The following is a 288,358-nucleotide window of genomic DNA, read 5'->3' as shown; positions in this document are numbered from 1 at the left end:
TCAAGACCAGGGAGTCTTCCACACCCGCCCGCCTCCTGTCCCCCAAAAACAGTACTTCTGTCTTGTCAGGATTCAACCTCAATCCATTAGCCGCCATCCATCCTCTAATGTTGGAAGCCATACAGAGTGGCTGGAGCAACCCAGCCGGATGGGCAGGGTACAATTGTTGTTTGTGGCGTGAGCTCCGACACATCTAACTCTAGAGAAATAGGACTACTGCTGCTGCTGCTGCTACTGCTGCTAATAATAATAATAATAATAATAATAATAATAATAATAATAATATAGTCTGTAAGTCTATGATCCCAGGTAATGCAACTCCCTCATAGGTCAACATCACAGAGTCCAGAGCACAGCTGCTCACTGGTGTTTCCTGGCCCTTGTTGCTGAATCATGCAATTATTGTTTGGGTTCCTTAAGAGATGTGAATCCTTGTTCCATGTATAGGACTCAACATGAAGTAACATGTCTAACATTTCCATCCCTCTTTCTCTAGATATTAATGTCAGAACCTGGGAAGCTGCTGCAAAAAGTGAAAGTGTGGCTCCAAGAGTACTGGAACGTTACTGACCTCATTGCTATTCTCCTATTTTCTGTGGGAATGGTGCTTCGCCTCCAAGATCAGCCGTTTAGGAGCGATGGCCGTGTCATATACTGTGTCAACATCATTTACTGGTATATCCGACTGCTGGACATCTTCGGGGTGAACAAGTATTTGGGGCCATATGTAATGATGATTGGGAAAATGGTAAGAAAGGCTTTCCCATTCTTTCTTTTTGTAATGAATTAACTGAATTAAGGATTAACTGAAAATAAGAGAAGATGATGCTACTTTTAGGCAACCTCCAGGTTTAACACTCAGTCCGCCTCCAGACAATTCAAAACCCTTGCCATTATCCTCCAGGCGCATTGTACCTGGGGCCATGTCTCTTCTGTTCAGTGTAGGAGGGTTTGAGGCTGGGTTTCCAGCATAGTACTCCAAGTCAAAGGCAAGGCATTTTTATTGGTCTATAAAAAAAACTATAGGCTAAAATTATTGTTTTCTATATTGTGTCTCACCTTTCCTTAGAGGGAAAAAAAATCCAGATTTCTGCATATGTATGTTTGAATTACATTCAAAACTCTCTTTTTTTTAATGGGATTTGGACTTCCACTGTCTACTATTTGTTTGTTTAAAGATTTATATGTTGCCCTTCATCACATGTGAATCCAGCCTACTTCTCCCAGCCCCAACAGCTGAATTAAGGAATTCCTTGAGTTGAACTAGCCAGGGCAACGGCAGCTGGCGGACTGTCAGAGCTTTGTCTCTGCAGGGCTCTCTGTCAGCCCCAGCTGACAGTTAGACCTTCAAAGCACCTTGGAAAAGGTTTTGAAGGTGTCACTGATCAGCATTTCCTGTGAACCCCTCTTTTGACCCAGACGTGAATTTATGTGACCTACACCATATACGGTGTCAGGTGTGGCAGAGGTAGGAGTGGCTGGGCTAAAATGGTCTGGTAGACAAATGGGGAGGCCAAGCAGGCCTAATGACCTGCCAGACTGAGGGTTGGTCCACACCTGCATGCCCATCACTTAAGTCCACCCCTTTGAATACCCAAGAGGTGATGACTCACAGCTGAATGGGTGATCAAACTCCACTGAAAACCTTTGTGAGTGAGGTGGTCTGGCCCTGATCTTGATAGAAACACAGAAATAAAAAATAATTGCTGCCTCTCTTTTTTTTTTCTTAAACCTGAAATATGCCAAGCTTTTATATATATATATATATATATATATATATATATATATATATATCCCATATATAACATCGGCAAAAAGAGGTAAACATGAGTACAGACATCAAGTATCCCTAAGAAAAACCTTTGTTACAGCCTTTAAGCTTGACATTGAAGCATTTGAACTTCTGTAGATTCTTGAAAAGTCCAGTTTGTGTCTTTCCACTGCTAGGAGGTTTTTTGATCCAGAAGAAGCTTCCATAAGTGGAAGAAGGAGAAAATGATGTTTGCTGATTCCCTCTCCTCTCTGCAGTCCCCTCTGCCATTCCCAAATCTACTCCAGAAAGTTAGGAGACACTTTAGAAAAGCGGCCAGCAACCTTTTTAAACCCAAGGGCACATTTACATTTTTGATCACATGCCGTGGACCCTTCTATTTGCTCATTTCTCTCCCCTCTGCCCCTAGATCACACACAAACACACACACAAGGCAGAAAGAGAGGAAAAACCCACAGTAGCATTCATCTGAATCTTGAAAGACACATAGAGCTGAAAGAAGTGGGGAAGAAGGTCAAGTCTTCCAGCATTATGTCCTTGTCAAGGGAGAAAAAATGGCAATGACTGTCACCACCTTTTGCTCAAAGGAGTAGTGAAATGAGGGAGAGATTCAGACAACTCGTTTTATAATAGTTGAGCCCCATCAAGTATCTCTGAAATGTGCATTATATGCGGTTTCTCACTTTTCTTACAGCCTTTTGGTTTTCTGTGGAAACATTTCACTTTCTGTGGCATCTTATATTAGGTTGTATCCAAGTGCAGCTTGTTAGAATTCGGGTGTTTGAATAATGTTACAAAAGTCAGGTGCCTCCCCCTCTGCCAAGCGGTGGCAGGAGCCCATGGCACTCACTCAGGGTCTGGGGTCCTTTGGAGAATTGAGATATGTTGGAGACTGTTGTAGCTTTAAGAAATATAGTTTATTCACCAATTTACACCTTCACTCTGCATGCAAGGAGTCCAAATATTACAGCATGGTCATCTCAAGAGGGGCTTGTAATTCAACAGTGCAGCCCTGGAGTTCAAGACATCTCTCCCAGTCAGCCTGCCCAAGATGGATCCCAGTCTTCCTGCTTCCTGCTTCTTCTTCCCAGCAATCCTTGCTCATGACTCACTTTTCCTGTCACCCTGTCACTTTTTCAGTTACCCTGGCAACCTTCCAAACACCTGTCTCTGTTCAGGGGGCCCGCTAGGGGCGCCTTGGAAGATGGCGGATATTAACATCTATCCAGCCCGCACAAGGTAATTAGAGGCTGGTTATGAGGAGTAAATCAGTCTCCCTTCATCTCTCCTGGGGGGAGAGATGCAGTTTTCACCCACTGTTGCCATAAATCACCCCCGAGTACGGAAGAAGGAGGGGGTGAGGCACTGGGTGCACAACCCTCTGCGGGTCTCGGAACTCCTCCGAAGCTACTTCCAGGTGCGAAACTAGTTGCGTTACTTAAAAGGAAAAAAATTGGTGAAAGATAACGCACATGCTTCAAGAGAGGCAGGAGGTTTTTATCTGCTAACAATTTTACCACCGAAATGAAGAAGACTGAGACGGAAGATTACATCAAAGTACTACAGACATGGTATGTGGAATGGAATGCAACGGAACTGAAAGGGGGGGGATGACTTTTTGTTTTTTTGCTCTATGTGATTAACTAATAACCCTCCCTCTTAGAAGATCCGTCACAGCAACTAATTGCAAATGGGACTAAAAATGAACTGTGTGGGAATAATATGAACTTAAAGGTTTTACTCTGTGAAGGATTTGGAAAGAAGAAGGGCTCTCTTTGTGACACAGTTAGAATGGAGATGTGATACGAGACCTGTGTTGCAGGAAGTTTGGTCTTGGGGAGGGCCGAAGATTTATTATTTTCGAGGAGATTGCAATCTGGAAGGGGCAGCCCTCCTAGAAAAAGACTAATTTACGATGCAACAGGTCAGGAAAGTTAAAGAGCGAGCTTTTAGACTGTATTTCATCGGAATGACAAAATGGCGATTGCTTGCTCAAGCGGAAATGCCTGGACTATTGGATGAGAGTGATTTACGAGAGAGCAGTACAAAGCCCACAGAAACACAAATAAGACTGTTTTTTTCAACCCACTTGCGGAGCAACTCGGAGGTGAATGAAAAGGAAAATGAGTAACGACAAGGATTGAGAAGAGGGGACTGGAAATATCATTCTTAAGATGAAAGCAGCACAAATATTCGAGGATTGGACTCCTGCCGATCAAGAAGCATGGGTACCCCCCACAAAAATTTATAATTTGGAAAACAATTGGATTACATGATATGTATTGTTATAATTTGGATTAATTGGTTTGATGTGTTTAATTTGGTAATATGAAACTTAATAAAAATTATTTTAAAAAACAAACAAACACCTGTCTCTGTTCACACCTCAGGGCAGGGGGAAAGGAATTTTCTTGCCTTGCCAATGGCTCTCAATGGCCCCATATTGTTTCTTAATGGCCCTACCTTGGCCAGGTGATTTTGCATAGGCTCGCCCAGGAATCCCTCTGGAGCGTGTGTTCCTCCCTTCATGTCCCAAATAATCGAAATCCTACCATTCATTCATTTCTAGGGTTTGGGGGGGGGGGTCCCCCTCCCAAATCTGTAACACCAATTTGATCTTTGTGCTTTATAAACATTTTCACTCACCTTACAGCATGTCAAACTAGATATATTTCTCTCTCTCTGTCTCTCTCTTTTTTCTTTTTTTTTCAGATGATAGACATGATGTATTTTGTCATTATTATGTTGGTGGTTCTGATGAGCTTTGGTGTTGCAAGACAGGCAATACTTTTTCCCAATGAGGAGCCTTCCTGGAAACTGGCAAAGAATATTTTTTACATGCCGTATTGGATGATCTATGGGGAAGTGTTTGCAGACCAGATAGACCGTAAGCACGTTTATGATTCTCATACTCCAAAGTCAGGTATCAAACTCCAATCAGGTGATATCTTACCAGATCATTTTTAACACTCTCAATAAATGGCTCAAGATAGAGGACTCAAAACAATACAGGAAAGTATAATGAAAAAAATATGTTCATGCCTGCCACTTAAATTGTTAATTTCACAAGGTCATATTAACAACATTTCCTAATAACCATAACTTTGCTAAGCTATGCATTTCCTTTTCAACACATGTAATTCACATTAAAACTAACAAATTTTATTATTCATGATACATTGAATGGTACATCTAAGACATAATGTATATTGATCTAAGACATCATGTATATCTACATGATGACCGTGCAATGGTTTTCTACCAGTTTAATAGTCATGGCATCTCCCAAAAGAATCCTGGGAATTGTAGTTTGTGTGAAAATGCTGCGAATTCTTTTAGATCCAAGTTTCCTGGGAAGAGGGAGTGACTATTAAGCCACTTTAAGGCTGTAGTGTAGATCATGCCAACCTGCTTCATTTCCCCCCATCCCCCAGTTTGCTTCTGGAGCATAAACATGAAACCCAGTTAGCTACTAAACATTCAGTTCTGAAAGTTATTTCTGGATCTTGGGCTGGTTTATGCCAGCTGTAATCTTTTGACCTGCCTGATTGCTGCTATTAACACTCTGAGATACTGGCAAAATATTTATTAGAAGATTATAGGTGTCATCCAACTATTAAGCAACAAAAGTTGGTTTCCTTGTATATGGTTTAGAGCTGGTGTAGCACATTGGCTAAGAGGAGGTACCTGGTCATATCTTCCTATCTCCACTACAAATTCAGTGGCTGGCCTGAAGGAAGCCACTGTCTTAGCCTCAGTCCTCCCAACTACAGGGTGGGTGGTAAGAATCGGGCAGAATTCAATGTCACGCTAAGGCAATGATTCCATCAGTGTAAGCATTTCTGCTTGCCAAATTGAATGCCCCCCCCCGCACTGTTCTGGGAGTTCTCTGGAAGCCCTAGAGCTGATTTGGTGAAGACAGGTGGGAAAGTCTGGTTGTGGTGATGTGACTCATTGTGCTGTCTCTCACTAATACAACTATTGAGTTGAATCCAGCTGTGTTACTTACATTCTATGGTGGCTGTAAGGATTACAACTAGATAATGAATGGGAAGAACTTTGAACTCTGGAAAGCACTGTGCGCAGGTTAAATGTTATTAATGTGTTTCCAATCTAAATGTTTCCATACATTTCTGTTGTCCTAAGAATTCATTTGTCTGGCCATCTGAAAACGCAGAGTTCTGTTTTAATTAATCCTCCTGGTGCCACCCGGGGCAACATGCAAGGGCAGACCAGCCTAGCCTGAGATTGTGCAGCCATTGGAATGCAAGAACAAGACTACGCTTAGCACAGGCATGCTGGAGAAAATTTGCACACCTTTTCTACTTGAATGTTAAAAAAAAAAAAGGTTAAGGACCCCTGGACAGTTAGATCCAGTCAAAGGTGACTATGGGGTTGTGGCGCTCATCTTGCTTTCAGGCCAAGGGAGCTGGCGTTTGTCCACAGACAGCTTTCTGGGTCATGTGGCTAGCATGACTAAACCGCTTCTGGCACAACAGAACATCGTGACAGAAACCAGAGCGCACGGAAACACCATTTACCTTCCCGCCACTTGAATGTACATGTGGGTGGCATTTCATAACGAGGCCTTGTTCCAGTGGTGGGTCCAAATGATTCCATCTGTGCTAATAGATCCCCTGTGACATCAAGGGCATCCCTGAGGTGAGCCTAGGCTTCTGCAGGGCAGCTCATGGGTTCCTGTAGAATTCAAGAACATGGATTGTAGCAAGAGGCAGGTTGGCTTCTCCAGTTGTTCACGTCTGGATAAAGTGTAGTCATCAGCTCTGGCATTCATCCTAACCTCCTGCTTCACAATATATCTGCATAATGGGAATTTTTGCTAGAAAACCATTATGCTCTTTTCATCCTAATGGTTTTAAATATCTAAACTATCTTTAGAAAAGGGATTTCCTCTTTCAAATTATCCTTCCTCTTTTGTTCTCAAAGATAGCATCGCATGCAAGCAAACAAAAATAGGGATGGCATCCATGCAATTATCTTCTTGAGTTTGACTTTCCATCTTTTTCATATATTGCAAGAATCTTCCTTTTGTGAGTATAAGGGAAGAGTGGGGATAGGGAGAGTCACAAAGTTTGGGGTTTCCTTCAACAAATATCTGCTCCTCTATAAGTGGCCATTTATTGATGTTGTACTAAGGATGTGACATAGTGCAACACATTCTGCAGAAATTTGCCTGGGGTGTGTGCTTTTTTCTAAAGTGGTGTGCTGATTGTAGTTTAGAACCATGTAAATGGAGAAGGGGCAAGACAAAAGCTGACTGTGGCTGTAAATGTCTTTTAACAGGATGGGAAGTGCTAAAGCCTTACATAGAGATTCAGATAAATCTGTTTTACTGTTGATACTGATTATTTGAACTCTTAAGTAACTGCTGTTACTCATTATTTGAGCTCCTAAGGTGATAACCACATCAGATGCCTCTTACTAACTCTAGTCAGGTTGTGATACAGCTTGCAACATACTTACCTTGGAGAACTTTATAATAGTTTTGAAATAAATAAAATATAAATACTGGGGATTATTGAGCCCCTGTGCTGTCTTAAACTTATGCATTCAGAAAGGGAAAACAGAGTTTGTCAGCTCTTGTGTTAATCAAACATTTGAAAGGATCTGCTAAATCTCCATGAGCATCCAGTGCAGGGATGCCATCTCACTCTCGCTATTGCAGGTGCCCGTCATTGTCATGTGGGCACCTCCAAAAACGCAATGGGCGTTGCGCGTCATGCATATGACATCACATGCACTATGTGCAGGCATGTGCACGAGACGTTGATGGCGGCCAGTGGTGGCTCCTCTTCCTCTCCACAGCCAGCAAGGCACCCTTTTCCGTAGGGAGGGGCTCAGACTCGGAGGCAGAGAGACCACCCCCCACCCAGAAAAGGGTGCCTCCCTCTCTGACTGCAGAGGGTGGAGCTGGACTGCTTCTCTCTCGGAGGCAGCACGGCAGAGGCTGGCTGGCTGGCTGGCTGGCCGGCTGGCCGCCTCTCTCCAGCTTTGCTCATTGACTTTGTGGGTGCCTGGCCCCCACAAATATATATATATATATATATATATATATATATATATATATACACGGCCTATGATCCAGTGTTTATGTTGCTGAGATTGATTTCTGCACAAAACAGACTTTAAAAGTGAAAGACAAAGAGGAAATGTCTACCACATTCAGAGAGTAATTTTAGGCAGGTCTGGATCTGCCTGAGAGAAGAAATCTGGGCTGGAGAATATGATCCCTTACGAGAGCCTCCTCCGGAGCTCCTTCAGCTGTTCTTATGCAGAGACGTAAGTCTAGCACTGCAGCCTGCTGTCAACATTCTGTGATTTCTCGTCTATGACAATGCAATATTGTCTCTAAAACATGTAGCACATGCAGAAGAACAACCCATGGCTGGTTAAACCACACAATGTTACATGTTATTTCTCTGAAATGTTTGTTTTTGCACTATTTGGAAATGTATATTCTCCACTCTGGCCTAAGCTAAATCAGCCACAGTTGACTCTTTACACTGGAGTGTTTGTACTTTCTCAAATGTCAGCCAAGCATCAGCCTACAAGCTCAACACGCTCTTTAGAGCCATCAGACATCACAATATTTTGGTTTCTCTTTCTTTCTTGCATTTTCTATCACTTCTTTGCTAGCCATAAATTCTGGGTTCATTGAGAAATCCACGTTTCTTAGGCCTGTATCACATAAAAATTTCACTGAATTTGAGAAATATACAAATACTACATTTGTTTTGTTTGTATAGTTTTGTTTGGGTTTTTTTATTTTGTTACTTTGCATTGTTCTGTGAAGCATGACTGCAGGCTGGCCAGGTTAGCGCATGGGGGCATCAACTGGCAGCCTCCCCATGCCACAGATGTGCCCCATGTTCGTCTTAACCTCTGTGAAGCAATGCAGAGTGATTTACAAACTGGCTGCATGTTCTCTGTGGTTTTTGTGGTGGTGAAGTGTCCATAAATAAATGCCTGAATTCTTTTTGAATGGGGAAGAAATGGAATGTGCATGGATATTGTAGACTGTGCAGTTAGGATTGGGAATGAAATGTATTTGTTGAGAAGGTGCATTCATAATTATTTGACACAGGAGTCATTTTTATTATTATTTGAGGCCCACTGAATTTCTCTGGCCCTCTTGCTAAACCTCTAATCATTTCCCCTAGAATGTGTTTATGCTGCTAAACAGTCCTTCTCTCACACATGGACTGAGTCAAATGAGAAATGGATTTTAGAGCAATGATTTACAAATGAGCAAATTTCAAAACCCACATGCAGAACACATCTTTTTAAAAAAACAAGTTCTGTGTCATGGCTGTTGTAATCATATTGGAGAAATAATAATAATAATAATAATAATAATAATAATAATAATAATAATAATAATAATTTTTATTTATGCCCCGCCCTCCCTGGCCAGAGCCGGGCTCAGGGCAGCTAACACCAGTAAAATTACAGTAAAATCATAATGGGGGGGAGACCCAATTTTTTACAGGTTTTTTACAGGTTACAATGCAATTTAAAATGCAGACTCCTTTTAATAATAGCCCATAGATCAAAACCATAAGGGGAGGGAAACATAAGGGTCAGACTGAGTCCAAACCAAAGGCCAGGCTGAACAGCTCTGTCTTGCAGGCCCTGCGGAAAGATGTCAAGTCCCACAGGGCCCTAGTCTCTTGTGACAGAGCATTCCACCAAGTCGGGGCCACTACTGAAAAGGCCTTGGCCCTAGTTGAGACCAATCTAACCACCTTGTGACTTGGGACCTCCAAAATGTTGTCATTTGTGGACCTTAAGGTCCTCCGTGGGGCAAACCAGGAGAGGCGGTCCCATAGGTACATGGGTCCTAGGCCGCATAGGGCTTTAAAGGTCAAAACCAGAACCTTAAACCTGACCCTGTACTCCACCAGGAGCCAGTGCAGCTGGTAAAGCACTCGATGAATGTGATCCCACGGCAAGGACCCCGTAAGGAGCCTCGCCACAGCATTCTGCACCCGCTGGAGTTTGGGTGCTGTGGCCTGAAGCAGCCACACTCTCTTGGCTCTCCAGTGACCAGAGACAGAGGATCTGATAGGAAGCTACACAGAACATGGAGGAGGCCAAGAAAAGTTAGCATCACAAAAAGATGATAAACACGGGAGATAGAGGATGTAGACAAGGACTGAAAATACGCCGCTGTGAGCAGAACCAAGCAGAAACAGTTTTCCAGTGTTCCACTGTTCCCTCAATTTCATAATTTTTTATCCAACTAGCATTTTATCTGTGGGCTGCAAATTTACATGAGTACCTAGTCCAGAGCATGGGATAAAATTCAGAAATGCAAAAATGCATAGGATGTCTTCCCAAACAGAAACTTCACTGATTTATACCACGCAGGTGATCATGGCAAACAAGTTTTGATGAACTCTGGGGCCTTTCATCCCTCTCATTCCTCCCTCTCTCTCTCAATTCTGTTCTGAAGTAGTTGTGATGGAAATGGGAGCAGCATGGCTGTTATTCCAGACTAGTTAAACCAAAACACTTTTGTCTTTGCTTTGCCCAGCACAGTCTCTGGGTCCACACACTGCCAGCACTATTCTTACAAGGAATCTGGTAAAATGTGGGTTGAATGAGGTAACTGTTAGGTGGATTTGTAGCTGGTTGACTGATTAAACTCAAAGAGTGCTCTATAATGGTTCCTCATCATCCTGGAAAAAATTGACAAGTGGGGTGCCACAGGGTTCTGTCCTGGGCCCGTTGTTGTTCAACATCTATATAAATGATTTGGATGAAGGAATTGAGGGGATGCTCATCAAATGTGCAGATGACACCAAACTTGGGCACAGAGGCGAAGCTACCTCTCTGGCACCCAGAGTGGCGCAGAAGTGGGGCTGGCCAGCTCACGAGGGCAGGGCTAGCTGCATGCCCAGCGAGCGTCCATAACCGCCCACTGCCTGCACGGTGAGCATCAGGGGGACACCGCTAGCCTCCCGCTGCCCACGCGGTGAGCATCGGGGGAGGGGCGCTGCTAGCCTCTCGCCGCCCGCGGCAAGTGTGGGTGGGTGCGTGGCAATGTCCCCCCCCCCAGGATGGCACTTGGAGTGGCCACATACCCCACACCCCCTTCCTCTGACAGGGCTTGGGAGTGGGAGCTAATGCTGCAGAAGACAGAATCAGAATTTAAAATGACCTTAACAGGTTGGAGAACTGGGCGCAAGCTAACATAATGAATTACAATAGGGACAAATGGAAGGTTTTGTACTTAGGCAAGTAGAACCAGATGCACAAATATAAGATGGGGAACACCTGGCTCACTAGCAGTACATGTGAAAAGGATCTAGGGGTCTTGGTGGACCTCAAGCTTAACATGAGTCAACAGGGTAATGCAGCAGCAAAAAAAAGCTAATGCTATTCTAGGCTGCATCAACAGAAGTCTAGTGTCCAGATCAAGGAAGCTCATAGTCCCACTCTATTCTGCCTTGGTCAGAGCACACCTAGAATACTGTGTCTAATTCTGGGCGCTGCAATTAGGATATTGACAAGCTGTAACGTGTGCAGAGGGCAACCGAGATGATCAAGGGTCTGGAAACGAAGGCTTATGAGGAGCGCTTGATGGAGCGGAGTATGTTTAGCCTGGAAAAGGAGAGGAGATAGGATAGCCATCTTCAAGTATATAAAGGACTGACCCATGGAAGAGGGAGCAAGCTTGTTTTCTCTGAAGAGTAGGATTCAAGCCAATGGCTTCAAGTTATAAGAAAGCAGATTGTGACTAAACATCAGGAAGAGCTGTTTGACAGGGAAACGGTGTCCCTCGGTGTTAAATTGTGGGTGAACATATCAGACACAGCGATTCTTCAAACAGCTCTTGTTTATTCACAGGCCAGAACAGAACTGGGCTGAAGGGTTCAGCCAGCCTGCTTACTATATAGAGCTCAACTACAAAGCAACAGTAACCACTTTCTGTACATATCCAATCACTGAACGTCACTTCCAATTCCTTATTTGCATATGCGGACCTGAGTGAAAACTATCTACAGTATCCCCCTGGTGGCCCAGGGTGAGAAGTTCAGTACATAACACCTGGGACATTGTGGTCTCTCCTTCCTTGGGGGTTTTTAAGCAGAGGTTGGATGGGCATCTGTCCTGGATGCTTCAGCTGAGATTCCTGCATTGCTGGGGGTGGACTAGATGACCCTTGGGGTCCCTTCTCAAACACAAAGTTAAGGCCTGCTGCAGGAATGAAAAGAAAAGAGCCAGGACACCTATTAAAATCTGAAGAGGACGGAGGAAAAGGAGAGGCCTATCTGGCTGTCTATACGCTATACATTAAAAGGACATAAAGCACATTTCTCCCCCCCCCCAAAAAAATGATCATGGGAACTGTAATTCACCCTTCAGAGAGCTATAATTCCCATCACCCTTAACAAACTACAGTTCCCAGAATTCTCGGGGGAAGGAGAATGTTCTTTAAATGTATGATGTGCACACAGCCTTACTTATTAATTGCTCTGGACTGAAAAATTACTTCCATGCTGGTGAACTTTGTTCAACAGAATTAATTCAATTTTTAATTTTCTGTAAGAGGCTACCTATTCAAAAGGATCCCAGAGAAATCTTCCTTGACTAACAGTCAATTCAAGTGAAGGTTAAACGGAGGGCGGGGAGAAAGACTGAACATATCCAAAGTTTGCACTTCTCTCGGTCATCCATTTTCATGACAGGCTTTTGATATAGAATTCTTCTTAGACTTTTAATATGCATCAATGAAGCTTTGGATTCATTCACAGTACTTTGTTGACTTCTTTGTGTTCGGGGCACCATCTGGGGGGGGCTGAAGGGCCGGGGGGCGCATGGGACCGCTCCCTCAATCACGGATTATAAGAATTATGACTCCAAAGTTCTAGAAACTCAGAGCCTCCCATGAGTGGCTGTGCAGTGGGGCAGGGCTAAGGCACCGTCCTCTCCACAGCCTCCCCACCCCTTCCAGATTTTGGCATTGCATGGGGCGCCATTGAAATTTGAGGTGCCAAGCAGTGGCGTAGCGTGGGGGGTGCCAGGGGTGCCGACCGCACCGGGCGCAACATCTGGGGGGGCGCGAGTCCAGAGGGAAGGGACAAGTTCCTTCCTCCGCCGGGCTCCCCGCCGCCACCGCCAGCCTTGCGCCCTAGCGCGCGCGCCCCCCGCCGTCGCTGTGGCTGCGCTCCGCTCACTGCTCGCAGGAGGAGCAGCCGCTGCAGCAGCGCCGACGCCGCCACCGACGCCTGGCCGGGCACGGGCAGCCTCTGCACCCTGCCGCCGCCACCATCCCCTCGGCCCAGCCACAGGCGGCGGCTGCTTCTGCCTCCATCCTCCTCCGGGCAAGCAGCGTTGTTTGCGCGGCAGCGCCAGCGGCAACTCGCAGGTTAGGGGTTGGGGGGGCGCAAATTACTTGCCTTGCCCCAGGTTAGGGGGCGCAAATTACTTGCGTTGCCCCGGGTGCTGACAACTCACGCTACGCCGCTGGTGCCAAGGTCTGCCAGTGCACCTGACCAAGCTGTAATTGTAACTCTATTTATTGATGTCAGGTCACATGTGGAATACTTATTTTCAAGTCTAATTTTGAAATCCTGATAAGCCGTTGTCCAAGTTTGCTTGAAACAAGCTTCAGAAAAACTAAGAATGGTGGGCGTGAACAACCTGCTTCCGAGAGCCCCCGTGTAAAATCACAGAAGGGTCGCATTGGAAGGGACCCCCAGGGTCATCTAGCCCAACTTTCTGCAATGTAGGAATCCTGCCCACAGCACTTCTTGGTTGGGCTTGGACCACCAACTTTCTGGTTAGCAGCCACAGAGACGCATACTTCAGACTAAATTGTCTTCATGCGGCAAAAGCAGCAAACAACTTTTCCTTAAACTTTTCTAAAGCAGGTTTTAAAAGCTATCATCCTGATATATAACAGCCATTTGAAGCTCTAAAGGAGCAACTGGGGCAGTGGAATGGTATGACAGAGCCACCCTCCTGACAGGGCAGGGGCAGAGCGGGCAGGGTGTGTGGGCACCATTCAGCACTCCTGATCTATCTCTACAGCCCCAGGAGCTCACTGTCCCCTGGCTCTGCCCTCACGCTGCCCATGTGTGCTGCAGCACCCCTTGCCGCTCCACAGCATTGCCAAACCACTCCTGGGGTTCTAGGGCTCTCAGCCCATGGGCCTTGCCCTGGTCTCCCCTTTGACACCTGTTCCTTCCTTGCTCTTTGGCTTATTAAGATGCGGTGAAGCTGTCTTCCCCGCTCCCACCGCTTTGAGATATTTTGACAATCAAGAGATATACAGTGGTACCTCAGGTTAAGTACTTAATTCGTTCTGGAGGTCTGTTCTTAACCTGAAGCACCACTTAAGCTAATGGGGCCTCCCGCTGCCACCACGCCACTGCTGCGCAATTTCTGTTCTTATCCTGAAGCAAACTTCTTAACCCGAGGTACTATTTCTGGGTTAGTGGAGTCTGTAACCTGAAGCGTATGTAACCCGAGGTACCACTGTATAATGTGAAATAAATAATGTGCCCTTGTAATCCCATATGTGCACCAAGCAGCTTCCTCCAGCTGGGCTTGGAGGTGATGAAAAACAATAGAAGAGTGAGTTGACAGCAGGAGACTGTGATTGAATGCTGGATGGTGTCGTAGTGAGTGACAGGTGGAAGGTGTCTGTTGGGAATGACAGTTGAAGAGGAGTTGAGAGACAGAGAGTTGAGGGAGAAGGTGAGGGAGAGAATGAAAGCACAGTTTAAACATTTAGGATAGCTCCGGAAAGGAGAGTCGGTGAAGCAGGGTATCAGAGCTCTTATTTACTCATCTGTATTTGTTCTGAATGCTATGCTCCCTTAATCAATATATATCTAGTATTTTAACTTTCCACTTGCAGTGGGTTATAAGCTCGGTAGATCTCTCCCCATGTGCCTTGTGCCGGCTGGTGCCGGCTGAGCAGTGTGGCGCATCTGGCTTCCCGGTGCCACTTACCGGGGGAGGGGGGAGGGGCAGGAAGCTGAGTGGCAGGAGCGGCTGGGGAGCCAGTCTGACCCTCCAGCTGCCGCACCATCACTGCCCTGAGCTTTCCGTGTCTTTCCCCTCTCAGCAAGCGGCAGCGACCAACACTGTTTTGCTGAAGTGCGTGGGCAAAATCAGGCCAGGCAAATACAGCCCTCCAGGCATCCCTGTCCAGCCCTTGGGACTATCTGCGGGGCCTGCTTCCTCCCCAGGACACCTTCCCCAGGTGTTTTTGCTGTGTGGAATGTGTCCTTGGCCTCTGAGAGTCTTCCTAGTCTCTGAGATGCCGTAACAGAAGGTTTTGTGAGGACCATTACACCTGGACTTGGGAGTTTAGGTGAGGGGTTGGGCCTAGTGACCTCTGGGAACAAAGTGTCTTATAGAGAAATCCAGGAACACCAGAAGTAGCTTTAAAAATGTTGAGTAAAACCATATGGCAAACTGCAACTGCCAGAATTCCTTTTACGTATTCAGGTCCAACAGAAGGTACAGATTAAACAGGGGAACTGGAGTCGATTCTGCTAGATGTATTTCTCATCTCACAAGCTTCTTAGGCCTTGGTCTCTTCACTTGGTTGTGCTATATTGAGGCTTTTTGGCCAAACTAATCTGGAGGAGGGCTGGTTATACAGAGGAACCTGCCTGAAGAAGTAGACTGGTCTAAACAACTTAGACATACCATATTATGATCCTGTCATTTTTCGTCTGTGATGGACTGTTGTAACTGCTGTTCTACTGACAGCCTATAAGGAGTTGTCATCGCCACCCAAAGTAATGATCCCAGCTAACACACATAGCTCATATTCATCTTCCCTCCACCATCATTTCTAGGGATACTATCTGCAGACCAGAATGAAAATAACATGTCAATAAAATTTCTATGATGCTTCTGTGTTTCTTACTTTTCCTTTTTATATATCTTATTTTTATTGGTTTTCCAAATTATTAGAGATTAAACCAAATTACTTTAATTTAATACAATTTCTTTTTTTAAAAAACCAGGTTTCCCACTCCTGTTGCAAACATATGTCCACCACTTCCCCTTGTAGGCACTTCATCTCGATTGATGGGGGAGTGCATAATAAAACCTTGTTAAATTCCTTCTCGAGCATAAATCAAAAGCTTCCCCCTCTTTTCCTTGGTGCCAGACAGAATAACATAGCCACAGCTACACACATCCCTTTCATTTTGCAGGGGAGGACAAGGGGGAAAAAATATTTGGAAACCATATGAAAGCGCAAAGCACCTTATGCACCCCCTTCCTTCCCGGTTTTAAGGGTTTTTAAGATTTAGAAAAATCAAATACCTTCAAAGATCCAAACCCAGTCCTTTTTGCAGATGATTGATTGCAGCCCGTTATCATATGTCATTTCAGGAGCACCTCATGATTAATGCCAATATTCCAAATTAATGAGGAACCAATCACAAATCATGCCGGAGACAGAGGTTCGTATCCATTCTGCCTTTAAATTGGCAGACACGGCCTTAAGTGGCACAGTGGGATGCAGTGAACTCCCCAGAACCCATTGGGGAACATGGTCAGGATTTTTGCCTCCTAAATCCTGGCTTTCCCTGCCTGAATTTCCCGTCTGCCCCAGAGGGCAGTGGAGAGCTACTGCCATGAATCGTGAGGTCAGGCAGAAACCTTCTTTCTTACTTTTCCATCCTGCGCTGGTCAAATGATCTCTTTGCTTACTTCTTTTCAGGAGCTTTGCTACACTATCTATATATTACCAAAATCAAAAAAATTATAGCAGAATAAAGAAGTTTAGCATACATATTTTAATCAGTTTATGTCCATAATTTACTGAATGCTGTTTTAGAACATGCAGTAAAAATCTTGAAACAAAAGGAAATGCCAGGGAAAGCTGCTCCTTCTGAAGACTTCATTGTATTTCTCAGCAAACTGCTTTAAAGAACCCACCTTGAACTGAAAACAGTGGCAGCATTAAGATAAATTCAACAGTGAGATTAATAACTGAATGACGTAAACTGGAGAATTGACTAAAATGGTTATAGTAAAATATGCAGGAATGACAGATAAGTAAAAAGAACCATGGAAGGAGAAGAAGGGAAGTCAACAGACATATGGTATTGTGTAAAATGTTTACTTTGAGATGTATAAATGGGAAATCTAATAATATATAGAACCTACCTTAAAGAAACAAATTTCAATAGCCATAGGAGTGGATATTCTCTGGAAGATTTGCAGATTTGATCTCAGTGAATGATCGGAGAGTGAATGCTCCTGTGGTTTTTAAGCTTTTGATGGTGCCTTTAAAAATTTGATAACTTCTGTTAAGGTTTTGAAAACTGGGGTTATTTTTCATCCCCCTCCTCCCTTGTTTCTTCCCAGCTCCTTGTGGTCAGAATGAAACCAGAGAGGATGGGAAAATCATCCAGCTGCCTCCCTGCAAAACAGGAGCATGGATCGTTCCTGCCATCATGGCTTGCTACCTCTTGGTTGCAAACATCCTTCTGGTGAACCTCCTCATTGCCGTTTTTAAGTGAGTGTCTATTGTTTTAAAATTCAGTGACTGTAGTAAATGTTTCAGGAACTTCTGATGCTCAACTGTGCAAATTTCTAAGATGGGGTTATAGTGATAGGGCTGGTAGTGCATTTACATAGTTAACAGCTCAGATTACTTTTGCAGTCAATCAGGAGAATGTAAACTCACAAACTAGTAAAAATATAATGAATTATCTTTTGTTTTTTAATAGTTCAGAGAGTTCTCTTCTGGTCAGAAAAAGGGATCTGACCTAGCAACCTTCCACGCGGATAACTAGATAAGATGCAGGAGACATAGGAAATACGTATCTTCCCATTTTATTGTATTTTACAACTTCCTTAGAGCCCCAAATTGCTTTGAATTTCATCAAATCAGCTGAATACACAGGAAACTGCCTGGTATTAAGTCAGACTCCTAGTCTATCTACATCAGATTTTACAGTGACGGGCATCCGTTCTCCAGAGTTCCAGGCAGAGGTCTCCCCCTCTGTACTCCAAGCCTGAGCTGCTGCTCTTCTCCCGCTAGCCATTTTCTGGTCAAAATTGCCTCCCCAGCTGCTTTTCCTTTCCGTGGGGGATACAAAAAGCAACTGGGGGATATTCTGGTGGACAGGAGATGGCTTCCTAGGAAAAGACTGAGCCTGCCCCCTTCCTGCACCACTCTGGTCAGTTTGGAGCTGCCTTGGGGCAACGTTAAAGAAAAATATCAGGAGCCACTTCATGGGGGGAGATGAGGACTGGTTTCTAGGAGGAAGCTAAAATCCTCACTGCTCAAGTACAGTGCATGTTATGAGCCAAAGTGCCCCCCACCCGTATAGCCTGGGGGAACCCAGCCAGACGGGTGGGGTATAAATATTACTATTACTATTACTATTACTATTACTATTACTATTACTATTACTATTACTATTACTATTACTAGGCTGCTTGCATCCAGGACCAGCAACAGCATCCTTGGGCTTCTTTCAGAGCCCCACAGTTGACCCCAGTTCATGACCATGAGCTGCCATTTCCCCCAATGCACCAGAGTGATACACTCTAGGGGATTGTGGGATATTTAAATTGCCCCTTGTTGCCACCTGTTGCTGCTGCCTGGACCCATGGAGGGCATTTTGCTGAGGGCCCCTCAAACCTGGAAGCAGCTCAGCTTACTCTGTAAACTTTGTGGAACAGGCAATAAATGGACCTCTTCAGAACTGTTGCGTTGCTGTTTTGTGAGTTTTTTACTTGTCCCAGAATTACACTGAAGCCTAAGATTAAACTGGGTTCTTTGATTGTCTTGGTGGTCTGGGAGCATTAGTGCTCTGCTCTTCCCAACACTGCTGAGCATGATGGTGGCACATGTGGGAGGAGCCCATGCTGTGGCCCCTTTCTTCCATGCCAGGTTTATCTCATTTTTCTGAGAGCTCTTGAGTGAGCTTCTCCTATAAGCTCCAAGGTTCCTGTGTTATTTTGGGAACATGACAGCTAGGAGTAATGTTGCTGTTGTCCTCACCAGATAATGTAAAAAAGCAGCTTAATGTGGCAAAAAGAATGTATTTGAAGTGGGTGGCCTAACAGTTGTATTTGAGAAGCTTTATGTATACAACAAGTTTTTGTTTCTATTGCCTTATCATGAAATTACTTTTGTAGATGTAGCCCTAAGATTCTTTTAAAGTATGAAACTAACATTATAACATGTGAATAAAGCGAACACGTGTTTTAAAAGGCCACTATTCTATGGTACACCTACCAGAGAGCCATGAGTAGCTGCAGATCCCTACTGAGTATACACTCATGTCTGGGGCTGTGTAATGTATGGAATGGCCCCTATATTGCATGTGAAATTTTAGATGGTAGTTCTGTTTATCAGAAGGCATTTTCTTCCTCTCCTTCTGCTTCAGCAACACCTTTTTTGAAGTTAAATCGATATCTAACCAAGTATGGAAGTTTCAGCGGTATCAGCTTATTATGACATTCCATGAAAGACCAGTCTTGCCCCCTCCACTCATCATCTTCAGTCACATGACTATGATATTTCAGCACATATGCTGTCGATGGCGGAAGCATGATAGCGACCCTGATGAAACGGACTATGGACTGAGTAAGTTTAATTCATCTTCTCCATCATAGATACAATAAATATATGGAAAATATACTCAGCTCTGCTTAGTTGTCTTGATTTAGAGAGCAGTCAAGAATCATAGCAATTATCTCTTTCGGTTTGACAAGGACACGAGCACAAAGAGTGTACAGTGGTACCTCTGGTTATGTACTTAATTCGTTCCGGAGGTCCGTTCTTAACCTGAAACTGTTCTTAACCTGAAGCACCACTTTAGCCAATGGGGCCTCCCAGTGCCGCCGCCCCGCCAGAGCACAATTTCTGTTCTCATCCTGAAGCAAAGTTCTTAACCTGAAGTACTATTTCTGGGTTACCGGAGTCTATAACCTGAAGCATCTGTAACCTGAAGCGTATGTAACCTGAAGCGTATGTAACCCGAGGTACCACTGTATTAGGAATGCCAAAAAACTTAAGAAAGCCACTTTTCAGAGTCTGGCCTACCCTGAAACTGAAAGCCACCATGTCCTGCATGAAGTGTGGCACTTGAAATATGTATGGAATATGTATGGAAATATGTACCGTATGTATGTTACAAACCTGAAAATGATTGAAATGTGGGGGCAGGGGGCGGGGGGGGGATATGCAATTTTAAAGCCACAAAATAGGCATTGCCTTTCAAAACCTTGTGATGATAGCTAATTAACTTCTTTTAACTGCTGCTTTGTCATTGCCTCATATGTCTTCTACAGAGCTTTTTATAACTGATGATGAACTGAAAAAAGTTCATGATTTTGAAGAACAATGTATAGAAGAGTATTTCAGAGAGAAAGATGATAGATTCAATTCGTCAAATGATGAAAGAATCCGAGTTACCTCTGAAAGGTGAAAGATTTTTCATTTTGGTTTCTTACATAGTCTATATTTTGAAATTTGTTACTTTTGAAAGGAAAAAAAATTTTAAACAAGGCTTTACTGTCAAGAAACTAGGGTAGATTAAAAAAAAATAAAAAACAGGGTTACAAAATTGTAAATCATATTTTTTATTCATTTCTTTTAAGTTTCTCCTAAATAAGTAGATTAATAAGTATTGTAGCACATCCTGAGGCTTCCAAACATAAGTATATTCATAATTTAAAGGTGTAGCTCAGCCATTAAAATTAAAAATGAAATTTTAAAAAAGGAAATTTTTAACCAGTATGCAGAAATGGTAAAATTATTTTTGCTTGACCGCATAAGCATCAGTCTTCTGGATTTTTTTCTTATCAGTTCACTTTTCTGAACATTATCTCCTTACATTATAAAGATATAAAAGTTATACAGATCAGTTTGTTGTAAAATAATGCAACATTTTGAGTCGGACGTGTCAACTCATGCTAAACATTGCAGGTGCCCAACGACAAGTGTTCAATGTGCAACGTATACACGACCTCACATCCTGTTTTGGGAGTAACCAGGGGCGGAGCCAAATGCAGTGGTCTTTGGCTCCTCCTCTCTCACCATCGGCCCTTGCTCTCCTCTTCCCACTGGTGGGATTGTTCTCCCCAGTCATTAGGAAGAGAGTTCCTGGTTCCCAAAGAACCAGCCACGTCCTCCTAAGCTTTGTCTTGCCCTGGACGCAGCTGGCTGCTTCAGTTCTCAGGGCACAGAATGCAGGTCCAGCATACTTAGTTTCCCCCCTTAAGGCTTTTAAAGGCCACCCAAGAGCTGGCTCTCCTTCTGCAGAGCTTGGGGTTTGATTCTGGCTCCCAGCAATGTGTCTGGGAGGGGCAGGAGGTCTGTCCTGAAAGTGCAGGATCCTCGCAGGTGGGAGAGCGACCACTTTCCCAATTCCAGTTTGGGACAACAAGACACAAATCCAGAAGGCACACACCCCGGGGGATATCTGGATAAGAGGGTTGTTTGTTTGGTGGTTTTTTGCAAAGCACCAAATTCCTCTTTCTCTCTCCCCCTGCCCATATCAAATCTTTTACTTTGAAATCATTTTCATTTGATTTTACAAATGCAAATTAATTACAATGTCAAATAAATATCCATAAAAAGAGATTACTTTGAATCTTGGGACTTCCCCCCCATGGGTCCTATTGTCAACATTTCCAGCTGCGTATTATTTCATAGTCTATGTTTTGCATTTATCCATATTGTCCATAATATTTGTTACATTAAAAGTGGGATTAAAATCCTGCTAATGTTGTCATCTGCTTACAGTGGTCTCCTAAATAAATTTACATCTTCCCATTCTTTCTTAAATTTCTTGTCTTCTTGGTCCCTGAGCTTTCTGGTCAGTTTTGCCACTTCAGCCTAGTCTAGCAGCTTAGCTTGCCATTCCTCTCTGGTAGGGACTCTTTCTTCTTTCCATCTCTGGGCCAGTAGTATCCCTGCTGCTATTCTCACATACATAAAAAGTCTTTTCTGGTCCTTTGGGATGTTGGTACCTATAACTCCTAATAGAAAAGCTGGTAGGTTTTTTTTTACAAAGGTTATTTTAAACATTTTTTTCAGTTCATTATAGATCATCTCCCAGAAAGCCTTTATTACCTTACATGACCACCACATATGATAAAAGGTACCTTCTTTTTCTTTACATTTCCTGCAGGTATTTGTACTTGTTTTATACATTTTTGCTAGTTTACCACTGGTACATCATTTCCATATAGTTTTCTTTCTTTTTTTTATTAAATTTTTACAAATTTCTCTTTTACAAATTATTCAAACATTTTCATATTTGCCAAATTACAATTTTTTTTACTTCCACCAGCTCCTCCCACAATCCTCATATTTTATATTTATTACACATTTCCTTTATAATATATTGCAAGTTAATAATATCCTTTCTTCTCATTTTCTTTTACAATACCCTTTCTCATCACAAAGCCTCTTTAAAACCGACTAGCGTTGTCTGTTCATCACAGATATTTTCCAGATAGATCATAAACTTTCTCCAGTCCTCAGTGAACTTATAATCTTTCTGGTATCTAATTTTTCCAGTCATTTTATCTAGTTCTACAAAGTCCATAAGTTTCATTCTCCACTCTTCCATTGTCGGTAATTCCTCTTGTTTCCACTTTTGGGCCATTAAAATTCTTGCCGCAGTCACTGCATATTGGAAAAGTTTATAATCACTTCTATTAATTTCTCTTCCTGTAATTCCTAACAGAAAAGCTTCTGGTTTCTTTACAAATGTATATTTAAACATCTTTTTCAACTCGTTATATATCATTTCCCAGAAGCCCTTCACCTTCTTACATTCCCACCACATATGGAAAAAAGACCCTTCCTTTTCTTTACATTTCCAACACTTATTACATATTTTAAACATTTTTGCGAGCTTAACCGGGGTGATATACCATCTATATACCATTTTCATTATGTTTTTCTTTATCGACATACATGCAGTGAATTTCATATTTTCATTCCATACTCTTTCCCAGTCTGCTAATTGTATATTGTAGCCAAAATCCCTGGCCCAATGTATCATAACCGATTTAATCTCTTCATCCTTTGTATACCATTCCAATAACATTTTATACATTTTTGACATTATTTTACAATCATTATTTATTATCTCTGTTTGAAATGTGGACTCTCTTTCAATATATCCCCTCTCTTTGAGATCTTTTTTAAACATTTTGTTTACTTGAAGATAATGCAACCAATCATATACATAATCTTTAACTTGGTCCATATAGTTTTCTTTCAGCATACAACATGCCGTGAATTTCAAATCCGTTTTCCATAACCTTTCCCAATCTGAAATCTGAATATTATACCCCAAATCCCTTGCCCAGTGTATCATTACCAACTTGACCTGTTCATCTTTTGTATGCCATTCCAAGAGGAGCGTATACATTTTCAACAGTGATTTAATATTGTTTTCTAACAGATCTTTTTGAAATCTTGAAATCTCATAACTAAAACCTTTCTTTTTATCTGTTTTGAAAATATCATTTAGTTGGTTGAACTGTAACCAATCCGTTAATAAATCCCTTATCTCTTCAAAATCTTTCAATGTTAGCACCATCATTCCCACTCTGTTAAATTGGATGCAAGAAACCAGAAGTTTAGTAAATCATACTAACCTATTTGTTCAGTCTGAAATTAACTATGCTTTCCTCTCTCTTCCTTTTTTACTTTTCTTTTGTAGGGTAGAGAATATGGCCATGCGATTAGAAGAAGTGAATGAACGAGAGCATTGCATGAAGGCTTCACTTCAGACTGTAGACATCCGGCTTGCTCAACTGGAAGACATGATAGGGCGAATGGCTACAGCCTTAGATAAGCTTACTGGCCTAGACAGAGGGGAGGCCACTAAGATACGGTCTCGAACATCCTCTGACTGTACTGACACAGCCTACATTGTCCGACAGAGCAGCTTCAACAGCCAGGAGGGAAACACATACAAACTTCAAGAAAGCATTGATCCCACGGGGGAGGAGTCCATGTCACCAACCTCTCCAACAGTCATTCCCCGCTTGCGAAGTCACTCCTTCTATGCAGTGAACATGAAGGACAAGTGCGGGTTGGAGAAATTTGAAAGCATTTTCAAAGAAAGGTCCCTCAGCCTCCACCGTGCCAGTAGTTCTCATTCTGTCTCAAAAGAGCAAAAAATCCCTTCTTTACTGCCTACAAGCACTCTCTCAATTGCCCCGGACTCCAGACGGCCTTCCTCTTGCATAGACATTTATGTCTCAGCCATGGATGAGCTGCAGTCTGTCATAGAACCCCTTGACAGTTCAATGAACATCCTTGGGACTGGAGATCCAGCTCTCCAAGCTCAGATAGCTTCCAGTGCTGTCTCCAGTAGTGCTTATGTCAGCAGTACTCCGGGTGACAGAATTTCTGGCAGGAGTATTGATTATGAAGACCAATCGATGGAAACAAGAGTGTTTTCTTCAGACTATTCACAAATTGCAGATTGCTCAAACCCCTGGGAATCAGACCCTCCCATGTACCATACTTTGGAGAGGTCTAAAAGCAGCCGATACCTGGCTACAACCCCATTTATTTTAGAGGAAGCACCAATAGTAAAATCTCACAGTTTCATGTTCTCTCCTTCTCGGAGCTATTTCAGTAGCCTTGGAGTGCCAGTCAAAACAGCAGAGTACACAAGCATTACAGACTGCATTGATACAAGGTGTGTCAGTGCTCCTCAAACCATTGCAGAAAGGTCGAGCTTTCCTGGAGTTCATGGAGACAAAATTGATGACTTAGGATGCTGCCACCCAGAGAGGGAAGCGGAACTAAGTCACCCAAGCTCTGACAATGAGGATACCGAAACCAAAGACAAAAAAGCAGTTCCCTTGTCATCTCAAGATAGCAATACATCTAGAACATTGTCCAACAATATCCCTCTTCCAAAAATAGAGAGGGCCAACAGTTACTCTGCAGATGAGTCCAACTTGTTGTATGCACACACAAAGAAAAGCTACTCCATCAGTGATAAACTTGACAGGCAGCGCAATGCAACGAGCCTCCGAAGTACATTCCAGAGGAGCAAGTCATCCAGACCAGAGAACAGGTCGGACACCTTATCAATGAGAAGACTCTCTAGAACAGGTGCCTTCCATAGCTTTGAGAGCAAGCATAGTTAGAGATAATATGTGCATCATAACAAGAAGAACTGACTGAGACTTGTCTGCTCTCCAGTTTTTTCATTAGCAGAATGAAGTATATGTCAGCAACAGCTGGCATCTGCCAACAGTGAAGTTAGCACTTTCATAACGTCAATGTCAAGCACTGAGGTTCTGTATCTTGACCTAGTTGGCATTTGCACTTAATGGGAGGGGGAGGGGGGAAGGAAAAATTATAGAGACATTTTTAAAAATAAATAAATGGGTGAACAGTTTAAGAAATCTGCCTTTCAAAATAGGGATATATTGGTTTGAAAGAGAAACAAAATAACATGCATACAAAGAGGGTGTTTTGACTATGCTGGTTTCCACCTCAGTACCATCGCTGTGACAGCTAGTGAGGGCATCTTTGTATTACTCTATAGAAACTGAAAACAAAGTAGCCGTCAACTTTCCCCAGATTTCTCACATCCCTATACTTCTGCCTGATCATTGTAAAAAGAAGTTAGCTAACACACTCACCGTTCACCTGTATCCTTTTTGTATTAACTTGCAGTGGCACAAATGTCTATATTTTCAAGAAGGGAAGAAAAGATATGCCTTTTGTATAGCAGCATGAGGGAAAGGGAAGAATTTATGTATAGTCACATGAATTCCTGTTTTAAATGGGATTTTTAGCACTGTTGAGCAAGCTCAGGAGGAATGTAATTAAGTGGAATAGTAAATATTTATTTTTTTAAGCACGGGTACCAGTTTAGAAAGTATTTCACAGGACTTTGTTAAAATGTCATAGTGAGAAGGTAGTAAAAAAGAAGAACTGGCATCCTGTTCTCATTGTTCTGTGCACCATGCCCATCTCATTCACTATTTTTAAACTATTTTCATTCATTGTCACTGCCATATTCTTCTACCAGTTCCTCCATTTAGCTGCCATTATTTCATTTTAAGGCATGGTTATAACTGAACATTTTGGTGTTTATAGTATTGTATGTTTATCGTGTGGTCTGAACTTGGGTGAGCACAGAACAGCTGGAGATGTTGAATGATGTTCTGTGACAAAGCAAATCCTTTTTAGAAGTTAGTCGAAGCACCGAAGTGAAATTAACATTTCTGGTAACTGCAAAAGCCATTCCTTTAAGTATGTTTCCGTTGTCTAGAAAGGTAAGATAACGAAACAATAATGCCCTGCCCTGGTATGCAAGAGCCATCTCCCCCTCTGTCTCCCTCAGGCCCACCCTCCAACCATGTTTGCAATAGCCCTCTGGGGCTGCAAGGATTAAATGTGGTTTGTGCTAGGCAAGGGGCTAATACAGCAAAAAAGCACAGTACCATTCAGAAGAAGAAAACCTTAATTGTGAAATGATTTTGGAGAAATAGTTTAATCCTTACTTAGCAATATGCCAGGGCTGCTAGCCGCTCTGTAAATGTGCCATTCTCTTTTGTTTCTGACAACATATATGTGAGGTTTTGAAGGAGATTTTGAAAATTATTCTGAGCTCCAATGGCCAGTGACCACATTAATTGGACAATTTTAGCCACCTCAGCCTAACTGTTTATAAGGACTTATCTGGAGAACAAAGCACCATATAGAACCACACCTCTGAAGATCTGCATTGCTCTAGTCTAGTTCCTCTGACACTACTAGCATGTGGTCGTGAAGAGGGAAGCATTATGAGCAGCAGCATTCACTCAACAGAGTTGCATGCTGGTTTAAATGACAAGATGCAAAGGGTGCTCATCAATGGTTCCTCTTCATCCTGGAGAAGAGTGACTAGTGGGGTGCCACAGGGTTCTGTCTTGGGCCCGGTCTTATTTAACATCTTTATCAACGACTTGGATGATGGACTCAAGGGCATCCTGATCAAATTTGCAGATGACACCAAACTGGGAGGGGTGGCTAACACCCCAGAGGACAGGATCACACTTCAAAACGACCTTGACAGATTAGAGAACTGGGCCAAAACAAACAAGATGAATTTTAACAGGGAGAAATGTAAAGTATTGCACTTGGGCAAAAAAAATGAGAGGCACAAATACAAGATGGGTGACACCTGGCTTGAGAGCAGTACATGTGAAAAGGATCTAGGAGTCTTGGTTGACCACAAACTTGACATGAGCCAACAGTGTGACGCGGCAGCTAAAAAAGCCAATGCAATTCTGGGCTGCATCAATAGGAGTATAGCATCTAGATCAAGGGAAGTAATAGTGCCACTGTATTCTGCTCTGGTCAGACCACACCTGGAGTACTGTGTCCAGTTCTGGGCACCACAATTCAAGAAGGACACTGACAAACTGGAACGTGTCCAGAGGAGGGCAACCAAAATGGTCAAAGGCCTGGAAACGATGCCTTATGAGGAACGGCTAAGGGAGCTGGGCATGTTTAGCCTGGAGAAGAGGAGGTTAAGGGGTGATATGATAGCCATGTTCAAATATATAAAAGGATGTCACATAGAGGAGGGAGAAAGGTTGTTTTCTGCTGCTCCAGAGAAGCGGACACGGAGCAATGGATCCAAACTACAAGAAAGAAGATTCCACCTAAACATTAGGAAGAACTTCCTGACAGTAAGAGCTGTTCGACAGTGGAATTTGCTGCCAAGGAGTGTGGTGGAGTCTCCTTCTTTGGAGGTCTTTAAGCAGAGGCTTGACAACCATATGTCAGGAGTGCTCTGATGGTGTTTCCTGCTTGGCAGGGGGTTGGACTCGATGGCCCTTGTGGTCTCTTCCAACTCTATGATTCTATGATTCTATGATTCTATGATTCCTCACTTCCTTGGGTTCCAGCCAAAGGTCTCTAGCCCTTATTAATCCATTGTTTACCCCTTCTTTTTAAAGTGTGTGTTGTTCTGTAACAAGAACTCATCACACAATTTCTGACTTGAATGCATAGCAAATGTCACTTCAGATGTGCTGATTGGATGAAGCAATTTTCTTTGGCAGTCTATTTCAAATGTCCAACTTTACCTCTGTCTTTGTGACTAACTTCACATTATACGGACTCTGATGCCTCTTGGTATGTGTGTGTTTTAGAAAAGTAGCTTTGGGAAAGGACAGATAAAAGTGCCCATCCACTCTTTTCCCAATGCAGATTTCCCCCAATGCAGCTTCTCGTCCCTGCCTGAGGGGATTTCAGATAGGTGTTTGCTGATGCCAGTGTGTGTGTGTGTGTGTGTGTGTGTGTGTGTGTGTGTAAATCATGCATTTGTCTGTACATCTAGGATTTGTGGCAAGGAATTGTTGCCTTTTCAACTTGCAATGCTACTTTCTAAGGCTACTTTCATATTTACCACAGTTCTTCCAGGCTAAGCAGCCAGAGACTAGTCACTAGAACCTAATCTGTGATGTGCTGCTGAACAGTTTTGGATCCCGTTCCCACTGAGAGTATTTGGATGCTTCTTCAGTTGTCAAATTGGGTCTATTTTGAGTTGGTCAGAATAGAGTAGCACTCTGTCTTGATTCTGCTTAAGGCCTAGACTGTCCTGGATCGCGGAATTATGATATAAACGCATTACATTCCTCCCACCTGTCCACTCTGCAGAACAGTTCAGTTTAACCTGAGCTGACGCTACCTCTATAAAACGACTCTTCAAATGCTTTCTTGAAAGCCACTTGCCCATTTTTCTGTTTTTCTTCAGTGACACTTTTCTATCCCATATTAAGCATATCTAGGTGGCATGATAAATGCCACCAATCTTACCACTGTCATCATGGTGTAAATTTCTTTGACTAAAATAACGAGTGTGACCCTTTCCAGTCCATATAGGTCAGACCTCAGCTGATCACTGGAATTTCTATGACAAAAACTGGCAATCAGCAGTGGTACTTTAAAAGCTACACCAGGATTCTCACTGAATTCTGAAATACAAAAATATGGACCACATTTTTTCTTAATGGCCAGCATGCGCAAAAATTGTAGGTTTTGTTAAAAAAATACATGTGAACCATCTTTATGTGCTCTTTTCAAAAGCTAGTGTGAGTTTTTACATGAATGTGACAACAAAAATGAATTCTGTTTTAAGTGGCCTTAAAAGTATTTCTGTTCACAAGGACAAGAAAGCAGGCACCCACCAAATAATTTGAATTCCTTTCTAGGAATCAGTCAAATTTAAAAGTGTCTCCCTTTTTGCATACAGTATCACTACATTTATCAGTTTTACAAGTCTTAGGGACAAAATTGCAATCTTTGTGTCACTTGTGAAAACACATTTTAACTCTACATGCCCACTATGATCAGCAAGACTGCCAGTGAACACTCTGCCATTTCACCCATAGCTTCTTTGTTAGACTCCTGAATTAAGAGATTCCTGGACCAGAGTCTGTGTGAAAATTAGCCTATAGCACTTTATTAAACAAGAACTTGAACTCCAGGGATCTGGAAGTAGGAATCTTTGGCTATGTTCATATCTATGCTAACAAACTGCAGCACTTCACTCAAGCAGTAATTCAGCAGTAAAATTCTCACTTACAGTATATATTGCCTATGTTGCCAATTCCACAGGGGTAGCGTATTTGCAGAGAGCAAAGGTGGAGCTTTTCTTTTTTCAAAAAGATGTCTTTCTGTAGATGGGCACACAAAATATGCGTTGAAACAGGCAGTGTGATTACAAAATATAGTTTTCCTGGAATTGTTTCCATTATCTCTAAACTGATACCCCTTCTGAGGTCCACTGTGAATGGCTCCTGTTTTTCCAAGTTTTGTGAGCTATCAATATCCTCTTTTGAGTATTCAGTACTATCGATCATGTTAATTTCTAAAATGGAAATAAACTTTTTGCTTTTATCTTATAACCACAGCTTGTTGTATGTACATTATAAAGTTCAGCCTCATTTATCCAAATGCTTGCAGGCTGGGTTAGATCATAAATGTCTGAATAATCAAGTATCAGGTGAGCAGGCAGGAGGACCACAATGATATGAGATTAGATGGGAGCACACAAATCGGTTTAGATAATCCTCAGATGTTCAGGTAAGGGGTGTGTGTCACTACTTTATCTACAAAATAAGTGGTGGTATGGGATTGAATTAATGAACGTTACAGAAGAGCATTGGACTTTGCACTTATATAGTCATATGCTTATTTGTCAGTGACGTTCAATAATACAGCACATGTTACACTGAACAACGGGCTCTGCTAGCCAGATTGCTATGATACATATAAAGGAAAATGCATTTGTTGGGCAAGGAGTTACCATCTGTAGCTACTGTATGTTTCCGTTTCTTCCGTAGAGCTCTACTGTCTTTGAGCTGATGTATAATTATCTAATGAGCCACTGTGAGCTGTGATAGTGTGAAAGAACAAACTGGCATGTTATGCAAAAGATAAGATAATTAATGTTAAAGTAATATTTTAAAACTCAATTGAGTTAGCTGTTTGTTTACATATGCTGGACAATTAAGGAAACTGTGTACAGTATTTTTAAAATATTTTCATATAGTGGTCCATTCTGTTGTTTCCAGTTTACGTAAACGATACTATTCTATAGTTGGATATACACTTATCTTAGATATTGAATTATATAACGTTCTTCTTTCACAATAATAGTATGCTGACTGAAATAGTTCTTCTACCTTAAATTTCAGTCTTATTTTGTGCCGATGAAAATGCATGCATAGTTCCATTAATTTCTTTGGACTATTATGGAGTTTAACATTTCAATATTGCCTGCCTGTAACAATGAATCCAGTTAGAATGAATTAACAATTTTGGTCTTTTATATTATTTTCCAATATGTTCATTTAATAGCACTTTAATATTATATTATATTATATGAAATGAAGTATTGAACGATGAAGGTCTTGAACCTATAGCATTTCTGGTTGAAATAATTATATATTTTCAAATAAGGTATTTCATTACTAGTTTTATCATATGTCTGTCACCAAGTAGCAGCAAGCTGCAAATTCCTAAAATTGTAACAATTGTCAGTAAGAAAATAAAACCCATTAATACAACATAGTAAAATTGCTGAAGACTCTGGAAAGTAACCTTTCATATAATTTCTAAAGTTTGGGAGAAGGTGTTTGTGTGTTTTGGTATAGTCTTGTAGAGTCTATGTTTCTTAGGTTAGATGGCTTTCATTGCAATCCTGTAACAGTCTACACAAAAGTAATTCTCATTGAGTTCAATGTGGCTTACTTCCAAGTAGGTGGGTATAGGATTGCAGCCTTAGAATACAACATTTGTTGTTGGCAGGTGAATATCTTAGACTCTGCAGCTGCCCAGCTCTTGATAAATGTAGCTATGAAAAATGTTCAGCTTTGCAATTCAATACCCACAAAGTAACGCGAGTACTTGCATAGCACAAAGCCTTACAACCCAGTTGTAACATCTGCTGCGTCAACAAAGCCTGACTTTGCACTGAGGGTACCGTACTTTGAATTGAGGGTACCAGAACTGGGCACTCCCTGTGCAGGGAGATGTACCAGTGCAAAAGTTTAGGGCTGGGACAAGGATGAGGTCTTCAAGCTAATTGATGTCAGGGAAACTTTTCTGGAAGAGGGTTTGAAAATAAAGAACTTGGGAAAAGATGCCCAGTCACACCCATGCCTCATTTGTTGATCCAAATCAAATATTAGCAGCTTGACAAATAGACTGAGCCCAGGGAGGGGAAATAATGTTGTTACTGGAAGCTTTTAAGTTAAGCTTTTAAACAAACTAGTTTTGCTCCATAGTCTCAGGGTGATATTTTTAGCAGATTCAAATATTTCAAAAGACTGTAAAATCCCAAAGCATTGAAGAACATGGAACACTCCAAAGAAATGATCCAAAACTTCAAAGTGGCCCTTAGTTTTCTTTTAATACACTTTTTTTTCCTGCCAGGCCTGATTCTATGGTCAGAAAGGGTAGTGTGGAAGACAGGGAATAGCAATGTGTGTGTAAGTTTAATCTACCCATTCTCTCTTCTGCGTCAGAAATCATGATGTCTTCTCTAAACATAAATGATTTATATACCTTGAAAGCATGATCATATTGAGGACTGCTATGTGACATTGTTTTTACTTATTCATTAAAGTATTTAATAATTCAGCCTATGCCCATACTTTCCCTTCTCTGGACATAATGGTTACTTTTAAGTGTAAGTCTTCAATGGACATGTGCCCTGATCCAGAATTCTAGGTGTATTTCTGGATCAGCCGACACCTGTGAAATTAAAAGTACCGGTAAGTATTCAGAACTGGGGAGCTCTGTGTCAAGCATGGGAAACCGAAGTCCCCGGAGGCATTTGCAGCCCACCATGTCTCTCTGCCCTACTCTCAGAAATCTACCCACACTATTCTTCGTCTCCAGGAAACACTCCTTCCCAGCCCTGCTCCAAATCCCACCCCCACCCCCACACACAAAAAAGTGCTTTTGCCTGGCTGGAACCTGTCGCTTGCTTGCCTGCAGAGAGATGGGGGGTGTAGAAACCTCAGGCGTCTGCATGGCTTGAATGTTGCTCTGTCCACTTAGACCTCTCCCCCCCCCCCCGGCATGTGCGGCCATTGGGTTGAAAAAGGTTCCCCTGCCCTCCGTAGTCACGCCCACCCTGTGGGACACCCTCCCGTCAGATCATAGAATCATAGAGTTGGAATAGACCACAAGGGCCATCGAGTCCAACCCCCTGCCAAGCAGGAAACACCATCAGAGCACTCCTGACATATGGTTGTCAAGCCTCTGCTTAAAGACCTCCAAAGTAGGAGACTCCACCACACTCCTTGGCAGCAAATTCCACTGTCGAACAGCTCTTACTGTCAGGAAGTTCTTCCTAATGTTTAGGTGGAATCTTCTTTCTTGTAGTTTGGCTCCATTGCTCCGTGTCCGCTTCTCTGGAGCAGCAGAAAACAACCTTTCTCCCTCCTCTATGTGACATCCTTTTATATATTTGAACATGGCTATCATATCACCCCTTAGCCTCCTCTTCTCCAGGCTAAACATGCCCAGCTCCCTTAGCCGTTCCTCATAAGGCATCGTTTCCAGGCCTTTGACCATTTTGGTTGCCCTCCTCTGGACACGTTCCAGTTTGTCAGTGTCCTTCTTGAATTGTGGTGCCCAGAACTGGACACAGTACTCCAGGTGTGGTCTGACCAGAGCAGAATACAGTGGCACTATTACTTCCCTTGATCTAGATGCTATACTCCTATTGATGAGGCCCAGAATTGCATTGGCTTTTTTAGCTGCCGCGTCACACTGTTGGCTCATGTCAAGTTTGTGGTCAACCAAGACTCCTAGATCCTTTTCACATGTACTGCTCTCAAGCCAGGTGTCACCCATCTTGTATTTGTGCCTCTCATTTTTTTTTGCCCAAGTGCAATACTTTACATTTCTCCCTGTTAAATTTCATCTTGTTTGTTTTTGCCCAGTTCTCTAATCTGTCAAGGTCGTTTTGAAGTGTGATCCTGTCCTCTGGGGTGTTAGCCACCCCTCCCAGTTTGGTGTCACCTGCAAATTTGATCAGGATGCCCTTGAGTCCATCATCCAAGTCATTGATAAAGATGTTGAATAAGACCGGGCCCAAGACAGAACCCTGTGGCACCCCACTAGTCACTCTTCTCCAGGATGAAGAGGAACCATTGATGAGCACCCTTTGGGTTCGGTCAGTCAGCCAGTTACAAATCCACTGAGTGGTAGCATAGTCAAGACCGCATTTTACCAGCTTCTTTACAAGAATATCATGGGGCACCTTGTCAAATGCCTTGCTGAAATCTAGGTAGGCTACATCCACTGCGTTCCCTTCATCTACCAGGCTTGTAATTCTGTCAAAAAACGAGATCAGGTTAGTCTGACATGACTTGTTTTTCAGAAATCCATGCTGATTATTGGTGATCACAGCATTCCTTTCTAGGTGCTCACAGACTGTTTGCTTAATGATCTGCTCCAGAATCTTCCCTGCTATTGATGTCAGACTGACTGGGCGGTAATTATTTGGGTCCTCTCTTTTCCCCTTTTTGAAAATAGGGACAACATTTGCCCTCCTCCAGTCTGCCGGGACTTCGCCTGTTCTCCAGGAATTCTCAAAGATGACTGCCAGTGGTTCTGAGATCACATCTGCCAGTTCTTTTAATACTCTTGGATGCAGTTCATCTGGCCCTGGAGACTTGAATACATCTAGACTAGCCAAATATTCTTGTACTATCTCCTTAGTTATTCTGGGCTGTGTTTGCTTTGCTGAATCATTTGCTCCAAATTCTTCAGGTCGGGCATTGTTTTCTTTATCGGAGAAGACTGAGGCAAAGAAGGCATTGAGGAGTTCAGCCCTTTCTGTGTCCCCTGTTTGCATTTCACCATCTTCTCCTCTGAGTGACCCCACTGTTTCTTTGTTCTTCCTTTTGCTACGAACATACCCATAAAAGCCTTTTTTGTTGCTTTTAACCTCTCTAGCAAGCCTGAGTTCATTCTGTGCTTTAGCTTTTCTGACTTTGTGTCTACACGTGCTGGCTATTTGTTTGAATTCCTCTTTGGTGGTAACCCCCCTTTTCCATTTTTTGTACACATCCTTTTTTAATCTTAATTCAGTTAAAAGTTCTTTAGATAGCCACCCTGGCTTCTTTAGGCACCTTCCATGTTTCCGTCTCATTGGTATTGCCTGATGTTGTGCTTTTACTATCTCCCTCTTAACAAACTCCCAGCCATCATGAACTCCCTTTCCTTTTAGTATTGCTGTCCATGGGATCTCACCCAGCACTTCCCTAAGTTTTATGAAGTCGGCTTTCTTAAAGTCAAGAAATTGAGTCCTAGTATGCTTGGCTGCTCCTTTCCGCTGTATAGTAAACTTCAGAAGAGCATGATCACTCGCGCCTAATGATCCTTCCACATCTACCCCACTAACCAGGTCATCAACATTGGTTAGGACCAGATCTAAAATGGCTGTTCCTCTTGTTGCTTCTCCCACTTTCTGGACAATGAAGTTGTCTGCAAGGCCAGTGAGGAATCTGTTTGACCTTATGCTCTTGGCTGAGTTTGACGTCCAACAAATATCCGGGTAATTGAAGTCCCCCATTACTACTATCTCCCTTCCTTTTGCATGCTTGGCCATCTGTTCCAGGAAGGCATCATCTATGTCCTCCGTTTGGCTTGGGGATCTATAGTAAACTCCCACAATGAGGTCTCTGTTATTCTTCTCTCCCTTAATTTTGACCCAAATGCTCTCACTTTGGCTTTGAGGTTCTAAATCTTGGATCTCTTCACAGGTATACACATTGTTGTTGTTGTTGTTTGTGTGTAAAAGAGAGAAAGTGTGAATGGTTCCTCTCCCCGCTCCAACTGTCTCGCCCTCTGTGTATGGGCATGTATACACACACACACACACACACACACACACACACACACACACACATTCCTTTTAAAGTTCTACTGGATTCACAATGCACTTTTAGGTTGTCTATTTAGATATGTAATAAAAAGCAGAAGTTGGCAATTGATGCAGCAGGACTTTTGAAATTTCTGTAACAAATATTTTGCAATAAAAAGGGATGTAGTCCAAAACACATCTACAGCTCCTTGGTACTTTATTTGTGGTCAGTTTCAACACCCAGCTCAAACCACAGAAGTTTCTATTCCCCACATCCCAACACTAGCACTCTTAAGTTATTTCTGGCTGGTCCCAGCATGTCTGATTTCACACATATATATATATATGTACATGACATGTATTTGCAGAATTGTTGCCCTGAGTTTATCTCTTTTGATTAACAGAGTAAACTAGTTGCTTCTAACATTCACAAAGCAGTGTTGAGCCTGTAGCAACTCTTCCTTTTACTTGTTCAAAGAAAACATTTAATGAAAATACTGGGTTTTTTCCTACATGAAACCGTTCTATTAGCTTCACATAGTTGTGTCTTATCATGCATCAAACAACTGCCTAATTGAGAAGGAGGATGCGTTGCTCAGTCCCCGGCATCTCCAGAAAAGTCTCCTGTCTGAATCCATGCAGAGATACTAACTAGATGGACCAGTGGTCTGACTCTGTCTAAGGCAGTTCCCTGTTTTTTCAGTGAGAGTGGATATTATAGATTGATTATTGACAATTTAATTTCTATACCACTTAATTATTAATATCTCTAAGCCGTGTACAGAAAACTGATGCAACGTCAGACAACGATTTTTTTTTAACAAAACTACAGTTACATATAAAAATGTTTCATTAATACAAAGTTACTAATATATATAAATCCATATTGGTTCATTTCCCTTCTGACACACCATCCCTCTCAACCCAGGGTCCAAACAAGCTCTCAGCTCACCCACAAAAATCTCACAACAATAAGAGCTCCTGGAAACCGCGGACATCAGGCTAGTCTCTCACTCTAGACTTGCTTTTTATGGGCAATATATCGTACTTCACAGTGTGATTTTTCTGGAAAAAGAGAAATCCATGAGCACCTCCCTCGTTCTGTTAGAATGGTAATGGTGCTCACCTGAGTTCCAGTGAGTTCTGGCTGAAAAAATGCCCACAGCTGCGTCCCATTCAGCTGCACTCTTCACACCCAGTTCCAGGAACAGCAAATTTGTTGAGTTACGGGGGGGGGGGGCGCTTCCAAAGGATAGCAATAGTATACAGCCCCATTCACGCAGGTATCAGGGCGGATCACAACATAAAAGCACAATCTAAAAACATGTAATAAATAATAAAAATAAAAGCAAAGACATCCCAATGACCCCCCCTTCCCAACACATTTTAAAAGTTCATTAGCTGTCAATCAGCCAAAGGCCTGGTTAAAGAGGAACATTTTTTTCCTGGTGCCTAAAGGTGTCTAATGAAGGCATCAGGCAAACCTCCCTAGGGAAAACATTCTACAAACAGGGAGCCACTGCAGAAAAGGCTCATTCTCATGCTGCCATCCTCTGGACCTCTCTTGGAGGAGGCACGTGAAGAAGGGTCTAGGTAGGCTTATATGGAGAGAGACGGCCCTTGAGGTATTGCAGTCCTGAACCATTTAAGGCTTTAAAGGTCGAAGGAAGCACTTTGAATTGGGCCTGGAAACTAAATGTTAGCCAATGCAGTCAGAGCAGGATGGGTGTAATATGTTCAAACCGTCTTGCCCCAGTGAGCAACCTGGCCACTGAACTCTGCACTAGCTAAAGTTTCTGAACCATCTTCAGAGGCAGCCCTACATATAATGTGTTGCAGTAATCTAACCTTGAGGTTTCCAGAGCATAGACAGCAATAGGCTATCCCTGTCCAGATAAGGGTGCAGCTGGACCACCAGCTGAAGCTGATAGAAAGCACTCCACAGCACTGAGGTCACCTAGCCTCAAGTGACAGCAAAGGATCCAGGACCCCAAGCTACGACCCTCCTCCTTCAGAAGAAATGTAACCCCATCAAGAGCAGGCAACCTCCCAGCCATCCGGTCTAGGGAAGCATTAACAGAGCCTCAGCCTTATCTGGATTGAGTTTCAGTTTGTTAGATCTCATCCAGTCCATGCTGGGTTGTCTATCCCCAAAACCTGGACCTCCTCCAACATAGTCTCCATCCCAAAACCACTGAAGTAGAACCTCAAAGTAGAATCATACCGCCTAATCTCATTAATAAACCAAGACTACAAGATATTCATATCAATCTTGGCCAACCGCCTAAAATTTTTCCTGCACAAGTTAATAGCCCCAGACCAGACTGGCTCCGTCTCAGGTCACAATATAACATACCCCATCAAGAAATTACTGAATCTAATTGAACACAGCAAGGCAACTAAACTCCCACTGACAATTATGTCCCTAGACATCCTCAAAGCTTTTGATTGCTTAGAGTGGAAATACCTATTAGCAGTACAGTACTAACTAACATGAAATTTGGTCCCAACATCTTACAAATCCTCAAACAAATATACAGTGGTACCTCGGGTTACAAACACTTCGGGTTACAAACTCTGCTAACCCAGAAGTAGTACCTCGGGTTGAGAACGTTGCCCCAGGATGAGAACGGAAATCACGTGCTGGCTGCGCAGCGGCAGCAGGAGGCCCCATTAGCGAAAGTGCACTTCAGGTTAAGAACGGTTTTGGGTTAAGAACGGACCTCCGGAATGAATTAAGTTTGAAACCCACGGTACCACTGTACTCCCAAGGCTCAGAAAAATGTAGGACCAACAGTATGGACTCTAATATCTAAAGAGGAACAAAACAAGGCTGCCCACTGTCTCCCTTCCTATTCATCCTTTCTCTGGAACCTCTAGCAATCCAGATCCGAGCAGCCACAGACATCAAGGGAGTGGAAATAAAAGGCAGAACCTATAAATTAGGGCTCTTTGCAGATGACCTAATGTTATGTACTGAGTTGAATAGGATCCAAACTGCAGCAGTCTGATTGGTCCTAGTACAATAGGATCCAAATTGCAGCAGTCTGATTGGTCCTAGAACAATAGGATTCAGAATGCAGCAGTCTGATTGGTCCAAGAACAATGCAGCAGTATGATTGGTTGGCAGGAACCACCCAATCATACTCCAGATACAAGTGAATCCACAACCTGATTGGCTTACAGTAGAATTCCAGAATTAACCAATCATGTGCAGCCCATTGTGTAAATAATGTATATAAAGCAGATACTTTGAGGGGACTTTCATTCATTCCTCCTCACCACTATGAGCTGAATAAAGAGCATGAAATCACTTTGCGACTCTGAATATATTTCACTGGCGACGAGGGTGGGATCCCGCTGAGCTGACTGCCACACACAGCACCGCAGCACCGCCACCTGCCGCACCGCTGCCTCGCACCGTGTATCCAGGCTTCAGCTCCGGGACACAAGGAACTCAGAATGGCAACCGACAGCAGCTTCTCGCCGTTCAACCCAGCATCTGGAGACTGGGAAGCGTACGCCTCCCGTTTCACCTTCCTTCTAGAAGCCAAAGGGGTCACCGATGAAGAAGACGCCAAGAAGAGGGCGATATTCTTCAGTGTCTGCGGAGAGGAGGCATTTGAAATCGCCCGGGCTCTCCTTGTGCCTGAAGACGTCGCTTCTGTTCCATACAAAACAATAATGGAACAGTTGAAGGGGCACTTTTCGCCGCAGCCCTCAGTGGTGGCTCGTCGAAATGCCTTCTACGCAAAGCGGCAAGCCCCTGGGGAAACCATAACTGGGTTTGTGACCTCTCTCCGCCAAGCTGCCCGGTTCTGCAACTTCTCAGAGCTGGAGAACATGCTTCGTGACCGCCTCATCGGTGGCCTGAAGGATGAGAAGCTGCAACGACGCCTCTACGCCAAGAAGGACCTAACGTTCCAGGTCGCTCTGGAGGAGGCCCTGGCAACGGAAGCTGCCAAGAGGTCGACAGAAGAGGCACGGCCGAGCCTGCCACCCCAACCGAGGGTCCACCATGAAGACCTCACCGACGACTCAGGATCTGACAGGGAGGAGGTGCACCGAGTACAGCAGCGCACTCAAGCAGCCCACATACCACAGCTGCCTCGACGAGAAGGAGGGAACTGCGCAAGCTGCGGGGAAAGTCACGAGAGGAGGACCTGCCGTTTCCGCAACGCAGAGTGCAGGCAGTGCAGAAAATTGGGACACATCGCCCGGGTGTGTCGAGCTCGGCCCACCCGACGCCAGGCATCAGATGACCAATCCAAGAGCCCCAGGTCCCGGGGCCCAACGCACCAAGGCAACTCTACGGAGCTCACGGACTTCCAGGTATACCAGTTGCCCCACCCCAACGTAGAGAAAATTTATGTAGAGGTACAGATAGAGGGGGCCCCATGCCGCATGGAGCTTGACACGGGTTCAACTCTATCCATAATCTCGGCAAGGACCTTAAGGAAACTGTGTCCTACTGGGGGTCCCAAACTCAGGCCGGCCCCATTCACCCTCCGGGACTTCCAGAAACATAAGGTCCCCACAATGGGGGTGGGGACCTTCAGGGTGCAATACCGAGGGCGGACGCGGCAACTGGACTTGCTCGTGGTCAAGGGCCCCTACATTAGCTTACTGGGATTGGCATGGTTTGGACCACTGGGGCTAGCCATCACCGGGGTGAACCACACTACCTTACAAGTGGACGTGGACGCCATCTGCAAGGAATTTCCAGGGGTTTTCGATGGGAAATTGGGACAGTATACGGGCCCCCCCATTGCTCTACAGCTTGACCCCGCAGTACGACCGGTCAGGCTCAAGGCCCGCCGGGTCCCGTTCGCCCTGAAACCCCGTATAGACGAGGAATTGGACCGGCTCGTGGAGCAAGGAGTGCTGGAGCCGGTGCCTAATGCCCCCTGGGAAACCCCAATCGTCACACCCGTCAAGCCTAATGGTTCGGTCCGCATCTGCGCAGACTACAAATGTACCATAAACAAGGCCCTCACGGCCCATGCATACCCAGTGCCAGTGGTCAGCCATGTCCTTGCCACCCTGGCTGGGTCGAAAATTTTTGGCAAGCTGGACTTGGCCCAAGCATATCAACAGCTGCCAGTAGATGAGGCCACAGCAGAGGCACAGACGATTGTGACGCACAGAGGAGCGTTCAGGGTAAAGCGGCTGCAATTCGGCGTCAGTGTGGCACCAGGCATATTCCAGAATCTAATGGACTCGCTCCTTAAAGGGATTCCTGGCGTCACCCCCTTCTTCGATGATGTGTTGATTGCCGGGCCCACACCAGAGGAGTTTGAGGACCGCCTCCGCACCGTTCTGCACCGTTTCCAGACGGCGGGTCTCAAGGTGAAGCGGGAAAAATGTCTACTAGGAGTGCCTCAGGTGGACTTTCTGGGATTTATGGTGGACGCAGAAGGGGTCCACCAGACTGGGGACAAGGTACGGGCCATCTGTGATGCCCCAGCACCCAAGAGCAAGACTGAACTTCAGGCCTTCTTGGAACTATTGAACTTTTACCATTCCTTCCTTCCCCACAAGGCGGCGGTAGCAGAGCCCCTACACAGACTCCTGGACAAGCGGGCCCCTTGGGTGTGGGGCCAGCGCCAGGAGGCTGCATTCCAGGCAGTCAAGGACTTGCTTGTCTCAAACTCGGTCTTGGCACACTTCGACGAGAGGCTGCCGGTGGTGCTAGCATGCGACGCCTCGCCCTATGGCATTGGCGCTGTCCTGGGACACCAACTCCCGGATGGAAGAGAGGTACCGGTGGCATACTTTTCCCAGACACTCAACGCAACCGAGCGGAACTACTCGCAAATAGACAAGGAAGGTCTGGCAATCGTTAAGGGAGTAAAAAAATTCCATGATTTCTTGTACGGGCGGCCCTTCACCGTGGTGACTGACCACAAGCCGTTGCTTGGCTTGTTTGCCCCCGAAAAGCAGACCCCCCAAGTGCTGTCTCCTCGCGTCCTCAGGTGGTCAATTTTCCTTGCCAGCTACCAGTATGCACTGATTCACCGCCCGGGGAAGGCAATGGGCCATGCGGACGCCCTCAGCAGGCTACCACTACCGGAAACAGGCCCCGACCCAGCACCTGCACAAGAGGTTATGAGCCTGGAGCTGCTTCCCAACCGCCCCATTCAGGCACAAGAAGTTGCACACCATTCCAAGAAAGATAGGGTCATCTCCCGGGTCCTGGACTGGGTGTGGAGGGGATGGCCCAGCAGCAGCCCTGGGCCGGAATTCGCTGGCTACACAACCCGCAAACATGAACTGTCGGCCCACAAGGGGTGCCTGTTATGGGGAAGCAGGGTCATTGTTCCCCAGCCCCTCCACAAAAGGGTCCTCACAGCCCTACACGAGACACACCCAGGGGTAGTAAGAATGAAGGCCCTTGCCAGGAGTTATGTGTGGTGGCCAGGGATCGACGGAGAGATAGAGGCCTGGGTCAAACACTGCCAGGCCTGCCAAGAATCCCGCCCAGATCCCCCAAGGGCCCCAGTCCAGTCCTGGGAGTCCGCCCGAGCACCATGGTCACGCCTGCATGTGGACTTCGCTGGCCCCTTTCAGGGGAAAACATTCTTCATAGTGGTGGACTCCTACACAAAATGGCTGGAAGTCGCACTGGTACCGTCCACTTCCACGTCCGCAGCCATCCGGGTACTACGCAGGCTGTTTGCAACCCATGGGCTCCCTGACACTCTCGTCTCAGACAACGGGACTGCATTTACGTCAGGAGAATTCCAAACCTTCACAGCGCAGAACGCCATCCGCCACATCCGTTCGGCGCCATTCCACCCTGCCACCAATGGCCAAGCAGAACGCATGGTGCGGACCACCAAGGACACCCTTTGCCGCATGACGCAAGGGGATTGGGAGTACCGCCTTGCCACATTCCTCCTAGCACAGCACAGCACCCCCAGCTCAACGACTGGCCGGAGCCCTGCTGAACTACTAATGGGTCGGCGCCTTGCAATCAGATTGGACCGCCTTCACCCCGATAGAGCTCAGGATGAGGTAGTGGTGGGGGAAGGCAGGAACCCCCGGACCTTCAAGGCTCAGGACCCAGTGTACGCAAAGAATTTTGGGGCAGGCCCAGCATGGGTACCCGGCACAGTCACCAGGGTCACTGGCCCCGTGTCGTACGAGGTGCTAACAAATGGGCGGCAATGCTGGCGCCGCCACTGCGACCAGATACGGCGACGATTCCCAGGAGAAAACCAGGAGGAGGAAAGGTCAGAGGAGTCCCAAGGGAACAGAGGGGCAGTGAGGCCCATAGACCAGGAGGGGCCAGCAGGAGAGGCAGAATCAGTAAATATAGAGAGGACCCGCGAGGCCGAAAGGACACCGGAACCAGAACCACGACTGAGCGAGCCGGTTGCACCAGACCAAACAGGCCCATCACAGCCAGCATCCTTGGAACACGAGCCAGAACCTGAACCCCAGACCAGGGAACACCCCAGGCCGCAACGCACACGTAGGCCGCCAGCGTACCTTGAGGACTATGAATGCGACCTCCCGGGCAGGACTGGAACTTAGAGGGGAGGGGTGTTATGTACTGAGTGGAATAGGATCCAAACTGCAGCAGTCTGATTGGTCCTAGAACAATAGGATTCAGAATGCAGCAGTCTGATTGGTCCTAGAACAATAGGATTCAGAATGCAGCAGTCTGATTGGTCCAAGAACAATGCAGCAGTATGATTGGTTGGCAGGAACCACCCAATCATACTCCAGATACAAGTGAATCCACAACCTGATTGGCTTACAGTAGAATTCCAGAATTAACCAATCATGTGCAGCCCATTGTGTAAATAATGTATATAAAGCAGATACTTTGAGGGGACTTTCATTCATTCCTCCTCACCACTATGAGCTGAATAAAGAGCATGAAATCACTTTGCGACTCTGAATATATTTCACCTAATGTCACAACACCAGACCCCATAAGCACAGCAACATGCCTAATCAGAGAACTCAACACATTTGCAATGGTGTTGGGCCTACAGGTAAATTTTACAAAGTCTGAGGTTATGGGCTTCAACACTCCCCCCCCATACCCAAAAAGAATTCGCCAACATCACCAAGATAAAAATTTGTTACACCAAGTTCAGATACAAATAACCAGAAACCTCAACAAATTATACCTCCACAAGCCTTGTGGCAACAAATCAACAAAGACCTGAAGAAATGGAACAACTCCAACTTCACTCTCTCAGACAAAATAGCCATGATCAAAATGATCACCCTCCCAAAATTAACCTACCTATTCCAAACTCTCCCAGTCTGGATTGCCCCAGCCCAACTTTGCAAATGGCAGAAAAAATTCATTCATTTATATTCTCTCACAAAAAAGCAAGAATAAGCCCCAAATACCTGCACCTCCCCTCCTCAAAAGGAGGATGTGGAATCCCCAACATAGAATCATATTACTTTGCCAACCAAGTACACCACAGAATATTTTAGAAAATGAGACGAAACAATGGGTACATCTAGAAAGAGACACAATTGAAAATGCCCCCACCACAACATACCCATTCCTCCCAAACAAAGTAAGGAAAATCCTCACACCACCCACTATTCTACCACGCAGCACAAAACCTCCAGATAAAAACCTGGCAAGCCAAAGGCTTATACCACCTAGCAGACTTCTACAAAAATAACAAACCCATATCAACACAAGAATACAAGACAAACTAGGGGACACTCAAATGCCCTGGCTAACACACTACAGTCATACCTCGGGTTGCGAACGTGATCCATGTGGGAGGCACGTTCACAACCCGCAGCATTCGCAGCCTGAAGCGCCGCATCTGCACACACATGTGACGCAATTTGGCGCTTCTGTGCATGCGTGTGACGTCATTTTGCGCTTCTGCACATGTGCGAGTGCTGAAACCAAGAAATAATCTGTTCCAGTACTTCTGGGTTCGGCACGGTCCGCAACCCGAAAACGCGCAACCTGTAGCGTTCGTAACCTGAGGTATGACTGTACCAATTACATGCCCTCTTAAACGACCCAGTAGTAAAATCAGCAGCAACTAGGCCCTTGACAACCTTTGAAAACCTCCTCCTAACAACAAAAGGACACAGCAAAGGGATGGTATCCACAATATACAAAATACTGCTCCAAAATCCCACAAACCCCCTCAATGTAATAAAAAAAACAATGGGAGGACGACGTAGGCTATGAGATTAACCCCACCTAGTAGACCAGAATGTGGTCCAAACCTCCCTTTAAATCCATATCAGAGAAAAGAACTCACTCTGAAACTCACAGGTGGTACCTAACACCACGGAAAATAATGCTAATATGCCCAAGAACCTCACCAAAATGCTGGAGAGGATGCACCTCCACAGGCACATACCTCCACATGTGATGGGAATGCCTCAAAATCCAACTCTTCTGGACAAGAATCATACAAGAAATATGCAAAATAACTAAGCAAGTATTAGAAGTCACCCCAGAACTGGCCCTACTAAACATTTTCCAAGACAATAATGCCCACTCACACCACAAAGAGCTCATAACCCACCTACTCTCAGCAGCCAGAAACATCATAGCCAGACACTGGAGAGACCTGTCAGGAGGAAGCATGGACCAAAGGTATCAAATAGTATGGGAAACAGCCTTATTAGAAAAACTAACCAATAAACTGAAACTGACAAATAGAAGAAGACGCCTTCACCCTGGTATGGTTCCCCTTTATCACATACACAGTCCAACAAGACAACAACAAGAATCCGCCGACAGCATATGAATCAATCTGGCTAGCCTGATTCAAAAATGCTCACACAAAAAAACAAATCTCACTACAGCCAACCAAAGACAACCAACCACACCCTAGGCCACCCCCAACCTCTCACCGCCAAGGAAATACAACAAGTGGAAACACATAAAGAAGACAGTAAGAAAGGATTTAGTTATACTAGATCTAGGTTTCAAACGGAAGTGATTGAAGGGAAAGTGAAACTACTGAAGGCCACTTACAGCATACTATTAGAATGGGAGACGAAAGATGAAGAGGTAAAATCAGTTATGATTAAATGGGCACAAGATGTAGGTCACAACATTATGGTGGAAGATTGGGTTAAATTATGGAAAGCTGACTTAAAATTTACAGGTTGTTCCCTATTGAAGGAGAATTACATGAAGATGATGTACAGATGGTACACAACACAAGTGCAGTTAGGAGAGATGTACAAAACTAGTTCAAATATATGTTGGAAGTGTAAGGAAAAGGAGGGAACATTTTATCATATGTGGTGGGATTGTAAGGTAATTAAAAAAAATTGGGAAATGAGGCGGAGACCCGTAAAAATCACAGGCGGGGAGAAGCCTGTGAATGTGGGATTCGACAGGCACCTTTTGCGCCTCCCCTACTCGTGGGGAAACCCGGTTTCGGGGATCCGGAGCAATGTGGGGTGAGCGGCGCGGTGCTTCAAATCGTCTGCTTCTTCCACGGAGCGAAGCCGCATAGCTGTTGTCGGAGAGCACTGACTTTTTCCTGTGGACAATTTGACTCTAAAGTAATTACCCGTGAGTAGAGCTGAATTGGGAAGAATTGAATTTTTAAACGTTTAATCTGGCATCGAAACAGGGAGGTTCAATACAGGAAGTCCGCCTCCCTCTTTTGTAGATAAACTGAAGCAAGGAGGCTGCAAGCTAAAGTCTTGGAAAGCCTTTTGTAAAAGACTAACTTTCCATCGGTAAAGAACTAAACCCCCCCCTTTTTGGAGACAGGAGAAGAGGGGGGGAAGTGGTGGACTGAATATGCCCGTAGGAGAGAGTTAAGAGAGTTAAAATACCGCCGCTCTGACCCGAAGACAATTATGAGAAATGCTGGACAGAAGTAAAAAAAGACCTAGAAATATGGTCAAATTTGAAGTTTTCCTTGTTAGGCCGAATTGCTGTTATTAAGATGAATGTATTGCCGAGAATGTTGTTTTTATTCCAAACATTGCAAATTGTGGATAAGATGGATTGCTTCAAGAGGTGGCAGAAAGATATTTCGAAGTTTGTCTGGCAGGGCAAAAAACCCAGAATAAAACTTAAGATTTTAACTGATGCAAAGGAAAGAGGGGGATTTGCCCTGCCGGACTTAAAACTGTACTATGAATCAGCAGCTTTCTGCTGGATGAAAGACTGGCTACTTCTTGAGAATACAGATATTTTGGATTTGGAAGGTTTTAACAATGTATTCGGATGGCATGCATATATATGGTATGACAAGGTTAAAGCTCATAAAGCTTTTAAAAATCATATTGTTAGGAAAGCATTATATAATGTTTGGATTAGATATAAAGACTTGTTGGAAAATAAAACCCCAAGGTGGTTGTTGCCAATGGAGGCAAAAGCCATGAAAAAGCTCAATATGGAGGCCAAATGGCCAAAATATTGGGAAATTTTGGAACAAGAGGGAGATAAACTGAAATTACAGAGTTATGAGAAATTGAAGGTTAAAGTACGGGATTGGCTCCATTATTACCAAATAATGGAGGTTTACAAACAGGACAGGAAAATTGGCTTCCAGGTGGAGAAATCAAAATTAGAAACAGAACTGTTAGAACCCAATACTAAGAATCTGTCAAGAATGTACAACTTGTTGCTGAAATGGAATACACAAGATGAAACAGTGAAATCAGTTATGATAAAGTGGGCACAAGACATTGGTCATAACATTATGTTTGCTGACTGGGAACAGTTGTGGACCACTGGTATAAAATTTACGGCATGTAATGCCTTAAGAGAGAATATTATGAAAATGATTTACAGGTGGCACATGACCCCAGTCAAGCTTGCAAAAATTTACCATTTGCCTGATAATAAGTGTTGGAAATGTAAAGAAACTGAAGGTACTTTTTTTCACCTTTGGTGGACATGCCCGAAGATTAAGGCCTTCTGGGAAATGATATATAATGAAATGAAAAAGGTACTTAAATGTACTTTCCCTAAGAAACCAGAAGCCTTTCTCTTGGGCATTGTCGGCCAATTGGTGTCAAAGAAAGACAGAATTTTTTTAATGTATGCTACAACAGCCGCAAGAATGCTCATCGCAAAGTATTGGAAGACACAAGATCTACCCACTCTGGAAGAATGGCAGATGAAGGTGATAGACTATATGGGACTGGCTGAAATGACTGGCAGAATCCGAGACCAGGGGAAAGAGACGGCGGAAGAAGATTGGAAGAAATTTAAAATTTATCTTAAGAAATATTGTAAAATTAATGAGTGTTAAAATGTTGTGGTAATAGAAAGTAAGGGATTACAGCTGTAAAATATTAAGTAAAAGAAAAGAAAAGGAAAAATTAGATAAAATTAAGGGGGAGGATTTGCTGAAATAAATTTGGGAATTGGAATGCAGAAAGGAGAGGTATGGGGAAGTCGGTGAAGTAAGTTTCAAGAAAAAAAGGATTCGAAATTATACGTGTTTGTTCGTTTTTGTGTGTGTATGTTTGTATTTGTATTGTGTATTGTGTTTTTATAATTTGTGAAAATCCAATAAAGATTTTTTTTAAAAAAAAAATAGAACGTTCATTGACAGGTAGCTAAACAAGAGAATACATTGTTTCTACTGTCTCCGGTTGTTTTCAAAAAAAAGGAGGAAAGTAACTGAAAATTGAAACTAACTTTGGATTACTGAAACTGTGTTTAAAAGAGGACATACTGACCGATACAAATAGAAACTGTTTTCCCCTAGTGGAAGCTTTTGAGGAGCTGGGCTAGGGGAATTTCCAGCTGCAAGATAAAAAATTCTGAGACTTTGGAATTGACCTTGAATCTCTTAAGTATTATGGCAAATGGAAAGGAAAAAACAGACAGGATGTCGACAGAAGAGGCCTTAGTGGCTGCATTATTGAAAATAAATGATTCGCTGGAACAACTTCACAAGAAAACAGATGTGATAAATGTGAAAATGGATGCTGCAAATATTGAAATTGACTTAATCGTAGAAAGTTTAAATAACTTGGGACAAAAGGTGAATACCAATTCAGAAACCACCCAGAAATTGATACAGGAATCTACTCTGATACGGCAAACTGCAGATGAAGTCAGGGGAAAAACCCTTGCTGCTGAATCTAAAGCAATATAACTGGAGAGGAGAGTCCCATCCATACAAAGACAACCTGATGAACATAAGCTGACATTCGTTATGATTGAACTTAAAGAAGAACAGATGAATTTGAGGACCAGAGCCCTATCTGAACTGGAAAAGGAAAGCTTGACAGAGTTTCAGGAGGCGACAGGACTAACATCGGTTGAGAAAGAGAGGTATTTGGGGGTTAGTATGACCGCCAAAAATGTGAATCTGTTTAAGGATAACTGTGAAGGATGTTGGATTGAAGAGAAGGGGGATTTGGAAATATGGACAAATCAGAAGCTGTTACTGTTGGGCCGAGTTACTGTGGTGGGGATGAGGGCTGCTGTGTTGCTGGGGATGTTGCTTTTGTTTCAAACATTGCAAGCTTTGGATGGGATGGATTGTTTCAGGAGGTGGCAGAGGGATGTTTCTAGAGTTGTTTGGCAGGGCAGGAAGCCTTGAGTAAAACTTAAGATATTGATGGATGCCAAAGAAGGAGGTGGACCTGCCCTGCCAGACCTTTAAATTTCATTGTGAACCATCTGCTTTTTGCTGGTTGAGAGAATGGCTGCTTCTTGAAAGCACTGAAGTGTTGGACAATGGCAGACGAAGTTGATGGACTATATGGAATTGGCGGAAATGACTGGCAAGATCCGAGACCAGGGAGAAGAGTCGGTGGAAGAAGATTGGAAAAAGTTTAAAGACTATTTATAGAAATATTGTAAAATTAAGGAATGTTAGAAAAATGTTGGAATGAAGTTATATGGCTTTAGTAGAAATGTTAAAAGGAATTAAGTATAAATAGATTAATAGAAAATTAAAGGAAAAATAAGGCAAGAATGTGTTAAGATAATTATAGGATACAAAACAGAGTAAGATGGAAAGGAATTGCTGAAATAATTAATAGAAGTGGAATACAAAAAGGGAGGTCTGAGGAGGTTGCTGGAAATAAGTGAATGAAATATAAGATATTGAAAATGTTTGAGGTGTTTTTAAATTGTTTTTGTTTGTTTTTGCTTTGTTTTGTTAGTCCATGTAGCGTTTTTGTATTGTATTTGTATTGTATTTTCTCTTTTCTTTTTTTGTTTGTAGTGTTGTGTTGAAAATGTTGAAAAAGTAATAAATATCATTTTAAAAAAAAATTGGGGGGAAATGATATACAATGAATTGAAGAAAGTGTTCCATTTAACACTTGTTAAAAAAACCCGAGGCATTTTTGTTGGGGATTGTAGGGAAAGACCTGCCAAAAAAATTGAAAAACATTTCTTCCCCTTCTCCAATCCAACTTTCCTTCTCCAATCCCGCTTGGATTGGAGAAGGAAAGTTGGATAGATCCCCCTATGCAGGTTTGGGATCTGGATTTGGGTCAAGGGGAGATTGGAGTTGTGGGGGCCTTTAGCTTTGGAGGGACTTTGAAACATGTTCTGAAATATTTTTTGGACTTTAGGAGACTTCCAGGTCAGCGCCATCGGTGAATGGCGGAGTTCCTCCGACCGGAGGAACTAGCTCCGTGAAAACTGGGTCTACCCGCCGCTGCGAAGGTGGGGACCCGCTAGAAATCCCAGGCGGAGGAAGCCTGGGAACATGGGGTTCGGCAGGGCACCAGAAGCGCCCCCCCTACTCACCGGGAACCCTTTTGGGTGCTGCGAACTGATTGCTACTTTCACGGAGTGAAGCCGCACAGCCATTGCCGGAGAGCGCTGACTTTTTCCTGTGGACAATTGGATTTAAAACAAGTACCCGTGAGTAGAAACGGAAAATTGGATCAAGAAATATCTTAATTTGGCATCGAAGCGGGAAGGTTCAAAACAGGAAGTCCGCCTTCCGCTTTTTGTATATAGACTAAAGCAAAAACTTCGTAAGCTAAAGCCTGGAAAGCTGTCAAAAAAGTCTAAATTTCCTTCATTCAGAACTACTGAAACCCCCTTGGAAGCAGGAGAAAAGGGGGGGTTGTTTAACCCCTGCAGGAGAGGGAGCGAGAAGGATGAGTTTCCACCGTCTCTAACCTGGGAACGGGGTGTCAGAGACAGAAATTGTAGGTTCATTGACTGTGAATGGAACATTTTGACAGATAGTTAAAGAAGAGAAACAAGCTGACTCCAATGTTGCCTTTTGCATCTTAAAGAAACAAAATATCCGGAAAATATCTGAAAAACAAAAGTAATTTTCCTTTGTTGGACTTGCCTTAAAAAAAAATAATGGATACAAATAGAAATTGTCTCCTCTAGAGGGAGCTTGTTAAATTGTTGCAGCAGTATACTTGAGGACTCAACAGCTGTGAGATTAAGACCGTGGGAACAGTCTTTTCTGACCTTGCCTAAAAATGAGCTGGGAGGAAGATTGGGTGCTTGCCTTATGCAAGACAAGTGCCCTGTTGGAACAGATGCATGAGAAGATGGACTTGATGAATGAAAAAATGGATTTGACTGTTGTGGTTAATAACTGTGGACAAACAGGGAACATTGATACAGAAATTATTCAGGGACCAACTCATGAATCAGTACTGACTGGGCAAGAACAGAAGATAATGGAGGAGGATGCGGTTGCACCTCAAATAATACAAATGGAGAGACCCGAGGCCCTACAGGAGCATAAGCCACTGTCATTGAAGATTGAAGTTGGAATGGGCCAGGGGGAATCTGGTGTTGAGGAGGTTCCTAACTTTGGAGAGACCTTGAAATATGTTTTTAAATATTTTTTGGATTTTATCGAGGACTGTGGGGAGTGGGACTTTGGGGAATGGGTGGGTTTGATGAAGGGAGATGGAGACAATTCTGGGTTGGAACCCCCCAGAGAACTACTCCTCAATGAGAAAGGAAAGGAATTAAGAAAGAGACCAACAAAAGACAAGGAAAAGGGCAAGTATAAACAAGAAGAAGAAGAAATGCAGAAGGGACATGGAAGAGACTTAAGGGCCTCGGACATAAGGCTTCCAGGTTGATGGACTAGATGGACTGGACAGTAAGGACTGACACGATCCGAGACCAGGAAGATGAGACGTTGGATGAAGATTGGAAGAAAATTTATAAAGGAAACTTTTTATTTAGGGAATTGGCTAAAAATTAATGAATATTAGGGAAAATGTTGGAATGAAACTATATGACTCTAGCAGAAATGATATCAGGAGTTATGTATATTTGAAAACTAAGATTTAAGCTTTAAGGTATTTTAGGGTAAGATAAGGTTAAATAAATTTAGGCAATTTGAATAACAGAATATGGGGAAAGATGGTAAGGATTTGCTGAGCTAATTATTAAGTTAAACTGTCAAGATAATTTTTTTAACAAAAATTGAGAAAGATGGAAAGAATTTGCTGAAATAATTAATTAAACTAGAATACAAAAAGGGAGGTGTGAGGAGGTCAATGAAACAAGCAAATGGAAGTTATAGATATGTAATTTGGGATCTATGTTGTTTTCTTTTTTCTTTTGTTTTCCATTTTTCTTTTTATTTTTTTGTTGTATTGTTGTTTCTTTTTTCTTTCTTTCTATGCATTACAGTGTTGTTTTTAATTTTTCTTTTTTCTTTATAACTTTGAAACTACTAATAAATATTATTTTTTTAAAAATGAAATATTTTTTGGACTTTAGTTCTGACTATGGAGAATGGGCTGACTTGTCGAGAAGGAATAAAGACATTATTTTTTATTTATTGCATTAGTCGTGTGGCCATAGCATAATATACATTGAGATAACAACATAAAATAGGGGTGGGGAGGTAAAGATAGATATTGTCCTGGGCGATTACTTTAACAAACAAACAAACAAAAAAACAACTGTTGAGGCTGGAGGAGGACCGTTAAAGGGTCCTTCAGCTCCTCAGATATGTCCTAGTTCGATTGTCCTTGTACAATAAGGCTACTTGGGACTTCGTTCGGTTGTGCAGCGTATCGACTGCAGCTGTGGTGTTAAAGAAGACGTTGGTGCCGCTTTCCTCTTCATCACACTAAGCAGGAAGTTTGCTGTCATCTCGGTAATCCAACAATCAGAATCCTGCAGAAAGAGGGACACTATCCAAGGCTGGATTGGGAGATGAAGCTTATTCACTAGGGGGGTTAAAAACCGAGATCTTTCATCTGTCCAGTTGGGACAGAAGAGCATTACATGGTCCATAGTCTCCAGGGCCGTGTCATTACAAGAGCATGTTCTATTTGCAATGGGAACTCTGGAATAACGACCCGACAGAACTGCTGTAGGAAAACAGTTGAGACGGGCACAGGTAAAGGCCCTACGCTTAGCCTCCGAAGAAATTGTGAAGCAGTATAGAGGGATCCCTTCAGGGGGTGGAATAGCTAGGGCTAGGCCTGAACACGGTCCTCTTGCATAGGAAGCTGTGTTAGAAAAATCAAGTTGCTGTAGTTTCTTTTTAATTAGAGGTAGGGCCGCCGGGCTGATACACTCTAAGTTAAGGACAGTTTTACAGTTCAAATTGAGAAGAGAGCGGTATTTGAGGTTAATTGTAGTTTTCCAAGGGGAATTATGAATATCTCTTAGGATCAGATTGGAAAAACCACCTCTAATTCGAGCATCCGATGTTAGTAGGTGGAAGCTGTAGGAAATGGCTCGGCTCCATGCTCGTTTAACAATTGAGGACTGGGCGAACTCGAGTCGTAGGGCTGCACCTGAGACACATCTCGGGACGCCGGAAAGAGATCTCAGAAACATATGAAGTGGGCGATCCAAGTTACCTGATATTGCTGTAGTCCATACTTCGCATCCATATAATAATTTTGGGACAACTTTGGCATTAAATATTTGAATTGCTGCTGGAAGGTGTTTGCCGCCCTTCTGGTGGTAAAATCGGACAATGGCGTTAGAGGTCGTGGTTGCAGCAAGAAAAGCAGATTGTAGATGGGTGGTCCAGGAGCGATTATAAGTGAATATTACGCCTAGATATTTAAAGGCTTTTACCTTTTCTAAGTAGCCACCTGTGATCTTAAGCGGCTCCAATTTGAGTTTGCGGGAACGAGTGAAGTGGAGGACTTTCGATTTTTTATAATTAATATTAAGAGCTTCCGCCTTACAATAGGCGATAAATGCGTTAACTGCGTTTGCTAGATCCGCAGCTGTTCTGGATAAGATGACAGCATCATCAGCATAGAAAAGGGAAACAACGGGGTGGCCTGCTAAGTGAGGAGGGTACTTCGATGCTAGCTTCAAAGTGGAAATTGCATCGTGAAGATAGAGATTAAACAATAAAGGGGCCAAGAGACAACCTTGTCGGACGCCCTTGGCCGTTGGAAATGGAGTAGTGAGGGAGCCGTTTGGACCACTTTGGACGCGAGCTGTGGTGTTTGAATAAAGGGAAATAATTAGGGAGAGGAGGTGCAAATCAATTCCCAGATGGGCAAGTTTGGACCATAATCTCTGCCTAGGAATGGAATCAAAGGCGGCCTCCAGGTCCATGAAAGCGGCAAATAGGTGGCCTTGCCTTGGAGCAGTGTATTTACTGGCAAGGTGATAGAGAGTTAGACAGTGGTCCATGGTTGACGCTGACTTTCGGAAACCAATCTGTTCCAGCGGTAAAATGTTCCTCTCCTGGACCCATGAGAGAAGTTCCTCCAGTAAAACAGCGGCAAATATTTTCCCCGGGATGGATAATAAACTGATGGGGCGATAGTTCCTAGGGATGTTTGGCTGGCCGCCTTTGAAGATCGGAACTATTATAGCTTCTCTCCAGGAGTCGGGGATGTCTAGGGCGGAGGAGATAGTGGTGAATAAAGGAGTCAGGTGTTCGCTCCACCAAAGAGGATCAGTCAGGAAAAGGTCTAACGGGACCATGTCTGGGCCGGGGGCCTTATTCCTTCGCATTGACATTATGATGTTGAAAATGCGGGTTGAGGTAAAGTTTATTGAGGAAGTGGGACTAAGAGAGCAGGAACAGAGGTCCGACGGGGACTGAGGGAGATCTGTAAGAAGATTTGGAGAAGCGAAACTGGTTGAATAATAGGCAATCCATTCATCAGCGGAAATCTGGGTAGCTGGATTGAATGGTGCCGAAGGTCTAACTAAGCGCCAGAAGGAGCGGGAGTCATGCCTCTCTACAGCCGAACGAAGAATGGACCAAGCCTCAAGGATGTGCTGCTGTTTCTTGCGATGAATCATGTTTCTGTATGTTCTTTTAATATCTATGAGCTTTGCGCGGGTTTGGGGATCGTTGGAAAATTTGATGATTCTGACCATTTTCCTAATTCGCCTTCTTAGGGCTTTACATTCCTTGTCAAACCAAGGCGATTCAGAGAAAAGGCGTTGGTGAGTAGGCGAAATGGTGGTTATGTAAATTGTTGAGAAAGCATCAAGTAATGTCCGGTATTGATCAGCGGGCAGGATTGGATCAGAGGGAGCTGCAGGCATATCAAATGATTTTTGTATGTCCAGGGCAAGAGAGGAGCTGAGGCTTGTCCATTTCTTTGTTTTGTATACAGGGTGGCTTTGTACCATAGTTCTATAGTTTGATGGGACTGAAGGTGGTTCTGTTAGGTTTAACAATAGAGTCAATGGAAGGTGGTCACCACCAAAATATTCAGCCACTTCCATTTTTGTAGAAATTGAGAATAGCTCCGGCGTCAATAAAATGTAGTCGACAACACTGGTTCCCCGGGAAGTGATACATGTTAATTGCTGCGAGGACAAGGGAGTAATGTTACCATTCGCTATGCAGAGATCGTTTTCTATGGCCAATTGGGCCATCAGTCTCCCCGACGCATTTGTTATAGGATCAAGAGAGCATCTGTTTCCCCAGGGGGGCTGCAGGGGGTTGTCCAGGAGTACTGCGGGAGATACTATATCGTCGTCGTTGGGACCTATTCTTGCATTGAAGTCGCCTAAGAGGATTTGAGGAAGTCCTGGGTTAGTTGTTTGAAGATCATGGAGCCAAGACGAAAGTTCAGACCATCTTTCATTGCGGTCGGAATCGTTAGTTACTGGGGGCAGATATACTGTGGTTATCAACCATGGGTTTTTGGTCTTTGGGAGATGGATCTTTATAGTGAGGAAGTAAGGGGAAGATTTAATTTCCTCGCAAATAGTGAGAGATAAGCTGGTTGAAATAAGACAGGCGAGGCCAACTTGGGGGCGACCTCTGTTGGTTAGTTTGCGAGCACAGGAGCTAAAGGAGCAATAATTTGGGAGAGTGATACTTTGTTGGGACCAGGTCTCTTGGAGGCACACAATGTCGAAGGAAGAGATAAAACTCATTGCTTCAGGATCCATTTGCTTTGTCGCCCAGCCGTTAACATTCCAGGAGACAATTTTAAGGATAAAGACATTGTTAGGTTGGAGTTTCCCCAAGATCTACTCCTCAGTGCCAAAGGAAGGAAATTAAGAACAAGATCAGCAGAAGACAAAGTAAAGCACATGTATAATAAATATGAAGAAGACCTGCAGAAGGGACATGGAAAAGAGTTAAGAGCCTCGGATAGAAGATCACCAGGTTGATGGACCATATGGAATTGATAGATAGGACTGAGAGAATCCGAGTCCAGGGAGAAGAGACGGTGGAAGAAGATTGGAAAAAAGTTTTAAAAATTTATTTAGAGAAATATTGTTAAATTAATGAGTGTTAGAAAAATTGTTGGAATGAAATTATACGGCTTTAGTAGAAATGTTATTAGGGGTTAAATATAAATACGTTTTAGGGTTTTAATGGTAAGATAAGGTTAAAATAAATTAAGACAATTAAATGACAGAAAACAGGGAAAGATGGAAAGGATTTGCTGAAATAATTAATAACTAGAATACAAAAAAGGGAGGTGTGAGGAGGTCGATGAAACAAGTTAATGAAAGAAAAAGATATGGAAATATTGGATGTGTTTTTAATTGTTTTTGCTTTTGTTTTTGTTCTGATGTATTGTCTTTGGTTTTTTTGGTTTTTTTTCCTATACGTACTGTAATGTATTGATTTGTATTGTTTATTTTTCCTTTTTCTTTTTTTTACTTCGTTTTGTAATTTTTAAACTTTTAATAAATATTATTTTTAAAAAAAAAATAATTGAAAAACATTTTCATGTATGCTATGTGACAACGGCCGCGAGAGTTCTGGTAGCACAAGGATGGAAGACTGAAGAAACCCCAACTAAAGAATCATGGCAAGAAAAATTGATGGACTATGCAGAACTGGCAAAACTGACATATAAGCTACTGGACAAGGATAACTGTGACTTTAAGGGTGAATGGGAACCCTTTACAAAGTATCTGAAGACGCAACAAAGCGAACTGGACTCCTTGGCAGGTTTTGAATAAACATTCACAATTTTTTTACTGATAATAATCAGCTAAACTGTTTGAGGATCTATACAACTTTGTAACATGCAGGAAACAGCATTATTAGAGAAACCAAAGACTGGAACTGAGGGAAGTCGGGGGGTGGGGTGGGGGGTGGGGTCTGTGGGGAGGAGGGGGAGGGAGGAAAAATGGGGGGGAATAAGGATATGTTTTTGGATAATATGTCTTGTTATAACTTTGAATAAAAAAAATTTAAAAAAAGGAAATACAACAAGTGAATACAAGTGACGCTGACACAACCCCCCACTAAGTAGAAGAATAGAAGTATTACCACCTGACCCCACCCCACTCACCATTCCCCTCCCCCTCTTCCTCGCCCCTTTTCTTCTTCCTCCTAATTGCTTAAACCAATTCATGAACCAAGAACTTATACACTGACCACTAATAATGAAACAAATTTTGTAGATATTTTTTCACATTTATTATGCTATTTTTGTAATATACAAATGACATGAGATAACTTGGGGGGCCACTAGGGGGCGCATTGGAAGATGGCTGACAATAACATCTCTCCGACCCACACAAGGTAATTTGGAGGCTATGATGGGGGTAATTAGCCTCCTTAACCTCCCCAGGATTGGGGGGGGGGACGGCCCTTGCCTGCTGTGCCCTATACCACCCCCGAATTTGTGGGGGTGGGGGCACTAGGCACAAAGCCCTCCTGTGGGATTTCGGCACTCCTGGACGCCGTCCCTGATTCGCGCCACTAGATGCAGAACTTCAAAGGAAACAATTTGGATGAAAGGAATGCACATATTTCAAGAAAGAAGAGGGAGTAAAGACTGCTAACAGAAGAGATCTCTGACAAAACAAGATAAGAATAAAACATGAGAAGATACGCCAAGACAAGGTACGGCAAATGACTGATGGGGGAGGGGAAAAAAACCTCTTCCTTCTTTCCCTATGTGATTAAACAAGAATCCCCTTCCCTCATGAGTCAGAAATGTCGTTTTAAGGACTTAAGCTGTGGATTTAAGGCTGTGTGGAGATAAACTTTCGAACCAAAGCACGTTTTAAGAAGAGCGTGGAATGTGTAAGAGCTTGGGAATGACGCAGTTAAAAATGCCGTCGCCATATTGGGAAGTTCTGTCGGAGGTCTTGAGTCTGGGAGGAGAAAGAGAGAAATAGAGCTGTTTATATATTGTGGGTTAAACTCCTCAGTGGGATTTAGAGCGACAGTTTTACGAGACTATGATGGAAAGAGTGATGTTATCTATGAAGGAGGCGATATATGGAAACCATCTCGATTTAAGGATTGGAAGAACGGAAAATTCACACAGGACTATTATTACTATTGGAGTTTATCGGCTTAAGGAGACTATCAGAAGAGATCATAAAGAAAAAAGAGAAAATATATGAACAAGATGTGATGTGGAAACAGCAAGATAAGATGGGATAGAACTATGAACTTTGTTTGGACTGATTTGGACTGATTGGGACATTAACGCAGCAGCAAGAAGATGATCAGAATTCCCCTTCGGATCTTGAAATATGGGTCCCCCCAACAAAATTTAAAATTCGGCTTTGTAATTCGGAATTTATGTGATATGATTTAATTTGATGTGATTGGCCAGTTAATAAAAATTATTTTTTTTAAAAAAAGAGATAACTTGGTTTACTTATTTGTATAACATTATTCTTGTTAATAAAACCCAATATAAATAAATAAATAAATAAATAAATAAATAAATAAATAAGAAAAGAGAAAAAGGTAGGGTATGTCCAACATGACTACCTGACATTTATTGCATTGTCTAATCCCCTCAAATGTCATTTAGAAGCTGAGGCACTCAACCTCACAAACAATACATAGTTCATTTTATTGTGGTTAGTGCTTCTAGTGAGCTGCCAGTGGTAAAATGAGTAACGTAATGCAAAACAATTGTTTAACTGAGTTTGTACAATGGAATCTATTGTAATGCATCTGCATGATGAGTTTATTCCTTTTCTTTTCAGATTAGCTCTGAATTTCATTTCTATGTAATACAATTATTGTTTGTAACAGTCAGCACAAATTTTCTTGGGCTTCATGCTTCAAGAGCTGTCTGCTGTGGATTCCAGAAGATGAACTCAGTTATTCTTACTGAAAATTATCCTCTTGTCATAAATTTGAAATTTACTTTTTTCAGGACTGGAAGAATCCTACCAAGTTAAGTGACAAATGGCCAGGCCAGCAAACTCAAAGGTGCTTCTTTATCAGAAGTCCTTGCACAAGGCACATTAAGTCAATCCCATTCTGTTTATTTAATTCCAGCCACAGAATATAATGAGACTTGAGTACTTTACTTGGTGGAAACCATATATCCTGCCACCCTCAACATTCCCACACCGGCAGCTCCTGCAGCCAAGCTGGTGCCCAATGCATTGCTCTGCTTTCCTTTGGACCACATCAGTGAGGCTGAGAGGGGTCTTGGCACCTGGGCAGCCCAGGAGCTCCAGACACGCGGCCCAGGCTTGTGTCCCAGGAAGGCCACTTCGGTGACTTCACCCCCAGAGGGACACTCCATTGTCTCCCAAGGCAAGCAGATGCCAACAATTTGGCAGGCACATGCAATGAGATGGATACCTTTTTATTTCCTCCATTTTAATGCTTTCTAAGTTATTTGCACTTTTTTACTGTTGCAAGTTTTATTCTGATGCTGTTTAAAATGTTTTAAGATTTTATGTCTGTGTTCTATTTTTATACTTCATGATTTTAGTTTTTATTTCAGCTTTGATCTCTGAATCTTCCAGATATGCTTTTGTTAATGGTTAGTGAAGAGATACTGTAAATTTGTTTAGGTTAGATCTGGTTCAAATTCCCTTGAAAAGCTCCTTTCTATATCCAGAGTCAATCTATAAATCTCACCACAGGGTGTCACTCTTTCCTCTGTGAAATTCAGCAGCAGCCATGTTTACCTGCTTTAGGTCCTTGCTCCCGTGTGCCGCCTCCTAGCTGGGCGTGGTGGAGACATCCTTCCCTGACAGTCAGAGACTCTGGTCTGGCAGCAATAGGAATGCAGAGCCTTTTTCTCCAACCCTCCACCCTCTTCACTGCCCAACTTCAGCAAGGCAGTAGCTGGCAGGAAGGCTAGCGCTGGCCAGAGTGCTGGCAGTTCCAAGGGCGGGAGTGTTGGGGGGACAATGCAAGTCCAAAGGCAATGGTGCACAGAACTCTTGATAAAGCGGGAGGAGGTGCAGACAGCCCAGTCCCAATCCACTACAAATGCACATCAGTGGGTAAAAGATCTGCCTGGAGGCAGCCTCTGTCTTCTTCCAGCTGGGATCTTTCCTTCAACATCCCTCAGGCTGAGCCTCCCTCCTGCCTGGAACACCACAAGCGACAAGCTTATCAAGTAGGCCTCAGGTCCAGCTGCTTCAGCTGCGCTCTTGAGATAAACCCCTTTGTCCCAGTCAGGCTGCAATCTCCAGGCCTTGAAGAGAGGACAACATTTCCTCCACAGGATAGTCCCCCCCACACACACCTCTCTCTCCTTATATGGTAATCCACTCGTGCCAATGAGACACCCAGCCCAAGGGGGCAAAGAGCTAATTTACAAATTATATTCCCCCTCCTTCTCCCAGGCTCAAGAGGTGCAGGTGGGATTCCAAAGCAGCCTTCCCTTATGGCCCCAGAGCTGTGACAACAGCAGAAAACCAGTGGGCCTTCCCAGCGAGGGCTGTGGTTCCCTGGCAGAACATCTGCTAACATGCAGAAGGACTCCAGACAGAACTGGGATAGTCCTGCCTAAATCCTGTGGAGTCTATGCAGATTAGTACTGTGCTAAATGGACTCGGCCAGTATGAGGCAGCTCTTTTCCCATGTGAAATTTTATTTTATTTCTCAAATTGCTAACATTTGCATCTTAGGCAAAAGACAAGCAAGGGTCCCACCAAATAGGTCACACCAAAGAAATGGTAAACGCAGGCAAGAAATACAAGAGATAAAGATGTGAACAGTCTTAAATGTCAGGGGAATTCCAGCACATTTATAAACTGCAGAGTCCGAATATTGCTTCTGCCACACCAATTATTGTGGCTGATGTCGGACAGCTGGCAGAAGTGGGGGGGCAGGCAAGAGGGTGCTTGGGGTTTATTTTTGTCATGACCACATACCAAAACGTTCCAGCACGCCTCTATTATGGCACCCAACCCTCCTTACTCCCCAGAGTTTGCCTCTGCTCCAGCAGTGAAAAATCTCTTGCTGCACCCAGAGGCGGATTTAGGGCAGCACAATCAGTTCTGCTGCACTGGGTGCCAAGCCCGGGAGCGTTGCAACTGTGACATAGGGAATTGAGCAGAACAGAAGGCGGGGGGCAAGGCCCCAAATGTTGGCCTCACCCCGGGTACTGCTGAAATGTGAAAGACCCAAGTCCACCCCTGCTACGCTCCTACTTGCCTCCTTAACTCCAGCAAAGGATACTGCACCCTGTGCCTTTAGTCCATGCCCTGGGAACTCATACAGAAATGAAAGCAAGCCCAAGGCTATGTAGATAACACCTCAGTGTCCATCTGTATATAGTAGATATAATCCATATATAATGTAGTGTCCTTTGATTCCCAGCATTTTTAAGGACGAGTTTCACTAGGATGGCAGAACCAGGACAGTATGGATTCCTGGGCTTGCACATGCAACCTTTTGGAGACTGTAAGCATAAAATAGTACCGGGGCTGCATGTTCCTCAGAGCCCCTTCAAAAGAAATCTGGAGTTTGCAGTAGAACGAGCCTGTTCATACCCATATGAAAAAAGGTAGTAAGAGCCTACTTAGCATCATAGAATACAGAAATTGTCCATGGTTTTCGTTTGCAAAGGGAGTGGGGGGAAATGAGCCAGAACCAAACTTATGGTAAAGTATAATTTATTTCCCACATTTCCGCTCCCCCAGAGAACTCACACTTTAATGTGAAATTCAGTGGAGTTCTGCTACAGAATGTGCCTCAGCCACTGGAGGAAGCAGGTCTCTTGACCTGCAGAGCAGAACTTACACTTCACTTTCTAGTAGTTTGCAAGGAAATTAAATTCCCTAATCCAGTCCTACAGCAATGAATAAACACACTCCAAACTAGGTGGGACCAGACTAGAGGGAAGAACTGTGAACAGATTTTCCAATTTAAAAATAAATAAATGATAAATGCAGGCACTACCATCATTCAGAACAGGGTTATGATACCTTTTCCCATCACTCACAGTGTTGTGCTTTTACTTGAATTTCCCACTCCCTCAAAGCTGTTTTCGCTCTGAAGCAAACTATGCAAGATCTATACAAGAAAGAGGGGGATTTTCCCTGCCAGACTTGAAGATATATTTTGAAGCCGAGGCTTTCTGCTGGATTAAGGAATGGATTCAACTAGATAATGCTGATTTGTTAGATTTGGAAGGATTTGACAATTTATTTGGTTGGCACACATATTTATGGTATGACAAGATAACGGCCCATAAAGGTTTTAAAAATCATGTAATTAGAAAATCTTTATATAATGTTTGGATAAGATATAAAGATCTCTTAGAAAGAAAAACACCCAGGTGGCTTTCACCAATGGAAGCAAAGGCCCAGAAAAATTTAAATATGGAGAGTAAATGGTTGAAATATGCTGATTTATTGTTGGAAGATAACGAAGGATTTAAATTAAGATCATTTGACCAAATTAAAGATAAATTAGATGGTTGGTTACAACATTATCAAATTAATGAACTGTATAAGCTTGATAAGAAAAATGGTTTTGCAAGAAGTTGAGCAAACAAGAAAGTTTTATTTTGCAGAACAAAGTTGGAAAAATGTTACGGAAATTACGGGGGGGGGCACATCTTTAAAGTTGTTAAATGTTACAAATATTATGCATAAATGTATCCTTTTGACTTGACAGCTCAGTGAAGTTACCTAGCTTTAACAATCATATAAAATCAACTCCTTTGCCAATTTCCTCCATTCCAAAGCTATTTTCCTCTTGAAAAAGGACTCCAGGAAGTTCCCAGAGGTGACAATTGCTGAGCTGCTTGTTGGCCAAGGAAAGCCTAATCCCATCACCAGATTTGCCAAGGGATCCAAACATACCTGGGTCTTGCCCTGCCATGTCTGCTTATGCTAATCTTGTACCAAGGACTTGTCTGGACATGTCTGCCAGGGTTAAACTAGTTTAACCCCTCTCTCTCCTCCCCTTTTGTGACATGTCAGTGATGTAGCAATGATGTAGCAATGATGCTGTACGAACTGTATTCTGGGATATGGTGGGAAAGTTTTAAAAGTCCTTGTCACCCCATCCTCGCCATGCCCCCGGGACACACATCACATCCCCAGGACATGTGTCACACCCCTGGGACGCGCGCCAGCCACGCCCCCGCCTGCTCTCCACCCCCACTGCTCTTTGCCACTGCTCAGCCGGAAGCCATATGAACCCAGAAGGAGATCAGCAGGCCAGGGAGGCTAGTTTGTGGGTGAGTTTTGGTTATGCCAAGAGCTAAAAGGATACAGAGGCACTGAACCTTCTCTGTGAGCTGAATCCCCAAGCTATGGTCTGCAGTGGGGCCTTCCCTCGAAACCTAATGGGGAATCAAGATCCGTTGGGGTGTTAATGCTTTGAGCTCTTACATCATATGCTCAGAATGTATGTCTGTATAAGTAAAACCATATATGTATCCCAAAGACACCACAGTCTCTGCTGACCTTAACTCCAAGGCAGCTGAACCCTGGGTAAGCGTTGGAAATCCTGAAATCTCTCACTGCTCAGAAATTGGTGTGTGTGCAGCTATAGCTACAGATATAGTTGCAAATTGCAAGTTCTGAAAATGTTTTGCAGAACAGTTTTCTGTTCTTGCTTTGGGTAGAGACAGTTTTGCAATTAGTAGTTAACAGTTGTGTTTCTGAGAACTACTTTCTCAACTTTTTTGAGTTTCACAATTTTGCATCACAGTAGACAAATCTGGGCTAGATGGACTGATGGCATGATTCAGTACACAGTAGCTATTTACAATTTCCTCAAACTAAGCTTTGGGGAAGTTGGCTTGAGCTTTGGGTACCAGTGTGGGTGAATCTCCGCCTCTCCAGATGCTTTGTCTCTCGAGGAAAAAAGCCACTGGGGGTGATTTTGAGGGGACAAAATGACTGGAAAGGAAAGCGTCAAGCCATCTCTTCCCTATCCCCAAACTACCTTCACTCTGTCTGAAGCCATTCACAGCTGCCATGCGTAACATAAAAAGAGCCCACAGGAATGCAAAACATGTTGGGAAATAACTGGGGAATAACAATTAATCCTGAAGTCCCACTACAAAGGAAAAATGGCTGACTGCCTGAATTAAAAAAAAAAGTGTGCAGGGCTTGACTCACTCGTTAGCCAAAACAACCCCCAAGCAGAGTTTAAAACATATTTATGACATGTTTGCAAAGAATGAGAAATATGAATTGTGCCAGTATTAAGCATTTATAGTTCTCCCCTGCCTTTACTCCTCAGACTGAATAGACCACAACTTTAGTAAGTTTAAATGCTTTACTTACAATAATCACAGGTCTCACTCATCATTCAACACCACAGCAGCAGCAACACAGGCAAGGTACAAAAGTTAGCCTCAAACACGCGGTCTGAGTCTGGAGCCCCAGCTCAGTTTAGTAGCTGGATAGCTCAGCTGGTTAGAGGTTGCAGGTTTGATTCCCGTCTGGGACAGCTGCATATTGCTGCCTTGCAGGGGGTTGGACTAGATGATCCTCAGGGTCCCTTCCAACTCTATGATTCTACATGGTTCAAAGGGGAGAGTGAGGAGCAGGAAACAACCCTTATTTCCTCCCTCCCCAAAGGTGAGAGGTCATGGCCAGTCTGAGTCGGCTCTTACTGGCAATCATGCACAGCTATGATTGACTAGTTGTACCTCCCACAGAACATGCAAGAAGCCCAATACATTTTGTGGCCTGAGGAAAAGCAGCAAATACCATAATTTTCGCTCCAAAACACGCACTTTTTTGCTCCTAGAAAGTAAGGGAAAATGTCTGTGCGTGTTACAGAGCGAATGCACTCATGGCTGCCGTCAGTCAAGCAAAGCGGGAGCCGCTTGCAGGGCTTCTGTCCCGCTCTAGCTTTGCTTGCTTTACAGCCAGGAGGAGGGGGAGGAGCTGGGGAGGAGGGAGGGAAGAAGAGCCATGGCAGCAAAGCGGGCATCCGCTTACACAGGAGAAGGGACAGACGGGAGCCATAGCGAGCCGGAAAAAGCGCCGCGTAGCCAGCAACAGCTGCTGCAGCCTCAGCTAGCAAAGGTCCGTGCGCTCTCTAAACGGAGCAATGAGGCTCCAGAGGGACGGCAGGGCACAGGAGGGCTCTGAGCCACGAGCGCAGTGAAAACCAGTAAAAAAGTTTTTAAAAAGGCTGCTGGGGACAGGAGGGCACGGGATGAGGGAGAGGGGGAAATTACAATTCTCCCAGCGTCTCAGCTGATCCGCTGAGCAGGACTTGGGTTGCAGGGGATTCGCCATTAGCTGCATAAAGCAGCAAAGAGGGAGAGAAGGAGATGTCGGAAATCAAGCCTTTATCAGGAGAAACTGGCAACTCTCCCAGGCACCCGGCTTGGTCTCCTGTTGACCTCCCTGTCTGCTTTCCCGGCAAGATCCAGGCAGAGGTCGCGATAGGCGATCCTTCTCAGCGTGAGAAGAACACACCCCTCTTTCCTGCCCCCCCCCCGGGCAGGGGAAAGAGATAGATAGAAACGTATTTACATGCCTTTATTTCTGTCTTTGCAGCGTTACAGAAAACATGACTGCTCTCTTCAAACTCCAGCAGTCGAGAGAGAGCAAACACTTCCTCTCCGGCTCATATTACACTCTGAGCTAATTCCGGTGCCCTCTGCACTGTGAATTGACTGTCCCTCTGTTTCCCATGGAACAGTCCCAACATTCCCATTATGTTTTGTTTTCAAGCTACCAGCAGCTCGCGGCTGCATTGCTTCAATATCGTAACATACTCCCCCATATGAAGCAATGTGTGCTGCGAGCAAAGCGTGATCCAGAGAAGAAAACAAACAGTTGTTATACATATAACACTCCCCTGTTGTTTCAGTTCCACCCTTGGAACTACCCGCCACTGGTTTCCCCAGTGTACCTTTCTGGTTGTCTGACTTCCAAGGAATGAGTGCATCTGCATTACCTTGGCTAGGGAATGTAGTGTTACGCTTAGCAACTCCCTGTTGTGCCTTTGTCTCTGACTTAGACACAGCTTCAACCTGTCTTGAGTTGTCAACAATAGTAACACATGCAACAGCTGAGTTAGCAAACTCTTTTGAATACCTCTTGGGTGGTACACCCTTTGTAACTCTCTCGGACCTGCATATGAGGTGCTGATCCTCTCTGCTCACTGGTTCAGTCTCAGGACTTTTTGGAGAACCAGTTCCAATAGTAAACAGTGGTTCATCCTTCACCTGTGAAGGTCTAGCCATTGTGTGAGATTTCCTCTCAATGACTGTGTCAACTGAGCTCTTTGAGCTATCACTGTCACTCTCAGTACCACTGTAATCAATAAAATCATCATCATCATCTGAATTGTCTTCAGTGGGAAATGTGTGAACAATTACTCTCTCCTGTTCAGGAGCACTCTCTAGAAATTTCGTGAGAATCACCTGACCAGATTCAGACAAAATTACTCTGTAAAGACCCTTTTCATAACCCACAAAAATGTCTCTAGCATTCTTTACTCCACCTGGAGCTTCAGTCTTCACATGAGACCCAAAAACCTTAAAATGGGCAACAGAAGGTTTTCTATGGAGCAGCTTCTCAAAAGGAGAACTTCCCAAATCTTTTGAAACCTTTCTCATCCAACTGTAACAAAAACACATTAACGACTCCGCCCAATACTCATGTGGCAAATGTGAACTCAGCAATTGTGCCTTCATGCCATTTTGCAATTCTTTGTTCACTTGCACACAGATACTTCTGTTCCATGCTTCTGCAGAAACAGCAGTCTTGTGCCTTATCCCTTTCTTATCCAGGAAATCCTGAAAATCCTGTGAAAGAAAAACTGGCTTTTCATCTGTGAAAAGACAGTCAATGTTAGCATCATGAACATTATTAACCTTGTCACAAAACTCTTTAAACCTTTCTAAGGCTTCTTGTGGTTTCTGCAATATATATACCCACACATAATGAGAGAAATAATCCACACACACAAGATAATATCTTGCATTGCCTCTAGATGGTGCTAGAGGACCAATCACATCAGCATACACTCGCTGAAAAGCTTTGGTTACTTGCGTCGTCTTCTGGACATTTTTCTGGACATTTTCTTCATGCCTGCAAGAGAAATCAGATGCATTACAAGTTATGCAATCACTTTGATCAAAAGTCAACAAATACAGTCCATCTTTCTCTCCGGCAGAAAGATACAGCTCTCCATCTTTGAAGATTTTGCAGCTTTCTCTATCATAGGACAAAGTCAGTCCTTTCTTTGTGATCTGCAAAACACTCAGCAGATTGAACTTTAAATCAGGAACCAAATACACATTGTTAATAGTCAAGTTCAGACTCTCAAGATACACAGTTCCAAACCCGGTCGCTTTCAGCTTCTGTCCATTGGCCTGTTTCACAGTGAAGCTTTGCTTCTTAAACGTTGAAAACAGATCTCTGTGCGACGTCATGTGTTACGTGCATCCCGTGTCAAGAACAAAAGCGTTCTCCGTTGAAAATTCGGCTTTTGTTGACAGCAATGCTTTTGCAGGTTTCACCTGGGACTTGGTACGACTTTTGCCTGACACCTCAGGCTTTGCAGAGCTCCCCTTAGCTCCTTTCTGTTGACATGGCTTCTTACAATTCCGCTGAAGATGCCCAGTCTGTCCACAATTGAAACAACCGACAACATTCAAAGCAACAGCCTGTTCTTCACTAGCAATAGCAGTGGGGGTGTCAGAACTCCGAGTTTCTCTCCCCCTGTCTTTGACATCTATTGCAGCAAGGCGATCTTTCTCATTGAGAATCACGGCACAAATTCTCTCCGTCATAAGATCTGTGGCAGGTAGAGAACCAAGCTGACTTGCAACCGTTTTATAAGTCCGATTAAGGCTGTTAATAATCATGAAGCAGAATATCTCTTCCTATAGAGGGAAATTGCGTTCCGCCATCTGCTGGCGTAAGAATTTCATCTCTGTCAGATGCGCTTGTACATCTCCATCAGGCGCTAGCCTTAGATTGGTCAGCTTTTCAAAATGCAGCAACGCTGAAGAACCAGCATCTCTTTGATGTATTCTACGCAGCGTTTGCCAAATCTCACGCGTGTATTCCAAATCCTGAATATGCACGAGTTGATCATCTGAGATACACAGAATTATGGCCGTCCTGGCTCTCACATTCTGTGAATTCCAACCTGGCGTTGGTGCTGCAGGGATGGGGTTTTCAATCACCCCAAAAATCCTCTGATTCTGAAGCAGGGCTTTCATCTTTACAGACCGTGAGGAATAATTGTCATTAGTCAGTGGAGGTGGGTAAGGTAAGCCTCCCCCCTTCTTGGCATCCATTTTGAATCCAAGCCTCAGCTCTCACTCTCGAGCCTGTAAAATTCCAAGAGTCTATTGTCTGTTTACTGCCTCACTTGGCAGCTAAACACAGGCTGTTTTGAAAGTCCCTCCAAGAGCAGTGAGATAGCAGACAAAACAAATGCTGGAATTTCTACCAGTGCTTTTCCAGCCTCTTACAGTCCCAGCCCCTTTCTTTGTTGGCTAGTAACTTTCCACTTTACTGACGTTTCGTTGCTTAGCAACTGGCTTATCAAGACTCAGGAATGCGAAATATGTGGCTCTCTTTCAGTGCTGGTTTTTTATCCAAAAAGCAGCTTTTGTGAACCAGAGAAGAATCAATCTGCGTTCACTCTTTTAGCCCATAAAATCACCATACCTTGAGGGAATCCGTTGCTCAGCAAAAACACCTCCTCCGGTGCTCAGCCGTTGTGCTGGTCCCAGGAGGAAGGTTACAGTTATCGTAGTCCAAGTTCAGTCCTGAGTCACTAGCCTGGAAACAGTTCACGAGGAGTGAGGCGAGGTCCGAAGCAGGAGGTCAGGCGGGAACAGGAAGGCTGGAAGGTCAGAAGCAGGAAGCCGGGTGGGGAACAGGAACACTGGAAGGTCAGGTCTGGGTCCGGGTAGGAGCAGGTACTCAACAACAACGTTGCTTCCGCAACCTGGGGCCGGGCTGACTGGCCTTTATCTTCTCTGAGGCCAGGGGCGGTCTCGGCCCCCAGGAGACCCGTCTCTCCTGGCCTTAAGGCGAGCACTCCTCCTGGGAGAAACCAGTTCCCTTCGCCTCTCTGCCCTGAGCCTTTGCAGTTCAGGAAAGGCTGAAGGGTTACTGGGCCCAGGGGGAGACTCACCTGTAGGCACTGAGTCCTCAACCACCTCTGGAGCCAGAATGGATTCACCTGGTGCCTGCTGCTGAGGATCCGGCACAGGTGTAGGTGTCTCAGAATCAAGGCCCTGCCCCAGTTCAGCCGGCCCTGTAGGCGGGGACTCTTGTGCAGGCTGGGATTCCTCTAGTTCATCCTCTGAATTGGAATCCCAGGCCATCACAGCCGTCCTTGTAGCTTCCATCCGCCCGCTACCACATTCTTTCTTTATCTCCTTGCAGAGGATGAAGTACGATCCATCAACCTCTCTTGTTGCTTTCATGGATCAAAACCATCCTCTGCTACCAGATGTCGGAAATCAAGCCTTTATCAGGAGAAACTGGCAACTCTCCCAGGCACCCGGCTTGGTCTCCTGCTGACCTCCCTGTCTGCTTTCCCGGCAAGATCCAGGCAGAGGTCGCGATGGGCGATCCTTCTCAGCATGAGAAGAACACACCCCTCTTTCCTGCCCCCCCCCCGGGCAGGGGAAAGAGATAGACAGAAACGTATTTACATGCCTTTATTTCTGTCTTTGCAGCGTTACAGAAAACATGACTGCTCTCTTCAAACTCCAGCAGTCGAGAGAGAGCAAACACTTCCTCTCCGGCTCATATTACACTCTGAGCTAATTCCGGTGCCCTCTGCACTGTGAATTGACTGTCCCTCTGTTTCCCACGGAACAGTCCCAACATTCCCATTATGTTTTGTTTTCAAGCTACCAGCAGCTCGCGGCTGCATTGCTTCAATATCGTAACAGGAGCAAAGCGGGAGAGGAAAGGAGCTGTTTACACTGCTCTAAGTGGCTGCTGTCCGGTTGGCTCCTTTAAAGCAACAGTGGTCTTTCCCTCCCCCCTCCCCGCTCAGCTCGCCAAAAAGCTCCTTTTCCACACACCCCACGCGTGTTCCTTCTCCCCTTAAACCCCTCTTCTGCATTATTAGCAGCATCCTTCTCCACACACCCCACACGTGCTCCTTGTCCCTTGAATGCTTTTCCTTCCCTCCCCACTTAAAACGTGGTTACAAAGCACGGATCCACATGGATCCTCAGGATTTTTGCACTGGGTCACCCCAAGTTCACCATCAGATCATATAGCATGTCCATGGCTACAGCGTGCACCAAAAAACACACATGCACCCACTGTTTCATTTAGAATAGTTTTTTCTTGTTTTCCTCCTCTAAAAACTACGTGCGTGTTATGGTCAGGTGCGTGTTATAGAGCGAAAAATACGGTACTCTGCTGTCTGCCATAAAGCTTGTGAAGTGGATCTGCCCTACCCAGTCAGCAGGCTGGGGCAGGGGACAGCTGGGTACACTCAGACAACGAAGTTGTCCCACCAGAGGCCCACCAGGGACCGGTTGCTTTTTTGTTTGAGTTTATAACTTTATTCTAAGAAGACTCCCATTGCAGACCTCAAGCAAGCTCTGCATGGGCTTGCCAGGGAGGTACTTCTGAGCAAAGTAATTTGACCAGCCTTGGGCACTAGCACGTACCTGAGGGTGTCATTTGCCCCTCCACACCAGACCGCAAGACATCTGGGCCCAGCCCTGACAGGACCAGGGGCAGGGAGACCCCTCACCAACAGCTGCAATCCCTGTCCCTTCCCTGCAGAGCTGTGTTTAAAAACAGGAGAGGGCAGAGAGATCAAATGCAAGCCCACATTTTAAAAGAAAGCAAAAAGCAGAGGGTCAACATTAGGAGCATGAATTTCCATCATTCGCTAATCAGATACAACTTCTTTGCAATGATTCATTTTGGCAAGAGACAACACACATAATCAATTGTTAAAAGTTGTTCTGCGACATCAGCTTATTATCACCATAGCAACAATCAAACTACATGTGTATTTTTGATATGACTTAACTTGTAATTAAGGAAGGGCTCTTGCAAAGCACACAGCAACCCACTTCCTTCTTAACAACTTTATTGTAAAGTAAAAATTCTGTAAGGTAAAAATTTTGTTAACTCAGTCTGTGCTTAAGAAGTTTGTCCTGGGCAGGACTCTGTAGTTGCACGGAGAGGTGGGAGGAGTAAAAGGAAAAAAGAAAAAATATATATGCTGAGGGGAATGTGACTGGGTGTTATAAGCACAGGTCACCTTAAGTGTCCGTTGGGTCCATTTCCTATGGATATAAAAGGCTGCATTTGAGAGGAGGCAGCAGAACACCACGGGGGGTCAGCAGGGGTACGACAGCCAGCACCATTTCAAAGCCAGTCATGTATGACATTCTGTGGCTGGGGGGCATCAGAATTATACTGCATTATTGGTAAAAGTTCAAGAAATTTGGTTGCACTGTCAAACATTGGTCAAATTAGCTGAAATCAGGGGGCAGAGTCCTTTCCTCAGTATTAGACAGCATGAAGTGTTTCATATATTAGCACCAACTTGAAAACGGTCAATTATCTGGTGGATTGTGAAGATGTTTTTAAAACACAAATGTCAAAAATCTACTTTGATGGACTTGAGATATATTTCCCAATGAAAGAACCACAGAAATATATGCAACCCGTCTCCCTAAATAAATAAATAAATAAAAACAGCTTGTAAAAGTTGCCTGTTGGAAGCATCTGTGAACTCAACCAACTTTGAAAATTAAGCCATAAGAATCTCAACCAGCTACACATGGATACTCAGCAATTATATTATGAGGGAGCTGACAAGTTAAAACAAGTCACTGCTGCAAATGAAGCTGGTATTGTTAAAGGGGTTAATCCTTTGCAGGAGTTTTATAGAAATTTGTACAGTTTAACTTTTCTACTGTGGGAACCAAAAACAAACCCCTGTGTTTCAATAAGAACCAATCACAACAATACAAACACAACACGTAGGCTAAAAGTTAGTGGAGAATATATAATAGAATAATGATATCATTCAAATTATAGGAATAAGCCAATCAAAGCTCATATGTGCAATATAACAGAGTAGTAGAGTGGACCGTCAAGCCGTGTGTTCAAAACAGATGTCTAAGGACAGTCTCACAATAGTCTCTCAAAAGTTTCAACAGAAGACGTCTCAAAAGTTTCAAAAGCAAAGTCATACCTCATGTTGCGTCCGCTTCAGGTTACGTGTTTTCGTGTTTTGTCCCACGGCAACCCGGAAGTACCGAAATGGGTTACTTCCAGGTTTCACCGCTCACGCATGCGCAGACATGGCACTTTGGCTTGCGTCGGTTCCGTGTTATGGACGGGCCTCCAGAACAGATCCTGTCCATAACATGAGGTTCCACTGTAAAGTCTCTCAATAGCCTTTCAAAAGTTTCAACGGAAGACGTCTCAAAAGCCTCAAAAGTACAGTGTCTCCGGAATGATACTACTGTTTTGTAATAGACTTCACCAGCTGGAAATAAGATATAAGGCATACAACTATTTTGTTATCATTCATTGGTTGTATGCCTTGTATCTTATTTCCAGCTGATGAAGACTGTTCTCCACTAACTATTAGCCTACGTGTTGTGTTTCCTACTGTGGGAAACATGAAATGGACCAACTAAGGGCATTTTACTGATGGGATTTATATACAGTACCGCCTTTCTGCCAAGGTGGTTTACAATTTAAGCACTTAAACAAATATATTATATTAAACGAAGACTGGCAGAGTCCTCTCATGCCAGCTGGCCTGGAAACCCTTGCTCCTGCCTTCATCCATTAAAATATAGTTTATGTATCTGAGTAAATAGTGTTCATTGTTGTCATATTTACTGATTGTGAGTAGATAGTATAAACAGCACCACTTTGAGTGTAATTCCTCAGATCCATTATCAGCATAGATCTACATTTCTCTGTGTGTAGCTTCTAAGAAGTATAGACTGGGCTGGAAAGAATGTACCGTATTTTTCGTTCTATAAGACGCACTTTTTCCCCTTCAAAAATGAAGGGGAAATGTGTGTGCGTCCTATGGAGCGAAGACGCCATAGCCCCGCGACCCTCTCCCGGCTGGAGAGGTGACGCACAGCTATGGCAGGAACCTCTACAGCCCCGTGTCACCTCTCCAGCCGGGAGAGTGCGCGCGGGGGGCTAAAGCAGCCCCCGCGACCCTCTCCCGGCTGGAGAGGTGACACGCGGCTATTGACGCTCCTGCCATAGCCGCGCATCACCTCTCCAGCCGGGAGAGCGCGCGCGGGGCTAAAGCAGCCCCCCGCGACTCTCTCCCAGCTGGAGAGGTGACGCGCGGCTATGGCAGGAGCCTCTCCGCTGCGCCTTTCCGCTGCTCCCTGACCTGCTCTTTGGGGCTGGTGGTGGGCTTCCCCCCGCCAGCCCCAAAGAGCAGGTCGAAAGGAGCCTGAAGCCTGGAGAACGAGAGGGGGCAGTGCACACCGACCCCTCTCGCTCTCTAGGCTTCCAAGGTAGCCGCCTGAACGCACCTTAAACAGCACCTTGTTTTAGAGCGGGAAAACAAGAGGGGGAAAGTTCTCCCCCTCTCTGTGCAGCGCCTCCTGCCGCTTCACTGAAGGGGCGCTGGGCAGAGAGGGGGAGATTTTTTTTTCTTGTTCTCCCCCCTCTAAAACAAAGTGCGTCCTATTGTCCGGTGCGTCCTATGGTGCGAAAAATACGGTAGATTGCTTAGTTTGTTCAAGGGTGTGTGGCTTCTAATCTCAGGTAGATTTTGAGTTCAGATTGTCTGAATGTATTGTTCCTGTCATTTAGGCTGCTGTCCCTAAACAATCCCTGGAGAGTAAACTCCATTGAACACAATGAGATTTACTTCTGAGTAAACATTCAGCTAGATTGTGAAGATTTATTTGTGTGCTATCCAGATGTTCGGTGTGCTCTGAGAAATATGTTGAGTCTATTCAGACTCAAAGCCGCACACTGTACCCATCAAGCAGATGGAGAAGGGGCCAATGCAGGTTTGAGAGATTCAAGCCGGAAGGTCCTGAGGGGTAGCTGGGGTGGCCTGTTGCAACAAAAATGACAATTGTGTGGCACCTTCAACACTAACAAGTGGATTATTACAGCATAAGCTTTCGTAAATTAAAATGCACTTTGACGCTTCATGAAGTGTTATCTGAAGTTGTCAGGCATATATCTACATGGGGCTGTAAGGGGGAGAATGATGAGGAGTGACCACAGAAAAACATCCTGCCAAAGACTTATCTAATCCAGCCTTGTGGTCTCACAGTAGCCAACCAGATGCCTATGAGAAGTCACCAGGAGGACCTGAGTACAGCAGCACACTCCCAGAGAGTAACGCCAGATGGAAATGAAAAGCAAAAAATACAGAATTCGACAATTACATAAATGCCCCGAAGCATTAAATGCCCATTAACAAAGCAGAGTGGGTGAAAATGCAAACATCTGGCATTGGTAAGTCAAAGAACATCCCAAGCAACACCATGTGTTTCTGAGACAACTTCCTGGGCCTGATCCAGTAAATCTTACTTAGGAATTAGTCAAGAGAAGCATCCTGTAGACAGATCATGGACATGTGCTAAATCCCTGATAACCTGCCAGTGCATAAACACCCTCACTGAGTGCATGTGTCAATAGATGCCAAGAAAGGAGAGAACAGAAAGGCCGAGATGTGGCATAAACAAAAATAGACATATGGCAAGAGGTGGTTATGACAAGCATGTAGGTGTCATATAAAAAGCACCCATTCTGCAAGTCAAAAGACTTTGCCATAAGACTTAGTCATCTATTATTTTCCAGCTCTTTAAAACACACACTTTATTTAAACACATTTTAAAAAGCCCACGTAGGTTGGTATCCAACTAATTCATGAAATCAGCGCAATGATTTTTTGCTTGTGCAAAGAACTTCCCAGCACACTCCCTATGTGTGCCCCACACCTTCGCCTAATATGCTCTGGAGGGTAGGGGTGAACCAGAGCAAGTTTTGGAGTGGCAAAGGTGTAAGAAAGGAGAGAAGGTCCATAGCACAAACAGAAATCCTTGTGCTAATGGAACAAGTTAGCTGGACACAGTCTATAATTTATTGAAGGCAGAATTTTTCCATGAAAGCAACATAACATTCGTATAAGGATAAGGGAACTTAAAACCCAAAACAAAACAGCAATGTTTTTATGGCAGGAAATCACAACTAAATATAAAACTAAATCAGAGTTAGTGATCTATCGCTGAAAGGCAAAGTTCTTGACATTGTTGATCCAGTTAAAACGGTGTTTTCCTCTTCATGCATTAATTTCCTAAGAATTCTACCACACAACAAGTTTGTAACCATGAAAATACATGGTCCAAAAGCTAAGGTCCAGGTGCATGCAGAGTTGTGAACATTATAACCATAACCTGTATATTTAAAAGGAAATGACAAATGACCGTTAAAATGAACAATTGAAAATTACAGAAATATGTATGTGTTCACCCACAAATAAGAATTCATGCCAGGGGAAAGTATTGATGCTGGAGCTTAAAGATGACACCACTTGCTAGTTTGCAATAGCTGAAGAGGAAACTCTTTGAGGACATGGTTTGCACAAGCATGACACAGCAGCTAAAAATAGAGGACAAGGGCCAAACTAGACATGACATGGCAGACCATGCACAGGATCTCCTACAGGTTTGTTTTTCTAAATGTTAGCAGCAGTCTTGGGGGAGGAGTGATTCAAGTCAGACTCATGTCCTAAAGATATTTTATCCTTTTCTTGAAATACATTATAAAACAGGGAAGCAAAAAAGAACAAAGAACTCCAGATCCTAAAAATATAGATTATTGTAGGCCCAACAATACATATGTTTAGCAATAATTCTCATAATAACAGTATAATTATGTGAATAACAGTATAATTATGTGAATAATTCTTATGTACAAGGAGATACATAGTTATAGTTACAGGTAGGTAGCCGTGTTGGTCTGTTGTCTTTGTCCATGGAGTTTTCTTGGCAGGGATACTGGAGTGGCTTGCCAGTGAGAAAGCTAGAAAGTTCCAGAAAGACATCTACTTCTGCTTCATTGACCATGCCTTTGACTGTGTCGACCACAGCAAACTATGGCAAGTTCTTAAAGAAATGGGAGTGCCTGATCACCTCATCTGTCTCCTGAGAAATCTCTATGTGGTACAAGAAGCTACAGTTATAACTGGGTATGGAATAACTGATCGGTTCAAAATTGGGAAAGAAGTATGACAAGGCTGTATATTGTCTCCCTGCTTATTTAACTTATATGCAGAATTCATCATGCGAAAGGCTGGGCTGGATGAATCCCAAGCCGGAATTAAGATTGCCGGAAGAAATATCAACCACCTCAGATATGCAGATGACACAACCTTGATGGCAGAAAGTGAGGAGGAATTAAAGAACCTTTTAATGAGGGTGAAAGAGGAGAGGGCAAAATATGGTCTGAAGCTCAACATCAAAAAAACGAAGATCATGGCCACTGGGCCCATCACCTCCTGGCAAATAGAAGGGGAAGAAGTGGAGGCAGTGAGAGATTTTACTTTCTTGGGCTCCATGATCACTGCAGATGGTGACAGCAGTCACGAAATTAAAAGACACCTGCTCCTTGGGAGAAAGGCGATGGCAAACCTAGACAGCATCTTAAAAAGCAGAGACATCACCTTGCCAACAAAGGTCCATATAGTTAAAGCTATGGTTTTCCCAGTAGTGATGTATGGAAGTGAGAGCTGGACCATAAAGAAGGCTGATCGCCGAAGAATTGATGCTTTGAATTATGGTGCTGGAGGAGACTCTTGAGAGTCCCATGGACTGCAAGAAGATCAAACCTATCCATTCTTAAGGAAATCAGCCCTGAGTGCTCACTAGAAGGACAGATCCTGAAGCCGAGGCTCCAATACTTTGGCCACCTCATGAGAAGAGAAAACTCCCTGGAAAAGACCCTGATGTTAGGAAAGATTGAGGGCACAAGGAGAAGGGGACGACAGAGGACGCGATGGTTGGACAGTGTTCTTGAACCTACGAACATGAGTTTGACCAAACTGTGGGAGGCAGTGGAAGACAAGATTGCCTGGTGTGCTCTGGTTCACGAGGTCATGAAGAGTCGGATATGACTAAACAACTAAACAACAACAACAAAGCCGTGTTGGTCTGCCATAGTCGAAACAAAATAAAAAAATTCCTTCCAGTAGGACCTTAGAGACCAACTAAGTTAGTTATTGGTATGAGCTTTCGTCTGCATGCACACTTCTTCAGATACACTGAAACAGAAGTCACCAGACCCTTATATACAGTGAGAGGGTGGGGAGAGGTATTACTCAGAAGGGTGGTGATTGGCTGTGTCAGTATTCTCAGCCGCAGTCAGAGGTAACTGGCCTCACTCCAGGCAATCGGCTGAGATCCTTGTTGACCTTCCCGTCTGCGTCTGCCAGCAGGATACAGGCAAGGTCACAAATCAGCGATCCTCCTCAAACGTGAGAAGAACACACCCTCCTCCCTCCTCCCTGCTTTCCCCCAGGGAGGGGAAAAGAGACAGACAGGAGTCTATTTACATGTCTTTATTCCTGTCATTCCAGGAGTACAGAGAAATGTGTCTGCACTCTCCAGACTCCAGCAGTAGAGTCACACCTCCACCCACGGACGCGGACTTATAAAAAATATTGGGGGGGCCCAGGAAAGCTCATGAATAATAAATAAGCTCATGAATATGCAAATAAAGTGGCGCCGCCTCCTCGTGAGCGAATAGGGGAGAGCATGCTGCGCCTATTAATCAGCTCCGGAGCGGAAATTGGGTGGAGCTTTTGCTCGGGAGGGAGGGCAGGAGGCATGCAGCCCGATCCTGTGCATTTTGGGCTGGGGGAGGGGCGGCGATGGCGCTCTGCTGGAGGGGCGCCGGAGATTATTGGGGGGCGGAGCCCCCCAAACGAATTTTTGAGGGGGCTCGGGCCCCCTCAAGCCCCATGGAGTCGGCGCCTATGCCTCCACCCCTGTACTTCCAGTACAGGTCAGATGACACTCTGAGCTAACATCCGGTGCTCAGTACAGAGAATAGACTGCCCCTTTTTCCCAATAGTACAGTTCCAGACATCAACATCCTGTTTTGCATTCCAGACACCTGCAGCTGGCTTTCGCATTGCTGCTTTTTCCTGACAGGCTGGTAGGTGTGGTTAAACTTGACTACTGTTAACGACTGCAACTGGTCTTACAGGAAAAAGCAAGGGGTGAGATAGCTAAAAATAGCTTTATCATGTATAATGAGATAAGAATCCAATGTCTCTATTCAGACAAGATCTCTCCATGGTTTTAAGTTTGGTAATGTGCTGGTCCCGGGGGGGGGGGGTTACCGTGCGGCGTGTTCTGAGTCCGGTCCTGGGTCAAGCGTCTGGAGGCTGTCAGTTGAGGGCGAAGCGGGGTCCAAGGCAAGGGGCCGGGCGTGGTCAGGAACTCAGGGAGAGCAGGTCAGAGTGCTGGCAGGAACAGGTTTCCAACGATGTTGCTCCCGCAACCTGGGACTGGGCTGACTGGCCTTTATCTCCTCTGAGGCCTAGGGCAGTCCCGGCCCACAGGTGACTCACCTCTCCTTGCCTTAAGGCGAGCACTCCTCCTGAGAGTACTTAGTTCCCTCCACCTCTCAGCCCTGAGCCTCTGCAGCTCAGGAGAGGCTGGAGGGTTACTGGACCCAGAGGCAACCTCACCTTCCTCTGACAGGGCTGAGAGAAGAAGAAGAAGAAGAAGAAGAAGAAGAAGAAGAAGAAGAGGAGGAGGAGTTTGGATTTGATATCCCGCCTTTCACTCCCCTTCAGGAGTCTCAAAGCGGCTAACATTCTCCTTTCCCTTCCTCCCCCACAACAAACACTCTGTGAGGTGAGTGGGGCTGAGAGACTTCAAAGAAGTGTGACTGGCCCAAGGTCACCCAGCAGCTGCATGTGGAGGAGCGGAGACACGAACCCGGTTTCCCAGATTACGTGACTACCGCTCTTAACCACTACACCACACTGGCTCTCGCACCTCAGGCAATGGGTCCTCGAGGCGCACCTCAGGCAATGGGTCCTCGATCACCTCTGGAGCCAGAGCAGATTCAGCTGGTGTCTGCTCCTGAGGATCCGGCACAGGTGAGGGCCCTTCAGGTTCAAGCCCCAGCCCCGGCTCAGCCGGCCCTGGAGGCGGGGACTCCTGTGCAGGCTAGGAATCCTCAGGTTCAGCCTTTGAATCTGATTCCCAGGCCATCACAGGTAATAAGTTGCAATTCAGCAACTTCTCTTTCCACTCTATTTCTGAAATTCTTTTGTAATAAGACAGCTACTTTGAGATCTTGTTTAGAATGTCCTGGGAGAGACTTCCGGGTTAGCGCGATCGACTAATGGCGGATTCCCTCTGAGCTCCGGAGGGAATCGGCTCCGCAGGATCGGGTCTTGCCGCTGCGGCGACGCGGGGACCCTTAAAAATCACAGGCGGTGAAGCCTGTGAACCTGGTGACTCGGCGGGCACCATTTGCGCCCCCCGACCCGTGAAGGAGCCTTTTTAAAGGCTTCTGAACGGGAGACTCGGTGAGCGGTGCAGTGCTGTGAGTCGACTGCTTCTCCTACGGAGTGAAGCCACATGCCATGGTCGGAGAGCGCTGACTTCTTCTTGTGAACAATTGGACTTTAAAGCAGTAACCCGTGAGTAGTACGGAAATTGGATTTTTAAAGGAATTTTTTTTATTATTATTTTTGAATTGGGTACGATCGGGGAAGGCGTAAACAGGAAGTCCGTCTCCCCGTCCAATAAATAATCTAAAGCAAGGACTGACTAACTAACTAAGGTCGAGAGGATTTTTTCTTTCTTATTGGGCAAAATATATTAATTTCACGATTTGGCAGTTTAAGTAATTTTTACTGGAGGATAAGAGTTAATTTTTGGAGCTGAAGTGTCACCCCCCCCGGACCCGGGAGTGATCCGCGAGAAAGCCTGTTGGAGAGATACTAAAGAGCTTGACAGCTGTCAAACTAGCTGTCAAGACGGAAAAAGCGAACTTTGTCTCTGCTGGTTATATTCGTTACAATTTGGTTATACCTTGTTGAAAATAAGGAAGAACCGTTACAAACTAACTTGATTTTTGGATTTGAGCTGGAAGGAATACTAAGTAACCAAAATCCCTCTAGAGGGGGTTTTGGGACATTACAAGAATGGCTGAAGGAGGGAAAACTCAAGCTAAATTGGACAGAATTTTCTTTCTCTTGGGAAAGTTACAAGGCCAAATTGATGTTTTGGCTACTAATGTTGCAACCCTGGACTTAACAGTAAACAAGTGCATTGAATTTGATAAGGATTTGATCTGGGAAGCTCATGCAGCTGGACAAGAGGAGAAAGTTGAGAACTTTGAGAGTGTGGAGAAAGAGACACATGTTTTTGAGGAAAGGGAAGGAGGAGATGTGGTGTTGCAGATGACAAAGGAGAGCCAGAGTCCTGACATGATGGCTACAAAGGAAAACAAGAATTGGATGATGAAAATCTGGTCCAAATTCGAGAATGAAGAATGGAGGGATCTCTATATGTGGAGATCTGAAGATCTAAGGATTACAAATTTGATTAAGGTGAAAGCTGGAGCTTTGGGAACATTTGGACTTGAAAGGAGCAAGAAACAAGATTTGGGCTCCACTTTTAAGTATGGTGGTCTGGCTGGAGGAAGCATTGTCCCCATCGGAATAGAGCATCTCCGAGATCTGGTGTTTAATATTAAGGACTATCAAAAAAAACCAGCAGAGAGGAACTGAGAGACAATTAAGGGCCTTGGATGTGAGATCTCCAGGCTGATAGCAGATTAAGACTGATGGACATTTGTTGGGGATTGAAACCGGGAAAGGGGATGGGGTGGTGTTTGGGGATCCAAAGGGTGTATAATTATAATTTGTTTTTCTTCTTTTTATTTTGTTTTGTTATCAGTATGAAAAGTGGGGAATTTGTGGAAGGGAATTTGGGTCGACTTTAGAAAAAAGGATTTAAGAATGAGTATTGAGGTTTAAATTTGGAGGTTTATAAGGTAAAATTGGTTTTTTTTGTTATTGTTTTTAAATGAATTAAGTATGAAAAGGTTAAAAACTGGGGATAAGAACTTGTTGAATTTACAATTTCAATTGGAATATAAGAAGGGGAGGTGTGGGGAAGTCAGGGAAATATGTTATAGAAAATAAGGACTGCAAACTGTATATGTTTTTAATTTTTCTTTTTGTTTTTTCTTTTTCGCTTTTTAAAATGGAAAATTCTTAATAAATATTTATTTAAAAAAAATAGAATGTCCTGGGAGATTGAAGTGTTCTCCTACTGGTTTCACTGTCTTGTGATTCCTCATATCAGATTTATGTCCATTTATCCTTTGGCATAGGGTTTAGCCTGTTTGTCCAATATAGAGAGCTGAAGGGCACTGTTGGCATTTGATGGCATACACAATGTTAGAAGATGAGCAATTAAATAGGCATGAGATGGTATGTTTGATTTGTTGCGGCCAGTAATGGTGTTGTCGTGGTGTATGTGGCAGCAAAGTTGGCAACTGGCTTCCAATATATATAGAATTCTACTTAGCATAGAATCAGCCTCTTCTTCAGGGCTACAATTAGTGTGGGAGAATGATCTGAATCTACGGATGGGGAAATAAGTACAGGAAGTGATGTGGTCTAAACCCCCACTTGAAACGATTTCTGTAAGAATACAGGAACGCATGCTGAAAACAGTGTTAAGATGACATTGGATTACACTCCGCTTATCGAGGGGGTCGCTAGGGGCGCCTTGGAAGATGGCCGACAATACCATCTCTCCGGCTCACACGAGGTAATTAAGGGGCTGATGATGGGAGTAAATCAGCCTTCCAGGGTCTCCCCAGGGGATGGGGAGACACAGCCTCGTCCACGGTTGCCAATAAATCACCCCCGAGTTCAAAAGAAGGAGAGGGTGGGGGCACTGGACGGAAAGCCCTCAAGTGAGATTCTGGATCTCCGGACGCTGCTTCTGAGTGCGACCTAGTTGCATTGCTTAAGATAAAATAATTGGATGTAAAAAGTTTCGAGCGAAGGAAAGGGTGTTTTATCTGCTAATCAAATCTACCGCTGAGAAGTTAAGAGTGATGGGATGGATTGAACAGAAGACTACAGCAGAGAATCACAGCTATGTCGGTATGTTGAAACGGAACGGAAGGGGGGGGGACTTCTTCTTTTTCAATATGTTTTACCTAACAACCCCTCCCCTAGAAGAACCGTCACAATGATTTATAGCAAGTGAGACTGGAAAATAAACTGTGTGGAAACAAAGATTAATTAAAGGCTTTGCTTTGTGGAAGATTTGGAAAGGAAACAAAAGGCTTTTTTGTTGACGCAGTCATAAATCGGGATCCGCCATTACGAGACAGACTTTGTTGTGAGATTTACAGTCAAAGGGGGAGGTGAGCCACTGTTCTGCTATCTTGTTTGGGTTATATGTCTATTTGGCAATATCCCCCCTGGAAAGACTGATTTATGGAGCAACTGGTCTGGGAAAATTAATGAGCAAACGCTTAGACTTTATTTCATCGGAACTGCCGAAATGGCGCCTGCCGCGCGAATAAGACTTTTGGATCAACGTGTAAGCCCACACAGAAACATATTGTTTGCTTCATCTCACTTGTAGAAACAACTCAGAGGTTATTAAGAAGAAAAATGATAACAAGAAGAGTGGAAGATGGGACTTGTGAAATATTAAAGCAGCAGAAATATGAGATGATTGGACCCTTTCTGAACTCGAAGCATGGGTACCCCCAACAAAAATTTAAAATTCGGCAAAATATTTGGATTTTTATGATATGTATTGGTTTAATTTGGAGTAATTAATGTGATATGATTGGATTGTTAAATGGAAAACTAATAAAAATTTTTTTTTGAAAAAGGGATTACACTGCGCTTATCCAGAAATGGCAACGTTTGCTTTAATTTATGTTGTTGGGGTTGTGGTCACACTGGAACATTGCTTCATATGTGGTGGGATTGCTTCAGTTCAGAGATTCTGGACCCAAATTTTTGATACTATTTCCACCATCACCTCTCAGGTACTGTCTCCAGACCCAGCCCTGGTGCTCCTGTCCTTGCAGCCTGGTACCAACTCACCCATCATGCGCAAATCTCTTGCGTTTATGCTACTTACTGCAGCCAGAATGCCAGTGGCTTCCCATTGGAAATCCAATTCACCGCCTTCCTGAGAGGAGTGGCCTGCGAAAGTATGGGATATTGCACTGCCAGAACACCTGGCGCACAAACGGAGAGTCCTTAATAGTTCATCAAAAATAGACTACTTTTATTTGACTTGGTATAAGTTTTTCTCTTGTGCTAACTAGTTTGCACAGCCCAATACACCCCTTGCTCCATAGATAAATATGTTGAGAGGCTTTACCCAGAACTAATTTGACTCACCTTTTTCTTCTTGTATGTGATAAATGTACGTAGCACTGCATTCTCAGTTTTAACCTGGTTTTCCCCTCTCATTTTATTTTTCTGTTTTTATTTTTTACATTCATTATTCTTACTGCATTTCATATGCAAATTTCAATAACCATTCTTTATGAAAAATGACCATAATAATAAAGTTTCTTATTCAAAATGAAAAACTCTTTAATATGTGATACTGAAGTATCCTTTTGGTCACAATATAATGCAAAATATGCCAGCTTTTGGAGGTGCATCTTTTGGACTCCAGTGCTCCTGTGAAATTCTGATGCTTCCCTAGCAACTTGCTAGAGCAGCAAATGGATGATAACATTGCTCTTCTGCAGTGCACACTGTTTTTTTCACAATATGGATAAGCCAGCCAAAGAAATCGCCTGCACTGCAAACCACTTCTTAAAGTCATACATTGTTTTGATGAACCCAAAATAAGCAGGATGATGTTCTGAATCTCTGTATCCCAGTTTTGCTGTCACTGCACTCAATAGGGCTTAAACAGAGGTTAGGCTCCCTGCTCTACCCGTTTACTCCTGAATGTGAGTTTAGTTTGAAATCCCAGCTTTGGAAGGGAAGCATGCAATCCAATAGGAGAAATGTAGGAAAGGAAAACAAATTTGCAATGCTCAGCTCTGCCTTGATACGAAAAGAAACAATCCAAGAATCCTTATTCCATTTCTGTGAAGCAGCTAGGGTTACATTAACAGTTTGTCCTTTAAAAGCATGTTTGCTCAGATTTTTAAGTGTTTGTGTTTTCATATAAACAGGAAACAAAATCCTAAATAGCTCAAATGAAACCAAATCCTATGACTTTTTAAAATTAAAAACAAAACCAATCTCTCTCCTCTCTTTCCCCTATAAGTGTGTGGTTCCTGAGACAAAGTGGGCTGGATAAGTTCAACCTCAGTTCACAGAAGAGAACATTCTGTTCTCTGCACAACAGGCAGGACTGCTGTAAAACAAGATCAACAACATGAGCTCAGCAGCAGCAGAAGCCCCACAATAGAGACGGAGAATTAGTCAGAGGATTGCTCCATCTACATTGGAAACACACAGAGACAGGAGTGCGCATGGATGTGAGATCAAGGTCAGTGAATTAGCTGACTTTCTGCCCTAGGAGCTGTATTGTTGTTCTCCACTTGAAAGGGCTTCTCCCCTCCTCCCTCAATTTAATTATAGCTAAGGCAAGCCCAAGGAAACAATTCTCTGCCCAGTCACAATACGCTCACATGTGCTTTGTGCAGAAGGCAGTTAAAGTGCGTCAGTATTTTTTGTGTCACACGTCTCTGAATGCTGGATTCCACCAAGATCTTTCACTGCCCTATCTTAAACTCATTGATTTCAGTGGGATTGCACAAAATAATTCAACACAGAATTCACCGGCTTAGTGTTTTGGATTAAAATGGACAAGAATCTGTTTCCTTTACAAATGGAGATAAATATTCTACTGTCCCTTCCAATCCCTCATCTGTCCAATTAAACCTATTAGCTACCACATCTTAACCTTTATTATTCAGAATGGTCAGTGATTAACTGTTCACACACTTCCAAGACCTTGCCAAAGGTCAGAAGCAATATGAACCTTATTTTATGTCTTGCATCTTAAAATCCGTATTTGCAGATGCATTCAGATGCCATGCATGAGCTTATCCCACACTGATGTTGCACATTCAGCACAGCTTTGCAAAGCAGTTGGAAGAATGGTCTCTCAAAGGTGGCGTGCACATAATCCATCCGATGTATTTATTCTTAAAAGGCCTAGGGCTGCTCCAAGACACTTTGCTGCTTGCAGCAAGGGGCAAGATAGAAAAAAAAACCTCCCCAAATTCCACATACAGAAACTGAGTGCACTGACAGATGAATCTTACTTCAATGCTGTTGACATGACAGGGTCCTCCACTAGGGTCCTCCACTGCACCTGAGAGCAGCAGACTAGCATAGGCAGCATAGGATAGCCCGGGTGGCCCCTCTTGCCACTCCCTGCCACTCAGCATCCACCACCTGAAGCTGCCTCGCTCTGCCTGAATGGTAGGGCCGGCCTTGAACGGAGGCAGTTCTAAAAGCTGCTGCTTCTGTTACACAATACTGTAACTGCATCCCAGTCAGTTCCATATAGCAAGCAGAGAGCTAATCAAAGACCAGGGCTTGGGCTGGGAGAGGCGATTGGCTGCATAGGCACATCGTATCCTGTGACTGGCCTGACCACAGTATAAAGTAGGTATTTTAGATGTTCAAAAACCACTAGTGTGTAATAATCATTTTTGAAAATTTACAGAACGCATTGACATTTCCTGCCAGGAATTCGTGAGGCAGCTCTTACAATGTGTTTCCTTTAAAAAATAAAATGGGAGTGTTGGAAGTTAGGTGAAACAAGGGAAGTTGTCATCCTCCCTTGTGACCTTTCCATGCAAATTGTAACAAATCACTACCCCAGCAGGCACCAGATTTAGCATGAAGCTCTGACAGCCTTCTTCCTCACAAACTAACCAATCTTTTCTGTCTTTGCATGCCTTGCAAATCTGGGTGCAAGGGCTGTAGAAGGCAAACATTCCAAGCTATGAAGAGGAGTGAGGGAAGAAATCCTGTGTAACAAGAATTGGAAGCGGCATGCCTTTTTTTCCAAAACTGCAACTTGAGGATGTCACTGCGGCTGTTATCACGAAAGCTCAGAATCCTGTCAATCACAGTCAGGACCAATTTGGACAACAGTGCTCCCCACAAGGAGCCCTCAGAACACCTAACCCAGCAGGAGGCTAAGGAAAGGCTTAGGCATTTTCTCTTCCTCTTATTCCAGGCTGCCTGTGCTTTCTAGCCTCACATTCCTCAACAATAGCAGGCACTGAACAAATAGAGTGCATGACAGCGACTACAGGAAATGGATCACAGAGATAGGTGCCATCAGTATAATAACAGCCCCAAATTCCAGGTTCCACCTGATCTTGTCCAACGACATCATATATACAGAGATGATATGTAAGGGGTGGTGATCTGACCACTCCTGAAAAAACCAACCCTGGACCCAGAGCTTTGTGACTGCTACTGCCGGCTCGCAAATACCCCATTTCCAGGACATGGGATTGGAAGGGTTGTAGTGCAACAGCTGCAATGAAACTAGTTCTCTGGACCCCTTCCAACAGGAATTCAAGCCTGGTCATGGAAATGAATTGGCCTTGGTCACCCAGATAGATGGCCTTCGTAGAGAGGACAGGAAGAATATGACCCTGCTATTCTTACTTGGTCTTTCAGAGGTTTTTGATACCATTGACCAAGGCAAAGGCACAGCATGGGAGGGGCGAAGGGGACCATTGCCCCAGGCACAGTTTTTCCCAGGGCACGTTTTGCTCCTCACACCACCCCTGCCAGCCCCGCGCTGCTTTGCTAGCGTGGGGCTGCCAGGGCATCAGGAGGATGCAATAGGCATGTGCCCTTCCCATCAGTCGGATTGGGCAGATTGGAAGGGTGCTTGCCTACCCTGCTGCACCCTCCTCACATTGCCCTCTGTGCCCCGCCCCGCCCCGCCCCCAGCACAACTGGTCAAGCCCACCTCAGACACTGGGAAGATGCGCTTCGCCAGTCGACTAGGGTAGCCTCCCAAACCAACAGTGTAAGACGGATATTGGGGACACTGTTTTGCAGTGACTAAAGTCCTGTCTCCAGAGTTAGTTTCAAATAATAGTGTTGGGTGGTTATCTCTCGGCCCCCTGGCAGTTGTGCTGTGGGGTGCTCTTGGGTAGCATCCTGTCCCTGATGCTGTTGGAGAGAGAGGTTTGGAAGAGAGATTCTTTACTCTCTTATAGCAGAATTAAGCACAATGACAAGTGCTACCAAGCACATTAAAACTTGGTTAGATTTACATCTGCCCTCATCCACCTTTAAACAAACATTCTCCACAAAAATACTTAGGCTAGAATAAATCACCAACACCTAGTATTGCAAATAAGTGAAGATTTTACTCATAGAGTTTCAGGAGTTACAGCAGACAAGTCTCCATCTGTTGGCAGTAAAACAAAGATAAAATGATTCCAAATGCTTCAAAAGAAAGGACTTGGTTTCCTTGCAAAAAAAGATCATGCAATCTTTGGGTTAGCAAAATCAGGCTATGAAAATCTATTTTTGGAGAGATCCAGTTCATTTGGCTTTTCCTGCAGATGAGAGTCTTGCTGCAGCTTGTTCTAGGAAGCAGAGAGAAAAGGAAAGGGGGTGGGAAGCAAAGGCTGCTGGGATCCTGTTAAGCTCCACCCGCAGGCAACTTGAGCTCTAGGTTGGATTGCTGCAATGTGCTTTGTGTGGGGCTGCCGTTTGAGGTTGACCTGGAAGCTGCAGCTAGGGCAAAGTGGGGAGCTCCATTGCTCACTGGAGCAGAATAGCAGCATCCTCTGACCCCACTGCTCCAAGATTTGTATTGGCTGTCAACTAGCTACTGGGCAAGGTCAAGGGGCTAGTTTTGGTATACAAAGCCCTATACAGCTTGGGACCAGGATACCTAAGGGGCTGCGTCCCCTATAGACAGTCAAACATGGCATTCTGCAGGAGAGGGCATCCTGCAGAGACCATCCTACTGAAAGGTCTGTTCTGCATGATGTCAGAATTGGGCTCTTTCCTTTGGAACGCCTTCCCTTTGCACAACAGACAAGCACCTTCTCTATTATTTTTTTAGCACCTGCTAAGGAAATTACTCTTTCAACAAGCCTTCTAAAATCCTAAGCCCAGTTGGTATCTGTCATGGATTTGCATGATTTTATACATGTGTTATTGTTGTTTTAAACTGTTTTTATATTCATAATTTTAATTGTTTGCATATATACAATTGTGTTAACTTTTTTTTTATGTGTGCAACACTTTTATATATGTGCTTACATTGTAAATTGCTTCAGGATGGGAAGCAATTCATAAATGAAATGAAATTTGTAAATAATAGAGGAGATTAAGAAAAGAACTTGCAAAATATATCAAGATAGTTGACAAGCGCCATCCTTGAGTACATCCCATTGAGGAAATATCAGTGCTTAAAGAGAGGAAGAACCAAGTTCTACCATGTGGCTTTGACCTGGCAAAATGCAGTCAAACTTGTAACATACTCATTCCTGCGCTACTACCAATCCATCCACACACACCAAATTTGTGGGCGATACTTCTTGAAACTAAGCCCAGACTAGAAGGCTGTGTTTTACACATTAAATGTGCAGTTCTGACTCACCCGTTGCACAGAATTCATGTTCCTTTTCTCAGGAAGGTTCTTCCATTTTTTAGAGACTACACTTTTACAACACTTGAATGTGGCTTGAAATATGGATGCACAATAGTTCTGGACATCCCTTAGTTCTGGACATTCCTGATTCCTACCACATTGTAAGCTTTGTTAAAGTAATTTTAAACTAAGCTAAGCTTTTCCCATTCCTCCTGCCATTTTGCGAACATTTTGCTGTTGTAACATTCATTCTTATTTCTGTTAATTTTTTGAAGGCTGCATATTTCCCCTTGACAGCACTAGATCATACATCTTTCCTTGTTTTTTATTTTTTTAAGTGAGTAAGCTCTTCCCTGCAGCAAGTCTACTTCTCCTTTCCTATCCATTAGATGAAAATCGGAGGACAGCATCCTACTGGTGCTGGGTTGGAGTTACTGTTAATTCTCTAATCAAATCGCAGCTCAAGTGTCAAGAAAAATATACAAGCAATTCTGTCTGCAAGATCAGTACACACGGAAAATTGTTAAAGTAGGCAGATGACAACTTAGCTAGAAGGAGAAAGCAGCCAGAATTTGCTGGGTATTCACCACACAGAACAGTTCTGACAGATGACACTTCCCCATTGCAATGGCAACGAAGACATTCTTACATTACTGTCAGTGCTGTGGAAAAGCTTTTTAAGATCTCTCCTGCAATTGGTTGGCGTCAATGCAAATTGAGAGCCACCTGCCTGCTAGATGTCCACCTTTCCACTTCACTCCCCTTTGCTCTTCCACTGCAGAGCCCTGGTGCAGTGAAGAATTGAAGCTCTAGGCTTCTTCACATGGCACAAACATTCTAGGGATGAAAAGGCCCATCCTGGCATCCAATAAAAGGTGGTGGGTATGTTTAAGGGTATGTGTCTGATATCAGACAGAGGGAGTCAGTGCTAGCAGGAGCTGATCAGGAAGAGGAAACAGTCATTCATGTGCTATGGATTTTGGAGGGAGCATTTACTGAGCCCTTTCATGGGTGCTATAGGAGGCACTAGTGGGAACAGCTCAGAATGCAGGCACCACTCCGGTGACTCCGGCATAGGTAAATGAGCCATTAAAATGTCTGTCCTTTGGCTCTACCCGACATTTCACCCTGCCAGGTCAGAGTTTGATCTGAGCATGGTCATTATCACTCTTTTGATTCATGTCATGCCTGTGTACCTTGGGCCTGGCATTAGTGTTTGGCATTTCTAGGTATCTGTCAATGTCCATCGCTGAATAGAGTGAGAGGAGTTAGGCTGTTTCTGCTCCCCCACAGAAACCAGCCAGCTCTGCACAGCCCCCAAATGTCTGGAAAAGGCAGTGGGACTAGGACAGTGGGACATTGCTCTTGTTGAAAAATGGGAAATGGTCCCAGAGGCCCCTAAGATGAAGCAGAAACTACTGGGTTGGTCTCCCATTTCCTTTTTAGAGAAGCACCTAGCAACAGCAGAGGATGACACTTCATACCCTCCAACATTTATCCGATGAAAATAGGGACGTCCCATTCCATGACGACCATTTTACTGTATACCCTGGCCATCTGACTATGTTTCCCTAGCCACTCTGGGCAGCTTCCAACATATATAAAAACATAATAAAACATTAAACATTAAAAAAAAAATCCTTCCCTATACAGGATTGCCTTCAGACAGCTTGGGGGGTTGGATAACTCCATACCCTCCAACATTTCTCCAATTAAAACAGGGACATCCAAAGGAAAAGCAGGATATTCTGGGATCAAATGAGAAACTGGGAGACCTTCTATAAATCAGGGGAAAATAGCAACACTTGGAAAGTCTGACACTTTTGCACTCCTTTGGGCCCTTCCAGCATCCAACTCCATATTTCAAAGTGTTAATATCACAGTAAGTTAAGCGGTAGCAAAACCAAAAGAACTACATGACATTTGTTTCCTCTTCTGACACTGGGTGCTGCTCTCATTGGGAAATAGGGGACTCCACCACCACCCCAGTGTTATTACAGGAACGATGGAGGTGATCAGAGGGAGTGGAGCCTGAAAGAGTGAGCCTTTTACTTTGCTTCCTTCAGCCCCTTTGTCTAGGAAACTAGAGATTGCCTTGGGAAGCGTAGCTGGTGGCTGAGTGACAATGCAGCCTCCTCACATTTTAATGGGGGATGAGCGAACATAGGTAGGACCCGACTGTATACATTAGAGTTCATTCTAGAAACTTTATATTATTGAAGTTATTCACAGGGTTGCATCAAGTTTTTGCAGCTCATGTGATATAAATGCAAACCACTTTTGTCTGCTCATCACACTTTTCATGTGCAGCCACTGTATTTAAAAATGCCACCTCCTCTTTCCATTATTGACTGTCATCTGCTTCCACTGACTTGGCAAACCCACAGGAAGGCTTTGATCATGTTCAGATGGGGGAGGAGGGAAAGAACCATATTCTGCTCACCCTTCTTCATGTGAATGGATTATCTTCTGTATGAATACTGTTGCCACATTAGTACCCAAATATTCATAATTAATTTCTGGAAGTATCCATGTTTTGATTTCTGCTTCAAAGGGATTCTTTCAAGGCAGTTTTCTTTGCTGCTTTTATCATACCCAAATGATCTGCAGCCTAAGTTCTAGAGATGCTCTTTTGAAATGAAGGGCTTTCCCCTAACATCAGTGCACTAGGAGAAACACTGGGCACGATCCAGCCAAGTTAAGCATTAGGCCCAACTAAATTCAGTGAGAGTGCACGGATCAGTGGCAGTTAGAATTGCTTTCCTTTGAATGGACCGTCCCCATAATGAATATGTTCTTTTGTAAACCACCTTGGTTAGTCTCTCTCCCCACCATGCCCCAATATTTACTCAACCTCAGTCTTGGTTTCTGTGTTTCCTTTCATAGAATCATAGAGTTGGAATAGACCACAAGGGCCATCGAGTCCAACCCCCTGCCAAGCAGGAAACACCATCAGAGCACTCCTGACATATGGTTGTCAAGCCTCTGCTTAAAGACCTCCAAAGTAGGAGACTCCACCACACTCCTTGGCAGCAAATTCCACTGTCAAACAGCTCTTACTGTCAGGAAGTTCTTCCTAATGTTTAGGTGGAATCTTCTTTCTTGTAGTTTGGATCCATTGCTCCATGTCCGCTTCTCTGGAGCAGCAGAAAACAACCTTTCTCCCTCCTCTATATGACATCCTTTTATATATTTGAACATGGCTATCATATCACCCCTTAGCCTCCTCTTCTCCAGGCTAAACATGCCCAGCTCCCTTAGCCATTCCTCATAAGGCATCGTTTCCAGGCCTTTGACCATTTTGGTTGCCCTCCTCTGGACACGTTCCAGTTTGTCAGTGTCCTTCTTGAACTGCGGTGCCCAGAACTGGACACAGTACTCAAGGTGAGGTCTGACCAGAGCAGAATACAGTGGCACTATTACTTCCCTTGATCTAGATGCTATACTCCTATTGATGCAGCCCAGAATTGCATTGGCTTTTTTAGCTGCCGCGTCACACTGTTGGCTCATGTCAAGTTTGTGGTCAACCAAGACTCCTAGATCCTTTTCGCATGTACTGCTCTCAAGCCAGGTGTCACCCATCTTGTATTTGTGCCTCTCATTTTTTTTGCCCAAGTGCAATACTTTACATTTCTCCCTGTTAAAGTTCATCTTGTTTGTTTTGGCCCAGTTCTCTAATCTTTCAAGGTCGTTTTGAAGTGTGATCCTGTCCTCTGGGGTGTTAGCCACCCCTCCCAGTTTGGTGTCATCTGCAAATTTGATCAGGATGCCCTTGAGTCCATCATCCAAGTCGTTGATAAAGATGTTGAATAAGACCGGGCCCAAGACAGAACCCTGTGGCACCCCACTAGTCACTCTTCTCCAGGATGAAGAGGAACCAACTCCTTTGTAGGTGTAAAGCTAAAGGAATTTGTCAGGGGGCTGCCAGCTTTCAGAACCAACACACATGGCAAAAACTGCACGTCTACAATAAATGAGAAGTGACTTCACAGAGACAATTTGATTTATACTACCCCCCCACACACAAATTTTCCAGGTTCTTAAATTCTAGCAACACTAAAGCAATTTATTCTGCTTGCAAAGGATGATTTATTCCAAGTACTGTTGTGGCATTGCATAAAGCATTACACATATGCAGGGCTGGCCCAAGACATTTCGTTGCCTGAGGCAGAGCACCAAATGGCATCCAGCAACCACCCACCCACCGATCAAGTCGTGGTGTAAAGGATCCAAGGCCAGCCAAGTTATTTTGGCACCTGGGTCTGAACATCCCACAAGAACCTCTCCCCCTCCCTGGCAGAAAAACACAACAACAATAAATAAAATAACTCACAATTTTCTGTCTTTTCATAGCACCCAAAACCCACAGAAGTTGACTAGACCATGAAGGTTATGCCACAATAAATTTCTTAGTCGTTTTACAGTACTACTTGCTTCTTGTTCTGAAATCCAAATTGTGAACACAGGAACACAGTATTAATTTTAAAGGTTTACCGTATTTTTCGCTCTATAGGACGCACTTTTTCCCCTCAAAAAATGAAGGGGAAATGTGTGTGCGTCCTATGGAGCAAATGCAGGCTTCAGGAAGCTATCCGCAAGCCTTCGGAGCGCGGCGGGAGTGCCTGCCGGGCTCCGAAGGCTTGTGGATAGCAGCCTGCAGCCCGAAGCCCGGGGAGCGCAGCGCCAACTCCTGCTGCGCACCCTGGGCTTCAGACAGCTATCCGCAAGCCTTTTCTTTATCCCCCCCCCTAAAATCTAGGTGCGCCCTATAGAGCGAAAAATATGGTATTCTCATTTCACTTTTTAATATGTGTACTTTTTAATATGTGTTTCACACAGCCTCTTCTGACTCATGGAGCGGAAGAGCTATGTATAATCAGTGTACTGATGACATCTTGATCCAAAACTCTAAAGGAGCACTCCCACTGGCTTCATATGCACATTATAGGAACACGGGTGGTGCTGTGGTCTAAACCACTGAGCCTCTTGGGCTTGCGAATCAGAAGGTTGGCAGTTCAAATCCGTGCGATGGGGTGAGCTACCGCTACTCTGTCCCAGCTCTTGCCAACCTAGCAGTGCGAAAGCACGCCAGTGCAAGTAGATAAACAGATACCGCTGTGGTGGGAAGGTAAATGGTCTTTCCATGCGCTCTGGCTTCCATCATGGTGTTCCATTGTGCCAGAAGCAGTTTAGTTCTACTGGCCACATGTCCTGGAAAGCTGTCTGTGGACAAACGCCGGCTTCCTCGGCCTGAAAAGTGAGCTGAGCGCAGCAACCCCATAGTCGCCTTGGACTGGACTTAAACATCCAGGGGTCCTATACCTTTTTACATATTTAACAGCACTGGGGAGAAAACAGGATGATGTGGAACCCCATAGCAAAAGTGCCAGGGGGCTGAGTAACACTCACCCAGCGCTACTCTCTGGACACGAGTCTGAAGATACAGATGGAACCACCGTAATTCAGTGTCACCACCAACTTTGCAAAGCAAGGGGTGTTGGTGACCAGTCTATAGTTATTACACTGGGGCTAGAGTGGGTTTTTTAGAAGTGGACGCACCACCACCTCTTTAAAGACAGTAGACTCCACTCCATCATGCAAGTATCTGCTTACCACACCTCTGACCCATTCAGTCACCCCACACTAGCTAGCTTTAATAAGCCAGAGTGAGCAGGTATGCTGTCCATATCATCAGGCTGCATTGACTGAAACTGATCCCACAACACGGAGCTCAACATTGCATTGGACATCTCAGTTGGCCCTGTCACACTTGCAGCACCTCAACTGTCATCCAGTTACAGTTGGTCACGTGCTCCAGAGGTCCACCTTGCTGAAACTGATCCCACAACACGGAGCTCAACATTGCATTGGACATCTCAGTTGGCCCTGTCACACTTGCAGCACCTCAACTGTCATCCAGTTACAGTTGGTCACGTGCTCCAGAGGTCCACCTTGCTGAAACTGATCCCACAACACGGAGCTCGACATTGCATTGGACATCTCAGTTGGCCCTGTCACACTTGCAGCACCTCAACTGTCATCCATTTACAGTTGGTCACGTGCTCCAGAGGTCCACCTTGCTGAAACTGATCCCACAACACGGAGCTCGACATTGCATTGGACATCTCAGTTGGCCCTGTCACACTTGCAGCACCTCAACTGTCATCCAGTTACAGTTGGTCACCACGTGCTCCAGAGGTCCACCTTGCTGGACAGGAACAACCAACCTCCAGACTACACGAAACAACTCTGCCAGACAGTTTCCCAAGGATGCCATAGGGGCAATGAAGGAGGATCTCTTTTCTTCCCTCACTGCTACATAGTAGGCCCATTTATGAGCTGGAACATGTACTCAGTCAGCTCCTTAGAGAGATTTACACCACTTACACTCCAACCACTGCCCAATCTGTTTCATCAATCACAGCTCCTCATTATACCAAGGACCAAAATGAATTCCACAGCACCAGATCATGTCAATTGCCCTTGTACACAGCAGTGACATGGAAATCCAATCTACTAGTAACATTGCAGGACAGACTTATCCCACATGCTTTGTACCCATAGCTGCTGCAGGTACATCACCTTTGCAGCCCATGGCTATGAACAGTTATGGACCTAAGTTACTTGAGCTGTCAAAATGATTTTTTTATTGAAAGGGGGTGATTCAATGAGCTAATATTAAAATATTGCTTCTTTTGATAAATCAACAGTTGGCATTTTTCTGGTTCCATACCACAGCTTGTACTAAGTGAAGAAACAAAGTCATTGCCAGGAATATCAACTCACAGATACAAATACAACTGTTGAAATATCCAAGCTCTGAAACTTGCCACTGCCTCTGCTCTGTTTCCAGCTACTGGCATAGGAGCAAGTGATTACTAGGGTGATGGATTATCCGAGAAGGTCTAAAGTTCACAGGACAATGGTTCTTTGCATTTATGCTGAAGGGACTGGATGGACTTTTCCACATATATCCTGAATTTCAACAAGTAGCATTTTGGAATTAAAAGCCAGCAACAATGTGCTGCAGCAGTCATTGGATTAAACATAATTCAACAACAAAGCAGCTGGAACTGCAAGGTGCCTAAGATAGTTGATGCCCTATACTCTTCTCACCCCCAGAGGCAGAATGTGGTGACTACTTCAGTTGACGAATGCTGGCAGTGGGGAGCAGGGGCAGCTACCTGGTTGTTCCTGCTGAGCCCCCTGGCTCTTTCCTTCTGTAGGAGGACCCACAGCTGTGTGACCTAGCCTGTGCCTCCAGAGCTAGCCTCCTGCCCTCAGGCCTGGTGGAGTAAAGTTTAACAGCCACTCTTGGCAGCTTCTGCATGCAGAAAGTGGGTGGGAGTGGTATAATTGGAGCAAACACAAATCTGTGGAAAAGCTAAATTGCCATTTCTTGCGCTTCAGCTTTAAAGAGAGAGTTTTTACAGGGAAAGGTGGGACATGGAACTGCAAAGCATGGACCTGTGCAGAGCAACAGGTGTGTTTCCGAGCACAATTCAAAGGGTTGGTACTGACCTTTAAAGCCCTCAACAGCCTCGGCTCTGTATACCTGGAGGAGCGTCTCCACCCCCATTGTTCTGCCCGGACACCGAGGTCCAGCGCCGAGGGCCTTCTGGTGGTTCCCTCCCTGTGAGAAGCAAAGCTGCAGGAAACCAGGCAGAGGATCTTCTCGGTAGTGGCGCCTGCCCTGTGGAACACACTCCCATCAGAAGTCAAGGAAATAAACAACCACCTGACTTTTAGAAGACATCTGAAGGCAGCCCTGTTTAGGGAAGTTTTTTTTAATTTATTGTTTTATCCTGTTTTTACTATTCTTCTGGGAGCCGCACAAAGTGGCTGGGGAATAAATGTGCCAGATGCACGGGGTATAAATAATAAAATTGTTGTTGTTGTTAGGATAAGTCTTAGATTCCGATCACAGATGGTACTCATCATCTTTACCATGGGATATGCCAAGCAAAGGAAAACACGGAGCTGGAACAAGGAGTTGTGTGCCATATGCAGGCTCCCGAGAGGTCCAGGAGAGCCAAAAAGGTGCCCTCTCCCTCTCCCCAAACCATCCACTAGGGCACCAACCAATCCTGTTTCCATTCCATAACTAGATTAAAATGGATCTAAATGATCACTTTTCTCCAAGACTGTCTGGAAGAGACTGCAAACCTTAAGGTGACCTTCCTCAGATGGTGAGAACAGTAAATTGAGTTTACTTCCTGACAATTATTTATGATATTTGCTACAGTTTATAAACAGGAAAAGTATCCTCATCGCAATACAACGTAGAAATGGAGCTGCATTTGTGAAGTGTTTTGGGGTAAGGTTGGTGGGAGGAGGGGAGTCAAATAAAAGGCATGCAATGCTGACCTAATTAAGACTGCTAGACTGAAATGAGGTTCCAGAATCCAAATAAGCAGACGAGAATAGATTAAGCTCTGCCATTTCACTGTTGACTGAGTAATAGACCACACATTTCATTTACAGGTGATTTGCACAAAAACAGGATTTTGTGCCAGCACTCAGTTAGAAGAGCTAATTAATAAAAATATTTTAAAAGGATAAGACGCAACAGAGTTGATAAGCCAGTAGTACCGTATAAAATCCAGATGTGTCATTTGCAGCTCCTTGTAAAGAGTAGATCTCCCTGGTAACTGTTGGTGTCACAGTTCATCTCTTGATTTCGCAGGCCTTTACATGAACTTTACAGGTAGGCCCTTTACATGAACTAGGAATAAACCAGGAAGTCTCTGATTAAACAGTGTTTCCCCTTTAGTCAAAATTGGGAATCTATGGTTAGCATAAACCAGGATCTTAAACCAACTGACAGCTGTGAAGGGAAGAGTGATCCTTCACATCTCATTGCTCAGTCAAGCTAGGTTCACCTGAAGTGGGCCATATGGTCCTCTGCTCTTAAAACCTATCTAATGTGAAAGTGGGTGAGCTGAATAGGATACCAGCTCAGGGTGCAGTCCTATACATCTGGGGTGGTAAACTTCAGCCCTAGGGCAAAAGGTGATCCTCAAGCCCTCATGACTCTTCCCCACGCCCAGCACCTTTCACTGACTCTGCTTGGCAGCTTCCTGGAGGGCTTTTGCCCCAGTGGAATGTCTCTTACTTGCTTGACTAGAGGCTGGTAAGAAGTGTGTGTGTATACATATTTTTTGCAGATGGAATGTCACCTACTAAAAACAGGTAAGAGTCACCTCAATTGCTCCTCCCACTTTGCCTTTGACCGCCCCCATTGCTGACATGCAGTACTCCAGAAGGGAACGTGCCCCTCAGGCTTTAAAAGGTTCCCCACCAAGCAGGCATGCCTAGAATTGCACTGCAAGTGGTCTTGCACTCGCTTCCACCTTGCACCACAGTAGCAACCATGCAACTGCATTAAAGCATCTAAACTCTGCAAGATCCCAAGTAAGAGCCAGTGTGGTGTAGTGGTTAAGAGCGGTCGTCTCGTAATCTGGGGAACCGGGTTCGCGTCTCTGCTCCTCCACCTGCAGCTGCTGGGTGACCTTGGGCCAGTCACACTTCTCTGAAGTCTCTCAGCCCCACTCACCTCACAGAGTGTTTGTTGTGGGGGAGGAAGGGAAAGGAGGAGGTTAGCCGCTTTGAGACTCCTGAAGGGGAGTGAAAGGCAGGATATCAAATCCAAACTCTTCTAAGGCAAATATGAGGTGTGGCATGGGAGATGCAATGGCATTGTGTTCGTGATCATGTCTGAATAATGGTTTCTAGAGTTAGGATAGGATACTGTTGCTTACTGATTATCTTCCTTTTCACCATTGTATTCCTTCTTCCCTCAGCGGAGTTCAAGGTGCCATGTTGTTGTTTAGTCGTTTAGTCGTGTCCAACTCTTCGTGACCCCGTGGACCAGAGCACGCCAGGCACTTCTGTCCTCCACTGCCTCCCGCAGTTTGGTCAAACTCATGCTGGTAGCTTTGAGAACACTGTCCCACCATCTCATCCTCTGTCGTCCCCTTCTCCTTGTGCCCTCCATCTTTCCCAACATCAGGGTCTTTTCCAGGGAGTCTTCTCTTCTCATGTGGTGGCCAAAGTCTTGGAGCCTCAGCTTCAGGATCTGTCCTTCCAGTGAGCACTCAGGGCTGATTTCCTTCAGAATGGAAAGGTTTGATCTTGCAGTCCATGGGACTCTCAAGAGTCTCCTCCAGCACCATAATTCAAAAGCATCCATTCTTCGGCAATCAGCCTTCTTTATGGTCCAGCTCTCACTTCCATACATCACTACTGGTCAAGGTGCCATACACAGGGTTATTCCATTTCCTCTTCACAACCACCTGAATAAATTACAATAAGAAATAATGACGTACCCAAGATCATCCAATGAGCTTTTAGCACCACCTTGGCCACTGAGTCTTCTTTGTGCAACCACATGCTGCATATGGTTGTCTGCAGAGACATTCCAGTGAGGGAGCACTTGCTCATGCCTGGGAGCTCCACACAATCAGGACACCTGCCCAACCTCAGTCGTGTGGTGCTTCTACATGAGCAGGTGTCCATGTGCTGGAACTTCTCTGCAGACCACTATCCCATCCAGTCATTGCAGGAAGACCTGGTGGTGGGGCAAGGCTAAAAGTGCAGCCCTGCTCTGCTGTCAGTGCAAATATGCCCTGCACACTTGTTAACACATGAGACTCTTGAGATGTAGAAATGTGCAGCTGTAGAGCTTTTTAGCAATGACCTCCCTAGCTATAATCTCCTAAAGGGAGGCCTGTAGAAAACACAGAAATGCACTATTGACACTTAGTCAGAAGTTGGGCATATTGTTTGAGGAACTGCCATGTCAAACTTTGAAGAGGTAGAAGCAAATTTGGAGACCTATGAAACCAGTCAGGCTGTATAAGAAACTGGGCTGCAAACAGTCCTGTGTGAAGCTCATGCCTTCCCATTATCTCCATCCTGTAGTTCAAGCTTCAAATAGGTAAGAGGACCACTTTTCCCCATTACTCCATCTAAGTTACTCTGTGGATGTCCTTGTGGCTATTTTATAGGTTTGTCAAATCCATGTGAGATGTGCATGTGCTAGCCTGTTCTCACAGATGGCACTATCTTCTCCTGGCGAGGGGCTGAAAGGAGCAAATTCTGAAAATGTTGCATTATCTCCTCATTTAGGAGGAGAGCATTTAGGGACTGTAATTAAGGAGGTGTTGGAAGGTTTTTACATCACGTTTTTCAAGAAAGGTTTTGCAATATTGTTCTGTTTGGAGAAGTGCTATCCCTTTGGATCGTTCTCCCCGCCCCCCGCCCCCAAAAACGTCTGGCTGAGAAACAACACTCACTCCACCCCCCGCCCGCCCGTCTGCCTGCATGTGTGCTTAGGCCGCCCGAATGGAGCGTATCAAGGGGGCGCCCCCATCCTTCCCTTCCCCGCCCCCCACGATTCCTCTGCATCGGCCCAGATCTCAACTCCCGCCCGCCCTGGAGGAGGTAAACAACCCCAAGCCGCCGCCTCCTCCTCCTCGGAGGCTCCGCAGCGCCGCCTGGAAGCGCGTCTCGGCTCTTGGGCTGGAGGAGGAGGAGGAGGAGGAGGAATCTCCCTTCCAGGGGGGGCGGGCGGGGGGGGGGCGCCATTCCTCCGCCGTCCCTGCGGAGAGGCAAGGGACCTTCCCCGCCCCCCGCCCAGCAAGCCCCAAGGAGGCGGGAGGCGAGCGGCAGAGCCCGGCCTCGGAGCCCCCCGGCTCCCTCCCTCCCTCCCTCCTGCGGGGGCGCCTGCGCAGAGGGAGGGGCGGGGGCCTCGCGCGCGGCGGAGTCTGCGAGGCGAAGGGCGGGGCTGGCCAAGGAGGGAACAGAGGGTTATTCGAGGTGAAGCGGGGCGGAGACGCGCGGGGGGCGGGCCGGGGGCGGGGCCGGGGAGGGAGGGAAGACGAGGCGCCGAGAGAAGCGGGCGGGGGGGGGGGCGTGTGCCCCATTCCTCGCCGCTTGGCCGCGGGACCCGCACGGCTCTCTCTGGGTGGTTCGGGGGCTGCTTCTTCGGGGGGGGGCTCGGCAAGGGGGTCGTGCCCGTGGAGCACGTGTCAGGTCACCTCCAGCGGGGGACCAAGGTGGGGATCTGGTGACTGAAGCGAGGCAGCGTCTCTGATGCGGGGGGGGGGCGGGGGGGGAGGATGGAACAAAGTGTTCGAAAATCCAGCCCCGGGAAGCGCATCCCTCTGACTCACAGGGAAAAGCTGCAGGCAGGAGCAGCAGCAAAACAGCCCCCATCCCGGCCAATGTGTCATTTGCGTACATGCGTGCTACGGGGGGGGGCGGCCTTTTTCTTAAGAGGAGGGCCCTGTGGTGCCCCCCAGCGTGTACTGCTAGGTCTAATCGTGCTATTTATAAATATGTACCAGCCCGGGTTTATTTATTTCTCTCTCTCTCTCTTAAGCCCGCGTGGGCGGCGTATCCTGAAGCCCCCTCCCCCCCCCGCAAGTAGGTGGCTGCGCGCGTGAGAAAGCGAGGGGGGAGCGGCCTCCTCTTCCTCGCAAGCAAACCATCCGCTCTCCACGCATTCGCCCTCCCTGGGAGCTGTTATATGGGGGGGGGCGGAGAGGGTGTGGGAGGCACCTGATTGCAATACTTCATTTATGCCGAGCAAACGTGCCAGGTTGTCAGATCTTGCATTTGCCATCAAAAATAAAAAGTACAGGGAGCCCCGCGGGGGGTCGCAGAGAAGGTCTGCAGCAGCTTCCCCGGCGCCCCGGGGCGAAAAAAGGGACGCGGTGATCCGACGTTTCCTCCGACTGACATGCAGGCTGATGACGGCCGGGGCCAGAGGTCACGCAGCCCCCCCCCTTTGCTGCCCCCCTCCACCCCACCCCTGCCTGCCTGCCTGCCTGTCTCTGAGGTGGAGGTGCTAATTTCAGTGCGGCTCACGTGGGTCCGGGCTCCCTGCGCTTCCTGCACGAGCTGGGGGCGGGCTTACCAGCCCCCAATCTAGGGCAGTTTGTTCAACTGCAGTAAAGGGAGCTCGATGTTCCAGCAGCGAAGGGATTTCTGAGAACTGGGACTGTGTCCTCAGATGAACTCTCCTCCTCCTCCTCCTCCCCCTCCCTTCTGCTGCCTGCAGAACAGCCTTAAAAGGGCGATGTCTGTACTTTTGCCTGAGCAGCGCGTGGCTTCGGTGCACGTACATCTGCAGCCTGCAGTGCAGTCGCTTGGTGAGGCCCCACCGCCATTCGCTCTGCATTAAAGAGGCGAAGGCTGCCGAACTTCGGCAAACAAAGTTGCGTGGAGGGGCTCGGGGACGCTTCGGGGACCTCAACTTCTCCGTGTTGTAAGAAACGTGGTACACGTAGCCAGTTCCCTATACTGTACGTGCAAGCAGCCGAATACTTGCTCCCATCCCTCGATGTGGAGAATTGTTCTTCCTGTAAGGCAGAGAGCTCCGTTTCAGCCCTCCCACCCCTTCGCCGCCCCTCCCCGCCTCCGCTTGCTGCAGATTGCCTGTGCAGAGTACATTTCCTAAAATGTGTCATTAGCAGAAGCAGTTGTACTAGGGCAGTTCCGAAGAGCCTTGCATCCCTTCATAATGCCTCGCCTCACTCAAGACAGACAACAGGATCAATTCCCTCTTTGTCTCTTCATCTCACATTCTTCAGTTCTTGCCCACCCACCCAACGCCTTGGAATGTTCTTCCCATAATTATGTCCAAGGCCTCACCCACTTTTTATTCATATCCCTTCCTAGGACCTTCAGATAGGGGAAAGCTGCTAGATTCTTCATGTGTTCCCTGCATGTCCTCCTGTGCTAGTAAACACATCAAAGTTGAATATGTCAAAGGGGTTTTTAGAATAAGCACCACTCAGTGGATAATACTGGCGACAAGGCCAAATGTAGGGGAAGGTGACCCCAGGAACCACCTGCTGTGTTGAGCAAGGGGTCTGCAGGGACACCTGCTATCCTCTATCCAACAAAGTCAAGGCGCTGCCCTCCACATGTTGTTGGACCATAACTCGCATGATCCCTGACTCTTGGGCATGCTGGCTGAAGCTGATGGGACCAGGAGTGCATCAACCTCTGGAGAGCACCGTGTCTGCTCTCTGCAGGCTATCTAGTCCACTATCCACTCAAAAGCAGAAACAAAGGGCTCGGGCCAGTCCTGGGGAATCTGTCGCTCCCCATCCCACCTGCAGGGCTCCAACTTCCATCAGCCACAGCTAGCATGGCAGGATGGGAGTTGGAGTCCAACAAAATCCGTAGGGCTAAAGGTTAATCACTTCAGGTATAAATAGTTTACATGGCATGATCCTGGCATGCAAATTTATTCCCTGCTTGGCAGGGGGTTGGACTCGATGGCCCTTGTGGTCTCTTCCAACTCTATGATTCTATGATTCTATGATTCTATGTCTGCAAATCACAGAACTCATTAAATGAGGGGTGTATGAGTAATTAAAATAAGGTATTTGAAATTAGAGGAGGGTGCACAAAGGATGGTTCTTGCCCAGGGTGCCATTGAGTGTTGGGCAAACACAGATAGCCGAATATGGCCAAATGCTCTCTCTCTGTCACTGGCCTTGGCCTTTGGCTTCACATTCCCAACTCTAAAAGGAGAATAATAGGCTCGTTCATGAGGATACTGTAAGATTGAGCTAATACTTCAATGTGAAATAGCATCTGAGACATAAACCTCACTATTTTACCTACCAAACACCACGGCACCTTGTTTCACTTTATTTTGTTTTAGTTCTCTTTCAGCATCCTAGTACTAATACTATTCTATTTATTATATACTTACATTTATTTTAGGTTGTCAATTACATGTTTACTAATATGTGGACAGACAGCTGGGTGCCCTACCATGTGAGAAGAGGATGGCCTTGGACTTGTATGTGGGAGGGTAACACAAGAGTGCTCATATAGTAGATCTTCACTCTCACCCCTGCTCAGGTGGGGAGGGGGGGCCATTTTGTGGATGGCCTCAGGTGCCAAAATGTCTTGAGCCAGCCCTGCACTTTTACCTCAGGTCTTGTGTGTGGAAAGAACACTGCTCTAAACCTAAAATTGTATTGGGGTTTTGTCTGTTACATTGCAATATCTCCTTTCACATATCAGTAGTGTAAGAAATGGAGCTCTGTACTGATAGCTGTGAATGATCACTTCAGAAAATTCAGCTGCCCATATTAAATCCTCCGGCTCTCTCAGGCTGCATCCACATTAACTCATTTGCAACACAAATTGTAGCTACACTCAATATGCCAGCAAATATGGAAAAAATCAGCAGTGGCCAGAGGATTGGAGATGATCAGTCTACATCCCAATCCCCAAAAAGGGCAGTGCCAACTACCGCACAATTGCGTTCATTTCACATGCTAGCAAGGTTATGCTCAGAATTCTACAAGGCAGGCTAAAGCAGTATGTGGACCGAGAACTCCCAGAAGTACAAGCTGGATTTCAAAGGGGCAGAGGAACCAGAGACCAAATTGCAAACATGCGCTGGATTATGGAGAAAGCCAGAGAGTTCCAGAAAAACATTTACAGTCATACCTCTTGTTATGTCCGCTTCATGTTACGTTCTTTCAGGATATGTCCCACGGCGACCCAGAGGTACCGGAAAGGGTTACTTCCGGGTTTCGCCGCTCGTGCATGCGCAGACGAGCAAAATGATTTCACGCGCATGCGCAGAGGTGGCAAATCATGACCTGTGCATGCACAGATGCGGGCTGTGTTCTGCTCATGTTGCGAACGGGGCTCCGGAACGAATCCCATTTGCAACCAGAGGTACCACTGTACTTTTGCTTCATTGACTATGCAAAAGCCTTTGACTGCATGGACCACAGCAAACTATGGCAAGTTCTTAAAGAAATGGGAGTGCCTGATCACCTCATCTGTCTCCTGAGAAATCTCTATGTGGACAAGAAGCAACAGTTAGCTGGGTATGGAACAACTGATTGGTTCAAAATTGGGAAAGGAGTACGGCAAGGCTGTATATTGTCTCCCTGCTTATTTAACTTATATGCAGAATACATCATGGGAAAGGCTGGACTGGATGAATCCCAAGCTGGAATTAAGAGTGCCGGAAGAAATATCAACAACCTCAGATATGCAGATGACACAACCTTGATGGTAGAAAGTGAGGAATTAAAGAACCTCTTAATGAGGGTGAAAGAGGAGAGCGCAAAATATAGTCTGAAGCTCAACATCAAAAAAACGAAGATCATGGCCACTGGGCCCATCACCTCCTAGCAAATAGAAGGGGAAGAAATGGAAGTAGTGACAGATTTTACCTTCTTTGGCTCCGTGATCACGGCAGATGGTGACAGCAGTCACAAAATTAAAAAACGCCTGCTTCTTGGGAGAAAAGCGATGATAAACCTAGATAGCATCTCAAAAAGCCTTGTCGAAAAAGATCTATATACTGAAAGCTATGGTTTCCCCAGTAGTGATGTATGGAAGTGAGAGCTGGACCACAAAGAAGGCTGACCACCGGAGAATTGATGCTTTTGAATTGTGGTGCTGGAGGAGACTCTTGAGAGTCCCATGGACTGCAAGAAGATCAAACCTCTCCATTCTGAAGGAAATCAGCCCTGAGTGCTCACTGGAAGGAAAGATTCTGAAGCTGAGGCTCCAATACTTTGGCCACCTCATGAGATGAGAAGACTCTCTGGAAAGAAAAGCTCTGATGTTGGGTAAGATTGAGGGCACAAGGAGAAGGGAATGACAGAAGACGAGATGGTTGGACAGTGTTATAGAACCGACCAACATGAATTTGATGAAACTCCGGGAGGCATTGGAAGACAGGAGTGCCTGGCGTGCTCTGGTCCACAGGTTCACGAGGAGTTGGACATGACTAATCAACTAAACAACAAAGCACAAAAATATGCAATAGTTCTAGACTCCATGAGGACCACAAACAAAAAAACAAGCACTCAGTATCCATTGATTCTAGAATAAGATGCCATGTGTACATCGCCTGATGGAGACCAGCTCTTTCCAAAGGCCACACAATCAGCCTAGAAACTCCCCATGTTGAGTTGATGAAGTGAAATATGGAAATATCCTTTAGTCAGAGTAGAAACTACCAGAGCAAGGTCCAAGTTTATTATGACAGCTTTTCTTTTAAAATTGTGCTCTTTCCTACAGGGTGTAACTTTGTTAGCTAGAACATGTTCTGTAATATATATTTTTAATGTGATTTTCTTAGCTGAAACTATGAGCTGTCTGTATTACTAAGGCACTTACTACATTGCTATTTAAACACCATTGGATGCATTCTGAACTCAGATTCCTCTGACCTATTTTGAATGCTCTGAAACCTAGACTACCTTCCATCACACTAAAGCCAATGGATCCTAGAAAGCAGTTGAAACAGAAAGCTGTCTTTTTTCTGATTAATAATAAATACAGTGCAAAGTATACATGCAGTTATAGCTAAATGATTTAAAGGTCAAGCAAGAAAAAAAAACCTAGGCCCGAAAGTAGCAAAGCTCTTGATACTTAGAATTTTTTAAACACTTTTCCTTGTCGCTGGCTAAATCTAGTCGTATCTGCCCACCAAGAACTTGATGCCTCTTCACCAATAAGCATCTTGAACTGTCACTGAAGGTTCAGACTGAAAGACCTTGCACACACTCAGAACACCATAGAAGCCCCTTGTGATAATGTGGTTTTTACATATTCTTTAGCATTGCTGAAATATCAGTGTTAAAACTGTGTAAAATTTCAGAACATAAATATATCAGATTATTAAAATTTCACCATCCACTATGAAAGGAAATTTCTGTCCAACATCAATTTTATCCAATATTCAAAAGCCTGTTGTCAGAAAATAAAAACACATTTTAGATATTCTGCATTTATTTTATGATTCAGCCCTTGTTGAATAAGTAATGAAAGCAAAACCAACCAGGAGAACCATATACAATAACAGTTCATTTAATTTTTCAAACTTTTCAGTCTGAATAGATAAGGATCATACCACTTCTGAAAAGTTCTCAGGATTCAGTTTAGTACATCCTACATAGCTATTATAAGGTGTCATAAAGGCTGCAATCCAATGCCATTTACCTAGAAGTTAGTCCCACTGAATTCAATGGGAGTTACTTCTGAGTAGCCATGCATAGACTTGCACTGTAATACTTTGATATACAATATTTAATATTTATACATTAGTTTCAGTTCCAAACTGTTGGATATATTATGTCTTAATCTCCTAAATAAGACAATACTCTCACAGTCACTCTCCTTTGGAACTTATCTTGAAAGTGGGCTTAACAGTCTTGAGCAATAGGGCAAGCAACACTCATCCTAGATAATTTTACATTAACCAATTCTCCATTGGATGATATTCAATTATGGCATTCTGCTTGCACAACAGGACTTCCCCTTTCTCTCCTTCCCTCTTCAGTCCCCCCTCCAGGTCATATGCTCTGGAGAGTTGGGGGGGACACTAAAGAGCTGATGGGGGGCAGAGGGGAAGGAGGAGGAGAGGACCTGCTACGTACGCTGGTGCAACATTGGATCTCACCCACATATTATTTAGTTCATTCTTTAATTTTATGTCATTTGGATTTTTCTAATTCTTGACATGTTTATCCATGTCTCATTTCAGCCCTTCTGTTTTTTAAAATAATTGGCTCAACTTATGCTCTCTGTTTAGAAATATATCTTTACTTCTTTGTTACTCTTTTGCTATTGAATAATGAATCCTTTTCCTATTCAATTTAGGAGTCTGTAACTAACTTTTATTTACGTTTTTCTTTACTTTTACTTCCTCCTCCTCCTCCTGATGCCTAGCATACTTGCCACTGAGAACTGGTTGAATGGATTTCTTTCAGCACTGAAGAAATCCTGTAAACATTTTTATTTTATATATACCCGATTACATTCCCTTATATCTTTTGTCTTTGATTGTCTTCCCTTATATCTTTCTTCTTTCCTTCTTCTTCCTCTTCATTTTGTGTGGCCAATGAGATCTGGACAGAGTTTCTTTGTAACTAGTATTTATTGCTTGCTTGCTTGCTTGCTTGCTTGCTTGCTTGCTTGCTTGCTTGCTTGCTTGGTTTCCTGAAACTACAGATTCTTGAAGCCTATAGAAGAGCGTACAGGGATGGAAAAGTCAGGAGGTTTTGCTCCTAGCACCACAGATGCAAGAATTGAAAAGTCCAGGAGTTTCTTCTATCCTTTGTGCATGGTAAAGGAAGCAGGAAGAAAAGGAATGTTTGCGTTACATCACACTGCCTTCTTATCTCTCTAAACTCCAACATATTTTGCTGAAAGACTAAGAAGTCAAACTGTCAGAGAGGCACTGTGAGATGGGCCTGTGAATTCATGGGGCAAGTCCATTGTATTTCAGGCTCCACTGCCCCATCTGTAAAGGTTGCTGGGAGGATACATAAAACAGGGAATGCATCTGCACTAACCTCAGGTGTAGATTGCTCTGTACATCTAAATGAATGAAGGGGGAAGCTGTTAACTCTCTCTTGGTTCACATTTATCTGGAACTTGCTTATATTCTATAAGAATAAAGAATGTTCTTTTCCCTTCCCTCCCATTTACTCTCACAGTGTCCCTGCCTTTATTCAAGAATGGCGCTCTGACCTGAATGCTGATCTGTTTGTCACTCCTTTACCCTAAGGTCACTATAGTCCTCTTTTTTGTCCCTCCACTAGAGGCAGCTTATGGTTTGTTTTCTTCATTCTGGTCAGGGACGCAAGCAGCCATCTCAAAGTCCTTTCATGACTTGAACTTCATCTCAAGCAAAAGCTGTTGGTTGGGCTCAGTGTCTACACAAGAGACTTTGCCACAACGGGAGCACCTGTCCATTAGTTAACTGATTAGCTAATAAGCACCTGTGACAGCAAAGCCAGACCAGCATCTGGAGATGCAGTCCCTCAGAATTCCACCAGAGGGCTGGAGCCTCTCTCTGATTTGCTCCCAAGACAGCCAGTCAGAGGGAGGCGGAGCCAGCACTTTCGGAGGGAAAATAAAAGAAGCCATTTCTGAGGGACAGACTTAGATAGGGCTTGATTTAGATGAGACATAGGGCTCAGGTTGAGAGAGAGGGATCAGGAGAGGTTTGTCTGAGGGAGAACTGGCTGTGTTTTGAGTGGAACATCCATTCTGAGGAGAACATCTAAAGCCAGAGAAAATAGCCTCTCAGCTTAGATAGGAAGATCCAGTTGAGGGTCTTGGGAAAGTAAAAAAAGGATTTAAACTGGAGGGTTGAGTCTGAGGCAGGAGAGGAAGAAACTGTGGGAAGACACTCTTATTCTTGGGTCTCCTTCCAGTCTGGAGGCCAGAGATCTTCTGGGAAAAGACGACCCTCAAACCAATAACAAGGGCTGTGGGGACCCCCTGGGTCTGTTATACTAACTGGAATACCTCAAGAGTGAGATTGTTAAGAGAGAGGGGAACCGAGGAAAAGTGGCCCTCACTCATGAACCAAATTGCTAATCTGTGAAGGAAGCTGTGCAGCATCAAAAGTATTTAACTAACACCTCTCATAACTAATTACAGATAGGTAGCCGTGTTGGTCTGCCATAGTCAAAATAAAAAAATTCCTTCCAGTAGCACCTTAAAGACCAACTAAGTTAGTTCTTGGTATGAGCTTTCGTGTGCATGAAGTGTGCATGAAGTGTGCATGCACACGAAAGCTCATACCAAGAACTAACTTAGTTGGTTTTTAAGGTGCTACTGGAAGGAACTCTCATAACTAAGTAAAGGAACAAGAAACTGAGTTAAGCATTTTACCACCTATTCTGGAAACCTGAGCATCTACCTGAAGTGTAACAACTGATTTTTAGCAACTGAAGTTTAAGAAAAGATGTGCACATACTACTGTGTTTAAGCCTGTGACGTCCTTGTATTTAGTTTAAGTGATACGTTACCTTTTACTGGAAAGAACGAATTGCCTGGCCCAACTTTGTTTCACAAACTTCTCTCTGTAAATAAAACTCTTCTTGTTTGTTTGTTCAGCTTCTGCCTAAGACTCTGAATGACTAAGGTAAATTGTAGAAATGTATGTAATTGGTGTACCGTGAGGTAGGTTCACTATATTTAATTGGGGGCAGTCAGCGGAGTGAATCCACTCATTGGGCTAGAAAATCTACCTGCTTCACTAGCCAGTTTGGAAATGTTACTAGGACTTGACAATGGTTATTATAATGAACAACTGGATGCATTACATAATCAAATTACTCATTTTAAAATGTTTTGACATGATTGTCTGGAACTCTGGGAACTTTAGTTCCATAATAGAGCTAAGGATCTCTGTCTAGGAATTGTCAATACAACAAGACAAAATTTAACAGCGATAAATGCAAAGGTTTGCATTTAGGTACAAAGAATCAATGGTACAAAAAAAGAAAAGAAAAGAAAAGATGGGGGAGACCTGGCTTGGCAGCAGTACTAGCGGAAAAAATGTAAGTGTCTTAGAAGATCACAGGCTGAACAAGAGCCAGCAGTGTGATGTGATGCTACAGTAACAGAAACATAGTGCCCAAATCACGGAGTTGTACAGTAATAGGATCTGCACAGTTCAGACCATGTCTAAAGTACTCTGTCTAGTTCTGGACACCACATTAAGAAGGAGATTAAGAAACGGAGTGTGAACAAAGAGGATGATCAGGTTGGTGAGGGATTTTGGAAACCAAGTCCTTTAAAGAATGATTGAAAGAGCTGTATATGTTTAGCCTGGAAAATAGAATATTAAGAGGTGACATGGTAGTGGTTTTCAAATATCTGAAGGACCTTTATGGAGTAGATGGATCAGACATGTTCTCTCTTGCTCCAGCAGGCAGGACTAGAACCAATGAGTGAAAGTTAAAAGGAAGCAGATTTTAGTTAAGCATAAGAGAAACCTCTAATGGCCACAGCTGTTTGACAGGAGAACAGACTGCCTCAGGAGGTGGTAGGTTCTTATCTCACTGGAGATGTTTAAGAAGAGGCTAAAAGGCCACATGTCACTGATTCTGCTCCTGCATTGCCAATTCTGCACTGAGTAGAACTTGGACTAGATGACTTTTTAAGCCAATTCTGATTCCATCATATATCCCTTGTTGCTGTTGACAGTTTTATAAATGGATTCCAAGAGGAAATGTGGCCACCTCAATTCATCCCATCTTTAGATGAATGACTTTAGGCCATTTGTTACCAGAAATCCCACAACTTAATTTGATCAACATTTTCATCCACTACGTTTAAGTTACTTTTGCAACTTTGGGCACATGCTATTTATCTGTATCTAGAAGACTTGTCCATTCAAGAAAAAAGGACTTCTTGTTGCTGTGTATGACACACACATTTTATCACCACCATTATTTCACAACCCTTTATGCACATCCAATGACACAAGAATGCACCTAGGTGGGTTCCCTGAATGGTAAACTTGCAGAAGCTAAGCAGGTCTGGATGTGATCATCACCTTAATGGGAGACTGCCTACAAACCACATGCAAGATACCTAGAGTTCCATGATGGAAGAAAGGGAAGAAAATCAATAATAAAGCATGGGGAAGGTCTTAAAATGGTTCTCATGGCACATATATCAGTGGTGCTACATTGTTTCATTCATGAATGCCATCGCTTTGGAGGCAGAGCCTTCACCTTGGGAAGATTTTATGGATGTCCTCACAGAAGATGTTATTGGCTTTGGCAGGGTATTCCTGTGCAATTGTGTGGCCTACTCCCACAGTTCCGTGAGGTATCTTGCCCAGGCAATGACTGTGGGTAGACCTATGTAAAGAAGAAATATTAATTGTCCACTAGGCATGAATTGGTTCTTTCCCTACCTGTTGCATCATTTTCGAAGTGGTTTTGTGCAGTGACGTCATGAAGGCAGGGAGCGCCTATTTCCACAAGGATGCCCTGAGCAAATACCTTGGGAGTAAGGTAGATTTTGTTTTTAACCAGAGACTTGAAGGCCTGCCACGTAATCTAATACAATACTCATTCCACACACCATCTGTGGGAACGCCAGGAACAGGCTTTTGCTCGTGCTTACATAACCCCCCCCCCCACTCCCCGCCAAAGCTACTCTCTGAAGTTTGCCTTTTGCTCCCACCTCTCTAGTTTACAAGTGAGAACTGCTCGGCTTGTATTTTTGATTGGCGGAGCCACGGCGAGTGACATCAACCCCATCACTTTCGATTGGCCCGCTGGTTGCTGGGACTAGAAGGACTTCGGGCGGGCCAGTTAACCCCATCTCTGCCGAAAGTGCAAACTTCGGAGCTCTTGCGCAGGGCGCGGGGCAGGACGGGGGAGAGCTGCCCCGGGAGGGAAACGGGGCGCAGCGCGGCGCCGCGGGGGGGGGCGAGCCGGGGGGAGGGAGAGCCCCGCCCCGCCCCCCACGCCGGCGCGGGCGAGAGCGGCGCGCGTCGCCCTTTTAAGCGGGGTGTGCGCGCCTCCGGAGCAGCACGCGGCTTGGCGAGCGGGAGCCGGGATTGGCCGCGGCGCGGCTGGCGGTCCCGCCTCCCCTGCCCAAAGGCCTTCTGAGTGGCAGCGCGAGAAGGTAAACAGAGTGGGCTCGCTCTGGCGGCCGCCCGGGAGCTGCGGGCGGGGCGGAGGCGCTGCTGCTGCTGCTGCTGCCAGAGCGGGATGGGCTTGGGCGAAGCGGGCGCCGAGCGAGACGCGGCCGGAGCAGCGCGGAGCGGCGGGCAGCGCGGGCAGCGGCTGAGGGTCCCGCCGGGCGCCGCCTGACCGGGAGCTGCCTCCGGGCGGGAGGAGGAGGCGCGAGAGCGAGCGGGGAAACACCCCTCGGTGCTACTTGAATTACTTGAAATCGCCACTTGTGACACTGTTCCGGCGAGGAGGAGCAGCCTCCGCCGCCGCCGCCGCCGCCAGGATCGCAGCCCAGCCCGCGCGCTCTCCCGGAGTTGGCCGGCGTCGGCGGGCGCGAGGGCGGCCGGGTCAAAAGGTGGGGCTGGCGGCGCTTCTCCCTCTTTCTCCGGGGGCGGCGGTCGCGGATGGTCGTGGTTATGTAAACGTCGAGGCGCGGAAGTGGATCCTTCGGCGTGAGCGCCTCCCCCCGCGATCCGCAGCCTGAAGGCAGCGCCCGGAGATCGCAGCCCCCCGGCCCCCCCCGCCTTCGCCCCTCCGCCTCTCCCCGCGGGAAGCGTGGCCCATCGGCGCCCGCAGGATGTCCGCGGTGGCGTACATGGACTTCGTGGCTGCCCAGTGCCTGGTGTCCATCTCCAACCGCTCCGCGGCCCAGCCCGACGTGACCCGGGACGCGGAGCTGCTGAAGATGCCCGAGGAAGAGGAGGACGAGGCCGCCGCCGCCGCCGCCGTGACCAAGGAGATGAGCGACCCCCGGGACGCCTGGAAGGATTATTGCACTTTGGTGACCATTGCCAAAAGCTTGTTGGACCTGAACAAGTACCGGCCCCTGCCCACCCCCTCCGTCTGCAGCGACAGCGTGGAGAGCCCCGACGAGGACGCGGGGTCCGACAGCGACGTGACCACCGAGTCCGGCTCCAGCCCCTCGCACAGCCCCGCCGAGGGGCAGGAGGCGGGCGGCGGGTCCCACCCGCTCTCGCTGCTGCGCGGCGCGGCGCCCGCCAAGGGGAAGCTGGCCGCCGAAAAGAGACACAAGTGCCCCTACAGCGGGTGTGGCAAGGTCTACGGCAAGTCGTCCCACCTGAAAGCCCACTACCGAGTGCACACAGGTGAGCGGGGGGTCCGGGGGGGTCGGGGCTGGAGCTGTTTACAGAAACGCTGCCGTTACATAAAGGCGAGCAGGGCTCTCTTCTCGCTGCTGCTGCTGCTGCTGCTGCTGCTTTGCCTTTAAAAAAAAGATGTCGGTTGTCCTCGTTTGAACCCTCTTAAAGATGCGGCGGTGATTTTCGCTCTCCGGGGCTTCCCGGCCCGTTTCCTCCTTCGCGGCGCTCGAGAGAGCAGCCTGGCTTCGCTTGGGTACAGGGTGTCGATGCAAACGGCACGTCAAGGCGGTGGGGGGGGGGTGGGAGGGAGAGCAAAGGGTGTTTTCACGGGCTCGTCAGGCTCCGGAGCCTCGGGCTTCCCCCTCCCCTCTCGCCTAGGTGTGCTTACACTGAGAAGCTCAGGCCAGCAGAGGAGCTGTTTAGTCCAAAAATGCTTATTTGAGGACGGGAGGAACGCGAGGGCTGGGAGAGGGAGACCGAGAGGCATGCACGGCCAGAGCTTCTGAGGGATGCATCTGATTTCATGATGACTCTCTGCTTCTTGCCAGGGCATCTGGCCAGTGGTCTGCCTGCAGATCTTGTATTGTGTCACCTAGAATTATATTTCAGTGAAGTAAAATAGAGAATGGCAAGCTAACTTCATTCCTCCTCAGCTGTTTCCTCAAATAGCATATTTTCTAGAGCTGCATTTGCTTGGGCCTCCATGGCACATCTTGGTTCCACAGAACTCACTGGGCGTGGCCTGGTTTTGGCAGTTGTTGTGGATTGATGATGTCCTTTCTGAACTCTTGTGAAAAGACACATGGGTGATCCTGATGTTCACTGCATTTTCATGTATGATTGACTGGGCAGAGAAAGGGATAAGAGTGTGAAGTCTCTGTCTTTGGAAACTTTTCTATCTTTTGAAATGACTTTCAGTTTTCATTTAATCCTCAATAATACAGTAGCCATCTTCATTTGAGACATTTGAATGAAGACATGTTGCTTGACTGCCTGATGTCTTAGGTATTAGAATCAGTGGTTGAGTGTGTCTTCAGTAACGTGTTACTTCTAGGGGAATGCTTACTGTTTTATTCCCAGTTTAGAACCCAACCCACTGTAAGGGTCACACCCTCAGCTACTGAACACAGCTGGTTTTTCATTGCAGTATTCAATGTGCATCGCCAAAAGAAAAATGAATTGCTTCACAGGTGCATGTTTAAGTAAAGCTTTTGTGGAAGACCAAGTGATTGGTGAATGTCCCTTTTTCCAGCAAAGGACATGTTATCCATTTGTGTGCGCACATGTGTTGGCAGCTTCTAATAATGGTATGATAGCACACAGGGCTATGTATTTCTGTGGTATGGCAGTGGCAGAACATGGCTCTTTCATAGTTATGTGGTTATACATTTGGACTCAAGTCCTAAGAAAATGGGTGTCTATATTTTTAGTCTTAGACATGGGTGTACCCTACATTCAACTGGTACTTGCCTTGGCAGTGTCTATAGACTGGGAGAGAGGGGTTGTAAATGCTGAATTCACAACCCTAATTATCCATAAAACAGGATATTTTGTGCCCTGAGTTGGATGATATAGCAGTTTTGCAGCATGTTAACCTAGTAATATAAAAAGGTGTCTGTTTTAGCAATTAAATTCTAATTCTAAATTCTAAAAGCTGTGTTTTTAGATTTTAAGGTTTGGCTGAGAGCACTGCATGATGCATACAATCTGCATGGCTTTTTAAAAGTGGAAGCTAGCCTGATAAGGGGAGAGACTGAGTGAGGCAAGAGAGAAACTCATGTTGCTCAATATTAGCATTTTTCTTGTAGATTATTTCCCCACCACAACCTCCCCCCTTAAAAGCCAACTGGAAGAGGAAGAGATCTTTGTTTTAGGAACTGACACAAGACCAGTAGTGCTGCAAACATCTGTGTACTAAAGCATCTTTCTCCTGGAGGGAGTGGCAGAATGTGGATTCTGGCTGAACTCCCCACTGAAGTGTCTTTCTGGCCTAGTTCTGTCTGCTGTGGGAGGGAGTCCCAGAACTGGCATCGTATGCAGTTCAGAGCGGAAGATGAACAGGAAAAGGCGGGTCGTGTGTCACTCAGCAGTGATTCCTGTAGTTAAAACACAGAACATAGGAAAGGAAAGAGTAAGAGCAACACCAGCCAGTTTCCTTAGTAGAGCAGGAGTTCCAGTTAATTTGTGAATGTACAGAAGTCCATCACCCGAGGCTGTTCCACTAGCTTTTGGTGCCCATGCTGAACCAGTAACATCAGAGTTGGACTGGACTGGATTTGTGTGCTTTTGGCAATTAAAATGTTTCAGTTATCATATTATTTTGCAAAGTATGGATTTAATAGATTTGGTTTGAAATGTGTACTGGATTGAAATTCTCCCCAATCCCTACCTGCCACTGGTTTATATTCTACCAATAATGACATCTGCTCAATGGTCTGCAAGTTAGGAATGCAAATTACTTGCGTTATTAATTGACCTGCTAGGTGTGTACATACATGCACTTATGTACATCCATTTATGTACATACACTTATGTACATACATACATTCAAACTTATGTTCTACTTCCCACCAAGGATTTTGTTCTCTGCCTTTTACTAGCTGGAAAAGTGTTCTGGGTGAGAAATAATAAACGCCATGCTCTGTTTTGCTCTTTGAAATTCATTTGTATCACTGAGTTATTTACAGCTAGTAATAGCTTGTAGTGGTTAAATATCCCCACCCCATACAAAGTTATTCCTTTTGCTAGTAAATCCCCCACATTTTCTAGTGTAAAGTTGAATTATTTTTATTTATAGTGGGGGGGGGGGAGAGACAATACCATTGTATTAATGAGAAAATCAAAGGAGCCTTGTTTAAAGGTTTAAGTCTGTGTCCTTAGCAAACAAGACACTTGGACTCTACATTTGAGTGTAAAGCTTGCTTGCCTGATTAAAACCCCGCGAGGCCCATGGCATATACTGTGTGTTCCGTAGCTATATGGTGGCATTTCCTCAATGGTACCTGCCTGCCCCCACTCCATGGGCTGGCTCCCATTGGACATTGGGGATCTCTTTTTTAAAAAAAGCACATTTCTGCTTTTATTACGTACAACTTTTAATGTATACTTAAATAGGCCCTTTTCTTCACTGGAACTTGCTTTCTGGGCCACCGAGTCCAATTTCCCACGCAGCCTTTCACAGCCACTGTGTAAAGAAGGCGCAGGTAAACCCTTGCCTGCTCCATTGTCTTACATTTTTAATGCATGCGCTCACATTTTATTCTGAAGAACGGTGTCAGAATCCTGCTCAATCCCCCTTTCAAGTAAAATGTTTTTTCAGTGAGTTTTTATTCATTATACAGTGTAAAACTACAAGTGTCATAGCAGTCTGTGCCATAGCTTATGAGGGCAGCTGTACTGAGCAACTTACCAGAGCACAGGGCATACTATTCTAGTTGAAGGGGCTTCCTCAAATTTAGGGTGTATCTGCTCCATGTCCAAGTGGGAGGGGGGCCTGGAGGCACTTGCATGGTCCTTGTGGACACTGTGGACATTTTGCACCTGGCTTTCAACCACCTGGGATCAAGGAAAGATTCCAGGGTGCCAGGATGGCAACTGACATCTCCACCACCTGGCAGCAAGTGGCTGGGAATCATTGCATCTGGACTGTTCTCTCACATTAATACTCCATCCTGTAGAATTCTATCAGTTATATTTTATCTGCACATTCAGAATGAATTTCTGGAGCCAAAATGCTTTTTCTGTGCAGTCTGAACAGGAGCAGTTGCCATTAAGAAAAAATATCGGAATAGGCCAATATATACATGTGGAATGTGACTTTTCCTCTTTGAGTTCTCAAAGCTCTTAACTGAGCTCAGTCTGTCATCTGAACTGGCCAGATATTTAACTGAGAATCAATCACAGTCAGCCCATCGTTTGAAGAATAAGACTTGAGAGCCATATTGCCCCCAAATGACAACTAGACATTCTGTTTGGGGACTGTAACCTTGGTTTAAGGCGCCTTTAGGAGTTTCTAACCCTGCTGTGGGGGATCTGCATCAGTGTAACCCTAACCACGCTGAAAATCTCTCTGAAAGTTGTGGAAGGTCATAGTGTGTGAGTTAAGGTGAAAGAGTTTTTAAAAAAGCATATATGGGTCTGTAAACCATGATAATCACAGCTGTCTCCCAAACAGGCTCTTTCTCCCTTCTGGGGTCAGAAGTACATCTTGCTTTGAGGGCTGCATGTGACATAACAAAGGAACAAAGAAAGCCCCAAATCGCAAAGTTAGCAATGGATATGAACTTCAGAGCAAGACTCCATGGTAAAACTGTGGAATAACAAGTAATTGAGAAGTTCAATACGTGTCATTTGGATCTCAATATAGATAATGGTTTCCTATCCTTCTACTGGTATTTAAACTTATACAACTACCTTGGCAATTCCTTAAATCATTTAAATTATAATTGAATTATTACTGGTGGTACTCTTTGATGTCATTGCCACTCAATCCCCATTGCAGCTCTCATCAGCCTCAGGCAGCCTGGCAGTGCTCAGGGATGTTGCAGTCCAGCAGCATCTAGAAAGCCTCACAGCTGCCTCTCTGGATGTTGATTATATGCGTGCCATTTGAGGTCTCCATGTAAGTTTCTCGTTTCTAGCATACACACTAAAAACAAACAAACATTGGTATCGTTTTAATAGAACTTTGGGTCTAAATCCATGATGGTAATTAAATTCAAAGTGCTGCAGTTATCATGGATAAGATGGAAGTTACATGTGGTTTCAACATCTATCCTGTGTTTGAGAGAAAGTTCTCACAATAAGTTGTGTCTTCCACATCAGAAGTCCCAACCTTCCCCTATTATTCACTCACAGGGAGAAATGCAGTGTGTGAATGGATGGATCGAGGATATGCTCTTGTGAACACAATGCCTACTTGAGGTGACTGGCGCGACAGTAAGGATTTCTCTTTGCAAGAATCCTTTTATTTTTAAAACTCTTATGCTAGTGAAAATACTGTGTGAATAGTGAAATGCATTATATTTGACTCTAATACCATATTGATAATGCCTGATTAAATGGCAAGATCAGTTTCTATTACTCACAAACTTTGTTTTCTAATGTTCATTTCTTCTTCATCTCAAGTATAAAACACACATATTGTATCCTAAGGGGGGTAAAATGCATATTGAAGAGGAACGCAGTGAGCAATAAGAGTCAGAGTTACTCATAAGCTTTCATTCTTTCACACCAAAATTGGTAACTATAATTGCCACAAATGGACATTCTGAAAATGCCAGCATTAATGATTTATTGCTCCATGTTGTCCCTTTGCAGAAAAGAGCATGTTCTGTGTTTGTTTGTGCTTTCTAGAAAATGAAGTACATTACTTTTCCATAGCACTGTATAATATTCACATTATTTGTTTATTTATATCTATATAGATAATATACACACACACAAACACCCCTCTCTATATTTTAACTTTCAAAAACACCAAATTTAAAAACACCAAAAGAAACTCAATGCAGCTAACAAATCAAAGCATTACACAACTTTTAAAGCATATCTTGCAGTTCCTGTTCCTTGACACAGTCCTGAAACCAAACTATTAACATCATGAACTAACCACAATAATAATTTCTAAAATAGCCATCAAATTAAAGCAGTGTTAACTGTAACCATCTAAAAGCTTATACACACACACACACACACACACACAGAGAGAGAGAGAGAGAGAGAGAGAGAGAGAGAGAGAGAGAGAGAAACAAAAGGCACACATCCCACCTCCCCTTCCCTCCACCCCCCAGTTGTACAGCTTTCATACCAATCTCGACATACGACTAAATACCTGGTGACTCCCCTTCCACCCTTTTCCTGGTTTCTCCTCTCCCCCCCCCCATTGCGTATTCAAAATTTTTAATCTTCGAATATCTTCTTTTATTAAATTCTATTAACTCCTATTCTGATGGATTTACTCAAGACCTGCTAGGTGGTATTTACTTGTTTATACTGGTTCTTAAAATATTCAATAAACATCTTCCAATCATCCTTATATTCTTTATCATCTTTTTCTCTTACCCTGTTCATTATGCTTGCCAATTCAGCATATTCAAACATTTTAAACTGCCACTCTTCCTTGGTGGGTACTGTATTTGTTCCCACCTTTGTACCAATAAGATTCTAGCAGCAGTGGTGGCATATAATATTTTTTTTGTTGTTTTGTTTTGATTTTTAGGGACTTCTGTTGTTACCATTCCCAAAAGGAATGCCTCAGGCTTTGGGGGGAATTTTTTTTGAATATCTTTTTTAATGTATTGTAAATTACTTCCCAGAATTCCCTGATTACTTTACAGGACCACCACATGTGGGGAAAGGGTCCCTCTACTTCATTGCATTTACCTTTTTCTTTTTTCAACATTTTCACTAGTTTGGCAGGTGTTAAATAGTATGTTCTTGCTGGCTGACTAAAACAATAAGGGACCTGACATATCTCAGTTGGCAAAGTGTTCCACAGGCTGGGCATCGGAAAAAGCCCTGCCACCGGTTAACATCAGTCGTATTTCATGGGGTCAAGGGATCTGGAGATGATGACCAGAACATATGGAAGAAGGCAAGTATTTGCTGAACTGAACTGCCATCCCAAGATTGCAATGGCTTTGGAAATCAAATTAAGATTCTAATATCTGGACCTTCCATTTTCCAATTGCTTGCAAAGAGCCCATTCCCTAATATTTCAAAATATTTGACTCATATAATATGTAGACTGGCTCCTATAATATGTAAACTGTTAATGCCTAGGAATGTTTGGGCTCAGCCAATGTCACCCTGCCCTTTCTGAGCCAGAACAGCAATCTGCAGCATATTTATTGCATCTTGCAAAGTCAGTGGGTTATGGTTCTCTTTCTTAACCATACAAAAAGGAAAGAAAAATGGTTACAGCTTTCTCAATTCTGTAAATTAGTAAAAACAAAGAAAGAAGCAAGTTTGAAGCTTTTGAAAACAGCAAGCATATTAAGTATATCAATTTTCTAAAAAATGGAAACATCTTGCCATCTGAAATTTGTGGTTTTTAATACAGGAGACTCCTGATTCCTTGTATAGATTACAAAATGCAGCTGTGCAGCAACAGAAATGTCTCACAGGGACAGGTAGATACCTAACCCAAATGCTGTATCCACGCTTGAGTAATCCAGAGACCTTGTCCCCCCTTTTTGCTGCTTGGCTGTCCTGCACTGTTCAAATTACCTTTGTTTCTTCCAAGAAAGAAAAACAATTTTGCTAAAGTTGAGATATTGGTGCTAAAGTCTGTGAAGCTACTGTTTTGTACCTCAGTGGCTTCTCTGGTCTAATCACTCTCCTTTGTGGGCCATGTTTTCCTAGCAAGCAGATACCATGCCTCTAGAAATGCACATACTGTGGATCTAAATGCATTTTCTTCTCACCAGCATCAGTATCTTTGTGGCTTCCTAACAAGCTGACTATTTATCACATATATGAAGGGAAATGATGCTTTGCAGATCTGCTGCCAGCTGGCCATGAAGTATCCAGATGCTTGTAAACCTCAGGATTCAGTGAGAGTGGAATTCTTAATCTTGAGTCTTTGGAACTGGGTGTTCAGACTCTGTTGCCCAGCCAGGAATCATTTCCTTGGGATAATCCATGCCAGAAGAAGAATGAAGGAGTAGCATGGCCAGTGCCAAACATTGGGGGATAACAGCAGCATTCTGGAACAAGGAAGAAATCCTGATCTGGACACATTCCTATACTGCTCACCCATCCATTGAGACTTCAGTCATTTCTGGGCAATTTGGATACATCTCTGGCTAAGATTGACAAGAACTGCATAGCCTAGTGCTGATGCAAGCTGGTGGGCGGGTGCTTGGACAGCGCAAGAGCGCAGAAGACCCTAAGCACTCTCGGAAGAAAGCAGGAATGCCGCACATTCCAGAGGCCTTGGGAGACAAAGAGGAATGCAAGGTATTTCAGAGTGTTTTCTTTGTATTGTTTGTGGTAACTGGATTTTTGAGTTTGGGGATTGTGGGTACATTCATTAATTCTTCCTATACCCCTTTTATTTATGGGGTGAATGCAACCTTTCTAAGAGCTCCGTTTTTCCTTTCTTAGTTTTCACTTTATCTGTTTAAAAGCTGCCTCAGGCTGACGCGCAACAGTAAATGGAAGCACAATAAATCATCTGCAGGATCAGGTGTTCTGTTTGCAACTGTGGGCATCCAGAGGCCCCTGAGGAGCCCACCCTAAGGTTGCAAAGGACACCCACCCACTGCTGTTTGCCGAAGCACTGAGGTTCCATTTAGCTATCACAGATAATAGCTGTAGCATGTTATATGCTGAGTTCTATAAGTTGGTTGTGTTGCATGAAATACTTCTTTTCTTTTCTTTCCTGCCCTGAACCTATTGCCAATCAGTGATACATCATGGTAAGCCATAGTAAATAGTTACCTTGAATGCACAGATTGCTCCCACTTCACTACTCCTTGCTAGTGAGTGGGAGCAACAAACAGTGATACAGGATTTAGTTTGATATTCCAACTGGGGGTTGTGATTTTTTTTGCTCCAAACAAGCCACTTTGCAAAGTCAAGGTGTGTCGTTGACTTACCAATTGTGGTTTGTATGAGCAAAACAAACCACAATCCATGGTGCATCTGTAATGTTAAATCAAGGGTTGTGGTTTGTTGCTGCCCATTGGCAGGGAGCAGCAATTTGCACATTCACAGTAAATCATTAATTTTGGGGTGAGCCTGTGTTTCTAGTATTATGAAAGGGAGAGAAAGTTCTCTATCTTCTTCAAACTAGTCACTTTTAAAAAATTGTCTACCATGCATGCTCCAATTCATCTTTTTTATAAAAGAGCTCCAAATGCTTTAACCCCTTTTTGTGGTGCAAATTAGAAATGTAACCTGTATCCCAAATGTGATTGCACCTTAGATATCTGTAAAAGCTTTATGATGCATGTTTTGTTTTGTTTTCATTTCCTTTTCAATCCGTATCCTAATGACTCGTAACATTAAGGCTGCAGCTGGGGACAAGGATATAGAGAAGCGTACACTTGCCTTCCTTCACCCCTCCCAAGTGGCAGGCGCCCTCCTTATCCCTGAAACTGCTCTTTAGATTCCCCCAAGTCCCAAAAGGGGTATATATGTGTGAGGGATGCACATTTCAAAGGGAAATGCACCCCCACCTCTCTTTTTTGAGCTTGAAAGAAGCTCCTGGGTCTTAAGGGGCATGGGTGTAGCCAGGATATTTGTTGGAGGGGCAGGCCTTTTATTAGGGGCGCAGAACCTCAGTTTGTTATGTATTTTTATTGAATTTTATTTATTTAGGGGGCAGCTGCCCCCATGCCCCCCCTGGCTATGCCCATGGCCCTGGGCCACCTCTGAAGAGGGAACTCCACGAAGGAGGGAGGAGAGCATGTTCAGAATGTGGGCATGTACTCTCTATGGATCTGACCAGTGAGCCAGGGTTGGGATTCAGATTAGGGTCTCTGGATTTGGGTGTGGATTTGGGATTTAGGTGGGCAGTGGCTTGTTCCCTATGCTGCCAAACCTATGTGGCTACGCAGTGTCACCGGCTATCATTCCTATCAATTAAGATGGGCTGGGGAGCGGCTTCCCCAATTTCATTTGAGAGAGCTGGTAGTGGGAGCCAGGCCTTTTCAGAAGCTCCTACACTTCCATAGAATTTCTTCTCCAGTGATAGCTGCAGATGCCCAACCCTCTTTTAGTTCAGAAAGTTATTAGCATTCTGGGGGAATATTTTAATTCTTAATTTTACTGCTGGTTAAATATTATATGCTGAAGGAGACTCTTGAGAGTCCCATGGACTGCAAGAAGATCAAACTGATTCATTCTTAAGGAAATCAGCCCTGAGTGCTCACTGGAAGGACAGATCCTGAAGCTGAGGCTCCAATACTTTGGCCACCTCATGAGAAGAGAAGACTCCCTGGAAAAGACCCTGATGCTGGGAAAGATGGAGGGCACAAGGAGAAGGGGACAACAGAGGACGAGATGGTGGGACAGTGTTCTCGAAGCCACAAACATGAGTCTGACCAAACTGTGGGAGGCAGTGGAAGACAGGCGTGCCTGGCGTGCTCTGGTCTATGGGGTCACGAAGAGGCGGACATGACTAAATGACTAAACAACAACAACAACAAATATTATAAACACCCAAACACAATTTTTAAAATGTGGTTGGCACTCTTTCTCAGGTAGTTGAAGACCAGCAGCAAAGACTTGAGCCAAAGCAAGGCCACTGAGAAACAAGTGGGAGATGCCAGCATTCTCTAGTGAACCTCACAGTATTCACAAGGCAATACCTTTTTTAAACCACAAAAGGGACCAGCCTTCCTCCCTACCTCCTCCCCACCCCTTAAAAAAGAGAGCCCAATGAGGACTTAGTCGCCTCCAGGAGCCATAAAATATTGAGTGTCAGTTTGAAAAGAGAAATGGACTAAGAGAGGGAAAGGGACTGAGCCGGCCGGCTGGAGCCCCATCGAGGGCAAGGCTGGTTGCTGGCAGCCTGAGAAGCGCAGCTCCCCCCTTAAAGGGAGAGGAAGCAGGGCAGCATTTTGTTTCAGGTCTCGTGGGGGATATAGCTATCAGTGTTTGATTGTAACTTCTATATTTACCTCTTGGACTTTTTTGTAAGTAAAACGGCCTGTTTGGCAGCATACTAAGTTTAAAGCACTACTTTATGCGCAGTGCACTTTTTAAATGGCCAAGGTATGGAAGCAAGGAGTATCAGCTGTCAGGAGGATTTGGTTTTAACCCCCTTTTCTGGCCTTATCTCTCTGCCCTTAGAGTACACTACTGTAATAAAATGAATGTTGCGTAGTATACTCCTACCACGTGGACGCATCACAGCATTTGCCAGACCAGCCATTCTGTGTCTGGACTTCACTTTAATTTACAGGCCTCCCTCCAGCTGATCTACTGAAACTGTTGCCAAGTAGGCAGATTCAAGGCCAGCCAGCCAAGTGCAGGATAGTAAAGTACATACAAGACAAACAACTGACCTTCTTCGGCAGTAATTTACCTCAGGCCACTGGCATAACCTCTGTAAGTTTTAGGAACAGCAGTGTTCCATCGCTGTACTGTACTCAAGTTTGTGAGTACAGTATGGCTAATTCTTGCTCTGCCCCTAGTGAACATTATACTCCAGGGTCTGGATGTGTTTGGTTTCCATCCATAGAAGTAGAGCTCTGTAGCTCTGTTTTTTATTTTCTTCCAGAGCAGGGCTAAGACAACATGGAGCTTTCCAGGTGTCGCTGAGCTCCAGTACCCAGCATCTCTGACCATCGGCCATGTTGCTTGGGTCTGGCAAGAGCTGGAGTCCAAGACCATCTGGAGAGCCACACGGTTCCCCATCCGTGCTCTATCTTGAGCTCTTGGTCAACAGTGTTTCCTGGCAAAATTCAGGACCATTGTTAACTTGCTCCCTGTCTTCCGCTCCCCATTTCTGTTTCCACATAGGACCCATTTTCCCTCTGCAGAAGCTGAACTCTCAGAGCAACTGACACCTTGCTTACCAAGCTGATATGTGCAAGAAGGTGAATGCAAGTTGTTTTATTTTATTGGATTTTCTGCTACTCTGTGGGCACTATTAATAATCCTGTTAACTGCCTCCATTTCTCATCCTAGAAACCACTGTTATACCAGAAACGGTTTGGAAGGGAAGCCAAATACCTGGGCACTTGTCACAACGAGAAGCAAAGGTTGGCTGTGATGGCCAAATACCTGAGCAAGTTCAGTAGAATGAAATAGAAAACTCTGCTCTTAAATCTTCAGAGAATATGGCAGGAACAGTTTGGCAGACTTCTACATTCATGAAGGCATCTAGATAAGCTTTCTTGTATAAGCTAGAGGAAAGCAATGTGTTGCCAGAATCTATCCAACATTGTATCTAAAAGAGGTGTCAGCAGCAGGAGTTTCACAGGACTCTAATGAAAACAGATGCACTTTTACCTCCTGACACCGGTGTGGATGTAGGATTCACCACCTCCCTAGAAATTCAGGCAGGTACAGATTGGTCACTGGGCTGCTGCATCCTGTCTGTTTGTGCTTTCTCATGGCTTTCCTTTCTTCTCAAGGAGCAAAGAGTGAACTTCCCAGGAAGTAAATATGGTAGCACCTGCTTTTTGCCCCTGACCCATGTAATCGTATTTTTCTAAATAATTTTTTTTTTGGTACTGGTCATCTCTGTGAATCTGTTACAGATACTGCTCTACTACATCATATCTCAAAACTCATATTGCTAATACATTTGTCTTTTGAAATTATCCTTCTCCCACTTCACATGAAAACCACCATTGTTAAATATATACCGTATTTTTCGCTCTATAACACGCACCTGGCCATAACACGCACGTAATTTTTAGTTACAGATGGGTAGCCGTGTTGGTCTGCCATAGTCCAAATAAAAAAATTCCTTCCTGTAGCACCTTAAAGACCAACTAAGTTAGTTCTTGGTATAAGCTTTCGTGTGCATGCACACTTCTTCAGATACACTGAAAGCACCTTAAAGACCAACTAAGTTAGTTCTTGGTATAAGCTTTCGTGTGCATGCACACTAGAAGTGTGCATGCACACGAAAGCTTATACCAAGAACTAACTTAGTTGGTCTTTAAGGTGCTACAGGAAGGAATTTTTTTACGTAATTTTTAGAGGAGGAAAACAAGAAAAAAAATATTCTAAACGAAACAGTGGATGTATGATTTTTGTGGTTCATGCAATGGCCACAGACATGTGATCTGACGGTGAGTTTGGGATAGCCCAATGCAAAAATCCTGAGGATCCATGTGAATCCGTGCTTTGTAACCACATTTTAAGTGGGGAGGGAAGGAAAAGCACTCAAGGGACAAGGAGCATGCGTGGGGTGGGTGGAGAAGGATGCTGCTAATAATGGAGAAGAGGGGTATAAGGGGAGAAGGCTTCTCTCCTCTCCCGCTTTGCTCCTTTAAAACAAGCAGGCTCTGCTTCTCTCCCTCCTCCCCGGCTTAGAGAGCTGAAAAGTTTTGCTGCTATTTAGCGAGCTGAGTGGGGAGGAGAGAGGGACAGAGAGCACGGTTTAAAGCAGCCAACCAGACAGGAGTCGCTTACACTTGTGTAAGCGGCTCCTCTCCCGCTTTGCTGTTTCAAAGCGAGCCACGGAGGAGGGAAGGAAGGGGAACCATGGATCCTCTGCTCACAACTGCAGCAGACCCCCCCCCCATGCCACCCATAGGCATTCGCTCCATAACACGCACAGACATTTCCCCTTACTTTCTAAGAGGGGAAAAGTGAGTGTTATGGTGCAAAAAATACGGTAAATGGTCACTAACACCAGGCAGCCACCCACCTACCCTGGTTTCTGACCTCAGCAATGTTATTCTCTCCACCTACCATTTCCGTAGAATGAAGATGTCCTTATTAATAATGGCTTATTTCATATTTGCAGAAATATTTCTGTATACTGCATTTCCACATGGCACTACTAGAGTATCTAGGCATATTTTTTTGGACCTTCAGAGTCTGTCGTAATAGTTGTTTTCACGGATTTGCAGAGGGCAACAGACATATGAGACTGCCAGTTACTAATACCGTGGTACCTTGGTTTTCGACCGTCTTGGAAGTCTAACGTTTTGGTTTTCGAACACCCAAAACCTGGAAGTAACTGCTTTGGTTTTTGAACGCTTTTCAGAAGTCAAGCGTGCCATGTGGCTTCTGTATTGAGTTTCCTGGAAGTAAATGCTTCGGTTTTCGAACGTTTTGGAAGACAGTCTTCCAGAACAGATTACGTTCGAAAACCAAGGCACCACTGTACTTGGTATTTAACCACTACCAGTCCCTCAATAATAACCCCATGTAGCACAATGAATACAGTTCTTTCCATGGGATTTGTATAAACCCATTCTTTTTGTATATATATCCTTTGTACTGTGAGCTGAGGTCGGGCTTTTCCATTATGGTTTCCCTGCCCTCAGTAATCTGTTGCTCTGATGGGACTCTGAAGTCTTTAGGTGGTGAGGAAAAGGGTTATTTTGTGAAGAAGAGGGAGGAGAAATCCAAAGGGCAGGGAAAGGAAGGCAATGTGTTTCCTTTGGCATTAGGGAATAGTGGTCCTCGGAGGCATGGCATTTTCATGCCGTGTGCACTTAGCCCACCATGAGTCCAGTGAACTTGCAGGGGCCTGGAATGCGCTGCTGTTTTGGGAAAAATCAGTGCCTAGCAGTGTCCATCCACTAACTCAGTCTGTTCTGTAGGGAAGGATGGGGAAAGCTGTGGCCCTCCAGATGTTTGACTCCAAGCATGGCCAGCCTGCCCAATGGTCAGGGATGAAGAGAGTTATTGTCCAATAACATTCCTGTGTGGGAAATACAACCACTTCCCGCTGTACAGTGGTACCTCGGGTTACATATGCTTCAGGTTACATACGCTTCAGGTTACAGACTCCGCTAATCCAGAAATAGTACCTCGGGTTAAGAACTTTGCTTCAGGATGAGAACAGAAATCGTGCTCCAGCGGCGCAGCAGCAGCAGTAGGAGGCCCAATTAACTAAAGTGGTGCTTCAGATTAAGAACAGTTTCAGGTTAAGAACAGACCTCCGGAACGAATTAAGTACTTAACTTGAGGTACCACTGTACTCTGCTTATCTTTTTTAACTACCATCCCACAGTTGCTAGCAGGTCAATGAGGACTTAGGAAGAGAAGGGTAGTTTGTTTGCTTTGTGTTTCAGAGAATCCTGCTAGTCATAAAGAAGAGTACAGAAAATCCCCACAGCTCACATCCGTTTTCTGTTAGCTGCTGTCTACGAAAGCAGCTGTGAAGATCCATTTTATAAGCACAACAGAGGCGGAACTTGGATCATAGTATTTTCCTGGCGGTGGAGTTTGGTTAATACATGTGGGTTATTTAGAGTCTTTCTGTTGCCCATGTACATTCCTACAGAGCGAATGCCACTGCCCTGAGCCCTTGACGATTTCCAGCCCATTGCTCGCCCTGGTTCTCTCCACTGCCCCCCACCCAAGGTATGTGTTATTTCACCTATCTGCATAAGCAGGAGTCAGGGTAAATCTGACACAGACGTCTTTCATTACGAGAAACGTCTGCCATTCTTTCTTTAAAATAATATTGTGCTTCATTCTTGGATTCAGATCATCAGGGACATAATATTACTCTTCCCTCGAACACAGCATAATGCGGGATTACTTATTCTAGCAGAGGGCTTGTCGCATTCTGTCTAGCAAAATTTAGTCTTGGAGTTGTCCATAGAAAGTTGAGTGCCCAGAATTCAAAGGACATCTGCCTAAGGGCATTGTGTGCCCAGTCCTTGTTATTTTCCTTTGAAAGTGACCAGAAACCATGTGCTGCCTTCTGTTCATTCAGTAGAACTCCCTCCCAGATGAGATTAGACAGGGACCTTTCTTCTGGACTTTGGGCATATGACTAAGGTAGTGTTTGGTTTTATGATATTTTCTGTTGTTTTATTGTTCCATTTTCTGTGGAATGTTTTTATGTATACTGTTAAGAAATGTGGTATATAAATGTCTTAAATAAATTGAAATTAAAATAAATGGTATTTGGGAGGCATTTTGATTATTGACTCTCAGGGAAGAAGAGCTTAAAATACACTGATGGCTATTCCCCCCCCCCCCCCATGCAGAAGTTAGTGGAAAGTGGCTGCAATCCTGCACCTACTGAGCTGGAAGTTATCCAGACTTGACTCAGTGGACTTACTTCTGAGTAGGCACATATAGAGAGGATCATTTTGTAGGTGGGTGGAGTGCTTTGTAAGTGCTGTTAAGATCACCTAAATGGTCCTAGTGGTGACAAATGAAATGCTCAGAATCTGGTTTCTGAACATGTTGTGCTGAAACAGGGTATTGGATCTCCATTGCAGCTTGTCTGAGTGGCCTGCCCTGTGAAAGCTCTCTCAGTAATACAAATGGCGTTCCAGATCCGTGCAAGCTGTCACTATTTTTTGCTTCATCTGTTTGACTCCCAGGTTGGGCCCAAGTGTGGATACGGCTCCACAATATGCCTCTCAATACTTTGCCTTGGTTAGGTCAGCAGAAGAGAGGACTTGGATAGCAGAAATGTTCTGAGGTATCCCCAGGCGACCACTTTATGATGCTGTTTGAGAACACTTAAAAAAAAAAAATGCTTCTGCCTATAATAGTTGTCTGGCCACATAATGAGATGCCTTAGTTTTCTCCTTGATTTGTTAGCTGCTTCTGAAGCTACCAGTTCATCTTTTATAATCTTCTTCTTCTTCTTCTTCGGCGATCACTCGTAGCTGAGTAAGATTAAGATTGTCTTCCATAAACACGGTTTTAACAGTGAATCCGTAAGTGACTGTGGAGGCCAATTCTGGACCCACATGTCTTTCCACAGTGGGGACATTGGTTTCCGGGCGGGAGTTGATCACGGTGTGGATTTGCCAAGCGTGCCTTTCTCTTAGCATGTTTCTCCCTTGCATCCTGAGTTCGAGTGTCTTCAAAGTCCATGACACCTTTGGTAAAGGCTGTTCTCCAACTGGAGCACTTGCAGGCCAGTGTTTCCCAGTGTTCTCATCTTTTATAATACTACCATTATGAAATAATGGGAGGAATTCAACATCACATGCAGGTGATCGTTCTGTCTAGGCAAGTGTTTTAACTTTCCAAATGGAGCAACCCCTCCTCTTTCCCTGCACACTGTTCTGGGGGTGCTCTGCCCCCCAATCCAATTGCAGGGAAAGGAGGGGGGAAGCCCCATTGCACAAGTAAGTGGGGGCCCTTGCACAGGGCTCCTGCTGATGGGACTCATGTGTTGAATCCCGCCCAATGATTAGACAATCATTCTCCTATTTCTAAGCCCTCAGAGATGCCTCATGGGGAATGAAGTTTAGATCCTTCCATATCTATTAATGTTGTGTTTTTTTTTTGTCTTTTACCAGGTCTCCTAGCCTGCCAGTACATATTTGCATGGGCACGCCTAACTATATTTCTCTTTAGCATGGATCAATATTAGTGAGTTTGCACCAGTGAGTCAGCACCATTGCTGCAACTGTGATATTTATTTCTAAATTAATAAAAGCTGAAGGGTGATAGCATGCCCATTGAGCAGCAAAAGCTGCTTTGTGGCCACTCCAGAAACACAGGGGGTGGTGGGAAGGGTTAATGGAGCATTCCCAGGCAGGCGCTCCCACATTCTTAACTACTGTTGTGGAGATAGATGGCAGAGACTAAAGAGGAAAAGTGGCCTAAAGTGAACAATGAGGTGAAGTCTGAAAGATCCAGCTTTGCTTTGGGGAAATATTACTTTCAAAGTGTTATTTCCAATGTGTAATGTAATGCAATCTAGAGCCAGATTAGAGAAAAATTGGGAAACTAACAGACAGAGAAAAACAGGAAAAGTGAGATGCAGCGGTTGGGTAAGGAAAACAAAAATAGGGTGATGATTCAAGTTTTAGGCCTTCTAGCTGTAACAGGTGGGGGCTCCATCACAAAGGGGGCAAAAGCGCACAGAATCCTTCTCCAATGTTATTTTGCTCACACTTTGTAGAAATGAATCTGTCTCCAGGCAGTGGTGAGGGGCCAGCAATGCAGCCCTTGCACCCAAGTATGACTTTGTTTTGAATTCTCTGAACCCTACGAAATTGGTTCAGAAATAGAAAGGCACTGGCTGGTACCTCTCTCCACAGAGGGTTCCTCTCTAGTCCCGAAAGAAAACAATAAATGTGGCTTGGAAGCCGGGAAATGAGGGGAGAGAGAAGGTAAGGGGAGTCTAGCTAAAGCCTAGGTCACAGAAGGAAGGAGCCTGCTCCTGAGGCTCATCTTGGAAAGAAGCGTCTGTGTAGCCCTTGCAAAGCAGCAGAAAGACTGAAATGTGGAGAAGCGTGGATCAGCTTGTGCGCAAGGACTGGACCAGAGCGGTGTGTAGCAACTTCAAGAAGGAGGTGGGCTGCCTTGTGCACCCATTTATGTGGAGAAAACCAGACCTGACTGCCTCACCCTGATTGTATGTTTGGGTAGGGGGGCTTTTTTCACAAAGGCTCCAGGCTTGTACCTAAGTGATATTTCACATCAATAGATACCAGTGGCGTGTTCCTGGGACCTCCTGAGTTCATTAACTGCCATGCCACAGGGTGAAAGCCCATCCATAAAGGTGTGTTTTCTTAATCCATTTTTAGCAAGATACCATGGGCTTTACTGAAAAGGCATGAAGGCTTCCTGTAATGTAAAAATGAATACTCCAGACCTAATTAACCCTTGCTGAAAGGGGATGGACATGGACTTCTCAGAACACACTTAATTTAATTTGGATGAGAGTATTTACTCTCAGTGGGAGATACCCACAATTCAGCCAGCTATTTGTTGCATTAGATGTGGCACTGGATTGAATTGGGGGAATGTGCAGCTTCCTGCTTGTGACCATCATGTGCTGGGATCCTTGCTGACTCATCCAAGAGGGGTGTTCTGTGTCCACCACAATGATGCTCATCACTCAGGGCAAAGCCTGATGACGCAGGGAGTCTAGGGTGGGGAATCCACAATTCCCGCTGAACCAAGCTTCTCAGTAACAGTGCCTCTCATTTTGCTTCTTCGGTTTATCACCTCTCTGAGCACGTGGGCTCAAAGCTGCTATTGTCATCCTTCAGCTTTAAAACCATTTTCACTCATAAATACAATATATTTAGGGGGTTTCATGTTGGAGTTCAATGAAACATCCACCAATCCCCACTGCATGTCTCCTGGGACTCGATAGGACTTTCAGAGTTGGATAACAACCTGCCCTTTGCTGTTATTGTTAAGAATCTGTTTGCTACTTCATTTATACCTAGTGATGCTTTTTCTCTCACACGATCTGCTTATATTGGCATGACTGGCAAGTCTGGGATTTCAGTTAGGCTACAGCATGATGTCTGAGGCAGCTCCTGGATTCCTAATAGTCACAGTTTGCGTTTTGTGGTTTGGTTTTGCTTTGCTTTTGGAAAACAAGTTTCCAGCCCATGGGGTTCTAGAGTTGTATTTGAGAATATGCCGTCGTCTGAATTCAGTGATCCTTTGTGGATACAGGGACACTGTGATGCACACATCCAGCTTGACAGGGAAGAAGGTGTGGCTCTGTGCACAAACCCCTTTACATGTGCAGATCTCCTCATGCCGTTGAATTTAATTGGAAAGTCCACATGTGCTGAAGCTCCAAGTGTACATTGTTAAATGTTGAGTTTGGAAGGATTGGAAGCAGCGAGTGGATATGGATGTCTGGCAGATTCATAATGTTAATGTTAGTGTTTCTGAGAACAGTCTGTAGGAGTAAAAGCTATTCCTAATGGTTGTTTGCTTCCCGTAAATGGTTTGGGTAGCATTTGTCATTAGTTATGTGCTTTGACACCCTCAATCACATCTGTCCTTGTTGATGTGTCAAAGGTGATTGGTGGGGAGGGGGAGGGGGCAGTTCAATTTACTTAATCAAATCCTCCAGGGCAATAGATAGAGCAGATTTATTTTTCTCTATTTAGTTGGGATATGGAATCCTTTTTAGTCTCATTCCTCACAGCTACGGTTGACTTTATTAAGATGCCAAGTGAGGAACAGTCAACCAGCTCATAAATACAGAAATAATTAATCACATCTACATCTTACACGCAGCTGGTGCACATGAAAGAGATGCTGGGAAGAAAATCAGCACAGGTTTGTAGAGATGATTCATAGAAAACTAAGCTCTCCTTGTTCGCAATCTTCGGCTGGCACTGCATGGCATCCATCCAAGTGGAATGTTCAGAAGACCTTACAGTAAATGATATTCTGACCAACATTCCATTCCACTTCTGTGTTTAACAACAAAACCCATTCATTTTTGGCAGTGATTGAGGAAAATATCTCACTGTTTGGGTGAGTGCTCCAAACAAAACAAGTCAATAGAGCATAGAAGTATTTAGAAGTTTGACTTTCTTGGTAGCTGCCACATATGTGAGGGTCAACTAACTATCGCAGTGTCCCAAGCACAGTTTTGAGGGCCATCTTTCTGGGATACATCTATAACCCCCCCCCCTTTAGCACATTTAACTTAGAATTCCTGTGCATATTTGCTCCAAAGGAAGTCTCAGTGGGGAGGTGTGTGCAGAGCATTGCAGTCTGAGAACTACAATAGATGTTTCCTTCCATCAGCCACATATCAGTGCCCAGCTATGCACACTTAAGTTCCATAGAAATCGCAGGGGCAGACATTGTCCATAACTCTGCGCTGAATAATTGCTGTATTGTTTTAAAGGGACGGCTTTATTATATATTTTAATGAAGAATTTTTATTATTTTAATATAAGTGTAGCTGGTTTTTATACTTTGTGAACCACTTGGGCACCTATTTTGGCATTAAGTGGTATATACTTTAATTAATTAATAGGCCTGTCTGTTTGGATCAAGTTTCATGTACTACACTGGAGTACAGTGTTGGAGCATTCTATCAGCTATATTATTTGACTAGTTTCACATCTTTGAATCTGAGAAGTGCATCTCACAATATTCTTAATATGTACAGAATTTTGAAATGTTGAAGATGCTCCTGTATGGGATGTGAGAAATTGAGTCATGGTGATAACAATGCTACTGAAATCTATGACTGTTAGTTTATTTCATGGGTGTTCTGACATTATGGTTATTATTTTGTCCACACTAGGTGAGCTGCTGTTTTAGGTCTCCTGTTCTCAAGCTTTTAGCTTAATATTTTTTCCAGGGCTGGATATATAGACCCAAAGGTTCCTGGGACAGGAAAAACTTTGCATCCAATCCTGGATTGTCCTCCTGTATATAATTAATTGTTACTATTTTTTATACAGTATACCACTTACATGCCAGAATGACTTCTAAGTGCTTTACAACTATAAAATCAATCATAAGATCCACACATAATTAAAACACACTATAAGGATTCCAGCAAGGCATTAAAACATCCTTAATTAAAATGTACAACAACCCAGGCAAGTGAAAAAGTACGACAATTGAAACAGTGAAAGCACAGTTGAAACAATGAGATCAGAAGTTTAGTTCTTGGGAATGATTGCTGGAGCAGTTCTGTTTTCAGGACCCACCAGAATGGTCACCCTAATGATTGAGGGCATCCCACAACATGGGGGCCACCAGTGGAAAAGCCCATCTTGGCATTACCACAAGCTGAGAAGCCTCAGTGTGAGCCAGTGTGGTGTAGTGGTTAAGAGCGGTAGTCTTGTAATCTGGGGAACCGGGTTCGCTTCCCCGCTCCTCCACATGCAGCTGCTGGGTGACCTTGGGCCAGTCACACTTCTCTGAAGTCTCTCAGCCCCACTCACCTCACAGAGTGTTTGTTGTGGGGGAGGAAGGGAAAGGAGAATGTCAGCCGCTTTGAGACTCCTTCGGGGAGTGATAAAGCGGGATATCAAATCCAAACTCCTCTTCTTCTTCTTCAGGCGGCGGCAAAACTAACTGGCTTCCATTAACTGAATGCAGTGCTCTTACTGGGCAGTGGAGGGGAAGAGGGAATTTCATGTAACTGGGCCAGAGTTATTTAGGGCTTTGCATGTCAGCAGCAGAACCTTAAAACTGCCACAGTTGCGTGGCATGTGCCTGATCAGAAGTGTCACTCGTCACTTGGGCTGCAATAGAAGCCCCACCTAGTGTCCACTGCAGGAGTCCAGAGGTGAGGTTCCCAACACGTGTCCCAGCGGCCAGAAAAGGGTGCAGCTGATGCACAAGACAAAGGGCTTCACCACAGAGGCTGCCTGGGCCTCCATGGGCAAATATGGTCCCAAGAGCTCCCTGAAGCAGGATACCTGTCCTTTCAGGGGGAGTGCAACATCTCCCAGAAAAGGCAGACTCCGCAATTCTCAGGCTTCTGAACCACTTACGCAAAGTGTCTCTGTCTAAGCAGAATCCAGCTCCAGTCTGCTGACCTTCATCCTCTCCATCGCTGCATCCAGCCCCTGGTTCAGCTTATGCCTATTGGATTTAATAGAAAAACTGTGTGTCATCAGCATACCAATGTCACTGTGCCCCAAACCTCCTGAAGGGATCTCCCATTGGCTAAATAGTGTGGGGGATGGAGTTATGCTTTGCAGCACCCTGCTCCCCAGCTGCCCAAATGTAGACATGTAGTTCTCCAGGGCCATTCTCTGGAAGCAGCCGTGCTGGCAGGAGCAAAACTACAGTAGCACAGTGGCTCCAACTCCGAAGCAATGGAGGTGGCAATGGCACCCAAAGTCCCCGAGAGACCCAACAGCAGCAGTCAGATATTGCCCTCTCCTTGAAGGAGGAGCAGGGCATGAACCCTGAGGGGAAGGAGTCCAGAGAATCTGCTTCCTCCAAAGTGCCTGAAGCGGAGCTGCCGCTGCACCCCTGAGCCCCTTACCTTGTCCCCAAAGGAGATGTCAGAGACCTCAGGGTCCAGCAAGGGCTTTTGCAGGAGCAAGCATAGAGGACAAGCCCACCTCGTGGCAATCCATAATGTGGATGGATTGCTCTTCTTGGAGGAGTTATCATGGACTCAGTTTGTTCATGTTTTCTTTGAAGACCTAACAGTGTCCGCATTTGGAGTGTCTGACCAAAGTTGACTCATACTTGCCTTTATTTTTAATAATATATATTTGCAGGGCGTGGGAGCGAGGGAAGGAAGCAAATGCCTCCAGACTCAACCAAAACACAAACTGAAAAACATTAATAAGGAAGGATAAGTTGTTTGCTTATTATTTTAAAAATTGCAAGGTGTTTCTTTGTTTCTCATACGTGGTTTCCAAACTGAAATTGCTGTGAAGGATGACAAAGAGTTGGAGTACCATTTTTAGGCATGGCTTGCTGGCTTCCTGTCTCTTAAAGGAATTACGTCACAGTAAGATCCTTGGTCATCCAGCCCTACTGACATAGAGCTGCCAAGAATTTGCAAGTTAAGACAGCAATCCTAAGCTCCTGGGGAAGGCCGGCTGCCCTGCAATTTCCTTCCTGTCAGCAGAGGCAGAAGTCTGCTCCACTGCCACCAGTGCTCTGGCAGCATGGGAGGTGAAAAGGGGCATGTTGAGGAAGCTCTGGAGCTAGTCGTAAAGCCCTTCTGTTCTCCCTACCACCACCACCCCATGGTCATAAAACTACAACAACCCTGAGCCTGGCAGAGCTTAGGATGTGATGGGTCCTCCACTGTGGGATCTCCCACCGACCTGTATAGGATAGCATTGCCCAATTGTAGTATGAGATAATCACTTCGGGTATCTCTTAGTACTGTGTTGGAAATGAAATGCTATGGATCTGAGTGTGGATGAGAGAAGCTGTGGCCCTGTGGTAGAGGTCATATTTTTAATATCTGATACAAGTAGCTGCTCCGCAGCTTAAGATAGTGAGAGAGGGGGATACATCTTTTGGCATGACAATTTGGAACTCAGTGCCAGAACAGGGCTGTCTGGCTTCTTGGCCGGGCAAAGCAGCTGTTCCATGTCTCTCAGTAGTATTTCAACTGGAGGTGCCATTGTTGGGGTTTATTGCAGTTCAGGCTTTTGATTCCTGCTACACTTTTTGCTTATTTTGTTCACAGCACCTACTTACCTTAATGGAACATCCTCAAAGTATTACTTGTGCTGAAATACTTAAATATATCGGATGACCTTCTAAGCCGCCAGGTGTGGGGGAACCTTTGACCCTGCAGGTGTTACTGAACTACAGCTCCCAGCATCCTTGGCCGCTGGCCATGCTTGCTGGGGCGAATGGGAGTTGTAGCTGAGCAACACCTTGGGCAAGAGCCAAAGGTTCCCTGCACTTCTTCTAAGGAATCAAATGCTAGGATTTAAACAACCAGCCTTAGTTATCATAATTTGCTTCCTTTAACTGCTTTGTTTCTTCTTTCCCTTCCCACAGGTGAGCGACCGTTCCCTTGCACATGGCCCGATTGCCTTAAAAAGTTCTCCCGCTCTGATGAGTTGACGCGACACTACCGAACCCACACTGGGGAGAAGCAGTTCCGATGCCCGCTCTGTGAGAAGCGGTTCATGAGGAGCGACCACCTGACAAAGCATGCGCGTCGCCACACTGAGTTCCACCCCAGCATGATCAAGCGATCTAAAAAGGCCAGCGCTGCCTCCTTTTGAATAACAGACTACAGTGGGGGGGGGGGAGACAACCATTGTCGAGAAAGGCATAACTGATCAGCACAAATACGTCCGCCAGTGTACAGAAATATTCCCCTACTTGCATTTTAAAGCACATGTAGCCGGAAGATTAACATTTTCATCCTCTCCACCCTGCTATGCTACCAACAACAGTCTTAAATCAGTCACTGCTGGGTGGGCGTTGGGGAGGGGGGGATCAGCAGAAATAATGCAACTTTTCTTTTTGTAGTTTAAATAATTGACACTGGTGTATATATGTCTGACTGGTGGTTTGACCTGTGACACCACAGTAGTGATTCCAAGCTCTTTGTGATTGCTGTGTCATGGGCATGTTTTGTTGACTAATGTAATGCTGCTTGTATTTAAATGAAAACAAAAATGACAAAAAAGTTTAGTACAACCACTTTCCAGCTCACTTAAGTATTTCTCAAGTAAAGGAAACAGAACAGAAACCCAACTCCATAGCACGTTTTAGAAGAAGATTCACTTCTCTCTGTGTGTGTCTCTCTCAATGGTCCACTCTGTTCAAGACTGTTAAGAAAAAAACCATTACATCTGTTGCTCTTATTAGCTGATTGATGTACAAACAAGGAGGTGAAATTTATACTGAAGAAGAACTGTTCTGTATATCCAGTTTTTTTAAAAAAATGAGCTACACTTTTGATTATATGTTGCTCTTTTTTTGAGTGAAATCATGCATACAAACCAATGACTAAGCAAAAAGGAAAACAAGATATAAGCTTGTATCATGTGTTTCTGTGGCTCTGCTCTTCATTTGCCATTTGGGTATATTTGTGAAAAAGTCATTGTAGAGAATGTGGGAGAGGTATGAGACCAACAGCAGTGCCCCCACTTCTAGCTGACTTTCATCTGAAAACGATGTACCGTACTGTACTCTATAAATACCACTAACAGTGCTTTATTCTGCTGCGTTTCATTGGAATGGATGCATAAGCAGCAGCTACCATCCTTATAAGCTACCACTTTTGTAAAGGTTTTTTCCTTATGTCTCTCTCTCTCTGAAAGGTGCATTCTCTTCATCCAGTTGCCAGATTCCTGTCAGCCAGTGGGAACTGTGTGCATTTCTGGAGGGAACAAAACTTTCTCCCTCTCCTTACACAACACTCTCTATGCTAACAGAGACAAGACCATGAAGACTCGCTGGGTTTTTAAAACCACTTTCCAAGAGACTTCTACCTTTTCATAAATTGCAGCTGTTGTACAGAATATGAGAAGAAAACAAACAAACAAACAACAACGAGGTAATTGAACCTACCACACAGGGGGTATGTCAAAATATTTCTTAGGACATGACCTCTGCCACTATGTACCTTGTGATCTTACCCTGTGTGTTAGGCTTGATGCATTGAATGATAATGGCAATACTTCGTCCATTAACGCTAAGGCTTGCTCTTTGAAAACAGGAGTGGAAGCATCCTTGGAAGAACCCCTTGCATCTAGCCAAGCCGCCATCTTCGTCAATGTTAAAGCATGAACTTTCCCTCTCCCATCTCTTGTAATGGTGGAGAATTATGTTTACAGACTTTCCCCGCTACCCAGAAACATTCTACTGGTTCTATGTTCTTTACTCCTCCTTCGCAAGGAGAGAGAGGTGCAACTGTCCTGTCTAGGGCCAGATTCATCCCTGACATAATCACCCTGCAGCCAGTGGAATTATACTGGGATCAATTTGCCCCATCTTTGTAAAGAATCTGTACATACAACTCTTGTAAAGTACACCTGCAATGGCAGAATCTTCTTGTTTCACCTGATAAAAAGCTAGCTTCCTAGAAAAAAATAAAAATAAACATCTCAGAGAGTAGAGTATTCTACAATCGTCCGTGGCTTCCAGCACTTAGAACTCAGTATGCATCTAGCATTTTTAACCTGTGTGGTTCATTATTAAAAAAAAAAAAAAAAAAACCTCTTGTCTATGCGAAGAGAATGGCTTCTAAGTAAAGGTGTTAGGGGCACTTGAACAATCTATGGGATTTCAAAAGCAAAAAGGGATGAGTTTTCTTCAATGAAGACATGTCAGGAAACCAAGCACACTTTCTACCTCCGTTTCAGCTTTTTGAAACGTTTTATTTTACGATAAACCAAAATTAATTTCTGGTGTCCAAAATAAATCATAGGGATGTTTGTTCTTCCTTATAAAAACAGGTAGCCTGGCTATTTCTATCGCTCTAGTGTAAAAAGTATTCTGCTTTTCCAGTACTGTTAATGCTGCCTTGTTAGATGGGGGTGAGGACCGTGCGCTAGGCCAGCCACTCACAACATGGGATTATTCCAGCCAACCTCCCCTTCTATCCAAGACCAGTTCTCAAGAGCCTCTGCTCTCAGTTAGTCCTACTCCTTCAACAGTCACTAGAACTGTAGACTGTTGCTCTGAGGTAGGACAAATGCAGTATTAGCGAAATAGAGCCTGGATGCTGAATGCTGTTATTTCACCTTGACTGTAAAGCCACAGGTACAGGAACATCCCCTCCTTGACAAATGATCAGGTCGCTTAGACACATGAGAAACTGTCGTGTGGCTGCAGTGATCAGGGCACTTGCCTCTTTTTCTGACGGGTGTGGGCTCATTTCCTTGATCTCACACCACATAGCCCACCAGGAAGATTATAGTCTGGACCCTTGAGTCTATGGTGGCTGAGCATTGGCCTGCATTCAGCTAAGTAGTCCTGCCAGCAGAAGTCCACCCAAGGACTCCCCTCTGCTCCCCCTGTGGGCCCCTGCATTGGTTCAGGGGAGCCCCCCGAGAAGCTGGCAGGCAGGTGCAAGAGGCAGATAGGCTTGTGCAGATGGAGCTTAGCTCTGTGCTGAATTCCTCCCAGTGTGCTCACCACATTGCTCCTATGTGTAGGTTACAGAAATGGCATTGCCTTAACCACATCAGCCAAGCAGGTTCTAATGATGCGTCTGCTGTGCCCTAAAATGTAGTTTCGCACAGCTTTTAGGCATAATGTTTTAAAACAAAACCAACATGTGAATTATGTTCTTTCTTAAAAAAAACATTCTTGGGTGCTAAGCCTACCATGGAATGTATAATCTTAAATTTAGGTTTGTTCTCTTAATAGATCTTCCATCTATATTTTTAAAAATTGTGAAGCCCTTCATTGTCACTGCAGTGATGTATGCATGACCACGCTGCTTATGGGTGGCAGCTGTCAGTGTGGCCACCAGTTTGTGGTGGGTTGGTTGTCTGACTTGCAGGTGAAGGGTTTTGTCACCACAGCATCTGCCCTTAAGTGTGTTGAGCAGCAACAAGCAACATTTCAGTTTTTGCTAACAGACAACCCAGTCACCACAAAGAGCCATTGTGGCTGCACTGAGGGGGAGCTGTTGCCACCCCCACATCAAGCAGGGCCATAATTTGTACCAGTCTTTGGACCACAGATGGACGTGGGAATGCTTCCTGTGTTACTTTGAGCAGATATGGGTGTGCATGAGGTGGTCTTAAAAGGGTGGGTCCACATGTTTTAGAGTTGAGGATTCTGCTTCTTTGCCATGATTCAAGAGAAAAAGTTAATTTGCAAGGATTTCTCTTTAACCCCCATACCACTTTCCTTCCTCCCCAAGCCACATGGGGGAAACTAGGGTGTGGTGGCTTAGAGAGGAAATCAGTGGGCAGGATTAGGGACATGCTGTCCTGTTTCTTCCTTGCAAATTATTCCTTCTCCCACTTGCTGCAGAGAAGCAGTAATAAGAGTTTCTGGCCCTGTGATTGCTGACAAACGTATGTAGACCCAAGTATGCATGAGAATGGTTTGTGAGAAAGGTAATTGAAGCTGCTCATGCCCCAGAAAAGGCCTATACATGGGATCATGAGTCTACTCTCGGAAGCAGAGGCCTGTTTCTTCAGCTGTGGTTCTCAACACACTTGAAAGCGAGTTTCACTGAAATCCACGGGACTTGATTCCAATTCAATATGCTTTGTATTGGGGTGCAAGTCTTGCTTCTTAGGAGTCTTCCAAAAGTAACCTCAGAAGCTACCCAAAGTTTATTAACCACTAACAAAATTAAATGAAAAATAGGAAAAGTTTCTCTCTCTCAGTGTAAAAGCAAGCAGTAAATTTCATGGTCAAACTTGACAATGCAGTAAAATCAGTTATTATTGGTTCTTAACAAAAGGGAGTTTAGGAAGAGACTTTTGCAGGTGTTGAGAAGAACAAAAGATCAAGTTTTCTGGGAACATCATTTGCCACGTTACTCTGGAAATTCTTAGGAGTGCTGACGTGAAGATGGCTCCTCTCCTCACTTCAGAAAGACCATTCTAGAGAAGCCATGGCTTTAAAACTATAGCTATACAACATCCTTTGTGAACAATTTTGATGACTTATATACAGGTCTCTTTTCTGTTTGCTGATGGACTTAGCCCAGTATGCACCAAACCGGACATACTCTTCAAATGCTGTTTTACTACAGATTAACAATCTGTAACACTGTAAAATACCAACCTTTACAAGTTTAATCCATTTTATTTTTGTACAGTATTCGTATCCTTTCTAAGTTATTTTCCTGTCCTGTTTTTGTAAATCACATGAAATTGTAAAAAAGAAAAAAGTAGTCCTAGGTGTTTTTTGTACATATGTATATATAAATTGTCCAATAATAAAAAATAAAATAAATAAAAACAAACATGTTACTTGGAATGATTTGCATCCATGAATGACTGCACAGAATTTAGTGTCAGCTTTATGCCTGAGTGGGGATTTGAACCCTGATCTCCCTGTAGCGCTTAGTCCAGTACCAACCACTACACCACACTGCCTCTCAACTGAACCGCCTAGGCAAAAATTTAGCCTGTCCCCTGAAGCCCAACAGTAGCAAGGGTGCCATGGAAGTCTTTGTGGGGGGGCCATGCCACAAACTGGGCCCCACCACTGAAAAGGAATGCCTTTTCTCCAGCTGCTGATCCACCTCTCTCTGAAGGCTCCAAGTCATAGAGGACTTTAAAGGTACAGCCAAGATGCCCCCCCTCCCCCCAGCCCCACCCAGCATAACTAGTAGTTAGGAAGGATGAACACTGTGGTCCAAACACCTGAAGGGAACCACCTTGGCTGCCCCTCAGGCTTTGAATTGTGCTTGGAAACCGGCAGAGCACCTGGCCTGGCCATGTAAGCATCACAAAAAATGGACATAGATTTGCATCTGTGGATTGATATGTATAGATGCGAATTCAGATATTATTGCTACAATTTAAATAGAAATACATTGTGTTACCAGGGTGTGTCATTTTAGGGGGTGAAACTTAAATTTTGCAAATTTCTTCAGTGAAGGGTCTTAAAAATATGTTTTTGGGTGTGAGGAATTCAAATCTATTATTTTTGTGATTGGACAACATTTATTTTGGTAAGTCTATGTCTGATGAAGAAGCACATAAACTGCTTTAGGAAAACCAAAGAATTTAATTTTGCCTTAAGAAAATGTCAGTTAATGCTAAATACCACTACACAATATTAATGCTATATAAAATAAAATATGCAATTTTGCACACATTTTACTTAACTAATTTATATTAATTTAACTAAAAAATCTTTTGAGTTCCCAAGTCATGTTGCAACTATTTACCACCCCTTGTTTTTGGAATTTCAAAGTTGAAAAATTCTGCACAATGTCTCATGCTAAGAGGGGAAGTGGTCTGGTGAGCCTGGCACCTGTGCTGTCTGTTTCCCCCTATATTTCGTTGATGGGCACCTTCAAGGCCACGGCTGCCCTTTGGACTGCACCAGACACTCCTTCAAACTGTGACAGCGCTTCAAAGAGAGGGTTGTCCTTGTTAAGTAGGATTAGTGGCTCTGCAAAAACTAGGAAAGTTGTTTCAGGAGAGATGGTTATGAGATATTTTCCTGACTAGTTGCAGTCAGTAACCAAGCAGCCACATTTTGCACCAGCAGAAGATTCTGGTTCTTAACAGTCTTCAAATGAAGGCTGCAGGGAACACCTTGAAATTATGGCCATGTCTATTTTGCTAGGCCATGGACAACTAGCCAGGCTGCCTTTGCGCAGGAGAGGCTGCAGCTGGTCCATCAGTCTCAGCTGCTGGATTGTCCTACAACCCAAGCTGCAAATACCATCCTTTCAGAAAAGACAACCCCATCTAGATGCTATTACCACTTTGAAGCTGAATGGGTTGAAAGAGGCAATCACCATTGATTTGTGCAGGTTGAAATGGTCTTTGTCTGTTTCTTGCCATTTGGTCTAACAAAACGGGTGATTATATACAAAGATGAGCCCTTTACTCTGTCTGGATTAATGGGTTTTTATTTTGGCAGGATGGGGAGCAATCTTGCAAATCAGCAGTCGTTGTTTGTATATAGCAAGGCTGAGTACGCACCAAACAGTTAAAGCACATCCCATCCTTTTAAAGGGTGCTGGGAATTGTAGTGCTGTGAGGGGTAAACTACACTTCCCAGGATTCTTTGGAGGGAAAATTTGCCTTAAACATATAGTGTGTGCATCATTCACAACTACTTCAGTCTCGCAAAAACACCCAACGGCAAAATTTAAGCCCATTCATCAGGCAACCTGGGTGAGAACTATACCTACAAAATTTGTATGTGGTTATATTGAAATGAAATGGAAATTGAAGGTTCACTTCTAATTTGACGTAAAGAGATTAGATGACCAAATACAAATGAATGCAAGCTTTTGAAGAGAAGAGGGGGGGGGGAACACTCCATGCAAACTTGAGCATCAGGTTGTTGGCTAGACAATTCCTTAAACTGACTTCCAATCAACAAAGTTCAGTTTATCTGCTTAATGATGCATATATTTTTTACTAACTGTTACTAGTGTGGTGGAGTCTCCTTCTTTGGAGGTCTTTAAGCAGAGGCTTGACAACCATATGTCAGGAGTGCTCTGATGGTGTTTCCTGCTTGGCAGGGGGTTGGACTCGATGGCCCTTGTGGTCTCTTCCAACTCTATGATTCTATGAAAAAACTTCCCTTAGGAATAATTTTTCATTGACTTAATTTTTCACTCCTGGGTCAAGTTAGGGTTCTTGTTTTCTCTTAATCAAATTATGCTGAGTACTAACACAAGAAGAAGAGACTCAGATATAAACTGCTGTGACAAGAACTTGAGGGGTGGGGAACCCATCGCCCTTCAGGTGTCAGAGGACTACAGCTCCCCTAACCATTGGACCTGCTGGTTGAAGCCGATGGGAGTTGGGAGTTCAACAGGATCAGGAGGAGCAGAGGTTTCCCACCCCCATTTTATAGCAGAGTTTCCGGCTTCCTGTCCATGGAAGTTACTGGTTGATAGAGGCTGTGAAGAACATGTTGCTTCACTACTGAGGTAACTCCACATGGAATTCAACTTTTGTGCTCTACTTCTCAAATTGAGTTATTACATGTAGTAGTCATGATGAAAGGCATGCAGCCTTTCCTGGTGGAGGAATAAATGGCTGAAAGCAGGCAAAAGGAATCCTCCTTCATTCGGCATATTCTGTAGCTGAACTACGCAATTTGCTCCCACAAGACGTACTGATAACCATGGACTTGAATGGCGTCAAAAGAGGATGGTTGTTTTCCATTCTCTGTCATCCAGCCTGCATCTCAATACCAGTGGCTGGGATTCACAAGGACAGAGATTTGCTCTCCCGCAGGCATCTGAGTGGCCACGGTGAGAACAGGAGGCTGGACCAGGGGAGCACTGGCCTCATCCAGCAGGCTCTTGCGTCCCAATGATTCTAACGTGTTTAACACCTTGGACGAATAGATTTACCGCTCAATCTTACACAAGTAGGTTTAGAAATAAGTTCCATTGAATTCAATTGAGCATTTTGACATAATAAAAAGGTATAAAGTACCCATCAACTGTATGACGTTTATGAAATGCAGGCAACCAATAGGTCTACAATGGTTAAAGAAAAGCCGCCTACCTACTGCACCTCTTCTATTTCATGACCTTTAAGCTCTTGGGCACCCTTGTGAATGTATGTGTCCTACGCATCAGTCAACTGCAGATACCGTATTTTTCGTCCTATAAGGCGCACCGGCTCATAGGACGCACCTCATTTTTTGGGGGGGAAATGAATTTAAAAAAATTATTCCCCCCCCCAGCCCTGGCTGCCACCCCAAGCCTTGCGCTCACCTGCCCGAGGCAGGGGAAGCCCTCCGGAGGGCTCCCCGTGCTTCGGGCGACGGGCTGCCGCCCCAAGCCTCGCACACCCGACGGGACCTCCTGCCGGGCGCGCGAGGCTTGCAGACACTCACCCGAAGCAGGGGGAGCCCTCCAGAGGGCTCCCCGTGCTTCGGGGCGACAGGCTGCCGCCCCAAGCCTCGCGCACCCGGTGGGACCTCCTGCCGGGCGCGGGAGGCTTGCAGACACTCGCCCGAAGCAGGGGGAGCCCTCCGGAGGGCTCCCCGTGCTTCGGGCGACAGGCTGCCGCCCCAAGCCTCGCGCACCTGGCGGGACCTCCTGCCGGGCGCGCAAGGTTTGTGGACACTCGCGGGGGCTGCAGGCTGCTGCCCGCAAGCCTTGTGAGCCCGCGGGTACTCCCACCGGGCTTGCAAGGCTTGCGGATAGCTTCCTGAAGCCTGGAGAGCGAGAGGGGTCGGTGCGCACCGATGCCTCTCGCTCTCCAGGCTTCAGCGAAAGCCTGCATTCGCCCCATAGGACGCACCCAGATTTCCCCTTCATTTTTGGAGGGGAAAAAGTGTGTCCTATGGGGCGAAAAATACGGTAACACTATTTGACAAGCTGGTCTCTAAAAGTAGGTCTATGAAAGTAAATTCTACAGTAAGTACGTTTGTCTTTAATATGCCAGAAGACTCTTGGGGCACTTCTGGCTAGAGACAAATATTTCATTCTGAAAAACACGTATTTAATTCATTATTAAACCATTATTCCATGTGTGTTTGCAACCATTTGGCTATGTTTGTTTGTTTGAAAGGTCTGGTTTGCTTGAAGTTTAAAATACAACTTTTGGTCCAAATCGGAGCCAAATTATTTAGGGAATGGTTCATACATCATGTTAATTATCTAATTATTACAGCATTAACTGGTGATTTGCAAGTGTGAATCACAGATCAAGCAAGTGTGAACAAGCATCACAGATCAGGCAGAGTATTCTTCCAGCCCTGCCCCCATCACCACCTTAGATGCCATGGAGTTAACTTGCATGTTCAGCTGCAAGTACTGTAATGAGGGAGGAGGAATCAAGTTATGAACACAGAATGCGTAAACCAACCTTAAAAGTTAGCAGCTAACGGTGAACTTTATATATATATTAAGATTAGATATTTGAAAGCGTTGAGCACGTGTTTAATTTGTAATGAATTGAAAGTTTGAAATAACTAAAACTGAAGAAGCATTTGAAGGTCAGCTTCTCCAAAATGACAAAGGCTTAAACCTAGAAGGTGCTTTTGCTGGCAAGTAAGTGTCTAAGATCCACAGCTGCTCAACTGTGGCAAAGGTATATCTAGTGGCACAGAAGATCATTGCTAATGTTGCCCCTTCAAAAGCACCTTGTTGACCCATCAGAAAGAACAAGATGCTTTCCATAGCTTCTGAAGAAGCGCTCATCATCACAGCCCACCCTGCTCAGCGCCTCCATCTGTCCTGGGCTGTGTTGTGTTTCCAACCGTCTTGCCTGATCTCGGACATCAAGGAGGACCATCAGGGAACATGGAGCTGTAGCTGGACACTTCCCCACGTTTACCTAGATGAAACAGGTTTATGCACTGAATGTTTACATCACTGGAAATAAGGAAGATACCTTAGCAGGTGACCTAGCAGGATATTTTTGGATTTATTTTTGTCTGCCTGTGTCAGGGGAAGTCACAATGCAAATCACCACCCCCCTCGGCAGAGTTGTTAGGCACAGAGGAAATGTTTGCTTTTGCAGGCATGCTGCTGAAGGAAGAGAGACCACAAGATACAACTAATGAATAAAGGTGGGCACTGTGGGAGCGTCTGTTAATTTATTTGCTACTATAATGCCAGCACAGGGACACAGGTGGCGCTGTGGGTTAAACCACAGAGCCTAGGACTTGCTGATCAGAAGGTTGGCGGTTCGAATCCCCATGACGGGGTGAGCTCCCGTTGCTCAGTCCCTGCTCCTGCCAACCTAGCAGTTCAAAAGCACGTCAAAGTGCAAGTAGATAAATAGGTACCGCTCTGGCGGGAAGGTAAACGGCGTTTCTGTGTGCTGCTCTGGTTCACGAGAAGCAGCTTAGTCATGCTGGCCACATGACCCGGAAGCTGTATGCCAGCTCCCTCGGCCAGTAAAGCGAGATGAGCGCTGCAACCCCAGTCGGCCACAACTGGACCTAATGGTCAGGGGTCCCTTTACCTTTACCTATAATGCCAGCATCCTCAAAAACACAGTGCTAAAATAAGCTGTACTTTAGTTAACTGTAAGTTACTGGCAAAACTTGAACATTCCTCATTGCCTTATACCTGCTGCATTGCCTAAATGTCTGTGATAAAGTAACCATTTGCATATTTTGTATAAGGTTTCACCAGAATTGCTTATTTAAAGTAACGAAAAGCTGTTCTGCTCCCTCCCTTTCCTTTCCCAGTGTTTCTTGGCAGACCTCAATGTTTGTTTGTTTAAGAATTTGTTGCTGTGCCTTCTCTCTTTAGAAACCAGGAGGCTTACCCATACAGACAGTCGTGGAACCTAACAAGGAATATAATCCTTGCAATAAATGCAGAAGGAGCAAGCATCTGGACTCGTAGCAGCTAGAAAATCAACAGCAACCACCATTCCCAACAACTTGAGGTCAGCAGTCTATCTACCTCACCATTGTCATCTTCAGACTGATCTGGTGCATGCTTACTCAGAAGTAAGTTCCACAGCAGTCAGCCGGGAGTGCTCTTATGCAACCCTGCATAGGGTTACAACCTAACTCTCTCCTCCCAAAACACCTCCTGCTGTAAAAAAGCAAGAATCTTCTAAGGACGAAGTAGAATTTCACTCGGAAATAAGTTACAGAGCTTTGGTATAGCCCTCAAAATGGCCTTTTATGAGATTTAACTTGGTTCACTGAATAATCCCTAAGTAGGGTCTCTCCCCATGATTTTAAAATATAGAAGGGCAGGGTGATGGGAAGGCTCCAAAGAGGCCAATGTGTCTTATCTTGAATTGGGCTGAGAAGCCAGTACAATTGCCACAGAACCAGTTAAAAATCTTAGCATCACCTAGTCCCCTGAGGTGAGCTGCAGAATCCGGTATTAGCTGAAATTACAGTGGTACCTTGGTTTTCAAACTTAATTCATTCTGAAGTCTGTTCTAAAACCAAAGTGTTTTAAAACCAAGGTGTGCTTTCCCATAGAAAGTAATACAAAATGGATTAATCTGTTCCAGACTTTTAAAAATAACCCCTAAAACAGCAATTTAACATGAATTCTACTATGTAATGAGACCATTGATCCATAAAATGAAAGCAAGAAACCAGGCTGCAATCTACTACCCAGTATCAAAACTAGCAGTGATCTACCCATTGCCATTGGAGGGTCAGGCGGGAGGGGGGAGTTTAAGTGTGTGTGTGTGTAAACACTCAAACTGGAGGGGCGAGGAGCGTGCATGGAGAAGGAGGTGGCTACCTGGATGCAGGAGAGGGGAGTTTAAGTGGGAGGGAAGGAAAGGGAGGCAAAAGTTCTCTTCCCCTGCCCAAGCCAGCCCCCCCCTTTTTCTCCCCTGCATGTTTTCCAGCATCTGCCCACACTCCCCATTCACCTGGGCTTCTGTCTCCTCTTTGGGCAACATTACAAAGCGGCAGCCCCAGGCTGTGCCCCCAGCCGCTCAGCCGGGTGGCTTGGAGCCTGCGTGCAGTGCAAGCTTGTGAATGCAGCGCCTGCGCTGGCTCGCCTGGACCTCGCTTGGGGTCGGGCTTGGGATGGGGGAGGGAAGGCGGGGGGGAAGGTCAACCTGCCCAGCATAGTTCCCCCACCACACCCTCCCCCCCCCCAAACACCGTCTCTCTGTGTGCTGGGGAAAAGTCGCCAACTTCCAAGTCTCCCTACTTTGGAGTCACTTACATTCCAAGGAGCCGCCCAACTCCACTTTGTACTGAGGAAAGAGGAAAGGGAAGGGAAGGAAGTGCGGCAGCCACTACTGGGGCCATGGCGCACGCTCAAAATGGAAGTGTGCACTCAAACTGGAGCATGTTCGGCTTCCAAAAAAAGTTCCAAAACCGGAACACTCATTTCTGGGTTTGAAGTGTTTGGGTTCCAAGTGGTTGAAGAACCAAGCTGTTCAGAAACCGAGGTGCCACTGTAAAACAAGCTCTTTCCAAAGGTGGAACCCTTCATCCATATCACTATTCTGCAGGCTACACAGCTTACCAAGGGACTTCTGGACTGTGGAGTAACAGTGTGGCTCAAAACCATTTTGAGAAGGGACACAAACATCCCACTCAAATATAAAGTGGAAGATGTATTTCCCCCTTCTCAAGCACTTCTCACCACCTGCATGGTGAAACAGCCACACAGTTCATTACTGTGTATTATAGTGGCCTCTGGTGGTGCATGTGATGATCTGGAGCTTGTTTTTTCTGTAAGGCATACCATTTGGTTAGGATTTTGGTCTCAGCAGTAGCTTTTCCCCAAAGACGAGCTCTGTAGTTGCATGATGAAAGAACACTGTTGAAAAGCTCTGTTGCAAAGGTACACACTGTGCTTTGCAACGACTCATACTGCATACATACTACTAACAAGTGTTTTTGAGGCTTCCAAGTTAAGGGAAGTGATGAAAGCGACAGCTAATGTTGCCCATCGTACCAATGTTGACAGAGGAATTCTCAAAATCAGGACAGTGGAGAAAAGCATGGCCTTCCATGGTTTTTGCCAGGCAAATCAAAGTACTTTGAAGAGCTACACCTGCAGCATCAGGAGGGGGGAAAGAACAACCTTCCCCTTTCCTATCAACACAGTAATCTTTTTAGTTTTGTAAGTTTTATAAGTTTGCCGAGCTGCAGAAAAACATAGTTAGCAAAGTAAGGCACATTGGCAGTCTCTATGTAAACGAAACATTGGGCATCCCTGTGGTTCCAGCATCTCTGTTTTTAAGTAGAGGGGGTATAAATAATAATTTAAAAATTTATTATTATTATTATTTACTTACTTGTACGCCACCCATCTGGCCGGGCCTCCTTAGTCACTCTGGGCAGCCTCCAACAGGATATTAAAAATAGGATAAAACAGCAAACATTAAAAACTTCCCTAAACAGGGCTGCCATCAGATGTCTTCTGAAAGTCAGGTACAGTACTTGTTTATTTCCTTGACATCTGATGGGAGGGCGTTCCACAGGGCGGGCACCACCACCAAGAAGGCCCTCTGCCTGGTTCCCTGTAACCTCACTTCTTTCAGCGAGGGAACTGCCAGAAGGCCCTCGGAGCTGGACCTCAGTGTCCGGGCAGAACGATGGGGGTGGAGACGCTCCTTCAGGTATACCGGGCCAAGGCCGTTTAGGGCTTTAAAGGTCAGCACCAATACTTTGAATTGTGCTCAGAAACATACTGGGAGCCAATGTAGGTCTTTCAGGACCAGTGTTATATGGTCTTGGCTGCCACTCCCAGTCACCAGTCCAGCTGTCACATTCTGGATTAATTGCAGTTTCCGGGTCACCTTCAAAAGTAGCCCCACATAGAGTGCATTGCAGTAGTCAAAGCGGGAGATAACCAGAGCATGCACCACTCTGGCGAGGCAGTCCGTGGGCAGGTAGGGTCTCAGCCTGCGTACCGGATGGAGCTGGTAAACAGCTGCCCTGGACACAGAATTGACCTGCTCCTCCATGGACAGCTGGGAGTCCAAAATGACTCCCAGGCTGTGCACCTGGTCCTTCAGGGGCATGATTACGCCATTCAGGACCAGAGAGTCCTTCACACCTGTCTGCCCCATCCCCCCAAAACAGTACATCTGTCTTGTCAGGATTCAACCTCAATCTGTTTGCTGCTATCCATCTTCCAACTGCCTCCAGACACATACTGATGGACACCCAGCCCAAACCCCCTGATGATCTCTCCCAGCGGCTGCATGTAGATGTTGAAAAGCATGGGGGAGAGGACAGAACCCTGAGGCACCCCACAAGTGAGAGCCCAGGGGTCTGAACACCACTTTTTGGAAACGGCAGAAGGAACAGAACCACTATATAGCAGTGTCCCCAGCTCCCAGCCCCTCAAAACGGTCCAGAATGATGTTATGGTCGATGGTATCAAAGGCCACTGAGAGATCCAGCAAAATATGGGTTGTTGTCATTCTTGTTTGTGTAGTGGGATTAAAAACAATAGTACCCAAAAAAGTGAGAAACATGCCAAAGTAGTAAGTGGAAAGTTGTGCTACAAAATGCCAACCAAGCTTTGGACAACTTGGAGATATGAGAGATATGAGAGAGAGAGAGAGAGAGAGAGCGCGCGTGAATTTTGGCAAATGATACAACAGCCCATTCCCCTCAATGTGGACATATTAAGATCAATCTGAAGACTTATCTAAGGTGTCTGCTGCTTTGGGTTTTTGATGGAGGAATGTTTCGCAATCATTCTCCCCAGTACTATTGAAACCTCAAATTTAAGCTCTATTTTTTCACGTATTGTGGAGACTTTAAGAATGACTTTTTCAGGAATGCTCACACTTGAATATACCTGATAAAGAATCAACTGAATACACACATACAGAATAATTTGATGCCTGGATTTCAATCTTGAATTAATTTTCAAATACGACTGTATCCAATTTGGCTGTCCCCCTCACATAAGGGTGGGAGAACGGAAGGTGATTCAGCTGCCTTTCCTAGAGCCTGGCCAGGCTCTCAATTGAAGTACCTTCCCGCCTACTAGAAATAATAACCCGAACTGAACTAAATCTCAATCTTGGGGGGGGGGCATTAAGTGGTGATGTCAGGGGAGTAGGAGGACTTTGGATCCAAGCTATTTCCAAAGCCCTCCCCCTGACATTCTCAGAACACCCCCTTCAGCCTGACTAACACTGGCAGGGCCAGGCCATCAGATATTCTTGCGGCAGCCCAGAGTGGGCATCCGATTTCCATCAGAAAGGGAGCTCCAATATATCCTATGATCCCAGAGACAGCCTTCCAAGGATCACAGACTGGGAATGACAAACTTATTCCACCCTTTCCAGTTTTGTTTGTCTTGGACAAACTTTACATCTCATTTTCACAAAGACAAAATTAATGTCTGAGGAAATCTGCTAACCAAGATAATATCAAACAACTGAAAATGTTTCTCATCCCATTTTGAACATGAGTATCATGGTAGTTTTATTTGCATTTTTCTCATATTTAAAGAATCTAAATATTGAGTTAAGTTTCCTAGTTTAGTCATGCACAATGATTCAAGTAGCAAAGATCTAATGAATCATTTCCAATATAAATTTATTATACAAAAAATAGTTTGGTAGCTTTTTCCAGAAGATTTTTTTTTACATAAAAAGGTTTACAGGGTTAAAATTTAAGCATATCCCATCTTTTAAGTATAGTTCATTGTACAAAATGAGAACCACCAATTAAACAAATAGTTTCTGATTAGACAAAGAAAAAAACCACACTGGATATTTTATATTCTTGGCAAGTGTCTGAAACCTCTCATCCTCTCCCATAGCACAAGTAAATTAAGATAGTACCTTAGCAGCAATTGTGAAGTACTTTTATAGTCGAGCATCTTGCATTAATTCCATACATCACGTCTTTAAAAAGCTTGCATAGTCTCTTTTAGCTCAAAACCATGGGCAGTGAAAACAGTTATATTTTCCTGCTGAACAAATTTGGTGAAATCTTTACCAGTTCACCAAAAACTGTCAAAGCTATGTCTGAACATTTAAAAGACATATAAAAATAATTTAAATACAGCAAAGCTACATAGCTGTGAAAGACTACATGGGTGTTTCCCTCACAAATTCACTTCCAAAGCAGACTGAAAGGTGGCCAATATTAAAAGTTCTTGCAGAGGACAATGACCTGTAAGGTAGAAGGAAGTATACACTATACTCATGTAAGTCTCTTCAAGAGAGTTGTGCATTGAAGTAAATAAATAAAATAAAAATAAATAAAAGTTATTTGGACTTTTCCAACTAATTTTGATCAAGTTTCAAAAGGCACCTGGAAGACCTTTATGAACACAGAAATCGCAGCCGTCTCCTATGGAAGCACTTCAGGCTGAACTTGTTCGATTCTAGCATAGAAGATCCATTGTAGACCAACAGCACCGACATCCTCTGTGCATAAGTGAGGTTCTGCAGGAGCTGTCAACAAATCAAGAAAGAAAGAAAGCTCCATTACAAAGAGTCTGTCCATTGCCAATCACATTTGTTTCTTAGTCAATATACACCAGTACTTTCCACATCAGCCATAGTCCGTTTCTCAGGAACAAAATGCTATTTTACTTTCTCCTTTTTGGCACATATGCATTTTGGTAGTTACATATTAACACTGCATTTTAACGTTTCAGACCTTAAAACATAATAATCACAATGGGTTGGAGCCAAAGGTTTCCTTTTTATCAAAAGTTTCCATAGGCAAACTCCCTCGGCCAAAGGAAGAGAATCTCTGGATCCCAGTCCAGCATAATTAAATGCTTGCCAAAATGAAAATACTAACCTTCCCCCTTAATATTTACAGGGTTAGGATCCCCCTCAGGAGGAAATTCCATGGGGCCAGGGCCAAAATTGGAGGACCTGCTTCAGCCTCCTTTATTTGATATTATAAAGAGGTGGAATTAAATCAGAGCTGCCTACAAGTCTCAAAGAACAGAAGCATTCAAAGGGTTATGGTGCTGCTTCCAGTATGAAAATCCCCAAGCATAAAGGATTTTATAAAACCATACCTATGCACTGGATTGCACTTGGGATGTCAATGAATAGACTGATTTAAAACAGGTTTTAGATGTTCTGGAAAATGTTCCCATCAATATTATGCATCATCAGGGGGTTTGGGGTGTGTGTTCATCAGTATGCGGATGATACCCAGCTCTTCCTGTCTTTCAAATCAGAACCAGGGAAGTTATTGAAGGTCCTGTGTGAGTGTCCGGAGGCGATTGGAGGATGGATGGCAGCTAACAGATTGAGGATGAATCCTGATAAGACAGAAGTACTGTTTTGGGGGGACAGGGGACGGACTGGTGTGGAGGACTCTCTGGTCCTGAATGGGGTAACTGTTATCCTGACGGACCAGGTGCGCAGCCTGGGAGTCATTTTGGACTCCCAGCTGTCCATGGAGGAGCAGGTCAATTCTGTATCCAGGGCAGCTGTCTACCAACTCCACCTGGTACGCAGACTGTCTCACTAGAGTGGTGCATGCTCTAGTTATCTCCCGCTTGAACTACTGCAATGTGCTCTATGTGAGGCTACCTTTGAAGGTGACCCAGAAACTGCAATTAATCCAGAATGCGGCAGCTAAACTAGTGACTGGGAGTGGCAGCCGAGACCATATAACACTGGTCCTGAAACACCTACATTGGTTCCCAGTACGTTTCCAAGCACAATTCAAAGTGCTAAACGGCCTTGGCCCAGTATACCTGAAGGTTATACCCACATTGTTCAGCCCAGACACAGAGGTCCAGCTTTGAGGGCCTTCTGGCGGTTCCCTCGCTGCAAGAAGTGAGGTTACAGGGAACCAGGCAGAGGGCCTTCTCGGTGGTGGTGCCTGCTCTGTGGAACGCCCTCCCATCAGATGTCAAGGAAATAAACAAGTACTGTACCTGACTTTCAGAAGACATCTGAAGGCAGCCCTGTTTAGGAAGTTTTTAGTGTTTGATTCTATTTTTAATATTCAGTTGGAAGCCGCCCAGAGTGGCTGGGGAAACCCAGCCAGATGGGTGGGGTATAAATAATAAATTGTTGCTGTTGTTTGAATAAAGAATTGTAAATAACGTAGAGTGATAGCCAACTAAGTCATACTCAGACGTACTTTGTAAGGCAACTGATTTTCATGGGTCTACTCAGAGTATCACTACTCTGTCACGCATAGCACCCACATAAGTACGCACCTTTGGTGTAATAAGGAAGTACTGAGAAGTGCTCGCTTTGCAAGCCGTTTCAACCACCACATCAAAGACTCTCCTTTCATTAACTGGGTCCATTCCCTGCAAAAGAAATAAACATGTTAACATTTTCTCTCCTGCTAATGAATACAGTATACCCTTTCATGTGCTTGCATATGTACCTGATTTATTTCATCCACCACTCTGAAGGGGCATCTGTTGAGTTCCTGCAAAGCCATCAGGTACAGCATCGTCGAAACACTTCTCTCCCCTCCACTCTGATGGTGTGGAGTCAGTTCGTGAAGTTGGGTGCTACTGCGAAACTTGACTCTAATCCGAATCCCGTATTTGTCATATTCCTCCTGTCATAACAGGATAGCAGTGTTAGAGATCTGCAAGTTGGCACATAAGGTAAAGGTAGACCCCTGACCATTAGGTCCAGTCACGGACAACTCTGCAGTTGCGGCGCTCATCTCACTTTATTGGCCGAGGGAGCCGGCGTACAGCTTCCGGGTCATGTGGCCAGCATGACTAAGCTGCTTCTGGCGAACCAGAGCAGCGCACGGAAACGCTGTTTACCTTCCCGCCGGAGCGGTACCTATATATCTACTTGCACTTTGACGTGCTTTCGAACTGCTAGGTTGGCGGGAGCAGGGACTGAGAAACGGGAGCTCATCCCGTCGCGGGGATTTGAACCACCGACCTTCTGATCGGCAAGTCCTAGGCTCTGTGGTTTTAACGTACAGTGCCACTCATGTCCCTAAGTTGGCACATAGTCATGTACAATAAATCAAAGAGAGAAAATGCTGCTATCACATCAAATCAAAAGCTTATTTGCTTTCATTTCCCATCTTCTTTATTCCTGTCTCCAGGAGGCAGAGAAATACGGTAGATGTAACTATGGTTTGTCATTCAGACAGCATACCAAACCACAATTAATACCAACTCCCCCCCCCCCAAACTAACTTCAAATCATGGACCGGAGTCTTGTTTCAGCTTTATCTAACAACCCAATCCCAATCCCAACTATGCTCCAGTACTAGCATGAAAAAACACAAGCACACTTGCAGCAGTGTCAAACTGAGCCTTAACACAATACTCCTGTTATGGAAGGGACTGCTTTTCCACTCAACAGGCAGGAAGGGGCACTTGCACAACATCTTTTCCAGACCATCTGGAAGCCAAAGGCTGTGCTCACACAGCAGCACAAACCAGCACTAACATTTTGTAATAGCAATAGGCACTTCCCTTCTGCTCCCCAACTGCTAAATTGTGACTAGCAAAATACTTGCCAATTATGATACATGGAAGGTGGTGGGTGCAGGGCTAACACACACACACACACACGGTTTGTGTGCATGTGTAATGCATTTCCATGTGGTTGCAGGGATTTCCATCAGTGAGACTCGGGCCAGAAGGCAGGCTTTACCTCCCCACAGGGGACTCCCAAAACACAGCACTTCCCTTATCCCCATAGGAGTGCAAGCGAGAAAGGAAGACTATTGAGGTTAAACTGCCCCTGCTGTTTCCTGGTCTGAGTTGATGGTCTGATTTCTCCTTCTCAGTTGTATCCTACGCAAGGTATCCTACATATGCTCATTCCAAACCAAGCATTGCCAATGTGTTCTCTGGGGCCGACTCCAAAGTGAGCATGTTTTGCCCCTTTCATCTAAATAAACCTACTCAAGGTCTCAATTCCTAGTGCAGAGCACTGGGAACTACTTTTTATGTATTTGGAGTGTTTAGATGCTTCAAACTGAAAACACGTAAATAAAACTTATAGAACTGCTTGCCAGGGTTTGGTATAGAACATTATTGTTAATGCCAGTCTGGAAACAAAACAGTTTATACTTTCCAAGAAAGCCTGCTACTACCTTCCAAGAACTGTTTCAAAAGTGACAATACGAGAAAACAACTGGGTATTCCTTATTCTTTAATATAGGTGTGAAGATTCAGATATCCAGATGGAGAGGTTTCCTCTCAATCTTAGACAAAATGTAACACTGGTAATCATACCTCATTTTCTGTATGTAGGTCCACTTCCCCGGCACACTGCATGGAACTAAAAAAGCCACTGAACTTTTCATTAATTTGCTCAACTAGCTGTTTCAAAGGGTTTAGCCACTTTTCCTTAGCCTAAAAAGAAAAAAACCACTCATGTTACGAGGAGCAATTTTACAGCAGATACACATCTTTGTGCTGCAGCAATCAGGAGGTTAAAGTTTTAAATATGCTATTTATTAATGGTGTCCCTAAACACCATCTGACATATGGGTTAGAAGGTGCATGTGCACCAATGTGCTGCGCCAGCTGTGATCCAGGGGGTGGGGGAAATGAAGAGGGAAGGCTACACTGCCAGTTGCCACCCCCCTGTGGAAAACAAGAGCGCCAGGCAGAGGCTGTGCTGTGTTGACACTAGACCTGCGCACTGAATGCCAGCATGTGCAGGGTGTGCATGAATGGATATTCTCATCAAGTTGTCTTGGTTGCTGAAAGCCCCTGTGCAGGTCAAACACAAAGTATGCTCCTACCAACCTCACTCCCATTGGCCACACAGACCTCCTGATGTGCATGGAGCCACCCCACTGCACATGGAAGCTACTCAGTGGCGACCGGATGCCATGTGCTATCCATGTTACCATGGATGGGTGCTAGGACTGTGCTGCCATGCTATGGCAGTGGGGGGGTGGGGGTGGGCGTTCCTCAAGTCCTGAGTCCTGTGCTCCAGCTGGCTGAACCTGCCGGCGGCTGTGTGTACTCGGCTTGTGAGTTCCCTGCCTCCGTGTACCACTGCCATTCATATACCTCTTGCAAGGATGGATCTGTAGACTGTACTTATTAGGATGATTTATTAGAAGGCCAACAGCTATTTATACACTCCCCTATATTATAATGCCTTATGGAGTGAAAATAATGGCAATAATAACCAATACACATAATACCTGTGAAATATTCTGCCTATAGTCATCCAATTCTTTTTTCTTCTCCTCCAGCTCCGCTGTCATCTGTGCTATTTCTTCTGTCCTTTTGTTACATTCCTCAACAACCTGGCAGGAAGACATGACTCTCTTTAAGAGGTGACATCTTCCAAGTGGACAATACAGACGTTTTACAATCCAAATCCAAAGAAAGAAAACTACAAGGCCCATTACTTGTTGAAATAGAAAACAGACACGGAACCTGGTTACACATTCACAATACAAAATACATTTCTAGCTCAAGTGAAAAGAATATGAGGCAACACTGCACTTCTAACTGGGAGAACCTCAAACATTCAATAGCAGCACAGCTGTTTATTTAAAACTGGACCGGCCTCCATCAAATATAAAAATGGGTGGGTGGAGGGCCTGACTTTTAGGTGCAAAGGGAGCATGAGGGTGGAGAGGTGAACGATTCCGCCTTTCCTCAGCTCCCCACAGCACATCACCAGAGACCAAGGGGCATTAACCAAACCAGTCTTATCATTATCATCAATTGTACTTTGAGCCAAAGCTAATTCTCTCCGCCCTCCCCCTGCAATCGCTGTTTTTTTCTTTCCTCTTTTTAAAAAATCAGAAGCAGCCCAGAACACAGTGGTCTCTGAGAAAAAAGGCTATTTAGAATTCTAATAGATTCAGAATATGGCATTTTACAACACATTGTTCCTGCTGCTTAGCTTATTATTGTTGTTATTACTAAGCAACGTAGTACAGTGTGGGAGTTAAATACTGGGGATACATACTGAAGCGCTGAGGCCTGTGAAACAGGAAGCTCTTGATTTCTCCTCATTCAGCAAAGCGTCAATTTCATCCAGTGTGTTTGGAAGAGCAAGGAATGCCTAAAAGAAAGGACCTTGGTATCAATGCCAACAACCCTGCAAAAACCTCGATTAGGATTTGAATAGAAATTGCTCCTTCATGTGTATTCTCTGTCTTCTCCACGCAAAGGATCTACCACTTGCTTGTTCTTCCTCTTGCTTTGGACATAGCCAAAGAAACCTTTTATTATTATTATTGACCTCTCTTACAAGCCTGAACTCATTCTGCGCTTTAGCCAGCCGGACCTTCCCCCTACAACTGTTGGCTACTTGTGATTTCCCCCTTCTTCCATTTCTTATACACGCCCTTAATTCTCAGCTCCTCTGTAAGCTCCTTATGCAGGAGTAGCAGGAAGCATTCTATGGGCTGTGCCTTCCAAAGGCTGCCTGGAGTGTTCTAAGGTCTGCAACAACCCAATAATCCCCCCCTTCCACAACACATTTTAAAAAGGTATTGGATGTTAATCAGCCAAAGGCCTGGTTAAAGAGGAATGTTTCCACCTGGCGCCTAAAGTTGTATGATAAAGGTGCCAGCTGAACCTCCCTGGGGAGAGCATTCCACAAATGGGGAGCCACTGCAGAAAAGGCCCCGTTCTCATGTTGCCACCCTCTGGACCTCTCGTGGAGGAGGCACACAAAGAAAGGCCACAGAGGATGATCTCGGGGTCCTGGTAGGGACCTGGGATGGGGAGAGCCGATCCTTGAGGTATTGCACTGCTGAACTGTTCAGGCTTTATAGGTTAAATCCAGCACTTTGAATTGGGCCTGGGAACTGGGAACTAGTGCAGTCTATATTGTTTCACATAAACTTTTTGGAAATTAAGCAGTACATAAATTCTGTTTAATAAATAAAATAAATCATTATAATAAAGGAAGCCTTGTTGGGAATTACATCAATGATTGATAATCTGCTCTTTACTTTAACTGTAACTAATATTTATAGATATGATGATGATCCAAAATTTTCTGAGATTGTAAAATATTTATTCTGGTACAATCAAACCTAAATGCCTCCATCACTGTACATTTCGGCTTCCAAATAGTGAAAACCCGGAAGTAACTGCTTCGGTTTTCGGAAGCCAAATGTGTTACGCGGCTTCAGTTTTGAGTTTCCCTATTGTATTGAGGCTTCTGCTTTCAGTTTTTGGTTTTTGAACGTGTCGGAAGTTGAATGGTCTTCTGGAACAGATTACATTCAAAAACTGAGGTTCCACTGTACAATAGTTAATGTATATACACTGATTAATAATAATGAACGTGATTCATTAAATAGGCAATCAGTATTTATAATTATAATTATTATTTAATGAATTATTAATGAATTTATAATCATGCAATACTATATACTAAACTATATTAGAAATCTATTATGGCAATGAAATATGCATGCAGGGAGGGAGGGAGGGAGGGGGAAAGGCGCCCAAGGCACCCAAGGCTGCTTTGCCCAGGCTGAAGCCAAAGGTGAATAAATAGAATATAAGTTTTCAGAGTAAAAAGGCTGTTTAGCTTTATGTTTCACGCATTGTAGCAAAACAAAGAAGAAACACTGGAAAAATTTCGGATCCACTAATTACTAAATCACAGGGGTCAGTTTCCCCCATTAACAGTAATAGGACCCCAATACACTCTTTGAGGAAAGTGTTATTGTGTTGTAATGTTTATAAAAGGATTAATTCTGAAAGCCCATTCGCACCTTTTGGAAGTGTGACATTATCCTGTGTCAGCTGAAGTGATTATAAAATGTTGTTTTCACCATAAGATGCCAGTATATTTTTGTTTCGTTTTTTAATCTAACCTATTTTTAAAAACCCCTAAAACAACAACCCCACATAAAAAAAACCAATGTCCACATCAAAACTACAAGATCTTCTCTGGTAGGGAAATCACTACTGTTCCATTTCGTAACTTTGAACGGGCACAGCATAACAAAAGAAAAAGAGAAATAGTCCAACACAAAACCCCAGGATCACTTGGTCTGTAATTTGAAAAGCTTTATTTGCTCCAGAGGGGCTACTTGGCTTGCAAATTTCATAAACTTCTGACAAAAGATAAAAAGGCATTTAAAAATAAAATCCCATAATAAAGCACAGAATTAAGCGTCAACCCCCGCCGCTGCCGCCAATGGGTTTGGCATCATACCAAATCAGACCACCTCAGACTGAGCCAGGCTGTTTTCCAAAGTGCCAAACTGGGATCAGAGCAGACTCTTATTTATCATTTATTTTATTTACAGGATTTGTATCCTGCCCTTCATCCAAAAAGGCTATCTGAGGGACTTCCGGGGTGGCGCCATCGGCAATGGCGGACTCCCTCTGAACTGGAGGGACTAGCTCAGCGTGAAACGGGTCTTTTCCGCTATGGCGAAGCGGGGACCCTGCTAAAAATCACAGGCGGATGAAGCCTGTGACCATGGGACTCGGCGGGCACCCTTAGCCCCCCAACCCGCAAAGGAACCCACTAACGGGCTCCGAAGTGAAGAGGGGGAAGTGGCGCGGTGCTGTGAGTCAACTGCTATTTCCGTGGAGCGAAGCCGCACAGCCGTTGCCGGAAAGCGCTGCCTTTTTCCTGGGACAATTTGGCTTCTAAAATAAGCACCCGTGGGTACTTAAACTTTGAACAATCGGACTTTAAATAAGGACTTCCGAGCAGAAAGGAATTGGACTTAAAAATTTACTTTAATTTGGTACTGAAACGGGAAGGTCTGAACAGGAAGTCAGCCTTCCGTTTCTTTGTAGACAGAATAAAGCAAAGACAACGTAAACTAGAGCTCAGAAAATCGCTTCTAAAGGATTGGCTTTCATCATTTAAAATTGTTGAACCCCCCCTTCGGCAGCAGGAGAAGAAGGGGGATCTTTTTTTTTGGACTGTTTAAACCTGCAGAAGTGAGTTTAAAGCAAAGTAACTTTCCACTGTCCTGATCCTGGAGTGGGGTGTCAGGACTGACGTTTGAAGCCCATTGACCAGAGACAAACGTTTTTGACAGATAGTTAAAGGAAGAGAAACATAGTGATTCCATTGTTTCCTTTCGCACTTTAAAGGAACAAATATTGACAAAATATCTCAAAAAGGATACTTTGTTGCAAGAACAAATAGAAGTTCTCCCCCTAGAGGGAGACTATGAAACTGTAACTAATTCCAGGGAGCTTGCAGCTGTCTCAGATTACAATCGTGGGAATGGACTTGTGACTTTGTAGGACAATGTATTCAGAGGCTCTGTTGTGTGCTCTCTGTAAAACCAGTGCCCTACTGGAACAGTTAAGTGAGAAGATGGATTTGATGACTAATGCGGCCAGAATTTTTGAACAGGCAGTGGGAAACTATGTGGAGCCGGCCCAGGAATTAGATCAGGAGTGTGTCCTGACAGAGCAGATGAGAGAAGAGGATGTTGCTGAATCTTGGGCGCCAGAGATGGAGGGAGCTGCGGCCTTGCAGGAACAAGAGCTTTTGGATTTGACAAATGAACTTGGAAAAAGCCAGATTTGGAAAGATAAAGTTTGGATTGGTTTGGAAATGGGGGGTTGGATAGACCCCCCTATGCAGGGATGTTTGGACTTTCCGAGTCTGGCAATGGGCCATGAGATGTTTGGAGCTGTGGGGGCTCTCAATTTTGGAGGGATTCTGAAACATCTTCTTAAATACCACATGGAGTTGAGTCTGGACTATGGAAAAGGGGCTGATTTGTTGAAAAGGGTCAAAAACATCACCAAGCTGGAGTTCCCATGAGTGAAAGGAGAATATGAAGAAGAGCTGCGGAAGGGACATGGAAGAGATTTAAGGGCCTCGGATATAAGGTTACCAGGTTAATGCGCTAGATCAATAGGATAAAAAGGACTGACAAAACCCGGGACCAGGAGGAAGGGACGCTGGATGAAGATTGGATTGTTTTTATTTCTCTTTTTATTATCAGGATTGTTTTATAAAATTGATAAATGTTAGAAAAATGTTGGAACGAAATTACTTGGCTCTAGCAAAAATGTTTAAAGAATTAGGTAAGAATATTATGGTTGTGAGAAGTTGGTAAAAATAAGATTTAAGTTTTAAGTTTTTAAGGTTTTCTATAAGATAAGATGAAAATAGATTAAGGTAATGTAATGACAGAATACTATGAAATATGGAAAGGATTTGCTGCATAATTATTAACCAGGATACAAAAAAGGGGAGGAGGAGGAGGTCAAAGAAAGAAGGTAATGAGAGTTGAGGATTTGAGAATGATGGATTTATTTTTGTTTGTTTGCGGTGTATTTTTGTTTTTTGAATTTGTATTGTTTGAGGTGGTTTGTTTTTTCTTTGTTTTTTCTATTTTCTTTTTTTTGCTTTGTTTTTTCTTTGTAATTTCAAAAATTTTCAATAAATATCATATTAAAAAAACCAAAAACAAAAAGGCTATCTGAGTGGCTTAAAGGTAAAGGAAAAGGGACCCCTGACCATTATAGAATCATAGAGTTGGAAGAGACCACAAGGGCCATCGAGTCCAACCCCCTGCCAAGCAGGAAACCCCATCAGAGCACTCCTGACATCTGGTTGTCAAGCCTCTGCTTAAAGACCTCCAAAGTAGGAGACTCCACCACACTCCTTGGCAGCAAATTCCACTGTCGAACAGCTCTTACTGTCAGGAAGTTCTTCCTAATGTTTAGGTGGAATCTTCTTTCTTGTAGTTTGGATCCATTGCTCCGTGTCCGCTTCTCTGGAGCAGCAGAAAACAACTTTTCTCCCTCCTCTATGTGACATCCTTTTATATATTTGAACATGGCTATCATATCACCCCTTAACCTCCTCTTCTCCAGGCTAAACATGCCCAGCTCCCTTAGCCGTTCTTCATAAGGCATCATTTCCATGTCAGACTGACTGGGCGGTAATTATTTGGGTCCTCTCTTTTCCCCTTTTTGAAAATAGGGACAACATTTGCCCTCCTCCAGTCTGCCGGGACTTCGCCTGTTCTCCAGGAATTCTCAAAGATGACTGCCAGTGGTTCTGAGATCACATCTGCCAGTTCTTTTAAAACTCTTGGATGCAGTTCATCTGGCCCTGGAGACTTGACTACATCTAAACTAGCCAAGTATTCTTGTACTATCTCCTTAGTTATTCTGGGCTGTGTTTCCTTTGCTGAATCATTTGCTTCAAATTCTTCAGGTCGGGTATTGTTTTCTTTATCGGAGAAGACTGAGGCAAAGAAGGCATTGAGGAGTTCAGCCCTTTCTGTGTCCCCTGTTTGCATTTCACCATCTTCTCCTCTCAGTGACCCCACTGTTTCTTTGTTCTTCCTTTTGCTACGAACATACCCATAAAAGCCTTTTTTGCTGCTTTTAACCTCTCTAGCAAGCCTGAGTTCATTCTGTGCTTTAGCTTTTCTGACTTTGTGTCTACATGTGCTGGCTATTTGTTTGAATTCCTCTTTGGTGGTTTCCCCCCTTTTCCATTTTTTGTACACATCCTTTTTTAATCTTAACTCAGTTAAAAGTTCTTTAGATAGCCACCCTGGCTTCTTTAGGCACCTTCCATGTTTCCGTCTCATTGGTATTGCCTGACGTTGTGCTTTTACTATCTCCCTCTTAACAAACTCCCAGCCATCATGAACTCCCTTTCCTTTTAGTATTACTGTCCATGGGATCTCACCCAGCACTTCCCTAAGTTTTATGAAGTCGGCTTTCTTAAAGTCAAGAAATTGAGTCCTAGTATGCTTGGCTGCTCCTTTCCGCTGTATAGTAAACTTCAGAAGAGCATGATCACTCGCGCCTAATGATCCTTCCACTTCTACCCCACTAACCAGGTCATCAACATTGGTTAGGACCAGATCTAAAATGGCTGTTCCTCTTGTTGCTTCTCCCACTTTCTGGACAATGAAGTTGTCTGCAAGGCCAGTGAGGAATCTGTTTGACCTTATGCTCTTGGCTGAGTTTGACATCCAACAAATATCTGGGTAATTGAAGTCCCCATTACTACTATCTCCCTTTCTTTTGCATGCTTGGCCATCTGTTCCAGGAAGGTATCCCCTATGTCCTATGGCTTGGGGATCTATAGTAAACTCCCACAATGAGATCTCTGTTATTCTTCTCTCCCTTAATTTTGACCCAAATGCTCTCACTTTGGCTTTGAGGTTCTAAATCTTGGATCTCTTCACAGGTATACACATCCCTGACATTTAACGCCACTCCTCCTCCTTTCTTGTCTGGTCTGTTTCTCTGAAATAGATTGTATCCCTCCATTATTACATTCCAATCGTGGGACTTATCCCACCAGGTTTCAGTGATGAAGCGTCAGGGAGGATTTAAAATTTACAGTGTGCTGTGCGTTGGAAGGAGAATTACATGAAAATGATGGATCAGTGGTATTCAACACCTGTAGAATTAGCAAAGATGTACAGAACTGCTCCAAATGTTTGTTGGAAATGTAAGGAGAAGGCAGGCACGTTCTACCATATGTGGTGAACGTGCAAGATAACAGGAGCATTCTGGGAAATATTTACAATGAGTTAAAAAAATGTTTAAAATAACATTTGGGGGAAAACCTGAGGCTTTTCTACTAGGTCTTTTAAGTGCAGAGATTCCAAAGGAGCAGAAACGACTATTCATGTACGCAACGACAGCAGTGTGAATATTACCGGCCCAGAGGTGGAAAGACGATAAAGTTCCGACCAGAGACGAATGGCTGATGAAGATGATGGACTACGCCGAAACGGCAAAAATGACTTGGAAAATCAGAAACCAGGAATTGAAGAACTTTAAGAAGAATGGGGAAAATTTACAATGTACAGTGGTACCTCGGGATGCGAACAGGATCCGTTCCGGAGCCCCATTTGCATCCTGAATGGAACGTAAGACGTGACGGCGTGTGCGCAGGTCACGTTTTGCTGCTTCCGCGCATGATGTCATTTTGAGCGTCTGCACATGCGGCAAAACCCGGAAGTAGCATGCTCCGTTACTTCCGGGTTGCCGCGGAGTGCAACCCGAAAGTGCTGAACCTGAAGCACATTCAACCCGAGGTATGACTGTACTTAAGAGAACACTGTAAACAACTAAAAACTTTGGCAGGATTTGAGTAATGCTTGTAATATACGAAGAACAATGGTAAAAATGGATTCTTTGTTAAACAAATAGAGAAAACAAGGGAGACAGTTGGGGGGGGGGAGATTGATAATGGTAACCATGGAAGGGCGGAGGGGAGTCGAAGGATTCAGGGAATCCTAAATGATGATGTTGATGTATAATGTTTGAATTCAAATTGGTTATGTAAAACTCAATAAAAATAATTTTTTTAGAAAATAAGTTTTTGAAGTGTCTTCAAATATTTGGTAAAATGAGGTGTACTGATGACTTTGAAAACATTTTCCTATTCATTTTCTTGAACTGTTCTAAAAGATAAAGGCCAGGAAACAGGCACTTTCGGAACAGAGCAAAAATGGTCCTATGTGATTGTGCAACAGTTTCCATCAACAAAAGATGGCTCCGCCTGGGGTTTAGTTGTGTGTGTGTCTGTGTGTCAGTCCTTTGTTGTGGCACTTACGTTGCTGAAATGTTCTGGAATACTTTGATCTGGACGAAGGTTGCAAGCTTGCATAGCTTTCCTCATTAAACCTTTACAGTTCTCCAAGAGGGCGCGTCTCCTTTCATCCAGCTCCAAAAGCTGCTGCTGTAATAGACAGAAGGGGGGAAGGCAGTATTATTATTTTCATGAAAAACTCAGCAAAACGTTGACCAAAGCAAGGCCTTCAGAATTTGGGAGAAAGGGCAGGCTATAAATTCAATAAATAAATAATTACTCTGAAAAACTAAAAATGGAGCCACAAGTCGAAAGGCCCCAGGGAGGACACCAGCCAGGTGCGGAAGGGAGGGCTCATTCCTGTGGAGTCTGCAGCTGCCATCAAGACAGAAGTCTGAGGGAAGAACTACCTGGCAGGGTCTGCCTTCCTGGCTGGGCAGCCAGAATCCGCACAGAAGACCTTGAGGACCTTCAAGACCTTTTGCTCTTTCCCTCCTGCACTTCATTTTTCCTTGTGTGGTGGGCCTTTTCACCCTGAGCAAAGGGACAGTCCTACGACGGATTTTTGTAAGCCATTCTAGGACCCTTTCTGGTTAAAGAGTGGGGCACAAAATGCCTTAAGTAAATACATCATCTGTAGCATTGTAGATAAACCCTTAAATAATGTTTCAACACCTGCAAGTGTTATTCAACCTACATCTCACAACCTAAAAATAATTGTGTGAATTAGTCCACAAAGCTGTTTCTCACACAAACTTTTTCCACAAGATAAAATCTAGACCCATCTCAATGGAGGAAAACACATCTATTTGGATTTCCAGCGTTTATTTATTTCACGCATACGCCCACAGCCCAGGGTGTCCCGGCCTAGGACTTCTAGCACAGCACACTATCACTGCACAGCGTGTGGTCGCTGGCGAGTTGCTCAGGGAGTGAAGTGCCCGGCCAAGGTGAAGAGCAACCTGACTTCTGCCCCAGGCCAAGACAGCAAGCGCTGTGAGGGAGGCTGCCATTGTGGCCTCCTAGGAAGAGAAGCGAGAGGAAGACTAGCCGGGACCCGCCTGCTGACCAGAGAAACAGCAGCTGCAGGGAGCTGCCAAAGCGAATGCCAGACTCCAAGAGCAGCCACCCTGGGATGGCAAAGCAATAGGGAAACCCGTGCTGATCCCCACCCCGGGCCGGGGAAAGACGGCTGTTGTGTGTACTCCAAGAGAGCTGGCCAATTTGCCACAAGTACCATCTGATCTGAATATCCAGGAACGTCAGGCATTGGCACGGAGTTTGCTTGCTTTTCTTCCCCTCCTTTCCCCCCTTGCTATCTCTCGTCTGTGAGAAAGTGAGCCAGTGGGGTGTAGTGGCCAAAGCGTCCATGAAGCTCCCTGGGTGGCCTTGAGCCACTCGCTGTGTCTCAGCCTAACCTCACAGGGCTGTTGCGAGGATAAAATGGAGTAGAAGAAAACAATGGAGGAAAGGTGGGCTATAAATGCCATAGATAAATCAATAAACCTAAAGGCACAGACCAGTCTCATCTATTAATCTCTGTACAGCAACATATTCATCCACAGAAGGCATTTCAGAATCACAGGAGAGAGAAAAATGCCCAAGCTTCAAGGGTTAGGAAGCAGCTCACAGCAAGAGGAGCTGCCATCTTCCCTTTCCCCACTTGCTCCTGCTTTTACCAGCAGCTTGGCTGAGCCGCCAGAACTGTGCTGTGAATAAGGCAGCAGGGCCATCAGCTGGGGGGGGGGGCATTCAGGTCATGGAGGAACTGATGAGACACTGCCAGAACTCTGCTAGGCTCCAAACAGTCACGGACAACATCAAGGTTCAGCCACTTCTCAGAAGTTGTTTCGATTGTTGGGAGTGAATCAAATACATAACTAAGAATTAGTGCCCGAGTTTGCTTTTTTCCTCTTCCCTCCCAATCATGTTTCCTTTTGTGTCATGAGTTTTAGGTTGTAAGCCCAAGGGCAGAGATTGTATAATTATGGAGTCCCAAAAGCCCCCCTGGAAGACTTTTTGGGTTGAAAAGCAGGTTACAAATCAGGAGTTATTAATACGTTTGTCTCTCCAGATGTTGAACTCATAACTCCCATCCTCTTTGCTCACTGGCAACGCTGCCTGGGGCTGATGGGAGCTGGAGTCTAGAGGGTCTCAGGTTAGCTACATCCGGCATTAATGCTACAAACCAACCAACCAACAAACAAACAATGCACTATGGTAGCTACCAGACTTCAGTATACCATTCTTGTTACAGAGGAAATCAGGAGTCAGTAAGTGCTGTGAGGACACTCTGGCAGGAGTTCTGCCTCGCCCTTCGCACTAGAGATGCTGCTGGCAGGAGCTCAGGCACGTGCAGCCCCTCCCTGTGAGCGGCTCCTAGTGAAACAGGGGCAGAGAAATTCTCTTATCTGCCAAAAGAACAATTTTCTGAAGGGTAAAACATGCATCATGCTGGACTATCTAAAATAATAATGATAAACTTAGTCTTTAGGATAATTATTCTTTCTGCCTGTTCAGAAAGAGATATTTGGCAGAGTATTGGTATTTCCTCATATGCTTTATTTGACTCCATTAGGAGTAAAAGGATGGGAGTCTACTGAAAAATAGCCAGTGACTAACACTTCCATGCAGAACTGAGCTGAAAAGATTGCCACTCTAACAGTATTCCAAAACTTTTAATTATGAAAAATAACACAGAAGGAAAATATGATTGTTGTGTTCTTAAAATTCATTCTAAAATAAATACTGCAATGTATGTTCTGAACAGTACTTGGTGGATTTTTCTCCCCAAATGTGCCACGGTACGTGTTCCAAAAAATAAAATAAAAATCAATTAATCCAAACAAGACAATTATCAAGTCTCTCTCAAAACAGTTGTCAAACACAGAGGCGGCTGTGCCAATTATCTGACGGGCAGATGGGGCTAACAATCCTCCCTACTGTTCCATATGGGTCACAAACACACATTTGCCTCTCACATTCATTAAGAAAATTAAATAACCAAAATTGCTTAAGATAAATATTAGAGTTCTTGATCTAAGGTGCTATACTGAACAAGAAAAGCACATAAAATCTGCTAATGCGGAGACTTCCGGGTTGACGCGATCTGGAAATGGCGGATTCCCTCCGAGCTCCGGAGGGAATCGGCTCCACTGAGGACGGGTCTTTGCCGCGCCGGCGACGCGGGGACCCTTAAAAGCCGCAGGTGCGGAAGCCTGCGGACTGAAGACTTGGCGGGTGCCTTAAGCGCCCCCCCTGATTCGCGAAGAGCCTTTTTAAAGGCTGCGGAGGGGATACGGGGGTGGCGTGGCACTGAGAGTCGATCGCTACCTCGGTGGGGCGAAGCCGCGAGCCATGACCAGTGAGCGCTGACTTTCTTCCTTGAAAATTTGGACTGAAAGAATTACCCGTGAGTAAGACGGATTCGGACTTTAAAAATTTTACCTTGAATTGGAGACGACCGGGGGGTGTGCTAAAAGGAAGTCCGCACCCCCCCCCTTGCAGACGATCTAAGCAACGACATAAGAGCTAAGCTGGAGAGCCTACCCTTGGCGGGGTGAGTTAAAAAGGACATTAACTTTCAAGATTTAGTTAAAGCAAATCTTGTGCTGGAGAGTGGAGTTTTGGAGACCCTTTTTATGTTTTGAACAACCCCCCCTCCCGGGCTCGGGAACGTCCTGCCTTTGTGCCTGTGTAAGAGCTGCGGAGTTTGACAGCTGTCAAAGCTGCCAAACGGGCAGTTTAAAGCGGAAAAATCATTACCTAAGATCCCTCTGGATTAAAACGAGTTATAATTGAGACAAAATTGTTGGAAACAAAGTAATAACAATAAGCTAAAGGACTCTTGGAGAAAAGACTAATAAGTAACCAGATTCCCCCTAGGGGGAATTCTGTGAAACTACAATGGATACAATGGCTGTGGATGGAAAGTTACTAGTGGAAATCGAAAGGATGTTTCAATTGGTGGGAATCTTACAAGAGCAGAGCTTAGCCATGAATAAACAACTTATCACTATGACCTTGGGAACAGGCAACTCTGCTGTTGGTATTGAGGATCTGAATGAGAAAGAATCCACAGCTGAATGGGAAACAATGTCTACAGAGGTGGAAGAGATTAAACAAGAAAAAGAGAAAGTAACCTTGGGAAGTAACAACCAAAAGCTGACATCTGTGCAACACAAGCAAGGAGACTTTGGGAACATATCTACCACAAGTCTGCGAAAGACGCAGAGGAAGAAGGAGGAGGCCCTGGGACAATATAGAATACAGGAACTTAGAATAAAGAAATATGTTTGGGGCCTCTGTTTGGACTCTGAGTTTGAAGATACAGGCTTTGTGGAAATTCTTCAGCAGCTGCTTTCAAATCTCCTTGTGGGAAGATAATATGCTTTGATGGTGAAAGACCTTTTTCCAGATTCGACGACTGACATAAAGGACTACCAACAAGACCGGCGAAGAGGGACTGAAAGGGATTTGAAAGCCTCGGACGTGAGGAACCCAGGCTGAGAATCTTGACTTTGGACTTTTATTGGGAAGGGACAAAAACCGGGGATGGGAGGGAGGGAAGAAGAGATTCTTAAAAACTCTCAAGACTTTTAGGTTTGGTTAATATGACTTTTAATTAGGATAAAATCAAAAATCGATTGAAGAGAACTTGGGTCCAACTTAGGAAAATCAATTTTTTTATTAGAGAAAAGGTAATAAAATGAATAGGATGGTTAAGAGGAGAAATACCAACTTGCTGATATAATCTTGGGAATTGGGATGCACGAGGGGGGGTGGGGGGAAGTCAGGGAACAAGGTTATGAAACCAGGATCTGCTGAATCTATACATGTTTGTGTTATTTTTGTGTTTGTATTGTCTTTATAAAAGTGGAAAACCCAATAAAAATTTTATGGAAAAAAAAAAATCTGCTAATGCGCATGTGTCATTTTTAAATGTTCATGCACATTAGAAAGGAAAACATATTCTAATCTAAGAGATAATGTTTTACTTTTCTTATGAATCACTGTGCTGACAGAACCCACATATGCAGCATTTGTCTCCCACAGAAAAAGGCTGAATTGGATTTTGCCTGTCTGCCACTACTTGTACAAAGCCTTTTTTAAAGACCATCAGCACAGTTCACTAACAAAAGAAGTTAACTGCTGCTATTAATGGTGCTCTATTTACCTGCATTTGCAGCCCTCAAAACTCAAGGATAGGCTTCCTTTAGCAGGTAAGGGAAACTATCAGGGAAATTGCTCTCCCTATGTGTCAGGGTGTGTAAAAAGGATGTGAAATGCTGGTGCCCTAGGTAAGCATTGTGCCTTTTCATATTATTTTGCAGATCTTGATTGAATATACTCATGAACAAGGAAGCTGTCTTGCAGCAAGTAAGACCACTGATCCCTCCTGGCAAAATACTGGGGACACCAATTGGCAAAAGCTCTCCAAGGGTTTCAGAGAGGGACTTTCTCAGTCCTACCTGAAGACACCTTTTGCAGGAAGAGCATGTCCTCTCACACAGGATAATGGCCCGTCCCCTAAACGGCATTCCATATACAGTGGCGCCCCGCAAGACGAATGCCTCGCAAGACAAAAAATTCGCTAGATAAAGGGTTTTGCGGTTTTTGAGCTGCTTCGCAAGACGAATTTCCCTATGGGCTTGCTTCGCAAGACAAAAACGTCTTGCGTTTTTTGCAAGTTTGTTTCCTTTTTCTTAACACCGTTAATACAGTTGCGACTTGACTTCGAGGAGCAACTCATAGAACGCGGTGTGGTAGCCTTTTTTGAGGTTTTTGGTGATTTTTGAAGCTTTTCCAAAACTTTTCCGACACCGTGCTTCGCAAGACGAAAAATTCGCTAGACGAAAAAACTCGCGGAACGAATTAATTTCGTCTTGCGAGGCACCACTATATAAAAATAGGTTTTCAAGCTCATTCAACAAGTGTGAGAGTGCAGGTCTTACCTCTGCAGCTCGTAGCTGGACAGCGCAGGCTTTATATTCAGCCTCAAGTCTGCTCTTGTGGAAAGCTGCTTTCATGTTCTGTAGAACCAAATCTGTTTTCTGTTTGTTCAAGGTCACACAGCTCTGTGGAAAACAAGTATCATTTAGAAGATTTTGCTAAAAAGAAAAGCATTTATTATTCTTCAATCTGGTGTTTATCCAGATGCAATGCCTCTTCTGTTTGATCAAACACTTGGCAACTGAGAATAAAGTTTGCTTTTCCAGGGTGAGTGACAATTCATTCCAACCTGCCAGAATGATAGCGCAAAGCACTTTTTATTATTTATTTATGTATTATTAAAATTTATATCCCACCCTTCACCTTGTAATATACTTATGAGTGGGCATTTTTGTAGACTATTTATTCCTTTGGAACATTTGCACTGTCATGCATCAGGCTCATAACAACATTGATGTTAATGGACTCCTCTAGGTGACAAGCAATTGAGAAATAAAATGTTCAATACATCTATCAATTAGGTCTTCGTTTTGGGGAAGGGAGGAGTTCATCATTATTTGAATAAATTCATAAAACGCCAACAGTACCAACAGCAGCCTTTGAGAGATGTGTGTTTACCTTTATTAGTTGCATAAATTCTGTGACGAGTTTTACTTTTTCAGTGTTAATTTGTTTTACTGCAATATTCGCTTGCTCAGACGCTTCTTCCAGGTTGACGCCATCTTGTTCCATTTGTCTCAAACTGTGCAAGGAAGATTTATGGGCAATGCTGTTTTAATTACTACAAAATTCCTAGTTCAACCCTATGAAGGCTAGATTTATGTTTTGACAATGAGGAGGCATGATAACTGCCTTTCAAAGTACAGAAAATCAGACTATCCTGTGCAAGCTGAAGAACTTAAAAGAGTAAAGTCTACAAACCTTTCACAATAAATAAAAACCAAATTTTCAATAGTGCCTCTAAAACACATCTGCCCTATCATTCAATTAACAAGCTCTGTCCTGACTGACGTTAACAAGCACAGGAGAAAACAGGGATGCCTGTCATCATTAGCTCAATTCTTCAAGCTAAATTCTGTCAACTCTTAACCATTTTGGGGGTCAGGTCTGAAATCCTAGCTGTCATGTTACGCAAATTGCCCACCAAAGGGATAGCAGATTCTATGAACACCAAAGGAGTTATTTATACAGCCAAAGTATAGCATTATTTTTTTTGGGGGGGTGCGGGTGGCACTGTGGGTTAAACCACAGAGCCTAGGACTTGCCGATCAGAAGGTCGGTGGTTCAAATCCCGTGACGGGGTGAGCTCCCGTTGTTCGGTCCCTGCTCCTGCCAACCTAGCAGTTCAAAAGCATGTCAAAGTGCAAGTAGATAAATACCTTCTCTGGCGGGAAGGTAAACGGCGTTTCTGTGCACTGCTCTGGTTCGCCAGAAGCGGCTTAGTCATGCTGGCCACTTGACCCAGAAGCTGTATGCCAGCTCCCTCAGCCAATAAAGCGAGATGAGCGCCACAACCCCAGAGTCGGTCACGACTGGACCTAATGGTCAGGGGTCCCTTTACCTTTACCTATAGCATTTTAAAATCCTCTTGTCTGGATGCAAAGGTCTGCAAGTGGAATTATGTTTGCAGGTTGCTCTTTTCCATTTCCCTATAGCAGGACCTGGAAAGCCGCTCTTGGGGGTTAACGGAACCTCCAGATCATCACAGAAAACAGTGTCTGGGGCTGCAGGAGGAATTGGTGGAAGCTGAGGGTGAGCCCTTCACAGGAGTCGAGGTACCTTCCACTTGCACAAGATCACCTTTGGATCTAAGCCACTGATTTCAATGGGAAAATCTAAGAATATGCCGATCTCTTCCAATTTAAAATCAAATAGATTTGAAAGTGCTTAAATTTAGCTGAATCCCGCCTAAGTATTCTTCTTCCATGTTTTTAAGCACCAATGGGTAATTTGGCAAGTATGTGGACATTAACTTACAGAAAAATCGCCCAACAATTTTTTAAGAGGCACACACAGAACTTCAAATTCTCAGCACATACCTTTCCTTACTTTCACCACAATTTAATAGAATCATAGAACTGTAGGATTGGAAGTGACCCCGGGGCCATCTAATCCAACCCCCGGCAATGCAATATTTATATAACTTTCATAAGCCAAGTAATTAAATTTGATTGTCCATACTGCCTTCTTTTTTACAGCTGATGTTTAAATTACAAACCGTACAATGCACATGCAAGTATGCGCTTATGCGGTTGCCCCCTGGTAACAGTGTAGCAAAGAGAACAAAGTTTAGAGCAAAGGGAACGGAACTGTCCAAACCCTGCAAGTAAGCAAAGTAAGAAAAACTGAGGGGGACTAAGGACTTAAAGGGCAAAAATATGAATATGAATAAAAATAAAATATAAAATACATAATATAAACAAAATATTATGTAAATTCTAATGACATTTCTATTTGCCTTTTTAAAGTCTTTTAAAAAGGGTGGAAAGATTAATTGGACTTGTAGATCATTAATCCCCTATTTCCAACTTGATCTCTCATATCCATTTTATCATAGTCAGAAGTTCACAGTGCTCAGCAGAAGGATGACAGGTTTTCCTCATCATTTAAATGGCTCCATGATCATCAATGGACTATCAAAGCAGTAAGAGTTCTGATCCAGGTTCGGCTCAGTTTTCTGAGTGCTGTTTCTCTACATAATAAATAATAAAATAGATATACCTGTCACTTTTCATACTAATTTTTGATTCCAATTGCTTCCTTTTGTTTTTTCTATCCAATAGCAACTTTTTCTGTTGTCTGAGGTCATTATCTCTGCGTTCCATACGTTTTTGTTGTGTAGAGAGAGAAGCCATTTTAGAATCCAGCAACTCCAGCTGCCTTGAAATTTCCTAAAGTAAAAAGTGCAGAAGAAAATCCCATTGTATAATGTGTTCATAGTGCACAGGCAACCATTTTAAAAACAGGGAATATCCCCCCCCCAAATGCTAACAGTATTAATTACATTAAGAAGGTGCACAGCATTTTAAAGTTCAGGTGCAAATATTCTTGTGATATTTGAAAGTGACTTTCAAATTGTAGCTTTAGTGTTAAATGTGGTGAAAAACAGATATAGAACACCAGCCAAAATTGCTGGCCAAAGACTTTACAGGATTAATAAGTCCCAACATTTCAAATCATGAACTGCTGTTTTCCTAAACCATCACGATAAATCAGCTTACCTTCTGTTGATTTTCCAACTGCCTTCTTTCGTCTGCATCCACTGTGACAGTAAGGAACTGTGCCGGCCTCAGTGATGTATTACTGGTAATGGTCTGATTTGTGTAAAAAGACAATTTTACCACATATCTTTCTTCTGCTGTGTAGATGCTTCTCAGTTTGGTTTCTTTTATGACCTGCACACACAAAATTACCACACTACAATTATATCAACTCCACAGGGATAGCTATTAACATCCCGAATGTTAGTCTATTGCAACAAAAAATTCAAATAATTTGTAGCAAATTTATTACAGCATACATTTTAGTGGCTTACAGTCACTCGCATCAGATGCATGCAGTGTTATCCTAAATTGGCATGAATACATACACATGGCAGCGGGATAGCGGGAGTGGAGTTGCAGGCAGCAATGTGAGAGGGAAATAAAGTGAAATGCAGAAACTACAGACTGTGATCATTACTTGAGATATGTTGGTGCACTGTGGCTGGATGGCAGCCTTACCCTCTGCCCTTGCACCACGAGTAACCTGGGCCTCCCCAGGGCTCAGGAACCAATGATGTGGGACAGCCACACACAGCTCCCAGAAAGAACGCTTTCTATCTCAGCACATTATAAGACCTCTTCTGACTGGGAGTGTAAGAAAGGAGGCTCCTTTGTTTCCTCCCTTCAAAGGGCAGCTCACCAGGCCTGAACTTTAAAGGGACGGGGGGGGGGGGGGACTACTGGCCTTCTAAGACTTTGGGAGCTGAACTTCATGTGAGGTAGAAATGAAGTGATGTCTTAACTGCTGCTGCTTCCACTTTTTTAGCTTGTGTTTTGCGTGTGTACAGGTGGTTTTAAGACAATTGTTTTTAGGATGCTTTATCTGTTTTATATTTTATTGTAAGCCAGTTGAGATCCAATTGATAGGAAAGCAGATTATAAATTTAAGCACAGTATTTATTATTATTTGCATTTGTTAATTGCTTTATATATTAAAAAGTCTCAAAACAACTTTACAAGAAAAATACATACAGGTAAGTACAGTTATAAGTCAAGTTTAAAATACATTTAACACAAAATATCAAAATGTTTATCCAACAATACACTAAATAGTCAAAGATGAACAGCACAATAGAGACTGACTTAACCACTAAAAGACTAGATTCCACAAATAGGGGTGGGAGTAAACACCCCTGAAGAACACCCCCTCTACATCTCCCTCCAGGCTGGGTCACGTGAGGAGAGGTGATCTTTGGAACTGGGATCCTGAACCACATAAGGCTTTATAGGTCAAGTCAAACTCTCTAAATTGAGCCCATAAATTAACTGGTATTCAGTTCAGCCAGAATCAGTATATTGTGCTCAGACCTTCTAATCCCAGCTAATAATCTGGCTGGTGACTTCTGTAGAAACATCACCCCAAAAAATCAAGCACCACTTTCTCTCCACTGCTGCTGGGAAACAAAGAACAGATACGACTTTCAGTGTTCGAAGAAACCCAACTCATCTCTGCCAATGGGGCAAAAAGACTGACCACCCATCTTGACACAGAGGGACAGCACATAGGAGAGGTGTAATTTGATTGTATGTGCTTTTCTTAGCTGCTTGTTGCTACTGTGCTTTGCTAATGTGCTTATATAAAGTATGACAAGTTCATGGCCTCCTGATCTGGTGTTGCTTGCTTCTAAGGGAAAGGCGGCAGCATCACACCAAGAGTCTTCCTAAACACTACAGATTTCTATCTCTCTTAGCCAACATGCCTCACCCTTTCGATCATATTTCTGGTTTTCTCTGTGCCGACAGGGACCTCATGAATGCGATATTTATCACACAGGTAATTCATCACAGGGTGGGGAGCATCAAACAACTCTCTCAAGTAAGAGAATACTCCATACCGGCTGAAGAAGGCAAGAGAGGCAGTTAAATACATTCCCCCCAATTAGTAAGATGAATAATCAATTCTCAGAGCAAGAGTGTTGGAGAAATGAATAAATATGAGCAATCATATTTTAACTGAGGTTAAATATTAAGATTCTGTAACATCAAAAGCCAAATTCTGCAAGCTTACGACAGGCAAAATTGAGCAAATAGTAAATGATTATTTAATCAGCTAAATTAATTTGATTCAGTATGCTGGGCATCGTGGTGAAAACAGCACAATTGCTTTCACACAATAACTTATTCCCATTATTATAATGTAGGATTTTAAGATAAATAGCTTAAAACTTACAACAGTTCTTCAACTGGTTTCCAAGGTCTGCTTTCAGCATAAGATTCACTTGGTGCGCACACAGCATTCACTCTGAGCCTCTGAACATCACGCACCTAAACAAGATTGCATCAATGCCAAGAGAACACTCTTAGCTGTCTTAATAAAAAAGTTTGAACTGAGCTTTTTAACAGTTCTCTTGAGTAGGTAACAATAGTAACATTACAGAGTATTTCAGAGGAACTTTAATTTAGAACCACCTACAACTCCTTATCTCCTGCCAACCTAGCGGTTTGAAAGCACCCTTAAGTGCAAGTAGATAAATAGGTACCGCTCCGGCGGGAAGGTAAACGGCGTTTCTGTGCGCTGCTCTGGTTCGCCAGAAGCGGCTTAGTCCTGCTGGCCACATGACCCGGAAGCTGTATGCCGGCTCCCTCGGCCAATAAAGCGAGATGAGCACTGCAACCCCAGAGTCGGCCACGGGGTCAGGGGTCCCTTTACCTTTTACAACTCCTTATCTGAAAGCCATTTCAATCAATTAAGGACAGGGTTAAGAAGTGCCTCACTTTTCTTTTTTGAATTATCTGCACCCTGTTTATTAAGTGAATTTTCCAAAAAGCCTAGCACCCATTAACTTTGTATCAGAAGAATAAAGAAACTGAATCTTCATATAGTCACTGTTATCAGGCAACAGTAGAACAGGTTTTTCCCTCTCTCGCTCAACAAGGTGACTTCTAAAAAATATAACATTTCATGTGCTTCTCTTAGTTGGCGGCTGGAAATGCACTGGAGAAAAGAAAAATTAGCAGTGCTTCATGCTACCAGTGTGGTGAGAGAGACGCAGTCAAGAGCCTACTTATTAAGCTTTTTGCTGTCTGGACTTCGATACCAATCTGCTTTTAATGTAGGAATTGGTCCTTGCCTCTCTTAGAAAGATTTCCATATCTTCTTGGCTTTCAAAGACAAAGGCCCTCAAGTCGTTGGATGAAATGTGATTTTCTACATATTTAGCATGCTTATGATCTTTCATATTGATCTGTGCAGAAAAAAAATATCCAACAATTACAAACGGTGGCTGAAAATAGAAAAAGAACAATAAAAGGCGCATGAAGGCAAAGGAGCCAGTAAGATGATACTTGGGTTCTAAATAAATGGCAAGTACATTTCCAAATGTAGTTAAGGACGGATATTTGACTGAGGCTTCAAATCCTGTGCACACATATCTGGGAGCAAGTCCCACTGAATGCAATGAAGCTTACTTCTTTTTTCATCTAATAAAAAAATTCCTTCCTGTAGCACCTTAAAGACCAACTAAGTTAGTTCTGGTATAAGCTTTCGTGTGCATGCACGATATCTTCTTTTTTCATCGTTGGTGTAGTGTGTTTTAAATGACTTATAATGAAATTATATATTTCAAGTATGACTTACATTAAATGGGCATCAAGAAATAAAATAAAATGTGCTCTATTCTTTAAAATGGCTCAATACTCATTATGCTGTGGCCAATTATTCTAGAAGTACCTTAATTCATATGTTGGTGGCCCTGTCGTTATCTTCGTGGGAGAGGAGATGCTGCAGTATGGTGCCATCCGGATGCACCCTGGAAACTTAGTAAGTCCCAGGTGATGTGGGAGGAGCCCAAATGAGGACTTTTTCTTGAGGGTAACCTCAAGATTAGACTACTGTAACACACTGCATGTGGGCCACCTTATGCCTTGTTCCTGTAATTGGTGCAAATGCAGGTGCCGGGGTGCTTAGTGGGACACCCAGCTTTGCATATATTTTAACAGTGTGGAAAGATCTGCACTGGCTGCCTATTAGCTGCAGAGCCAATTTCAAGGTTGATGGTGTTGGTATTGAAAGCCCTGAACAACTTGACACCAGGGCACCTAGCAGACTGCCTCCCCTAGTACAGAGCAGGCTGATCTTAAAAACTTCCAAGGAGACATGGCTGGTGGTTCCACAACCAGTAGATTGTCACTTGTTGACAATGCAGAAGCAGGGCTTCTTGTGGATAGAACCCAACCTCCAGAATACCGTTCCTCACACGATCCATGAGGTGGAGACCAGGGCTGGGCGATATATCAATATATTGTCCAAAACGGGTCTGAAGTTCACATCGTGATAACTGTTTCATAATATCTGAGCTGGCAATATATCACAAATCACAATGTGTGTAAGGGCTAGGCAATATCTGGTTTTCAGTATCACGGTAACTCACCAGCTAAATGTTGAAATGTCATCAACAGCTAAACCTCACAGAATCACCAGCTCAACACTGCAACTACCACAATGTCTGAAATAAGGATGGAACTATACAGAGGCGAACAAGACAATGTCCAGGCAACTGCTACTACTTAAGAGGTCTAAAATGGATAAACGACAACATTATCAATCACCATACAGTTTGTTTCATCAGCAGGCAAGCCAAAATGCATCCCAAAAGGACTTTTGATTTTGGGCTTGGCTACCAAATGATGGCATCCAGGACAATCCAAACCACGACAATGAATCATAGTGAATACAAATAATTTGGGACTGCCAGGCTGCCAGCAGTTCTGCTAGGAGGCAGAAACAGCAGTGGCAGAAACAACTTGCCAGGACTGCAGCAGTAGCGGCGACAACCTGCAAGGCCTGGCAGTGGCAGCACAATCAGTGGTGGCCTGTGAGTCCTCATGGTGGTGACAGGAGGGTGGCAGCAGTAGCAGCATGCAAGGCCTCGTGGCGGTGGAACAAGCAGTGGCGACTGCGAGGCCTTGTGGCGGCGACAGAAGTTGGCGGCCATAGCAATGGCAGCCTGCAAGGCCTTGCAAGCAACGCCACAGTGACAGCCTGCAAGACCTCTTGGTGGTCATACATAGTGGTGGTAGTAGCAGCAGCAGCCTGCAAGGACTTATGGCAGCGATGGAAGGCAGCAGCAGTATTGGTGGTGGCCTGCGAGAACTAACAGCAGTGATGGGAGGTGGTGGCAGTAGCGGCCGCAGCCCATAAGGGCTCGTGGCGGCGATGGAAAGTGGCAGCAGTAACGGCACTGGCCTTCGAGGTCAGGATTTGGCAGCAGAAGCAGTAGTGGCCTGCGAGTCCTCAGGGTAGAGGCCTGTGGGGACTTGTAGCAATGACAGGAGGTGACAGCAGTAGTGGCATCCTGCGAGGACTTGCATCAGCAACGGGAAGTGGGGGCCTATGAGGCCTTGTGGCAACAAAAGCAGTGGGGCTTGTGAGGCCTCGCCATGGTGGCAAGAAGTGGTGGCCTGGAAGTCCCCCTGGCGGTAGTGGGAGGTGGTGGTGGCAGAAGTTGTGGCAGCCTGCTCAGCGAGGCCTTACAGGTCACCCCTGCTTCTGCCACTGACTCCTGACACCATGGGAAGGCCTCACAGGCCACCGCTACTGCCAACGTCATGACAAGGCTTTGCAGGCAGGCGTCGTTTTTGCCACTGCTGCAAGGCCTTGCAGGCCACCACTACTGCTGTCACCACAAGGCCTCACAGGCTGCCGCCAGCACCCACTGTCATGGCAGGGCTTTGCAGGCTGCTTATTGTGCCACTGCTGCCAGGCTGCCACTGCTTCTGCCCGCCCCCCAGTTGTTGATTCTGCCACCGCCAGGCTGCTGCTTCTGCTTCTGCTGCCCAGCAGGCCTGCCTGCCGTCTGGGAGTCCCAGATTATTTGTATTCACTATGATGCATCACTGTACTTTGGATTGTCCTGAATGCCACCACTTGGTAGCCAAGCCCAACCCTTAAGTAGTAGCAGTTGCCAGGACACTGTCCTATTCACCTCTGCATAGCCCCTTCCTTATTTCAGATGTTGTGATATATTGACATATCATGATGTTATACTGCAATACTGAAAAACAGTTATCGCCCAGCCCTAGTGGAGACTGTAATAAGTCAGCCTCTTAAAACATGTTCACCAATGTTTTCCTAGATTCTGAAAAACTGTCTTTGTTTTGTACAATGCTAAGCTTTATTTGTGATGCAGACTTGATAAAACATTGGCAGTTTGACTGAATACAGTTACAGACAGGTAGCCGTGTTGGTCTGCCATAGTCAAAATAAAAAAATTCCTTCCAGTAGCACCTTAAAGACCAACTAAGAACTAACTTAGTTGGTCTTTAAGGTGCTACTGGAAGGAATTTTTTTAGTTTTACTGAATGTTGCTGATGAATTTATATTGTTTTTATGAAAACCTCTTAAAATGAAATTTATTGAGCAGCATGCTTTTTAATAAGTAAATTTGCTTGTGATGGATGGACAGAGTAATCCTAGGACTCAGCTAGAGTGGTAAAGAAAAAGTGTTTTATATGTATTGTATATGCAATATAACAATGTGACACCAGAGGGCGCTGTGGAGTCCCGTCTTTCCCAACCAGATTTCCCTGTATGAGTTTACGGTACGTTTAAGTAAAACACTTCTTTGACATGTCTAGATCCAGCCACAATCTTACACATATGTACAGTGGTGCCCCGCAAGACGAATGCCTCGCAAGACAGAAAACTCACTAGACGAAAGAGTTTTCCGTTTTGGAGGTGCTTCGCAAACCGAATTTCCTATGGGCTTGCTTCACAAGACAACAATGTCTTGCGAGTTCCTGCTGGTTTTTTCCCCTCCCCCCCCCTTTTTCTAAGCCGCTAAGCCGCTTATCAGCTGATCCGATCAGCAGATAAGCCGCTAAAAGCCGCTAACAGCGCTAATCCGCTAATCCTTCAATGGGCTTGCTTCGCAAGACGAAAAAACCGCTAGACGAAGAGAATCACAGAACGGATTCTTTTCGTCTTGCGAGGCACCACTGTATATAGCTTCTATTCTATTAACATTCCCCGCCCCCGCCCCCGCATTTTCATAGTTCTTCTTTTTATCTGTAACCCATCTCAGAAAAAGGTGAGGTATAAATAAATGAGCCCTCCTCCTCCTATCTGCCGGCAGGTCAGATGGTTAGGACTGAGGTCAAGTATCTCTCTATCTGCAGGGGAAGGCTCCACACAGAAGGGCATGTCCCTGCGGTGCTGTTTCCCTGGTGGTAGCCAGCATTATTCTCCAAAATGAGTGTTCTGGAGGCCTGCTTTCATTTGCTGGGGTCCTCCTCATTACCAACCTAAAGCTGGTACAACTAATTTCCCTCTCTCCATTGCAACCAATGGGTCTGGGGAGAGAATGAGAAAATGCAGTAAGTCCGCCCCCCATACTTCCCACCCTGGGGGAGCCAGCCGAAGTTTGGAAGTGGTGTCGTTTGACCTAATAACCACCATGAAACTTCAAAATGAAACTAACTGAAAATGATAAAAATACTGCACTTTGTCAAAAAGGTTATTCTCAGAAGCAGTTTGAAACAACCCGTTCAAAATAAGTGATTAGATCTGGTTATTTGATCTAGAATTAGCTTTAGAAATGAAGGTGCTAAAGGCCCCACAAGCTGTATGATAACTTTCCCATCCTCTTACAAGGCACTGCTTTTCTGGAAGGCTCTTAAACCTCACTGATGGCAAGACTAGGAAAGGGTGAGGCGGGGGGACTTTCTTGGAGCAGCCCAGCAAGAGTGGGGACTCACCCTGGACCTTTTAACTTTAATATGCTGGTCATATGTCTTTGTTAGTTCACGGTATGAACAACATACATACATACTTTTCAAAATACAAAGCCTCAAGTTGAACAGAATCCGTTCCAGAAATCCGTTCGATTTCCAAAGTTCCAAAGATTGAATCGGAAGCAGCGGAAGTCCCGTCAGACGTTCAGCTTTCGAAAGAACGTTCGAAAACTGGAACACTCACTTCTGGTTTTCAATCATTTGGGAGCTGGAACATTCGACTCCCAAGGCATTCAGGAGCCAAGGTACGGCTGTATTCTGTACTTTCGCAGAAGGCAAGATTCACACCACAGACTTAATTCAATACATAAAGGTACCTGTATGCCAAGCTTGACTATTCACATTAAAACAATGGATTATAGTTTTATAAGCAGTAGTGGTATTACATTTTAGTGACGACTAAGTCACACAATAGTCAGGCAAATCAGCTTACTGCAAGCATCATGGGATCACAGACTTCTCTTTTGAACAGGTTTCTGTTTTCTCTTAGCCACGTAAGAGCAATGTGTGTGTCTTGAAATCTCCTTTTGAGCTTCTCTTCCTTCATCTTCATCATATTCTCAAACTGCACAATGCCATTCATTACTCCTGTAATTTTGAGACAGCTTTAGGAGCCATGTTCACAGGGCTTCATGATCACAACTACAGCCACTATAGAGGGAAGAGCTGTCTTGCACAAAATACCCATAGCTAGACCCTTGACGCATATCCAGCTAACTCCTTCTGCTAGCAGAAGCCCATGCAAGAACTTCCACTAGCACAATCAGGCTTTCCCCGCTCCCACTTGCAACCCCACAGAACAGCATGCAGGAGGAGGAGAGGAGAGATCGTTCTGGAGGGCGAGCAGAAATCACAATGCAAAGCTGAATTCCTAGCATATACTTTCCGCTCTATGCAAGCAGCCCATGGAGAAAGCTATGTGGAATTTTGTTAAAGCATCCAGTCTGAATTCAGCTGCTGAATTCCCTGCCATACTAGAATAAATCCTCGCTGGAAATTTGGGCCAGGATTCAGAGCATTATACAGGAGGTCCACATGTACAGTGGAGCTTCTAAGCCGGCTCCAGACACCTGGCAAACCATTCACCAAAACTGGAAGAATTTCAGGATCAGCATCAACATACAGCTTTAGGAGTTGCCTGGGGGGTGGGGAGTCCTGGGAGGGGGTATGTTTGAACACACCTAACTAAGGCTAGGATGCAAAGAGCCTACTGAGAACATTTGCTTCCAACCCCTTCTCTGTCATGTTAACAAAGAAAGGCAACGGGAATTGATATCTTCAGGGCTGGGGATTTGGGTTGGTTGTCAGTTATCAAAGCCAATTTCCTATTGTGAAATTCAGCTTTACCACTTGGCAAAAATAATTAAGTAAATAAAAAGGGATGGGCATCTGGGGGAAAAAGATGTTAGCAATCCCACCTGCCACCGAACCCAATGTATTTTGACTATGCATGATTTTGGCTTCAGGCGCAATCCCCAGAACGTAACCCCCATGTAAGTTGTGGGCTTACTGCAGTACTAACAGCAAGCATACAGTTAAGCCCATTTACCATCTTTGTCCTTTAGCAAGCTCTCCTTTTCTCCTGTCAGATGATTTAATTCACCATCAATATTTAGTTTCTCTTCCTGCAAATGGTTAAGCTCAGCATTAATTGAATCCATCTGAGGTTGAATATTCCCAGGACTGTCTGTATTTCTTAGCTCATTATTCCAGTCTTCTATCATCTTACGAGTGTTTTGTATTCTCTTCTGTCGGTCCATTTCTACCTCCTCCTTCATCCTCATTGCCTGCATAATTCTCTCAATCTAAAAAACACACACAAGCATTTCTCAAGCATGCCAATAACAAAAAGAAGTTTTTACAAAAGTAAGAATATTCTAGCTAAGATAAAATGGAAGTTATTTATTATCTAAAAAAATCCAAAACCCACCAGCCATTATCATTCTCTGTAGTACCAAACTTGGGTGACCCCTGGCCTATTAGCTTAGAAGCAAAACAGGATCATACAAAATCCAATTGGCTTGCATTGCTGATCATAGGTTACCTGCACTTTCCAATTCTGGGGTGCCTATTTGCTGGTCTACATAATTTTTTACAATTTTTACAATTTTTTACCTTTTATATCTAAAGTGCTATAGAAGCAAATGACGCTAATGACTGCAACTATTTACCTGGAAATATGCTAGAATCTAGCAAGTAAGAAAGGCAGGGGTCACTATTACAGAATCCTCAATATTGGCATTTACGCTTTTGGAATAAAATGAATGCCTCTGTCAGAAAATTAAACATGTTATAAAATCAGCATAACATGGGAGAAACACAATGGGTTCAAATTACTAAAGTTTTAAGGTAAAGGGACCCCTGACCATTAGGTCCAGTCGTTACCGACTCTGGGGTTGCGGCGCTCATCTCGCTTTATTGGCCGAGGGAGCCGGCGTACAACTTCCAGGTCATGTGGCCAGCATGACTAAGCCACTTCTGGCGAACCAGAGCAGCACACGGAAACGCCGTTTACCTTCCCGCCGGAGCAGTACCTATTTATCTACTTGCACTTTGACGTGCTTTTGAACTGCTAGGTTGGCAGGAGCAGGGACTGAGCAACGGGAGCTCACCCCGTTGCGGGGATTCGAACCACCGACCTTCTGATCGGCAAGCCCTAGGCTCTGTGGTTTAACCCACAGCGCCACCTGCGTCCCTAAAGTTTTAGAGAGAGTTAAATGCAAAATATAATACAATACAAAACTTACTTCTTTGTCTTTTGACTCCAAAACATCTTGATGCTGTTTACATTTCTGAGATGTTTCTCTGATAGCTGCAGCCTATATACCAAAAGCATTTTAAAAGTTAGAAATCAGCTGTAACTGTAATAAAAGAATCTAAGGCAGTACGGACAGGCGACTTTTCTACTACACCATGGATTAAACTGCATATTGTAACAACTATTTCTGGAGAACAATCATTGCCTCTTAATTAAAGGCTGAACACATTACCGTTAACAAGTATATAGTTGGCAGTTTAGATAACTGCAGCTTTATGGAATCAACTTTTTGAGATTCGATATAAAGCTGGATACATGTATAAATTTTGCCATTTGTATCCTGATGTCTCGGTTGTAGCTCACTTCACATGTAAGTTTCTTCCTGTGGGGCATCACAAACTTCCACAGCAAGGCCCCGAAGGCTGGCTACAGATCAATGAAACTCAAACCACTCCCTATGGGTGGATGGATAGGGGAATGATGTTTGGCCACACTCATTATGAGCTCTGCAGCTTGAACCAAGAACCTCAGTCTGAAGATGAGACCTACTTCAGTGGTTGGTCCTGGGCTCTCTACATGTTCATCTACTTCAGGTGCTGAAGGGAATAGGAGTATACAAAATCAGGCCCTGCTATTGGCAGGTAATATGAAGTCTCTGGGCTGGCCAATCTCAGCGTAAATACTAGGAGTATGGCCTTTGCCTTTGATAGATCAAGAGAGACATTATTTCTCTCTTTGCTGCATTTCAGGTTCTCCAGCTTAAGGCACTGACTTCATGGACTCTGAATTGGAAAAATTCAATGAATTCCAATAAAACAAGCCAGAACCCCAGCCAGGCCCTGACAGAGCCCAAGCTCCGAATACCTAATTTTGGACTGCAAGTTATCCCCAGGTGAAATAGCAAGTTAGGATGTCCTTAGACATTGCACTACCTTCTTTGTGAGGCATACTGTGATTTAGATGGTGTCAGGAAGCTAGACTATGTAGAACTTTCTGTTCTGATTCTACTCCACTGACTCCTTTCTAATTCTTTGCTCATTAAAAGTGTTTTCGTTTTACATTGCATAGGGTACCTTCAGCTACATGTCTAAACTACTTGTATGTCAATGAGACTTACAAAGGAACTCTTAAATACATACTTTCTCTTGGATTTTGTTATTCAGACTTGCACACTGTTTCTCAGCCTCTTGGATCTGATGTGTCATGGGAGATTGTGATTTTCTTAGTGCATTTAATTCCTCCTTTTGACGATCTCTGTTTTGTTTCACCTGTTCATATTGCTTGCGGACATCTTCATATACCTAGGAAGGAATGCAAGCAAACAGATTTATTAATTTACATTGTTTATTCAATGCATTTATATACCACCTTTCTGCCAAGGCACCGAATGTGGCTTACAATTATAAACCACTAAGACAAATTATATAACATGCAAAATGGAGGAGGCAGCAGTCTGAATGAACAGGCCCTGATGTTGTCTGTGAGGACATTACATCTCTGTGCTCGATAGCCCAAACAAGTCGTCTGAAGTTTCTGCTTTGTTCACCATTTAACCTGTCAGGAAATGCAAACATGTCCCTGTTAGATGAACTGGAGTTGGTGAATAGTTCCAGGCAATTACTTTGACATCTGTCCATCTATGCTTAAGGAGGGCAGGTCTATCTCATGGAACGGGAGCCTGTGGCCCTCCACTTGTTGCAGAATTACAACTCCCACTTTCCCTGACCACTAGCAATATGGGCTGTGGCTGATGGGAGCTGATGTCTATCATCCAGAGAGCAACAGGTTCCTTATACTTAGTCTAACTTTTAAATTTCTATTTTGTTCTTTTATTCTAATTGAGGATAGACTGTGGTGTGGAGAATGCTATAAAAACATATCGCCATAATGTCCTAGTATGGCACTAGCATGGCTCACAGCTAGACTAACTACTGGCGGCTACAATAAGAGAAATAATTGTGTCTTTGTCAGGATTGCTATGTCCAGACATGTCTGTAGATTTAAGACCTCCTGGGGCAACAAAAGACTATGCAGCAAGAGCACCTCTGGGTTGTGCTCAGATGTGCTGGATACACAGTCTGGTGTGCTCCAAGCTACTGAAGTGGACTTATGCTGCCTCTACCACTCATGGTGACTATTTCACCTCTTCTACAGGAGGTGGGGTTGTATGCCGCCTTTGTCTGAAGAACTCAGGGCAGTTCACAGCATAAAAATACAAAATAAGAACACAAAAAGCAAGAACAAACCCATAACCTCTCCTCCCATAAGCTCATTTAAAAGAACCTAGAATGTTAATCAGCCCAAGGCCTGGTTGAAAAGGAACATTTCCACCTGGCAGATAAAGATGTATGATGAAGGCACCTCCCTGGGAAGAGCAGTCCACAAACACTGCAGAAAAGGCCCATTCTTGTCTTGCCACCCTCTGGACCACACACATGGAGGGGGCACATGAAAAAGGGCCTCAGATGTTGGTCGCACGGTCCAGGTCGCTCATGTGGGGAGAGGCTGTCCTTGAGATAAGTCCTGAACCGTCAATTTAAATATCCTGTAGCTACTCAGTTGATCTTTGGATTCTCACTTTGGAAGACTTCAGTCATGGAAACAGGAATCTGTAACATGTGGAGGAGGACCCCAGGTCCTCCCTCACTGATCTAGGCCACTGTCCACTAGTTTTCAACCCAATGGCTACAAACTAGCCCAGTGGCTACAAGCATTCTTTAATAAGCGTGTGGGTGGGGGGAAAGATGGGAGATTTTCAGAAATATCAATTCCGCATCCAATAGTGCCTTCTTAGCCTTTTCTGCACTCCTACAGAATTACAGCATACAAATAGCCCCGAATGCTCTCCTAGGGAAAGCAGCTAGACTTTTGAAGACAAATCCTTAAAGAGGTTTTTACCGTATTTTTCGCCCTATAGGACGCACTTTTCCCCCTCCAAAAATGAAGGGGAAATGTGTGTGCGTCCTATGGGGCGAATGCAGGCTTTTGCTGAAGCCTGGAGAGCGAGAGGGGTCGGTGCGCACCGACCCCTCTCGCCCTCCAGGCTTCAGGAGAGCCCCAGCGCCAGCCCCACAAGGTCGGGGGACAGAGGGAGGCGGAACACCGCCATCCCGCTGTCTCCCGAAGTGGTTTGGAGGCTGACGGCGGGGAGACCCCACCGCCAGCCCCGCAAGCTCCAGGGACAGCGGGGAGGCGCAGCACGTCTCCCCGCTGTCCCCGGACCTGATCTGAAGGCGGGCGACGGGGAGAAGAGCGCTTCTCCCCGCTGCCTGCCCCGCAAGCTCCGGGGACAGCTGGGAGGCGCAGCGCGTCTCCCCGCTGTCCCCAGACCTGATCTCAAGGCGGGCGGCGGGGAGAAGAGCGCTTCTCCCCGCTGCCTGCCCCGCAAGCTCCGGGAACAGCTGGGAGGCGCAGCGCGTCTTCCCGCTGTCTCCGGACCTGATCTCAAGGCGGGCGGCGTGGAGAAGAGCGCTTCTCCCCGCTGCCTGCCCCGCAAGCTCCGGGGACAGCTGGGAGGCGCAGCGCGTCTCCCCGCTGTCCCCAGACCTGATCTCAAGGCGGGCGGCGGGGAGAAGAGCGCTTCTCCCCGCTGGCGGCCCCACAAGCACCTGGGGGGGAAATAAAATTTTTTTCCTTTATTTCCCCCCCAAAAAACTTGATGCGTCCTATGGGCCGGTGCGTCCTATGGGGCGAAAAATACGGTATATAAATTTAAAGAATATATACATTCTATGGCCTTTGCAAATCTGACTGGGTTTTTTGTTGTTCTATTGCTGTTTAAAAATTCCTTAATATGTTACTGATGTTACTTGTAAGCTGCCTTGGAAAGATCTGTATCTTGAATGGCAAAAATATTAATAACAGTAATAAAGAAATAATGTAAAATGCAATTCATCTTGTCATCTTTATAATAATTGTGATTTATTTGTTTTCCTCTTCTTTTTCTATCCACTTCTACAATTCATTCAAGTACACTTGCTACATTACATTTGTTTTTGTTTTCCCCCAAAAGTCTAAAAGAAAAGAAAAAAGAACTTACCACCCAGGGCCTTTTTCTCTCAAGCATTGCAATTAAATCCAGATGGCGTTTATGTTCATGGTATCGCTCCACATCTTGTTTATACCTTTCATTTGTTTGCTTCATTTTCTCTAGGTTGCTATGTTTCTCTTTACATGAATTCTGTCAGAATATGTATTTCAAGTTATTTAGTTTGTTCAATTAAATTGTAATTGTGACGTGCCCTATTTGAAACTCAAATACACAAGAATTAGTATTTCTATCAAATTAGCACCTCACTTCTCTAATGGAAAATGGATCTTACTTGTGAGAGTGCAAGTCAGAAGCCCATATACAAAATGAAGGTTTGGTATCAATAGTAATCTAATCTATCAAGAAACAATGAAATGTTATATGCTTTGCATTAGGTCCTCTCAATCCTTGCAAATGGGAGATAGCAGGGTAGCAAAGAGGTATTCCACAGCATTTAACTATGAATCTGTTCCAGTGATATCTGCTGCTGTTGCTGAATATTTAAACTATGCATTTCCTTTTCCTAATATGGAATCAAACGTGGTTCATAATTCAGCTATAAGAACCAGTAGATAAATGAACAGTGTAGACAAAACAACTGGGACTTTAACATTTCTGTCAGCACAATGAAGGTGAGCCATGTTCCCACTTGAGAAGGACTTGAAACCAGAGAATCAGAAGTCAGCAAATTGTTAAAGCATGAACCCTGGTTAGCCTGAACCTCGTTAACAATCAAGTCAATGTAACACTAAGTATATAAATTTCATTTAAATATTTGTACCCCAATTTTCTTTTCTAAAGCTAGGCAAAGTGGCTAACCAAAGGTACATACCAATAAATACAAAAATATCATAATCTATATACACACAATAATTCAATCACTAAATAAAGGAGTTTGAACTACACTAAACTCATGAATGACTAATCAAACAGTAAAACTAAAACAACATTTCAGTTACACAATACGACTATTTCACCAGCAAAATACAGTATATCTAACAACCTCAGTGAGCAATCCTATACAGTGGTGCCCCGCAAGACGAATGCCTCGCAAGACGAAAAACCCGCTAGACGAAAGGGTTTTCCGTTTTTGCGTTGCTTCGCTAGACGAATTTCCCTATGGGCTTGCTTCGCAAGACGGAAACGTCTTGCGCTTTTTTTTTAAAGCTGCTTGAAGAGGCGCAGTTGCAACGGACCGTGCTTCGCAAGACGAAAAACATCGCAAGACGAAAAGACTCGTGGAACGAATTCTTTTCGTTTTGCGAGGCACCACTGTACTGTACTTGAAATCTGCAGATGAGAAGCTGTAGGATACAGTGAAAGCCAAAGATGCCCCTGGAACTTCCGAGATGCCACTGGAATTGTACCCGCCATGCCAGCAGCAGCCCTGCAAGTGTCTTTCACTTTCAAGATCCATTCCATCCCAGATGCTGCACAAATGAGACTTTTGATTTTGAGCTGAGGCATATTAGAAGGCAAATTAGAAGGGAACCCTAGCCTGACTTGGCTTCAGCTGGCCTCAGAAAGAGACCCAGTGGTGAGAAAGGAAGGTTGGGGGCCCCACCACTGCCTGATCACTCAGATTGGGAATGGGGATGGGGCAGGTATCTCAAGTTCATCAATGCTGCTTCCTGGATGTACGAAGCACTCAGTTAGCAGAGGGTAGGAAGGGAGGCAAGAGGTGCTGCTGAGAAGCCTACCAGGCAACATATTAGGCAGGGGGTAGGCTAAAAGAAAGATCCCTTGGGTTGCCAGGGCATCCAAAAAGACATGCTGGCTCATGGAAGAACCAATCCATTTGTAGCTGGCAGCTGTTCTACTTAAAAGCAATTCATGTGAGCACTTGGGAGGTAGAAAAACTAAACAACATGCAGTGATGCCTGGTGTCTCCATAAATTTGTCATTGAGGATCTCACACTGGATGGTGCTATGGGATAATCATATCTGGCAGCTTTGGTGCTGGGGATAGTAGGGCATAACTGGGGTGTCTGTCAGCCTGAGTGCATTGTCTCCTCCTTCTAGCTGACATCAGTGTGCAACATTAGCACACTGGCCATGAATGGTAGACGTTAACAGTGTTTCTATTAAGTGGCTGTATCTGCCATTTTAAAACCATTTGGGGATTTTTCAAGCTTTGTTTTCCCCTACCCTCCCAGGCTGAAAACAGAGGATACGGCCATTGTTGGTCCTTCTTAAATAACCCAGCAGTAAAAGCAGCAACTACAAGGCCCTTGACCACCTTCAAAAACCTCCTTACAGTAAAGGGACATGGCAAGAGGAGGGTATCCACAATATACAAAATACTACTCCAGAATCTCACACACATCATCTCAATCAAAAAGCAATGGGAGCACAACATAGGGTTAAAAAAAAACCCAACCCAATGGACCAAACTGGTCTAAACCTCCCTTTAAATCCATCTCAGCTAAAAGAAAGAAACTCACATTGAAGCTTATCTATAGATAGTACCTAAGACTACAAAAGATACACCCAGGAACTTATACACCCAGGAACCTCACCAAAGTGCTGGAGAGGTTGCAACTCTACAGGCACATACCTCCACATGTGGTGGGATTGCCCCCAAACCCAACCCTTTTGAACATAAGTTACTTTGCATATTTTGGGGGGACTTAACAGCTACTAGAAGCCACCCCAGAACTGAACCTATTGAATATTTTCAAAGACAATAATGCACTCTCACACCACAAAGAACTCATAAGCCACCTACTCTCAGCAGCCAGGAGCACCATAGCACTGGAGGGACCTGTCAGGAGTGAACCTGGACCACTGGTACCAAACTGTAAGGGAAACAGCCCTACTAGAAAAGCTAACCAACAAATTCAAACTAGAGTGGGGATAAGCAAAAGAGAATGCCTTCCCCTCGGTATGGCTCCCCTTTATTACATACACAGCCCAACAAGACAACAAGAACCCACTGACAGCATTCGAATCAACATGGCTAATTTGACCCAACAACTCCTCCCCCTGAAACATGCAAACAAAACTCACTGCAGTCAGCTGAAGGCAACCAACCAGGCCCTGCCCCCCCCCCCACTGCCAATGACAACCAAGAAATGAATAGAAAGAAAACCTACCCACATGATGCTGACACAAAAACCTGGCACATACACTATGTAAAAGAATGGAAGTTTACTACCCCCCCTTTTCTTCCCCCCATCTCCCCCAACCTTATATTGTCTAAACCATTACTGTCTCATGCTGAATATAACTGATCTGTAGAAAGGACTGAACTGAAAGCAGAGACACTTTATGTACTTATGTTACCCAAGAAAATTTTTAATTAAAAAAACCTTTTTTTAAAAAAAGGCAGTTGTTGGTTTAGTGGGGGTGTAAATTACCTCATCCTCCCCACATTGGAGTATAGGATTGCTCTGCCTGCCAGTAAAGCTGAAATCCATACCCATTTACATGGGAGGAAGTTCCAATGAACTCCATGGGACATACTTCTGAGTAGACATGCATAGGACTGGGCTGTAATATACCTCTGCCACCAGCCAGGATGCCAGAGGCCATAAGGAGGCTGTACTGTCTGTCTGGCAGGAAGAACAGAGCAAGAGCTAACAGATCTAGCTAACAGATGGGGCCAGGAAGAGCAGCTGATCCAGTGCTTTCCTCCCTCTGTGTTCTGTTTTCTTTACTGCTAAGTTTATTGGATTGTAACAGGGACTGTCTCACCTTTTAATCTCTACAGTTCTCCTAACATTTCAGACGTTTTGTAGGTGATAAATAATTACAGGAATAAAAGTCACTAATTCAGAGAAACAAGAAAATATGTTAAAAATCAAAAAGGAAGTTCTTCCAGAAAGGCAGTGAGTCAGATCCTTATCTCCCCCACCTGCTGTGGGCCACGTTTGACAAGTGGGTGGGACTGCCGCCTTGTCAATCTCCTCACATGACAGTTATAGCAGGTGACCTGCACAGGCAAAAGCACAGCACTGTGCAAGCCCCAAGGGTGGACATTTGGGGGCTGGCATTTCCAAAGCCTGGTGCCAAGCAATGTGCAAGCTCTGATGACTGGCTGGCTGTTGATGGCTGCAAAATGCCATGCATAAGGCTTTGCAAGCACCAATGGTCCATGCATAGACCCTTTTGGCCTAGCTGCAACTTTACCTGCCACACACCTGACATCATCTATGAGCTCAGGTGTTGGGCAAGTTGGGAACGGTTGGCCAAAATAATCTGGCAAGCCAAATAGGAAGGTTTGCCTCTACTATATTAGGGGAACAGTTTACCTATGAGATTACCTTACCCCACATGTGCCCACTTGACCTCTTCAATTGGCAGAACTAGCACTACTACAGGTGCTACATAACACCCAGTAGCCATTCCACATTGGTAATGTGGCAGCACCTGCACTTTGGAACTCCCTGCCTACTGAGATCAAGAAGGATCCTTCACTGGACTCTTTTTGGCACCTGCTAAAGACATTCTTGTTTAGACAAGCCTACCCAGATGCCTAGAAATTTGAGGTAATTTGAATATGTTTTTGTATTTTAACTTTTGTATGTTTTAAAGTATGCTTGTGATTTTTTCTCTGTCTTATTATCTTTGTGTAAACCACTTTGTGAGGGGTCCCCCCCATCAAGCAGTATATAACTTTTATAAAATAAACCAACAAACAGATGTAAAAATCCCAAATGCCTCTCCCTGCTCCCAGCTGTGCTGGCTGCTGCTCAGACTTCTGCTCAAACTGTCTCTTGCAGTTACCATGGATTTCTGCCACACTGATTAGATAAAGGGGACACAGAAACCCAAACAAATTTATTGAAATATCAACACAGCCAGTTGCAAAAGTAAGTATAATTCCTATTTAGTCAGTTTCTAAAACTGAAGCTCCAGCCTGTTCTTCTAAGAAGAGATAGGAAAGCAGGACATATGAAATTCAAGAGAAAGAGAGATGAGAAATAAGAACCTTGGTAAGCAAATTATAAATTGTAGGAGCAAGGAATGAAAAAGCAGGATGGGCAAGACAGTATCTGCATCTCCATGTTTAGCATGGACTGGGCTGCCGATTCAAAAATAGCACCTTTGCTCTGACTAAAATCAGAAAACAGCACCCCTAACCTCTGGTCCTAAGGAAGGGGCCTTCTGCTATCACATTCTCCTCTTAGAACAGTAAAACTGTTGTGAATTTATTTTAAAAGTAAAAAAGAGTGAGAAAAACTTTCTCATAAATATCAGCCAAGTACCTCTAGTTCTCGCTCTCGCTGTCTAAAGTTTTTCAGATCACAGTGATATTTGTACATTTCTGGAGGACCAACCGATTTCTCTGTGGCTTCAAGTAGTTCAACCTTGGATAATTTTGCAAATTCTCCAACTTTGTCCTGCAAAGCAAGAATTTAAATGCCTATGGTGCTTTGTGTAATAATGTACACTTTGTAGCAAAAGGTACTTTTCAGACCAATGTAAAATACAGTGGTACCTCAGGTTACATACGCGTCAGGTTACAGACTCCACTAACCCAGAAATAGTACCTTGGGTTAAGAACTTTGCTTCAGGATGAGAACAGAAATTGGGCTCCGGCGGCGCGGCAGCAGCAGGAGGCCCCATTAGCTAAACTGGTACTTCAGGCTAAGAACAGTTTTAGGTTAAGAATGGACCTCCGGAATGAATTAAGTACGTAACCAGAGGTACCACTGTATCAATTGTACTATTACTAAAGCTTCTTAATTACAAGCACCTTCCTCCACCACCATCCTCCCCTGGTGTGAGCACATTTGTCACTCAGACAGGGGATTTTGGTAACAGAGAAAATCCTTTAGCATCTAACCAGCAGCAACCTGTTGCCAACTCTCCACCCACCACTACTTCTGGGCTGAATGTGTGCACAAGAACTTGGAGAAAAGCTAGTAACAGAATTCTGTATGCAAGAGGCAAAGACAGCTTCAACTGCCAGTGAATGGCCTTCTCAGGTCTCATAAAGTTCAGAAGAGCAACAGAGGCATGTTGTTCAGAGGGAAGACTGCAATACACCTCTGTGTATTTCCCACCCTTACAGAGCACAAGATTATACCCACAATTTTTGTCCTGCGGAATTTCAAAGAATAATTCTTGAAGGCACAGGTGCTGATTTTAGGGCACTATCACTTCAAGGAAGTAGACAAATAAAGCAAAATCATTTATTTAAATGTCTGAAACAATTCTGATGAGTTGTACATGATCATAAAGAACTAGATTTTTTTCATAATTTCTCCCACTGCATCAAACAAAAGCAATGTTCAAATCCATATGTATTTTCTGCATCTCTGACATTAATTTTACTTTACCACAATAATTTTGCTCTTCCCTTAGCATACGATCCTTTAGAATTTAAAATGAAGAGAGAACAATACACTCTCATAAAAATTACTACATACCTGTGGAAGAAATTGGCACAGATTGCCTACTTGGATATTTAAGGCTGCAATTTGATCTTCTACCATTTTGAGAGTGGACGGTTTCTTATTAATAAACCAAGCAGACTGGTTGTTTGATACAGACATTTCCCGTGTGATAACAAGTTTGGATGGTTTCTTAAACCTAAGAAAGAGAAGGGAAAGTGTTTTTTAAAAAACCAGCCATGAAATGCTGGTTAAAAATCTGGTATGTGGCAGCTTCTCCCTGCAAAAAAGCCAGTAAGATAATTTATTTAAAACATTTAGACCAAACAGAAACAGAAACAGAAACAAGATTGTTACTCACACCTCAATTTCAACAACTGCTTTGTTAGTACCCCGCTTCACATAGTGACCAACCTAAAATTAAAATAAACAAATATTACTAGATTTATCTGGCAGGGGAAGAAACCAAGAATAAAATATTAATTACTGATAGATGCTAAAGAAAGAGGCGAATTCTCCCTGCCGGATATATGAGATTATATTTTGAAGCGTCTTCTCCTTGCTGGTTAAAGGAAAGGATATCATTGGGAAACAGCTGCATATTAGATCTTGAACGACGCAATAATAGATTTGGTTGACACGCTTAACTTAAGGTTAAAGTTCATAAAGCTTTTTTGAATCATGTTATAAGGAAACCGATGTATGAAGTATGGGATAAATATAAAAAAATATTAGACCATAAAACACCATGATGGCTCTCTCCTCTTGAAGCAATATTGGTGGAAAAAAAGAAATATGAGAAATGACTGGCCAACATATAAAGAATCATTAACAGAAGTAGATCAAGAATTAAAGTTAAGGAGGTTTGAAGACATAAGAGAATTAGTACCCGATTGGTTGCAATATCAACTTAATGAAGTGTTTAAGATGGATAAAAAAAATGGTTTTCTAAACAAAACCTCCCAGTTCGAAAGGGAACTGTTAGAAAATAAAACTACCGGTAAGTTAATTTCTAAAATGTATGAACTTCTATTAGACTGGCAAACGAAAGACGGACAGGTCAAAACGGTTATGATTCACTGGGTGAAGGATTTTGGTTGTATCACTGAATTAGCAGCATGGGAAAGATTAAGGACAACAGAATTAAAATTTACAGCCTGAAAGAAAATTATATGAAAATAATGTATTGTTGGTACTTAACTCCTAATAAATTAGCTAAAATGTATAAATCAAAAGTCTAAAACATGTTGGAAATATAAATAGAAAAAGGGCACGTTTTATTACATATGGTGGTCATGTAAGATGATAAAAGATTTCTGGGAAATGATATATAATGAATTGGGGAAAATGTTGAAAATAACTTTTTCTAAGAAACCAGAAGCTTTTCTTTTAGGTATTTTAGGTCCAGAGATCCCAAAGGAGCGCACTCCCAGGTTAGCGCCTCCGGCAATGGCGGATTTCCTCTGATCGGGAGGAATCTGCTCCGTGGAAACTAGGGTCTGGACCGCCACGGCGAGGCGGAGACCCATTAAAAACCACAGGCGGGAGAAGCCTGTGGACGTGGGATTCGGCTGGCACCTTTTGTGCCTCCCCTACTCGCGGGGAAACCCGGTTCCGGGGTTCCGGAGCGACGTGGGGTGAGTGCTTTGAATCGACTGCTTTTTTCACGGAGTGAAGCCGCATTGCTGTTGCCGGAGAGCGCTGACTTTTTCCTGTGGACAATTGGATTTTTAACAACTACCCGTGAGTAGAACGGAAAATTGGATTTTTAAACATCGTAATTTGGCATCGAAACGGGAAGGTTTCAAACAGGAAGTCCGCCTTCCCCTTTTCTAAATAGACTAAAGCAAAGACGTTGCAAACTAAAGTCTGGAAAGTCTTTTGTAAAGGGTTAAATCTCCATCGGTTGAAACTACTAAACCCCCCTTGGAAGCAGGAGAAGAGGGGGGAAATTTTAGACTGCCTAAGCCTGCAGGAGAGAGAGTGAAGGAAGATAAATTACCACCGCCTTGAACCTGGGAACGGGCTGTCAGTAAGAGCGATCATTGACTGTGAATAACGTATGCTGACAGATAGCTAAATAAGAGAAATATAGTTTCCATTGTTTCCTTTTGCACTTGAAAAGAAGCAAATGTAACTGAAAATTGATCTAACTTTGTTGCTGGATCTTTGCTTAAAAGGACAGATACAAATAGAAATTGTCTCCTCTAGAGGGAGTTTTTGAAACTGTTGCAGGAGTGGATCTGGGGAATTTTACAACTGCAGAGATTAAAGACCGTGGGAAACTGAGATTCACCTTGGACAAGAATGTTGACAGAAGAAGCCCTAGTGATTGCATTTTGCAAGACAAGTGCTTTATTGGAACAGCTTCATAAGAAGACGGATGTGATGATTATTAAAATTGACAATATGGGACAAAAAAATGACTAAGTTGGGACTAAAAGTGAATACCTATACAGAAATAACTCAGGATTTGATTCAGGAATCTGTTTTGACATTGCAAGCTGTGGAGAAGAAGAAGGAGAAAGTTGTTGTTGAAGCTCAAGTAATTCAAGTGGATAGAGCCCTGGCCTTACAGAGGCAATTTGACGAACATAAGCTGTTGCCATTTATGATTGAATCCAGAGAAAGCCAGATTTGGCGGGATGGAGTCCCGCTTGGATTGGAGAAGGAAAATTGGATAGATCCCCTTATGCAGGTTTGGGATCTGGATTTGGGTCAGGGGGAGATTGGAGTTGTGGGGGCCTTTAGCTTTGGAGGGACTTTGAAACACGCTCTGAAATATCGTTTGGACTTTAGTTCGGACTATGGAGAATGGGCTGACCTGTCGAGAAGGAATAATGATATTGTTAGGTTGGAGTTTCCCCGAGACCTACTCCTCAGTGCCAAAGGAAGGAAACTAAGAACAAGATCAGCAGAAGACAAAGTGAAGCTCATATATAGATATGAAGAAGACCTGCAGAAGGGACATGGAAAAGAGTTAAGAGCCTCAGATAGAAGATCACCAGGTTGATGGACCATATGGAATTGATAGAAAGGACTGACAGAATCCGAGTCCAGGGAGAAGAGACGGTGGAAGAAGATTGGAAAAAAGTTTTAAAAATTTATTTAGAGAAATATTGTTAAATTAATGAGTGTTAGAAAAATTGTTGGAATGAAATTACCGTATTTTTCGCCCTATAAGACGCACTTTTCCCCCTCCAAAAATGAAGGGGAAATGTGGGTGCGTCTTATGGGGCGAATGCAGGCTTTCGCTGAAGCCTGGAGAGCGAGAGCGGTGGGTGCGCACCGACCCCTCTCGCTCTCCAGGCTTCGCGGACCTCTCCCCAAGCAGCGGGAATGCTCCCGCTGCTTGGGGAGAGTTGCCGGCATCCCGAAGCCTGCGCGCGCTGATCCCAGCGCCTGCAGGCTTCGCGGATCTCTCCGCAAGCAGCGGGAACATTCCCGCTGCTTGGGGAGAGTTGCCGGCATCCCGAAGCCTGCGCGCGCTGATCCCAGCGCCTGCAGGCTTCGCGGATCTCTCCGCAAGCAGCGGGAACATTCCCGCTGCTTGGGGAGAGTTGCCGGCATCCCGAAGCCTGCGCGCGCTGATCCCAGCGCCTGCAGGCTTCGCGGATCTCTCCGCAAGCAGCGGGAACGTTCCCGCTGCTTGGGGAGAGTTACCGGCATCCCGAAGCCTGCGCGCGCTGATCCCAGCGCCTGCAGGCTTCGCGGATCTCTCCGCAAGCAGCGGGAACATTCCCGCTGCTTGGGGAGAGTTGCCGGCATCCCGAAGCCTGCGCGCGCTGATCCCAGCGCCTGCAGGCTTCGCGGATCTCTCCGCAAGCAGCGGGAACGTTCCCGCTGCTTGGGGAGAGTTGCAGGCATCCCGAAGCCTGCTCGCGCTGATCCCAGCGCCTGCAGGCTTCGCGGATCTCTCCGCAAGCAGCGGGAACGTTCCCGCTGCTTGGGGAGAGTTGCAGGCATCCCGAAGCCTGCCCGCGCTGATCCCAGCGCCTGCAGGCTTCGCGGATCTCTCCGCAAGCAGCGGGAACGGTCCCGCTGCTTGGGGAGAGTTGCAGGCATCCCGAAGCCTGCCCGCACTGATCCCAGCGCGTGCAGGCTTCGCGGATCTCTCCGCAAGCAGCGGGAACCACCGCTGGGCTCCCACGGCTTGCAGAGAGCTGCCTGTTTGCGGGCTGGGGTCGGGGGAAGCTCGGGCTGCCCCAGCCCCGCGCCTGGGGGGGAAATAATTTTTTCCCTTTATTTCCCCCCCAAAAAACTAGGTGCGTCTTATGGGCCGGAGCGTCTTATGGGGCGCAAAATACGGTATACGGCTTTAGTAGAAATGTTATAAGGAGTTAAGTAAATATAAGTTTTAGGATTTTAATGGTAAGATAAGGTTAAAATAAATTAAGACAATTAAATGACAGAAAATAGTGAAAGATGGAAAGGATTTGATGGCTTTAGCAGAAATGTTATAAAGAACAAGTAAAAACAGATTGTTAATGGACCAAAGTGGAAAATTTAAGGTTAGACTGTCTTAAGTTAAGTTTTAGAACGAAAATTGAGAAAGATTGAAAGGACTTGCTGAAATAGCTAATTGAACTAGAATACAAAGAAGGGAGGTGTGAGGAGGTCAATGAAACAAGTATATGAAAGGTAAAGACATGGAAAGGTTGGATGTGTTTTTAAATGTTTTTGTTCTTTTTTTTTCATTGTGTTATTGCATTGTTTTTTGTTTTTTGTGTTTTTTTATGTATTGTAAGGTATTGTTTTGTTTTGTTTAATTTTCTATTGTTCTTTTTCTTTTTCTGTAACTTTCAAACCCCTAATAAATATCATTTAAAAAACAACAACCAGAGATCCCAAAGGAGCAAACGAAATTATTCATGTACGCGACCATGGCTGTATGGATGCTGTTAGCCCAGAGATGGAAAGATGGAACAACTCTGACCAAGGAAGAGTGGCAGATAAAACTGATGAACTATGCCAAGATGGCATGCAGGAAGAATTAGAAACCAGGAAGAGACTGACTTTAACAAAGAATGGGGAAAGTTTATAATTCATTTAAAAAATTACTATAAATTTGAATTATGGATAAAGGACTTATAAAAATAGAGCTACGAAAGAGATGCAGAGGGGGAAATCATTATATGAAGATCCACAAAGGGGGTAAGGGCCTGGGGCATGTGAGTCTCAGGCTCCCCACCCATCCTAGCTGATGACACAAGAGGGTGGGCTTCCCTTCAGATCCACAGATCTCAGCAACTGCTTTGAAGCAACCGTAGCAGGAGTAATCTCACTAGGTGCAGAACTGACATAAAAGAAGACAAGAAACTTGAGGGAAATCTCTGGGTACCATGAATTAAATAGAAAGATGGCAATACATTTCAAATTAACCCACAGGTCTTCCCATGTCTTAGAGCAGGGGTCCCCAAACTATGGTCCACAGGCTGGATGTGGCCCTACAGGCTCATAAATCCAGCCCACCGGCCGAAACGCCCCTTCAGCGCATGGGGACTGACTGAGGTAAACCCAGCACAGCGCGGCACTTCCTTGAAAAGAATGTTCGCACGAACACATTCTTTTCAACAGAAACGCCTCGCCGCATGTACCTCAGCGCGCAGCAAGGCTTCCGTGGCTTCCGCTCCTGCAGACAATCGGAAGCCGCAGAAGCCTCACCGTGCAGGGACTGACTGAGCGTGTTCCCCATCTCCGCCACCCGTGGAAAGAGGAGGAAGGAAGGAAGAAAAAAGAAGGGAAGGGTGTTGATGGTGGTGGAGGAGGAGGCAGCAGTCACTAGTGACGTCGAGAAGCCATCAGCGTGCTGGAAAATGCCAAGCGCCGCTGGGGGGCAAGATGACGGTGGCAGCAGCAGCAGCAGCAAGCAAGACTCCCGCCGGCAGTGCTCCCCGCTGGCTGCTTGTGTGCCCCGAGACTCATGCAAGCCGTCTTGCCCCGCCACACGGCTCAGTCCTCGTGCCCAGGCAGGCGGTGCTGCAAAGCCAGGCTATGCCTCTGCTGCTGAAGAGCCACATCCCCACTGCCCTGCAGTAGGAGCAGGAGAGGTGGGCTGGTGGGGCAGCAAGACCACAGCCTTTTCTCCCCTGCCAGCGAGCAGAAACAACAGCAGCGGCACAGCATTGAACCGCAAGGCTGCCTTTTGCAAAAAAAAAAAAAAGCGGGGGGAAATGGTTCCAGTTCAAGTGGGTGGAAACACCGGGCTTGCTCGCTCTTGCTACTGCTGCCAGACAAACAGGTCGTGCGGGCGGGTGTCTGTTTCTTTAAGCAGCAGCAGCAGCACCTCTTCTGCTCACTCCTCCCCTCAGGGGAAGCCCAGCCCAGCCACCACAGCCAAGCAGAAGAGGGAGGGGAGAGGGGAAAGCCCCCTGCAGGAGTCCTGGGATGGCGAGGAGCAGGAGAGCCACCCATGGCCAGAGAGAGCGCCGCCTCACCCTGGCCATGCCGTCAGCTCTGGCGCGCCTACAGGGCCGCGATGTGGAGTTTATGATGCACCAGTCAACAATGACAATCAGGTACAACTCGTCGCAGGGTGCTGTGGACATGAACATGGGCCGCTCCAGCATCCTCTTGCGCCACCACCTCGAGCTCACCTTCCACGCGCCCCACTTCTACCTGCGCTGCCTGGGCAAGAACAGCGTCTTCGTCAACGGCGCCTTCCAGAGGGGGGTGGCCCAGCCCTGCAGCTGCCCCCCCCAGCAGTGAGTTGGGAGTCGTGGGGACGGGCGACACATGGGCAGGCCGCGCCATGAGGATCGGGGGGTAGGGAGACGCGCAGGCAGGCTGGAGTGTGGGGATTTGGGGTTGGAGGACAGGCGTGCAAGCTGGGGGGGTGGATGGGGGCTAGGGAGACACGCAGGCAAGTTGGGTCATGAGGATGGGGCTTAAGGAGACACGAGTGCGGGCTGGGTCGTGGGGATCTGGATTAGGGAAACGTGTATAAGCTGGGTTGTGGGGATGAGGGTGTGTCAAGGCAGACATGTGTATAGGCTGGGTTGTGGGGATGGGGGCATGGAAGGCCTGCATGTAGACTGGGCCATGGGGGTGAGGGAGATCCATGTGCAGGCTCGGTTGTAGGAAGGAGCACTAGCAATATTGACCATCTCATTAGGCAAAAGCAGACCCATACTTCCCACTGAAATGCTTATAAGTTTATGCTGATTAAAATCATTCTTCATTTTAAATATTGTATTGGTTTTCCTGTTTTTTGTGCACTACAAATAAAATATGTGCAGTGTGCATAGGAATTTGTTCATATTTTTTCAAATTATAGTCTGGCCCCAACAGTGTCTGTTTAAAAAGTTTGGGGACCCCTGTCTTAGAGTCAATTAAAATATCCAGGAGGGGCATATGATATTGACATTCATGGGCCTCTAAACTCAGAATACATTCCAGGCTAGTTCCTCCCTATCATGTTGCCTTTCCCAGAGCAGGGTACCTTTCCCACAGAGATCTTTCAGACAAGTGACCCGCCAAATACATTCTAAGATGGTATAGGCCTATAAGGATAGCCCTGCATATTCTTCCTGGCTCTGTGAACTACCTTTCCTTAAAAATGTGAGCGTATTTGTATTATCTTCTATCTAAACTATGGCATGTAGTCGGCTTAATGGTTGTTCCTATTTAGTTACACTATTGCTAGAATCATCTCTCGGCTTAACTGCAGTCTTTTGGAATAGCTCACTGTAAATCAGGAGAAACCTTTCGTCTAAATATCAACCAGAAGCTCCCTATGTGCTGTATGCTGCACACAAAATTAGTAAGCAATTTTATATTCATTCTCCAGGGTGCTGCAGTACATAAAAATCACCAGAGTATATCAAAGCTTTAGAAAAGAAAGGTATCTTAACACACACACAAAATATGGAAGTCAAATTGAGAAAAGAGCCCAATGCATTTTCTACAGAAGTCTGCCCTCTATTTTCCATCCAACATAATAAACAGTCTTTTAAGCTGTTACCACACTTTAAACATATTACCATAAGAATACCATTCTATAAGATTGCAAAGAGTTATCCTCACCTTGTCTGCTCGTCCTATGAAGGAAGGTTTTCCAGCCAATCCCAGGCATAAGGCACATACGATACTTGATTTACCTGTTCCATTAGCTCCAACTATCATGTTTAGATGGGGTCCTGGAAGCACCACACAGGAATCATAAGTACTGAAAGGCAATGCCATTATAATTTAATGTTTAGAAAGCGGGAAATCAAGGAATCTGAATAATCAAATGCAGATTATTATAACACCAGTCCATTATATTTAGTTTGCCAGTGTTTTTTTTCAAAACTATCACAGTCCTTCGTGTTTTAACCCCCCCCCCATAAATATATTAGGAGTAAATATCTGCAGACCCCATATTCTATACACTGATGAATTTTGAAATCAAAACTAATGTAAGAACTCTGGGTTGACAGAGATTGGAATGTGGCATTAATTCAACATAGCCTGTGACTAGACAACAGAATTACAAAATGTAATTTTGCCAGTTAACCAGGGTCTTTCAGAAAACAGCAGCATCGGACATGGAAGGCAAAAAGATATTCACAGACGTGGAGTTCTAGGAGGGACCAGAAGCCTAGCTAATATTGACCCTCTGGATATTCCCTTTCCCTCGATGGACCTTTAGACCTTTCCGTTGCCTCCCCGGGGCCCAGGGAGGGTCTCCTCGCAAGCCGGAGGGGCAGCGGGCCTTTGCTGAGGCTGGTCAGGTCCCCCCCCGGGGCCCAGCAGGGAGGTCCCGAGCGCCGCTCCGCTGAGTTCGGGGGGGGGGGGAGCGCCGCGGGTTTCTTCTAAGCCGCCACATGCCAAGTTGTGCTGTCGGGCCTCGAGTCGAAGATTCACGAACCAAGTGGCGCGGAAGGAGACTTCCCCGCCCTCCCTGCAGCCGAGACGGGAGGCGGGGGGGGGGTCCCGGAGGGCCATTTGGGCGGCAGGCGCTGGAAGCCCCCGCGTCTCCCGCTGCCGCCTGGTCGGGACGGGGGTCCTCCGGGGGAGGCTGCCCCCTCGCCCCGCCCCCCGCGGGGAAGCCCCGCCCACGAGGCCCCGATCCTCCCGCCCCGCGCGCGCCGCGCTCACAGGAAGTTCTCCATGTAGATCTTGAGGATGGAGCCCTCCACGAAGGGCGGCTCGGCCTCCGGCGGGGCCAGCGCGGCCAGCGGGGTCGTTCTTCGCCTCCAGCGGCGCAGGCGGCCGCTGCCCGGGCTCCCGCCTTCCGATTCCTCCTCAGGGCTCCTCGCTCGGCGCTTCGCGGGCGTCGCCATTTTGCCGCCGCTCCAGGCGCGCGGGCGCTGCGAAGATTTAGCAAGCCGGCGGCGCGCGCCCGCTTCCCATTGGTGTCCGCGGCTCTACGTCGGGAACGCGCGTCATTGGCGGGGGCGAGAGAGCATTTCCGTTGGCTGAGAAAGAGCGGCCATGCGCACGGGGAGGGCCGGCGGAAGCGGACGTTTTCATTGGGTGGGGGAGCGACGGGGCGGGGCATGATATGTAAAGAGCCTCTCTGCGCGGCGTCACAGAGGGCCAATAGCAGGCGGCCGGGGGCTTTACTATGCAGTCGGGCGGGCTCGGGCTGCGCGCGACTCGGCGGGAAGCGGCCGCGTCGGTCGTGTGCCGTGTGCAGAAGGAGGGGCGCCCCTTGGCGCGGCCCCCGGACCAGGCCCCGTCCCGGGAGGGCTCTCGGGCTCCGGCTTCCTCCTCCGGGCTCGGCGGAGGGGCTCCAGGAAGCCCTGCTTCTCCCTTCGGCGCCTCGCTCGCCGCTCCGCCTTGGGCGCCCGAAGGGCTCATTCGGGGAAGACCCGCTGTCCCCGGAGCTTGCGGGGCAAGCTTCGTTTTGCGAAGCAAGCCCATAGGGAAATTCGTCTTGCGAGGCAACTCGAAAACGAAAAAACCTTTCGTCTAGCGAGTTTTTCGTCTCGCGAGGCGTTCGTCTTGCGGGGTGCCACTGTACGAAGTATTTTTTTCTAATTGAGATCTCATTGACACCTCTAGATCAGGCACCTCTTAGAAATAATTAAATAATATTTTTGGGAAATGTTAATATTATTTATACTTCTAAATAAAATTACATTTTAAAATTTAACTTTGAAATTAAAATATGATACATTTTAAGCCCATGAAAAATACAATGAGATTGGTATTTTTAGTTTTGAAGGCCAAAACTGTCAAATTTTTTGAAATTTCAAACCCTCATAACTAAAAAAATGAGATTTTAAAAATTAACATTTTAGATTTTAGCATTCAAAAAGTATACAAAATATTAAGAAAATTGAATGACACAAGGTTAAATATCAGATCACTTGATATGGAATGACCCATTAAATCATTTTAAGGCAGCAGTCACTTGAAACAAAGGGGAAAAGAAATGCAAATGCCACACACACAAAAATAAACTTTGGGACTAGAATATAGAGTCCTAGATTAGTAGTGAGTGTGGCTTACATTTTTGCTGGAATAAAACATGCTACGCCTGTATTTGAATCTGCCTATTCCTGCCCCTTGGTTCTTTGTCCTCAGAGTGGATGTCTTTGAAAGTTGGTGTCATACTTTGGATCCCAAATGGCCTGGAACTTGGGAAGTTTTGGCTCTCGAATGCTGCAAACCTGGAAGTGATCCAGAACGGATTCCATTCAACTTCCAAGTTACGACTGTATTGCAGTGTAACACCTTTATGAAAGGATTTTTTAAATGGTACTAAGATACCTAACCCCTTGATATTAAAGTGTTTCTGTATCACACTATAACGAAATAACAGGGCAGTGTACAATGTTAAAACCCAACATGCTATTTTAGAAATAAAAATAATAGAGTAAAATAATTAACACAACTAGCTAACTAAGCAACAACATAAACCCAGCCCCATACCACTGTCATGTGACAACAGTGTCAGTTACCCATCACTGACTTTATAGTCTGTCATAGAAAGTTCTTGCAGTTTTCCTCTTTTCTGTGTTTCTCCCTCTCCTTTGCTCTTTTTCTCTTATCCAGTTTTTTATTCTTCTCCAACCTGTCACACTCCCAAGTTCTTTTCCCTTGCTGTTTACTAACTGCCCCCTTTCGACCTTTGATCTGCATTCTATTAACTCCATAGCAGCAGACATTCCTATAATCTTGTGAATTCTAGATATTCTTGAAGTCTCCACCAGAGGTCAGCATAATATTCATTACAGGAGAGAGAATTTTACAATTGATGAGACATTTATTGATGAGACATTTATGACTTAATTTTAAATACCATTTTGTTCAGAGGGGAAAAAAGATAGTGGAATATTTTATCTGTCCACAATGGCAGACATAGAAATATAAATGCTTTATCCCATGTTGATGGCCTTTCAGCTGATTCCCTGGTGGCCCACTAGAATGTGGAGTTCACCAGGGCTATTGACTGTTTGGCTCTGAAGCGCCCTCTCCAATTGCATGGAGCCCGGACAACCCTGTGGTTTTCCACGGATCTGAGGGCAATGAAACAATCGCTGAGATGGCTAGAGCGCCAGTGTCGGATAACTCATTTTGAAGCTGACCAGACACAGGGTAGAAGCAGCAGCTGAGTAGGATGCAATATGGTGCCCCCTTTACAGGTGGTGCAGACACCCCACCCCAATGGAGTATAGGCAATTCTCATTTTGCACGGGGGTTACATTCCGGACCCCCACACGCATCAGCAAGAATCCTCATCGCAAAGCATTGGAAGACACAAGATCTACCCACCTTGGAAGATTGGCAGATGCAGTTAATGGACTATATGGAGATGGCGGAAATGACTGGCAGAATCTGAGACCAGGGAGAGGAGACGGTGGAGGAAGATTGGAAGAAATTTAAAATTTATTTGCAGAAATACTGTAAAATTTATGCATGTTAAGGACATTGAAATGAATCGCAGGGGCTTTAGCAACAAAGTAAAATGTTAGATTGGATTAACAACAGATAAATAAATAGGATATGAATTTGCTAAATTAATTTTTAAAAAAGGGATACAAGAACGGGAGACGTGAGGAAGTCGGGAAAATAAGCTAATTGAAGATGAGAAACTAAGAAAGAGGGAATTTTTGTTTTTTGTTATTATATGTGTTTCTACTTTTTTCCTGGTATGAGCTTTCGTGTGCATGCACACTTCTTCAGATACACAGTGTGCATGCACACGAAAGCTCATACCAAGAACAAACTTAGTTGGTCTTTAAGGTGCTACTGGAAGGAATTTTTTTATTTTGACTATGGCAGACCAACACGGCTACCTATCTACTACTTTTTTCCTTTTTCTTTTGATGTGTTTAATGTCTGCTTTTTTGTATTGTATTTTTCTTTGTGATTTTGTATTCTCTTTGTATGCTTTTTGATTGTGAAAACCTAATAAAATATTTATTTTATATATATATATATATATATATATATATATATATATATATATATATATATATTGTCGGTTGGCGTGGGAGAGTGTATTTTAGAATTTTTAAATTGTAAACAACTTTGAATTCCTTGGCAAAATGGCAGGAAGTACATAAATAAAAAAGAAACTATAAAACTGAGCAGTGCAGCAAAACTGTTAGGGGGACTGGATGAGAAAAGATGACACATGCCAGCAGTTATAACATCTCACACTGCAGTCATGCTCCTCCTCCCCATTGTGGCTGACCTTTCCCCACTTGCTGTATATACTGGGTCCGACTTTAGCTGCAGTAGCACAAACCTAAGCAGGAGGCAAGGGAACTCTCAAAGTCTTGGCCCACTACTGCTTTCCATGTAGATTCTAGCCCAGAAACTATTTTCTCAGGAGCATCTTCAATTTAAGATTCTGAGAGGTCTCACCTAAGATCAGAATAATTACTATTATTAAATTTCTATACTGCCCTTCATCTGAGGATCATAGGGCGGATTACAGTATAAAAATACATACCATGGTAACAAACGAAAACAATCCCAACCCCCCAGTTTAAAAGCCCACAGATTGTTTAATTAGGCAAAGGCCTGGAGAAGAGGAATGATTTTGCCTGAGCTTCCCTGGAAAGAGCGTTCCACAAGTGGGGAGCCAGCACAGAAAAGGCCCATTCTCGTGTTGCTAACTCGGACAGCTGCTCCAGATGGATACAATGGTTGATGGTATGAAAAGCTGCTGAGAAGTTGTGAATTAACAAGGACCTATTTACCCTCTCTCCTAACTTTGAAGAAGTATCTGAAGAAGTGTGCATGCACACGAAAGCTTATACCAAGAACTAACTTAGTTGGTCTTTAAGGTGCTACAGGAAGGGAAAAAAAATTTTATTTCTCCTAACAAAGGTCATCATACAAGGTGACCAAAGAAGTTTCTTGTCCAAAACCAGGCCTAACCCAGACTGGAATTGATCTAGCAAACCAGTTTCTTTCAATAGCTTGTGGATCTGCTCTGCAACCACTTGCTCAAAAACCTTGTACGAGAAGGGGAGATTGGCAAATGGCCAATAATTACTTTGATTTTCTAACTCTAGGGAGGGTTTCTTGCCCTAAGGCAATGTTTCCCAACCACTGTTCCGCGGCACACTAGTGTGCCGCGAGATGTTGCCTGGTGTGCCGCGAGATGTTGCCTAGAGGGAGGCGGGCGAGTCGGGCGGCGAGAGGCGGGGCGGCGGCGAGATGTTGCCTGGTGTGCCGCGAGATGTTGCCTAGAGGGAGGCGGGCGAGTCGGGCGGCGAGAGGCGGGGCGGCGGCGGCGAGGAGAGGCCGCCCAGCGCGGGGCTCTCGCCGTCTGCCTGCCTGGCTGCCTGCGAGCTCGGCGGGCAGCGCCTCCGTCCGCAGCGCCCGCCTCGCGGCTCTCATTCCCTGCCCCTGCCAAAGCTCACCCAGCCAAGCCGCGCTCTCCTTCCTGCCTCGCTTTGCTGCCTCCTCCCCCCCACCCCCAAAGCTTGGAGGTTCCCCGGCAAGGGGGAGGGGAAAAAATTGAAACTTACACTTTCGTGCGTCCCTCCCGGCGTGACGCTGCGCGCTGACGTCACGGGGCTGTAATGGTGGTGTGTCTCGAGATTTTTTTCATCAAACAAGTGTGCCTTTGCCCAAAAAAGGTTGGGAAACACTGCCCTAAGGGGACCCAAATTCCTTTCTCACACTGTCTTTGGCCACTTGCCCACTGTCATCTTCTAAGCCCAATCCTGAGCATTGGTCAAACGGAAGGGAAAGTTGAATGATTAGGCAATGGCAGCTGCTGTTGCTTTTTTCTTTTTCTTTTTAGATGGTTGTTAGGTAATTTTATGTAATTTTAATTACTCTGTCCTAGGATCCAGTGGATTCTAATTTCAGTTTTTTATTTTAATTTTTGGATTTTCTTCAATTATCGTTGTTGATATTCCTTAGTGATAGTTTTATTGTTTTATCTTTTTTGTAAACAACCTTGAGTGGTTGGGGTGGTTTTTTTAAAATCAAGCAATGCATTTATTTATTCATAAATTTCAATGCTGTGGAAATAGATTACAAGCTCACTCAACAGATCGTGCCCTTGCACTTCTCCAGCTGCAAGAGTTCTCTGTCCTATGACACACAGGTATTTAAGAGGGGAGATACAGATGGGAGAATGAGAGTTTGATTGCGTGAGTTGCCTTCTCTCCTGCTTCTGAACACCAACTAACAAAATGTGCTAAATATATTTAATTCCAAGTAACAAATCATTTCCTCAAACCATTTGTCCTCCTCTCCCAGATTGTTTTCACCTGCAATCTAAAAGAAAGGAGAGGGATGGCCAGGCAGTTGTGGTACCATTACAGAATAAGCCCTGTTTCCCTCATTTCTGTTAGTGCAATTTAAATGTTGGTGTTAATTGCACTTCTTGTTCTTTTTTGGTGATCACTCGTAGCTGAGTAAGATTGTCTTCCATAAACACGTTTTCCAAAAGTGAGTCTGTAAGTAGCTGTGGAGGCCAATTCTGGATCCACACGTCCTTCCACAGTGGGGATATTGGTTTCTGGACAGAAGTTGATCACGGTGTGGATTTGCCAAGTGTGCCTTCCTCTTAGCACGTTTCTCCCTTGCGTCCTGAGTTTGAGTGTCTTCAAAGCCCATGACACCTTTGGTAAAGGCTGTTCTCCAACTGGAGCGCTCGCAGGCCAGTGTTTCCCAGTTGTTGGTGTTTATACTGTAGTATATTTTATACTGTAATATATTGAGCACATTATTATTATTATTATTACTATTATTATTATTATTATTATTATTATTATTATTATTATTATTATTATTATTATTATTTGCCTTGAGAGTCTTTAAACCTCTTTCGTTGACCACCAGCATTACGCTTTCCATTTTTAAGTTCAGAATAGAGTAGTTGCTTTGGAAGACGATAATCAAGCATCTGCACAACATGACCGGTCCAACAAAGTTGATGTTGAAGAATCATTGCTTCAGCACTGGTGATCTTTGCTTCTTCCAGTACACTGATATTAGTTTGCCTGTCTTCACAAGTGATGTGTAAAATTTTTCAGAGACACCGTTGATCAGAGAATCATAGAATCATAGAGTTGGAAGAGACCACAAGGGCCATCGAGTCCAACCCCCTGCCAAGCAGGAAACACCATCAGAGCACTCCTGACATATGGTTGTCAAGCCTCTGCTTAAAGACCTCCAAAGTAGGAGACTCCACCACACTCCTTGGCAGCAAATTCCACTGTCGAACAGCTCTTACTGTCAGGAAGTTCTTCCTAATGTTTAGGTGGAATCTTCTGTCTTGTAGTTTGGATCCATTGCTCCGTGTCCGCTTCTCTGGAGCAGCAGAAAACAACCTTTCTCCCTCCTCTATGTGACATCCTTTTATATATTTGAACATGGCTATCATATCACCCCTTAACCTCCTCTTCTCCAGGCTAAACATGCCCAGCTCCCTTAGCCGTTCCTCATAAGGCATCGTTTCCAGGCCTTTGACCATTTTGGTTGCCCTCCTCTGGACACGTTCCAGTTTGTCAGTGTCCTTCTTGAACTGTGGTGCCCAGAACTGGACACAGTACCCCAGGTGAGGTCTGACCAGAGCAGAATACAGTGGCACTATTACTTCCCTTGATCTAGATGCTATACTCCTATTGATGCAGCCCAGAATTGCATTGGCTTTTTTAGCTGCCGCGTCACACTGTTGGCTCATGTCAAGTTTGTGGTCAACCAAGACTCCTAGATCCTTTTCACATGTACTGCTCTCAAGCCAGGTGTCACCCATCTTGTATTTGTGCCTCTCATTTTTTTTTGCCCAAGTGCAATACTTTACATTTCTCCCTGTTCATCTTGTTTGTTTTGGCCCAGTTCTCTAATCTGTCAAGGTCGTTTTGAAGTGTGATCCTGTCCTCTGGGGTGTTAGCCACCCCTCCCAGTTTGGTGTCATCTGCAAATTTGATCAGGATGCCCTTGAGTCCATCATCCAAGTCGTTGATAAAGATGTTGAATAAGACCGGGCCCAAGACAGAACCCTGTGGCACCCCACTAGTCACTCTTCTCCAGGATGAAGAGGAACCATTGATGAGCACCCTTTGGGTTCGGTCAGTCAGCCAGTTACAAATCCACTGAGTGGTAGCATAGTCAAGACCGCATTTTACCAGCTTCTTTACAAGAATATCATGGGGCACCTTGTCAAATGCCTTGCTGAAATCAAGGTAGGCTACATCCACTGCGTTCCCTTCATCTACCAGGCTTGTAATTCTGTCAAAAAACGAGATCAGGTTAGTCTGACATGACTTATTTTTCAGAAATCCATGCTGACTATTGGTGATCACAGCATTCCTTTCTAGGTGCTCACAGACTGTTTGCTTAATGATCTGCTCCAGAATCTTCCCTGGTATTGATGTCAGACTGACTGGGCGGTAATTATTTGGGTCCTCTCTTTCCCCCTTTTTGAAAATAGGGACAACATTTGCCCTCCTCCAGTCTGCCGGGACTTTGCCTGTTCTCCAGGAATTCTCAAAGATGACTGCCAGTGGTTCTGAGATCACATCTGCCAGTTCTTTTAATACTCTTGGATGCAGTTCATCTGGCCCTGGAGACTTGAATACATCTAAACTAGCCAAGTATTCTTGTACTATCTCCTTAGTTATTCTGGGTTGTGTTTCCTTTGCTGAATCATTTGCTCCAAATTCTTCAGGTCGGGCATTGTTTTCTTTATCGGAGAAGACTGATGGAATGCTTTGGTTTGCCTCTTGTGTTGCCTTGCCCCATGTCTGATTTCTGTTCAGGGTTAGGATGCCAGCTGGGGTGTGCCTCTTGAAACAGCTCAAGGCCACAGGCTTCTGGCATGACTCATCCCCCCACCCCCGCTTTCTTACGCAAAGTGTGTGTGTGTGTCTTACATATAACCAGCAGCATCCAGCAGTTTTGTATGGATCTCTTTCCAGTTTGAGTCTCTTTACCATTTTTACCACAACCTTTTAAGACCAAGTTACTGTACTTCAGAGCTTTCCAAACTGTGTCAGGACACCTTACTGTGTCGGCTGCAAAATGTAGGTGTGTTGTGCGAATGCTCCCCACGTTCCTCCCGGGGCTGGAAAAGGGTCAGTTTAACCTTTGGTTTGTTAGTAAAACTGAATTACTGTGGCTTGAAATGATGCATGTCTAAAAAGTATGTCACCAACATGAAAAGTCAGGAAAGTTCTGCTGTACTTGTTAGTCTGTAGTCTATGATGCACCAGTATGTCCTAAATATGTATATTGTTGAAGCAGAATAAAAAAATTCCTTCCAGTAGCACCTTAGAGACCAACTAAGTTTGTTATTGGTATGAGCTTTCGTGTACATGCACACTTCTTCAGATAAAGCTCATACCAATAACAAACTTAGTTGGTCTCTAAGGTGCTACTGGAAGGATTTTTTTTATTTTGTTTCAACTGCGGCAGACCAACACGGCTACCTACCTGTAACTATGTATATTGTGTAAATAACTGTCTTGTTGGCTTGAGGCAATGAAACACTTCACTTTGAACTGTGTGGGCAAGGAGTTTTCTTCACCATCAATTCTGAAATGGCTGGCAACAGAAAAGGTTGAAGATCCTGAAGCTTTGCTGTGTTACTCTCCTGGTTACACTGGAATAGGTATGATCTTAAAATGTTATGTGTTTCCCATTAGAGCAGGGCCTTCAGTCATCCCAGGCTCCCACCCCAAAAGCAGATCTTACTTCCATCTAGGTAAGTGGCATGGAAGTGATAACGGTGCTTGAAAAGTTCTTTTTAAAGACAAGTTGTGGCATTCTTACTTGTGGAAATGTCAGGATTGCAAATGCATACATGCTGTGGCCGATGGATGCATGAGTGCTCACGGCGCTCAAGCCAGAAGTGACTCTAAAATGTTACTAAAAGGGCGGAAGGCTTTATGTGGGCCCTGCTGATGCGTGTGGGGGTCCGGAATGTAACCCCCGTGCAAAATGAGAATTGCCTGTACTCCATTGGGGTGGGGTGTCTGCACCACCTGTAAAGGGGGCACCATATTGCATCCTACTCAGCTGCTGCTTCCCCCCACCTCCCACTGCTCAAAGCCTCCCCCTAGAGCCCATTCCACAGGAAGCGGGGAATAGAGCCAACATTCCTGCTCCCCTTTTGGATGTTGCTTAAGTTGAGGAAGAAATGGGAATTTCCCCTTTCTAACCCAAGTTTATTCTTCATCAGAGCCTTCCAATCCAAACCCAATCCGTGCAGTGATCATTACTGTCTCGGAACATGCAGAGGCAGACTTACCGTATATAGGAATAGCTGGTCTTGTCTTCCTAGAACTCCCAACAGTTTACAGCAACAGTTTGAATTACACATGCAAACCAACTGGAAGCCAGTGAAGTTCTTGAAACATAAGTACAGTCGTACCTTGGTTTTGGAACAGCTTAGTTCTCAGATGTTTTGGCTCCTGAACGCCGCAAACGCGGAAGTGACTGTTCTGGTTTGTGAACTATTTTGGTAAGCCAAATGTCCAATCGGAGGCTTCCGTGGCCTCCGATTGGCTGTAGGAACTTCCTGAAGCCTATCAGAAGCCGTGCTTTGGTTTTCGAACGTTTTGGAAGTCAAATGGACTTCCAGAACAGATTCTGTTCTCCTTCCATGGTACGACTGTATTCATTGCAACAAGCTCTAGTTAAGAAAGTAGCTGCCACACACTGGGCTAGCTATATTTTCCAGATTATTTTTTTTCAAAAGAAGCCTATTGTAATAGTCAGGTCTGGAAGTTACCAGTGCATGGGTGAGGTTTGAAAATATATTTTAGCCACTTCTAGTCACTTAAGTGGAGTCAGAGAAATTATTTTAAATTGTATTTTATTACCTTGTTCCAAATTATAGAAAAACGTGATGTAAATACATGTGCATACACACACAAAACACACACCCATACATATCTATAAAATATAAAATATTCAGCAATCAAATATGCATCATCTATTTCTAACAGGAAGGCAGATTGTTTGTGGCTGAGTATGATAAAGACAATTCTGCACAAGTCTATAAAGCTATTTTTTTAAAAAAAAACAACCTGCATTCCAGTCTGCTGTAATGTATGCAGGTCACTGTTTATGTATTATAATCAACACTTTAACAGAACCTTTACAGCAGTTCATCTGTTAGCTGCTGGAATGACAAATGGATTCATTACAATAATTGTTTGGCAAGGAATAGCCAAAAACAAAAAAACCTACCCAGATCGTTTATATGTTATACTTAATATTTTTATAAATGGGTTCCCTGAAGTGTTTGGGTTTCCTGAACAACAATTGAAAACTATTTCATTTGATCTACAGAATATTACTAGCTTTTAAGAATATTTTCTCCATTCTTTCTAAATTCCAGAATTAAATCCATAATTTGCCAAAGACAAGACATTCACTGAATGCAGTTTTAGTTAACACAATGACAAATTATATATTTTGTCCATTTTGCTTTCTGTAAATATGTGCCCAAAAATGTTTACCAAAAACACATTTGTCTATTACTTCACACTGATGTCACATGCAAAATAAAATACAATAAAAAACAAAGTGAGGGAAACCCTGAGTCAGTAACTTCATTGGCAAGGCTGAATTCTTGCCATACCTTCACGCTGCTAACAAAATAGTTCAGTATTTATCACTCTACAACTGAGAGCAGGGAGGGAGCTGTGCAGTTCCTATTGTAGATAAGCAAGGTGATATTCCATCTGCTTCTGCGGAGCTCAGTATTCAATTTCATTAAAATCGGCAGAATAACCAGAAGATTGCAGTATGGTTTCTCCTGTTCCTAGAGGTGGAGGAAAAGAATATTTGAAGTAGCATACTATTCTATAGATAATTATTTTAACATGGGCTACTGTTGAAAAACAAACACAGTGCAAACTTATACCTGTCTATTTGGAAATAAGTCACATCAGCTTTAATGGAGCTTACTCCCAGGTAGGAGGGTATAGTATTCCAGCCATAATAATGAAATTCATTCAAATAATGGCCTAGTGGAGTTTCAAGCAGTTGGTATCATTTGACAAAAGAATCAGGCGGGATTTGACTTAAGAGGTTCACTCATGCAACAGGACTTTTCCTTTCTCTCCTCCGTGCCATGCACCCCCAAATCTGCTTGGAAGGGTTGGGGAAGCACCCCACCAACAAGTTGAGGGTATGTTTACATCTACATGGATTCAACACACAAGTGCCACTAGGAGCTGCCTCACTGTACTGCTTTATTTGTAGTTCATATAGTCATCTATCACCAGGAAATGTGGGGGGGGGGACGACTAGAAATGAAGTGAAGAAGAACTTAAAGTAAATATAATTTACCTTTACAAGGTCCTCTCTGAAATAAAATATCATCAATGGCAATGTCACTTCTTACTGATATTCCACGAACTGCTTCAAATATAATCTGTATTTTTTAAAAAATACAATTTTTAAAATATTTCTGAAGGTAAAGTTTCCAATAATTTGTAAAGTATATATAGAAGAAATTCTTCAGTCAACTGAAATATTTTTTAGCCATGGACCTAATTAATGCAAAGAAGTTCATGCAAATGGACTTCCCCATCCACTCCAACCTTCTGTACCCATTGAAAAGTCTCTCTGGAGGGTTTGTGATGTGGGAGGGGGAACTACCCTACTGAATTTTGGGAAACTTCCCACCCCACCCCCCTACTTCAGCATCCACCTCCCACTCCATGTTATTCAGGAGGGTTCTCTGACCCTCCAGTGACCATTGGATGTGCTAGAAGGAAGACAAAAAGTCCCCTTACACTGGTTTCCTTCTAGTCACATTAGCTAGGATCCAGGCCAATGTGTTTTAATGAAATCTTTATTTCTTTATTGCATCCAGAACATTAAACATATTCTCTTACGACTGCCTGGCAGATAGATACCTTAACTTAAAGATAAAATCCAATTATTATTACCAGTGTTGTAGCTTCTCAGGTACAGTTAAGGCTGCAATCCTATACCCACTTACCTGGGAGTAAGTCCCACTGAATTCAGTGGGACTTGCCTCGGAGCAGGTATGCCTAGGATTGCACCATTAGATCAACATACAGAGCATGTTTACAGAAGCAAGTTCCACTGTGCTTATTTGAACTTTCTCCAAGTTTGCATAGGATTGTATCCCTTCTGCTTCTTCAGCTTTCATATGTGGCTCCAGCCAGGTCTGTCTTATAGCAGTATCCCAGGTCTATGAGTAAGTACCATGGAACTCAATGAAGTTTACTTCTGAGCATACAGGTACAAGGATGGCATTGTTGCCAAGAAAGCCCACCTATATTATATGATCAGCTGGTTCAGAGTTATTCACTGTTAACTTGAGTCACCATGTTCCCTTGCTTGGGCCACTCAAAGGTTACTTGTACTTGCAGACAAGGCCAATCAGGAGAACTGAGCTGAAAAAAATATTTTTGTTCCACTGAGTTATTTTCACTGTGTTGGTTTAAATAGCTAGATGTGTACACGTTTTTTCCCACATTACTTTTAAAAGTGACTACATGGGAACACACCTGGGCCAGTTTGGGACTACAACCCAATGTTACTCAGGCTATTGCTACCTAAATCCATAAAGAAAAAACTGTTCCCTTGGCTATGGAACCAAAGCACATAATACTGTAGTGGATTTACCTGCATTGCAAAGAGGTAACAATCCTCCTTACCATGAACCCTAAGGTGAAAGTGAAGCGAGTTAGGGAACCCGAATTCTAACAGTGGTTCTTTTCCATTCATTTGAGTTGCTTCAGACTCTGTTGCAAGACTGCAGCGTGTGTGTTAGCAACTAAAAGTGAGTTATAACATGTCATAAACATCCCCAATGGGATCCATTGCTGCAATGTTAACTTACCTGATGAGATCTATCACATGTATATTCTATTTGGCCTCTCAACCATGTGATGCTTTGTTCACCATGCCTTCTCCAGAGGAGGATCTCGTCCTTATCACCATGCTTTTTCATATAAACATTTAATAGCCCTGTTCCAGAGCCGTACATGTGATAAAAAAATGTAAGACACTGATGTCCAACAGTCCGTCGTAATACCCTTGAAACAAGCTGTGTCTTCTGTCCATAGATCATGTTGGATGCCTCTATGTACATGTAATGTCCTTTTTTAAAAGAAAAAGATGCACACCTCCATAAATGCTGTAATGAGTACCCTACCCTTGGGGCATGTTCTGCATAAGGAATTAATTTGTCCACAGTTCAGTTAGACTTTCCTGGAGCTGCCTAGTGCACCAAGGCATTGCTTTCTCACAGTGTCGCCATTTCTCAATCATCAGTGGCAGCAGTTTTTTTATGTTCAAACTACAACTGCATCTAATAATCAACAAGTTCATATATTCCTGCCTCTATTGCTACAATTCCACTCTTCTTTGATACTCATTTTGTCAAGGGAAAAAATCCCCCCCCTCCTCTTGACCACCCCAGTCAATCCTGAAAGAAATAAGAATTGATAGCAATCTCAGCAGATGGAAAGAGACCAAGAATAGCAAGAACAGCTGTTGGGTGCTATGGATATCGCTGCACATAATTGCATTAGTTAACAATGTGCTTGAGGATTCTTTGAACTTGGAGAAATATTATTGGGAAGTGTTTTTTAAAGTACCGTATTTTTCGCTCTATAGGGCGCACCGGACCATAGGGCGCACCTAGAGTTTTTTTTGGGGGGGGGAATAAAGAAAAAAATTATTTCGGGCTGCAGGCTGCTATCCGCAAGCCTTCGGAGCCCGGCGGGAACTCCTACCGCGCTCCGAAGGCTTGTGGATAGCTGCCTGAAGCCTGGAGAGCGAGAGGGGTTGGTGTGCACCGACCCCTCTCGCTCTCCAGGCTTCAGCGAAAGCCTGCATTCGCTCCACAGAATCCATTGAAACACAGAATCCATTGAAGATGGTATAAACCCAACTGGGGTACACAGATTGTTAAACAACACATTATTTGGTTTCTAAGTTAGTCTTCTGTGACACAATGAAGCTGAGCAAATTGAAAATTTAGGAATCCAAGATCATCTAAATTAAAACACAAGTTTGTGCATCATTTTAAAAATCAGAACTATGAACTGTAGAAATAGCATCTGATGTTGCCTCAGTACTACTTATTACTAATTCTAGTTGTTTTTATACCCATGTTTTAAATATTTTTACTGAAGATACAGTGGAGGCAAAATTGTAGAATTCTATGAATTATTTCCCTTTGGCTCTCCTGAAGTTTTGATAGAATCTCAACTGGTGGTATGTTATGGGTGCACAAAAAATGGACATCCCAACAGGTTAAAATTGCACTTAAAGGGAAAATATTTCCACAGCTCTATTATCAACCTATTTCTTAGCTTTTCATAATTTGGCCACCTCAGAGCTCTCACCAGGCAGACTCTTTGCAAAATGTCAAGGTACTGGAATAAATAATCCAGATTTTATAATGGCTTGAGTGTTCAAGTGTTGTTCTTTTCCTGCCCAGGCTTATTGGAAGTGACTGAAAAAGAAATGAGACTGTCAATAATCTGTTACAGGTCTCTTTAATGCACAAAGCAACCTACATTGTAAGATCAGCTTTTTTGTTTGTTAATAGGAAAAGAGTAAACCTGTTTAAAGGGGTTTGTCTGGGTTCTTAACTGTGTAAGTCCTCTTTGCAGAATAAGCAACTATGGTTTATTGACCCGTGTACATTATAAAAGAAATTATCCCCTCTAAATACTTTGGAGAGTCCTGCCTTACCTAAAATGTATTGGATAAGAAAACTTTCTGTCTTATTCTCTGATCTTCCATATTTTAGTCAATGCCCTCTAGCTAAAAATTTACAGTTTAACTCACCTACCCCAGAAGTGTGGTCTCCTTTGGGTCCAGTGTAAGATGTTGGTGTCTGACCTCTTCTCTTATGCCAACCACTCCGGTTTCTACTTTGCTGAATGAACCCACATTCATTTCGCTCAAAAGTACATTCTCCAGGAAAAGCAGGCAATATATCTGTAACAAAGAATTTACAGAGTTACAGTTCAAAGTAGGTCCAACCCTGTCTGAAATACCACACATATATGGCATTGTGGTTGGAAGTCATCACCAACTTTACCTGTTACCTAAAATTTGCAGTATCCATTAATCTATTTGAATTTGTCAGTTTTAAAAAGCAACACTGATGACACATTCCAAGGTTTTCTACTTTCTGAAATTATGAAAGCAAAATGGCTTTGGATCCCTTTACATAAAACAGCATTAAACCATAAAACACACCTGCTTTTCACTCTAAAATAAACTTTATGGACAAATAATGTACTTGAGGAAAATGCAGGCCTGACTGAAAATCTAGTTTGCCTCAGTCCTGGAGACTTAAGAATATGACCTTAATTATATATTTGCATAGGATTTTTTCCCCTACTCACAGTTTGGATCTCTAATGCCAGTGTGGACATTTAGGAAGTGTTACCCCAGAAAGTAAGCATTACTGACATGGGAGAACTCAAATTGCATCTTGCACAATGCAGAAAGCACAGTTCATTCTGGCCTTCCATAAGTTCCTGCTTTCAGAGCAGACAGGGAGGAAACCCTGTAGGCTCATCTCATGACAAGTGTGATATAATGGGAATTTAATGTGCTAAAGGAAAGCATCCATATTCTTTGCCGCTTCCCTTTGAATACATTCTATTACTCATCAGCAACATCATCCCGCTCTATGGATGTGGCTATAAGGCAGTTATAAGGCAGGCTTGTGGGACAATGGAGGCAAGGGTGCAGAGGCCTGTTCCCAGTGTTCCCAGCAACCACTAACATCATTTTCCTGAATGAACTGCTAGCATTAGTGTGAGCTGGCTACTCTTTCTCCGGTGCCCTGGATTCTCCAGAAGATTGCAAGTATTTTGTATTCTGTATTTCAGAGCTGTGGAATCTCTGGCGCTCCAGATCTTGCTGGACTACAACACCCTGCATTGCGGAGCACTGGCCATGCTGGCTGGGGGCCGAGGGGGGCTCAGTCCAACAATGTCTTGGACAGCCACAGCTTATCTCTTCCCACACTACTTAATTTTAGGTCACTAATAGGAGAGCACCCAGGACAGAGCACGCCTGCATATTCAGGTGCGTTTGGGTGTCCGTGTGGGTTTAGGCTGGGAATGTGCTTGGTATGGTGAGATTTCCATGCATGTGCTGCTCATGGATTGAGACTGATGTAACCCATATGTCACAATACACATATGAGTAAAGCCCGTGAATCCATTTATCATTTCCATATTGCTGAGTAAAGGCATGCTCAGATGCGTAGTTATTTGACTTAATTTGTATCTTTACAACTAACTGAGCAATGATAATGTACTGTGGTGAGAAACAGAAATCGAGGATTAAAAAAAAACTATAAACTAAGCTAAAACGCAAGTAAGATCAGCAATAAAATATATATTTGAAAACACTAGAGAAGGCAAGGTATAGAATAACAACAACATGGAGCATATTTTGGAAAATGGGGAAAACCAGAGAGGGAGGGGTAGATGGGAGGTCAAGTTAAATGTAAATTGGAAAATAATGTACCGATAACAATTTGAAATATATAAATAAAATCTTTTTAAAAAATTGTGGTATGTTGTGAGATATTCTGAAAGAAAAATATGGAATTAATTAGGGAATTCTATAAGAGACATAGTAAGAGATAATTCTTAGAAACCATGTGGACACCATATGCATATTTAACTTACCAGCTGCTTGACAGCTTCCTAAACTCACTGACACATCATCTAGCGCCACTAGTCCACAATCCCAAAAGCTTCTACACCAGCTCACAAACACCACCTGAAATTTATAGAAAAGATGTTACTTTTTAAATGCTTTTGTTTTATCAGTCCATGTAGTCTCCTTTTTCTAGGAAGAGAGCTTTCCTGCATTTCTTTTTTAGTGTTCTCTGCTGAAGACATCTGAATAATTTTAGTCTGAAAAGAGAGGCGTTCCTATGTAGTCTCATCTCAGCACAAGCCTATGTTAAGTAACATTTATATTCTTCTGAATGTATGATAAATCCTGACTAGCTCTAGTACAAAATATTCTTTACTATTTACATTTTTAGGCAGTACTTCATCCCAAAGGATCAGACGGCAATAAAATATATTTCATCACAACTAGTGATGGGAGGTGCGAATATTCTCCACAAACTAAATTCTAATGTAAGAACCAGTTTTACAACCCACATTTAAAAAATCTAGTAAATAATAAGTCAAGCTGTAATATTGCTAGTGTAAGTAATTTCAACCATATGTAATAGCAGGGGTCGGCAAGGCTTACCTTGTCTGGGCCAGTTCACTCCAGTGGAGATCCCTCGCCTGAGCGCGTGCGATTTCTGGCATCTGTGCAGACTTGATTTCCGGTGCTGCAAAAGTGAGTCCCCACGCTGTGCTGTCGGTTTAGCGCAGCGTGCGGGGACTCACCAAGCAGGCGGCTCGGAGGCCGGTAAAACCACCCCCGTGGGCCGCTTGTGGTTGCCGACCCCTGTGTAACAGCTTTCTTTCTATTTTGGTGTGACCTTATTCTTAGCAATGCTATACCCTTGGCCATACAGTGATGTATACACAACATAATTAGAATTCAAAGTTGATGGAAAATATACGGTTAGTGGCAGGCTTAGTGATTAATGTGAGTCTTTCACGTTGAATTTTCAATTTCAAGTTTGGTGCAAAAAATCAAAGAACGTGAATTCACTGCATTGCCCCATTGAATAAAAGTATCTGTACAGATTTTGGTTGCCATCCTAACAAGTTTACCCATGAATAAACATGTTTTTGAATAAACACGGCCTAGGACCCTCGTACCTACGGGACCACCTCTCCCGGTATGCCCCACGGAGGACCTCAAGGTCCATAAACAGTAACACCCTAGTGGTCCAGGGCCCTAAGGAAGTCAGATTAGCCTCAACCAGAGCCAGGGCCTTTTCAACACTGGCTCCAGCCTGGTGGAACGCTCTGCCTTATGAGACCAGGGCCCTGCAGGATCTGATTTCTTTCTGCAGGGCCTGTAAGACAGAGTTGTTCCACCTGGCCTTTGGCTTGGAGTCAATTTGATTCCCTCCCCCTCTTTCTTTTTTCCTTTCTCCTCCTGTGATGAGGCTGTATTTTAATGTTTTAATGTTGTATTTTAATCTTGTTTTTCGAGTTGTATTCATTCAACTTGTTTTTATTATTGGTTGTTAGCCGCCCAGCCTTGGCTGGGGAGGGCGGGGTATAAATAAAATTTATTATTATTATATAATTTTCAATGCATTAAAATGAAGATTCTATTTTAAATGAAAATTCTCTAATATTCTCATTAATCGAGAATATTCTCCAAAATATTACCATATTTTTCAGTGTAGATATTTTTTCCTTAGCAATAATAGGCAAAAATAGCGGGTCCTCTTATACACAGATAGCATAGGGGGCGTTGGGCGATTGGTGTCAGCAGCCAGGAGATTGGCAGCTGCGATTCGGCTTGTGATTGGTTGCTGCAGCAAGGTCTGCTGACAATTGGCTGCAACTATGGCAATTGGATATTGAGGCGTGTGTGGTTGCGTCTAGTGGGCAGGTGGGCTTTGAGTGGCGACCATGCATATGATTGGTGGCCATGGCAATGTGTGCAATTTGCAGTGGTGTGCAGGCTGCAGAGCGACTGGCGGTGGTGACCCCCCGGTCACAAAATACAGGGGTCGTCTTATACATGGGGGCATGTATTCTCATAACATCACTAATCACAACATATAAATATTAAAGCCAATAGTATAAGATTGCAAAGCTTATGGGCAGACAGAATGGGTCTCCGGAATGGAAATACAGTAAGATGGACAATATACAATTTAACTAGATTAATACATTGGTGTGAGGGGAGCTACCTGATCAATTTTACCCTATACTTAAAAGATGAAACAACTGAAGGAGAAAGGGGGAGTTTCTCCACTCCTATAAATAAAAAATCTTCCATCCATGGTAAGCCTCTGAACACAAATGGCATGTTATGGGAACACAGCCTTCACGGGGAATGATCTAAAGTAGCCTTTACAAGCAGAATAAACATTGCTTCCAGGGCTGGGTTAATGTATTTGGAAACAAAAAATTCTTTTCCATGTACTATCTGAAAGGCAGTAGGCAAGTGAATAATGCAAATTGCATGCCAGACCTTAACAAAAGACCATTTGTTATTTTACAAACCAGAAAGCTAATTCTTTTTAGGATAATTAGTAGCAGAATTGGCAAATACATTCATACCTTGGGTTACAGACGCTTCAGGTTGCGTTTTCTCGGGTTACAGACCGCCGAAACCCGGAAGTACCGGAACAGATTACGCCTGGGTTTCGGTGGTTGCGCATGCGCAAAAGCGCTAAATCGTGCTTTGCACATGTGCAGAAGCAGCGGATCGCAACCCACGCGTGCGCAGACACGCAGCTGCGGGTTGTGAACGTGCATCCCACACGGATCACATTCGCAACCCGAGCGTCCACTGTGAAGGCCAAAGTCTGCTGGCTGAGACTCCACTGTAGGTAGTAATTCTTCCACTGATACTTGACAGCTTTATGCTTGAAGCAAGAAGTCCTTTTGCAAGAGGCAACAAATACAATTATAAATATGTTTTCTGAACAGCATCTGAACAATCTCTGCAATTATTCTGCTGCTTCATCTATAACAGATGGAACTGAAATCCCTGTGCACCTTGTAAAAACTTTGAATATGGGTGGGGGCTGTTCAAATGTTGACTTTGCATACTTCCATTTGCCATTTCTACTGGTTAATGTATCTTGCAGATGACCTGCCAACATGAATTATTTCTGTTGGCCCTTTGGTCTCCAAGCAAACAGTTCCTCAAAAACTTGCCAATGAACAATCACATGAATTAAATTACAAATTCTCAAGAGGATCTAAATCTGCATAGTCTTTTCAATTTAATGTAGCATGACAGCTGAACAATATCTCACATTTAATCATACCGCATGAAGTACCGTATCTTGCTTTCTGTGATATATTCAACATCAAATGAGAAACTATTGCAACAAATCATTTCCATTCTTACTGAAGCGAATGTAGTGATTTGCCCTTTCATTATGTTTCTTCAGACCCAACACCCTAGCCATTATTTCTTTATTATTACATTTCTATCCCACTTTTCTTCCACAGAGCTGAAGCTGGCACACATTGTTCTCCCCCCCCCCCATGTTACCCTCCTGTGGGGCAGGACAGGCTGAGAGGTGGTGACTGTCCCAAGGTCACTCATTGACCTTCATGCAAAGGTGGGGATTTGAACCCTGGTCTCCTAGGATACCCACACTACCTATTTCAGCCATCTTTGTTGTTCTTTCATGCCACAGTATCTGAAAACTACTGTGATCTAATGTGTCTTCTCGTTTGATTTTTTAAAAAATCTATGATGTGAGGACAAAATCACATCTGAAGAAGTGTGCATGCACACGAAAGCTCATACCAAGAACTAACTTAGTTGGTCTTTAAGGTGCTACAGGAAGGAATTTTTTTATTTTGACTATGGCAGACCAACACGGCTACCTATCTGTAACTAGGACAAAATCAGTGAGAGTTTCCAGTTGGCACAACCAAACAAATGACAAACAGAAACATGAACTGCACGTATGCACACAATGTAGAATAATTTTTAAATATCAGGGTTTCCACTTCTGCAATGATACTGTTTTTCCCTCCACAGAGGTTATATTAAATTATCAGAAAACATGGTTACAATTTGTAAATGTGTTGAGTACACACATGTGTACCTTCCTACAATGCATGAGTCAAAATACTGTAATAGGATCTCTGCTCTGAGCCTCACTGCCAAAGAGGAGGCTAGGAAAGCGGTAGAACTTTGAATTCCAGAAAGAAGAACAGGATTTAGAGGATGAGTTGAGCACAGAAGTATACAGGCAGCTCCATATCATTAATTAAAGTGTTCACAACATATTCAATATTATTTAATATACACAATTAATAGATTTATTATATTTATTTATTAAGCAAATTTAATCTGTCCCTGGCAGATGCACTGCACGGAAATGCAGGAGAACCCAGTATTTGTGTGTGTAAAAGAGAACCCAGCCCCTGAAATCCCGCCCAGAGAAGATCCAAGTGCACAGAGCAGGAGTCAAAGTGGCCCCAAAGGTCCCCTTTCCTTATGAATGTGAGCGTGTGGATGTGAGAGACACTAAAGGGGATCTGAAATATCTTCTCCTCTCCAATCGAAAAACAGGAGTCCGAGTTTGCTTTCCCCCACCAGACAGGTTTTTCTGCACAGCTGATACCTACCTACCGCAATCTCCCCAAACCCCTGCCACTCCTTCTCACCCCACTGATCCCCCTCCTCTAGGGCCCAGCCAGACCCTTGACTTGTGCGCACCAAAGACAGTGAGGAGTGCCCCCAACTCCCCACCACCACCACCAGCCCCCGTCCGGGGACGGCTCTCCCCTAGCCTTTTGCTCCCTCCTTCCTGGCTCTATGGGGTCAGGCGGCTTCCATCTTCAGAGTCTACATTTCCCCTGTGGCAACTACTACATGAAGCTGCTGCGTGAAGCCATCTAAACATTCCTCCTTTTTAATCTGGTCCTGGTGAGGCAGTAGAAATACTGGACCAATGTCTGATACTAGTATTTCCAGTCCTAGGACGACACTTTAACCATTATACCAGTACTTCTCAAATGTTTTTAAATTGGTTCAACTTATTACTCATTCTTTCAGGACCCACTTGTCAACCAAGTACCTCAGGTTACATAGAATCATAGAATCATAGAGTTGGAAGAGACCACAGGGGCCATCGAGTCCAACCCCCTGCCAAGAAGGAAACACCATCAGAGCACTCCTGACATATGGTTGTCAAGCCTCTGCTTAAAGACCTCCAAAGCAGGAGACTCCACCACACTCCTTGGCAGCAAATTCCACTGTCAAACAGCTCTTACTGTCAGGAAGTTCTTCCTAATGTTTAAACATACGCTTCAGGTTACAGACTCCGCTAACCCAGAAATAGTACCTCGGGTTAAGAACTTTGCTTCAGGATGAGAACAGAAATTGTGCTCCGGTGGCACAACAGCAGTGGGAGGCCCCATTGGCTAAAGTGGTGCTTCAGGTTAAGAACAGTTTCTGTTGAATAGTGGGTAGACATGGCAGACGACACAGCGATTTCTCCAAAGCAGCTCTTTATTTTGTAAGCTGGACAGAACTGAACAGCAAACAGCTCAGCCGGCCTGCTTTTATAGGCTGTCAACATTGTAGCAACAACAACCCAGGGTTTCCCGCCTAAAATAACTGACGTGGACCTGAGTGAAAACTATCTACAGTATCCCCCCTGCTGGCCCAGGGTGAGAACTTCAGTACATAACAGTTTCAGGTTAAGTACAGACCTCCAGAAAGAATTAAGTACTTAACCAGAGGTACCACTGTACTGCTTTTGAGACGCCATTTCCCCTTCTGCAACAGAAAATCCAACAATGTCACTTTATTTGTGAGTGAATATAGTGCTATGTGGGCAATATCTATGGGAATAATTTAATTGGGAGTACAGCAGGAAGTGGATAATGACCACATGCTTACAACTGTTTTATTCTTGCTTCATAAGGCTTTGTGTTGGCTTATCAGTGACTTTGTGCTGATACAGGTTTCATACTGATTGTTTTAGTAGATGTTAATTGGTTGTATCTGTATTTCTTGGTTACTGAATTGTAATGTGAATTGTCCAGAAGTCATGGCCGATTGTGTTGTATATAAATGCACCCCAGAATAAAATATAGTCACAGATATCAGATCTCCAGTATCCCGTGTTTAAAGTATAATGTGGACAAATTATGCAGATGCTTTTCTGTCCAAGGATAAAAAAGGAACAGCAATTGCAGCACTGAAGAATGAAGGAGAAAAGAGCCCTGAGAGAAAACCAAGGCTGGAGACTATTCCTGTTGCATCTCCTGTATATTCAAACAGTTACACAGTGCAACAGAAATGGCTACCTGAACAGAAAAATAGGATAGTGATGTGTTTAGCAAGTCCTCAGCATTCAATTAGATTTCCCGTGTCTTAATTTTACAAGTCTGTTTCTTCACTGGTGAAACTATACCTCTTTGATTCTTTTTACAACAGGGAAATATTTTGTCCTAAACAGAAATTATTCTTAGCCTCCCCCTTTCTTACACAGTCACCAACAAGAAAGTGAGGAGAAAAATCAATGTTCTACAATGTATTTATGGTATGATAAAATTTTAGGGGGCACACACATAGTGGACTCACATTAGTTTCCAGAAAACTAATCATTTACCCTTCAGAATTTAGGAAATAGTCCCTGAGAAAATTACACAATCCCAAAAGCCATTTTGGCTCTCCTAATGACTCTAAATATTTCCTCTGCAGAAGGAAATATCTTGTAGAAACTTTCGCAGTACAGTGGTACCTCAGTTTAAGAACATTCTTGTTTACAAACGATTCGGTTTACGAACTCCACAAAACCGGAAGTAGTGTCCTGGTTTGTAAACTTTACCTCGGTCTAAGAACGGAAGCCAAACGGTGGAAGGGCACTGGCAGCGGGAGGCCTCATTAGGGAAAGCACACCTCAGTTAAAGAACGGTTTCGGTTTAAGAACGGACTTCAGGAATGGATTAAGTTCGTAAACCAAGATACCACTGTAGGCCTGTGACCTGGATTCAAGAATTGAAGAATTTACCAACTCAAAAGAAGGCCCTGGACTGGCCAGGTAATGCAATTAGTAGCCATTATCAGGTAGCTTTTATATGCCTGTTGTCTTTGTCCATGGAGTTTTCTTGGCAGGGATACTGGAGTGGCTTGTGCTCACTGGAAGGACAGATCGTGAAGCTGAGGCTCCAGTACTTTGGCCACCTCATGAGAAGAGAAGACTCCCTGGAAAAGACCCTGATGTTGGGAAAGATGGAGAGCACAAGGAGAAGGGGATGACAGAGGACGAGATGGTGGGACAGTGTTCTCGAAGCTACTAACATGAGTTTGACCAAACTGCGGGAGGCAGTGGAAAACAGGAGCGCCTGGCGTGCTCTGGTCCAGGGGGTCACGAAGAGTCGGACACGACTAAACGACTAAACAACAACATCAGGTAGCTTGTAAGACAGGAGACAATCCGCACTCTCAAATTTCTGTTGTAGATGTGTATGATGTCTTTGGGGTAGCTTTTGGCTAAGGGGTTGGGCAATTTCTAAAGTCTTTAAAAGTTTTTGCACACCTTTGTTTTGGTTCCTCACCTCTTTGCAAGAGAAGGGGAACTCTGTTTCAGCAGGAAATTAAAGATCTTCCCTGCTTTCCTTCTACTGGTTCCTGCCTCCATTCATTCTTCTCTGACCAATCATGGACTTGCGCCTTGGGAGGTTGGGATACAAAAGCCAATCCCAATTTTTTCTACAACAATGGAAAAATTACTGACAGCAAATAATAAAGTTCTGACTTGAGAAACTATTGCAAGAGTACAACATGGAAGTGGTCCCTTTAGAGCAGTTATGGGACAAACCGGTTTCAAGACAGAACTGTCTATGCTTATTATAAATGATCTATTGTTTTTAAGTTGGGACAGTGGTACCTCAGGTTAAGAACTTAATTCCTTCTGGAGGTCCGTTCTTAACCTGAAACTGTTCTTAACCTGAAGCACCACTTTAGCTAATGGGGCCTCCCACTGCCGTTGCACCGCCAGAGCACGATTTCTGTTCTCATCCTGAAGCAAAGTTCTTAACCTGAAGCACTATTTCTGGGTTAGTGGAGTCTGTAACCTGAAGCATCTGTAAGCTGAAGCGTCTGTAACCCGAGGTACCACTGTACTGGTGTTTTTACCGCCCCCCGAAATTTGGAACATGCTGGGATCTTCACTGCTTCATCAGGCCTAGATCCCTGTTCCTCCAAAAAGCAACAGTGTTGACTGGACAGGGTAGAATTCCTTAGGAAAACATGTAGTTTAAAAAATCCTAAAGATTCTGCCCCTTTTCATCCTTGGGCTCCAGCAAAATAACTCTCATGATGTAGGGATTTTTTTAGCATTAAGTCCTTACTTTGTTGATGGACAGAGAGTGAATTATTAACTACAGATACTCTTATTTTTGTTTTAAGTTGAACTGTTAGCTGTATTTACTGTTAAAATCTTTATTGATTTATCGCTTATCTGGTTAAACTCACACTCCAGAGTTTTCTAAGATGGCCAATCACATTTTGTATCCATGGCCTACTTGCTACTTTTCCTGTACAAAATACTCCAGCCAGTAACTGCCTGAAACAGCTAATTCAAACATATCTTGGAAAACCCTACACAGCCTCAGAAACAAGAGTTCTTTCATTCATCCGTTACGCAGTTTTGACTCAGAGAACAAATATGTTCACAAAACGCTGCACCAAAAGCTAAAGTATGGACTTCATTTACTATTTGCATGATGTACTCTTTACAGTGTGGAGGAGCATGGAGTAAAATAAGTTGCTAAAAAGTTTTAGAAGGTTTTTCCAACTACAAAAGTTATGTAACCAGGACGGTTCTAAAAAGGATGGAATGGAAACATCTGATTCTCTCACTCTATTTGACATTCAAGGATGGCCAAAATACAACTTGGCTGTATAGACCAGTGTTTCCCAACCTTTTTTGGGCAAAGGCACACTTGTTTCATGAAAAAAATCTCAAGGCACACCACCATGCCAGATGGGGAAAGGTCACTTTTTGCTTATGTAAAAAAAAATAAAAAAATAGTAACAGCATAGAAGGTAATGGTTAGGCTAGCATCCCTCTTCCAAATATGCTAGGTTTTTATTTGCAGGGACTGTTCTACATGGGAAAGCATTCAGCACTGTCATTCTCCCATCTGCCATCTGAATTGGTACTATTCTGGGTCAACTTACTCTGCTGCATGTGTAGATGAAAATGGCACCAAGTGTGGGGGAGGGGGCAGAACAGGTTTCAGATACAGGATATTAAGCATACACGTACTTCAGATTGAACTGGTTGCTTGCTTTGCAAGTTTTCATTTCCCAAAAGACTGCCTTGGCAAGCGCAATACCTACCAGGCTCAACGCCGGTCTCGCGCTGCCGCTTCCCGCGCTCTCAAGGACCCGGGAGGAGGAAGGCGTGAAGGGAATCCCGAAGGCGCGAAAACCTCGCACATGCGCAGGCCTTCCGCCTGCGACAGCCCAGTAGGCCGGCCGAAGCGAGCGGCGATGGGATGTGGGAGGGAGCTCGCTCGCCGCCCCGCGTGTGCCTGTGTGGGGCACATTACCCAACACCGTGCTTCAGGTAGACCAAAGACTAAAACTTTTCGATGCCTGCTCTCCTGTGTACCAGTCCCCCCTCCACGATATTTAGTGCATCTAGACCGCTTTGAAAATTATAGTCGTTCACACATGTGCAGAAGAGAGGCGTCAATGTGATTTCGACTACGACTGAAATCCTGTGCACGGTTATTTGCAACTTCCAACGAATTCTGTAGGTCTTGTTTCTGAATCATTAAAGCTGCATTTGGGAAGGATTCGTAAGGGCGCACAGCAACTCAGTCCCACCAACTCCACAGCAGGGTTCTCAGGTTCAGTGAAGGGCTCCCTCAGGGGGGCACATATATACACCTGGGCTCCCGAAAGGCTACCGCAAGAGCCCTTCAGGAGTTCACATAGCGCAGGCCTGAAGGCTGCAGCTTCCCACTTAGCATCCCGCCAGAGGAGGAAACCTGTTTTTTTCCCCTCCCGCCTCCCTTTTGGAGCGCAGAGTTTTGAAGGCCGGCATCAACTCCATTTTCCCGGAAACTTCCCGCTTGAACCGAGGGCTGGGTGAAGCAAGGGCGGCGCTGCGCGTTTTACCTCCACGGCGCAGGGGCTCTGGCTCGCCTTCAGCCACCGCACGACAGCGCTGGCTGCCACTTCGTCCTGCAGCAACAGCTCCAAAACAGCCGCCATGCCCACCTCTCTCCTCCTCTAGCACTACCACGCGGGCGAGCCTCCGGGGCGGGCGCGCAAGGAGCGTGGGCGCCACCCCTCGACGCCGTCCCAAAAGCCGCCAAAAAGCCCTTAAAAAAAGAGGAGCAGCAAAAAAAAAACACCACACACGGGGGGCGTGTTCTAATTCGCTTCTAATTCCGGGTTAGAGCGCAGCACGTGGAGGATGGGTGGGGAAAGAGAGAGGAGGCGCACTGATAGAACGCCAGGCACGGGGGGCCGCCAGGGAGAGCCAGCGCGCGCCCCACCCCAGACGCTCGCGGCCACCGCCGTCCCTCCCTCCCAGGGAAGGCGGGATTAGAGCAAGCGCCCGGGCAGCAAGAAGCGCAAGCGCGCGCCGGCCCTGCCCTGGATCCCTCAGAACCGCCAGTCTCTGGGAAAGTGGGCGTGGCTTCAGAACTCTCAGGCAGCAGCTCCCGCCACCCAGCAAGGCTTCCCATAGGGAGGCGCGAATGCTTTAGTGGGCGGGGAGTCGGTAGTAGTTCCCATTGCTCATCAAAAACTGTTCATGTTGCTCCTACTTGTCTTTTTGCTGGCCTTGAAGCAAAAATGCTGAAGGCACTTAATGCTGAGTGCTTTAAAATATGGCTATTGGTACTGTCATCTCTTTGCAGTTTTTTTTCAGATAAAGTCATGCAGATTTGGAAAGAGCAGGGCCGGGGCGGGAGAGTGCTAGAGTCCTGTCTAGACAAGTTGCATGAAATCAATTCCAATCTGTTACCTCAGAGGATGTGGACAGGCTGCTTGGACGAGTGAAACCGACCACCTGTCTCCTTGATCCTTGCCCGTCCTGGCTTATAAAAGCTAGCCGGGAAGGGCTGGGAGATGGGCTTCGCGGGGTGGTGAATGCCTTCCCAGACCCGCTGAAAGAGGCGGTTATTAAACCACTTCTTAAAAAAATATCTTTAGACCCAGCCATTATGGCCAACTATTGCCCAGTCTCAAATCTTCCATTCTTGGGCAAGGTGATTGAACGAGTGGTTGCTGAACAACTCCAGGCACGCCTGGAGGATGCGGACCATTTGGATCCCTTCTAGTCGGGATTTAGGCCTCATCATGGGACTGAAACTGCTTTGGTTGCACTGGTCGATGATCTCTGGCGGGCAAGGGACAAAGGTGAAAGCTGTTTCCTAGTTCTGCTGGATCTCTCTGTGGCCTTTGATACCATTGACCACAACATCCATCTGGAGCAGGGATAGGCAACCTAAGGCCTGGGGGCCAGATGTGCCCCAATTGCCTTCTCAATCCAGCCTGTGGACAGTCCAGGAATCAGCATGTTTTTACATGAGTAGAATGTGTTCTTTTATTTAAAATGCATCTCTGGGTTATTTGTGGGGCATAGGAATTCGTTCTTTCTTCTTCTTTTTTCAAAATATAGTCCAGCCCACCACATGGTCTGAGGGACAGTGGACTGGCCCATGGCTGAAAAAGGTTGCTGACCCCTGGTCTAGAGGGGCTGGGAGCTGGGGGCACTGTTATACAGTGGTTCTGCTCCTTCATTCCGGGCCGTGTCCAGAAAGTGGTGTTCAGACCCCTGGGGTCTCACTTGTGGGGTGCCTCAGGGTTCTGTCCTTTCCCCCATGCTTTTTAACATCTATATGAAGCCTCTGGGAGAGATCATCAAGGGGTTTGGGCTGGGTGTTCATCAGTATGTGGATGATACCCAGCTCTACCTCTCTTTTAAATCAGAACCAGTGAAGGCGGTAAAGGTCCTGTGTGAGTGTCTGGAGGCAGTTGGAAGATGGATAGCAGCAAACAGATTGAGGTTGAATCCTGACAAGACAGATGCACTGTTTTGGGGGGACGGGGCAGGCAGGTGTGAAGGACTCCCTGGTTCTGAATGGCGTAATCATGCCCCTGAAGGACCAGGTGCGCAGCCTGGGAGTCATTTTGGGCTCCCAGCTGTCCATGGAGGTGCAGGTCAATTCTGTGTCCAGGGCAGCTGTCTACCAGATCCATCTGGTACGCAGGATGAGACCCTATCTGCCCGCAGGCAGTCTCGCCAGAGTGGTGCATGCTCTAGTTATCTCTCACTTGGACTACTGCAATGCGCTCTATGTGGGACTACCTTTAAAGGTGACCCAGAAACTACAAGTAATCTAGAATGCGGCAGCTAGACTGGTGACTGGGAGTGGCTGCCGAGACCACATAACTTTGAGAGATTTATTGCAAGCAAAGTGTGCTAATAAATCTTGTACCCACACGCTTCCTTTGGTGTGAGCTTCACAGAATACGCAATGTCATTGGAAGCCAATTTAAGTCTGAACACTGTCCTTCTGGAATTGAAGGTAAGAACGGCTTGAAAGCTACAACTAGTGTTTATTGTAGAAAACAGTAAGAAACACATAGATTACTATATACAGATACAGAGTGTTAACAGCATGTACACTCTCTCAGCAAACTGCCATTAACCAATCCCTCATACTCTAACCACCACAGACAGAAAGACTCTCTCAGAATGCAGGCATATATATATATATATGTATATGCTTTCGTAGATTTTCACGGGTACAGGAATGCAGGTTTTGGTGTCTTCGGGTATCTTCCCGTGTAAGAGTTGGGGTGTCTAGGCGACGTTTCGACGAGGTCTCACTCGTCATCTTCAGGCTGGTGCTTTCGGCTTCTTGTTACTAGAACAGAGCAGGATCTCAGTGTTTGAGTTCCTATAAATACTGTTGAGGGGGTGTGGTGTATAGCCTCCAACGTTCTGGGCAGAGAGGAAGTTCCCAGGTTATTGTGCCTTTTCTTCTTTTGTTCATTAATTACTTGAGGGATATCTTGAGTGATTTCTTGAGTGATATTCTGAGTACCACTTAGGAGGGTCATTAGGTGTGGATTAGTTGCTAAAGCTAGAGATAGAGAAACACCCTCACAACATGAACAAGCGTGACGACACGTCCCGCCTGCCAGACATCTGGAAATTAGCCCTCCCCACAAAAACCGACACCAGAACCAGAGGCACACAGAACGCCATCTCCAATCAACCACACCAGACCCAAACCCAGACCCTCGAGATAGAGAAACACCCTCACAACATGAACAAGCGTGACGACACGTCCCGCCTGCCAGACATCTGGAAATTAGCCCTCCCCACAAAAACCGACACCAGAACCAGAGGCACACAGAACGCCATCTCCAATCAACCACACCAGACCCAAACCCAGACCCTCTCCACAGATAAATTACAGACACCATCCAGTAGCCAAACCATAGTGGCACCTCCGGATGCTGCACCCCCCTGCAATCCCAACACAGATCTGGCTGGCACAGGGCACAAAACCACAGCTCGCCCCTATACACGAAGCCAAGCCAGAGCACAACTAAGTGCAGTACAGCCATCTTCTCAGAAAAACTCTTTACAAGCTCAAGAGGTCAAGACACGAAAGCTTTAGCAACTAATCCACACCTAATGACCCTCCTAAGTGGTACTCAGAATATCACTCAAGAAATCACTCAAGATATCCCTCAAGTAATTAATGAACAAAAGAAGAAAAGGCACAATAACCTGGGAACTTCCTCTCTGCCCAGAACGTTGGAGGCTATACACCACACCCCCTCAACAGTATTTATAGGAACTCAAACACTGAGATCCTGCTCTGTTCTAGTAACAAGAAGCCGAAAGCACCAGCCTGAAGATGACGAGTGAGACCTCGTCGAAACGTCGCCTAGACACCCCAACTCTTACACGGGAAGATACCCGAAGACACCAAAACCTGCATATATGTATATATATATATATATATAGCAGCTCTGTTACAGTATAACACTGATTGGTTGAGCTCAACCAATCCTTATCTTATACCTACTGTTAACCAATCAACAGGCTGTCTGTGAGGAAGACTTATGTTTCTGGGCAGGCTGCCAAGAATATCTCTGAGACCACATAAGACCAATCCTGAAAGACCTACATTGGCTCCCAGTACATTTCTGAGTACAATTCAAAGTGTTGGTGCTGACCTTTAAAGCCCTAAATGGCCTTGGTCCAGTATCCCTGAAGGAGCGTCTCCACCCCCATCGTCCAGTCCGGACACTGAGGTCCAACACCGAGGGCCTTCTGGCGGTTCCCTCGCTGAAAGAAGTGAGGTTAGAGGGAACCAGGCAGAGGGTCTTATCGGTATTGGCGCCCACCCTGTGGAACGCCCTCCCACCAGATGTCAAGGAAATAAACAACTATCTGATTTTTAGAAGACATCTGACGGCAGCCCTCTTTAGGGAAGTTTTTAATGTTTGATGTTGCTTTATTATTATTATTATTCCGTTGGGAGCCGCTCAGAGTGAGTGGGGTATAGATAATAAATAATAATAATAATAATAATAATAATAATAATAATAATAATAATAATAATAAGCCTTATTTCATGTAATAGACAAACAATTTGCAGAAAGTGCAGCACATCTCCACCCCTACCAGAAATGCTTGTGCTAATGGAGACTTATCAGTGCTCAATTATTCCACAAGTAAATAATTGCAGCCCCGCCTGTCCAGGCCTTCAAGCAGCCAAACACAATAAGGTTGTCACACGACTAGGCAAAACTATATTGTCCATTATTGGCTCCTTTCTTTTCTTAACTTCAGTTGTAGGGTTCTCAATAGGAAAGTTTAAATTGAGGTGAACCCTATAGCAAATAGGTAGTGGCTGGTGTCTCTCTTTCCTGGGAGAGGTGCTCATATTGTATCCAATTTAAATATCAAATTTTGGTTTGATTAATTGGGAAATTGCCTTTAGAACCAATTTCTACTCAACCCATTTAGTGGCTAAATCTTTATCTGTGATCACATTCCCATCTGTCAGGGAAGTTTCAATGGAAAATAATAGAAGGGGGGAAATATCATGCCTTACTTTGGAACCCTGCAATCTGACATACAGAAATTACTGGTCATTACCTTGGCAGGCATGGGCTTTTTGAAGCTGATCTCCACTTGCGTCCAGACTCCTCTGGGAGTTTCCAAGACAGACCAGATTTTCTCTTGTACCACATGGTTCTCTTCAAAGATGTAAACAGCCAGGGCATCGGTCATTTTGAAAAAGCCATATAAGGCATAATAGAACCGCAGACAATACTGTAAATTTCCTGGCAAAGTAGTGCTGTACAAACGGCCAATGTACCCAGGTTGTGATGTAAACTTTGTATTCGCTAGCAAGTAGTAACCTGCAAAACAATGCAATGTTAAAAAACATTTCTGGCCAACTCATTCCATCACCTCATTTTAGGACACTTTTAGGCATTTCATTGGATTCTAGAGTTACAGAAAATTTCCGCTGGCAAAGTTGCAAGTTATAACCATTACTGATTATATAACACCATGTTTCTAAATGAGTGTTTGAAAGAAAACCTCCCAAATAAGTTTCACCTATATCGCATTTAGCCAACTACCAGGTGTTATTGAAGATCAAGACATTTCAATCTTACAATGAGAGAACTTCTTTCTCTGCAGGAAGCCCTGGCTTCACCAGTTCAGGTGGCAGCTGACTCGGCTCCAAGGTCCTCCAGACGTGACGCTAAATCACACAACACATTTTCCCCAAGCAGCTCCTCAGTAGATATTAAAGCTCTATTGAACACATTGTTGGATACTGAATTATAGTTTAGATCATATTGCTGTGTCACTGACCGTACTTCATTGCTCACCAGATTGACAGTGCAATCCTATGCAATCCTATTCAGAAGTGAGTAACACCCACTGAGTTCAATGGGGCTTATTCCCAGGTGAGTACAGACTGCAGGTTAAGCCAGTCTCTATCTGAAGTAGTTTGGTAAAATTCATTTCTACCAGAAAAGCTATTCTGAGGTAAAGTAACAAAGATTCTCATGGCACCTTAAATACTATAATATGCATTATGGAAGGTAATAGATACCCACTTCACCAGATACATGAAGTATAATCCCAAAATAGCAGGCAGATGTACACACACGTAGAGAGGAATGAGGTCAGAGAAAATGCTATTTATGAGAGTTCTTAAATAGTACTTCATTTACTAAGCCTTTAATGAAGCAGCTGGTAACAGGGGATTTTGGACTTAAAGCAACTTCAGAATATCAAGGAATTGCATTTATCACTTGATCTTGATTTCAGTCACCACCATGTGACCGCTGATTCTCTTCTCAGAAAACTGATGGGGCACGAAAGCCGAGCTAAACACCTTTTAGTCAGTTTTTATAATAGCTATTCAAACCTCAGCCCATGTGTGCCATCTCCTCCAGCTGCCCAGAAACAATATTTTCTGGTGTTTGTCCATAGTAAATCACTGATCCTGTTTTTGCCTTTCAGGTAAGTAAAAACTTATTATGTGTGTCATATTATTTGTTATATTACTGGTTATCAAACTTGAATTTACTCACCTGCAGTGTATGCAATATCTGCAATTTATCATGTGTCCCACACTTTCATTACCCATTCTTCTTTGGAGGAATGTCCAGTGTTTCCCAAACCCCTAAAAAATACCCTGTAACTGAGAAACATTAAGCTGAGGGAGAATTGCGTTTCTGAGGCTCGGCAGTTCCCACAGGTCCAAACCGAGCCATCCCACCAGCTTCTCAGTACCTTAATCCCCTGCGATTGTTTTTTTACAGACTTACAGTAGTGCTAGATCCCCTGTCCCCTCCTATTTAGACCAGCTTCCTTCCTCCCCAGAAGGCATTTCACCAGAATATAGTGATGCCTGTTTTGGTGCTCTGGCTTTTGTTTCATGGGCTGCTGTTGTCTATTCTTTGTGCCAACCTAAGAAAAATAGTTTGGAAAAATTGCTGGGAGTTCCAGAATTCCCACAAAACTTTCATGGCAATGTGCGATTGGGTTCAGAACATTGAGGTACTTCATCTGTATGTTCTGCTTGTTCTTCAGGTTAAGAAGATTTGTCACTTACCCATGCCAGTAGTATGGTCTCCTGGCCTGTATGCATTAGGCTTCACTTTGACCCTGCTCCAGCCAGGGCCATCCTTGCGATCCTGATAAAAATTACACAGATCCTCCTCAAAACTGCAACTTGCCTGTGAAGGACTGAAGGAAATTTCTGAAAGGTAGTTAGGAGAAAGGAAGAGATAAAATGAATTTGCATGGTAAGCAAGCGTACACAGAGCAATACAAGCATTAGAACAACAATGCATCAAGACAACAATCAATGTTGTTTTATTTGTTCATTAACGGCAGCTGTGCATATTATCCAAGGCAGACATATGTGAAGACTCTCTTTCCGTTAAAAGGTCCCTCTGCACCCACCTGCGCATATGTGGAAGCCATGCAACAGGGCCAGCAGGGGGACGGGAGGTCTGTGCATGCCTCCCATGCTCCCATGCAGCCTTCTCACTCAGGTCATCAGTGCAAGTTGTCTGAACAAGTAAGTAAGAAGGGAGGCTTTTGGGAGATGTGTCCAGACCTCCCATTTCACCTAAGGTCCCATTGCCTGCCCATGGCCTTGTGTACACATGGAAACAGGAAATCAAACTAGTGAACCTATGGAAGTCTGTCTCTACACACTGGACAGAATTAATACCTGCTCTAAATAAATATGGCAAAACTCAAGCGGATATAAACCTCTCACATCTGTATGACAAATTGAGTCGTCTTTATTTCTTTTAAGTATAAAAAAATGGCCCATAAAAATAAATAACATATCAAAAAGAATGAAAACGCCTTCAAGATATTATGCTTAAATAGATCCATTTTTGTGCTGTTGCTCCATTTTAAAGATATATGGTAGAAATTTAAAGTTTTCAATGTGACAGCCCTCTAACATATAAAAAACACATAAATCAATATTTCCCTAAGAGAACAGATCCAACATCAGTTAAGAATTACCAGCCTATATCTCCTTAATAACGATTACAAAATATTTGCACACATACTAGCAAATAGATTGAAATGCATATTGAAAGAGTATATCCATGAGGATCAAGCAGGATTTCTCCCAGGGTGCCACATGAAAAATAATATAAGATATGCAATAGATACTCTAGAGCAGGGATTGTCAGCCACTAGTGGGCGTTTCAGGATTCTAGGTGGGCGGTAGGGGGTTCTATGGCACAAGCTGAATCCTCCTTCCATGAGCTCTGGTGGGCGGTAAGGAAATTTTACCATCAAGAAAGATGTATTAGTGGGCGGTAGGTATAAAAAGGTTGACTACCCCTGCTCTAGAGTATCTAGAAGTGATAAACAAAAAACAGGCAGCGTTGCTGTTTATTGATGCTGAGAAAGCATCCAACAATGTCTCCTGGAGGTTTATGGAAAAAACATTGGAGATGATAGGAGTGGGAGAGAATTTCTATAAAGGTATAAATGCAATATATTCGCAACAAAGAGCTAAACTAGTTATAAATAACAATCTAACAGAAAACTATAATATTAAGAGTGGTAAAAGACAGGGGTGCCCTTTATCCCCACTGCTATTTATTTTGGTGTTGGAAATTCTGAAGATGAACATCAGAAAAGAAAAGAACATAAGGGGTATAGTTATCGGAAATAAGACCTTCAAAGTAAAAGCCTTTGCTGACGACCTGACTATAACAACAGAAAACCCAAAAGAAAGTGTGTCAATAGTGCTAGAAAAGATTACAGAATTTGGGCTAGTCACAGGTTTCAAACTCAATAAATAAAAAACCAAAATGTTAGTAAAATAAATATGAGGGAGGAGGATAGAAGAGAACTAGAACAACTTACAGGACTGACAACTTGTAAAAGAATCAAATATCTAGGAATCTGGATATTGGCAAAGAATATAAATCTATAGACAACTATATACCAACCTGAAAGGAAATAAAAAGAAACTGGAAATATGGGACAGGTTAAAATTCTCATTCTGGGGTAGGATCTCCCCAATAAAAATGAATGTGTTGCCTAAAATGCTTTTTCTATTCCCAGCCATCCCAGTAGTGGACCTGGCAGAAAGATATAACAAGATTTATTTGGCAGGGCAAGAGGTCGAGAATAAGTTATAAATTACAGAGAAAGAGAAGGTTTTTGCACTGCCAAACCTAGAGTTGTATCATGAAGGTGCATGCCTATCTTGGATTAAGGAATGGATAGTATTGAAGAACACTGACATACTAGACCTAGAGGGCTTTAACAATCATTTTGGTTGGCATGCTTACCTATGTTATGACAAAGCGAGAGTTCACACAGATTTTACGAATCATGTAATAAGAAGGTCCCTATACGCAGTCAGGTTAAAAAACAAGGGTATCTTGGAACAAAAGACACTCTGGTGGTTGTCGCTGACGGAAGCCATGACAGTAAAAAAAGGTTAACATAATGAATGATTGGGTTGCATATAAAGAAATTCTCTGTGAAGAAGGCAACCAATTAAAACTCAATAATTTTGAAGAAATAAAAAGTAGAGTGACTAATTGGTTACAGTATGACCAAATACATGACCTATTCTAACAAGATAAAAAAGGGGCTTTAACAAAGAACTTTCAAGGTTTGAAAGAGACTTGATATACAATGACGATAAAACACTGTCCAAAATGTATAAAATCTTATTAGAATGATCGGTGAAGGATGAGGAGGTAAAATCTGCCACGATAAAGTGGGCAAGAGATCTACGTCATAACATACAACTTTCAGATTGGCAAAAACTGTGGAGGGAAGACCTTAAATTTACAGCTTGTTATTCTATTAAGGAAAACTACATGAAGGTCTTCTATCGCTGGTATATAACACTGAGGAAATTAGCAATAATGTACAAAAATAATTCAGATCTTTGCTGGAAATGTAAGGAGGTGGTAGAATTGATGTATCATGCCTGATGGACCTGTAAAAAAATGAAGGAATTTATAACGAGTTGAAAAAAATGTTTAAAATCTCACTTCCCCCAAAACCTGAGGCATTTCTTTTAGTGATTATAGGGAGGGAGATCCCAAGAGATCTAAATAACTGGAAAAGTGAGACAATACCATCAATAAAAGATTGGCAGATCAAACTGATTGAATACACTGAGATGGATAAATTGATGAGACAGAGAAGGGATCAAGCGAAACAAAAATTTAGCAAAGACTGGAATACATTCAAAGTGAAAGACCACTGTGGAGAATTACAATTTTTGCCTGGTTTAGATTAACTATTGTAATGAGAAACATCTAAAAGTAGTGGATAAGCTGGTCACCAACAATCTATATTCACAATGATATGCATCCGACAAAGAATTCTAAAAGAACCAAGTAAGAAGGGGAGGGAAGTCATAGGTAATTAGAACATCAATAAGTCAAAGAATAAAGAATATATTTTTGTTTTTTCTTTATTATGATTTAGAAACAGTTGTACAGTGGTACCTTGGGTGAAGTACTTAATTCGTTCCGGAGGTCCGTTCTTAACCTGAAGCACGACTTTAGCTAATGGGGCCTCCGAGGTACTATTTCTGGGTTAGCAGAGTCTGTAACCTGTAACCTGAAGCGTATGTAATCTGAGGTACCACTGTACATCAACAAGAAATTGAAACTTTATATTGTGATCTTATGTTAAGAAAGCATTTCTGTTGTAAAAAATCGATAAAGATGAATTGTTATATATCCACATATATGGAGAATACCAAGAGCACAGTTTGGCCTGCATCATATTTTTCTGTGATAAATGGCACCTGGATCATGTTAGCACTAAAATAGAAAAGGTGGCACAAAGTATTAACCAAACTTGGCAAAATTTGAAACTGTTGAAATACTTATATATCACCCAATTTAAAAAGATTATATGCAATTTTGACACCAATTCACCAACGTTTGCTATGTTTGGGATTACACATAACAGAAATACAGTGGTACCTCGGGTTACATACGCTTCAGGTTACAGACCCCGCTAACCCAGAAATAGTACCTCGGGTTAAGAATTTTGCTTCAGGATGAGAACAGAAATCACACGGCAGCAGCGGGAGGCCCCATTAGTTAAGTGGTGCTTCAGGTTAAGAACAGTTTCAGGTTAAGTACTTAACCCGAGGTACCACTGTACAATGGAAATACAAATGGAGAGAGTTCTTTTAACTCAGTGGTCATTTGATATAGGTGACATATTACCATTATTCCCCATTAATGTTGTGTTATTGAGTTACAGATGGTCCCAATTTACACAACTAATTAAATAAAAAAGCTGCACTAAATAAAGAAATATTTGAATAGAGCGATTCACAAAGATCAAGCCGGATTCCTGCCCGGCAGGCAGATAAAGGACAACGTAAGACATGTAGTTAACATAATTGAATATCTGGACCTCAGGGTTGATATCCCTGCCGCTTTAATCTTTATAGACGCCGAAAAGGCTTTTGATAATGTGTCTTGGCACTTCCTTATAAAATGTATGGAGAAGGTAGGAATAAGAGGACCATTCCTAGAAGGTATAAGGGCAATTTACTCAGCCCAAAGAGCAAGACTAATTATTAACAGTAACCTGACGAACTCATTTATGATCACAAAAGGCACTAGGCAAGGGTGCCCTTTATCACCCCTACTATTTGTTATGGCCCTGGAAGTTATATTGAATAAAATAAGAGAAACACAGGAAATAAGAGGGATTAAAATCGGTATAAAGGAATATAAAGTAAAGGCTTATGCCGACGACCTAGTAATTACAATTGAAGACCCCATAAATGGGATAAATAAAGCTATTGAATTATTGGAGGAATTTGGAAGGTCATCTGGGTTCAGACTAAACAAAGTTAAAACAAAAATGTTGATAAAAAATATAGATGAACAATCTAAAAATAAAATCGAGCTCGAATCCGGGATAAAGACATCGAATAAGGTTAAATATCTGGGTATTTGGGTTTCCCCCAAAAATATAAACCTGGTGGAAGACAACTATAACAGAACTTGGAGAGAGTGTAAAAAAGACCTAGATAGCTGGAGTAGATTACAACTTTCCTGGGAGGGGAGAATGGCGGTCATCAAAATGAATATCCTCCCAAAAATGACATTCCTATTCCAGAATATCCCAGTAATCAGGGGCACAACAATGTTTAAAGACTGGCAGAGAACCCTGTCTAGATTCATCTGGCAGGGTAAAAGGGCTAGGATTAAATATAAGTTGCTCACTGACAGAAGAGACAGAGGAGGGTTCGCGGTCCCGAACATGCAATTGTACTATGAGGCCTCCTGTCTCTGCTGGACTAAAGAATGGATAACTTTAGATAACACGGACCTACTGGACTTGGAGGGCTTCGATGCTAGGTTTGGGTGGCATGCATATTTATGGCAGGATAAGGGGAGAGTACACAAAGGATTCTCCAATCATATTATAAGAGGGGCGTTATTGGAAGTATGGAATAGATGTAAGAACTTGATAGAGAAAGACACCCCATGGTGGCTGTCACCCATCGATATCCTAGCAATTAAGAGACTAAACATGGAAGGTAAAAGGTGGACATATACTGATCTTCTGAGAAGGTCCGATAAAGGATGGGAAATTAGGCCCTATGAGGAGTTAAAAGATAAATTAAATGGATGGTTTCAATTCCATCAAATCAATGCCCTCTGGAACGAGCATAAAAAAGTTGGAATGAGTAAGAACAAATCCAAGTTCCAGTCAGAAATAATAGAGGGGAAATCTAAACTCTTATCCAAAATGTACAACCAATTATTAGACTGGGATACTATGGACGAGGAGGTCAAAGAGGTTATGATCAAATGGGCTATAGATGTAGGACACCCCCTAGAATATTAAAGATGGACAAAACTTTGGAACAAAGATATGAAATTTTCAGCTTGTATTGGACTCCGAGAAAATATGGAAAAGATGATGTACCGTTGGTACATCACACCAACAAAATTAGCTAAAATGTATAAAACCGGAGACAAGACCTGTTGGAAATGCAAGAAAAAAGAGGGAGACTTCCACCATATGTGGTGGACCTGCGAGGAGGTAAAGAGGTTCTGGAGCTTAATTTATGAGGAATTAAAAAAGATTCTAAAGTACACCTTTCCTAAAAAACCTGAGGCATTCCTTTTAGGAATGGTGGGGGATGAAATCAAGAAAGAGGACCAAACCCTATTCCAGTATGCTACAGTATCTGCTAGGATACTGTTGGCACAGAGTTGGAAAACACCCACTGTCCCAACAATCAGAGATTGGCAAACCAAGCTAATTGAGTATATTGACTTAGCAATAATGACACAGAAGATCAGGCAACAGAAAAATGCCAAATTTATTGACGACTGGAATAAATTCCTCTCATACATGGAGACGATCTTAGGTAATATTAAAATTACAGTAGGTATAATATAAAAACCGCGAGGTAGAAACAATGGTCAACAAAAAACACTGCTGATTATATATCATTGAACTACAGCTCACGTTGAGGTGTTGGGAAGTCGAACAATGTAACAGATTTATATATTGAAATTGGATCTTGGTTATTTGTAATTTTTCTTTTTTCTTTATTTGTTGATTCCGTTTTATTGAATGATGTATATGTGTTTTTAAGCTGTTGTTATAAAATAAAGGATTAATTAAAAAAATAAAAATAAAAAAAATAAAAAAGCTGCACTAAATAAGATACATCTAAGTACAGCACTTGCAAATTCATGTAACATTTTGAAATCTAACAGCAAATCAGAAAACTGAGGGAGGAAATTCATACCTGTCCGATTGCTGCAGAAAACGGGAGAGAAAGAAATGTCATCAAGAGCAAGATATCCTCCATTCGCACTGTTGAAAGCAACTTCAAAAATCACCTGGAAACAAAACCCAAGTAGAGAAACTTCATTGTTGTACCAATCATTCATTAACTAATAGCTTAATAATGATAGTTTTATTATTTCATTGCAACAAAGCTACGTAACTCCCAATACCACACATGAGAGGGAATGCTTGAAACTACACTCTCCAGGTGTCTGGCAGGAGGACAGGACATGTGGAGAAGATGACCGTGGCTTGGGGAAAAGCCTCATGGGCCAAATTAGATCCTTGGCGGGCTTAATTTTGTCTGCAGGCCAAGGTTCTTCATGCCTGTTTCAGGGGCAGATGTTCATATAACTCAAATAAAAGGCAACTAATGACCAACAATGGCAGGCAGATTGATATACAGTAGTGTATACAGATTGCTCTGTGCATACATCAGCTTGTGTAAGATTTCGTAAGTGCACACCATATGTACAGCATAATGTGTGACAATTGCACATGCGTCTATTCGCCAGCATTTAACTGTTGGTAGCGAAACTAAACCTGATTGTGCTCATAAATAGAAATATGTGTATCTATCAAAGTTCAAGGTGTTTTTCTTATAGAAGAAATCCAATATGAATATTCTTTTGGGGGAAGTTTGATAGAAGGGTTAGAGTGTTGTTCTAAAACCTGGGAAACCATTGTTCAAATCTGCCATGAGGCTCACTGTCACCACAATGTGCCACTATATTGGGTCAGTTACAGTCTCTCAGCCTAACCAACTTCACAGGGCTGTTATGAAAATAAAATAGGGAGGGAGCTCTTTGGAGAAAAGTTAGGCTATAAATATAAAAATAATTATTAAAATATATAGTAATTATTTGGGGGCGGACCCTTAAACAACATGTGAGTCCATCAGCATGGGAAGACCCCTCCCCACCCTGAGCCATCACAAGCCGTATGGTCATTCCATGCAGAACATTGTGAAGAAGGACTTTCCACAAAGCTGTCTGAACTGCACTGATCACCCATAATTTTTCTAGGGTTCATCCTAGAAATTGATCATATCTTCTAGAAAAAGCAATTTATTCTATTTAGTATTTTAATACACTGCTTAATGCATCAAGTCTGTACACACACTCCATGGCTGCATGTTAAACATAGTTTTCACAGCAATATTGGAGAGAGAGCAATTTGTCAGAAGACATCTACTTTCAAGTGGAACATTCAAGTTGTATGAGTTTTAACTATTCATATTGAAGAAAAGAGAATGGCATAAAAAAGTCGCTTTCATGTGATAGTACTTTTCAAACTGTAGAATATGCAAGTGTGCAGTTCAGTATTTGGAGTCTTACCTCCATTGGATATGGTGCACTGAAGTCAACTTCTCCTAAGACCCAATCCTTACTCACAGAACCATCTGCTTTCCAAAGTTCTTCATAAAAGCCATTTATGTCTCTCATGTAGACAGTGAATACAATTCCACTTTCCTGCTGCACTTGGTAATAAAAGGACAAGCAGCCTGACATAGGAGTTGTTGTCCTAGGTGAGACCAGCTGAGCCACTTCCTGGAAATGTTTGACATAGAGAGAGTCCACATACATGTAATGACCTAAAAATCAGAGAAGCTTCTTTTAATGCTTAATGAAATGGCTTCTGCAACATATAAACAGTGGGAAGTAAATTGGATGTGTTACTTTTTATAAACAACAAATACTGAGCATTCTACTTCAAGTTTTTCAGGAATGCCAGTGCAAATATTTGGAGCATTATGGGAAGATGCCAGACACAGTGTAAAAATGCAAGCTATAAAAGTTTTCCTGTTCAGGATGGCTGACAGAGGTGCCATCAAGAAACAAAGAGACAGCAAGAGTAACAGGCCATTAAGATTAATTGACAATGCAAATACTGTCCCCACCCCCATGCGTAGACAGAGACAGGAGAACTGGGAGTGGGAGGTTGACATGATGTAACCACAGGAGAGAACAGTGGCCTTTGCAGGAGTTTTATTAAAAGAGCAAGAAGGAAGGAGGGACAGAACTCTATGTGGGATGCTGAGAGAGGCTTCATGGAGAAACCTGGGTGCATAGCTGGCTTCTGCTCTGGACCCAAGCTTGCTGAAGCCATGGGAGACGCAACAACAGGCACCTTGAGGTGCAATGTTCTGCACTCCTTCCATCAAGGCTCAGGTATAAATATGTGTAATAATAATAATAATAATAATAATAATAATAATAATAATAATAATAATAATTTATTTGTACCCCACCCATCTGGCTGGGTTTCCCAAGCCACTCTGGGTAGCTTCCAACAGAATATTAAAATACAATAGTCTATTAAACATTAAAAGCTTCCCTAAACAGAGCTGCCTTCAGATGTCTTCTAAAAGTCTGGTAGTTGTTTATCTCTTTGACATCTGGTGGGAGGGTGTTCCACAGGGTGGGTGCCACTACCGAGAAGGCCCTCTGTCTGGTTCCCTGTAACTTGGCTTCCCACGGTGAGGGAACCGCCAGAAGGCCCTCGGTGCTGGACCTCAGTGTCCGGGTAGAACGATGGGGGTGGAGATGCTCCTTCAGATATACTGGACTGAGGCTGTTTAGGGCTTTAAAGGTCAACACCAAATACTTTGAATTGTGCTCAGAAATGTACTGGGAGCCAATGTAAATAAACCTTAGTTCATAAAGACACTGTAGCCTCCATTGTGTCCTGATTTTCCAGCCAAAACACAACCCTGGAACTCCCTGGAATCCTTTTAGTTCTGTGTCATACAGCATATCATCCAAACAAACCTTGGCTACAGGTCACAGGTAATGAGGAGAGAGCTTAACCAGGATCCCTGGTTCAAACAACAAACTAAGGTTCCCCCAAAGCTTCCTGGGAACAGTTGGCTGTTATAAGTGCCGACAGTTGTTAAGAGACCCTGGTTCCCCTCACAGTACTACAGTTCTCAGAGTTCCCTATGAAGAGGAATTGATTGTTAAATCATTCTGAGAAATTGTAGTTCAGGGAGGGTAACAGGGCTGTCCTAACCTCTCTCTATAACAAACTACAGCTCCCAGAACTCCCTGGGGGCAGCAATGACTGTTTACGGTGGTATCAGAGTGCATGAAATGTATGGTGTGAATGGCCAAGCCCAACTCTGGTTCAGCTGCCCCACCATGCTGACCTGAAAGAACCAAGGAAGACCAAAGAAGCTACCATCTCCTCAAGAGCCAGCACATTTGTAGTGAACCATCGTTTGGCTTAGTGTGACATGACAATGAGACCACGATGGACTAATACATATGCAGAAAGGCGATCCATTTGGATTTCCCACCTCAGGCACACATACAAAAATACTGGGCCAGACTGACCTAGTTAAGTACCACGGCTGCTTGTAGTCTCAAAGTTTAAAAACTATTTCATTGAGGAGATGGGGTAAAGAGGGAGAGAGGAAAATATCAGCTATTAGTCAAGCTAACGTGCATAAAAACTGTGGGGCTAGATACTAAAACAACAACATGTTTCATCATGAAAAGTTTTTGTGTTGTATTGTGTATACTTGTTGCTAGGGAGGAATTATACAACAGTAGCAGAAGTAACTGGCTCATTTCTTCAAACTGTTAACTTTTAGTTACTGGCCACTTCTCTTCTGGATTATGAAAAGACTTGGCTTTACAGTGGGTGACTCTTTTTATGGTGCTGGCAAACTCCTGCTTCCCGATGCATTTCCAACACAGATTTTATGTTGACCATAATTCAATCAGGACATCTTTTTTCCCTTCTTTAAAGGTGCAACCAATTAGTAAAACCTAAGCCAAATTATATGGAACAATTTTGTCCAAAACCAAAGCATAATGCTGGATCGAAGAAGATTTAGAAATGTCTGGGCTATGTGTACTCAGCACCAAAAAGTGTGACCAGTGACCACTGTCCAGGCAAGGTGCTGGGGCCACTTTCTACCTCTCTGGAATTCTAAGAACTCACTCACCACCTATTTATTCATTTTCCCTCTATGGTAACCATTCTCGTGGGAGTTTGTTGCAATATCCATTTCTAATTCTATACACAGAAAGTTGTATTCTGTGACCATACAGAATACAAAGACAGGAGCTCAATTCGTTAGTATTTACCCAAAGTAAATAAACAGATCTTTATAACTAATTTACTGCATTGATAGGTTATAATCAAGTATCTGAACCAGAGTACAATATGTCTTTAAAACTAGCCCTGAGACATCCCACTTCTGGTATTTTTCATTGTTAAAATGTGTTTTTAGCGCAAAAAGGTGACAAAGAACTATGCTATATTACCCTGTGTTGATAGAACATCAAATACTTCCACGTGTCTTTAAAATGCAGTTGTTACTATTATTATTTATTGAATTTATATACTGCCCTATACTTGAAGGTTTCAGGGCAGTTCACATAAAAGGACCACAGTATATAAAATAAAAATAAAAGCAATTACCCAATAATACCACCCTCCTCCAAAAGAACCACATTTTAAAAGGGTATGGGATGTTGATCAGGTCAACCCAAGGCCTGGTTAAAGAGGAACGTTTCTGCCCAGTGCCTAAAGGTGTATAGCGAAGGCGCCAGGTGAACTTCCCGGGGGAGAGCATTCCACAGACAGGGAGCCACTGCAGAGAAGGCTCATTCTCCAGTTGCCACCCTCTGCACCTCTCAAGGGGGAGGCACACAAAGGGCGGCCTCGGAAGATGATCTCAGGGTCCAGGTAGGTTCTTGAAGTATTGTGGCCCTGAGCCATTTAAGGCTTTGTAGGTCAAACCTAGCACTTTGAATTGGGCCCAGAAACTAATCGACAGCCAGTGCAGTTGGACCAGGATTGGTGTAATATGCTCAAACCGTCAGCAACCTGGCCACTGAATTCTGCACCAGCTGAAGTTTCTGAACTGTCTTCAGAGGCAGCCCTACGTATAACACATTGCAGTAATCTAACCTTGAGGTTACCAGAACATAGACAACAGTAGTTAGGCTACTGTTACTTATGAGCCAGCTCTGTAAATTATTCCTTTCATCTTTCAGCATCATCGAGCATTCAATGTTTCCTGCTCTCCAAGCAGCACTTCAAGCACTCTTCAACTCTAGCACTGCCTTGGAGCAGTGCTAGAGTTGCCATATGTCTGGGAAATCCTGGACATGTCCTCTCTTGGGGGGCCAACATGCCCATCCGGGGGATTTTTGAATTTTAAAGGAAATGCCTGGGTGTTGGGGGAGATTAAATTTGTTGTTTATTTCTGGATTTCTCTGGCTCGAGCAGTTTGGGCTCCGGCTGCTCTGCGCACTGCAGCCACTGCCAGGCCCAGCCAAAGAAAGCGGCTGCAGGTCTAGTGGCGCTGGGCGTCTCCTTCCCAGCTGGGCTGTCCTCTTTTTTGCTCTTTAAGATATAGCAACCCTAAGTAAGTGCCACGCATTTTAACAACAGCAACAACAAAAAGGTGCGAGGACTGCGTACCCTTGAGTGCTGGCTTGGAGTCTGGAAGAAGTTTATGATAATAAAACACCTCCTCCTAGCCTGTGGCGCTTCATCAATTCTATAATCAGTGCTGAAATAAATGTCAAAAATCCCTGGAAAATGCATTATTTCTTTGCTTGAGGTAAAACAATGGTTCTCTTTCTACAAGAGATTATCACTACATTGCACTATTTCCCCCATATACGTTCTTTCTTTAATCTTTATGTGGTCTCGGCAGCCACTCCCAGTCACCAGTCTAGCTGCCACATTCTGGATTAGTTGTAGTTTCTGGGTCACCTTTAAAGGTAGCCCCACATAGAGCGCATTGCAGTAGTCCAAGTGAGAGATAACTAGAGCATGCACCACTCTGACAAGAAAGTCCACAGTCAGGTAGGGTCTCACCTGCATACCAGATGGAGCTGATAAACAGCTGCCCTGGACACAGAATTGACCTGCACCTCCATGGACAGCTGGGAGCCCAAAATGACTCCCAGGCTGCGCACCTGGTCCTTCAGGGGCATGATTACGCCATTCAGAACCAGGGAGTCCTTCACACCTGCCTGCCCCGTCCCCCCAAAACAGTACATCTGTCTTGTCAGGATTCTCAACCTCAATCTGTTTGCTGCTATCCATCTTCCAACTGCCTCCAGACACTTACACAGGACCTTCACCGCCTTCACTGGTTCTGATTTAAAAGAGATGTAGAGCTGGGTATCATCCACATACTGATGAACACCCAGCCCAAACCCCCTGATGATCTCTCCCAGAGGCTTCATATAGATGTTAAAAAGCATGGGGGAAAGGACAGAACCCTGAGGCACCCCACAAGTGAGACCCCAGGGTCTGAACACCACTTTCTGGACACGGCCCGGAATGAAGGAGGAGAACCACTGTATAACAGTGCCCCAGCTCCCAGCCCCTCTAGACCAGGGGTCAGCAACCTTTTTCAGCCATGGGCCAGTCCACCATCCCTCAGACCATGTGGTGGCCTGGACTATATTTTGAAAAAAAAGAAGAAAAAAGAAGGAATTCCTATGCCCCACAAATAACCCAGAGATGCATTTTAAATAAAAGAACACATTCTACTCATGTAAAAACACACTGATTCCTGGACTGTCCACAGGCTGGATTGAGAAGGCAATTGGGGCACATCTGGCCCCCAGTCCTTAGGTTGCCTACCCCTGCTCCAGATGGATGTTGTGGTCAATGGTATCAAAGGCCACAGAGAGATCCAGCAGAACTAGGAAACAGCTTTCACCTTTGTCCCTTGCCCGCCAGAGATCATCGACCAGTGCAACCAAAGCAGTTTCAGTCCCATGATGAGGCCTAAATCCCGACTGGAAGGGATCCAAATGGTCCGCATCCTCCAGGCGTGCCTGGAGTTGTTCAGCAACCACTCGTTCAATCACCTTGCCCAAGAATGGAAGATTTGAGACTGGGTGATAGTTGGCCATATTGGCTGGGTCTAAAGATATTTTTTTAAGAATTGGTTTAATAACCGCCTCTTTCAGCAGGTCTGGGAAGGCATTCACCACCCCGCGAAGCCCATCTCCCAGCCCTTCCCGGCTAGCTTTTATAAGCCAGGATGGGCAAGGCTCAAGGAGACAGGTGGTTGGTTTCACTCGTCCAAGCAGCCTGTCCACATCCTTGGAGGTAACAGATTGGAATTGATCCCACCAACTTGACTAAACAGGACTCTAGTACTCTCCTGCCCCAGCCCTGCTCCCACTGTGGAGTCTACCTCTTTCCGAATCTGAGCGACTTTATCTGCAAAAAACTTTGCAAAATCATTGCAGGAGATCATGTGGCCCGTACTGGGCCCCGATGTAGCAGGTAGTTCCGCTAAATTGCGAACCACCTGAAAAAGTCTCCTGCTTCTGTTTTCTGCAGATGCAACAGAGGCGGCGAAGACTTTCTTCGCCGTCGCTACCGCCACTTGGTAGGCTCGACGTTGAGTTCTAACCCGTGTCCAGTCAGCTTCAGAATGAGTTATCCGCCACTGGCGCTCTAGCCATCTCAGCGATTATTTCATTGCCCTCAGATCTGTGGAAAACCACGGGGCTGTCCGGGCTCCATGCAGTCGGAGAGGGCACTTCGGAGCCAGACAGTCGATAGCCCTGGTTAACTCCGCATTCCAGTGGGCCACCAGGGAATCAGCTGAAGGCCATCAACATGGGATAAAGCATCCCCTACCACTCTCTTGAAATCATTTGGATCCATTAAGTGGCAGGGACGGACCATCCGAATCGGTCCCTCCTCCCTGCAGAGGGGAAGGATCGCGGAGAAGTCCAGTTGCACCAGGAAGTGATCTGACCATGGCACTTCTTTTGTTTCGCTTTTACTTAATGTCAGCTCACCAACACCCATAGAGGTAAACACCAGGTCCAAGGCATGTCCACGGCTATGGGTTTGGCGAAACCTATTCAGGGACAGCCCCATGGAGGCCATGCTTTCCACGAAGTCCCGAGCGGCCCCTTGTAAGGTTGTGTCGGCATGGATGTTAAAATTCCCTAGGACAACCAAACTAGGTGTCTCCAGGAGAACATCCGCCACAACCTGAAGCAGCTCGGGCAGGAAATCCTTGGTGCAGCGGGGAGGTCAGTACACCAGAAGGAATCCTGTACTGCCCCTATTGCTCAACTTCCAGAACATGCACTCAGAGAACTGGGTCTTCCCAATAGGATGCCTGGTGCAAACTAATGACTTCCTAAAAATCACTGCAACCCTAAAAATCACTGCAACCCCCACCCACAAGGCCTGGGTTGCTGTGCGTAAGAGAAAACTGGTTGACAAGCAGAGGCAAGGACAGGTCCATCTGCTTCATCCAACCAAGTCTCTGTCACACATGCCAGGTCAAGTCCTCCATCTATGATCAAGTCATGGATGGCAGTGGTCTTATGAATCATTGACCTAGCATTGCACAGCAGCACCTTCAGGTCATGTGGGTCTCCCTTGCTGATTCCAGTAACCGTCCGGTCAGGACCAGACCCGGAGGCAGGGGTAGTCTGGTCTTAGCGTAACTCCTCCTCCTACCCATGATCACTGAGATCAGTTGTCTCAGTGCATCCCCCCCCCCCATGTGTAACCTGCCCCAGCCATTTTGTTGGCTGGGACCCACTTCCTGGCAGCCCTGACCCCTCCCCTTAAGAACAAAATAAAACCTTTAAAAAACAACAACAACAAAAACACAATAGAACAATAAAACAATGCAAACAATTATATGAAAAACATAAAAAAACTTAAAATTTAAAATTCAGTCGTCATTACTTGTTAATTTTTTTACAAAATCATGCTTTTTTTTGTTTGTTCAGGGTATATCTCAACTATGCTGGAAAAGAAAAATGCAGAAAGAATCATCCTAACATAAGGTTGCATATATTATTTGCCTCTGTCTAATAAAGTTCTGCAAACGTAGCTGTGGAACTCCCTTTTGTCATCAAAAGATCACATGAAAAAAGCAGAATTTGCTGAATGAGCAAAAGTAGCCTCTGGAGTTGACATCAGCTCTAGTTTTAGAGCAAAATGCATCTGCTGCACTCAGTCTTTCCACTGAACAAATATAATACTTTGTGGTTTAACATCTCTGAAGAAGCCTCTAATTTGCCGTCTCATCCCTAGATCGTGAAACAGAGGAAACAAACTTCACAGGCAATATAAACTTTTGTAGGAGAAAAGATGACATGGCCCTCACTTTGTGTGTGTGAATGTATTTCTTATTAGGGCTACAACATGCCAGCATAACAGAGGATCCCCCCAATCCCGAGGGTCATCTAGTCCAGCTCCCTGCAAGGCAGGCATCTCAACACTGCTCTGCTTATTTAGTAGATGCATTATTTGTAACCAAAAACATATTCTATTTTCTTCTCAGCATGGCAGAAGGTGGCAAATTCTTCTTAAAAAGGCAAATCAATAAATACAATTCTCTGAATGTTTACAGAGGCCAGAAATTCTGCTTCTGGTCAAGTTGCTTCAATTTAAAATGTTTATCTTTTAGTAAAAGAAAAGTAAGAATATTCTTCTTTCACTATTTATTTTGATGTGTTTCAGGCTTTATTGTAAAGACTCAGAGTGGTGGCAATTTGTTTTATTTTACCCTTAGGGCACATGAAGGGAGCTTCATGAGTAAGCCTAGATTTGAAGGCATTTCATCTCGCAGACATTTAGACTGCTTTCCTAGATAGCAAATGTGTATGTACGTGTAATAATAATAATAATAATAATTTATTATTTATATTCTGCCCATCTGGTTGGGTTCCCCAGCCACTCTGGGCGGCGTCCAACAAAATATTAAAAAATACAATAAAACATCAAACATTAAAAACATCCCTAAACAGATGTCTTCTAAAAGTCAGGTAGTTGTTTATTTCCTTGACATTTGATAGGAGGGCGTTCCACAGGGCAGGCGCCACCACCGAGAAGGTCCTCTGCCTGGTTCCCTGTAACCTCACTTCTTTCAGCGAGGGAACCACCAGAAGGCCCTCGGAACTGGATCTCAGTGTCAGGGCTGAACGATGGAGGTGGAGACACTCCTTCAGGTATACTGGGTCTTTGAGGCCTAAAAGTGTCTGTGGTGCCTAAAAGCAGAAGATCCAACCTGCCCCAGAGAGTTTACGTGGTTATTCAATACTAGGGCCCAGAAAAGCCGAAGTCTCCACAGAAATGAAGAACAGGTTTACACATTCTTTCTATTCATAGAATCATAGAATCATAGAGTTGGAAGAGACCACAAGGGCCAACGAGTCCAACCCCCTGCCAAGCAGGAAACACCATCAGAGCACTCCTGACATATGGTTGTCAAGCCTCTGCTTAAAGACCTCCAAAGTAGGAGACTCCACCACACTCCTTGGCAGCAAATTCCACTGTCGAACAGCTCTTACTGTCAGGAAGTTCTTCCTAATGTTTAGGTGGAATCTTCTTTCTTGTAGTTTGGATCCATTGCTCCGTGTCCGCTTCTCTGGAGCAGCAGAAAACAACCTTTCTCCCTCCTCTATGTGACATCCTTTTATATATTTGAACATGGCTATCATATCACCCCTTAACCTCCTCTTCTCCAGGCTAAACATGCCCAGCTCCCTTAGCCGTTCCTCATAAGGCATCGTTTCCAGGCCTTTGACTATTCTGGTTGCCCTCCTCTGGACACGTTCCAGTTTGTCAGTGTCCTTCTTGAATTGTGGTGCCCAGAACTGGACACAGTACTCCAGGTGAGGTCTGACCAGAGCAGAATACAGTGGCACTATTACTTCCCTTGATCTAGATGCTATACTCCTATTGATGAGGCCCAGAATTGCATTGGCTTTTTTAGCTGCCGCGTCACACTGTTGGCTCATGTCAAGTTTGTGGTCAACCAAGACTCCTAGATCCTTTTCACATGTACTGCTCTCAAGCCAGGTGTCACCCATCTTGTATTTGTGCCTCTCATTTTTTTTTGCCCAGGTGCAATACTTTACATTTCTCCCTGTTAAAGTTCATCTTGTTTGTTTTGGCCCAGTTCTCTAATCTGTCAAGGTCGTTTTGAAGTGTATTCATGTTTCTTTACACAGTATGTTACAGTTAACACTTTCTCAATGGTGTGGTTCATGGAATAGAGTTTCTGCCAACATCTCCAGGTGTTGTTGGACTATGACTCCCATCATCCCTGACCACTGGCCATGTTGAGTGGGCCTGCTGGGGAATGTGGTCCAACAACATCTGAAGGGTAACACACTGGCTTCCTGTGCTCTACTAAAAAACCTCAGCTTCCTTTAAAAACAGGAGAATCTAGAATTAGCAAAGTTCTAATTAATTAGCAGTGCTAATTAATAATTAGTCTTGACTATATGCACAGTTGACAACATTCCATAGAAATTGTTTTTGGAAAAATGCCTAGATAAGTCACAGTATCTGAATTTATTCAATGGGAATATAATTAAAAACCTATCAGCCCTTGAAAAAAAACAAGCCTGAAAACATTTAGTGAAGATGTAGGTCACAATTTACTTGGAAAATAGTCAAGAGCAGAGTTGCACTAATGTATGTCATATATGTAAGTATTTTAGGGAGCAGACTTTCATGAAAAACTGTTAACAGATGTTTTCCCCAGAAAAAGTGTTAACAGATTTTTTTTCAAGAGGAATGCCCCCTTTATATAAGAAATGCCATTAACTTATTTAGTCTGCATATTCCCCTCCCTTCCCTCTTTCTTCCAGTGTACTTTCTAAAGCTGTATGCTATTTTTAAAAAATCAATTGTGCTCTTATATTCCCATGAGAACAAGGACCCTCATATAGATGAAACAAGAAATGAAAACACTTTTCCAGTGAACAAGCAAATGATCTTTCTTGCTTACCAAACTCATCATCAAGAGTGTGATCTCTTGGAAGGATGGATTGTGAATTTCCAACATTTCCTCCACCAACAAACCAGTTTACATTGGGGTTCCAGCGATTCATAAAACCACACAGATGGTTTTCTTCAAAATTACATTCTGCAGTTGCAAAGCATACAATGAAACTCTGAGAGCATGGTGCACAACCGTTCATTGCACAATATCCCTAAACATCTGGTGCATTAGCGATAACCAGCACAGTCCTTTAATAATTTTTTTAAAGTATGTTTCTTATTTTATTCACAAAGATATACAAATGTTGAGCCATACTCTCCTCCCACCTGTTACCATCATCACCCACTCATTAAACTTTCAACCAAACTGTCAGTTTGTGGCTGGTTTCTTTCTTTCCAGTGCTACAGGATAAGTTGTCTGAAAAATTCAAATGCACCATTGATAGCCAATTTTCACTTAATAGCAGCAATGGCTGGAAGCAAATCTATACATTCACATTTCCATAAACTCTGGTGTTTATTATTTTGCTTTCAAAACAAAGTTTTTAACAGTTTTGTACAATGCCTCATTATTATACTCACTGTTACAAAGGGCTACCTGAGGTTCAAACCACACAGGGAATCAGAGGCAGATTTGGGATATGAAACCAAATTTCCCAAATCCCACATGCAGGCCCATGTCAGCAGGGGACGGAAAGGCAGCCGGGTACCCTTGCTCCAGGCCTCAGGGGGCTGCGCTGGCCAGGGGCCCCACCAGGGACCAGCTGCCTTTCAGTTGGAGTTTATAACTTTATTCTACCAAGAGTCCCATCAAGGGCCTCAGACAAGCTCTGCCATGGCTCAAGATTCTCAGCAAGACAGAATGGCAAAAGTAAAACTCATCTCCAAATCTGCTATTCTAGTAAATTAGATCAGTGCCTCCAAACTTGACCGCTTATCTCAGTTGATAAATATGTGATAAAAGTGACCACTGAGAAGGAGCCCCACTCTGTTCTGTTGCAGTTCGATACCCCCACAAAAACATCACCAGACCTCACAAGCAACTACAGACACGTGTGAATCATTTTGTCTCTCTCTATTAAGTTTTTTGCCACTGCCATAAATATTTTGCATCCTCATTTGTTGCATGACAACACCGTGAAGTTGCTCTGCAGCAATTGTTACATCCCAGATATTTTGCTGTAGCAACTTTGCACTGGTCCAACATTCCCTAGACAGGTGAGAGTAATTAGGCTGTTCTTCAGTTTAAGATAAATAAAACGTTAGTTACAATACTTTGACTTTGTTCTGGATTTTTAAAAAAATAATAAATTGCTACTAAAACAATCTGAAGGAATATGTTAATGTTATACCAATGTGAGTTAATGTTCCCAGTTTCACAGTTAAACACCAAATTTTCATTTTAACTAGAGTCGATTATTACAAGAGTCACCTACCTATACAGTAGCCAGTAGTTATCTTAATTTCAAAAATTGCTATGCTGGCAAAAATATCTCTTCCCAAGATGCCTTCTAGAACAATCTACAAAATAAGACAAAAACAGGAATTTAGTGCTAATATTTTTCATAACATTTATTAAAATTAAGGAAGCAGCAGAGATCTCAGTTTTGGAATTAAGACTCTACAATGACTCTTTTCCTTGCAAGACTCTATTGAAGAACAGTCTAGAGTGGCTGGGGAAACCCAACCAGATGGGCGGAGTATAAATAATAAAATTATTATTAATTATTATTAACAAAGGGCAATGCCTAACACCTTCAGCTAGTACAGTCTCTGAATATCTGTTCAGAGATTACATGTATATGAAAGAGAGAAATAATTGCTCATGATTTCACACACTGACATACCATACATAGCCCTATTTAATTTAAGATTTGATTTTGGTAACAAAATAAACTCTGAAAATCTGCATTTTCACAATCTCATTTTGCATATAAATGAAGTCAGTCACAGTGGTGTAGCGTGGGGGGGGGCTGACAGGGAGCTGTGGCCCTGGGAACATGTTTTTGAGGGGGCACAACCAGGCCCCCCTACAACAAGCTGCCGCACCAGAGCCTGGCTCTGGCGCACAAAGGAACCACGGAGACAGCTTCCTTGCGCGATGGCCCAGGGCCACCAGGGCAGAGAAAAGGAAAGTCGGTGGCAACTTTGCCACCCCATCCTTGGCGAGGTTGCTGCTGAAGCAGCTCTCGCGCTCCTGCCCACAGCTCCACTCCCAGGTCTTGGCTCGGAAGCACAGCGAGCGACTCCGTGCCCCTCCGTGCCCTGCATGCCCACCCCTGGGTAGCGGTAGCATGCGCTCTGCCGCTGGTCAGAGGTCAAAATGGGAAGGATCCTGTTTGTATTCCAACAAAAAAGCTTTGATTTTTCCAATATGATTACCTTGGTAGCTCCTACAACAGTTGTCTTCCTCAAAAAATATAAAATAGTAGTAGTAGTAGTAGTAGTAGTAGTAGTAGTAATACAATTCCTGTAGCTCTTTTCAGGTGTTCATTGGGATACAATGAATGCACAAGAGGGACAGCAGACCCCTCTCTTACCCAGGGTAGCATTTGCCACTCCCCTCACACACAGAGGTCAACTACAGCCTCTGCAGGAAATCCCCACAGCTCTACTGCTGCCTTGAGGGCACAGCCTCCCCACCCCCATATCTGTTCAATGTATATGCATGTAGACGATATTCAAGCATACGGATGTTATACTTACTTTGTATTTGTCTGTACTGTTTCGTATATCTAGACTAGCTATGAGCCAGCTCTCGGAGCGCTCCGTGGTTGTCCAAAGCAAATGGTCAAAACTTTCACCTTCCACCCTTAGGTACAGGTTTAAGGCAGTAGGATCTACTGGTAACTCTGAAGATGCTGCAATCTGATATATCAGTCTAAGACAGCTCCACTCTTCGCTATATAGGTCAGGACTGAGGAGTACAGCTGTGTCACCATTTGTTCCCTGTGAGGTGTCCACAGAAATATAATGACCTAGAAATACAGAAACAAAATTCAGTTGTAACAGAGAAACTATGTGCGACATCCATAATTAAATTAGAAAATACGCTGAATTCCCCATCCCTAAAAAAAAAAAGACACACAAACACTAAAGTGTAAAAAGTATCACTCAGCATAAAAGTATCCCTCAGCCTAGAACACAAATATGTATTTGAGGTCCAGTTCTGAAGGCCTCCTGCATTTCTTTCACTGCAAGAAGTAAAGTTAGAGGGAACCAGGCAAGGGGCTTCTCAGCAGTGGCACCCGCCCTGTGAAATGCCCTCCCACCAAATGTCAAGGAGATAACGATACAATCTTTAGAAGACATCTGAAGGCAGCCCTGTATAGGGAAGTATTTAATGTTTGATGTTTTACTATGGTTTTATGTGTTGGAAACCACCCAGAGTGTTGGGAAAAATGCAGCCAAATGGGCAGGATATAAAATAATAATAATAATAATAATAATAATAATAATAATAATAAGAATAAGAATAAGAAGAAGAAGAAGAAGAAGAAGAAGAAGAATTTCCCAGCAATTTGTGTGCATTTATAAACAATCTAGGGGAACATGTACATGTTTATGACTATACTAAGCATGCTTCAAAGCTGTGAGCTCCACTGAGGTTCCTAGAACTTGCTTGTCGGCAAACAGGCCCAAGACTGCACTGCACGAGTAACAGCTGAAGCAGTCCAAGACCAAAGGGAGGCTGGCATCATGTCACCTGATAGCTAAAACTATAAATCTATAATGATTTCTTCTCTTTCCAACACCACTAGGGCACTGTGTCGCTGTGGAGAGTGGACGTCCTATCCCAAAGAACAGCACGCTCTGTCCTTTGCTGCCCAGAGGCTCTCTCAGGACAATTGCCAGCTAGCAGTGAAGTTGGAGAGCTTCCCTCCAGGCCTGAATCAGAGAGCCAAAGGAAAACAAAGCATCCAGGAATCCACACAATCATTCTAATCCCTAGATTTCAGTTTGATCCATCTCAAAATACCTGTGAAAGTGCGGCCCTCTCCACACTGTGGGGCTGGTGGAGGGGAAGCTTCCCCAGTGTTGCTACAAACCATGTTTTGGTCCCAATCCTGTGGCTGCGCCATTACACAGAAACCTTTTTCATTGGCAGCCTCCACATAAGGACTGAAACACTTCCACCAGTCTTTATTCCCATAGCTTTATTAAACACACTTCCAAGGAAGTTGATAACTGCAGGCACACTTAACTTAGATATATAATCTCCGTTTAAAATCAATTGAATTTTTTTTCCTCAGAGTGAAGTGAAGAGTATGAAATCTGGTTAGGGCCTAAAAGGTAAAAACAAATGCCAAGAGATACTGTATTTTAATTCCTAAATAGAATTTTAAAAGGTCATTCTGATTGATTTCTGCTTGCAGTAATCAGTTAACATTCAAATTAAAACAAAGTATTCCAAAATAATCTTGCTTTTACCCAAGATCAACATATTATTATCAAAGTAGCGTATACTTCGAAATCCATACTGCAATTGTAGGTTAGAATTTTGGCTTTAAACATATGAGAAAGCTTTTCTGTAGATGCAAACCATGACATTTTACATTTTTGGTACATTCACAACAGCACCACAGTCAGAATTATATCTTAAGTGGCACCCTCAGGGTTTAAATGCTTTGTTCATTCTAAGCAGCATAGCATTTTCTCTGTCTCAAACAGCCATTTGTTTAAAATTGTGTCCTCTGGGTCTCCTATCTAAAGGTCAATGCCGCTATAGAATTTGTTGTTCCCCTTCTCAAAATACAGCAAGAATGTGTTTGTTCTCAATTGAATGTGACATTTAATCAGAACCAAGCTATATCATCTGTCTGGCAAACCGGAAATGCAGATGAAGTCTCTGCACTACAGTTATGTTAGCTCTGTAAAGCAATTTTGTCACTGCATGCAATTCCCTTCACTCTTTCATATTTGTTAACCTAAAGACTGGGAGATAAAAGTGGAGAGCTACAAAAGCTAAGTAATTATTGTGCATCACAGAGTTAAGTGGATTTGCTGAATGTTGTTCAGCTAAGAGCACCACCCTTGCTCTGAGCTCCCTCTGGCTCTGCTCCGGCTGGGGTGGGTCTTGTGCCCTGACCCGGATCCCGTCACCATCCTCCCTCGCCCCATCAGGACTTTCTTCACCAACCTCTCCTTCTCTCGCTCTCTCTTTGTATAACATTCTTACTAATTTTCACAAAAACATTACTTTTTAGAAAGAAAAAAAGCATAAAATAGAACATTTTAAACAACTATATATACAATCCATATTGAATCCGCTGTATGGGATTACTTGAATCCCCTGAATTTTCTCCACCCCCTCCCTTGGTTCCTTTATAATATTTTCATTCACGTATATCAATAAAATCTTTATCTCTGAATACTTCCAATTTTTGTACATTATCTATAATATGACAAGTGTTTTTTTTAAAAATCCTGCTAAAGAATTTACTTGCATACATTGCTTTTGTAAATATACAATAAACATTTCCCATTTTTAAAATACTTGTTATCATCTTGATTTCTAAGTTTCCCAGTTAATTTAGCCATTTCAGCATACTCCATTAACTTAATTTGCCAGTCTTCCTTAGTGGAGACTTCTTCTTCTTTCCAATCTTGGGCTAGCAATATCTAGGCGGCCATTGTTGCATACATAAACAAATTCTTATATTCTTTAGGTAGAACCATTCCTGTAATAAAAAAGCTTCTGGTTTTTTAACAAAGGTTATTCTTAACATTTTTTTCTATTCATTATATATTATTTCCCAGTACTTTTAATAACCTTACATTGCCACCACACATGATGAAACATACAGTGGTGCCCCACAAGACGAATGCCTCGCAAGACGGAAAACCTGCTAGACGAAAGGGTTTTCCGTTTTGGAGGTGCCTCGCAAAACAAATTTCCTATGGGCTTGCTTCGCAAGACAAAAATGTCTTGCGAGTTCCTGCGGGGTTCCCCCCCTTTTCCCCAAGCCGCTAAGCCACTTATCAGCTGATCCTAAGCCGCTAAGGCGCTTAACAGCTGACCCGCTAAGCCGCTTAACAGCTGATCCGCTAAGCCGCTTATCAGCTGATCTGCTAAGCCGCTAAGACGCTTATCAGCTGATCCGCTAAGCTGCTAATAGCGCTAATCCGCTAATGGGCTTGCTTCGCAAGACGAAAAAACCGCAAGACGAAGAGACTCGCGGAACGGATTCTTTTCGTCTTGCGAGGCACCACTGTACCTTCTATTTCTTTACATTTCCAACACTTATTTTCTCTTGTTTTATACATTTTTGCCAATTGAACCGGTGTTAAATACCACCTATAGATCATTTTCATATAATTCTCTTTAAGTAAGATACAGGCCATAAATTTTAGATCATTCTTCCACAGTCTTTCCCAATCTGCTATCTGAATATTATGTCCTACATCTTTTGCCCACTTTATCATAACACACTTGACCTCTTCATCCTTAGCTTCCCATTCTAACAGCAAGTTATACATTTTTAATAGTAATTTAGTATCACTTTCAATTATTTCTCTCTGAAAATTTGAAATTTCATAAGTAAATCATTTCTTTTTATCACTTTTAAATATTTAATTTAACTGGAAATATTGTAACCAATCTGTAAACTTTCCTTTTACTTCTTGAAAATCCTTCAATTTTAATTGGTAATCTGTCTCCGTTAACAGGTCTCTCTACAGTGGTACCTTGGGTTACAGACGCTTCAGGTTACAGACTCCGCTAACCCAGAAATAGTACCTTGGGTTGAGAACTTTGCTTCAGGATGAGAAGAGAAATCGTGCTCTGGTGGCGCGGCGGCAGCAGGAGGCCCCACTAGCTAAAGTGGTGCTTCAGGTTAAGAACAGTTTCAGGTTAAGAACAGACCTCCGGAACAAATTAAGTTATTAACCCGAGGTACCACTGTATATGTTGCCCAATTAGATTTCATATTTAATTTTTTCACAGATAATTGCTTCCAGTGGGGAAAGCCACCATGGTGTTTTTTGTTCTAACAAATCCTTTTATTTCTCCAAGACTTTAAAAATTGCATTTCTTATTATGTGATTGTGGAAGCTTTTATGTACTTTTGCCTTCTGATACCACAAATACACCTGCCTGCAACCTCTCTTTATCCATCCCCAGCTTGTTCTGGTGTGTCCCAGTCACGGCAGCACCCCTCGCCAGGACCCTCTTCCTCCTCCCCACTGTCCTGCCAGCTCATGAGGCTGCTTTCTGAAACTCATCCTGGTCTCCTTTAAACACCACTGCAACCATGATCAATGGTGATGGGGGCAGTGCTTTGCCAATCTGCTCTTTGAGCACCTCCCCCTCTACTTCAAACAGCTCACCTTGGCCTCCTGCCACCCATACCGCTTGCTCACCTGACTGCTGGGCTGTCATCACACTAGGGTTGCCATGGCTGCCTCTTGGTGGCCATGGGAACTGCAACCTGACAGCCACCTTACAATTTTATTATATTGTTAGCAATTTTTCCGAAAAACTTTCCCTACATGATGCATTCTCAATATGATGAAACTTAATGGCTGTGTTTGCAAAAAATACTGAACTATGAACAAGTCTCCATAAGTCGATCATAGAATTGTAGAGTTGGAAGAAACCCAAAGGATCCATGGCAGATAGCCATCCAACCTCTGCTTAAAAACCTCCAAGGAAGGAGAGTTTGCAACCCCTTGAGGGAGTTCGTTTCTCTGTCAAACAGCTCTTACTCTCAGAAAATTGTTGCTGATGTTTAGTCAGAATCTCATTTCTTGTAACTTGAAGCCAATGACTCGAATGCTACACTCCAGAGCAGGAGCAAACAAGCTTGTTCCATCTTCCATGTGATAGCCTTTGAGATAGTGGAAGATGCCTATCATGTCTCCTCTCAGTCTCCTCTTTTCCAGGCTAAGCATACCCAACTTCTTCCACCATTTCTTATTAGGCTTGATTTTCATACCCTTGACCATCTTGGTCGCCCTCCTCTGCACACGTTTCAGCTTCTCAACATGCTTCTTAAATTGCGGTGCCCAGAACTGGACACAGTATTCCAGGTGTGGTCTGACTAAGGCAGAATAAAGTGGGACTATTATTTCCTTTAATCTGGATGCTAGACTTCTGTTGATAGCTTTTTTTGCTGCTGCATCACATTGTTGACTCATGAAAAGCTTGTGGTCCACCGACCCCTAGATCCTTTTCACGTGTACTTCTAGTGAGCCAGGTGTCCCCCATCTTATACTTGTGCATCTGGTTCTTCCTGCCTAAGTGCAGAACCTTCACATTTGTCCCTATTGAAATTCATTTTGTTAGCTTGGGCCCAGTTCTCTAATCTTTTAATGTCATTTTGAATTCTGATCTAATGATTATTCAGTATGCATAAATGGGGTAACTATTGTTTTCAACAAACAATGGTTAAGTAAAATGAGCCAGCTTTGTAATTAATACCTTGAAGGTTGCTTCAATGAGCTCAATACAAGATGGACAAAGCAGCTATTTCAAAACTATTAGGTCATACTGCTGTTGCTTTTTAAAAAGGCACACACACAATAGAACATGCATGGCACACATTCCCCCCCCCTTTTTTAAAAAAAAGCTAACCTTGGTGTTTTCAAAATCCAATACTCAAGTTTTCATGGAACATCATAAAGATTTGGATGCTAACAAAAAAGATTCAACAAAATGAACATGTTCATTACCAAATCATACCATACAACAAAACTTTTAACAATAACAAAAGCAAAATTCTTGGGTATGGTGAAACATATTTTATCAGCACCGTGATGGATTTTGATTAAAGAAAATAAAGTCAGAAAACTAGAGTTCAATGAACAATATAAGGGGGGGGGAATGGAACTCTGTTTTTAATTTATTGGTGGTTATAAAAAAAGAGTACAAATCATTTGGGAAAAACTGAGATTGCTTGCAAACTCCTACTGGTGTACAGTTGGAACTATAACCACAGACATGCTCCAGTTTTCTTGCTGTCTGAAAGGAGAAGCTGTATTCTTAAGCCAAAAGCATTGTTGCTAACATATTAAAAAGCAGAGGGATGGACGGAGGGTGGGGAGAAAGGTTTGTTGCTGAAACCAGCTTTGAAATTAATAGGGTTCTCTCACCAATCTGATTTCTTTATATGCAAGCAGCTGCCCATTTCTCCTCTCAGCCACATGAGCCCTTTTCATCACAAACACTCAAACACAAATACAACCACAGCACTCTTGTGATCACTGTAGATGGAAAATGCTGCATGAGAATCAGCTGCCACACACTTTCATATGCCGTCTAGTTTGCCAGTTCTGCATACAATTATGCACCATGACTTTATGCATTTGAACACTCTGCTTATAATAAACACTTGTCGCAGGCTAAAATAAGATGTACTGGTTTAAGTGTATTTAAGTGTACTTAAATTACTGGATGCAGCCAAGAATAAGTTGTCAATTATTTTAAAAAGTTTTAACTAGACTACTACTAAACTTTTCCCCCAGTCATTCAGTTAGATTCACTAAAGATGCAATTAATGTTATTTCCCCCTATTTATTAAATTTATATAGTGACTTCAGTGTGATCATCGATCACAGGGCAGTTTACAATATAAAAACACAAAAATATATAACAAACAAAACAATACTTCCTGCCCAGTATAAAGGCCATAGATTGCTTCATTAGCCAAAAGCCTGGCACCTGGATCTGTACCAAAGGTGAGGTGAGTCTCCCTAGGGAGAGCATTCCACAAGGGGGGACACCGCAGAAATGGCCCCTTCTCACGTTGCTGTCCTCCAGACCTTCTGCAGAGGAGGCACATGAAGAAGGGCCTTGGATGATTGCAGGGTCCGGGTGGGTTCACATGGGGTATCCTTGAGGTATTGCAGTCCTGAGCCATTGAAGGCTTTAAAGGCCTTTGAAGTGGCCTCAGAAACTAATTGGCAGCCAGTGAAGCCAGGCCAGGATTGGCATTACATGCTCAAACTACTGTATCTTGGCCCAGTGAGAAACTTACTAGCACTTCATAAGTCCATTTAATGCATTAAAGTAGTATCCTGAAGGGAAGTTCTGTCTCTGCACATGACTGTGGCATGATGGGAAGTCCTGCTTCTAAGCTTTTCTCTGCTTCTGTACATACTGCACAACCCGTTCTAAATACCAAGACATTCCCTCATTTCCCTAGGATGTTCAGTTCATCTTAAGTTCATGAAAACATTATACTCTGACCTGTTCTTAATGCATAGTTGACCACATCTACGGAACACGATTATTATATTCTTTCATGTTATGATCAATCATTAGTAATTGTTTTAGTCATGCTATATTAATCATTAGTTATAATTTAATTAGGAGGTTTCATGCCTGTCTAGTTCTGTGCTCCCTTTCCCAGCCTTTAATCTATTGGTGATTAATCCCTATATGCAACCCTTGCCTTGTACTTGTGTTAACCAATCAGCAACAAGTTGCTTTGTGTTTGTATCAACCAATCAGCAACTAGCGCACCTGTGGCAATGTTGTAATATTCAATAAAAGAGTCTTCTCGGGGTTTGCTCCAGAGATGCCTCCCAGATGACACTTGCTAAAATATCCTTTCAGCAGCAGCTGAATTGTGGGTGAGGAATTAGAACATAGATTAATAGGTACTGCTCCAGTGGGAAGGTAAATGGTGTTTCCGTGCGCTTCTCTGGTGTTGGTGTTCTGTTGCGCCAGAAGTGGCTTAGTCATGCTGGCCACATTACCTGGAAAAACTGTCTGCAGAGCAGACAAATGCCGGCTCCCTCGGCCTGTAAAGCGAGATGAGCACCACAACCCCAGAGCCGTTCGCAACTGGACTTAACTGTCAGGGGTCCCTTTACCTTTACAGCTGGTATCTTCTTTGAATAGAACTTCTACCATCTATAAGTAATGGGTGAAATTCAAGTAAATCTTACTCAGAGTAGACCTATTGAAATTAATGGAACTAAGTCATGTTCATTAATTTTCAGTGGGTCTACTTGGAGTCAAACCTAGTTTGACCACACAATACCTTTTATTTCTAATATCTAATAGGATTAACTTAAGCTATATCTTGTTTATTTGTACACAAGTTTTTTATCTGTATCTGTATCTGTATCTGAAGAAGTGTGCATGCACACGAAAGCTTATACCAGAACAACCTTAGTTGGTCTATAAGGTGCTACTGGATAATTTTTTATTTTTATTTCCATTTTTTATAGAGTGTGCAGAGGATGTAATTGTCATCCAATTGCATGTCAGGGTATTGTGTATTATCCTACCCGGCTTTTCGTTTCGTTTTGTGGTGTTTTGTTTATTTGCAGATGTTATTTAGGAGGAATTCAACATCATCTCTTTCAATCATTGTGTCAGGACTAGCTTTTCTGTTTCCCATACGGAACAATGGCCCTGCACACTGTTTAGGGGGTTCCACTAGACCACTCAAGAGCTAATCTGGGGGGCATACAGGGAGGGAGGGAGGAGCCCCATTGTACAAATGGAAGTCCTTGTGCAGGCCTTCTGCTGACATGTACAGTTTCTGAGTCTTTTGAATGCATCTGCCCATTGGTTTTGAAACTGTGGTCCAGGGTACCCTGGATGCCTTGGCAGATATTCAGAGGCACATGAATTGATATGGACAAGGTTTATGGGAGGCAACATGTTTGAAGACCAAAGCAGATGATGTGTAAAAACATAAGTAAGGGGATAGCAATAAAAGAAAGTTTTGACAATGGTGCTTCATTTTCTGTTATTTTTGCCACCGTGCACTAAGACCTCTTCATGCCTTCATGACCATATAAGACAGCTGTAGTGAAAAGCCCTTTTTAAAATAGAAGTTAGAACCATAACAATCCTGACTTAACACTTAGTTTAAAATAAGCACTAAAGTACCTATATTTAGGGAACAATCTGTTACTGATTTAAAAAAAATACTCTGATGTTTCCATTCAATTGCATAAATATACTCTTATGAAAAATAATGAACCTGCAAAACATATATGGGAACAAATTCCTAAACTCCCATTAACATTACTATGACCTGACATGTGTTATTTGTAATCCACATAACTTAAAATAAATCATATAACTAACCTAAGTGCATTCAAATAAATAAGACTAAGCTGGTTTATATTAAAGTGTACCAGTTTAAGTGAAAAATTCATGTAACCATAATTTTCACATAATCACAAAGAACATTTCTACCTTTTTATAATTAAGACAGCACTTTAAATGTACAGAGTGCTTACTAACCCAGATGCTATTCATCTCCATTATAACCTTGTGGAGACAATAATAAGGGCCCAAATCCATGTGGCATTAGACACATTGTCTTTGAGGTGCTTTTACAAACTCCCAGTGCAAAGGGCCAGATTTGAATCAAAATTCTGAATCAGAACTTGGGGATATAGAGGGACTTTTAACCATTTAACTCATCCAGATTGGGCCCCCTAGGTGGGAACTGAGGATGAACCAAGGATATGACAAACCTACTAAAGCTAGCAAAGATTTTAAACTAGGACTCCCCCTGACATGGAACCATTAAGAATACTGGTGGTTCCCCCCCCTCCAAATATTTTCTTTCAATACAAGGAAAGCAGTCTGTAATAAAAGTCATGTACTATTGATGGAATTCAATGGCTCATTTAGGGATAGTGCACATATTAGAGTAACTACATGGGCATCACTTTCAAATTGCTCTACAGAAAGATTAATATTTTTAATATGATTAAATAGTACATCCAATGGTCAATAAGGCAGTTTCTATACATGTTGTAGAGAGAAGTGAGTGGTAGATGGGGCTCATCAACCTGGGAAAACAGCCCATCATTGAGAAGGACAACTCTGATCCCCACCCTCCACTGCCTTGGGGGATATTTTTGGGAGTGGAAAAGGCCAAGGAGTAAATCCTACACAATGGCACCTTGTATGCCTCTTTCTGGCAACTCCTGCAGCTAAGGTGGTGCCAAATGTATTGCTCTGCTTCCCTTTGGACCAAGCCTCTTGCCAGGCTGCACGAGGAGGGTCTTGTCATCTGGGCAACCCAGGACCTCCAGAGACGCTGCCCAGGCCTGGGTCCTGGGGAGGTCACTTGGGTGCTGCTAACACAAAGGTTTGACTTCACTCCTGGAGGTGCCCTCCATTGTCTCTTGAGACAGGCAGATGCCAACAACAACAAATGCATTATTATTTCTTGTTTTATTCTGGGACTCAGGACTTCTCAGACTATGCATGTACCACTTTACATGCCAGACATGTGCTGGTCCCGGAGGTGGGGGGTCACCGTGCGGCGTGTTCTGAGTCCGGTCCTGGGTCAAGCGTCTGGAGGCTGTCCGTTGAGGGCAAAGCAGGGTCCAAGGCAAGGGGCCGGGCGTGGTCAGGAACTCAGGGAGAGCAGGTCAGAGTGCTGGCAGGAACAGGTTTCCAACGATGTTGCTCCCGCAACCTGGGACTGGGCTGACTGGCCTTTATCTCCTCTGAGGCCTGGGGCGGTCCTGGCCCACAGGTGACTCGCCTCTCCTGGCCTTAAGGCGAGCACTCCTCCTGAGAGCACTTAGTTCCCTCCGCCTCTCTGCCCTGAGCCTCTGCAGCTCAGGAGAGGCTGGAGGGTTACTGGACCCAGAGGCAACCTCACCTTCCTCTGACAGGGCTGGGAGAGGCGCACCTGCAGGCAATGGGTCCTTGATCACCTCTGGAGCCAGAGCGGATTCAGCTGGTGTCTGCTCCTGAGGATCCAGCACAGGTGAGGGCCCTTCAGATTCAAGCCCCTGCCCCGGCTCAGCCGGCCCTGGAGATGGGGACTCCTGTGCAGGCTGGGACTCCTCAGGTTCAACCTCTGAATCAGATTCCCAGGCCATCACAGGGCAGCTGCTCTGGTTGCCATTGCTTATCTTCTTGGCGGGAGGTCTCAGCTAATTCATCTCTCCTCATCTGTGGGCCTCTGGAAGGTGAAATGTTTTAAAATTGCCGCTTCCACTCAGGACAGTTATTACTTTAGCCATTTGATCAATGAGGTGGACAGAAGGCAGCTGGGGTTCAGCAGAGCAGCTCAGTTTCTATCTTGGCTTATTGACAAATTTGCGGAGGAAGGGGAAGGTGCTGCTCTGGTAGAGGGAATAAGTATACCTAATAGGGAATCTTTCTAGGCACATGTGCTGATGGCTTGGTGCTATGAAAGTATTTTTAAAAAATAATGGATTAATCTATTAAAAACTAAATGATTAATCAAGTCAAATTTATTTCATCGACTTGATCAGATTAGTTGCTAATTAAAACCCTATGACTTTAAACCAAAAGGTCATTTATGTGAACGTTACAAGTTCTGGGAAGGGAAAAGCATATTCATCATCATCATTTCATATCTGTAAACACAGTATTGTTCCCAAACATCTGGCTAGCAACAACAGGAATACTTTCAATGTGCTGTATCGAGTCCATCATGCACTGACTTCACAAAGCAACCTAGATAATTTTTCTACCTTTGTGACCTGCTTCTGAAATAAACGTGGTCCAACATCCAGCACTCATTGCTCAGCTTCCAACTTTTGGTTTTGCATCAACTATTACTGCCATCAAAATAGGCAGATTACAAGAAAGGACTTTGATGCTACTGGGAATCTCCTAGTTTTAGTTATAGTTTATTTATTTAGAAACATTTTATCCCACTTTTCATCATCATTGATCCCATGGTGGTGTACAAATGTATTATGGGAAAACAAACAAACAAACAAACAAACATAAAAGCATAATACATGCGAGAAGCAGAACCAATACTCGATTCAATTAAAATGCATAAAACCATAAAATGCTATAGATGGTTCTATAAAATCACAATACTTAAAAGTCTGGGGAAATAGCGCACTTTTCCATGTATAAGACTAGGTTCTTTTACTCAAAAAGAAGGTTTAAAAAGTGGGGGCGTCTTCTACACGGGCAGTGGGTAGGGGTGATGGGTGATTGGTTGCAGCCGCGAGCTGGCAATTTGTAGTGTGATTGGTGGCTGTGGTGGCTGTGGCAAGGGCTGCTGAGGAATGCCCCAAAAATAAAAAAAGCTCAACAACTTTGGGCCATTTTCTGAAATTGCAGTTCCCCAAAATAGGGGGCGTGTTATACACAGAAAAGTACGGTAATTACTGTATTGGCCTGAATATAAGCCTCACTTTCCCCCCCAATTCCAACCATAAAAAGTTAAAGTGCAGCTTATATTCGAGACCTTATGGTATGCAACCAGGAGCGCGGGACAAACAGTGCCAACGCCCCTTGCGTAGTCCCCCGTCCTCTCCCCCAAGGCCAGGAAGGGAGAGAGTGAGAAAGGGGAAAGGCCCCCGGCAACACAGCTCGCCCCCCCCTCACCACGTATGCAGCCAGGAGTAGAGAGGAATGGAGCAGCTTATATTTGGATTTTTTTGGGGGGGGTTCCCTCCCCCCTTCAATTTTAAAGGTGTGGCTTATATTCAAGCAGCTGACAAAAGGATAACAGCACAAGCACCAGCTGAACTTCCCAGGGCACTATCACTGAGAAAGCCCGTTTTAAATGTCATAGTATAAAAAGGAATCAGCCCTAGTTGCTGTTGAATCAGCACTGTTGTAAGCCACCACCACGACTTGGTTATATAGCAGTTTGCAATACTTACACTAAAATAAATCAGAATAAAAAAGGTATTGTAGTTTTCTCATTCTGCTTTTGTTTATTAGGATATGCTATTATGAGCCAATATAATATATGCTGATAAGAATAGAACTCCACAGTTAATTATGTGAGTCTAAGAAAACAATTAGACAATCGCCAGATACAACAAAAACACCAGAACTATCCTTAAAAGTTCACATGCCGGTGAAAACCACCTCCTACATGTGGGGGGGGGGGCAATGCAGAAAGAGTAAAGAGGAAGCCATCAAATTATGCATGTTATCCAGGAAATTCATTGTTGGTTATCATGGTAGGAAAAACCAACACCACAAGAGCTGAGTAATTGCTTTCTGTGCAAGAAATCATAATAATAACAATTATATTATTGTTATTTTATTTTTATTTTTATTATTATTATTTGTTAAGTTGTGGGCAAACATAGCAGACGACACAGTGATTTCTCCAGAGCAGCTCTTTATTTTGTAAGCTGGAACAGAACTGAACAGCAAACAGCTCAGCCGGCCTGCTTTTATAGGCTGTCAACATTGTAGCAACAACAACCCAGGGTTTCCCGCCTAAAATAACTGACGTGGACCTGAGTGAAAACTATCTACAGTATCCCCCCTGCTGGCCCAGGGTGAGAACTTCAGTACATAACATTATTATTATTATTTATACCCCGCCCTCCCCGGCCAAAATCAGGCTCTGAGTGGCTAACATCAATTATATAACACATCAAGATAAAATCAAACAAAAAATTAAAATGCATCCTAGAATCAAATCAGAATCAGAGTAAAATCTAATCGGATGGCAACCGGCAGATTAGGGTTGGGGACCTTAAATGCTCCCCAGGCCCAACTGTTTGTGCTGAACTTATATGGGGGCCTGTGAGAAAAATTGGGAGGCCACTTTCATGCAAGTTCTTATGAAAGGGGAGAGTCAGGCTGCGCCCTGACCAAAGGCCTGGCAGAACAGCTCCGTCTTGCAGGCCCTGCGGAAAGATGTCAAGTCCCGCAGGGCCCTAGTCTCTTGGGGGAGAGCATTCCACCAGGCCGTGGCCACGGCCAAAAAGGCCTAGGCCCGGTCAAGGCCAGTCTAATCTCCTTGAGGCCCGGGACCTCCAAGATGTTATTATTTGCAGACCGTAAGGTCCTCCGTGGGGCATACCAGCAGAGGTGGTCCCGTAGGTACTTGGATCCTAGGCCGTGTAGGGCTTTAAAGGTTAAAACCAGCACCTTAAACCTGATCCTGTACTCCACCGGGAGCCAATGCAGCTGGTATAGCACTGGATGAATGTGATCCCGTGGCGGGGACCCCATAAGGAGCCTCACCGCGGCATTCTGCACCCGCTGGAGTTTCTGGGTCAGCTTCAAAGGCAGCCCCACGTAGAGTGAATTACAATAATCAAGCCTTGGGGTGACTGTCTATGGATCACAGTGGCAAGATCAGGGCGAGAGAGGGACCAACTGTATAGCACAGCGGAGATGGAAAAATGCCCCTTTGATGGGCACACTATGCTAATTAGCCAGAGGTAAATCCCATTGTTTATATTAAAATTGTCCCACAAAGAATGTTTAAAAAGTACTATGATCAAGACTCCCAAGAACACAACATTGTAATTAGACTCCAACAGGGCCATCCCTGCTGGAAATTCTTTAGTACAATTTCTCTTTGATTCTCTTAACTCCTGCTTGCCATTCTCAGATAACTGATGGAAAAGATAGGGACGGCCAAATATAATGGAGGAGCTGTCTTAAATGGGTTGGTGTGCTTCCACAGTCTTCAAAAGCCAAAGAGGAGTACAGCCTTACCAGGAGCTAAATGTCAGGATCAATGGATGTCTTGGCACAGGAGTTAAAAAGACTTGCCCTTCCTTTTCATCTGACACTGTTCTCCTTTTAATCTGACAGCCTGAATTCAAATTCAAAGTGGAATTTGAATCCATTGCCTTGCTGACAATTTCATTTTCCAGAAGGTGGAAAAAGCAACAAGGAGATCATCTTCTTGGACCTGGTTCTCACCAACAGGGAAGAACTGATCACCAAAGTGGAAGTACCGTATTTTTCGCACCATAGGGTGCACCGGACCATAGGGCGCACCTAGTTTTCAGACGGGGAAATCAATAAAAAAAATCTCCCCCCCCCAGCCCCAAAGAGCAGCGTACAGGCTGTGCACAACCTCTCCCTGCCGGAAGGGTTGCGGACAGCTATGGCACAAGCCAAGGCAGCGAGCGGGATGGATCCCGCTCGCTGCTTTGGCTTCCTCGTTAGCCCCACGCAGGGGACGCAGGTGGCGCTGTGGGTTAAACCACAGAGCCTAGAGCTTGCCGATCAGAAGGTCAGCAGTTCGAATCCCCGCAACGGGGTGAGCTCCCGTTGCTTGGTCCCTGCTCCTGCCAACCTAGCAGTTCGAAAGCACGTCAAAGTGCAAGTAGATAAATAGGTACCACTCCAGCGGGAAGGTAAACGGCGTTTCCATGTTTGCTCTGGTCCACCAGAAGCGGCTTAGTCATGCTGGCCACATGACCCAGAAGCTGTACACCGGCTCCCTCGGCCAATAAAGCGAGATGAGCGCCGCAACCCCGGTCACGACTGGACCTAATGGTCAGGGGTACCTTTACCTTTACCTTTAGCCCCATGCAACCTCTCCCTGCCGAGAGAGGCTGCGTGGAGCTAAAGAAGCCACAGCCCCTTGCAGCCTCTCCCTGCCGGAGGGGTTGCGCGTGGCTATGGCGGGATGGATCCCGCTCGCTGCTTTGGCTTCCTCTTTAGCCCTGCGCGATCTCTCCCTGCCAGGAGAGGCTGCGCAGGGCTAAAGAAGCCATAGCCCCGTGCAGCCTCCCCCTGTCGGAGGGGTTGCGCACGGTTATGGAACAAGCCAAGGCAGCCAGTGGGATGGATCACGCTGGCTGTTTTGGCTTCCTCTTTAGCCAAAAGGGGGGTTGCGCGCAACTATGGCACAAGCCTGCATTCGCTCCATAGGATGCACACACATTTCCCCTCAATTTTTGGAGGGGAAAAACTGCATCCAATAGAGCGAAAAATATGGTACTCAGAAACTTCAGAGGAAATAATCATGCCCTCCTAGGTTTCATGATACAGAGGCAAGGGAAAGCGAACACTCTGGACTTTAAGAAGGCCAATTTCAAAAAGCTTAAGGAGCTACTAGGTGAGATCCCATGGTCAGAAATACTCAAAGAGAAGGAAGTCCAAGATGGATGGGAGTTTCTTAAAGGAGAAATACTGAAGGCCCAAATGAAGACAATTCCAACATGAAAGAAAAGTGTGAGGCATCTCAGGAAACCAGTGTGGCTGCATAAGGAGCTTACAAATGAGCTGAGAATTAAGGGCATTATTATTATTATTATTATTATTACTACAGTGGTACCTCGCAAGACGAATGCCTCGCAAGACAAAAAACTCGCTAGACGAAAGGTTTTTCCGTTTTTGATTTGCCTCGCAAGACGAAATTTCCCTATGGGCTTGCTTCGCAAGACGAAAACGTCTCACGGCTTTGTTTCCTTTGTCTAAAAACAAAGACATGTTTTGTTTATAAAATTAATTTATTTTCCCTTCAATTTTTGAACTGCTCTTTACAGTATGTGTGACTTTAAAGAGAAGTTAATAAACTGTTGTTGTACCAAATTTGGCTTTGTTTGGACTTTTTTTGACCATAGGAACGCATTAATTGATTTTCAATGCATTCCTATGGGATTTCGTGATTCGCAAGACGAAAAATTCGTTAGACGACAAAACTTGCGGAACGAATTAATTTCGTCTTGCGGGGCACCACTGTATTTTTGTGACAGCAGTCACAAAATTAAAAGACGCCTGCTTCTTGGGAGGAAAGCAATGACAACCCTAGACAGCATCTTAAAAAGCAGAGATATCACCTTGCCAACAAAGGTCCATATAGTTAAAGCCATGGTTTTCCCAGTATTGATGTATGGAAGTGAGAGCTGGACCATAAAGAAGGCAGATCACCGAAGAATTGATGCTTTTGAATTATGGTGCTGGAGGAGACTCTTGAGAGTCCCTTGAACTGCAAGAAGATCAAACCTATCAGTTCTGAAGGAAATAAGCCCTGAGTGCTCGCTGGAAGGACAGATTCTGAAGCTGAGGCTCCAATACTTTGGACACCTTATGAGAAGAGAAGACTCCCTGGAAAAGACCCTGATGTTGGGAAAGATGGAGGGCAGAAGGAGAAGGGGATGACAGAGGACGAGATGGTGGGACAGTGTTCTTGAAGCTACCAGCATGAGTTTGACCAAACTGCGGGAGGCAGTGGAAGACAGGAGTGCCTGGTGTGCTCTGGTCCACGGGGTCACGAAGAATCAGACATGACTAAACAACTAAACAACAACATTATTATTACTATTATTACTGGCCAATGGATCTAGATTTGTATCTATAAATTCATCAGCATAAAGCAACAGCTGGGCTCAGCTTTGTCTCCAGAAGCTATTCACCAGTGCCAGCCAGAGCTAAATTTGCAAAACTAAACATGTCAAATAGCAGCACTCCAGAATAAGTATACCAATGTGCTTAGCAAGAATTTCAAGCATTAAAAATAGTTTGCAACTCTACAATGCTATGATCCTGTTCTCACAGTGGCTGTCCGGATGCCTGTGAGAAACCAGCGAGCAGAATGGCCTATAGCACTTGTGGAGAATTAATTTGAAAATAAAACCTTTAGATAATTTTTTCTCAAGTAATTATATTGTGGTCCAAATAACAGAGGTGACAAGAGATACTTTAGGAGACTGAGGGTAGGGTTGTTCTGAGTGAAATGAATAAAAAGTGAGGCCAGAAGGTTGGTCAGTCAGTGACACAGAGTGTGTCAGAAGATGGTTACAAGGAGGTGAATCTGATTTCAGAGGGACAGGAGATATCAAGATTGTCCAGAGAAGAGAGAAAAGCAGCAGGAGGAGAGCTAAATAATGAATTTATGTAAATGGAAGCTGAGAAAGAAGAAGCCGTAAGAACACGAAACCATCTGAAGCAGTCCTTCAAGGAAGATCAAAATCCAGGCATCTGTTAGCTGTAAAAAGCTGACCTGAAGACATTGTGGGATCCTCAGAGAGTGGCAACTAATTTAGCCTTTTCTGTTCTGAATCTTCAGCAGTTTGAACTGACCATTTGTGTCCCTTCTTTTTCTCTTTTGGCTAGAGAGATGGAATAAGTTAACATTTGAACTTTCAGTCAGAAATATAAAAGTTCCCTCAAGTATTCTGAGATACACCTGCATGTGGAGTCTCCCATTTGTGCTGGTTTCACAAATCCCTGGTTTAATATTTCTGAAATATTAAGCAGAATATAAATGTGTTAAAATAAAATAAATAAATAAGTTGTATTATTTGTTTATTTTAGGCTATTTTAGCTGAGAAGTTCCCAGAGCTTGTGTTACATTCAAAGACAAAATCACTTTTTAAAACACAATTAAAGGAGTCTTCATAGCACTGTAGAGCTGGAATGGGCCATGAGGGTCATTTAGTCCAATCCCCTGCAATGCAGGAAACCTTTTGCCCAATGTAGGGCAAAGAGAAGAGTCTTCCATTTTAGCTGCAATGAGCCCCAAGAGTGTCATGGTTTCAAAGAGGCTTTTGAGAGTCAGGTGCACCAATTAAGAAAAACTATCTGGAAGCATCTATACATTAACTCAAAACTTAATAAATAAAAGTCTATTCAATAGTTCTGGTAAAAATCTTTCTATACAAATGCTCACTCAATATTTAAATATTTTGCAGCATAATTTACAAAGTCTTTTTATTTTGGAAATGTTTATAAATATTACAATCTATTTATAAATCATAATGCTGGCTTTATTATTTCAGTATATTGCCTGGACAAGCAGATGTGCCCATAAACTGGAGGCACACACACAGAAGGACACAAAACTTCATAATTTCCCCCACAGCTCACATCGCTAAACTCTGGAAAAATAAGTATGGCATAATACACAAGGTCTATTTTGCAAGCTGGCCATCTATTGCAGCCTATCTCCAGGACTAGCAAACTGGCAAATCAGCAGATCTCAGATTATATTCCTGACTAGAGAAGAAAACAAAACAAAATCAGTCATGTTTTTAAAACCGGGACACATCTGCCCATCTAATTTTACTGATCAATTCAGTGCAAGTTTAAGAATAATAAGACAATTTGCCTTGTTATGTTCATTCAGCATTTGAACATCCTTAAGCAATATCCTCAAGGGATGCGGGTGGCGCTGTGGTCTAAACCACAGAGCCTAGGGCTTGCCGATTGGAAGGTTGGCAGTTCGGAGGTAATGCCGTTTACCTTCCCGCCGGAGCGGTACCTATTTATCTACTTGCACTTTGATGTGCTTTCAAACTGCTAGGTTGACAGGAGCAAGGACCAAACAACGGGAACTCACCCCATCACAGGGATTCGAACCACTGACCTTCTGATCGGCAAGCCCAAGAGGCTCAGTGGTTTAGACCACAGCGCCACTCGCATTGGCTTATATTTGGGACCTTATGCCATCAGCAAAGTGGTGCGGCTCCCCCCCCCCCCCCAGGAAGCAGCCCAGGAGCGTGGCTACTCTCTGCTCCAAAGCCTCCCAAAAGCAGTGGAAACAAAGGGGCGAAGCGGGGGAGCCACACTGCTTTGCTGGCAGCTCCCCCCCCCCCTTATCTCCAGTGGCAGGCTGCGCACCTTTGCCCTGCGCTCCCAGACTGCTCCGGGGGGGGGAGTTGTGCAGCCCCCAGGAAGGAGCCTGGGAGCATGACCGCCCACTGCTCCCCAGCCTCCCCTGAGCTGCCGGAAAGAAGCGGGGAGGTCGCCGGCAAAGCAGTGTGGCTCCTCCCCAGGAAGCAGCCTTGGTATTGTGGGGTTTTTTTTTCCTTTTTCCCCCCTTCATTTTTCAAGGTGCGGCTTATTTGTGGGTGCAGCTTATATTCAGGCCAATACGGTAACTGGTATAGATTCTGTGCTTCTGACATGGTTGCATACTACTGAGAGATTAATAGGAAACACAACTCTCCTATTTCTACAGGCTTTCCCAGAAGGATGAGTTGACTCAAGGCAGCACCAAATGTCTTTTGGAGAACTGTTTTTACCTGTCTTCTTTTTTGCAATTTTATTGTTTACACTACTTGCTAATGCTTAGTGGTCTATATGGATGTAGTCCAGCATTCGGTGTGCAGTGACCACCCAGATGCTGATGGAAAGCCTGCAAGCGGGACCTGAGTGCAACTCCCGGAACCTGGTCTATGGAGGTCACATTGCCTCCAAAAGGGGAGCAGCCACTTACAGCCTTATCCTCCATGGATTTGTCTAATCGTTTATAGCCATTCACCACCTCTTGTGCGAGTGAATTCTATAGTCCAGCTATATGCTAAACACTTTCTTTGTCCTGATACTTCCAACATTCAGCCTTCTTGGTGTCCCCACGTTCCAGTATTATGAGAGACAGAGAGAGCACTTTCATCTTACTGCGCAATTCATTCACCTCTATCATGTCTTCTCTTACTCACTTTTCTCTAAACTGAAGTGTTCCGCATGTTGCTGCCATGCCTCACTGGAGAGCTGCTTTTTGAGGCAAGGGGACCAGAACTCAATTTCCTTTTCTGAGGTGAAACATTCCAACTGCAGTAGTACCTTAGATTCTTACAATTGGCTGTTTTACTTTCCACTCCTTTCTTAAAGAACTCAGGAATTCACCTTTCTCCAGCTGCCACACTCTGGGTTGAGAGAAGAGTTAAGGTTAAGAGTCCTCGCGCCTTTCCCACCTGGTCCTGATGGCGCCCACTGCATATTAGACAGTTGTCTTCTTTATTGTCTTTTCAAGGCCTCCTAAAGATGGTACCTGTCTTGGATTTGAATTGATGTTAATGTATGTGCTGTTGTTGTTTTAAACTTTCTATATTTACATTTTAAAAATTGTCTTTATATATGGAATTCTTTAACTGTTTTCTTTATGTAACTATTTTATATAGGTAAGTTTATTGAAAATTGCTTTGGGATTTCTCATGGGAAGAGATTCATAAAATAAATAAATAAATGACTTGCACCAGGTTTTTAAAATAAAAAATACATTAATTTATGAGGGATCTACTTGAACTGTCCTTAAAATAAAGTACAAGAAATGTCTGAAACAGTACAATACAAGTGCATCGATTCAGAGCAATCCCACGTGAGTCTCTAGAACAGAGGCCTAAGGGCGAAATGCCGCCTTCCAGACCTCCCTCCCTGTCTCTGGGACCAGCAGTGTTGCGTCGCTCGCTGGCGCCTGGGGCAGCATACACACACACGCCGGGCAGATGCGGGACACAGAGGGTGAACAGAACCCACCGTGCCAGCCCAGCCCTTGCCACCGGAGCCTAGAGGGGGGGCGGTGCACTGCCAGCCTGTCCGCACAGGGAGGAGCCTGGCTGGCAGACGCGGCCCTTGGAGGCAACTCTCCCCCAACGCTGGCCAGGCAGCCCTCCAGTGAGGGGCCTGGGGACACAGAGGTGAGGCCAGACTGGGCTCTGGGGTCCAGAGACCCCCAGAACCAGGTGGGGCAGGGTAGGACAGGGATTCCTGTCTGTGGGCGCCTGGCTTGTGCTCCCTAAAAGTTGTGTGCCCGGGGCTATGGCCCCCGAGCCCCCACTACGGTCCTGCCTGGGTCTCTCTTCAGGCCATGCCCTCTCCTCAACCTCCACCGCCCGTTCCACATCCTCCAGGAGTCTTCTTGCCTGGCTAGGCTGTGTCCCCCTTGCATGGCAGGGAGTTGTACTAAGTAACCCTCAGGATCACTTCCAACTCTACTGTTCCATGATTCCACGTTAACACCTTGTGTGCCTATAGACAACTTCTTGGTAACATCTACAAAGAGTATAAAGATCAATCCAATCCAAAACCTTGTGTGGCTGGATTGGGGGGGGGTATAAAAAAGGCTGCAAGAATTACATATAGGAACTTACTTACCATAGAAAGGTAAGATTGACGCTTGCTGTCCCTCTGCCTCAGCCCAGCCCACCACTGCCATGTGGCCCCCAAATCGTTGCCCATTCCGGGGGGAATATGGCTCTCGGGTTGAAAAGGATTCTGCATCTTCTCAAGCATGAGAGGCTATGGAGCCCCTGACATGCGCGGGGGGGGGGGGCTGCCTACAGAAGAGCAGTAGCGGCCAGTATGGTGGGGCACACTCTTCTGACCCTGGCGTTGCCATAGCTTGCCTCAGGCGTGGGGAACCTTTAGCCCTCCAGAGCTTGCGGAACTGCATCTCTCATCATCCCAGGAAGCATAGCCAGTGGCCAGGGATGCTAGGAAGGGTACCTCTGCAACATTTGAAGGGAAAGCTCCCCACACCTGGCCTACCTGAGGAGGAGGAGGAGCCAGGGCCATGTGGATGCGCCGACAGAGCCAACTTGGTTTCCCCACTGGTTCTGCCAAGCAGCCCAAACTTCACCACCACCCAGCCCCTCCACAGCAGACAGCAACACTTTTGTAGCAGTCAGCTTGCATAACACTTTCAAATACAGTGGTACCTCGGGTTACAGACGCTTCAGGTTACAGACTCTGCTAACCCAGAAATAGTACTTCAGGTTAAGAACTTTGCTACAGGATGAAAACAGAAATTGTGCGGCGGCGGCAGGAGGCCCCATTAGCTAAAGTGGTACTTCAGGTTAAGAACAGTTTCAGGTTAAGAATGGACCTCCAGAACGAATTAAGTTCTTAACCTGAGGTACTACTGTAGAAAGTTAAAAGCTTTAGATCTCATGGAATGTTTTCAACAAAATGGTTCCCCCCCCCCCCAGACAATTGCTTCTCATCCTTTTTGGATGCTAGGTTTTTAAATAATAATAATAATAATAATAATAATAATAATAATAATAATAATAATAATAATAATATATACCCCGCCCATCTGGCTGGGTTTCACCAGCCACTTTTGTACTCAGCAGGGCCTTTTCACTGGTAGCGCCAGGCTTTCCCTGGAAATAGGTTTCAAAAAGCAGAAACACTCATTCCACCTAGCTTTTGGGGATACATTCTTTTCTGGAGAGTACTGGTGGTACACTTTCCCCCTTTTTTTCTTTTTTCTGCATCACTTTACTTCTTTATAGGTAATTCAAATTATTTCAGCAAAATATTAATACCCCCCCCCCAAAATGTATGTCAGTGTCTGGAGGCCGAGCCCTCTGGAGCAGTCTTGGGTGCTCCTGCATGTGTTTTGTACTGAACAACTAAAGAGGGCTTTTGAAAACTTTCTTTCAACTTTTCAAACAAGCAGCTGCCTTACAGCAGACCAGTGCTCTGAAGTTCCCAAAGCATTTTCGTTGGGATAGCCCTTGGATGGGACCTAGTCTTGTATGGCTTAACCAGGGGGGTAGGGGGTTTTCCCGGGGAAGCTGCCAGGGGGTCCCTGAGGCGCCCAGAGCGGGTGCGAGAAGCCTGCTTTCTCCCCGGCTTCGACCAGACCTCTCTTCTCGGAGGCGTCGCCACGGTCCCTTCCTCTGCCATCTTTGAGCCGGAGAGGCACCGGCAGCATCTTCCTTACCTTCCTCGCTCAGGGTCCACGGCAGGGTCTCCGGCTGGGACGCGTAGCCACAGGCGCTGCCCTCGAAGGCGCACGAGCCGGCGGGCGGGAGGCGCAGGGCTCCGGAGACGCGCAAGGCTGCGGGGACAAAGCGAGCGCGCTCAGTCGGCGGGAGGAGCCCGGAGAAGCCCCAGCTCGGCCCGGGGGAGAGCGGCGGCGGCGGGCGGGCGGGCCGGCTCTCTGGCACCTGCTTACCTTGCACCGCGAGGAGACCCAGCAGCAGCAGCATCGCGTCCCTCGGAGGAAGGAGAGGAAAGGCTGGCCCGCCCCGCCCGAGGCGCCGAAGGGGAAGCGGCGTTAAAAGGCCGGCGGGCTGGAGGGGGCGGAGGAGGGAGGGAGGAGGGCTGAGCTTGGCTGGGCGGCGGCGGCGGGAGGAGGAAGGCGGCCCGCCAGCCCAGCAGCTGCTGCCCGGCCGGCGGCGAGGCGCCCGCCCAGGGACGGAGGCCCGGCCCAGGTCTCCCGGGGGGCTGCGCAGCGCCAGGGGAAGGGCGAGCCCCGGGGCCGGAGTCCGGCTGCCTCTCCAGCACGCCCCCCCTGCCCCAGAAGTGTAGGGTCGACGGGGGGGCTGGGAATGGCAGCGGGGGCTCGGAGGACTTGCAGCCCGGCTTGGTCTGCGCCTGGGGGGGGGGGCAGCCCCCTTCCACGCCACTTCATGGGGCCGCTTGTTCGAGAGCATCATCTCGGTTTCATGCCTTTCTTTTCAACCTTTGCAGAGTCGGCTATGTACTGAAGTTCTCACCCTGGGCCAGCAGGGGGATACTGTAGATAGTTTTCACTCAGGTCCACATATGCAAATAAGGGATTGAAAGTGGCGTTCAGTGATTGGATAGTTACAGAAAATGGTTACTGTTGCGTTCTAGTTGAGCTCTGTATAAGCAGGCTGACTGAGCCCTTCAGTTCAGTTCTGGTCTGTGAGTAAACAGGAGCTGTTTCAAGAATCGCTGCGTCGTCTGCTATGTCAACCCACAACTTAACACTGGCGACGAGGATGGGATCGATGGACACCAGAGCACCAGCCAGATGCGGCCATCCTCTGAGCTGAGCTGAATCACTGAGCTGAATCATTGAGCAAAATCGCTGAACAGAACCAATTCGGAGCTGACTGTTCTGGCTAGAGCACTGTCTTCCATCCATCACACTTCACGCCGGCATCGGAATCATGGCTTCACTTGTGCCTCTACTGCCATTTGCGCCAGCCTCTGAATCATGGGAGTCCTACCTCGCTCAGTTTGACTGCTACCTCCAAGCCAACGAGCTGACGGAAGTGTCAGAGGAGCGTAAGCAAGGCCTATTCCTCAGCCTCTGTGGGCCCAAGGTGTTCAAGACGGCCCGAGCATTGGTTGCGCCTCAAGCAGTCCAGGCAGCGCCATGGGACATGATTCAAGAGAAGCTCCGCAACCACTACGCGCCAAAGCCGTCCAAGCCGACTTGGCCCTGAACACACTGACCAGATGCTTGGAAGCTGTGGCTGGATGGTTTCGTGGGAGCCGATTGAAACTAAATCCTTCAAAGACAGAGGTCCTATGGCTGGGTCGGGATGACATGGGGATGAGGGACCAACTCCCTTCTCTTGCGGGGGCCCAATTAGTGCCATTGCCTTCCGTTAAGAGTTTGGGTATAATCCTTGACCGCCTCCCTTTCCATGGAGGCGCAAGTTACAGCAACAGCCAAGGTGACATTTTTGCACCTTCGCCGCATCAAGCAGTTAGTCCCTTACCTTTCCCGCCCCAACCTGGCCACAGTGATCCATGCGACGGTCATATCCAGGCTTGACTACTGTAATTCACTCTACGCGGGGCTGCCCTTGAAGCTGTCCCAGAAACTCCAGCGGGTGCAGAATGCTGCAGCAAGGCTCCTCACGGAGTCTCTGCCATGGGAGCATATTCACCCAGTGCTTTTCAAACTGCACTGGCTCCCGGTAGAGTACAGGGTCAGATTTAAGGTGCTGCTTTTGACCTTTAAAGCCCTTCACAGCCTAGGACCCTCGTACCTACGGGACCGCCTCGCCCGGTATGCCCCACGGAGGGCCTCAAGGCCCCTAAATAGCAACACCCTAGTGGTCCTGGGCCCTAAGGAAGTTAGATTGGCTTCAACCAGAGCCAGGGCCTTTTCAACTCTGGCTCCGGCCTGGTGGAACGCTCTGCCTCATGAGACCAGGGCCCTGCAGGATCTGATTTCTTTCCGCAGGGCCTGTAAGACAGAGTTGTTCCGCCTGGCCTTTGGCTTAGAGCAAATTTGATTCCCTCCGCCCTCTTTTTTCTTTTTCCTTTCTCCTCCTGTGATGAGGCTGCATTTTAATATTTTAATGTTTCAATATTTTATTTGTTGTATTTTAATTTTGTTTTTAAGTTGTAATCATTCAACTTGTTTTTATTATTGCTTGTAAGCTTCTCTGAGCCCGGCCTTGGCTGGGGAGGGCAGGGTATAAATAAAAATTATTATTATTATTATTATTATTATTAAGATTGCTCCACGGCCCGCCATGCATTCTACCACCGGAACCAGGCAGAGGGGGAGTCAATTAACAACTACACTGCTGCCCTCCGACAGGCTGCAATGCACTGCGAGTTCCGAGACTTAGACGATGCCCTGATGGATCAAATAGCCTGTGGGGTCCGGGACATCCGTCTGCAATGGCGTCTCCTTGCCAAGCCAGACCTCATGCTGCAGAAAGCGATTGAGGAGGCTGTGGCCTCGGAAGCTGCTGAACGCTCCGCCCAGGAGATCCACAAGGCCAGCAGCCCGCGTCTTGCTAGGAAGCCAGTTCCAGTGCATCACGAAGAGGCCAGCAGTGACGGGGCATTCTCCAGTGAAGACGATGACGTGCACCAGACAAAGCGGGAGCACGGGAAGTTCCAACAGAAGTCCAAGGGCCAATCGGAATGTGCCGGCTGCGGAGGCAACCATTCCCATGCCAAGTGTCGATTCAGAGACGCCATCTGTCGGAAGTGTTCCAGAAGGGGCGATATCACTAAGGTCTGCCGATCGGCTCTGTCCGACAACCCCCATTCACCGACTTGCAAGTCCAAGTCTTCACTGTTTCGCTCTCACCAACTGCCGCTGCCCGTCTGGAACCACGATTGGCCAAACTGACTCGCCTACGCAATGCAAGCTGAACGTCACTGTGCTCATTGAAGGAGCTCCGTGTGACATGGAGATCAACACCGGGTCTGCCTTGTCCATCGTGTCTTGGAGCACTATCAAAAGACTCGTACCCAGAGTGTCCAAAAGGCAACTTGACTCTCACCATGTACACCTGAGAGACTACCAGGGAAATGACATTCCCGTGGTAGGCGTTGGCCGGTTCCGGATTGCCTTCAAGGATTTTTCGGGCCTGCTCCGACTGGTGGTGGTCGAAGGTCAGTGGCCAAGCCTCCTAGGGCTAGACTGGTTTGATGCCCTCGGCCTTGAAGTCACCGGCATCAACTGCATCACTAACGCAGAGACTGAGGGTCTGGTCAAAGACTTTGCCGAGGTTTTTGACGGCACTTTGGGGCAATATACAGGTACGCCCATCTCCTTTAGCCTTGATCCACAAGTCGCCCCCATCAAGCTAAAGCCACGCCGGGTTCCCTTTGCTCTCAAGGCTAAGGTGGATGAACAACTGGACAAGCTGATCGCCCAAGGAGTTTTGGAGCCGGTTGACCACGCCAAGTGGGAAACCCCCATCGTCACGCCTGTCAAGCCAGACGGGTCGGTGAGAATCTGCACTGACTACAAGTGCACGATCAACAAGGCACTTCAGCAGCACGCTTACCTGGTTCCTGTTGTTCAACACCTGCTGCATTCCCTGGGTGAGGATAAGGTCTTCGCTAAGCTGGACCTTGCCCAAGCCTATCAACAACTGCCCATCGATGATGCCACCGCTGAAGCCCAGGCAATCGTCACCCACCGAGGGGCATTTCGTTGCCGCCATTTGCAGTTTGGGGTGAGTGTGGCTCCTGGCATCTTCCAAAGCCTTATGGAGCATCTCCTGCAAGGACTTCCGGGCGTGGTACCATATTTTGATGACGTCTTGGTGTCCGCAGACTCACACCAGCAGCTGTTCGAGCGCCTCCGTGCCGTGCTGACCAGGTTCCAGGAGGCCGGGCTCAAGGTAAAGAGGGAGAAGTGCCAGATCGCTGTTCCACAGGTGGAGTTCCTGGGCTATCTTACCGACGCCTCCGGCCTTCACCCGACGACATCCAAGATCCGCGCTATTCAGCAGGCCCCCATCCCAAAGAACAAGACGGAGTTGCAGGCGTTCCTGGGACTGCTGAACTTTTATAACATGTTCCTGCCCCACAAA

General features: G+C 44.2%; 5 protein-coding genes and 3 long non-coding RNA genes across 30 annotated transcripts in view; 5 read left to right on the top strand and 3 right to left on the bottom strand.

Annotated features, from left to right (window-relative positions):
* Positions 1-26,622, top strand: part of TRPM3 (transient receptor potential cation channel subfamily M member 3) — a gene marked incomplete at its 5' end in the record, with an annotated part of 449,010 nt that extends 422,388 nt beyond the window's left edge. For 5 of the 8 annotated variants that reach the window (XM_081213522.1, XM_081213517.1, XM_081213520.1 and 2 more), the window contains 6 exons: positions 497-748; positions 4,484-4,658; positions 17,141-17,291; positions 19,177-19,376; positions 20,084-20,216; positions 23,476-26,622. In XM_081213522.1, the coding sequence (XP_081069648.1) occupies positions 497-748; positions 4,484-4,658; positions 17,141-17,291; positions 19,177-19,376; positions 20,084-20,216; positions 23,476-24,922 (2,358 nt within the window). In that variant the 3' untranslated portion in view covers positions 24,923-26,622. Of the gene's footprint in view, positions 1-496; positions 749-4,483; positions 4,695-17,140; positions 17,292-19,176; positions 19,377-20,083; positions 20,217-23,475 lie in introns of all 8 variants that reach the window. The other 3 variants (XM_081213521.1, XM_081213519.1, XM_081213518.1) reach the window with 1 other exon arrangement.
* A 35,626-nt stretch (positions 26,623-62,248) lies between these two features.
* Positions 62,249-92,312, top strand: LOC308597857. Of its 2 annotated transcripts, none has more exons than XR_014013215.1 (3): positions 62,249-62,940; positions 83,998-84,222; positions 92,216-92,312. It is a non-coding gene; the product is annotated as an uncharacterized lncRNA (long non-coding RNA). The 2 variants fall into 2 exon arrangements; XR_014013216.1 differs by lacking the exon at positions 92,216-92,312 and adding an exon at positions 85,570-90,381.
* Positions 92,313-92,388: 76 nt separating this feature from the next.
* On the bottom strand, positions 92,389-94,126 carry LOC308597876. Its single transcript, XR_014013241.1, has 2 exons — positions 93,646-94,126; positions 92,389-92,977 (listed from the first exon to the last, which is right to left on the bottom strand). It is a non-coding gene; the product is annotated as an uncharacterized lncRNA (long non-coding RNA).
* A 17,847-nt stretch (positions 94,127-111,973) lies between these two features.
* KLF9 (KLF transcription factor 9) lies at positions 111,974-141,647 on the top strand. 2 transcript variants are annotated; one of them, XM_081213883.1, is made up of 2 exons: positions 111,974-112,924; positions 136,757-141,647. In XM_081213883.1, the coding sequence occupies exons 1-2, from the start codon at positions 112,396-112,398 to the stop codon at positions 136,984-136,986; spliced, it is 759 nt and encodes a 252-aa protein (XP_081070009.1). In that variant the 5' UTR covers positions 111,974-112,395; the 3' UTR covers positions 136,987-141,647. The 2 variants fall into 2 exon arrangements, with proteins under 2 accessions (XP_081070009.1, XP_081070010.1); XM_081213884.1 differs by lacking the exon at positions 136,757-141,647 and adding an exon at positions 114,727-114,934.
* On the top strand, positions 114,944-125,109 carry LOC308597825. 3 transcript variants are annotated; one of them, XR_014013158.1, is made up of 5 exons: positions 114,944-117,241; positions 117,776-117,856; positions 119,331-120,880; positions 124,394-124,470; positions 124,562-125,109. It is a non-coding gene; the product is annotated as an uncharacterized lncRNA (long non-coding RNA). The 3 variants fall into 3 exon arrangements; XR_014013159.1 differs by having other exon boundaries at positions 114,944-117,309; XR_014013160.1 differs by lacking the exons at positions 114,944-117,241; positions 117,776-117,856 and having other exon boundaries at positions 117,863-120,880.
* SMC5 (structural maintenance of chromosomes 5) lies at positions 132,378-205,580 on the bottom strand. 6 transcript variants are annotated; one of them, XM_081213577.1, is made up of 25 exons: positions 205,381-205,580; positions 204,325-204,466; positions 196,661-196,713; positions 196,336-196,498; positions 195,169-195,303; positions 189,968-190,108; positions 187,068-187,229; positions 185,918-185,989; positions 184,720-184,975; positions 183,604-183,758; positions 178,511-178,624; positions 177,610-177,704; positions 177,145-177,277; positions 175,398-175,571; positions 174,898-175,067; positions 172,795-172,918; positions 172,179-172,301; positions 166,249-166,374; positions 158,674-158,769; positions 157,895-157,999; positions 156,969-157,088; positions 155,135-155,314; positions 154,959-155,054; positions 153,074-153,216; positions 132,378-134,857 (listed from the first exon to the last, which is right to left on the bottom strand). In XM_081213577.1, exons 1-24 carry the CDS (start codon positions 205,563-205,565, stop codon positions 153,085-153,087), a joined length of 3,252 nt encoding a protein of 1,083 aa, XP_081069703.1. In that variant the 5' UTR covers positions 205,566-205,580; the 3' UTR covers positions 132,378-134,857; positions 153,074-153,084. The 6 variants fall into 6 exon arrangements, with proteins under 6 accessions (XP_081069703.1, XP_081069704.1, XP_081069702.1 ...); XM_081213578.1 differs by lacking the exon at positions 132,378-134,857 and adding an exon at positions 146,204-146,676; XM_081213576.1 differs by lacking the exon at positions 132,378-134,857 and having other exon boundaries at positions 152,334-153,216.
* Positions 201,144-204,318, top strand: LOC308597759 (uncharacterized protein). Its single transcript, XM_081213848.1, has 2 exons — positions 201,144-203,080; positions 203,162-204,318. Exon 1 carries the CDS (start codon positions 202,053-202,055, stop codon positions 203,052-203,054), a length of 1,002 nt encoding a protein of 333 aa, XP_081069974.1. The 5' UTR covers positions 201,144-202,052; the 3' UTR covers positions 203,055-203,080; positions 203,162-204,318.
* A 10,263-nt stretch (positions 205,581-215,843) lies between the features above and the next one.
* Positions 215,844-284,380, bottom strand: MAMDC2 (MAM domain containing 2). 7 transcript variants are annotated; one of them, XM_081213692.1, is made up of 14 exons: positions 284,266-284,372; positions 284,032-284,148; positions 260,648-260,919; positions 259,378-259,462; positions 257,949-258,086; positions 247,522-247,778; positions 246,144-246,237; positions 239,451-239,597; positions 237,470-237,735; positions 222,366-222,459; positions 220,498-220,650; positions 218,537-218,796; positions 217,009-217,093; positions 215,844-216,478 (listed from the first exon to the last, which is right to left on the bottom strand). In XM_081213692.1, exons 1-14 carry the CDS (start codon positions 284,297-284,299, stop codon positions 216,414-216,416), a joined length of 2,067 nt encoding a protein of 688 aa, XP_081069818.1. In that variant the 5' UTR covers positions 284,300-284,372; the 3' UTR covers positions 215,844-216,413. The 7 variants fall into 7 exon arrangements, with proteins under 7 accessions (XP_081069818.1, XP_081069820.1, XP_081069819.1 ...); XM_081213694.1 differs by lacking the exon at positions 257,949-258,086 and having other exon boundaries at positions 284,266-284,374; XM_081213693.1 differs by lacking the exon at positions 284,032-284,148 and having other exon boundaries at positions 284,266-284,371.
* Positions 284,381-288,358: the final 3,978 nt, after the last annotated feature.

The sequence above is a fragment of the Podarcis bocagei genome (assembly GCF_964188305.1).
Source record: "Podarcis bocagei genome assembly, chromosome: 11".
Lineage (NCBI taxonomy): Eukaryota > Metazoa > Chordata > Lepidosauria > Squamata > Lacertidae > Podarcis > Podarcis bocagei.
The sequence above is the reverse complement of the archived record's forward strand: the minus strand, read 5'-3'. Positions and strand labels throughout refer to the sequence as shown.

Bases quoted from the DNA above. Each gene is read 5' to 3' on its own strand.
- KLF9 (XM_081213883.1), top strand. From the start codon at position 112,396: ATGTCCGCGGTGGCGTACATGGACTTCGTGGCTGCCCAGTGCCTGGTG. The intron at 112,925-136,756 runs GTGAGCGGGGGG...CCCTTCCCACAG, and splicing joins CCACTACCGAGTGCACACAG to GTGAGCGACCGTTCCCTTGC.
- LOC308597759 (XM_081213848.1), top strand. From the start codon at position 202,053: ATGGTGGTGGAGGAGGAGGCAGCAGTCACTAGTGACGTCGAGAAGCCA.
- SMC5 (XM_081213577.1), bottom strand. From the start codon at position 205,565: ATGGCGACGCCCGCGAAGCGCCGAGCGAGGAGCCCTGAGGAGGAATCG. The intron at 196,714-204,324 runs GTGAGGATAACT...TTTTAATTTTAG, and splicing joins TCATAGGACGAGCAGACAAG to GTTGGTCACTATGTGAAGCG. The intron at 157,089-157,894 runs GTATTATGTGTA...TTTTCTTTTTAG, and splicing joins ATAGGCAGAATATTTCACAG to GCTAAGGAAAAGTGGCTAAA.
- MAMDC2 (XM_081213692.1), bottom strand. From the start codon at position 284,299: ATGCTGCTGCTGCTGGGTCTCCTCGCGGTGCAAG. The intron at 246,238-247,521 runs GTAAGACTCCAA...TTTTGTTTCCAG, and splicing joins GTGCACCATATCCAATGGAG to GTGATTTTTGAAGTTGCTTT. The intron at 217,094-218,536 runs GTAAGTTAACAT...TAAAAAATACAG, and splicing joins CATGTGATAGATCTCATCAG to ATTATATTTGAAGCAGTTCG.